The sequence below is a fragment of the Magnolia sinica genome, chromosome 17 (assembly GCF_029962835.1).
Source record: "Magnolia sinica isolate HGM2019 chromosome 17, MsV1, whole genome shotgun sequence".
NCBI lineage: Eukaryota > Viridiplantae > Streptophyta > Magnoliopsida > Magnoliales > Magnoliaceae > Magnolia > Magnolia sinica.
This window is the reverse complement of record NC_080589.1, coordinates 54152951-54441308: the sequence shown is the minus strand read 5'-3', so window position 1 is coordinate 54441308 and position 288358 is coordinate 54152951. Positions and strand designations below refer to the sequence as shown.

General features: G+C 39.2%; 6 protein-coding genes and 3 long non-coding RNA genes across 15 annotated transcripts; 4 read left to right on the top strand and 5 right to left on the bottom strand.

Annotated features, from left to right (window-relative positions):
- The first annotated feature begins 11882 nt into the window (after nt 1–11882).
- LOC131230977 (uncharacterized) lies at nt 11883–14446 on the top strand. The gene is made up of 3 exons (XR_009164158.1): nt 11883–11996; nt 13166–13818; nt 13973–14446. It is a non-coding gene; the product is annotated as an uncharacterized LOC131230977 (long non-coding RNA).
- An 11603-nt stretch (nt 14447–26049) lies between these two features.
- Nucleotides 26050–26799, top strand: LOC131230524 (uncharacterized). Its single transcript, XM_058226436.1, has 2 exons — nt 26050–26154; nt 26473–26799. Exons 1-2 carry the CDS (start codon nt 26050–26052, stop codon nt 26710–26712), a joined length of 345 nt encoding a protein of 114 aa, XP_058082419.1. The 3' UTR covers nt 26713–26799.
- Nucleotides 26800–31336: 4537 nt separating this feature from the next.
- Nucleotides 31337–49549, top strand: LOC131230946 (vacuolar protein sorting-associated protein 2 homolog 1). The gene is made up of 5 exons (XM_058226970.1): nt 31337–31733; nt 41357–41487; nt 47075–47179; nt 48222–48482; nt 49252–49549. Exons 1-5 carry the CDS (start codon nt 31697–31699, stop codon nt 49387–49389), a joined length of 672 nt encoding a protein of 223 aa, XP_058082953.1. The 5' UTR covers nt 31337–31696; the 3' UTR covers nt 49390–49549.
- Nucleotides 49550–54879: 5330 nt separating this feature from the next.
- On the bottom strand, nt 54880–55152 carry LOC131230523 (E3 ubiquitin-protein ligase Os04g0590900-like). Its single transcript, XM_058226435.1, has one exon. The coding sequence runs from the start codon at nt 55150–55152 to the stop codon at nt 54880–54882; it is 273 nt and encodes a 90-aa protein (XP_058082418.1).
- A 10181-nt stretch (nt 55153–65333) lies between these two features.
- Nucleotides 65334–65764, bottom strand: LOC131231090 (uncharacterized). The gene is made up of 2 exons (XR_009164202.1): nt 65697–65764; nt 65334–65568 (listed from the first exon to the last, which is right to left on the bottom strand). It is a non-coding gene; the product is annotated as an uncharacterized LOC131231090 (long non-coding RNA).
- A 17756-nt stretch (nt 65765–83520) lies between these two features.
- Nucleotides 83521–84683, bottom strand: LOC131231418 (uncharacterized). Its single transcript, XM_058227589.1, has one exon. It carries the CDS (start codon nt 84156–84158, stop codon nt 83613–83615), a length of 546 nt encoding a protein of 181 aa, XP_058083572.1. The 5' UTR covers nt 84159–84683; the 3' UTR covers nt 83521–83612.
- Nucleotides 84684–100157: 15474 nt separating this feature from the next.
- On the bottom strand, nt 100158–204054 carry LOC131230383 (vacuolar protein-sorting-associated protein 33 homolog). Of its 7 annotated transcripts, none has more exons than XM_058226272.1 (23): nt 203860–204053; nt 203747–203786; nt 203513–203593; nt 193024–193218; nt 191555–191665; nt 191396–191461; nt 186873–186980; nt 186720–186764; nt 164870–164926; nt 164140–164234; nt 150613–150664; nt 150392–150448; nt 143602–143664; nt 143402–143508; nt 142572–142694; nt 131117–131198; nt 130879–130949; nt 129661–129741; nt 124199–124256; nt 124027–124088; nt 122653–122746; nt 100816–100921; nt 100158–100711 (listed from the first exon to the last, which is right to left on the bottom strand). In XM_058226272.1, the coding sequence occupies exons 1-22, from the start codon at nt 203910–203912 to the stop codon at nt 100832–100834; spliced, it is 1791 nt and encodes a 596-aa protein (XP_058082255.1). In that variant the 5' UTR covers nt 203913–204053; the 3' UTR covers nt 100158–100711; nt 100816–100831. The 7 variants fall into 7 exon arrangements, 6 of the variants coding, with proteins under 6 accessions (XP_058082255.1, XP_058082257.1, XP_058082254.1 ...); XM_058226274.1 differs by having other exon boundaries at nt 100828–100921; XM_058226271.1 differs by having other exon boundaries at nt 100158–100921.
- LOC131230385 (uncharacterized) lies at nt 122880–124020 on the bottom strand. The gene is made up of 2 exons (XR_009164006.1): nt 123629–124020; nt 122880–123519 (listed from the first exon to the last, which is right to left on the bottom strand). It is a non-coding gene; the product is annotated as an uncharacterized LOC131230385 (long non-coding RNA).
- Nucleotides 204055–230485: 26431 nt separating the features above from the next.
- LOC131230522 (uncharacterized) lies at nt 230486–285208 on the top strand. The gene is made up of 3 exons (XM_058226434.1): nt 230486–230628; nt 280116–280135; nt 284710–285208. Exons 1-3 carry the CDS (start codon nt 230486–230488, stop codon nt 285033–285035), a joined length of 489 nt encoding a protein of 162 aa, XP_058082417.1. The 3' UTR covers nt 285036–285208.
- Nucleotides 285209–288358: the final 3150 nt, after the last annotated feature.

Below are 288358 nucleotides of genomic sequence, written 5' to 3'. Positions count from 1 at the left end.
TTTAAAATTTTAAATAATTTCTGCGAATCCCGTCAATTGACATTTTAAGATAGGGTGGAATGGAGGAACAATATTCATTTTCCAGCCCTACTTAGTTGCTATGAGGTTTAAATAATAATCAAGTTGTTAAATATTGATACGTGGAGTTTACTTGCGGGCAACCCTAATAAATGAGTCTCACATACTTTTTTTTCGGAATATTTCTAAGTGGATATCTTTTTTCACTTTCTGTTGAAGTTTTAATTTTAATTTAAAATAAAGTATAAGAAATTATAATAAAGGCAGTCTGAATGTCATAGAGATAAGCAATATCATATTGAAACTCCTAATCCTTTCAATTTCTCCCTTTATAAAATAGGATGTATTCTCTAAGTAAAGATACATCCTAGTAAATTATTTTTTTTAAAGAGCTATAACAAAAGAATACCTGATTGTCCGATTGGTTTTCTAGCTTAGCTAAATCATTAATCATTTTCAATGACTCATCCTAATTATAGGATCAAAGAGTTGATTGGCTCATTTATGATCCTGTAATAGTTATGGATGGCTAAATGAATTAACAAATCATATAGATACCATCAAATCATGAGGTCACACCCATTCAAGCCTTTTAAAAATTATATTAGAGCAACTTCTACATATTTCCAAAATATGAGGATTGACATTATATAGAGGTAAGTACCATTTTCTAATATTAAAATTTATTTAATTTAATGCTTTTATTTTTCATAAATTGATTGTCATCATCATTGCTCACCCGGCCCCAAGGGTTTTTTTTTTTTTTATTAAATACTAAAACTCAACTAACCAATAATCATTTTGGTTTTCCTAATGATGGGGTAGCCATGTTGATAATTTTATTTTATTTTTTAAAGAAGGGAAAAGGGAAGATAAGGTATTGTACCCTAATTCTGATCGAGCCAATTAGGAGAATACATGCGTCGTTGCATAAGAATAGTACAACACGCATGCAATCTATTGAAATACATGGAGTGTGTTTTCTGAAATAACAACTTGTGTTGGATGATCAGAACATGTTATTTAGAGATGGATAGTGGCTGAGCGAGGTGTACAGACGGCTAAGGATGAAGAAGTGTCCAGGAAATTAAGGAAAAACTGAAAAGTCAATATAAATGTTGAATATGAAGTGTATCATATAGATGATTCTTCTCTTTTAGAAAAACCTACAAATAAAAGAGGAAATTAATAGAACAAGACATCTGACACCAACCGAACAAATCAATCAATCTATCTTTCTTTATCATAGCTTTAGCTCTATCTTAGGAGTATCGATAATTTCTAGTTATAATCCAAGTTTATGCTCTTGCGCTGGACTAATTATGTTTTAATGTAAACAGTTTTTCATTAAAATAGGCTCCTTGCAGTCCTACCCTATGATTGATTATGAGTATTTATTTATGTTTTGTGATTGTTTCTAATTGCCAGGTATATTAAAAGTCCTTTCATACAAAAGGCAAAGTGTAATCCATCTTCGGAGGAAGAACCCTACCCTCTAACAAGTCACTTGATCATCTTGAAACAATCTTGTGTGAGTGACTGAACATGCGACTGATCTTCTCAAGTCTCGATCATATATGATCGCATTCGACATATCTGTCTAACTTGGCACTTGGGGTCTAAGTTGTTCGGTTTAAATCGGGCCACACAATTGGTTCTGACATGCTTGCACACACCACACATGACCAAAAACAAGCCAAGAGACAATAACTTTTTGCACGCCTAGTGGGACTTAAAACAGTATGGTACCATAAAGTATCTATTGTGCACCAATGCAATATGAGCTAAAAAGATTGTAACGCTTCTATCACTATCGAACCTTTTATATAAGAAGAGGAAATACAAGTGCAGACAGTGCCTGAGGTATTACCGAATATGGTACCCAGTCCTCTAAACCCGAACATGGCATCTTTATTTCGCACAGATCCTCTTGAGATAATATTGGCCGGGCTATGCAATATGTGAATGGAGATTCAACATATTGCAGAGTAGTCTCGAATTTATAATAAAACCTTTAATAGATGGAAGACCAATCAGATTAAAAGCTTGAATTAGATGCTGGCCATTTTCGTTGAAAAAGCACCCACTGTGCCTCAGCATACAATGCCTTAGTCAACTTTGCCTCAACAAACTGTTAAGAAAAGATCCGTCAGAAACTTAACGCCAGCACAGCCAGTCTTGACAATACATCTTTTATAACGAAACACGCATACTGCTCCAGTATAGGAAGTATGGAGTATTTCTCAACCTATTAAGGTCAAACGACCTGAAAGGGAGAATATGAATTATGTTCATGAGATTAAAAATCAGGTGTTAATGCATTTTGTTTGTCAATCACGTGAATCCTTGTATTATGTAGTCGGTTGAGCTTTGGAAGCTAAAGACCAAAGACATAAGAGTATAAGAGCACTAAGTAGTAAAGAACATAAATGAAGTGCCTTTGTGATCCTAACCCTTGACTCAAAACAACCCTTAAACCTCTATATGATATTCGCTTAATATGTTAACCCTGTTGATCATCATTTAGCTTTATAAACCTAATTGGAACATGATAAGTAATGCTAGAAGATGTGCGAAGCTGATGTGAAAACATACGCCCAAAACAGCAGATTGTGAGTAGTGCCCATTCCCATCAAGCAGGCATCAAATGGGAAGTTAGATATGTCCAGCAAGAATTGATCATATTATCTGATTTTCTCGATGGTATCGAGGTTTTCTTCGATGACATCAAATAGGTAACTCAGATATGTCTAGCAAAAACAAATCATATTATCTGATGTTCTCGATGGCATCAAGGTACTCTTTGATAGCATCGAAGGTAACCTCGATGGCATGGATAAAGCCATTATCCGCCCATTAGAACTCGAACTTCTTATAATGGGCATTCGGTTCTTGGGCATTTAAATGGATTTTTGGTGTGATAGAAGCTTATGTGATTACATGATTATATTTCTCATCTCAAGCCTCTAAACTAATAAGTTCTAAGTCATCTTCCTTAATATTAACACTTTAGTGAGGATTCCAATCTCTATCTTTAAGAAAAACTTGAACTCTATAATTTTCTAAATATTAGAATAAATTTCTATATACATATCATTGTCTTAATCCTCTATAACACCCGTTTAGGTGAATCTCCTAGGAAATATAACTTCCATTAGTTGTAAGAGATTCAACCAACCTCTCATCACATTGGTTACCTCAAAAGAACATTACATGCAAGGTGTTTGATTTTAGAGTTAGAGTCTTTGTAAAGCACTGGGATTATGATCAGGGTAGCAAATGAGAGTTGATTGAAGCATGGAAGAGCATCGATCAAGCGACTCGAGATAACGCTATAAAATGGCTCAATTCGATCAGTAAGTTGTTAAGTGTAAGAATCTGCATACTCTATTTCCTTGTATAGGATTGATGATAAGAGTTTATGACCCAAACTTGACTAGGTTCTTGTGTAGGACCTTGACTCTTGTATAGGGCGTAAATACATATTCTTATGTAAGTCATTGGCTCTTGTGCAGGGCCTAAAACATATGTTCTTGTGTAGGACCTTAGCTCTTATGTATGCCTTAAATTAAGTCTTTATGTAAGACCAAGATGGTCAAGTTCGATTAAGATGACCGATTTTGATGTTTTTCGACCAAGGTGGTCGAGTTCGATCAATATGATCGAATTTGATGATTTTTGACCGAGATGGTTGAGTTTGACCCAAATGACTGAATTTGGTATTTTTCAATTGAGATGGTCAAGTTCAACTAAGACAGTCGAATTTAATGTTTTTTTTAAAAAAACTGAAATGGTCAAATTTGATGTGTTGATCAGTCACACTTATTGTGCCGAATGATGAATGAACGTCACTCTCACATTTTCAATCAAAGGCGAGGCGACATGACGGGTAGTGTTGTACCTTAATTCTAACTAAGCCAATTAAAAGAAGACATATGTCATTACATAAGAATTGAACAACACACGTGCTATCGCTAGGATATGTGGAGTGTGTTTTTCAGAATAACAACTTGTGTTGGATGATTGAAACATGTAACTTAGAGATGGTTAGTGGCTGAGTAAGGTGTGCAAACTGTTAAGGAAGAAGAAACATTAAAAAAATTAAGGGGACACTAAGAGGTCATTGTAACAGTTGAATATGAAGCATATCATCTAGATTATTCTTCTTCTTTATAAAACTTATAAGTAGCAGAAGAAATTAATAGAGTAAGACTTCTCCCACCAACCAAACAAACCGATCGATCTATCTTTCCTTATCATAGCTTTAGCTCTAATTTAGGAATAATGATAATATTTAGTCGTAATCCAAGAATATACTCTCACGCTAGACTAATTTCATTTTGTATATCTAACCGTAATCCAAGTATATGCTCTTATGCTGGACTAGTTCTGTTTTAATACAAATAATTCTTTATTCAAAAAAGTTCCTTGTAGTCCAACCCTGTGGTTGATTGTGAGTATTCATTTTTCTGTATGATTGTCTCTGATTACCTAGTATATGAAAAGTCCTTTTATATAGAAGACAAAGTGTAACCCATCTTCGGGGGATGAACCCCACCATCTGATAAGTCGCTTGATCATCTTGAAACAATCTTGTGCAAGTGGTTGAATAGGCAACCGATCTTCTCAGGTCTCAGTCATATATGATCGCATTCGTCATATTTGCCCATTGTAGCACTTGGGGTCAAAGTTGTTTGGTTTGAATTGATTCGGATAATCAGTTCTCACATGCTCGCACACACCACACGTGACAAAAAATAAGCTGATAAACAACAAAGGGAGGGCAGCTAACAACACAAATCAAGCCCATTATCTAGCCATCTTTTTCATTTATTCTCCATTTAATTTATTTGTTCTCATTCCTTTAATAGCAGTAAGAGAACCATCATCTGTCACCATGAACAACAACCACAGCCCCATCCTCCTTTTTCTTCCTTCTCTTTTATGGCCCGCTTGGATGCTACCAAATAAGTAGCTTTTTAACTTATATAATATAATACGTTACTTTTCTTAAATAAGTTAATTTGGTTATTAAACTTAGAAAAGTAGCTTTTTAGAAAAAGTTACTTATTTTTAAGAGTTGTTTTTTTAATTGCTTTTCAACTTATAAAAGTAATGTATTTTCTTCATTTTTATTGGTAACACAACAACTTAGAAAATTATTTAAGGGAATATGCTCTCGGCGGCCATAAATCCCTTCCAAGTTGAAGAGATTGGAAAATCATCCAATGAATGAGTAGATGATCAAGTGGGCCCCACATGATGATGACCCATTATTGGTGTTGTTTTCTACACTGGGTGTGCGGGTGTGCCATAATTGAAATTGCGGCTTCAATTCAAACTGAACAACAATGACCCCAAGCGCCAAGATAGGTAGACACGTAGTGTATGACTGAGATCAGAGGGGATCGGTTGCCTATTCAACCACTCGCTCAATGTGTAAAATTGGATTGGGCAATATTCAGATGGTGGGGTTTGTCCTCTGATGATGGGTTGCACCTTTGCCTTCCGTACAAATGAAATTTTCGATATAGATAAAATGGAATGGGAAAAGAGATTCTTACAATCGGTCGTAAAGGATGACTATAGAACATCTTTCCAATTGATGAACTAAATCCAACGTGCAAGCGTAGACTCAAATTACAACTACAAATTACCAGCTACTTGGTCACTGTTACGAATTATACTACAGAATGTTAAACAGTTGGCTTGAAGAGTAAAGATTACACTAAGGAATGTAATTAGCTTTACAAGGAAAAATAAAGGATTACATTATGGAATGTAAATCGACAAGATAATTGAAAGAGTAGTTTGAAAGATAGATTTGGTTTGTTTGGGTTGTCATGAATGACTTTTATTGTTGTATTCTTCTTTTATTTATAGCTTTGATCCGATCATATGCATCCTTCCCATGTTCTAACGGTTTACTATAACCGTTCTCCATTACTACTGATTGGATGCTTTTCATGTTTTAGCTATGAATGCTTAGCCCCACTACTTGGATTCCTCCGCTTCTCCTCTTGCCACCTGTCCTATAGCCATTCGCGCATGATTGCTTCTTGATCGGTCGTTTAAGCAGTACATGATACTGCCTGATACGTTCTAGCTATGCTTATCGAGAAATCTCCTCTGTACATATCTGTAAATCTTCAAATGCAGCATGTGGATCCTTACAGGTCACATGTAACTCCTGATTGGTTGCTGCAGGGCATGGCGATAATGGGGACGAGCACCCATATTGAGGTGACCCCAAATAATAGATAACTCACATCAATGGTTTGCCCTTAATAAAAAATGTCCCACATACAAGGCAAGCCATGCATGATGGGCAACCCACATTGAAGGTGGACCCATATGATGGGCAACTCACATCAAAGGTGGGCTCCACATGATGGATGATACATATCAAAGGTCTGCCTAATGATAAGTGGCCCATATCCAAGACAGGTCCTGCGTGATGGATGGCCCACATTGGATGTGGGCCTAAATGATGGACGGTCCACATCAAAGGTGGGCTCCCCATCATGGGCAGTGGATATTGAAGATGGGCCACACATGATGGACAATAACATTGATGGTGGGCCCCACATGATGGATGACTAACATCAAAGGTGGGCCCTACCTAATGAATTATGTGGATGAAAGGTTGGCCCTTGATGATGAATGGCCCACACCTAAGGTGGGCCCTGCATGATGGATGACCACATCAAAGGTGGGGCCTACACAATGAGTAATCCACATAAGAGGTTAGCTCTACATGATGGATGGTGGACGTGAGAGGGACTAAACAAACTTCCAGAATAATTACTTGTGATGTTGGAAACCGAATATGCTTTTCTACTTTTTGGATTTATCTATTAAGTAAAAACCTAGATAAGCTACTTATGACGTAAGAAACTTATCTGAAGTAACTTACGATCCAAATGCTGCCTTAAGAGACCTGTGATCATAACCACTAGTTGCAATTGTGTAGGCAGTCATGATTGCTGACCACATAAGTAGTCTCCAGCCACAACCAAGGGTAGATAAACATGCACAAGTATTGCTTTTAGCCCTCGTTTTTATCTCAAGCTACCATGTTGGTGGATTGAGTTTCGTAAAAATCATAGAGAAGAATAAAAAAGGGATGCAAGTATAGGTTGCGAGAAGGACTTGAATTATGAGTCTGCTTATATTTTGGGCTCATCACAAAGATCTTAGCCATAAATTTACTCCAAATTATTGTTAATTATCATCCCTGCTCTATAAAATCTATGGACAACTACCATTGTTTTCTTAAAGCTCTCCACAACCTCCTTAAATGTGTGGGCCCAAATTTGGGCTTGGGCACATTAATTGTAATTGTAGCCTTTTAAACATTTTGATGACACCATTATATCATTATTTTTATGCCGGAACATAGCAATCAAGATAATCTATCAATGGACACTTATAAAGTTTAAATATGCTCATTTATAGATAAAATGAGATCGGCTTAATGCAAAGCCCATTATCCTTCTCTAGTCAATATTAAGAAAATCTAGTTAAGGCCTTTAATCCACTATTTGCAGGCTAATTTGGAACATGACTTGAGAAGTGACTAGGAGTTTTCTACCGTGATCTTTCAAATGGCATGGGTCATTTTTGTGATTAATGAATCTGGCTGATTTTCTGTATTGATGATGATCAATGTACGGACTTGAGATGAAAAGAGCATTAATTAGTAAAATTTTGGATTCCTTGAATCATTGATATTGTAGTCATATCCAATGCTAATAGTGGGCTCTACATTTTGCCTAGATGCCTAAAATGCAGGATCCAACATGTCCTAATGCTTTACTATTGTGATTCCATGTGTTTGTGCATCTCTATTTATAATCTCTTTATCACGTTGATTATGAATTCAATGATGAACGGAATGTTGGACTAATGATTAACATGATTAGCTAATGCATGTTATGTTACAATTGATCAAGTGTTTGGGTATGACAAGTTCTTAAAGTATTTAGCTATTTTATTTGAGAATTATAAGTCTATTTTTCATTGAGAAAAAGGTAACACCTCCACCATTTATGTAGCAAAAGATCCCAAACATCATCATAAATTACAAACCTGTTTATTGCACATATTGCTACATTTTATAATCAGTTAATGAACATAGATATCACTATTATTCGATTCATTTGATCAAGATCTTTTGGTTTTGGTTGCGATGAGATGTGCAAGGTGAACAATATACAATATGCCCCTTTTAACAATATGATTTGGTAAGAGATTATAAGTATGAGCCTACGAGTGACACTTGCGGGGAAACACTAGTGTCTACCTCATGTATACAGGACCTTGAATCCACAAGGTTATTTGTAATCCACAAGATAAGAAGGAAAATTTGAAAATTTATTATTCAATAATACTCATACTTCCCGATTACACCACTTATAAAGAAAAAGCAAAAAACCTAATTAGGAGTTCTAATTAGAGTTTACCTGAAATAGTAATTTTGTCTAAAAATATAAGTCCTAATTTAATCACGCGGGATGATTCCTAGTATGATTAGAAACAATTTATAAGAATATTGCATATGCTAGAACTCTAAAACAAACGAGATACGTCCAAATTAAAGCTTACTAAAAATAGTAAGTTTTCATAAAATTATAATTTTAAATTTGAAGGAAGCGTTTTGTCACAAAACAGACCAATATGGGTCATATGACTCGTTATGGGGTCAGTTGAGCTTGGACGTCATATTACAGTAAAGATTCATAGGTCGTCTGTCTTGTAATGATATTCGAATTAAAATCTATGACCAATTACCAATTTATGGTCCACACTTCGAATGACAATCTTCCTATCCATAATGAATTTATTCAATCAGGATGCGCTGGGGGCCCAATTACGTCATGCCTTATATAAGACTGGGCTGGATTTGACGAACTATATCCGCTTCCATTCACCCTTCTTTTGGTCCAGCTGTGCCAAGAAAATATATGATGTATGCTCTATATCAGAAAGTGATCGATATCTATGATCTTTCAACCTTATAAATTTATTGTCCATGTGCTCCACTTGCACAAATTGAAAACTCCATGGACCGCACCTTGTTGCACACACTCCATCCAATGCCAATAAAAAAGTGCCATGTGCACTCTTATGTGTGGGACTTGTTGTTCAATTCGGACGCGTGTCCACACTTGTTATGAACAACTCGAATTTAGTGAAGTGTGTGCGATTAAAAATAATATTAGGCATGTCAGACTTATACTTGACTTGAATCAATTGGAAGCTTGTGACCCCAGATGCAAAACTAATCGGATTATGATCAGTCTCGGGAAGGTTGATCTGACCGTTCAGCCTTCAATGTTACAATAATCAAGTGATTTAAGAAGATGACGATTAATCCTTCAAGATGGAATCTTTTTGCCATGTGTTAAAGATACATATATTTTTGCCAATAATGATATTATATTCAGGTTTCTTAGTAATTTGATGGTATACGAATAAGATTTAAAATGAAGACTCGATCGCCAATTTTATTAATGAAGAGAGGAAAATACAATCAACGAATAAAACAAATTAAGTAGATAAAACAAAAAAATTACATGCGACTGCCTATGTGGATAGAACAATCGTGGTGTGGAGTTTACAGGACACAATTGGTGTGATCCGTCAAATAAGAACACAATGATTGGTGGGATCCGATGAAAGATGTCGTGGATGGTGTGAACAGTAACATATCTAAGTTAAACTAAATATTATAGACTTGCTGCAACGTGGTTGAATAGAAGTGAAATATTTAAGCTAAGAAGTGAAAAACTATGAGTAACAGAGTTGCATTGTAGAGATTGTGTAATTGTGTTAAGTGAGGGCCCAAAGTTATTCACCGATTATTGCTTTTATATACTTGAAAGACTGGCAACTGAGTTAAGGTTTCCTTGTTGATCTTCAAAGGTGACTTGGTCGTGTCCCAATAGAATTTAGATTCTTTATTCCATTATAATCTAATATCCTTCTAATTCTTGATGTATTTGTCTTTTAATTGTCCATATGACGCAGGGAAACCTGAATATAATATCATTATTGCCACCAGGAACACGAAGTTGCCTTAGATTTTTCGCCAAGAGATCTATTATGCGGTCGATGGAAGCCTGTAGCCCTTGCATGGCTTACTAATTCTCTTGTTGCGCTACTTCGAAAGCTGTCACCGTTAAAGGTAAATTTCCTAGAGCACCGCCCATGGGAATGTTGCCCGACCCGTCGTTAAAAGCCATCAACCCGAGGAGAAACCTCGCTTTGATACCAAACTGATGCAGGGGAGGACGTGAGGTCGAGCACCGTCTTCCTCAAGAAGATAACTATTCCGAATCCATGGAACTTCTCTGGACTCCTCACAGAGACTTTTCGAATCTACGAGGAAAGAAAGCAGAAAATAGAAAAAATTCTAATAAATTTGAAATTGATTGATGAATAATTAAAAATGAGTTCACAACCCTTTAAATAAAGGTACCAAGCAATGAGAAAGAAATCAGAATCAAACTACAACTCAAACTCCTAGAATCCGCGACTTACTATAAATAGTAAACTTACTATTTATAGACGGTCATGATGTCTACTAGTGCGCAAGGTTTTCGGCCAAAAATAGAAAGTGTCCTATTTGGCTTCACCAAACCGTTCTCCTAATTATTCTAAGCTCTTTTCACGTTGGGTGCAACTCCTAAAGGCTGACGGATGAAGAGTTATAATCAAACTAAAACTTACTATTTATAATAAAAACGAAATTAAAACAGGGAAACGACCGTTGATCAAGGGGTTTTTCGCAATTCCAGGCTGCGCAGCCCGGCGTAGCGGGTTGGTTGGCTAAAGTAGCTCATTCTACCCCAAAATCATATATTTTATGTCAGATAACTCATTCCGGATTACGAGATACGCCCGATCTAAGGTTTGATGGTCCGGATCACTTCTGTCGTTGACCGGGCCTTTTCTGATCCATCTTGGCCATGAAACAATCTGCGACCCGCTCTACATCACCATAGTATCTATGAAAGCATCTATTATCTTTAGAAAGTTTTCATTTTTGGCATAATTGTGTGAGATGGTCTTGTCGTGTGCATCTTGGATTGTGAAATATTTGTCATCAATGAGGCATTAAGTAGTTTTTTGTGTACGCTGCAAGTTACATGTGCCACTCTTGTGATGGCTATATCTTTCAAATATTGTTCCTCTTTTCTCGGCTGCAGATGTGTATACGGCTTTAAGTCGTGCTGCTTTTGGCAAGCTCTATGTCGTCGAAGGGTATGTATCGGAGATTCTCGAAGTGTAAGTATGATTGCCTTCCTTTAATACACTACAAAAAAATAGATAAAAGCTACGGACTAATATAAACCGTAGTAGCATTGCCACGAGTTTAACTCGTAGCTGAAAGCTCCCAACTCATTTTAGAGGCCAAGGGTCTCATATGGGGCTCTAAGGGCCCACTTCAATGTATATATTTTCATCTAAACCGTCCATACACTTGAAAGCTCATTTTAAGGACATGACCCGAAAAAAGGAGGCAGGTCAAAGCTCAAGTGGACCACACCGTAGGAAACAGTGGAGATTAAACGTCTACCATTAAAAATTTATTGGGAGTGGTGTCGTTTACTTGGCCTTAAATCTTCCTCCTTTCTACGAACATGCCTAAAATTAACTGTCAAAATTAATGGACGGCGTGGATAAACCACATACATCATGGTGGGCCCCACCGAACCCTCGGTAGGGACGCATGTCCCTGGTAGATGTAATCCCTAATCCGCACCGAAAAAGAGCCCGCCATTTTTTATTTTTTCATTCTGGCGGGCTGTTCCCTCTCTCTCATGCTAATAGTAATCTGGACTGGAGGAGATGCTTTCAGAATCGCATGCTAACAGCAATCTGCAGAAGCTTGACCAGCAACTCCAATCCCTCTCTCAGAACCCTTGGTAGGAGCGCCCGTCCCTACCTCCTCCCCTCTCCTTCTTACTTTGGTAATCTCTCTCTCTCTCTCTCTCTCTCTCTCTCTCTCTCTCTCTCTCTGTTTTTTCATTTCTCTTTCACCCATGGAGGATTTGAGGGTTTGTGGATTTTAGGAATTCGGTCGTTGTGGATTTTGGAAATTGGGGATTTGGGGATTTTAGGGATTTGAGGATATTGGGGACTTTCATATTGAAGGAATTTGGAGAAATTGGGGATTCGTGAATATAGTACCCGAAAAAATAAACATTTTGCATTTCGTGGGGAGTGCCTGGATGGATGGCTTCAAGGTTGATCATGTGGATTTTTTTGTATAGGAGGTGATACATGATTGAAACCCTTTTAACTGGTTGTCAGATGTGCAATGCGTCATGCTGTGGATGTAAAGGATTGCCTATTGAATGATAGTAGGGCAGCACATCATGTGATGTGGGTTTTGTTTTTTATGTAAACAGTGAGATGCTTTATGAAGGGGCCATCGCTGCTTGGGTTCTAAAAGAAAATAAAATGATCAGTAATCCAGACCATTGATCAGGTGGCCGTGTTGTTGGTGGACAAAAATCTCACCATGTGGGCAATCAACCTTCAATCAGTTTATGGAGAACCAAACAATGGGCCTTTCTGAGTCATTGGCAATTCGACTCTTCTATATACCATATGATTTGGTATGTAAACCTTGTATACTATCCAATCAACATCCTCACCAACTCTGATTGTCATTATTTGATCTTTTGTACAGGAGCATCTGTGTTGAGATAATTTATCTTTTTTTTTCCATGAAGGCTAGTCATGCATTCCTGTTACTTTATTTTTTGTTCATCAACTATATTATTGATAAGGTAGAGATGTATGATGGAATTCCAGTAGTGCTATGTTTTGTAATGATATTTTCATGTTTTACAATTAGGGATCCATGTCATTTTGCAGGATTTGGAATCATGTGGGGACTTGCTCATATTTCTTGTGGTCAAGTACTCTTGAATCATTTTCTAAGTGACAGGTGGTACTTTTAATGATTGTATCAGAATTTTGCAGTTTTTTTTTCTTCATCTAATATAAATTTTTTTACTGACATTTCTAGCTATTGGCTACTCATAATCAACCAATTTAGTTCTTCATTTATTTATTCTTCAGTTTCATATTCTTTATGAGAATCGCTCTAATATTGCTTCGTAACTTTCAGGGGCAGTCTTAAATTTCCATGGTCTTATAGGAGAGGAAATCATGCCCTTTTACTCCAACAATGGGAAAGTCTACTTTCACCAGATGGAAAGCTTTGAGATGGAATGAAGTTTTTGTAGAAAGTCTGCAGTCTCAGGTGAGAGACTCCTGATGTTGCATGCCTGCACACTTCTTTGATCTATTTTCTCCCATTGCTTGTCATATAATAACCATGGACTATTTGCAGGTTCTTGACGAAGCTGATCGAATGCTTGACATGGGATTCGAGCAAGAAGTTCGCTCCATATTGAGCTGGACATCCTCTAGTATGTGATTTGTACAAAAACCATGAAAGAGTTTTGTTGGTTTTTGTTGTAGAATGAGATATTCATGGACATGAATCCCAATGAGCAATGTTGCAAAACAATCTATGGGAGGGACACATTTTCTCTATTTTGTTTCTGTTGCAATGTATTTTCCTTTTGTTCCTAGATATGGATATATAGAAACGGCTTCGAGTCTTTTCTCATAGCTGTTGTCAATCCCAGCAAGCAAGCACTTGACTGTTGGGATGAGGAGAATGGGCAAAATGGGGATTTTGCCGCTCTTTGTGAGAATCCCAGGGCAAAAGAATACATTCTTGGGGAACTTACAAAGCATGCCAAAGCAAAGAAGGTAATTAGTAGCTAAACAGTCTGAAGTGATATTTGCTTATTCTTGGGTTTTCAATACCGTTTGTCATGTTTTTACTTATTTGGAAGCTGAAAGGTTTTTTTAACTATCCTGTAGTCCACTCAAAGCTGAATCATAACTTATTCATGCTTGGCAGTTAAAATGTTTTGAAATCCCGAAAGCTGTCCATATTGACCCATTACCGTTTGACATGGAGCGAGACCTTCTCACCCAAACCTATAAGAAAATGCGGCAACAGTTGCTCAAATGTTACCAGGTTAGCCCTTCTTCACCCTTTCTGGGAGGTCCCTATGAGAAACAACTATGATCTCTCAACGCAGTAGCATTACCTCCTTTACTTGAAGTATCAATTGATGATAGCTTTAAAATAATTTGCTGAAAATCATGCATTATTTCCTGTATGTTTTTGTGGACATAAAGGAGTGTTGTAGATTAAAGTATAGAAAGAGGAGAGTGCCAATATCTAGAAAATCGTCTGGTTTAGGTCTCAGAAGAAATCTCCACTGTCCATTCTGCTGTAGTGGTGATTGGAACTTTTCAAGAGTTGGGTGGGCACACTGGATGGGCCACGGGCCAAAGACTGCACTGATGAATCCTGTCTGATTGATGGTGTGATGTTCGTTTAGATTCAATGAATGATGAGGACGGCCAGTGTGTTTTCCTTTACCCATAACCAGCCCATCAACAACAGGGGCACAGCTCCTGAATAGTCAAATGACTGCAAGCTAGCCAGCCAGCATACAATGGACTAAGAGACCAAATTGAAGTGATCCTGCAATATTTGGACATTTTCCAAAGCGATGAGATTCTTTTCCACTGGAACAAATCATAAAAAGCCATCTGTTTTTGTTTCATTTTGTTGTAATTCCAGGTGTAGCTTTGAGAGAAGTTTCTTTTAAATATTTTTCTTTAAAAACTGTTGTTACTTTGGCTAATGGCATGAGAACTATTATTTATTTATTTTTTTCAGCCAGAACAAATCATAAAAACACATCTGTTTTTGTTTCATTTTGTTGTAATTCTAGGTGTAGCTTTGAAAGAGGTTTCTTTTACATCTTTTTCTTTTCAAAAAATGTTGTTACTTTGGCTAATGGCACAAGAGCTAATTCTTTTATTTCAGCCAGAACAAATCATAAAAAGCCATCTGTTTTCTGTTTCATTTTGTTGCAATTCCAGGTGCAGCCTCGAAAGAGGTTTCTTTACATCTTTTTCTTTAAAAAATTGTTGTTACTTTGGTTAATGGCATAAGAACTAATTCCGTGCATTTGTTCTTGAAATGGCTTGTGCACAGTTCAAGACTGTGCTGTCCAACTAAGGGGGCAAAAAAAGAAAAAAAAATGAAGAAGAAGAAACTGTATGATTTTGTAGTTCCTTTCTCACCAGAAATATTATATTTTCACATATGCTTATCCCAAGTTTATAGCTATTAAATGACTGACTGAAGAATCTTTACTTTTCAATCCTCAGAGCACCATTGATGACATGTACAAGAATGGCAAGTGAGCAAAATATCCCCAGCCTGATGGTGCAAATACTGATGTCCATGTACATGGGGGACCCATATCCCATTTCATGTGATTTGAACATTTACTATGCTTTTTTATTTATTTCTATTATTTTGACTGTACATATTGATTAGTGGATACTTGTCAAATTTGGATTTTTCTTATTTATTTATTTATAACTGTCCATGTGATGGCCACCCAACTGGTTGTTAGGATCATCCATTTGATAGAATTTTCTGGGTTGCAACTACCCAACGGGCCAGCAATATAGGGCGATTTGGTTTAACTTAGGTATATGTTGCTATATTAGAGCATAGAAGCAGATCATGATGTAATCTTGGAAATGGCATTAATTCATTTCCAGCTGTCTATTTCTAGCCCATAGTTTTAATGGAGAAAATTGTCGAGGTGGCATATGGACTGTGGGTTACAAGTGCATATGAACTGCACTGTTTGAATTTTCTTTAAGTCCTTTCATCATTAAGCAAGTTTTGATGTTCAGTATGAAAATTCTCTGAGGGCGATGAACCATGGATTTGAATTGTCATACTGCAGCACTGGTTTGTTTCACTATGTTTACTGGTTCGCTCTTTTGTCAGCCATTTTGGAGGGTTTGGAATGCTACAGGAAGGGATGGGCAAGGCGTAATAGGTTAGATCTTTATATTGTGTACTTAGTTTTTCCATTGATTATCTTACAGTTTGAGGTATCTAACACAACTTCCTTGTAATCATTTACTGGTTCCCATCCTGATGTGCTGTATCATGTGTCTTGTCATGTTTTGTTTTGTTTTGTTTTTTTTTTTTCTTTTTGCTTTTAGTAAACTTCCTTTTATCCTTCAAAAAAAGCAGGTTGAGTCAGAAAATTTTAGAACTATGATTTTATCTACAGCTGCTTCTTGTTCTATGCAGGCATGGTACTTGCATGCAGCAATTAAGGCAGGTCTGTATTGAGTGGTATTGAGTTCAGATTTCCATGTTAGTCCATTGTAGATCTTGTGTCTTTAAGTATGCTACTGTTATATTCATCTGGATTTGTATGTGACAGAAATCTATCCCTCTCTCTCTCTCTGAATTCTAGGCCATGAAGCAGCTACATCTATAGAGCCAATTATCTCCCCTGTGATACTTAACATGTGGGCGGAACATGGTTCAGACCCATTCACAACTATTGACATTGTTGAGATTTTGGAGGTAAGGATATTGAGTACAGATATGTGAATGGTGTATGATGGCATGCTGAAATTTGACACATATTTGTTGTTTGGCATGTGCTTAGTTTAGTAAAAGATGTCATGTTATGGTGTGTTTTTCTGGATTTAAAGGTGGTTCTTGGATTCTTATTTGGTTAAAAATGTCATGTTACGGTATGTTTTTAGCTTCTTATGTCTGTTTGTTCATACATACATAAATTTGTATTTCATTTACAGGTAAATAGAGCTGTTCACGAGTCAAGCTAGCTCGATTAACTCGCTCGACTCGGCTCGAGTCAGCTTGGATTGACTTGGCTTGAAGGGCTGAGTTGGGCCGAGTCAAGCTGAAATATGGAAGCTCGAGTTGAGTTCGAGCCGAGTTCAACCATGGGCCATTTTAACTCCACTCGAGCTCGAGCTCAAAACTAGAACTCGAGCTCGACTCGGCTCGATTAGAAATAGGTTAAATTATTTTATATATATATATATAGAAAAAGTAAAATATTTTTACTTTTCTAAAAAACCTACCAGGCTACCCCACCCGCCGCACCTTTCCCTTTCTTCTCCATCTCTACCCTACCCAGCCTGCTGATAGCCGCACGCCTGCCCGACGAGGTGAGTGCATCTTCTTTTCTCATGTACTAAAATGATATGCTGAAATGGATTAATGGAGTTGATTTCTCGCATATATCATGGTGGGCCCACGGAACACTCTCCAGTAGCCACCACGTTATTCACATTATCATAAAACACATGGGATACGGTGGGTACCACAAAGTCCTTACACCACCTGGAGGACTTGATTTGGCTAGTGACGTTGCCACTGTCAAGATGGCTAGTGGTTGGTGCTATGTGGGCCTAATCATGATGTATTTATTTGATCTACGAAAATTGAATGGATGCGTCAATATGTCAAACAAGTGCCATATCCAAGCCATCAATCACCAAGTACACCAATATATAGATTCCATGTCCCAAAAAAGGTGTACTTTTTTAGTTCATTAACTTTTACATGTCCTAATTATTATATGTTAACTGCATTTGTATTATATGAACTCATTTTGATTACAATTGGAGCGATTTCTTATGGCAGTGGATCTTCAAATCCTGCCTTCATTCTGAGAAAAGAATTTTCAGGGTTTGGGGGTTTTTTTTAATGGACGCGGGTTACCTATTGACAGATTGTGTAGCGAGAATCGCTACTTAAGTGATGTCACCAGGTTTACTGGGTCCCAACATAATTTATGTTTTGTATCCACACCGTCCATCCATTTGGAGAGACCATTTTAGGGCATGATCGAAAGAATGAGTGAGATCCAAATCTCAAGTGGACCCCACCACAGAAAATAGTGGAGAGACTGACGCCCACCGTTAAAAACTTCTAAGGGCCACAAAAGTTTCCGATCTAGCTGATATGTGTGTTTTCCCTATCTAATGTTTTTTTTTTTTTTTTCAACTTATGAACAGGTTAGATCTCAAATAAACATCACGTTGGACCTTAGGAAGTTTCAATGGCAGCTGTCACTCTTTCCACTGTTTTTTATGGTGGGGTCCACAACATCTTTTGATCTGACTAGTTCTTCAAATAATACCTTAAAATGATCTCTCCAAATGGATGGACGGTGTGGATACAACACATCTATCATGGTGGGACCCACAAGAACTTGTCAGTAGCTAATCCGCCCTTTTTTAATTGTTAGGACACAGATTTCCTGCGAAAGCTTTTAGCAGGAAGTTCCTGCGCAAGGATTCTAGTTGGGCCCCGCTGTGATGTTTGTGAGAAATCAAAGCCGTCCATCCGTTTTTCGACCTCATTTTAAGACATTCTACCAAAAATGAGTAGGATCCAAAACTCAAGTGGGCCATACCAGATGAAACAGTGGAGAAAGGAATGCGTACCGTTGAAACCTTCCTAGGCTCTACCTTGCTGTTTATATGCCATCTGAATCGTTTATAAGGTCATTTTCACTTAGATAAAGTGAAAAAACCAAAAAATTATATCGTTAAAAACTTTTATTGACATATAAATATTTCAACGGTGGTCACTAAATCTCCACTTTTCCTCTCGTGTGGCCCATTTGAGTTTTTGATCCTCCTCGATTTTGGTCCCACGTCATAAAATGAGGTTAAAAAACAGATAAAGGGTTTAGATTTCACATAAACAATTAAGTAGGACCCACATAGAATATTGCGCCGGAACTTCCTGCAAAAGTTTCGCAGGAAATCCGCGTCCTGTTTCTTTGACTGGACTTGTACACGTGGCAGCATGGGCTAGACATCCCTACTTTGGAAGGTTTGCATTATTAAAAAAAAATAAATAAATCAAACTCAATGGCATTGTTATCAAATGTGATCGCATATGCGCATACTATTGCTCAAATCGTATATGCCATGATGGCATATGCGATCCTGGCAAGTATGCCATGGCATACTTTTATATGCGATAAATATGCGATAGCATATGCGAGTATGCAATCGCATACTGCATATGTGATGGCATATTTCCCAACAGCCAAAAGCGGAAGATTTTTATTTTTTATTTTTATTTTTTCAAATCAGAGAACTTTTGCCTATAATTAGGCACTCATATCCCCTCCATTCTCACTATTCTTTACTCCAAAGCTCTAAATCTCTTACTCTTTCGCTCTTACACCTCTTTCTTTCTTACTCTAATCTCTCTACAATTATTTCAATTATGTTTATTTTTTGTATTCTATAAGTTGTGTTTACTTTTTGTAAGTTAAGTTGTAAGTTGTTTCAAGTTATCCATTTATCATTAAAATTTCTTTGTTCGAAGTTTATAATAATTAGTTATCTTTTAATGTAGCTTGTTGATTGTTTTGTTAAAATTTATATAATATAATATAAATAATTAAATATATCACTTAACGAAACACTCAAACTATAATGAAATAAGTAAAATAACCCAATCCAATCATGTGTACTAATTAGATTAGTTTTTCCCTTTTTTTTTTTTATTATAGAATTTTTAGAATTTTTAGTTTTTTTTTTTTTGAAAAAAAAAATGCGAAAAAAATATGCCATGGCATATGCGATTGTGCCATCGCATATGCTGATCGCATGCAATCGCATATGCGATTTGACAACATTGCTCAATGGTACGGTATATTAAATGTTTGATTGGTCGTCTTATCATCATAGAAAATGGTAGGGAAAAAAAATAAAATAAAATTCCTCTAATGTGTTTGTTTTAAAAAAGGGTTCATTTCATTTCCCTTTTTTAGTTTTTCTTTGACAAAAATCATTTTTAAGAAACCTCTTCAAAAGAGGATTTTAATGGTTAAGATACTGAGAGATGACTTTTTTTATTACACCATTGACCTTAAACTGCAAAAGAAACATGGGACAATTCCAACCTCTATTGATGAATACCTATTTGTTGAAATGAGATACCTATTTGTTGAAATAAGAGCATTGGACCAATATATCTCTACCAATGTGATAATCAAATAATTAAATAAACATAATATTTTTTTCATAATAATTTGCCAGAGAGTAGACTAGCATAAGCTATATTAGTATCATATAGATAAGGAACAATATCTTATAGATGTGCATATCTTGTAAATAACTTAAAACATTTTATAGATATACCTGGAATTTGTATAATTTATAGATTTCCTCCTTTGTCTGAAAATACAACTCTCATCTTAGTGAAAAAAATATATAACTAAGCTTTTATTATGTATTTTCTAGTTAACATGGTATTAGAGGTAGAATTAAAAGTATTGGAGTCTGAATTATGGACTTATTCTGACTTCTGTTTTTTCTTCACGTCTTCTCATCTCGTAACAGTCATTGCACTCAATTGTATTTCAAAATTATTATATATGAAATTTGATAGGGCACATTTGGAACGTGGGATTAGGTGGGATAGAATTACATTTGATCCCATATAAATATCATCAAGTTTTTGAAAATGACAAAAAGATTTAGATTAATCCAAGTATCCTATCATCCGGTCCCAACAATATATATCTGTGGGCCGACATTAATGCATGTGTTTTATTTATGCTATATATATATATATATATATATATATATATATAGGTTCTTTACATATGACATTCAAGCCGCGTATGCATGCAAGTGACTGACATTAGCTGTGAAATGTAGTCAGCTAATCGCAATTCTTCACATAATACTAATTTTTTCCTAAAGAAAGAATTTAATACTAAACATAGGATTAGACTACGAAAATGCCATATAATTTCTAGACATGCAATCATTGTGTAACAATAGTGTTAATTCCATCTATGTTAATCTAAAATGGTTATCAACATCCTATCAAAAAATCAAAATCTTCCCACATTAAAAAATTAATTACTAGGACAAAAGTTTCCAGAAGCTGCTAGCATTGTATCAAGCATAAAGTAGAGTAAAAAATAAAAATAAAAAAGTAGATTAAAAAATAACAATAAAAAATTAAAGTAGGTGTGTATCATCTATCACATCATACCAGAGTATCAATGCCTTTCTCTTGATTTTGTCCATTTGTTTCAATTTGGGCCCACCATTTTGACAGTGAGAGTTGGTGTGCATGTATGACACACGTAGTGTGCATGAATAACCACAGTAAATGACAATATGGTGCAAAAGCACGGATAAAAGGTCAATGAACCATTATACCACAAGGGTGTTGGACTCCAGGCTCTAGCATTTATTGAGGAATAGGAAACTTGTAGTAATGAAAACAGCTGAAGGGCACCATCACAGGAAAAAGAGTCGTCTCAGGGTAAGGACAGAACTTCACAGCAAATAAGATAAAAGCTTTGACACTCTTGTAGAGTTACATTGATGATATGCATGCCCTTAGTAATTTTATTCCTGTGTTACAATTAGTGCAAATCAAACTGTCTAAATTATTTTACATATTGTCATATTGATGTTGATGCTTATGATTATTTGTTATTTGATGTTGTTAATTAATATTTAGGCCACCTAGTGGTTTAGCAATATACTTCCCGTTTAGGAATTTATATTGAACAAGTACAATCATTCCACTGAAAATATTTGTTCTTTATGGATTCCTAAATTGTCCCATTTTGGACAGTTCGGTACCATACCATGTACTTAGGTTGTCATTATTCAATTTACATGTGGTTGGAATTTCAGTAGTGTTTCCCTATGTTTTATCCGGATATGTGGTTCTTTACTAGTTGGTTTCCATTACATGTGTATTGGATTACATGTGGGTGTGACAACTAATTAATAGTGAATTTTACATATATCTGGAGAATATAGTGAAGTGCTGCTGAAATTTCGGCTCACATGTAAATTGTATGGGGATAGTATATGGTATGTTACCAAATGGGATAGAGACAATTAACACCTCTAGATAGAGACAAGTAGGAATTAGATATTTAGAAACAATTAGGAAACAAAAATTGAAAAAATTATAGACAATTTATAGTTATGTATATGTATGTATCGCGGTGGATTTATTTATTAGGGGACTATTTGAGACACTTGTGTCTTGTAGTTTATGGAGGGGCCCGATATTGTTTGTATTATATATTTATATATACATATAAATGTCTTTGATTGATTCCTTCAACCTATAAAAACCCTTATCTTACCCTACCCTTGTTATCTTTTAATTTTTAGATGACTACTGAAGAAAATCCAAGTACTCCTGGCCTTGCTGCGTCAATCAATTCTCCTTTAGCCATGGTGGATGAAGAAAAATTAGATAACCAAGTTGAAACAGCTTCAGGTGTCGTGAAAGGGAAAAAAAGATCGGCGATATGGGAATCTTTTGATGAGATCACGCAACCAGATGGTTCAGTCAAGATTAGATGCATGTATTATAAAACTCTTTACGGCAAGCATTCTGGTTCTTCTACAACTCACTATCAAAAGCATTTTGATAAATGTGTGAAGAGACTAAGAATATTGAAGGGTGGAGTTCAGCAATTGCTTTCATTTACTGTTTCTGAAGATGACGACTCTAAAGTAGCACTTTCAACATATAAGTATGATCCAAATAAATTGAATGAGTGGTTTGCGAGATTAGTGATAGTCATTGAAAAGCCATTTAGTATAGTAAGAAGTAAGGTTTTCATGGGATTTTGTAAATTTCTAAATCCCAGATGTGAGAAGGCCTCTCGTAGTACTGTGAAAAGAGAGTGCATGAAGATGTATGCTATTGAGAAAGCTAACTTGAAAGCTCTTCTGGCATCCGTATACAGATTAAGTTTGAGTTCGGATATGTAGACGGCCTCGAATCAGAGAAAGGGATATATGTCATTAACCACACACTTTGTTGATGTGGATTGAAAACTGCAAAAGAGAATTTAAACTTCCGCCATGTTCCTCCTCCTCATACCGGTGTGGTCATGTCCGATTGCATTTACAATTGTCTTGTTGAGTTGGGCATTGAAAAGAAATTTTCTTCAATTACTTTAGATAATGCCTCGTCTAATGATACTTTGGTTTCTTTTTTACGTGCTCAGTTCAAAGCTGTCGGAAATTTATTTTCGAAAGTAAAATATTCCAAGTTAAATGTTGTGTTCACATACTCAACTTGATTGTGCAAGAAGGGCTGAAAGTAATTGATTCAATGATTGCAAACATACGAGATAGCGTTAAATACATAAGGGGGTCACCTTCAAGACTGAGTACATGGAATGATATAATCCAACGTTTGGATTTGAAATCTAAATAACAGTTGAAGTTAGATGTCTGCACTCGCTAGAATTCTACTTATGAAATATTGGATACAGTTTTACAATTTAAAGTTGCATTCTCTGAACTTGCGGCGAGTGATAAAATGTATGCATATGTGCCAATTGATGAACACCGGAAGAAAGCTGAAGATGTTTATCTGTTTCTCAAAGTTTTTACGACTGCACGAAGATTTTTTTAGGAAATCAGTATCCCACGGCAAATCAATTTCTTCCTGAAATTATTTTCATTATGAAAGCACTAAAAAATTGTGCTGATAATGGGCCGAAATTTGATAAGTATTGGGCAGAATGTCACTTGTTAATGGACATTGCAGTTGTCTTGGATCCATGATACAAGATGGCAATGGTTAGATATGTTTTCAGATCGCTTTATTCCAGTTTCGAAATAGTTTCAACGGAGATAGCCATTATTAATGCTGTGATTGAAGAGTTGTTTGCTTCATATGTTGATAATTAGGTCGAAAAATCAAGTGCAATAGGTACTTCTCAAACTACGGGTAGTTCTACTGATGCTGAGAGTGAGCGATTTCTTGATATTATGTCTTTCTTAGACGAAGAAGAAACAGATACGCAGAAAATTGAATCCGAAGTGGAGAAGTATATAAAGGAGCCGGTCATAAGGCTAAAAGATAATGATTTCGATGTTTTGCAATGGTGGAAGTCTCGTGCTCGTGAATACCCAAGACTTTCGTTGATGGCATGAGACATTTTATTAATTTCAATTTCGACCGTGGCATCAGAATCAGCTTTTAGCACTGGCAACAGGGTAGTTAGCAAGTATTGAAGCTCGCTCGCCTCGAATAAAGTTGCAGCACTGATATGTACGGAAGATTGGTTGGCAGTTTCAATGCTGAAGAGTATGAAGAGGACAATGAAATTGAAAACGTGGGTCAGAATGCTCGAAGGAAGGAAAACTTTAAAAATTTTTATGAACGGTTTTATAATTTTTGATATATTTAAACTCTTTTGAATTGATGTTGATGTTGATTATTGAGGACAAAATATGGTTTTGTGGTATGATATTGATAATATATAGAGGTTTTTTCATTTATGTCTTAGTAGTTAGTAATGTGGCATTAGCATATGAGACATTTAATTTGTATTTTTTAGCCAAAATTTTAATAATATAACATATGATGATATAAACAAGCTTGAGCTCGACTCGACTCGAACTCGACTTGACAACTTTGGCAAACAAGCCAAGCTTCACTGTTGAGCTCAAGGCCGAGCTCGAACTCGAGTACCCCATGGACAAGCCCAGCTGACCTTGGCTCACCTCGACTCGACTCGGCTCGATGCCCACCTCTACAGGTAAAGAGAATTATATTAAATCGAGGTGTATAACCACCCGACTTACGAGAAAATCTCATGACCCACCGAACAAACAAGTATACTGCGATGCACCTCTCTTTGGTGACACTGGTGACATTGGCTTTAAGGTGCAATGTTGTCCAAACAATCTCAGCACTTTTCTTTTTCTTTTGGAATCTCTACAAATGTCAATCCGAGTTCATACTTCTATGCGAGCTTGATTTACCATTCCTTTTTTGGTTGAAACTAATGGACAGCCTTGATGCTATGGAAAAGCAGGTCTTTGAATCTTTACAAATGTCAATCCGAGTTCATACTTCTATGCAAGCTTGATTTACCATTCCTTTTTTGGTTGAAACTAATGGACAGCCTTGATGCTATGGAAAAGCAGGTCTTTGAATCTTTACAAATGTCAATCCGAGTTCACACTTCTATGTAAGCTTGATTTACCATTCCTTTTTTGGTTGAAACTAATGGACAGCCTTGATGCTATGGAAAAGCAGGTCTTTGAATCTCTACAAATGTCAATCCGAGTTCGTACTTCTATGCAAGCTTGATTTACCATTCCTTTTTTGGTTGAAACTAATGGACAACCTTGATGCTATGGAAAAGCAGGTCTTTGAAACCAAGTTTGTCAAAATTGGAAAGAGATTTGCTAATTCCACACACGTGTGAGCCCTGCCATCCACTTGCATTCCAGGTATGTAATTTTTTTTTAGCAATTTTTAAGTGCCTGCCTTTCATCCATCAACTCTGCCGGATTACTAACCTTTTTTCTCGTCTGAATGTATAAATAAAAGACAGTCTGCTGCTAAATACACCCAAAGCACAAACCAATGTTTAAGCTCTGTTTTTTCATTGACAAAAAGAAATGTACAGACACAGCAGCTGTATTATTCGTGATTGTACAATCATTATTCCTTGCTGACATTTCATCCATTGAATATCCAATCTGTGCAGAAGGTGCAGTGTCTTGATGATCACCAAGCTGATCCACTCATCTGGCGGGTGATACCCAATCAAAATCAATGGACAACCAATGGTATGACTCAGATGACTGGTGTGGCCCACCCAATGAATGGTTTGGCTTAATATTCACCCAATCAAACAAGTCACATTCCTTTTTTTTTTTTTTTTTTTCAGTAGCTAAGCTACGCCCTAGGATACCACAGGGGTTGCCGATCCAATCCCGGCCCATTTTTTCCTATGGCATTGCCCACTCAAGCCTCGGATCTTACTCATTTTGGACTCTCATCTTAACATGAACTTGCATATCATGTATTTTAATTCAGACTCAAAAGCATCTGAATTTGCAGTTTGGGTCTTCTTCTTCTTTTTTCTTTTTTTTCAATTCCTCTCTGTTAAGCTTTGATTCCTGTGATTCAATTATCATTCTACGTACTATTCAAATTCAAATTCAACTATCAATCAGAGCAAACTTGGATGTGTGTGATTAATATGATAAATTAGGCTATATTTTTCTTTCAGAGAGAAGATGGAAGGAGAGGCAAGAACTGTTGATTGTTTAAGGGGAAGATTGCTTGCAGAGAGTGTGACTTCAAAGGCTGCAAAAGAAGATGCAGATCTCATGGGTAAAAAGGTCTTTTTCCTTTCTTCTTCTTCATTTCCTTTTGCTACTGTCTCTTTTTTTTTAGGAAAGACTACTGCCATTTCTGTTATATTATAATTATATAATATCTGTAGAATTTTGTGGTTTTTTTTTTTTTTTTTCCTTTTTAATTTCTATTTTTTTGAATACTTTCTTCTGTTTTTTCCCATGTAAAAATTTCATGGGTATTGTAATTTGATGGATTTCTTAGTTAAAATTACATGTTGGGAATCTAAATCAGCTTTGATTTTGAATTGGGTATATCCTTCTTTCTTCTCATTCCCTTATTTCCTTTTGGAGGAGATGCAGCTCATAGAGCTAGAAAGGCAGCTACAGCTGGAGATGGAATCCCGGAACAGAGTGGAGAAGCTGAAACCCACGAGAAGAAAGCTACATTCCCTGAAACTATCAGCTGTTCCAAGCCAATCCAGTTTGCCCGTGAAAAGTGAAAACTCTGCTAGTTCATCCACAATTTTCTCAGGCCTCCAAAAGCAAGCAGGAGACCAGAGAGCCGGCTTGCAAACAGCGGATTCAGGAGAAGGGGCCTAGCAGCACACATCCCAATGTTGTATGCTCGTAGGAGATTAAGGTCGTTAATATTCAACCAAAAATCAGGCCGGTACCCTAAACGGAAAATTTAGATGCGAAATTCATCGGTAGCTATTTTTATGACTACGGATTAAACCCATAGCCATATATCTGAGACTAATGGTAGGTTCTTAGCTACGGTTTTAGCTGCGGTTTCAATCCGTAGCTTTTTACCTGGTTTCTGATCCTGAAAGAGAAGGATGGTGCCAACATGTGGACGTATTAATGGGAAGGCATGTGTAAATAAGACTCGTAGCTAAAAAATAATTTCGTTACATAAAACGGTTGAATATAAGCATGGGACCGATGGCGAAACGGTTGTTTCATGAATATTTGCATCAAATGCAGCAAAATGCAATTTTTTTTAAGAATAAAAGGCAAAACGTATGATTTTAAAATGCACTTTTTTGAAATAAAAAGAAAAACATATGAATTTATTTTGATTACCACTGTGTTGCAAGTTAAAGTCATCTCTTTCTCTCTCTTTTAAATATATACTGCCAAGCACAATTTAGTGATTTCGGTTATCCAAATCCAGTGGATTTCGATTGTATACAACTGATGAATCCAGCTAAAATGGGTTCCATGCTAATTGTCAATTCATGTAAAATACACTCCCAAATAACCCCACGTATCTGAGGCATTATGCACACGGGCCCCACCGGTAGCGTTGTGCTGATTTGCTGGGCACTGTGGGGCCCACATTGATGTATGTGTTTTATACCCACGCCATCCATCTGTTTTTTCCAACTCAGTTAGGGGTACAAACCTAACAAAAAAGAAGATAAAAAGCTAAAGTGGACCACACAACAGGAAACAGTGGTGATTGAGCGCCCACCATTAAAAACTTACTGGGGCCGCGGAAGCTTTGCATCAAGCTGATATTTGTGCTTTCCCTTCATCCAGGTTTGGGTGACCTTATCAACTGGTTGGATGAAATGCAAACATTCCGGTGAGCCCAAGAAAGGTCTCAGGGTGGGTGTGTTTATCTCCTCTTTTTCGTGTGGTGTGGTTCACTTGAGCTTTGTATCTGCTTCATTTTTTGTTTCACCCCTTAGAGTGACCTGAAAAAACGGATGGACGGCATGGATGTAAAACATATACATCAAGATTGCCCCACAGAGCCCAATACATCACCGCCTGGAAACAGATTGGCTACTAGTCGGTGCTATGTGGGCCCCACCACGATGTATGTGTTTCATCCATACCGTCCACCCATTCTTACAGATCATTTCATGTCTTGTGTCCAAAAATGAGATTGATCCAAATCTCAAATGGACCGTACAGTGTTGATTGAACGGCCACCATTAAAAACTTCTTGGGAGTCGCAAAAGTTTTGGATCAAGCTGATATATATATATATATATATTCCCTTAATCGGAGTCTGTATGACCTGATCAACAGGTTGGATGTCAAATAACCATTACAGTGGGCCCTAGGAAGTTTTTAACCGTGAACATTCAATCACCACTTTTTTCCCATGGTGTGGTCAACCTGAGATTTGGATCTACCTAACGTTTTGAATAAGCCCTAAAATTATCTTTAAAAATGGATTGACGGCGTGGATAAAACACATACATCATGTTGGGGTCCATATAGCAGGGACCACTCAGCGTTACTAACGATATCCGTCACACTTCATTTGGCTGGAGCGTGTCCGTCGAGCGTCGGATGCTTTCGGAATCCATGTTAGTAATATCCAAGCCATTAGTCTGATGCAACCCACTTTAGACGGACCATTCCTGAGGATCCTTGCGTTTTCTTCCACCTTCCATTGCTGTCCCCAAGTAGAAAATGACAGGATTGTCCCATCATAGAAATTTTAAGTTCACGGTCCATCCACGGCATAGCCGCGTAACAGGCGCGGCTTCGGTGGATCTGGTATCCACCGAGGTGGGTGCATCCCTGACTGTGGGCCCACCTTGATAAATGTTCCTTACATCCACGCCGTCCAATCGTTTTTAGGGTGTGTTTGGACAAGCGGATTGGAAGGGATTAGATTGTATTGGAAGGGATTGGATGGAGCAATCCCGGGATTGGCCCGGCGTGCTAAAAGACACGTTGAACTTCTACCTGGATCTAGCAATCCACTGACATCACCATCATTACTTTGAAATCCACGCAATCCATCCTAATCCCGTCTATTTTGCCTGGTATGTGTTTGGTTCGACGGATTGGAAGGGATTAGTCGGGCATAATCCTAGGATTGGCCAAGCATGCCAAACCGATTTGGTGGTAAAATCACTGGATATCCCAATTCCATGAGATTGTCGGCAATCCACTGACACAGCCATCATTATCTTGAAATGGCTGCATCCACCCTAATACAATCTAATCCCATAAGGGCATGTTTGGATGGGCCCTTCTCATGAGATTAAATTGTATTAGGGTGGATGGCAAGTAATGATGGCTGTGTTAATGGATTGTTGGCGGATTGCTATATCTACGGAATTTACCACCAAGTATGTTTGCCCCACCTGGCCAATCCCGGGAGTACTACTGGCTAATCCCTTCCAATCCGTCCAACTAAACAGGTCCTGGGCAAAATAGATACGATTAGGAGGGATTGGGTGGATTTCAAGGTAATGATGGTGATGTCAATAGGTTGCCGACAATTCCATAGGATTAGTATATAGAGGCAGAAGTTCAACGCGCCTGTTTGGCACGCCTAGAATGCTCCTTCTAATCCACCCTAATACAACCCAATCCCATCCACGCTACCCGCCCAAACAGGCCCTACCCTACACCGTACCCAGCATGGGCCAAAAATCAGTTAATCCTCATGGACCCACGCTACCCGCCCAAACATTTTTAGGCCCATGCCATAAAATGAGGTTACAAAACAGATGAACGGTCTAGATATAACACATGTGTGTTATACTGGATTACCAACAAAGCATGGAATTATTCTTATCCCATGACAACAGGGTAGTTATGTTTTTTGAATCCCATCCCACCGAATCCCTTCCAATCCCAACGCCCAAACACGCCCTTAAGGTATCGTCACGTAACGAAGCAATCCAAAATCTCTGGTGTACTATATCACACGAAACAGTGGTGATTGACCATTAAAACATTTTTGTTGGCTACAAAAGTTTTAGATCGAGCTTATATTTGTGTGGACCCTTCGACCAGGTCTTTTTGAATGACAAGTAAACATTCCGGTAGCCCCTAAGTTTTTTTAACAGTGATTATTCAATCACTATTGTTTCCTGTGGTGTGGTCCACATGAGATTTGGGTCTGCTTCATTTTTGGGATTCTTAACTAAAGTAATCTTTCAAAACGTATGGACGGCATAGATGTAAGGAACATACATTAAAGTTGGCTCCACCGTTATGGATCCACCCACCTTTCCAAAACAGATGGACGGCGTGTATGTAAATCCAGCTACCTCAAGCCGCGGAAACGGATTCGCTACTTGCCTACTCCCCCCGCACCCAGCCCAGTGGCTGATGGTCGGTGCTCTGTGGGCCCACCATGATGTATGTGTTTCATCCATTCCGTTGTTCCATTTTTTAAGATCCTTTTATGCTTGATCCAAAAAAATGAGAGGTATATAAATCTCAGGTGGACCAGGACAGCAATAATGATTGGATATCCACCATTAAAATCCTCCTAAGGCCCACTGTACTGTTTATTTGACATCGAATCTGTTGATTATGTCATCGGACGGATCCAGATGAAGGGAGAAAACAAAGATCAGCTTGATCCAATCGGTTGATTATGTCATATTTTTGGTGTTTTCAGTTCACCCATTTGGAATGACCTTATAAACGGTTTGGATAGCATATAAAAATCAAGTGGAGGCCAGGAAGGTTTCAACGGTCGTAATTTCTTTCCCCATTTTTACTCATTGTGTGACTTACTTGAGTTTTATATCCACCTCATTTTTGTCTCACGTCTCTAAATGAGTTCGAAAAAGGGATGTACGGAGTCGATTTCTCACATACATTGCAGTGGGCCCTATCCAGGGAAGCGGATTGGCCGGTGTACCTCACACCAGCTCTATAGCTACTGTAGGTACGTGTCGTGCGAAGACAAGCACGGACGCTCCTGGAGCTCCGAGTTGTACGAACGATTCAAAGGAGATCAAAGTTATATAGCCCACAGTGATGTATTTATTATATCTACACCGTTCATATATTTTTAGAGATCATTTTAAAGTATTATTCAAAAAATTAATCATATCCAAAGATCATCCGGACCACACCACAAATAGCAGCTGAGGTAATGATTTTCACCATTAAACAATTCGTAGTGCCCGCCGTGACGTTTATTTTCCATCATCTGTTCATAAGGTCGAAAAGACCTGAATGAATAGGAAAAATAAATTTTATATTGATCCAAAATTTCTGTGACCCCAAGAACAGTTTCAATGGTAGACGTTTAATCCCCCACCGCTTCTTGCAGCGTGGTCCATTGATAGTTATATCTGTCTTATTTTTCGTGCCAAGATTTAAGACAAGCTCATCAAATGGATGGACGGTTTGGATATAACAAATACATCATAATCAGGCCCACAGAACTTGCTGACGTCGATACAGCAGCTAGATAGCCGGTGTGAGGTACACCAGCCAATTCGCTTCCCCGGTCCAGCATCTTTGCCGACTCTGCGCAATCGATCGGCTTCACCCATCCAGCATCCTTGCGCAGGAACTTCGTGGGAAAGGCTTTCGCAGGAAATCCACGTCCGCCCCAGCCAGCCCGACATTTGCGGTCTAGATCATTGACACGTGGGCCCCACTTTTCCTCAGTTAAAACTCGTGCATATCCTCGAGTCGACAACCCACGCAAAACCAATACCGCGTAAATAACAAGTCAGACCATCGATCGAGCGAAGCTACCTTCCGATAACGCTGAAAATAAAAAGAACGGATTTTGTCATCTCTTCATATCCTCATCTACATCTCTTCAACGCCTGCAATCCGCGTCGGAATTCCCACCATGAGTTTCCTCTTCGGCAAGCGAAAGACTCCAGCAGGTAATATACATCTTCCCAATCTAATACCCCTTTTGTAATTTTTCTGGATAATCTAATTCTCTTAAATGAAATTTTATTTCAGTGAGCTACAATTTATTCTTTTCTTTTTTAATTCTCTATCAGTGTAGAAATTTAGAACACGATCTGAATGAAAATGCGTAATTAAGGAATTAGTTCGATGATTTGATTGTTTGTAAGAATTCTTTTGATGAATCGAGAATATCATAGTATTCATAATCATGATTATTTCCCGATTGGGGATTTTACAGATCTTTGTTAATTTCAAATTGCTTTAGGTTTGTGGTTACATTAATGATCTCCAACAGCCTGTTGTATGTTGCCTTAACGCACCCACTGTCACGATCCCAAGGGTTTAAAGAGCCTAACTTTACACGTTCCATCAGTTAAAGGGCTTTTGGCGCATTGGTTAGGTTCTTGACAATTGGTATGAGAGCCAACACCACGCCCTGTGTTCGAGTGAAAGCTGCTGTGGCGTGGAAAGGGCAACCAAAGTGCAGCCGCCATGCCCTGGAAAGGGCTACCTTGAAAAGAGGCCAGAGTGAGTGCTGCCATAGAGAGGGCTGCCGCAGACGTCGGCTTCAGAGTGTGGTGGAATGTTATGATCCCAAGGGTTTAAGGAGCCTAACTTACGTTCCATTGGTCCTGGGGATTTTGGCGCATTGGTTAGGTTCCTAACACCCACTGTCTTACATGTGCATCTGAGCCACTCAAAAGGTGGGCCCAACTGTGAAAATTACTTGTATGAAGCATTGGGCTGGTCCACTTATTGGATAGGTGGTAGATCTCTTCTCTAAAATTAATAGAATCTATGGTGGGTCCTACTTCGAGAGGGAACCTCTCTCCTAGTGCAAGCATTGAATAGAGAAATTAGAGAAAATATATCATGCCTCGTGTCGTCATTCACGTAGAACTATATGCTAGAATATCCTCGAAGAATACTAATTAAAATAGCTGTAGTTAGGGCTGAAAATATCATTCATCATACTCTGGGAAGTTGAAGGTGCATTTGTGAGACTAAATGGTATCACAAGGGACTCATAATGCCCTTCGTGAGTGTGGAAAGTTGTCTTTGGAATATCTTCTTCCTGTATGCATATTCGATTATATATGGATCGAAGATGGAGGTTTAAAAAATATCACACACCATGTAATTAATCAAGTAATTCATTAATCCTTGGTAAGAGAAACCCGTCCTTTGCAATAGTGTTGTTAAGGGTACGACAATCAACACAATACCGCCATGTGCCCATCCTTCTTCTGAACAAGCAAAATTGGTGACGGATAGGGATTCACACTCGACCATATGATCCCTGTTTTCAATCATCTTGTGAACTATTCTTTCAAGTTTGTTTTTCTAAGTATGGGGGTATTGGTAGGTTTGAAAGTTTGTACTCCGTGCCTACTCTTTGGTGGTCATCTTGTGATCTTGTGGACCCCTTGGGTTCTGTAAAAATAACAGTAATTTTTAAGAATTTTAATGAAATCGGGAGGTTTAGGATTTGATTTACCTTTTGTCACCGGAAGCTATCAACCACATGGCCAGGCCATTTGGTTGGTGTCACAGTAATTGTTCCATCGAGTGCAAATTAACAAGATGAGCTCCCCCATTAGGTTGCCCCATCATCCGGTAGGAGTCTCGTTTCACTATGAAATCCATGGTGAGCTTCTTGAGAATCCAATGGAGGGGACCAAGCTATTGTAGTCACAGGACTCCAAGAGCGAGGTCTGCTCCTTTAACCGACAATAAATACATGTTGGTTATGAAGCGGTACCGTTGTATTTACAGCTTGACACTGTCCAACGGCTCATATATTCCAACTACTTACCATCAGCAACCCTCACTGCAAATGATGCAGTGCTTTGAATGGGGCAATTTAGGCTGTGTGCCAACCATTCATTGATGAGGTTGTGTGTACTCCCCTGAACTGATCAAAATCGACACCCAATTGGCGTTTCAAAAGTCCAGACATTCTCATTGTGTGGCTGAGACAGTCAAACAGTGCATGTACTAAGATCTCCAGCATGACCTCCTGAGCAGTACACTGAATGTGTTGAAGCTTTTCTTCCTGCTTGCAGGCCAAGCCAATTGTTACCACGAATGTGGTAGGCCGAAACATCTGAATTGAGACCCGATCTCCACCTTCAGCCTACTAATAAAGTATCTGATCACTGCCTTTTCAACTTACTCTTCAACACGGTTAGCATCTCTTAAAATTTATTTGATACTTCCAGGCTTATCAGGTTTGCCATAGTTTCGAGACGGCTGTGTTGAAATCCTCATAATAACTGGGTCTGAATTGTATGCAGAGAGCCTTGATGGAATGTGTTCAAGAAAGTGAGGCTTGTGTCTTTTCATACCATTTATGGCATCACCTTCCAAATGGAAAAATGCTCTGAGGACTTGTTGATTGTTACCTGTCGGTTGTATTTTGGAATTGAAAAAATTGTTCCGCGCAATAGATCCAACTGGTCAGAGCTTTGCCTCTAAGCTCTGGAAAGTCAAGGTATTGTTTTGTGCCTGAATTGGTACCTTACCATCTCTACTGGTCCCACTGTTAGACCCCTCAGATTCACACCAGCCATCTCGATCAGGCTTTCAATCCTCAAGGACTGAAGTTGCTAACTAATTGTACTGCAGACTTATGGCAGCCAAAGTTTCTTTGATCTTGCACAAGGAATCGAAATGCTGCTGTAGTCCCTCTTCCAATTGCCCCACCTTGTCCTCAATGGGTGGAATTCTCTGGTTGTTGCTTTGGCAATGCCAAAGATCCGGCACTGATACCAAATTGGTAGATCTGTACTCTAAAATGAGTAGAATCTACCATGGCTCCTACTTTGAGAGGGAACCTCTATCCTAGGTGCAAACACTGAATGAAGAAATTAGGGAAAAGATCCAAATTCCTTCCTTTATTCTCATAGAACTTTTACACACAGTGTGATACTAAATAGGAAACAAATAAAAAGCATCTCAGCAAATAAAATCAAACAGCTCAAATTTATTCTCATGTCCCCTTCCATACATCAAATGTAAATCTTAACAACTGGCTACACTGGCATGTTGGATTGGACTGTTAGCATCTGCAACTTTGACATCCATTGTTTCTGTCCAGGGTGGCCTATCAGTGGACCATCCTTGTTTTGAGCCAGGTGATGGGCCACACCTTTGTCATGAGAGCCTGGTTGTAGGTTAACCCACCAACAGGTTGTGGGTGATTACTAGTCTTGTTGTGGAATTAAAGACCATGTGCTGAGTTAGAATCTTTTTACTATATAATCCAACCCTGCAACCTGAAACCCGATTATCATATTGTTCAGTGGTTCTAGTGGCCAATGGAATACCTAAAACCATATGTGCGATAATCATACACTAGAGTAGAAATCAGGCAATGACAACAAGATTCAAGAGATGAGATGGTAAAAGCACAAGGAAGCCACCATCCACACCTGCTTTGACTATTGCATCCACCCCTTCTTTCCACTTTTGGTTATTTAGTTGTACAGTGCTTGTTAGTGTATCACCAAAAGCTTTAAGGATGGGTGTATTTCTCTGTCAGAGTTTTGGAGAGGGTGCCAAAATCATTTTTGAAAGATAAATCGAGGATATACTAAGTTCCGCATGGTATGCACCTACATACATGCAAATTGGTAAGATAAATATCTCAGTATTTCAGAGAGAAAAATACAACTTCGAGTGTAGGTTGCAATTGGATACCATAGGGTAGGTTGCAATTGGATACCATAGGGTTAGGTTTCTCATCCCTGCTATAGTAGCGTTATACAGTACCAATACAACAGCGTGCTATGTCAATGCCACAGCGCGATGTGTTAATCTCAACTTGGCGTATCTTCACTTGGATGCTTATGTAATTCAGCCTATAAATGGGTTAGCAAGTTCCGTATATGAACTAGATTCCATGATCTTATAAAATAAGAAACTATTTTCTTTAAATTTCCTGCCATGGGATTTTTATTGTAGAGGTGTGAATCCACATAAGTACAACACCAGCTTTGTGTGGGGCGATTCCACTTTTGCAGCGAAATGTGGGAGCTCACCATCATCAATCTGGGAAATGAACCAAATTCCCACTTGTGGAAGTGCTTTGATCATGTGCATAGGCAATTGTACAAAAACAATGTGAAATAATCATCTCTATAGATTTGGGTGTACATGGAAAAGAGTAGAGAACGAGACACAAGAAGTACATGGTTTGTCACATCGTGACCACATCCATGAGAAACCGACAAATAATTCCACCAAAAAATGAGGAGAATAACAAGATACAAGAAAGACAATGCTCAAATACAATGAACATACACATCTCTAGCCTCTTCTTATCATGCACTAAGAGAAATTTCGGGAAAACCATCCCACCTCTTCTCTCCACAACCTTGCCAATTCATGAGGAAAACTCATTCTTGGAGAGAAACCCTCTCCCCTCTCATTCTTGCTAGCACAAGGGAAAACCCTACCCATCCCTGCCCTAACTTAGCCATGTAAGTGAAAAGACATTTTTATCTATAGAAACATGCCCCTCAATTTAACATGTGACATAACAATTTTGTCTTTGAAAAATGCCCCTCACCAAAAGCCAAGTTGATGGGCCATGACCCCCAATATCCACATATTTATCTTTCCGTTTATCATCTTTTTGCTTCTAATTTGCTATGCAGAGTTCAGCACATGCAATTAGTTTCAATCTATATGATTCTATTTGCATTAGGGTATGGACCTGTGTTCACCATCCAATCTTAGTTCTCTAACAAAACCGACGAGTACCTTCCATCCAGCCATTCTTTTGTTATGCTGCAAGTAGCTCGAACTGCTCATTAGAATTGTGGACAGCTAAGATCCTCAAAACCAAACCTTCTCTCTCTTCAAAAGGCAAGCTTTATTTCCGTCGGCAATCCCATTTCTCCCCTTAAGCTCATGCAACTAATAATCTCAGTCTTGGTGCTAATAATCCATTGCAACACTCGTTTCTTTTGAAACCTAGAGAAATTAAGTGCAACCGAAACTCTCTTGCAAGTCCAACACTGACCTTGCCAACTTTATTAGCCTTTCTGCTCACCTATGGGATCCAACTTTTCTCTTTAATAAGATGCAAGTTCCTTTGCAAAAGTAAGATACAAGTTTTGTTTCTGGAAACTGCGATTTTTGTATCACATACCAACTGTCTCAGCCTTGTGGTAAAATCAACAATCTTGCCATGCCAACCATTCATCCTTTATTTATTTTGAAGCCTAGAGAAGTAGGATCCCGACTTCTCTAGCTAATTCAAAACTCTGTCCATGTCAACTTCATTTTCCTTTGTGTTCACCTTTTCAAAGTGTACTCCACTTTCAAATGTTTCCTTAGGATCAATCTCAAAATCCACTCTGCCAAAAACCAAATCATCACTGTTATCTTGTACGAAATCCAATATGTCATTCCTATGACCAACAATGACACATTCAACCATGGGACTAAAGACATGCACAAATTCCTTGACCTCCTTGCCGTCTTACACTCTTTGGATGTATACAATCAAAATCAGTGCTTCCAAACGATTTTGCACAAGATCCCAGCCCAAATTTCATGACTACTAAAACTCATTTGACAACTCTTATCTTTCCACCTTGTCTAATGAACTTGTGACTGTTGAAATCCAATTGCAAGACCGAAACTGAATATTGGTTAAATTCAGCACATGTGAATCATTCTCAAGTTGTCATCATCATCTAAGCCCAGTTAATTGGGGTTGGCTGCATGAATCCTGTTCCTCAGATTCATGATGGAAGTTCCGGCATGAGTTTGACACCGGCTGCCAACCTGAACCTTCCTTTATCCAGTTTGGGACTGGCAATGAGAGCACAAAACTCTCACAGACGCAATTTAATAGACTATTTTACATAGTCTACTATCCCCAACTATCCTCCTAAGGAGAAGTTTGGTTTCAAACTCCAGTTCAAATAGAGTATCCCGTGCTAATGTGCCTTGGATGATCCACATCTCTGGGTTAGGCGCTGATGGGCACATTGAACTATCCATGTAGGTTGAATCATTCTCAAGTGTCTTGGTTTATTTTATTTTTAGTTTTTTTAATGACTTTCTCAAGTGTCTTAGTTATTCCATGAAACATCTTTTTATATGCACTGAACCTGCACCAATTGAAATACAAATTCTGGTTTTCCCATTAATATGGAATTGCCCTCACATGGTTCAAACAAACTAAACTAATGCTTATATGAAACGTATGATGTGTAAAGTATCCAAATTTGGTGACATTCAGGACCGCATCCCACTATCAACACTCCGAAAATGAAGGCCAATGCCGACTCATCGACTTAATTTGCTTCATTTTGAGATTTTCTTCTGGTATTTTTGAATAAGTTTCTTTTTCACCAATCCGATTGCTTTCTTTTGAAACATTTTTTTGTCTGTAGGCCATTTTCCCTCAATGCGAACACTGCCTTGGATGCATAGGCGAATTGAATTGTGAACATGGTTTAGTCAAGAGGAAATGTTGAAACTAATTATTATTATTATAGATATTTTGATATTGTTCGTGATGAAGCCTTAAATTGCATGTGTTTCAGTCAAACCCACCCTCATCAAACAAAAATTAGTGTAGTTGTGATTTGGAGTGTAGATCGTCAACATGAATACCAATGGAAGGAAACTCAAGTTGGTTAAAAATGCTCCATAACAGTTTAAGAGGGATCTTGTTAAGTACCTGCTATAATGGCCTACCATGTAACACCTATTATAGCAGCTTATGTGAAATAATGTTCATAACAGCCATGATAACAACACTTAAGGCTATGACCATTTTCTGACAATTAACAAGATAGAAGAGAAGGGCTTTAAAAGGCTATGGTTGTTATGAGCTTAAATATGACAGTCATGATTGATGTTTTTAGGATAATTGTTTCTTAAATATGACAGTCATGATCGATGTTTTTAGGATAATTGTTCCTTCCCTAATCCATCATCATCTTAGCTTTTCTTCTAGTAATTAGAGCTTGGCTTTTTTAAATGACAGGTTGGCAAAAGTTTTGTGATGGCTGCCAACCAGACATCAATTGGCAATGAAAGAAGTTCAAGTTAACATGACTCACATGCAGTATTCCAAATATCGGAAATTTTATTGACAATATTGCCTATATTATTGGTATCTCTGGTCAGCAACACCAAAATTGCTGGCAGTTTCAAAATTTTCAAATATCGCCCATATTTTCAATAATAATGGCTATATTTGGTGATATTATTGATATTAATGGGTTTTTGAGAAGAATTCTTTATAGAAGTTCCCTGGTATCGGCGATAGCATCGATAATATCCCTGATACCATTGATAATATTTCCAATACTAAGGAAACAGTTGTAAATATGCAAAGATTGACATAAAATTGGAGTTAAAAATATCCAAAAACCCACATAATCTCCTCTGTTTATTTTTTTTTAATTTTTTTTTTCTTTTTTTCTTTTTTGGAATTTTCTCCCTTACGTAATTTCAATCACTCTAGGTTTTTATTGAATTAAAATTTGGATTTGGGGAGATATCTTGATTTGAAATGAAGATGGGCCGTAATTCAAAGGTGATGAAAAATCAATAGAAACTTTTTTTTTTTTCAAATGTTTGCATGGATTATAATGGAAATCCATGTCTATGCATGACTCTCATGCATTAACCTGGATCTCTAGTGAAAAGTTGACATTTAAGTGAGAAATGGGGAAGATTGGTGAAATCCTAATTATTTTATTTTATTTTATTTTTTATTTTTTATTTTTTTTATATTGGAAAATGTGTTTTTCACTATTCGTTAATGTGAAAATTTTAGATGTTAATGAGTGTTGACTGATCAACTGATTGACTACCAATTTTTTATATTTATTTTATACTGATTTTTTTGACCACGCATGGTAAGGCCCTTATAAAATAGAAACTTATTATTTATGGTTTTTTTTTTTTATTTTAATTTTTTTTTTTTTTTTTATTTACAATATTTTGATTCCTACATGTATCAACATGTGTCTTTTAACATCTCCTGAAGTTTCACAAAAAAATTCCACCTTTTTCCAACATTTCTCCAATGCTTACCTCAGACAACGATATTTTTTCTGGGTATCAGTGATACGGATACATGGTTCCAATACTCTGAACACTGCTCACATGTTAGCATGGTCCCTCCAATACTAACACCCAGCCTGCTAATAAATGCATACAGAAAGGCAAGAAAACAATGGATGATCATTGGAGGACAGCTGGGAGAGAAACCGCTGAGCACGGGGCATGTAGACATGTGAAATTCCCTCATATCAAATAATTCACACATGAGGAACACTCATGTACCACAACTGGATCAAAATTTGAAGGACATTCTCAAGTAGTTAACTGCAAAGAATAGAAAGGAGCCGATTACGCATCGATACATCTTTGTTGAACATGTCGTACAAGCCAATAAGATCTTGGCATCATGCTCAACATTGTACTTACAGCCCAACTGCTGCGTGTCATTGAAAAGGGGAAATTTGCAAGCAGTCAAGGTTATGCAATGGCAAACAAGCTTGCTAACCACGATGTGTGGAAGTGGTGTTAAGTAGAAAAATATCCTTTCTTCCAGAGTACCGGGTTGAGCGTGTGGAGAATCCATCTTTTTTTTAAAATTTTTTTTATAATAATAAATTAATTTTTCCTTTCTAGATTGAAAGTCAAGCTAAAATTTGTAGATCCCTTAGAATTCTATTTTTATCAACTTCATAAACGAATATCATTTGGTCTCTATTCTTAGAAGGATCTTTTTGGAGCATGAAATTAGGGATATAGTTTTTGTTCATTTAAGTAGATCTAATATTTTATTAGGAATTTCCATGTGTTGCACCATAAGACTGCATTCGTTAAGAAAGATAATTAATGAGGAAAAACTCTCATGCTGTGGTAGCGTTTAATGGTTCCTACTTCATATGCACGCACCCTACTTTGGCATTTTTTCCAATTTGTTTAATAACACTATTCCAAGGAATTATAAAGGCTATAAGGGCTTGCTTGAGAAGTGTCTCTCTCTCTCTCTCTCTCTCTCTCTCTCTCAAAATTGGGGTCAGCTAAATGAATCCTGTTCTGCCACTTCATCCTATCAAGGGCTGGACATTCAGTTAGGCCGTAGGTCATGAAGTCTGTTCTTACTACCTCCATCAATGTCCTTTTGGGCCTTTCCCTTGCCATTTTAGAGCCTTCAAGTTGTACCAACTCACTCCTAGCCAGCGTAGTTCTTGGTCTTTGTCACATGACCAAACAACCTACATCTACTTTGCCTCATCTTATTACCTATTGGTGCTACTCTGAAGTTCCTTTGAATGCATGCATTTCTAATTCTGTCCTTCCTCGTCTTGCCACTCATCCATCTCAACTCCCTAAGCACTTTTGGACTTGAAACAATAGTGCTTGCAAATTGGGGCTGGTCCCTTAGTTTGAGTGGGTGGGTCTAGCATCATCACTTGATTTTTTATATTGATTGAAATTACTGTAGTTCAATTTATTTGAACATGAAAAACAGTCATATGGTTATAGTTTTACTTGTCAGAAATTAACAAGTTAATGCTTGTTGGCTGCTGCTGTTATGCAGAACTCCTTAGGGAGAATAAGAGAATGCTAGACAAATCTATTAGAGAGATAGAGAGGGAGAGGCAAGGTCTACAAACACAAGAGAAGAAGCTTATTCTTGAGATAAAGAAATCTGCAAAGCAAGGGCAGATGGTATACTTATCTTCCCCTTTTTTATGTTTCTATTTTGTTCTGTTTGACGTGCTGTCTTGCAATGTATGAAAGATTGTTTATGTGCAAAGTTGGTTTCTCTATTGCTTTAGCAATGGTAGCTGTAAGTAATACGTAGATTATCATCCTTTCTTTCAATCTTGAGGCATGCTATTTTCAAGTATGATCCCAGTTCAACACTCTTAGGGCATTGATATGGCATGAGTATGGTGTTTCTGCTTCAATTGAAGTGTTAAACTGGATTAGATACAATTCCATTACGCATTTTGTATTTGCCCAGGGCTGTAGCATCTAAAGTGTTTTAACATTGCAGTCAGGGGTTCAATGTGTCACAGTTAAATAAGATATAAAAGAAAACAGATCAGTGAAGTTATTTAGTCTTGGCCGGCTAAGCAATGAATTGAGCATGAGTTTTATCAAGGTATCATCCAAGCATCACTAAATCCTTTAGATTACCTATAACATTTTCTTTGATATGTAGATCCCCTAGCCACACTTTGTATTTGGTTCACTGGACTTCTTTGGTTGGTTCCTAGGTAATGATACCATAATTCTTTGAATCTCTTTTCCATTGGTATCACCCTCACCAAAACAGATCTCTAATTCTTCGAAGCTCTTTTCCATTGGTATCTCCCATCACCAAACAGATTTTAGAAGGTATTGCTTCTTCCATTAAACTCAAAACTCTCCCTGTAGTAGACTTCCTTCTCCCTATTCCTTTTGTCCATTCTCCCTTTGATTGCCTCTCACTGTTCCATTGACCTTGTTTGGTGTCCCAAATTCCCAATAGACTAACTTGGTGAGACATCCATTCATGCTCCTAGACCAATTTTGTCAAAATCTTTTGCATATCACGAATCATAATAGGGCTCAAATTGTATCGGATTGCAAATCATATTGTAAATCATAAGATTTTTTTTTTTTTTTTTTTTATTTCTTAAAAAAATTGAAAAACATTAGGAGAAAATATTAATAAATCAGGAAAAAATTAAAAAAAAAAATCATCAATCATCCATTTCCCATTAACATGCACTAAGAAAAGTAATACATAACGTGATATTATTATTTGACAACATGTATACAATATACATATGATGATAGTATAGGATTCTATTATATATATATATATATATATATATATATATATATATATATATATATAGAGGAATGCTCACCATGCTGGCAGCAAGGGTGCTTGAATTTTCCTTGTTAAAAAAACGCACAAGCAGAACTTTCAATTGTCTGCAGGAATCCATTAATTAATGGAAATTAATATTATCAGTTTTTTCAATTTCTGCAATCAAATCTTCATCAGAAGTAACTTTTATAGCCAAAGCAGGACTCACTAGTCTGAGAATTTGATGAGATTTGCAGCTTGTTTCACACTAAGTTAGTTTCCCCAATCTTTCTTTAAGCTACAAGAATGCAATAGAAATGGATAAATATAGGCATCACATCAACTAAAAGCAGCATTTTTAATGAAGATGGACACAAAAATGCCAAATGCACTTATCCTTTCCTGTTCCTAAATACTCTACCAACCTTAGAGTTTCACAAGTTGCCTAATGAACTTCCATCCAAATTGGGCTTCTACACACCTGAATCCAAACACCCACTTAATGGGCTTTTGGGATGGATTACTAGCTGTCTCAAATCAATCTCTACCTTTTAAGGCAGCTGATCTAGCTGTATCTAAATCCCAAAATACTTATTTGCACACAACTGCAAGGAATACACCTGATTTTATATTGTACATTTAAACCTATTTGAGTTCCATCAAGCAACATAAAGGGATAATATGAAATTTAAATTACGATAATTATGAGGGAGACTTACTGAGTGCCATTCTTATTGTTTTTATAAGCTGTTGAAGCACATCAATTTCAATCATCGCAGCCTCCCAGTACTTCTTAATACCACGGACAACTTTGATGGGTACCATCTCTTTTTTCCCTGTCCCAGCATTCCAAAACCTGACCAAATGTCCCTGAAATAAGCTACACAAAAGATGAAGCAGAATGAGGAAGATGACATTAGCATTTCTCAAGTCAAGGCACTAACTTTAAGAGATAGAAGCCCACTGTGTTTGCTATCATGCAAGGCCTATGCATGGACAGGAAAACTTACAACATGCTTTAAATATCACATAATTTGGTAATGTATACTGACTTTTATGATAGCAGATCTATAAGAAGCCAAGTGATCTTCTCACATATAGTCATAATCTCTCCCAAAGAAGCATCTACAATTGGTTTTCCACTATCTTGAGAAGAAGTTCTGTTCAATATAAAACATGGATAAGTGCATAGTTTTTTTTTTTTTTTTTTACAGGCCAATAATTAAGGAGGTAGGGATGGTACTTCCAAAATGTGCAGTAATGGAAATTTCAAACATTTTATAGAACTAAGATTGGAATTTCTAAAACTTGTTACCTGAAAATTACTAAAAAAGAGAACATAAATCAATGATAAGAAACTATGTTTTTTAGATGACAAAAACAGTGTCTCAGAACAAAATCTGGTAATCTTTGTTTCAATAGAGAAGAGCGTCAATTGCAAGTTCACATCAATAGGTAAGGATTTATGTAAGTGTTTAGGTTGATGAGAATACCTGCTTGGGGTTCTTTTGAAGCTAGCTCAAAAACCAAATTGAAGGAACCTAATCACACTCATGAACGAGTTTCCTAGTGACTTGGCTTGAAATCTGTTTGATTCAAGTTGATTTTGTTCTCACACTGAAACCATGCCACTCGGTGAGGTTGACAGAGCCTCTTGACATTTATCTTCAATTTTCCACATCATCTTCGATATAATTTCTGGAACTACCATTGTCAATCACCAACTTGCATGCTCTGCCTTGCACTGTGCCAAGTTGTTATGAAGGCAATGGTACTTCAATTTTTTCCTGCTGAAGACTTTTTAAGACAGCAGACTGTGTCGTATGAGGAGATTTGACATTCCATCCCCATTACAGAATCCTCCCTGAATAGTTTGCACCATCTCCTTCACTCCATCCTTGCATCGTAGGTAATGAACCTACAATAACATAAGGAAGCTACAAAAATTATAAAAGTTTATCTATAAAAGCAACAATTTATATGACAGATTGTATCCATCTAATGTCGTTCTCATCACAGCTAATAGCCAAGAAGAAACAATCCATGAACAGATTCCTTTTGATACCACAACAATGTTTGTCTTTATGGCCCCAACACAAAAGTAACAGTGAAAGCACAATCCCAAAAGGCATTCCCAACATTGAGGGGAAAAAAAAAAAACAAATACCCAAAACCCCATTCCCCTCTTTTTACATGCTTTTTATCGACAACATGCAACATAAGTGCATCAAATCACAGCCAGTACCACCTCCTCCCCACATTAACCTCAGCCTTTTTTAAGACATTGGAAGCATCCCATGCTTCCCAACCCCCAACAAAGGAGTGTCTGCAAGGCAGATATTTAAATAATGCATAGAAAAAAAAAGAAGGACTCACACCACTATTTATCTCTCGTTTTGTTTGGGGTCCCTACCAAAATTCTACAAACAACTAAAGAAATACAAATAAAATGAATATTTGGGTAAGGTTTTCATGAATGACAATGGCTATGAACCATTAGATTTACAAGCACAAAACTAAATATATCTCCATCCCTACAGAAGCCAATTCAGGGAAAAATCACATGTCAAAATCTTGAAAACAACTAAAGAAAAAAAAGTGGATGCTTCACAATTATCTTTAATTATGAAAACAACATAACTTTGAAACATTCAAAGTGAGTGCAATGGTAACATACTGACTGAGGGTAGCAAGCATCTACTATAGCATATTGGTTCTCCTGCCATTTTAAATGCATTCAAATTGTCATTAATGGAAATGGAAAAAAATAAAATAAACTTGGACTAGAGTCAATTGCATTCACATCATACTAGAGTTAATTGCATTCAGGGTGCATTGTTATACACTCATGTGCAAGTCATGTTGGCTAATGTATGCTGATGTTTTCCGAGGGATAATTCATCTAACCTAAACACATTATAGAAGACCTCTCATTCCACCTGTTGGAGAACAAAACAGAAATGCAGAACTGAGCTTAAATATTTAACAGCCAAGGAAAGTAGGCAAAAGACACAAACAAAATGGAGAACACTTGTCCCAAAGAATAGCTAGAGAGAATCTAAAACTATAAATCCCAAAATCTCATTGAGGAAATGATACAAAACCCATAGAGAAAAAGGAAAAGAAATGTAATAACCATGGGGGAAGAAAACTAATATCGGACTCCAAGTCCCAACAGTTAAGGCCGTGTTTGGATGATCACCCAAAATTGAATTGCAATAGTTCAATTCAACGAGTAAATGACTCTAGTGAGGCTAGCCACTCAAATCACAATTATTGTCATTCCAAGTCCAACTGGCCAACTTAAAAGCCCATGGAATTTGGCCATAATCTTCTCATAATGAATTTGAATAATTGCAATACGGTTCAACAAAGCATCCAAAGAGATCCTAAAAGAAGCAAAACTAACAAATGAAAAGGATAGTAGATGATCAGAGTCTTCATACACAAATGTGGATGGCAACTTTTAGATTAAAAATCACAACAGTTATGCAAAAGAATAAAAACTGATAAATAACAAGACATCCATTTTCAAATAAATGTCTCAATGACAATATATATGAAGAGAGGCCATGAAGAAAAATGAGAATAATAATAGAAAAGGTGGGGACAAATTGCCTAAATTCAAACTAGAAATTTCAACTAGTAAGTAAATGAAATAGCTGAGAAATCAGTAACCCAATAAAGAAAGGATCAAAGAAAGGATATAGACCTTGAGAGAGTGATCTACCCTCCCTGCAAGTAAACACAAGAGTGTGGTTTTCTCACAGCCTGGAGGACCCAGCAAAAGAGTCATCCTTCGTGCCAATCCGCCTCTGCATGAGTAAAGCAATGATCTAACAAACCCCTATCCAATTCTCAATTCTCATCCCCAATCTGCAAACCCCTTTCTGGCAAACCCTACAAATAGCCTCAACAGCCCAAATTGCAGCAGCTTCCTGCTCCATCTCCGACCCGCCACTGCAAACCCAGCTAACCCTAGCCCAGAAAAACCCCTAACCACCAGACATAGATCCAATCACGGACCAACAGCCCCATTGCTGCCTCCCCAAACTCCGGCAAAATGCCAATCACACACCACCAGTCCCAATCGCGCACCACCTGATGCGACCCTGTCCAAAACCCATCATCTAGGTTATGTTATGTTTATAGGGCTCCTGTGCCAGCACCCGGTTTAGTTAGCGCCGACAAAGGTTAACCCCAAAGTGCATGGTATGCTCGGTTTTGTTGTAGTGACATGACTGTTTTGCTACATTCTTATGTTCTTTTTAAACTTCAACATTGTAAAATGTTGGGACGCGGAAATTATGTCATAGCATTGTGTTACTGTTTACCATTTGCATTTAGCATCTGATGGAATTCATGCATAGCAAGATCGACGATATCAGTTAAAGCTTCATAGTCATCATACAAATCAACCATTCATGATTTGGTTTTTGTGTTCTTTTTCAGGGGGCTGTGAAAGTAATGGCAAAAGACCTTATCAGAACACGTCATCAGATCACAAAATTCTATGCTCTCAAATCACAACTCCAAGGAGTATCTCTAAGAATTCAGGTATCTTCTGCATTTCTCACTTCTCATTTTACATCAGTAATAATGGTACAGAATTTCTCATTCTATTTAATTTTTTTCCCCCAACGGTACCAGAATGGCCCAAGTATCAGTTGGTTGCTTGTTGCTTACATTGAAGTTGAATATCTATTTTATCTTTCTCCAAACCATTGATCTGACAAGCTCCACTGTGGATGGGGAATGCCAAAAAATATCCCAGATTGGAATATCCTATTTGATCACTGGCTGCAGATTGGCAGTTGAGGACAGTTTAAAATCTCGAAAACTCGATTCGACTCGAAAACTCAGATGGATCTTTACCTGATTGGATTCATATTTAATAATTAAATTAAATATTATTTATAAGTATCTAAAACCAGTTACATATGATAAAATAATTAAAATAATGGATGGAGAATCAAACCCACGGTGCTTGGCTTCTTAGTTAGAGATGTTTCCTATGCTATAGGTCTTGTGTTTGAAAGCCCCTTCTTACTTTAAAAAATAGAAAAATAAAAAATAAAAAACTCATGGAGCGAATGACTCACTTCAAGTCGTTTTGAGTTGACTCGATTGAGTCGGCAAGTTGACTTGACGAGCGATGCCGAGTTGAAGCTGAGTCAGGCTTACAACTGAGTTTCATAGTTACTCAGCTCGAAATCCTGCTGAGTTGAGTTGACTCGGCTGATTTTGCATTCGAGTTACCGAGTTTTAGAACTACGGTTTAGGAAAAAAAAAGTAACAGGCGGCATTCAACTGAAAAATGGCCAAGGGTCGAATGGTTAGGATTTTCTGTGGGAGTCCCACCAGATCAATCTGGACCACCAACAATTCTCCTAACTTGTACAAACTTGATCCAAGGATGTTGTACATATTATCAGGCAGAGGATCATGTAGTTCATCTTTGCTATCATGGTGCTCACACCTAAATCCTCATAGGGTGAAACTCAAGATAGGCGAGAACCTACCATTTTGATTTGTGGAATTATTGTAAATAGCAAATACATATTCTGATTTCAGTTTTTGGGTTTCGTGATATTTGTAGACATTGAAATCGACACAAGCGATGGGTGAGGCTATGAAAGGTGTCACCAAGGCAATGGGACAGATGAATAGGCAGATGAACCTGCCAGCATTGCAGAAGATAATGCAAGAGTTTGAGAGGCAAAATGAGAAGATGGAGATGGTGACAGAGGTGATGGGAGACGCCATTGATGATGCGTTGGAAGGAGATGAAGAAGAGGAAGAAACTGAAGAACTTGTGAGCCAGGTTCTTGACGAAATTGGAATCGACATTGATCAGCAGGTACATCAATCTCTCCTTCTGTTCTATTTTTAGAATTTGAGCAGATGGTTTCTCTTCTTGTTGCATGTACAGCAACTCAGTCATAGATTCTTAGGGAGAAGAATATAGAATGTTCAATTCAACATCTTCTCAGGTTTTTACGCTTCATCACGGGTTGCTCTTTTTGGGACAGTCTGGATGCACCCTCGAAAGAGGCTTTTTAGGCCCAAATGCTACTTTCATCCAAATGGCAGACTCAGCGAAAACCAATCTGATTGGGTTTTGCCTATTTGATTGAAAACCAGGCTTGAAACCCCTGCTGAGGAAGTTATTGATATGGTGGGCCCAAGGGTAGAGGGGGGATAGCTGTAAAGCTCCCACACAGATTACCAAATGGCAGGCCCCACCTGTACCTCTGGGTCAAACGTACAAAACAAGCACTTAAATGCCACTTTGATCCAAATGACAGTTGATGTTGTGTGATTGAGGAAGTTGTTGATGTGGTGGGCCCAAAGGCAGTAGGGGATGATCATAAATCTCACATGGAGGGGGAGGGTGGGAGGGAGGGAGGGATTGTCCATTTCCACCTGACACACAGGATTATCTGATAGTGTGGGGGGATATGCTGGGGTGGCCCATCCCCTGATGGGATCCTCCATATACAATGGCTTAGATTATCAAATGGCAGTCCCCACCCTTACCTTTCTGGCTCGAACGTACAAAACAATCACTCATCTTCTCATCGAGCACCCTACAATGCCTCATACTGAGGTCCAATTGTTTCTTGCAGCTCCTCAAGGCACCCTCATCTGCAGTGGCCGCACCAGCTGCGACAAACAAGGTTGCCCAGGCTGAAGCAACAGGGAATGAAGATGGCGGCATAGATAATGACTTGCAGGCCAGGCTAGATAATCTCAGAAAGATGTAGTCTTCTCATCCTGTCATCACATGAGGTGCTATGCAGCAATATCAATGAAAGCGGTAACTTGGGCCATGTAATATTAGGAAAATCGTGCCTGCTTTTGCTTGCTGAGTGCTTGAAATTGACGGATTTAATAAAATCACATCTCGTGCTGCTTAATGTGTCATTTTAGTGAATATATATATACTGATGCATATATTTGTTCTGGTTTATGTAAGCTTAATGAGAACCATGCTGCTACTGTATCTGGAGTATTATTGTAGGCATGCCGAATTCTTAGAGCGGTGGAGGCTCAAGGGGCATTTGGTGCCATAACGCTTGATAAGGACTGGTGAGGGGTGGCATTTCCAGGCCATCCATCCAGTGTTTCATGTCCATGGATGTTGATGGTTGAAAATTCTCTAAATGGACGACCCTTGCAGCCATCACATTTCCTGTTCAATGTTTACCATCAGACATTTTCATTTTTACTTACTATTTGAAGCTGCCATCTGTAAGGGTGAGATAGGCACCAATTTTCAACTGCCAGCCATCCATGAATAGTTCCAACTAGATGGATGGTCTGGATCTATCAAACTGTCTTCCAGGAATGAGGTATTGGTTGACAAATGCCCCTTTCCACTGTGCTGAAGTAGGCCATTATCTCTTCTGAAGTAGTTCACTTGGATTATCTGTCTTTGCAATATTTTTTTGCTGGGAGGCAATTTACACGATCCAAGAGGAATAAAATTTCATTGTCCCACTTTCTATACCATACACGTGGCATGTGTTTGATCATCTGAACTTTTCAATCATCCAGGCACCCATGAACAGGTCATAAACCACAAATCATAGTGATTGGAAATCCTCACTAGTTAGGAAATGGTGAACAGAAACATCGCCTTGATCCCATTGGTGATTTTTCATGACATTTTTACATGTTTAGCATTGTCTGGTCATTTCGATTCTGGGTCTGTGCTACATTTTTTCAAGTGTTATGATGAATAAATAGTTTAGATCATCATACATGCCACTTGGACTGTATAAACCCAGGTGGACGGGATCTCCTCCCTTTCTCAAGCCATTTAAAGTTTCATTTTTATTTTTTATTTTTAGTTATTTCAAAATTTGAAGTTTGGCAACTGTCAAAAGGTCAACCGTTCAAACCCTCTTTACACTTAGTACTGGTGAAGAAATTTATGGGCCGGCATTGGATTGTAGGATGAATCTTTGAAACATACATGGGTTGGATTAGAGCCATTACATATAACCAGCTCCCTGACTTTTTATTTGGGGCCTGTTTGGGAGCATGGAAAGTATTTGGCTGGAAAATAATTTCCAAGAATAACACTATTCCCTCATTGGCAGTACACTTTTTGATGGAAAGCATTTTCTGAGAATATGTTTTCATAGAAAAAATTCCTAAATAATTTTCCAAACCCTCTCCATCTTTTTAGTTTTCACTCTAAATGCTTTCTTGGAAAAAAAAAAAAAACCTTCCATTGCAATCTCCTCTCTCTCTCTCTCTCTCTCTCTCTCTCTCTCTTTTTCCCAAGCTCCCAAACAGGCCCTTGAGGGGCCGTTTGGATGCTTGTAAACCCCAAGTTATAACGCTTTACACCATGTGTTTGGATGGGATACAAATGGTCTAAGTTGTGTTCTGTTTACAAGTGCACTCTTTAACTTTAAGGGGTTATTATTATTATTTAATTTAGAACATCACTTTTTTAATTCCTAAGAACATTGGTGTTGTAACCAGATACAATAAGTTATTTACTAGGTGTGCACTTTAAGGCCTGTTTGGTAGACACCTAAAAATGGGTTCATTTCATTTTAGTTAATTGTAATTATGTATTAGAGATCAAATTTCTTTTTAGTAATGATTAAAGATTGTCTTGATAACCCAGAATCATGATATTTGATATATAATTGCCATTAACTCATTGGCAATTATGATCACGTATACATAATTACCATTAACTAAAATGAGATGAACTCATTTCAGTCGTCTGGCAGCGAGCCCTTACTAGTTTGCCGAACACATCAGAATGAAACAGTTCACCTGCAACAAAGATTTTACAAGCATCCAAACAACCCTTAATAGAACTATAGTCCTTGAGCCGCCATTTGCTGGAAGATATGGGGCCCTAAGAAGAGGGAGAGAGTGTGTGCATTTTTTTGTTGCCCTAAAAATGAGGGAGGAAAAAATTGTTGCTCACCCTCAATTGGTGTTGGTGGGACCACTAAATCAAAATCATAACTAAAAAAAGCTTGAAAAATCAACCCAATGTTTAGGCAGGTTGGTCGGTTTTGACTCCACTTGATTCAATACTTCAAAACTAAATAACTTAAAACAAATAATATTTTAATTAGTTAGATAAGTGCTTAAAAATATTAAATAAGTTGTTTATGGTGTGTTAATTAGGGAGTTTGTTCTTGTTTATTTGTTTTCTTGTCAAAGGTTAAGGGCAATGTCTATAGCATCAATATCGTTACATTCATTTTTGGCTGGGGATACAGAAACATAGATTGATATTGTTGGCTGGGGATACAGAAACATATATTGATATTGCTGATATCATCATTATTGATACTCGAAAATGTATTGTTGACCAACAAAACATTGGGGAAATATTGGAAAAATGGTGAGAACTTTTAGTGAAACTTTAGGAGATACTAAAATACATGTATTTGCATATTTAGGAATTAAAAGAATTATAAAAAAGATGCATATATAATAAATTCCTATTTAATGGGGGCCTAAAGCATGTACTGTCTTAGGAAATTAATGAGTTCATTTTATACCAATAATATCATTAGAAACACAATATTACTTAAAAGTTGTTTTTAAATTTTTTAAAAGAGTCGTGCATTCATACATCCATACATGTCCATCCATCTATTAATACATCCATCCATCTGTGTATAAATACATACACTAATACATCCATGCACACACACACACATGTTTATTCATCCATTCGTACATACATCCACATATACCCTATTACACTGATCCATGCATGCATGCACATATACACTACTACATCCATCCATCCATCCATTTATACAACATGATCATTCATCTATGCATATATAAATACATATACACATACATGATCCATCCATCCAACCAACCATACATACATATACACACTTGCATACACGATCTATCCATCCATCCATGCATACAAACATGCATTCATTATCCATCCATGCATGCATAATATATACATCCATAACACATCCATCCATCCATCCATCCATCAATGCACACATTCGGGCACTCTTGGGTGCCTGTGCACACACACATATCATACATCTATCCATACATGTACATAATTATAAAAAAAAAATAATTATTTTTTTCTAAAATAAACAAATTTTTAATTTTTTCATAATTTATTAAAACTTTAAAAATAATTATTTATTAAAAATTGCAACAAATCACTCCTCAAAATCCATACATAAAAAGAATACATTACTAAGTTTTTCATGAAACAATGTTATTATTTTTTAAAATAAAACATATTTTTCACATTTTTAAAATTTAAATAAAGTTTCAATTATTAAAAGTTCCAAAAAATTGATGAGGAGCAGTCTAAATCCACTCCCTAACTAGATCTCAGAAAAAGTTTTAAAAATAAATTTTTTTAATTTATTTTTTCTAATTTTTGTAGATTTACACACGTATTCTCCCTTTCCCAACTTTTCCTCAAGATTGAGTGTTTTGATTTACGAAAATGGAAGAGTGGTTGAAACAAAATAAAAAAAACTTCTTCTTCTTCTTCTTCTTCTTCTTCTTCTTCTTCTTCTTTTTTTTTTTTTTTTTTTTAAAGATTTACGCATGTTTTCCCATTTCTCAAAATTTTCCCGAAATCGGGAGATTTGATTCATGAAAATGAAAGACAAGTAAAAAAAGAAAAGAAAAAAGAAAAAAAGAGCAGATTTCAGTTTTTTTGAACTTCTTTTTTCATTTCTTGATTCTGGCTCATGAAGCTTTTGGTCCATGATTTCTCCCCTAAATGTGAGGTTCGATCCACCAAGAAGGAAGATGAGGTGCCGATTTTTAAAAAATGTCCAGTTTTTTTTAGGTACCTTAAAATTCTGCCATTTATGCACACTCTGTTTCAAGAGAGTATTGGCGAAAATATCACTGATACAAGTGATTCCTGGGATTTATTTATACTGAGGAGATTTTTGCAATATTTTTTCAAATATATCGACCATGCATTGATACATAGTGATATATCAACTATACTTCGTGGATACTTTTTAAGAGTTCTTGTGTTACTGATAATATCTCCAATACTCAGAACACTGGTTATGAGCAAGTTGATTGGCTGTGGTTGCATCAGTGACAATTGAAATCATCACCTCTAACATAAAATCAGCAGTCCTATCCAACACACCATCAATAACTTATTTTATATGCTCTAAAGTTCTTTATAAATATTATTTACTGTATATAGCATTTGGCCAACTTTACCCCTGCATTTAGTGGTGGAGAGAGGTATTAATAAGTAATTTTAAGTGTGGCTGTCCCATCGGCCAAAGGGTTGTCTTTCTCAATTTATTGATGAGAGTAATTCGCTTCTACTTCTCTTCATCTTTGCAAGTAGCTGGCTCATAAGCATGGTAGGAGGGGATTATGCAACAAAGTCTCTCTGGGTCCCACTGTGACAAACCATGCAACATCCACACCATGTATCTGTTTTCACTGGTAGGTGTCAGCTTAAAAAGAGGTAGATCTAAAAATGGAGTGTACCACAACCTACCAATCCAACAAAAAGTTATGGCCCACCCACTAGCTTCCAACCTTTCATGTGTCGAAGCCAAATCCGATCCGTCCAGTAGGTTCGCCCCACCATGAGTATTGCATGGTGCAAAATTCACTCACATCCACTCATTGAGTGGATGAAACTTATATATATATATATATATATATATATCAATGGCTAGACATTGTTTTCTATAGTGTGGCCCACATGATGAGTGGATGGGGCTGTTCACTTAATAGTAAGTTACTGGTGGAAGTTGTTCACTGGGTGGACCATAACTTGCGGTCCAACATTCAGTTCAGTTTTTGAATTTGTGATGTGGAGGGAGACACCTTTTTGTATATGTGGAGCCGGCAATTTGTGATCTGGATTGTTCCTATGATATCCCTTCGGCTCTGTATCTCCCAGAGAGGAGATTAAAACCTTTGATTAGTCGCCTAAATAGATGATTGAGGAAATCCAGACTGTTCATATGATAATCCTCTTATCCTCGTGGCTCATGCATCTCCCAGAGAGAGAGATTCTAACCCTTTGATTAGTGGCCAGAGATAGATGACTAAGGAAAGGGGGGCAAAGAAAGAGTTCTGTTGGGTTTTGAGTTTTGAAACTATGATTTATATAACAAATGATTCAATCTTCATCTCACAAAAGTTAGTATTACATACAGTTTCTTAGTTATCATTTCAAGGGGGGAAAAACACCTTTGTAATGCTAGGTGCACCTAATTAACTAGTACTCAAGCCATGTTGCTGGGGTCCGTCGAACCTTGATGCATATCTTCCCCTTCTACTGGGGCCCGGCAGTGCACACTAGGCACAGTAACAGTGGCGCGACAAAGCGGGCAGTTGGAGTGAGAGTAGAGCCACATATCAATACAAGGAGCATGGTAGGAGCGTTTGCACTTGGGCAGCTGCCGGACGTCTTCGCCGTCAAAGATAGCCATCAAGCACACTGTACACTCATTTGCTGAAAATCCCACATGGGTGTCTTCTTTCCGGTACTTATGCATCGGAATCGACTGCCCATTGTAATTTTCGGGCACACTAATCGTGTCTTCAAGAGGCTCACTGAACCTCCGATGGTTTCAACGATGCCGGCAGCACCATCCCATAGCAATGAATTTGACTGTAATTAGTAAGATGGCTGTGCAGGCAACTGCTGTAATGCTGTAGTAGAAGGTTGAGAAGTGGGCCTTCCAATCGGATGTAGCGGACGGCGCAGATGCCATGAGAGGGTTGAGAGTATCTTGAATAGGGCCACCTGATCGGGAAACCAGCAACGATTGGAAAATGTTTTTATTAAGTAGTTTAGAAGAAGACAATGGTTTAGTCAGTAGTAATCTAATGGGCCATTTGGCTTAAAGGGATTTTAATTAGTGAGGATGCAGTTGAGTGAAGGATGTGGACGGTGGATATTAGTTGTTTAATGGGCCAAGGGCATTTTGGAAATGATAAAGTAAGCTACAGACATGATTATAAAAACCATTTGATAAGTGATGGAAAGGGAGAGGAGGCTCAGCCTCGGATTAGAGCGTCTATGTTAACTTCCATGCTACATGACCTTAGACCTCTCCTTTGTCTCATGAAAGAGAGAGAGAGAGAGAGAGAGAGAGAGAGAGAGAGAGAGATCAAAATGTCCCAACCATTTAAAAACTCTGAAAAAAACTTGACTCGACTTACTGAGTCAGAGATCAAAATGCCCCAACCATTTAAAAACTTGACTTGATTCGCTGAGTCGACTCAATAAGGCTCTATTTAGTTCGAAAAAAAAATGTTAAAACTCAACCAAAGCTCAAAAAAAGAAGAAGAAGAAGAAGAAGAAGAAGGAAGAAAGAAGCCAAAACCCAATAAACCTTGATTCAGATCAGCATAACTTGGACATAATTTCAATTTCATCATTTAAGCCTTATCATAAGTAATTGGTGTCTGCTGTATAAATTCTATCCTGCTATTCCACTCCATCAAGTGTCGGGTCTTAGTTAAACTATCATCACGTCTTTTCTTGCTACTTCTATTCAAGTGCTTTTGTGCCTTTCCCTTGTCCTTTTAGTTCAACATAATTTATATGTTATTTTTATTTTAAAAATAAAATATTACTGAAAAGGTAAAAAAGCTCGAGTCAATTCAACTTGACTGGGTTTCAAATAGAGTTTTGGTGTTTTTGAACTATGGTCACAGCCATATAAACTACACATATTTTGTAGAAGAGAGGTTGTATGAGCCTTAGCCCAAAAATGTAGACTCTTCGAGTCAGCATATGTCATGACCATGTGACCGTTGAATGGGTCTATTGCGCATGTTTCATTTCAGCCGTCCATTTGCATATTAATTTAATGCTTTGGACCCTTTAATCAAGACAACATTAGGGCCACAGCCTGCCTAAGAAAAAAAAATGAAAAAAGAAAAGAAAAGAACAACAGTCTATATTCATCGATATATCCTATGAGATGATAGGATAAGCGGCCTGCTCGTCACGAAACCTTTTTAGTTATACTGTGGTAGAGCCCATGGATTGTGAATAAGATGATACCTGTCTCAACAAATAGGTTATGTATTAATGAGGACCTTTCATTTTGTGGGGCCTAGTATAGTTGGAAAACAATTAATTACACCCCCTAGATTGGATGATCATGTAAATATAATCAGTTGCCTTCAAAGCAATTGTTAAAAACAGAAGCTTATAACTGTCAAACTGGAGTGCTAGAAAGTGACTAACAAAAAAATAAAATAAAAAACAACTAATGTTTACTGATATGTCTGATTTTGGGAACATGGGTTATCCATGAATGGGCCCACTTTTGGCCCATCTTGAATGGCAGATCATCCTGCCACGTGTCTGCAGGGGGATGGCTCTATTATATTTTAGTTTTAACGTCTAGTCATATGATCTCCCCAAAGTCTACTTGACCTTAATTAGCTCATGGTTCAAAGTATCCTGTATCGGTAGACACTGATAAACAGTATTATACCGATTGTATCATCATGCGACTGATTTATTGGGTGTATTTTTGCGAAAATTTTAAAAGTGAAAAATATTAAAATAATATTTTATTTGTATCTTTGTATATATTTGTTTTTTCAATTAAAAATTCTTCCATGTATTGATAAATTACTTTATACTTTATTGAAGGACTAAGTAAATAACATAATATTTATTTATTTCTTAGTTTTTTTCTCGTGGTTTTTCTTTGATAATGATAATTATCAATTTATCACATCCGTCGTGGCCGATACATAGTACATATCGGCCATTATTTAAAACCATGCATTAGGTTGGCCCATGGCCATGGGGTGTATTCTCTTTGCTTGACTGGTGTTGGGATTAAGAGAAGGAAAGAAACGGCCAAAATGGTTTTTTTTTTTTTTTTCTTAAAAAAAAAAAAAAAAAAACACTGTTGGGCATGAAGTTATGGTTGCATTGGGACTCATAATCTATGGTTGTTTATTGGGTTCAGTTCATATTTTATGGGCCATTAAACAAACATCACACAGATCTAATAAATATGAAGCATTTGGTAAATGTCTTTGATATGGACGGTCAAAATAATTCATTTAAAAGTAGGTCCAATTAATAATTTGGTTCATCTATTTGTTAGTGTTTATCATGGATTGCTTGTAATTCTAAAGAATCACTTTTGTTAGGCAATTGTAGACATCTCATACATGGCTTTGAAAATGGATGGCCGTAGAAAATAAGGCCAAATCAAAGATGGATTAGATAACTATGAAATTAGGCAAGTGTAACCATCTCATTCAGGGCTTTAATATTTTTGTACGATAACTATGAAATGTGTTTCGGACTCAATGGAGAATTCAGATCAACCAAACTTAAGTGGGTTATCCATTTAAACAACCCACTCTTTTGGGGTAGGTATAAGGATTGTGAAATCCGCACATTTAAAAGTTATTTTATTTATTTATTTTTGGGGATTTCACAAATCTATTCTGCCATAAATCTATCAATTTGGAGGAAAAGTTTAATCTTTCAGGAAAAAAAAAAAAAAAAACTAAATACTTAACAAATTCTCAAAATTTTAAAAAAATAAAATTCTTTGCAATAAATGCTTTATCATACAATAAAATGCTCTGCAAACCTATAAATTTATAGTTTGATTTCTAAACTGTAGAGCGTGAAAATTACTAAATACGAACCCATGAATTCACTGGAGCATAGGAGAGGAGTGACTGGCTGTCTCAGTTCGTATGGGTCTGCTGGAATGGGTTGAGAGATGGTTTGGAAACTCATCCAGGCCCTCCTTTTATAGGCTATGGTGGTTGGTGGTTATGGTCCAGGGACATAAATCCCATTTATGCAATTTCTAGCTGTTGGGATATACCTCTACTATTATTTATTTATTTATTTTATTTTATTTTCTAATTTCACTTGAGCACTCGAATCCTAGACTTCAGTTTTAAAATATTGGGCCATGCTTGCATCTGACTGTACTTGGATAGACATTTCTTCAAGTTAGGCCTGGCATGTTGACAGACCTAGATACTTGATAGAACATTGGTCCATAATGGCTACCAACACCTCATTTCCCAATTAAACAGGCTCATGTCTGATTGTTAGTAGTGTGCAGTGGATGTGTTATATATAGGAAATTAGGTTAGAACACTTGTCTAGTCAACCATACATGTATGATTGAATTTGGATTGCAGGACTTCTTCTCTCTCTCTCTCTCTCTCTCTCTCTCTCTCTCTAATAACCCATATGCCATATGCCATGTGCCAAAAATAAGTTAGAACGCTCATCAAGGCTGTACATGTATTGTTGAATTTGAACCGTTCAACAATTCTTTCTGTAATCACCCGTCTTTCATAAATAATCCAGCAAGACAACAGGGTTTGAACCTTTGCTTGAAGAACAGACCAACAGTGTGGTTTAGAACAGTTCAATTGAACCAATAACTGAAGAACAAGAAGAATAGACCAGTGCAGTATTCTCATTTACATACATATTCTTCTCTCCTTTTCTTTTTGGGATTTTTTCTCTTTCATTGTATTTCTACTAGACTGAGTGTAACAGAGTTCCAGTTGGTGGGCCTTCGTGTTTGCTGAACGCAGACCCACATCAGGCTCGTCGTATGCTAGAAGTGGTTTGCCTATAACTTATCAACATACTCAATTCACTTGAGTAGGGGTAAATAACACTTTAAGGATAGCGTCCCAGACGTGCTTCAGCCTGTCTTTAGTTCAGATCATCTTGATTTTTGGTTTCCACATTTTACAGAAATATTTTTATTCTGTATAAAAAAACAACAATCTTAAAGTGTTATTTGTGATGAAAGCTGACAGTGTTTCATCTATCAAGTTGATGAATCAGGACTTGATACGTCTTGATCAGTTCGATGGAACTAATTTCATGAGATGGCAAGACAAGCTAAAATTTCTTCTGACAGTGCTAAAGATCTACTGCATATTAGATCCAAATCTGTAAGCACTACTTGAAGCATCCGACAACGAAACACCTGAATAGGTGGCTGCTCGCACCAAACAAGCCGAAGACGAACTCTTGTGTCAAAGATACATTCTGAACGCGCTCTCCGACCGCATGTACGATATATACTAACAGACGTCATCAACAAAGGAGATCTGGGCCGCTCTAGAGTTCAAATACAGGGCTGAAGAAGAAGGTACCAACAAATTCCTCATGACCAGGTATTTTGACTTCAACATGGTAGATAACAAACCGCTGCTGTCCCAAATCCAAGAACTACAGCTTATAGTAAATAAAATCAAAGCCATTAAAATTGATCTTCCTAAATTATTCCAAGTCGGGGCTATAATCACTAAATTGCCACTAATGTGGAAAGACTATAAAAAGAAGTTGCTGCATAAAACTGAGGACTATACACTGGAACAAATCCAAAAACACCTCAGAATTGAGGAAGAATCCTGTAATCGTGACAGAAAGAATGATAACGGGAATGCCTCGTCCAAGGTGCATGCAGTAGAAAACACTAATAACAAGAATCCTGAGAAGAAAGATTCCCTGAAACCTAATAAAGAAAATTTTAAGAAAAACGCCCAAAAGAAGAACGGAAAGTTCAAAGGCTTATGCCATGTTTGTGGAAAAAAAGGCACTATACTCGAGTATGCCGATATCACAAATCTAAAAAAGAAGCAAGCGTAGTAGAAGAATGCGATATTGTGGCCATAATTACTGAGGTGAATTCCATCCAAGGCAAAGTTCCAGGTTGGTGGTATGATACTGCCGGTATAGTACATGTGTGCTACGATAAATCAGCCTTCAAAACTTATGAGGAATTGACCGATGGTCAAGAAGTCCAAATGGGTAATGAAGTCTGATCGAAGATCGTCGGCAAAGGAACTGTCGAACTGATATTTATCTCTAGGAAGAAAGTAATTCTGACTAATGTACTGCATGTCCCAGACATGAGGTGAAACTTAGTTTCTGGGGATCTTATACGTAAACTAGGCATAAGGGTGGTGTACGAGTCAAGTAAACTAATTCTGTCAAAGAATGAAAATTTTGTCGAAAAGGAATATGCTTGTAATGGGATGGTTAAGTTTTCTCTAAATGAAAGTAGCACTTCTACGTATATGGTTGAATCCACTGGACTGTGGTATGATAGACTAGCTCATATAAGGTATAGTACCTTAAAGTTCATGGCTAAGAATGGTTTAATCTCATATATAGATAATGAAACCAATAAATGTGAAGTGTGCATACAATCCAAAATGATGAAAAAACTTTTTTCCAAGTGTTGAAAGATCGTTTCAAGTATTGAATCTTGTACATAGTGATATCTATAAGTTAAATGGCATTCTTACTCGTGGAGGTAAACAGTACTTCATAACCTTTATAAATGATTGTTCTAGATATGTGTATATTTATCTGTTAAAGAGTAAAGATGAAGCATTGAACATGTTTAAAATATATAAAACAGAAGTAGAGAATCAACTAAATAAGAAGATAAAAATTCACTATAGTAATAGAGGAGGAGAATACTTCTCCAATGAATTCGATATTTCTGTAAAGAAGATGGACTAATACATCAATGTACTGCACCATACACACATCAACAAAATGGAATAGCTGAAAGAAAGAATAAAACATTAGTAGAAATGGTTAACTCAATGCTGATAAGAGCAAAGTTGCCACTAATCCTATGCGGTGAGGCATTGCTTGCAGCGTGTCATATACTAAATAGAATTCCGTCTAAAAGATATAAAATATCTCCATATGAAACATGGAGAGGTAGAAAACCTAACCTATGATATCTTAAAGTGTGGGGGTGTCTTGCATATTGCAGAACCCTTGATCTAAAAAGAACTAAGTTAGGACCAAGAGCTATTGACTGCGCCTTTGTAGGATATGCACAAAATAGTAAAGCTTATACACTTCTAGATATAGAGTTTAATACAATAATAAAATCAAGAGACGCTGAGTTATTTGAGAACTCACTATCCTTAGAGTCAAAAGATAATAAAATTCAAACTTTTAATAAAAAATCAGATAGCATAGCTCCACAGATAGTGGAAACTCCTGTTGAACCTCGTAGTAGTCAAAGGACAAGAGTAGAAAAGAGTCTAGGAGATGACTACATAGACTCACAACGTGTCATTTTCCATCTTGTAGAAGGATATAGAGAAAATGTTATAAGAAAAATACCTATAGTGATGACTATAGAAGATGATTCTAAAACATATAAAAAGGTTGTATCTTCTAGAGACTCAGCTTTCTGGAAAGAAGCTATCAACGATGAAATGAAATCTATAATGTCAAATCAAATATGGGAACTAGTAAACTTATCTCCAGGTTTTAAACTCATAGGTTGTAAGTGGGTATTTAGAAAGAAATATCACACTGATGAAACTATCCAAACCTTAAAGCTCGACTAGTAGCTAAAGGTTTTAGAAAAAAAGAAGGGATATATTACTTTAACACATACTCTCTTATAACTAGGATAACATCCATTATGATATTATTTGCGCTAGCTTCCATACATCATCTTTACATTCACTAAATGGATGTAAAGATTGCATTCCTGAATGGTGACCTCAATGAGGAGGTATACATGGAACAACCTAAAGGATTCGTTCTACCAGGAAATGAAAATAAAGATATAGATTAGTCAAATCACTGTATGGATTAAAACAAGCACCAAAACAATGACATGAGAAGTTTGATTCCAAAATATTATCTCATGGTTTCATACATAATGTAGCCGACAAATACATATATTATAAAGTAGATGATAGTTGTACATTATTATTTTTTTGTATGTTGATGACATATTAATAATAAGTAATAAAATAGAAGGTGTGACTGAAACAAAGAGATTTTTATTTTTCGCATTCAAAATGAAGGATCTTGGACAAGTTGATACCATCCTAGGTATCAAACTTAAAAAACATTGTAGGGTTATGCTTTGTGTCAATATCATTATATTGAGAAGATACTACACAAGTTTAACCATCTAAATATAAAAGAAGCAAAGACCCCATTTAATCCAAGTATCAAGCTAAAAGAAAATATCGAAAGAACAGTTGTATAATTGGAATATGCGAGTGCTATAGGGAGTCTTATGTATGTTATGCAATGCACTAGACCTGATATCACATATGTTATGAGTAAACTTAGTAGATTTATTAGTAACCCCAGTATTGAACACTGGAATGCAATCAGTAGAGTCATTGGTTACTTAAAAGCAGCCAAAGACTTATGACTATTTTATTCAGAATTTTCTGTCGTATTGGAAGGATATACCGATGCGAGCTGGATATCGAGTGTAGGGGATAACAAGTCTACTGCAGGGTAAGTATTCACCCTATGAGGTGCAGTTGTATCTTAAGGATCTAAGAAATAGACTTGCATAACATACTCGACTATGGAGTCTGAATTCATAGCCCTGACTACAACAGGCAAAGAAGCTGAGTGACTAAGGGATCTTCTATTAGAAATCCCTTTCTGTATAAAGCATATATCAGTCACTACATTGTGATAGTGAAGCCACATTAGCTAAAGCCTATAGCAGCACATATAATGGTAAGTCTAGACATATCAGTCTTTGATATGATTATGTTAGACAATTGATTCGATTGGAATCATTGTTATTTTCTATGTGAAATCAAGCTATAACCTGGCAGACCCTTTCACTAAACCTCTACCGAGAGAGGTAGTAAAGGCTACATCTTGAGGGATGGGGTTGAAACTCTTCAACCAAAGTTCCACCAGTGATGGTAACCCAACCTGAAGTTAGAAAATCTCTTATTTTGGGTTTAATGGGTACGAACAAGTCATTGATATGTGAAAAGTTTTCAGCACTAAATTATAAAACCTTATCCATAATAGATAAGTGCTGAGCGTTACGAAAGAAGGTTGAGTCTTAGAACTCTTAATAAAATGCAGGCTAAAAGACAAGTTTCTTATAATAGCGAAGACACTAGAAGGATTTCACATATATGAACATAGAGATAGTGCCATCTCTCATGAGAGTTAGGAGTTTCTCTCGGGATCATTCACGAAATAGGATAAACACATGGCCATTAATTATGCTGAGCAAGATTATGAGAACTCTAACTAACACAGCGAATATGTGTGTGGTTTCTCCGACTTTGTTATCTACGAATAACTAGTTCAACGCTACGGCTACCAGTCATTTCGACAGAGTTTTGATATACTTACATTAAGGAAAGATTAAAATCGAAAGATATCTTTCTTTATGCATATAAGCTGTTTATTTTAGCAGAAATGTTTAATCGAGAAAAATATATTTTTAAAAATCAAGAGGGGGATTGTTGCAAAAATATTGATTTTAAAATATATTTTAAAATATAATATATATTATATAAAAGTGTTTTGAAAAACACCTTTTTGTGGGTTTTGGGAATAGTCCCACATTGGAAAAAAAGAATAAAATTTTGTGGTTTAAATGAAAAGTGTAGAGTACCTTATTATTTGCCCACATAGTTAATGGACCATGGGACTTGCATGTTCCAGTGCGTAGTACTGGAACACCTGCGCGCGCGCGCGCTCTGGCTCGGGCTCGATCTCGGTCTCAGTCACAGTCATGGTCATAGTCATGGTCACGGTCTCGGTGCGAGGGTGTGGGCATGTGAGGTAGTGTGGCTGTAGAGGCGCTAGTGGCGCACTTTGCACTTCGCACGACGGCTAGTTTCCCAATAGCTAGGAATTGCATAAATGGGATTTATGTCATTGGACAATAACCCCTAACCACCATAGCCTATAAAAGGAGGGCCTGGATGGGTTTCCAAACCATCTCTCAACCCACTCCAGCAGACCCATGCGAACTGAGACAGCCAGTCACTCCTCTCCTATACTCTAGTGATTCCAGCAAGACAGCAGAGTTTGAACCTTTGCTTGAAGAACAGACCAGTGGTGTGGTCTAGAACGGTTTAATTGAACCAATAGCTGAAGAACAACAAGAATAGGCCAGTGCAGTGGTCTCATTTACATACATATTCTTCTCTCCTTTTCTTTTTGGGATTTTTTCTCTTTCATTGTATTTCTGTCAGACTGAGTGTAACAAAGTTCCAGTTGGTGGGCCTTCATTTTTGTTGAACGCAGACCCGCATCAAGCTCGTCGTATCCTAGAAGTGGTTTGCCTGTAACCTATCAGCATACTTAATTCACTTGAGTAGGGGCAAATAACAATTTAAGGACAGCATCCCAGACGTGCTTCAGCCTGTCTTTAGTTCAGATCATCTTGATTTTCGGTTTCCACATTTTACATAAATATTTTTATTCTGTATAAAAAACAACAGATACCACGCAAAACTTAAACTAGTTGTTGAACCAATTAGTTTCCCACCTTCAAGTGGCAAAGAGTTCTATCTATGAGGAGAACGTTCAGTATGTAATGCTCATTGAAGGGAATATAAAGTGAAAGCAGAGAGAGGAAAGATGGAAAAAACAGTGGGCAGTGAGATCGCTATTTGAAACCGTGTTAGTTTGGCTCGAATCATCACAATTATGAGTCACCACTATTTCTTGTGAGTTGATATGTGCAGAGATCTAGAATTACAGAAAAGTGGAATGAATGACTCTACGCTCAACTAATCTAACCCAAAGTCCAAAGGATTTGGTTGCAAGAGGAGAAGAAATTAGGCAACTTCCTTGCCCATTATCATAGTCTCCAAATCTAGCAAAAAAGAAAAGGAGAAAATTTAGCAAATTTTCAATGCATTAAAGGAAAATGGCTGCAATCAAAGGTAAAATACCATTAGAGAAGAAAATAACTATTAAAAAAAAGTAATAATTTTTAATATTCCGTTCAACTTGATCTTTATTGTTAGTGACCCATTTCTCTTCAATTGGTGTTTGGCTTATCGCACAAGGACTTAATTAAAGCCAAGAATAATCCTTTTTAAGCTTCCCATCCCTTACACTAGTCTGTGAACACTCTCCACGGCATGCCAAGCCCACAACCCTTTCCCTTCAGTCCAAAATCAATTGAAAAGAAACCCAAACATTTTCAATATTACATGGCATGGAGTAGTAACTTTCGATATACATTCATACATCATCAATTGTATAGAACAAGAGAATCTACAAAGCAATTACCTAATTCATGGCAATCGAAAAAATGGTGCCAAGCTCATGTTAGATTCTGTTTGGATTCGCCAGTAACTGATTAAGTTCTACTTCATTTATTTTTTGCTCCGATCTTCCTTTAACATAATAAAATAATTTCTGGTATCGAAACAGCCTCTAAGTATTTTCCTTGCAGAAGACTTGCCAAAGTGACAAATATGTGAAACATCTAGGCCATTCATCAGATGGGGCCTACCATCAAAGTGTCGTCGTGAAAAAATCAAGGTGGCCACATCATAAGGTGGAACATTTCTTTCCTTACTGTTACAAAAAATACAATGAACTGCAAATGTCACACCCATACGTGGCCCATTAAATGAGCTTGGATAGGCCATATTTTTGGGACATGGCAGGTTCATAAATCTAGCTGATGAATCCCGGGCTCTCGCACATGTGTGCTAATCTGGAAAATGTGCTAGACACAAAACCCTCAATTGCACACGAGTATAACAGGGTTGTAGATCTTGCATCCCTTGTTGCAACCGGTTGGACGACAATATCTTGTTCCCAACAATTACTAGGTCTGAAAATTTCTTTGGAGATTTTCAAATTCTAAGGATTTTTTTGGAAATTTTCACCTATTTTTTTTTTTTTTTGCATATTTAGGGTCAATTAAGAAGTATATTTAAATTTTAAATATTTATTTATCGAACAATATCCTTAAGGTTTTACTTTTTTTAGTTAATATCAAAATAAAAATATGATATTTTAAAAATTGCCGATATTTGAAACTATGGGTACCGTGAGATTTTCAAAACCTCGACCATATTTGCCGCATTCGTTGCATGGAAGTTAGTGAGCAGTCATTCTCCCAGTACCATCAAGGACATCTAACATTTGCTTGTATGCTTGGCAAGTGCCTATGGCTGAGGGGACCTGATCAAATCATCTGCAAACATGGGCTCCAATTTTAAGAAGATTGGTATCCATCAAAATCAACCACCTCCGTAACAGAACCCTTAGGCCATGAGGGAACCGCCTAACCCAAATCTAATACCAGCATTGAATCATGCAACCAAAAGTCAGCCATGAATAAATGACCCAAGAGGCATTGTAAAACCACTAACGATTGGAACAAAATCTCAGTTGCACAAATTTGGGTCGCTTCACATGGACACAGTGGTTTTACCCCATCAAGAAGATTGTCTTTTCAAGACATGCAGACCATGAAAAGGACTTCATTCAAACAATGACAAGGATTAAGTTGAATTGATGGGCATGTGGGGGTTTCGAAAGACAAGGTTGAGAGCCACTTTGTAGTGGTAGCCGTTGATGATACCAGGCCATAGAGATTTGTTGTTATCTGTTGTTGACAAAATTTGAGCTACCCTCCGCTCGGGTACTTGAACTCCAAGCTGCTTCAAAAACCTAAACCTGCGCAATAGTGGTGAGCAAAGGAGACCCTGGCTTAAACAGGGGACCCTCCGATGCCTAAGTCAGGTCAAGGGAATTTGGGTCTAAGTTAAGTTATAGAGGGAGAGTGCGAGATATTACGTACCTTTTTTGTCACGCCCCAGACTCGGTGATCGGACTCACAAGGAACCCGATAGCCGGTTCCAGCCGCAATAGCCTTCGTAATACCTCATTCTCGGTTCCTAGCTTAGGTTCCAATCCTGGGATCCTACAAGGAAGATTTCTATGTCATAAATCCAATTAACACAGTAATCTCAGAAAGTAATCATAAGAACGCATTGCAAAAATCCACTAGAAATTTAAACTTTTACAGGTTCATAAGGCTCAAAAGGAAATACATAAGATAAGAAAGGAAGAGAAAAGTCTACATCTGGTCCTCAGCATGCTTTAATCCAATGCCCCAGTGGTACTGCGCTGACCTAGGATCACCTACACGCATCAATCGTGCATAAGCTTATAGAAAGCTTAGAGGGCAGTGAAGGTGTGTGACGATGATGCTTAGAAGAAGATATGAGAGAATGCGGAAGGAAACATGAATGATACTAGCCGTACCGAGGCTAAGCTATGAATGCAGTAAGCCTTATCCAGGGCTATGCAATGCAATACATGAGTATTGGGTATCATACCAAGGCGATGCAACATAAGGCTTATACAGCCAATGCCAATGTAATGCGAAGTAATGTCAGTCCTTGTATCTAATCCACACATCAAGTACAGTTCCATCATAAGAAATCCACCGGGGTCAAGTACACTGCAGGATGACTGCCGCTCTCCAAGACTCGCACAGTCAAATGAGCGTAGGAAACCTCACTACCCGCCTGTGAACAACCAATCACTGGCGAGACTCGACAGTAGCAGACCCATTTTCAAGCTGGTCAGACTCAGCCTAGCATGCCCCCTCACTCACGGGTAAGGCCAAACCCCATCTCAACTGACCTTTCAACAGTGGAAGTCAAAGCCTAATGGTATAAGGCACTGGGGCACTCATGATTTTCACTCGGTCTCGGCGTTGAGGCCTCTCCTCGGTACCGTGAAGATTTAGGGGCTTTCACCCAAGGATATCCTATGCGCCCCAAATGCTCAAGTATCATTTTCAGTATCCACACACGGCCATCTATGATATACCTGTGGAGGCTACAGCCTTAATGAAGCAAGGGGCGGATATCCACATGCTATGCAATGCCAGATGCATGAATCATACAATCAATCATGCATCAATACCAATCATCCATCGTGCTCAAGAGGAGAAAACTCCATCCCTCGGGGAGATACCAACATGTCCTACAACCATGGCCAATCATACCTCAACCAAGCATGCATATGATGTATATGAGAGTGGTCCATGAAGATGAATAGGGGTGCCAATGAGGTGAATAAGAAGATGTACTTTCTACCTAACCAAGTAGGGTCTAGGCACTTGGATAATCCCTCATAAGGAATATATAACCTCTAGTGGGGGCTCATTTACCTGGGGTAGCCCACGATACTAAACATACAAGCTACAGGCCTAAATAATATAGAGATGGACCTAACAAGAGTCCAAGGTGGGCATTCAACCACACTTAAATACAAACGGGCCTAGAGGGGTCCATAATGGGGACATTCAACCACCATTTCCTAAAGGCATAACCAACCATAATCCATATAGCTACAAGGCCCAAGGCCCATATCCAAACCACATACATAAGCCCCACATAAGGATATAAGAAAAAGGGTCCAATAGTACCTTCAACAACATGGGCCCAAAGAGGGGAATTAAGGCCCAAGTCCCAATGATCATAGAATCCATGCATTTAGTTGGACTTGATGGGCAACCTATGTACACAATTACATGGCCCAAAAACAAGTTTAAGTTGGGTGAAATGGGCCTCACAACATCAGCCCAATAACTAGCGATTTAAGTGGGCAACTAAGGGCCCAATACTACCCTCATCTCAGCCCATAAGTCCATCGAAATGGTGGAAGTCAGCCCAACATATGGCTGAGCCAAGCTGGGACGTTCCAGCCCACTCTGGGCCCACTGGATGTCCCAAAAATCTGATCTAGTTGGGGTCCACATATGCTCACAATAGGTAGCCCAAAAATGCACTAATTAAGCCCAAAAATCCTAACAATATAGACATGTAACATTCACACAAGTTCTCAATGTGGTGGGCACCACATCTAATAAAATTTTCAGCCTTAAGCAATGTACATTTGAGGCCTATTTTTGGAATTTCAGCCCGCCCAACTTCCTGGGCCTGCTGAAGTCTAGAAATGGGTCAAATCATGTGGAAAATAATCTCATGATGGCCAATAACACTCACATGGGGCCCCACCAGATGGAGAATGGTGTACATCACAAAAAATCAAGTGGGCCCGCTGCTAGACTGTAGGTCCAGCAACAACCCAAAACAATGGGCATCCTTATGGTAGGCGGCCCAAGGCCTGGACGACCTAGGCCATACGCATCAAAGTGGGCTCCACATACATTAAGGTCGGCCCCACAGGGGACGTCCACCAAGGGTGGACCCTCCCACATGGGCCACACCAATGGAAGAACGGCATGGATGAAACATACATCATGGTGGGCCTGCACGCTGGAACGGCCAACCCCATGCTGGACATCCCTAGCTGGACGTCCTGCATGGACCGCTGGTCCAGCTCAATGGGCCTCACAATCATGACCCCAATGGGCCCTATAACATCAGAGATGGGTCCCCAATTAATCATACACAAAGCCCAATGGGCTGGGGCCCAAAAATTCAAAAATAACAAAGGGGATAGCAATGTACAAGAAAATCCTGTAATGCATGTTGCTGTTCTAAATTTGGGCACTCCATTGGAGTGGGTCCAGGGCCTCTAAAATTCTGAAAATTTGGGGGCCAAGGTCCCTCATCATGTATATAATAAGAGGAAATCCATAGAGGTGGCCCACCATCAGAGGAAATATTTTTGAATTATGGTTTTTATCAAAGTATATTGCTGGACTGCACAGTAGAAAATCTGGCAGTCCAACCATATTGGCCCACTCTTTTGGATGCCCAAATGGGGCTGAAATTTGCATGCTTATAAGTGGGGTCCACACCTTTAAGAAACATATATTATATGGGACCAAACACCCCACCAAATGTCTAAAAATCTGGCCTCGAGATGACCCAAAAATTTGTCTAGACAGTTCTGAACAGCAACATATAACTGAAAATAAATAAATATAAACACTATTTAAAATGAGATTTAATCCAAGAAAATCATGATATAGACCACCTCGGTGTGCCCCACAAATATCCAAACCCTTCCCATTACAAAATACCCCTTGCATGTGCCCCATTTAGCTGGATTAGGGGGCTCCAACGTCCAAGGGTGGGTTGTCATGGACGTCCACCCTCCATGGACGGTCTGGATATTTTTAGTCCACAAGGTGGGCCACACACTCATGATCAGAAAGTTATCAACAATGGAAAATAAGGATTCGGCCACAGGGGAAGGGTCTCCGCCACATTGAGGCCCTTCCCCTCATTACACATGCATATGCATTCCACTATCACAAGATATACAAGATCTACATAATCATAGGACTAATACTTGAGATCTATGGTGGAGATGCAATCTCTACCAAGGATCAAGGGTCTAAATGACTCAAAGATCCCTGATCAAATAAAGAAGAAGCCATGAAGGGGTCCATGGAGAATGGCCCCTTGCATGAAACATGCATGCAATGTTGGATGGGTTATGAGCCACATCCATGGAGTCTTGGGGCCACCCCCACCATTTGATGGGCCCCACAACCTCCAACATGGAAGAAAGATGAAGATCAATTAAGAGACAAATAAAATCTGAAATTTGTAGAATGCATGCACACCCACCTAAGGATCAAGCTTTCAATCTACACCACCATGATCTAGAAGCTCTAATGAAGAGGATTCTAAGGTGGAGCTAGGCTAAAGAAGGTTGGATTGGAGGGGATTAGAGGGAGAAGGGGCTGGAGAAAATGGAGAGGGTGGGACAGTTTGGGGTTGCTAGTAAGAGAAGAGAAGAGAGAGTGAGAAAGAAATGAGAGGGAGGGAGAGAGAGAGAGAGAGACAGAGAGAGAGATTTTAAGTGGAGTAATGATTGTTTCTCTTACCTAGGGTAGAGAAAACAATCATAAGGGATAAGGAGATATAACCAATGTTCATAGGGTTGTAGGCTTTCTAGAAACTCTAAGCCTAGGCATGACATCATCACATGGGAAAATGTGCATGGCCATGGTGGGGTCCACCAATCACACATCAATGGTCAATATCGAGCATGGCCCATAACTTGTGATGTACACGTCGGATTCATGCACGGGACGTGGCGTTGGAACTACGGCGCTGATGTGGACGCAATTACATAGGTTTCGAGTCAATCTGAGTCGGGTCAACGTGACCGAACTTGAGGATGATCGCAAACACTATCCATAGGTTGCGGGTCACCGGGATTCGACCGGTAGGACCGTAAAACCTAAAGGAACGTCGTGCACACACGGGTTAAGGTCTTACATTTTTCATCCCCACAAGATGCTATTTATACCCTCATGCTTAGGACGGGCATGTCCGGGTAACTCGGCACATCTTGAGGCATTTGCCACATCCTCCGGGTGATTCGACCACCCAGTCGTTATGTGGTTGTGCGAACGTGGGCGGTTGAGTAACCGTCGCCAATCATGCGGTAATGGGACACCTCATGGTTTCCCTTGTTAGCAGATTCCGATCTGAGTTCTGAATTAACCGCCTCGACCCCAAATTATTCCGAGCCGACAGCTTTGGCCTCGGATTATTCCAGGATGCTGCTCTAAATCTCGAACGGATTGACTCGGCCCCAGATCATTCCGCCTGGGGCCTCAAAGTGAAGGCGCAAGAATTGTCGAACTGGAGATCCATCCCTCACTCATACTCTCATAATTCTGAGTTCAATCCAACATCTCATGTTAGCTCTGAATAGCCTCGGGCCACGGAGTTGAGACGTCTCTGATTTTCCCACAACGTTATCTATAATTGGAAAACAATTAGTGGCTCTAGTTATGCTATTAGGATCAGATATGCATACATGGTAAAATTAATAAACACTGGGGATTAAACATTCATCTTGAGTCACATGATATCGAAGTGCAAGGCCTTTCGTTAGAGTGCCCAAACCTAAAAGATGAATGGTCGTGATGGCCGGTCAACATCTCCACCGTTCTAGATTACCACCTTTGTAACGTACGAAATTTTCATTATTTTGAATTTCCAAAAATCCTTGAAAAGTATCAATGTAACTAGCCTACATTGTCACTTATTGACCATTGATGCTCAAGGTGAGCCTATACATGGGTGGTACCAGTAAAGAACTGTAAAAATTCAATTAATCAACCGTACAAAGCCAACGAATCCGCCCGATCATTTAAACATCGATTTTAGCCTACTGACTAATCAAAATAACCATAACTAAATAAAGATTTACCCAAAGCTGAGACAACTAGGGGTTGGATCTTAATTAACAAACCAAACTAACCCAGTATCCTTTTAACTTAAGAACTGACGGTTTAGGGTGATTATAATCGAATCGTCACTTCCGCTTGTTACAAATAGGCCACATTATGAATTTAGCTAATTCAAACCTTAATCATTGCGCATAAGAATTTTCGCTACCTAATTTATTCTAGAAGTGTCACGATCATTTGAACAAGTTCTATACCAATCGTTAGTAGGCCACTAAACTCGAGAGTATAGAATAATATCCATCTCACTATGCTTGACACCTATCGTGGGTGGAGAACCAAGAAAGTACCCAGAACTGCTCAACTTAGGTTGGAAGCCAAGTGCTTGAAATGCGCGAATCCCCTATGCCGAAATCTATAACTTAAGTGAAACTTTTTTTTATTCACGGGCACACACACTCCCGTACACTCACGCCTAGTGGAATTTCACCACCTATGGGTACTTGAACCCTTGACTGGGTGTTGAAACTCCTGAGAGTCTACCACCGAAGCAAGAGTAAGGACCCAAAACTTAAGTGAAACTAGGCACTTTGTTCTTTCACGAAGTTGTGACTTTTAGATCGTCGATTCATGGCCAAAGTTGGGGTACCAACTAACAATATTTCCCCATACATATCCATATAGTCGTGGCCCCGATCAACTATCGGTGACCGTCGAACAGACTTCTGATCATACCCGTCGATCGATGCATCCAAATGGCAGGCCGATTGTGTCTATGCGTAGATCATCACTAGGGCTAACTATCCAACGGTGGGTGTCAAGTCCTACGCCCTGTAGTGACCCCTAAAGGGTAGAAACACACTCCCCTAGGGCTAATATAGTAAAAACCTGGCCCTTATGGCCATTTACACCAATTCTGGCACTATATAAGGCCCTTGTTTGGGCACCCCCTCCTCCCATACAAATTTCATGCCTATAACAAGAGAAAAAGGGAGAAAGAAAGAAGAGGAAGATGAGAAAGGAGAAGAAAGGGAGCTTGGGGTGTGAGTGTTGGTGCACCTCCACCCTTTCATCCCCTCTCTTGTCACCTCATCGTAACCGGAGCCGTTGTTGATGTTTTTCCGGCAATGATTGGAGTTAAATATTGAATCACACTTGTAATTTAGGGTTCATTATATTTATTTTTCTCTAATCTCACAAGCTTATATGCTAGTTTAGGTCTTTCGAGATCTTTCTCTAATACTCTAACCCAACAAGCTAAGTGAGTGGGGCAAATCATTGCGAAGGTGCATATCATTATCTCTAAGTTATCTTTTATCAACCCTTGGGGGTCTCATTTAATGATTAATTGCTTGTAGATAAATTTATGTATAATAATATGTTAACATTTTGATTTTGTTATAATATATGTTATTTGTTGGATATAGATGCTCACATGTTTGATGAAATGCCTGAATAGTGGAATGTGTTGCTTTGTCAATACTCATGTGCTTGATTTAATGCTTAAGTGATTGTATTACTTTATGCATGGTCACATGTTTAATTTAATACCTTAGTTAACGTTGTACCCCATGGATGCTTACATGTTCGATAAAATGCCTCAGTGGTTGTGTAGTAGAACCTATTTTATAATTGTGTGATGTAGTGTTTAGTCCATAACGATACTTAGGATTGCTACGATTTTGGGTCAGTTGGCTAACCGCCCGAACGAAAGGGGTGGCTCAAGTTAGAGCGGCCACCTTAGGCTTGTTTGATCGACCTAGGTTGAACGCGGTGACCGATAGGAGCCAGACTACACAGGATACTGGCACCCAATGTTGGTTGCGTCGGGGTCCTCCCATGTAAATCTAATTAGTCTACTAGCCAATTAATCATGTATATTCAAAATGTGTGACACAACCAAATAGAATATAAGATATCCCATTCCCAATGGATGTGTCTATTCATAACCGTTAGTGCGATATGATCCCACTAAGACTTGTGAGTCGGACATGGTGGTATAGGACACTGTGTCTGAGCTATCGGCATACGCCGAAGTGACGAGCCTCCTCATAGTGACCAATGAGTAGTAATGGAAGTAATAAATCATTGTTTGAATAACTCTCATCAAATTACCCAGCTGATGATTTTGTGCCAGAGTACCGTTCGAATGATCCGGTGTGAATGAAATTGGGTGACGACCCCTTTTCTTTTGTGGTAATTTTGTTTTATGTGATAAGTTCGCACCTCAGAACTGAGTGATCATACTCGGTGTTTAGGTAACAACCCTTACCGGATTGATCCTCATAAATTTAGGTATCATGTCCTACCTTTGGAATTGTTGATTTGTGAGATAAACCGATGATACCTAAATTAGCATCAAGGGACACTAGTGAGGAGCCACTACGTGCTGCAACGAGTCATGTGATTCGAATAAAGACTATTGATATGATGTCGGTATCCTAGCTTCGCCAATATGTTGGATGAATGAAACTTAATAATTACTCGGCTAACACATGCAGCAATCGCATTGCATTAGATAGGATGTGGTAATTTGGTATTGGAGTTGCATGATGAAGAAGCGTTAGATTGTGAGGTGCATGCATCATTTGATAATCTCCCTCATGCATTTAACAAGAGTATTTAGGAAGTATTGATTTCTTATTTTATCATTAACTGCGCTAATTGAGTCGATAACATGTGTGACTTAGAACTAATGGAACTACTAAGTTAGCTACTTACTCCCATATAGGATGGTGTTTTAAAATACCAACCAAGCATATCATTGATGTAAGTACTGATGAGACCTCAAACGGGTAGGCTTAGATCATCTTGTGTCACACCGTCTTTATGTTTTTGAGGATTTGGCGTAAACTGAAAACTCTACACTTTAACCATCTTGGGTATGTATATTGTGGCTTGTATAATCCTCATTTGGGAAGACGCCACTTTTTAATTGTACTTTGACTGTTTGCCTTATATTTGTTGATTTTTGTTATCTATACCTCACTTTGGTTTCGCTAAATTGAATTGTGTAACTCTGATTATTCGTATGTTGAATAAATGTGAATCTGAATGAGGTCACACGTGCATTATTGTTTACTTCACATCCAGGAACTCAGGACCGGGATCTCTGTACTCAAGTGTTAATTTTTAGAGCGTGACAACCTTGGTATAAATTCTCCCTATTTCTCTCCTATGTATTTTTGTACGGAGGGGGCAACCACCGTTTTTCTATTTTAGTATATTAGAAAGGGCCGAGACACTAATAAAAGACCGTTACCGGCAGTCAAAAGCATTGGTAAAGGTCAAAAAAAGGGCCGATAAAACCTTTGTCGATGCTTAGACTAGCGCTGACAAAGGGGTGCTTCGGTAAAGGGTTTACCAATGCTAATCATCCTTTACCAGTGCTTTTTCAGTCACCGTAATTGAGTAAACTTTTCCGGCGCCCATTCTCCTTTTACTGCCGCTTTCTAGTGGCCGGCAGTAGTATCTAAATAAGCACCGCGATCCTTTCGTTGGAACTCTGAGAGAGAGAGAGAGAGAGAGAGAGAGAGAGAGAGAGAGAGAGAGAGAGAGAGAGAGAGATCCTTTCATTTATGCCTCTAATTTCAAAAACTCAATACCCATGAAGAACTTGCTTTGAGAAAATAACATGCTTTCATGACAATTATTCCAACCTCTTTCACTTTGACATGGTGTTTTATTCTCATTTTTCATTTAATAGTTCACGACTAATGTAGCATGGTTGGATTGGAGGTGATTTTCACAAGTCTTTCTTTCTCCTTTATTATCATTTCCAGCAGTGAGGTTTTCACTCCACTTTTGTGTTAACCTATCATGACTAGTCATGTTCCCAACTTAGGCATTTCTTATCTTGCTAAGCTAAAAATTCAGCAGATATAACATTTACCTGTTAGGAGGATTTTTATACTCTTATGGATTTGTCTATCAAGATGGACTAAGACCACCAGATTCATTGACTTAGGCATCCCCAAGTTCCTCAAGCATAAGTGATCGATTTCTTACACCCTTCAAAAAAGGGAATTAAGTGGATTCAATCCTAATATGGTACACTATAGTATACTGAGTAAACTCAGTGGGGCTTACCATGATGTATGTCTTTGGACCACACAACGGGAAATAATGAGAATTGAACCAAATTACCCTCCCTCCTCTATTGCTGTAATTAGAAATGTGCAGGTGATTTTGTCTCCAGTCAATCAGGTTTTGCTAGGCTTAAATAGACTGTGATGCGGCCACAAGTAGGATCCCTCAAAGAAGATATCCCTGACATATCTCAGGACTTGCATCATGCATTAAAAAAAAAAAAAGATAGATCCATTCTAGTTGGAACTCTGAGTTTCTTATAGAAAACCTTTAGAATAGGACCATAAAGGTTGTTCTAAATGATGATACTTTATAGTTCTTCATTTTTCCGAACTCATGATGAATCATCCTAATTAGGAAATCAATTCAAGTTTTGAACGTGCTAGTTAAGTATTTTAACATGATTTTACTCGTGAACAGTAACCAATCCTTGCCATACCTGTATCCTAAGAAGCTGTACTTCTAGGATCCATTGAAACCGATCTCTATTGTACATTTGTACCCAATATCTGCAGCTGCACTCTATTGTACTTTTAGGATCCATAAGAAGAATGAACAATGCTAGGTCAAAGTGAAATAAAAAAACCAAATCGTAGTTTCCTTAGTATTCAACTGATAATCTAGGCTACAAACTGCAATTACATTATTTTCAAATTGGACATGAAAGAGATTGTAGCTACAATTTAAGGGCCAGCATATTATGAATATGAAGAGATTGTTCATCATTGTCGTTTCCTCTTGATCAAACTGGATGTTTGGGATTCAATTCATTTATGCATCCAAATGCAATGTTGAGTAATAGAACAGAGAGTTGGGATTCAATTCATTCATGCATCCAAACACTGTGTTGTGCAATAGAAAAGAGAGCGGAGGACTAAAAGAAATGGTTCAGGGCAAAGAAATACAAGAAATAGAGCCATGTGAATTTATAATAACTTTATGGATATGAACTAAAAACAAGATGTCAAACAAAGTTCAGATGATTCAGTGATACATATCATCTGCTCAACTGCTAGATATTTAAATATGGAATAATAAGAAACAAGTCATTCATGGAATGAGCCATTATCCATTTCTATTAGGTGTGAGAAGCTTACCATGAGAACCATTGATTTCTGCCACAATTTTATTTTTATTTTTTTCTTTGTGGCATCGATAGGCCACAGAAAGCATTGCAAGACAATCAGATTTTAGATAATAAAATCTAAGGATAAGTTATTGCTTAGAATGGTTTCTTTGACAAGTTTAACAATTTTACAGCCTAATCATGTGAATCGTTCCTTAATTTGCAAACCCTTGTGCAAAAGAATGCACATGCATTTTCATTCTGCAGCACCATTGGAACGTCTTTCTCTTCATTTTATCTTGCTCCAGGTACATATTCCAACAGAACACACCTATCGTTTACATGAATAAGATATTACTTCAATAAAAACTAATATAGGGTTGAAGAGTTGATGAAGACTTTCACAGTGAATCTTAAATGGCCCCCAAACTTTGTAGTTTTGGAAGAGGAACATAACCATTTGGGGTCCCATCAGATTATGAACCCCGCATTGTGCATTGTTCATTGTTCATACGTGTGCGGTGTTCATGGACGAGCAATGTTACCATGCATGCACTATTCATCTGTATAAACACATTGGTTAGGCTCAATTGTTCTTCTAGAAGGATCCTATTTTAGATAGAAGTAGCTTTCCTCTCTTATTATCGTATTTATCTTTCTTGAACTTAAATTTGAAAGTAGATTCATAGTAGGAAAGCTGTAAATCAAACCTAGCCTACATATACAGGCCTATACATATGGGATAGATATGTTTTGTTATCTTATTATGGCAACGATCAAGGAAAAATGATTTCTTATCATTCTATTTATTTGTCTTGAACATAAATTAGAAAGCTAATTCATTGTAGGATGGCAAGAAATCAGGATTTACCTAAATATACAAGCCCATTCATATGGACTACTCATGTATGTTATTTGTTGAACAAAATTCAGAAGTTCGCATAAATAATCAAAGTCCTTTTTGAATAGAGACTCTTCTCATTGTCTTTTTAGTGGTGTGATGGCCCTAGAAGGTTGTCAAAACTCTTTAAACAGTCCTATCACCGATCCCTTTTTTTGTCTCTAGTGCATTGGATTTTCTTGAGACTTATTCTATGATTGTCTCTCATCTTCTTGGAGTTAAGAGGAAAGTGTCAAGTTCTGATGTACAGGATGTGAACCATGTTTTTATGGCAACAGATTGGCTTTCTTTCTCATCTTTCCTTCAAATCGTTCTGCATTTCTACTCTATTTCAATGATTTATTATTATTATTATTATTATTATTATTATTTTGCTTGATTTGATGCTTGGATGTGATTTTCGCTGGTTTCTTCACTGTCTTGTTTTTTTTTTTCCTTGATTTAGCACTAAAAAATGTTGCAAGTTAGTTACAATCTTTGCTTGTTTCGGATTAGAAAATTGTAGTATTAGTTTTTCATTTCATTTCCCTTTTTATTTTCTTTCTTTTTTGTTGAAATATTTTGTGATGAAATCCATTATAGATATCTGATCTTTTGCTGATTTTGAAAGAAAGATAAATTAGTAGATCAATTCCACTTTTATGCAACTGAGCTTAATTATGATGTATTCATGGCTTTCAAATGACATTCTGCAATTTTATTTTATTTTTTTGTTTAAAATTTCTACACTGAAATGATGTTTGTATTTGATTATTATTGTTGTTATTTTCTTAGAGCATTTTCTGAAAGCAAGTTCTTCATGGGTATTGAGTTTTTGAAATTAGAGGCATAAATGAAAGGATCTCTCTCTCTCTCTCTCTCTCTCTCTCTCTCTCTCTCTCTCTCTCTCTCTCATAAATGTTGTGTTTTGTGCATGGGTTCAGGATTGGTGTGATTGGTTTTGTATAGAAAGTGTTTGACTCTAATTTTGCAAATTGGATTGACTTAAGATCCAATGCATATGATAGGTTGGGTTACTAAATCTTGTGACTGGTGGTGGTAGCCTCCTTGTGATATCCATTTTTTTTTGTTACATTTTCATTTGCTATTAACATTCTCTATGCAATTCTAGCTAATCCAACCCCTGCACTTGTTGCAAAGGCAAATATGGTCTTATGTGTTGTAGTTACTGAGGCGGTTGTCATTTTGGCTGGCTTTATTGTTGAATTTTCTGTATTTTTGTTGTTTCATGGCTAAAAAAGCTCATGATTATGAGCATATAATCATATTTGCAAAAAAGAGATATCAAGCAATGGGAAGATTTGAGATATGATTATAGGTTCCTTTATGGTCTTAATATGTTGTGCATTCTGTTTCCATTTTCTGTAGTGTTTAAGCTGATTGCTTTTGTGTTTCATCTGCAGATTTTTTCAATAGATGAACAACTTGCTTGCTATTACGGATTCCCAAGATGTCGTGGGGTTGTCAATGACATTGAAGCAGAGGAGCAAGTTGCCAAGATTTGTGTGTGATCTGAATGTTTGTTGAAGATGGTAACATCACATGGTAGCTTTCATACACTATTCTCTGTAGGTTTTTAGTAGCTCTCTATGTCATGCCATGATATGCAGGGGAACTAGGCATTCTGCATTGTGTTATTTTGTTTAGTACAACAACCCAGCATGGAAAACCCATGAAATATTGAAATATAACAGTGCCATGGCATGAAAGCACTGTTTGGCATCCCACCCGAACGGTGCTGCACTATAGTATTTGGCAGAGGAGCATCAAGTGGGGCGCACATTTTGAAAAAAAAATTAAAAAAATTAATTATTATTATATTCCGAATCAGACTTCTCCGAGCATCAAGTGGGGCGCACATTTTGAGTTCGATGAGGACCTTTGGCCACTTTCTCTTGGCCCATTTACCCTTTTTGTTCTGAATGTGGCAAACATGATGATCGTATCATCTTATATTCTGCAAGGCATCGTCTATTTCTTCTAACCGTCTATTTCTCTGGACAGTGGAACTTTGGGCCAAGGCCTACCCACTATGGGGTATGTGTTATATCCACTTCATCCGTTTGCCAACTCATGTCCTACAACAGGACATGGCACAAACATAAGGTAGATCCAAAGCTAGAGTAGACTGCACCACAAAAAATCATGGGGTTAAAGACTCCTGCTGGTGGAACCCTCCTAGAGCTATCAGGATGTTTATGTGCCATCCAACCTTTCATTATGGCCGTTGACTAATAACTAACTATTTAACTTAAATTAATAGGGCATTTGAATCGTAAGTTACTTTAGATAAGCAACTTATGTTTTAAGTATCTTACCTTAGTTTTCACTTATTTAACAAATAAGTATGTTTCGCAAACGACATACTTATCGGCCAAAAAGTAGAACTACATTTTTGGTTTCCAACATTATAAGTAATTATTCCTTAAATTTATTTGGTCCCCATCACATCCACCATCCATCATATGAGGCCAACCTTTGATGCAGATCGCTCATAGTGTGGGCTCCACCTTTGAAGTGGATCGTCCATCATTAGGGGCTGACCTTTAATCTGCATTGTTCATTATGTAAGGCCCATTTTGATACAGTCATCCATCATATGGGCCTATCATCAATGCTATTGTTCATCATGCAGGGCCCACCTTCAATATCCACTACCCATCACGAGGAGCCCTCCTTTAATGTGGAGTGTCCATCATGTGGGCCATCCATCATGTAGCGGGCCCGCCTTAGATATGGGCCACTCATCATTAGGTTTGGCCTTTTATGTGGATCGTCCATCATGTGGGCCCACCGTGATGTGAATCATCTATCAGGGGCCCACAATTATTAAATTTCCATCATTTGGCCCCACCTTCAATGTGAGTTGCCGATTATGTGGAGCTTGCCTTGGATGTGGGTTATTCATCATTAAGGGTTGACCTTTGATGTGGACTGTCCACCATGTGGGGTCACCTCACTATAACCTTCTATCATGTGGGGCTCGACTTTAATATACACTACCCATCATGTGGAATCCACCTTTGACATAGACCATCCATTGTGTAGGCCCCACCTTTAAAGTAGGACGTCCATCATACCAACCCGCTTTGGATGCGGGCTATTTATCATTATGAGTTGACCGTTGATATAGACCATCCATTATATGGGCCCACATTAATATGGGGTCATCCATCATGTGAGGCCAACTTTGATGTGGATCATCCATTGTGTGAGCGCCATTTTCAATATGGTTTCGGGGCTCCTTTGATATGGACATTAAGAGAGAACCTGCTTACATGAACCGAGAGAGATAGCCCCCTTTGATATGGAGAGAGAAGTTAGAAAGCTTAAAAAAAGATTATTTTTTTCCGTTTAATTTATTGAAATAAATAACTTTTAGGGCGTGAGAAAAAAACCTTATTGAAATAAGTAACTTAGGTGAAAAAAGTAACTTAATCACTTAACATAAGTTAAAAAGTAACTCATTCAATGGATCAAACAGGCCATAATTTCTTGTATTTCTTTTTTCAACTTTTTGACTTTTCTACTTCCCTCCCTCTCGCCCTCCCTCCCTCCCTCCCTCCCATGAGATGGATAATCCATATCTAAGGAGGCCCCACGCGATGGATGGTCCACATTAAAGGTAGGGTCCATATGATGGACTGACCACATCAAAGATATGCCCCTAATGATGCCCACATTCAAAGCAGCCTGCATGATCGATTACCCACATGGAAGGTGAGGCCCACATGACCGACGGTCCATATGAAAGGTGAGTTCCACATGAGGGGCAGTGGATATTGAAGGTGGCTCGACATGATGGACAATAACATTGAAGGTGTGCCCACCATGATGGCTGACCCACATCAAGGTGGGCCTCACATAATAGATAATCCATATCAATGGCGCTGATGATGAATGACCCACATACAAGGTACACCCCGCATGATGGATGACCCACATTGAAGGTGGGCCCACATGATGGACGGTCCACATCAAAGGTGGGCTCCACATAATGGTTGGTGGACATTAAAGGTGGGCCCCACATGATAGACAACCTATGTTAAGTTCATCTCACATGATGACAATTCACATTAAATGTCGGCCTCTAATGATATATGATCGACATCCAAGGCGAGCTCCCTCAATGGACGGCCCACATTAAATGTGGGCCTGCATGATGGATGACTCACATCTAAGGTGGCCCCTGCATGATGGATAACCCACAATGAAGGTGGGCCTTGCAAAGTGGATGGTCCACATTGAAGGTAGGCCCCACATGATGGACATCTCATATTAAAGACAGGGATAGGGCCCCACATAGTGAACGGTTCACATCGAATGTTGGACAACATGATGGATGGTGGATATTAAGGGTGGACAAAACAAATTTAAGGGATAAGTACTAAAGTGACGTTGGAAACCAAACATACCTCTTCTGCTTTTTGGCTCGTAAGTAGTACAAAACATACTTACCTGTTTAAGTAAAAATCAAGATAAGTTACTTCAGGCATGAATAGCCTATGTAAAGCAACTTCGATCCAAACGCTCTGTAAGTGACTCTGATGTGGATGAATAAGGTTGATCCAAAACTTCTGTAACCCCTTAAAAATTGCAACGGTGGGCGTCCAATCCTCATTCTTTTCAATGGTGGGCATCCAATCCTTACTCTTTCCTATGGTGTGTTCCACTTGAGCTTTTGAACCTGTTTGATGTTTGGACCATGTCTAAAAATTGAGCTGGGCTGCTCGAACTCACCATTGTCGCGGCTGCCCCATCCTACCAGAATGGGAATGAAGATTCTCCGCTTACATTATGCATGTCCTCGGTTTAAGCATCTTACGGGAGAAACTCCTTTGAGGCGTTTCTTCGAGCACATAGCGTGCACACCTTATCTCACACACAAAACATAATTCCAGACTTCCAGTAAATTGAGATTTGATATGAACAGAAACAGGATGATAATACAATACAAAACAGTATCATTCCATTTCTCTTTACTTCTCTAGTTTCTCAGTGGGGACGATCAGAGTCGGTGTCGTCGATGATGAGATTGACGCCATTGGATTTGAGGGCGTTGATGATGGCCCACACCTTGGTGCGGTTCTTGAACCCCTTCTTTTCGATCTCCTTCTGCACGTTAGCGTGGATTGCTCTCCCTCCATCGCTTCTTTGGCCGATGCCCTCTACCTTGAGGCGCATGGCAAGGACCTCTCCAACGGCAGCTGCAGCCTTGGCATTGCAAGAGCGGCCGCACTCCAGGGCGTCCTTGAGGGCGTGCTCCACCGACGATGCAGATACAACCACGCGTCCGTTATTGCGGTCCACCACGTTCGCTGTTATGTACTTCAGGGACATGAAAAGCCGCAGCACGTATCGCTTCGTCTGGTTCATGGTACACCTCTCTCTGTATTGTTCTCTATGTAAGTGTTTGACGAAATGCCTGAATGATTTGCTCGAGGATGAGGAGTTCAAGAGATGCCTCTCATGCGATGAGGTCGAGAGCACTGGTTGGGCTCGTGTACCTGAACACGGGAGCGAATTAGGGGTTACCCGCATAAAACGTTAGTGGGTGTGACCCTGACCATGAGGCCGACCTTGATGAATGTGCTATATATCCACTCCGTCCATCTGTTTCTCAAGATCATTTTTAGTTTGTGGTCCCAAAACTTAAGTAGATCCAAATCTCAAGTGGACCACACCACAGGAAACAGTGATGATTGAATGCCCACCATTAAAAATTACGTAAGGTCAATGTTTATTTGCCATCCAACCTGTTGATAAGGTCAAACAGACCTGGATGAAGGGAAAATACAAAGATCAGCTTGATCCAGAACTTTTACGACCCATATTAAGTTTTTAATAGTCAATCGCCACATTTCCGGTGGTATGGTCCACCTGAAATTTGGATTTACTTATATTTTGGGATAAGTCCTCAAAAGAGGGAAAAACAGACAGCGGATATATAACACATTCACCAAGGTGGGCCCCATATGGTCAGGGTAACACCCACTAATATGTTAACAACTAATCCGCTCCTGGAACATGCCTTGGACTTGAAAATGTTGGCCCATTGATTTGCAGGTGGAACTTGCACGAGAAGAATGTATTACTCTTACGGCCTGTTTGGCCGGGCAGACTGGATGGGATTAGATTGTATTGGAAGGGATTGAATGGAGCAATCCTGGGATTGGCCGGGCATGCCAAACAGGCACGTTGAACTTCTGCCTGGATTGGAGCAATCCCACGGGATTGCCAGCAATTCATTGACATCACCATCATTACCTTGAAATCCACCTAATCCCTCCTAATCTCATTTATTTTGCCTGGGACATGTTTAGTTGGATGGATTGGAAGGGATTGACCTGGTGTAATCCTGGGATTAGCCAGGCGGGCCAAACATACTCAGTGATAGATTCCCTGGATATAGCAATCCCCAGCAATCCACTGACCGAGCTATCATTAGCTGCCATCCACCCTAATACAATCTATTCCCATCGGATGGGTCTCTCCAAACACGCCCTTATAGGCATGCTTGGAAACAACTTCACGTGCGTGAGATCCATCCCGTCCATCAGGTAGAGCACCGCATGTTTTCTCTTGATCCCAAAAATCAAGCTGATTCAATTCTCAGGTGGGCCAGCCCATGGGGAATTATACCTAAAACTCTTAAGTTCATTTATTAATAGCTCTATTGAGAGTTGAAATTGTTGGCTCTTGTCTTTCCAATTTGGTCATGTGAGGATGTGAGAGAGACAGAGAGAAGGGAGAGGATGCATGAGAGAAAGAGAGGATCGAGAGAGAGAGGATCGAGAGAGAGAGAGAGAGAGAGAGAGAGTGAGAGAGGACCGAGAGAGAGAGAGAGAGAGAGAGTCCTCTCTTGGACGGAAACGGATTCGCTACTCCCCCTGACACCAGCCAATGGCTGGTGGTCGGTGCTTTATGGGCCCCACCATGATGTATGTGTTTCATCCTTGCCGTCCATCTATTTTTACATATCATTTTACTTTATGAGACCAAAAATGAGGTATATCCCAATATCAAGTGGACCACATTATAGGAAAGAGTGTTGAATGAGTGTTCAACATTAAAAACATTTTAGGGGCCATAAAAGTTTTGGATCAAGCTGGTTTTTGTTTTTTCCCTTCATCTGGGCCTGTATGACCTAATCAATAGATTAAATGTCAAATAAAAAGTACAGTGGGCCTTAGGAGGGTTTTAATGGTGGATATCCAATCACTATTGTTTTCATGTGGTGTGGTCCATCTGAGATTTATATCCCTCTCATTTTTGGTATCAAGCCCTAATATGATATGTAAAAATGGATGGACGGCATGGATGAAACACATACATCATGGTGGGACCCACAGAGGTCAGTAAGTTGGTTCGTAATTTTGACCAGAATATTTGGCCCATTTTACATATCTGGTCCATTCACTCTATTTTACTGATCAGTACCCTCAATTTGACTAGTTACTCATCTCAATCAGTCTACATATGAGAAAGATATTGGGCATACAAGATTGATCAACAATTTCAGTGAAATTTGATTTAAACATCTGAAGTTATTTACTCTTCAATATGGATTGATTAGATTGTCCAAAAATGATTAAAGGTTTAATTAGTGGATGTGCCTAATAATTTAGTAATTTTTTTTTCACAAATAAATTTTAATATCCATTCAAAAATAACATTTTTTTTTCAAAATGTATATTTTTTAACTCTTAATTTTTCTTTGAAAACTTTTAATAGAATATCATTTTTATTATAAAATATTTCAAAAAAATTGTAAAATACAAATGGCTGGTGTCGGGGGAGTAGCACTGACCACCAGCCATTGGCTAGTGTCAGGGTGGGTAGCCAATCTATTTCCGTATCTGTAGGGTGTCTCTTGGATGCCCTACTTTCACTCACGCACACTTCACAATTTCTGTGGGCCCCACTATGATGCATTTGTTATATCCACACCGTCCATCAATTTTGAGATATCATTTTAAGTCATGAGCTAAAGAATGAGGTAGATATAAATCTGTAGTGGACCCCACCACAATAAACAGCGGGGAGAGTGATTCCCATCATTGAAACTATCTTAAGGCCCATCGTAATGTTTATTTGAAATCCAACCTGTTGAAAAGTTAAAAAAATACATGAAATAAGGGAAAACACAAATATCATCTTGATATAAAACTTTTGTGGCCTTTAGAAGTTTTTAATGGTGGGCGTTATTGTCCCACTATCTGTGCTGGGGTCCGCTGGAGCTTAGAATTTAACTCGTTCTTTGGATATTGCCCTAAAATGATGTCTCAAAATGGATGGAAGGTGTGGATATAAAACATACATCATGATAGAATGAGAGGTATATGGACCACACCACATGAAAACAATAGTGATTGGATATCCATCATTAAAATCCTCAGCCCACTATACTGTTTATTTGACATTCAATCTGTTTATTATGTCATACAGGCCTAGATGAAGGGGAAAAATAAAAATCATCTCGATCCAAAAGTGTTATGGCCCCCAAAATGTTTTAAATGGTTGACGCTCATTCAACACTGTTTCCTGTAATGTGGCCTATTTCATATTGGGATGTGCCTCATTTTTAGTCTTATATCGTAAGATGATCTTTAAAAATAGATAGACGATATAGAGTAAACACATACATCATGGTAGGGCCCACAGAGCACCAATCACCAGCTATTGAAAGTTTTCAAAATAGCGCGAAAATTTTGTAACTCAAAAATTATGATATTATTCTTGATGGTAAAAACATTATTACCGACGGTTTTCAGCCGTCGGAAAAACTTTTACCGACAAAAAAAAAATTTCGTCAGTAAAAGTTGTGTTTTACTGACTATTTTTTTTTCATTGGGAAAAACATTATTCCCTACGGTTCTGATTCGTCAGTAAAACTTTTACTGTGAAAGATTTCATGATGGCGCGAAAATTTCTATCTTAAAAATTTGAATAGATGATGGTAAAACCATTATTACCGACGGTTTTCAGCCGTCGGGAAAACTTTTACTGATGAATTTTTTTTTTTTGTCGGCAAAAATTTCGTTGGTAAAAGCTCTATTTCTTGTAGTGATACAAAAGCAAGAGTATAAAAAATTAGCATACCAACTTCCAATGTACAGTTATAAGTTGAACCACCAAGGCCATGGCTACGCACAGCGTCTGCCCTGCTAACACCCATTTAACCAAGACATGCATGAAACTAGCACATGTAGTAGTGTATTCATGGAACTCGCCCATGGTATCTTATATACAATGTGTGACCGTATAATCTAACGATGAGTAGTTTATTTTAAAGCTGGCTAAACTTTTTTCCCAACCTTGACCTCAGTCAAAGGATGCCCTATTGGTACCAACTCAGGTTCATATAGGACACTCGCCCAAGAATTTAAGGGACACTCAATCCCTAAGTTGTCGAGTGTTCTAAAGAATTGACACATCATATAAGGTAGTTGTATACTTTAATAAATATCAATAAAAATCAAAGGTAAGCAAAGCAAATGTATATGAAATGCCATGAGATGCATGCGGAAAAGTCCATCCGTGCAAGTGACTACTTATCCAATCGTGTCCATTCTCTTTTAAACCATTTGGGCTTCTTGATCATTTTCCTATTAATCTGTGGGCTAGATTTCGACTATCGGTATTTAGACAGTTTTCTCTTTCGAGAGAGACCATAAATTAAAGGATCTAGTCAATGCATTATACTTAAGCAAGTACTTTCACACTAATATATGAAGAAACCAATAATCATCAACAATCTAACCGTTGATCTACACCACTGACCCCCTGATACTTAGATCCATGCCTTAGATATTTTGTTATATTGATCATACATCATTGATAATATGATCCGAACCATTTATCAGGTCTAATTATATCAAGATCTCATCTTAAGCTTCATCGGATGCTAAGATCCATCCGATCCAACCATTGAATTTTATGATTCATCTCAACTTTGGATCTAACGGCTTGGGTTTATAGGTTAGTTCAGGTGGATCTTATGTTCCTTATATAAGATCCTTCAATTTAGGTGTCCTTGTTCAAAATGAACGATTGGATTCAGCTAGATCGGAATGTTAATGGCCCAACTTGATCATTTTATATTTTTCCTTACTATTCTATGGCACAGATCTAAGATTGGTCCAGTGATCATGACGATGAAGGCTAGACCATGGTTTTAGGCATGATTTAAACCATAGAAAGCCTCATATGAACAAATCTACCGTTGAATGGCCAAATCTACCGTTGGATCCTGGTTTAGGGCAGTTAGGCCCATTTCTGATATATGATTTAAAATGATGGGGGCCCATTGATCTTGCGCATGATCAATGGTAGGCCTAACATTCCACAACTAAATTAGATTCTAGTTCTTATTTCCATTTCCAGATTAAGGTCCAAAGGTAGGGTCCACCTAAATCAAGATTCTCAATAAATCAAAGGTTCTTATCCAATACATCTAAATATCATCAAAACTCATGTTATTCCGATCGTAGACATGTTCAAATGATTAAATAAAAGATCGTGGTGGGGCCCACTAAGATGGTAGGGATTGCATATGGTAGGCCCACCCAATCATGTTGTTTCAGATCTATAAGAATACAACTTACAGATTCAAATCTTTTGTCATCCAAAAGTTGATCTTTGTGGTGGGCCATTCATAATTCCAAGGGCTGATCTAATGATTTTACATATTTGGGTAATCCAAATTCCTGGAACGATTTGTATATGCCATCTTTTTCTATGTGGGGCCCATCACACAAGATCATGACTAGTCATATTGTAGATCTACATTAGCTCAAAACCTTAGGTTCATCTGTACCGTTATCAACATCCATTCTCAAGTATAATGCATAAATGTATCAGAAGATCGTATGGTGGGGTACATTGGTTGGATCAAATTTAAATGGTCCCACAACCCTAGATCTTTTGTTCGCACAAGAATCTATGATTCAGATCCGAATGTCGAAATCTACTAATTATCATGATTTGGTTATCCTTCATTGGATATAACCCACGGAATCTTCAGATCTATGCAAGATCATCTTCGTTTCTATTATAAACATAATCTTAAAAATCACAATTCAAGATTGTCACACAAAACAGAAACTGAAAATCCAGATTTGTAAATTAACAAAATAAAGCTCGAAAAGAGTTTACAGATTGTAGGGCGGTACCATGCCTAAGTGGCAGAGTGTGGGGCCCACCACGCTGCCCATATGAACAGCGTGTGGGGCCCACACATCTGTCCACGTGGACAGCGTGCAGGGCCCACACGCCTAGCGACATGGCCAGCGTGTGGTGGCCCACACGGCTGCCCAATGGTAGGCGTAGGTCCTCACTAGGTGATGATCTCCCTTCCCCCATTCGTTCTGTAAGATCAAGTTGCAAACGCTATATTCATTAGGGCAGATTCATCAACATGGAATTTAATTTGTTTATAGCCATTGGATCATCACAAAACTTATAATGTTACCTCTTAGAATTTAATTGAGTGTGATGGACGGCTGAGATCCAAGTACACGAAGGTGGGGTCCACGTAGGAGGTCATGGCTTCTCTGTTATGCAAGGGTTCTAACGCACAGGGGTAGGCGCAAAGGGAATTTTCAATAGATTCTGTCGGTGGAGGAGGGGATTTAGGCAAAAATCTCACCTGGCTTTTTTTAATCACTCAAACTTTATTTTCTTTAACTAAACCATTTCCTTTTTTCTCGGATGAGAATACGAACACGCCTGCGATACAAACTCATTTTCTGAAATCTTTTCTCCCCTCACTTTATACGAGAATACCCTACCACCAAAAATATATTTTCTGAAATCTTCTCTCCCCTCCTTTTAATTCATTTCCCGAAACCTTCTATTCTTCATACGAGAATACTCGAGCACAAAAAACTCTATGAGAATATCTTCTACCAAAAATCCATTTTCTAAAATCTTCTCCTTTCTTCCTCGTTAGTTTTTTTTTTTCAGACAAAAATACCCTTGCTATCATAAACTGTAATTTTTTTTTCTTTATTTTTTTTAAAAAAAATGAAAATGGTGCATCCATCGAAGAAGCCATGCGTGGGAAAAAGAGGAAAATTTTGTAAAATGTTGTATTTTGTTGTGATAAAATTCATGTTGAATGTGAACTTGACCGAGAACTTCATGAAATTGAACAAGAACTTCAATTTCATGTAATGCTCGGTCAATTTCATGTAATGCTCGGTCAATTTCATGAAGTGCTCAATCATTTTTATGTAATGCTCGATCAATTTCATATGATGCTCAGTCATTTTCATGCAATGCTCAGTCACTTTTATGTCCAATTCATGGAGTCGGCGCCTCATTGCAAATGAACAATTTGCTCGGTATGAGTGAATGGTTAGCAGGTCACCCAAAGTACAGTCGGCGCCTCATTGCAAATGAACAAGTTGTTCGGTATGAGTGAATGGTCAGCAACAACCCTATGGTAGAGTCGGTCCCTTATTACAAATGAACAAGTTGTTCGGTATGAGTGAATAGTTAATAGCTTATCCAGAGTAAAGTCGGCGCCTCCTTGCAAATAAACAAGTTACTTGGTATAAGTGAATGGTCAACAGCTTATCCAGAGTAAAGTCAACGCCTCCTTGCAAATAAACAAGTTGCTCGGTATGAGTGAATGGTCAGCAACAACCTAAGGTAGAGTCGGCGCCTCATTACAAATGAACAAGTTGCTTGGTATGAGTGAATGGTCAGTGGATCATCCAGGGTAGAGTCGGCGCTTCATTGCAAATGAATAAGTTGCTCGGTATGAGTGAATAGTTAGCAACAACCCTAAGGTAAACCCATGAACACTTAGATAAGTTGTTGGATGTATGCAGACTAATAATCAAAGATTAAATTGTATGCAAATGAGATGAAATTGATTGGGGTGAGGCTTGGGTTGATGGATGTATGTAGACTAATAATCAATCGTATTACATTCATTGCTTCATCTTACTAGCGAAGCCAGAGTCGAAGAGATGAGTCATTGATAGGAGAGGTGGAATGAGAAGATGTATCGCAAGCTCAAATTCGTACTGTGCTGCGTGCAAAAAGAAGGAGCTCCACCCCCCTAACTTGACTTGCCAAGGTAGTAGGCGATAGTGGTCTACTACCTTGACTCACCTGGGACTGTTTTATATAGACCGGATGTAATTTTCTGTTTATAAATTGAATTGAAATGATATTTCCGATTTCTTGATTATCATTTTTTTATTGATTTCTTCTATTGGGCTTGTCTGAAGATTGTTCAATTGGGAGCTGGATGTGGGGACCATCTTATCAATTGTTTAGATCACTAAACCATGGGGCTCACTTGTAAAAACTAAAATACAAAGCTACTAGGCGAATTCTCGGACTAACTATTGTGCCTCATCTCTTGCCCTTTGCATCCTTGTTCAAGGTATTCCAAAATGGTTATGTAACAGCCATGATGGCCTTTATGCAACAACATCAACTGTAGCAACGATTTTGTGTTATGGGGTCCTAACACCCTTAACAGCCATGATGGCTAGCTGGTTATTCTCAGTGCACCTAGAGGTAGCATCCATCCTTTACTCACATTCCTTAAGCATGACATGCATGTATGCCCGCTTGTTTGCTCACATGCACGCAATCACCCATACACGCTATCGGTTTTTTCAATTTTTTTTTGCTCAGAGTAATATTTAAAAAAAAAAATCCGTTTCTTTTCATTTTTGTTTCCTTGCAACATATGATTCAAAACACGTCAAACCTCTAATTTCATGTATTGATCGGTCAATTTCATGTGATGCTCGGTCAATTTCATGTGATGCTTAATCAATTTATGTAATGCTCGGTCGTTTTGTGTGATGCTCGGTCAATTTCATGTGATGCTCGGTCAATTTTATGTAATGCTTAATCATTTTCATGTGATGTTCAGTCAATTTCATATGATGCTCGGTCATTTTCATGGATGTTCAATTAATTTCATGTAATGATTGGTCAATTTCATGTGATGCTCGATCAATTTCATATAGTACTCGGTGAATTTCATCTGGGGCATTCCTCTCAACTCAAACTTGAAAACTTTGAACCCATGATCTCCACCCTCCTGTCCATGGATTGTGTGAATCATTGCCTTTAGTTTCTTTATATCCACGGATGACCCGAAAGAGGGAATGATGTACGAATTTAGGAATTACAGGATCCCTAGCTTGAGCCTTTCCATAATATACTCAAAGTGACAGTATACTCAAAGTCGACTCCACATCGCTACACAACACACTCGGTGAGAGTGGTTACCCCCATTAAAACATTCATAATCATTTATTGGGCCCTTTGTGATGTGGTTCACAAATCCAGCCCATCCATTGTGTGTGTCCCGCTTGGATGAGGAGTCAGGCCAAGTTTCAGCTACATCCAATACTCAGGTGGGCCCCACTTGAGATCTGTTTAAGATTGATTGATGTTGAGAAATAAAATATAAGTCATTCTCTTGTATTATGTTCTAGAACTAAAAGAAAGATCAGCCTGAAGCGTTCAAGGCTAAGGGAGCAATAAATAAGGAATCATTGAATAGAATTGGATTTCATCAGGTTTGTGTTGGGCTGGGCCAATAATATAAGACCCAGACCCGACTAGGTTGAACTTTTTACTTGTTTGATCGGCTCCGACAGGTTCAGACCCGACCTATTGCAACCCAAACCATTTTTGTATTTTTAAATAATCCTTACATGCTTAGTGAAAATGCTCCAATGCTGTGGCAGTATTATAAGTTATAATACTCCTAGTTGTATCTGGTTGCTTAGATAGTTTTGTCAATCAAGATGAACCGTGGATAAAGTCCAGAACACACGGTTATCTATGCAACAATCATATTCATCGAAATTCACCGAGCACTACATGAAATTCACCTAACTCACCAAGGCAGTAGGTGAAAGTGCCCTTATTTGTCAATATACGTTAATGTTGAGTCCTAGTGTCAAGTGAGCCCCAATTGAAGACTACAAGACCAAGACTCATCAATTTGAAGAAGTTCAAGAGCACAACATAGGTATATTAAGCCTCACTTCCCTAACCAAACCCTATCAGGTATATATCCCACTTAAAAAGGTCTAAACTTACCCCAAAACATATTTGCAAAACCTTAAGTAAGCTTAGATTAGAGTTACTTTAAAGTTGGTGGAGAATTGAAACAAATAGGCAAAAATCATGATCAGGTGCAATCGAGACAGGTTTAATGGCATCAAACAACTATTCGATGGCATCGAGAAAGTGGCCTAACAGTCCAGCAACAAACTGAAAATATGCTGGGAATTATTGATTGCATCGAAGGAAGTTCGATGGCATCGAACCAACTTCAATAGAATCGAACTTGACCATTTGTCACCAGTAAGCTTTGACATACTCTAATTATTATTGATGCAATTGAGACCCTTTCGATGTCATCAAAGTAAGTTATCGATGACATCGAAGAGGGATTGATGGCATCGAAACATGGATAAATTTGTCCAGAGAACTTATAAAAAAAATTTAATCTTTCTCGATGAATCGAAGACCTTTCGATGACATCGAAATTCAAATTTCGATGGCATCGAAGGCCTGATTGATGCAATAAAAAAGTGACAAAACTGTTTAGAAAGTTTTCATACGAAAATCAATTTCATGTAACACTTGGTCAATTTCATGTTGTGCTCGGTCAATTTCATGTAATGATCGGTAAATTTTATGTTGTGCTCGGTTAATTTCATGTGATGCTCGATTAATTTTATGTAGTGCTCGGTTAATTTCATGTAGTGCTCAGACATTTTCATGTAATACTCAGTCATTTTTATGTAATGCTTGATTAATTTCATGAAGTGCTCGGTCAATTTCATGAAGTGCTTGGTCAATTTCATAAAGTACTCGACAATTTTCGAGTTATATGAACAGTTCAAAGGAGATCACAATTAAATGGGCCCCAAAATGATGTATTTATTATATCCACATTGTTCATCCATTTTTAGAGATCATTTTAAAGCATGAGCAAAAAAATGAATCATATCCAAAGCTCAAATGGACCACACCAGAAATAGTAGTGTGGATAATATTTTCACCGTTAAAACATTCGTAAGTCCTACAATAACATTTATTTTCCACCTAATCTAGTTCATAAGGTTAAAAAGACCTGGATGAAGAGGAAAAATAAATATCATATTGATCCAAAACTTTTGTGACCCTCGAAAAAGTTTCAATGGTAGACGTTCAATCCCTTCTTTTTGCAGAGTGGCCCACTTGATCTTTAAAATGGATGAAGAGCTCTAAAGGGTATGTAACTTTATTTAAGTTGGTTTTGCTTCCATATATTATAGGATCTCTTTTACAAGATACAAACCTTCCATCAAGTGAGGTTCGGGTCATGCTATCGAGGGCTTATGTTGGTATAGATGAGCAATTTTATGGGACGAAGATTAGATTGTATGAAGATGAGCTGAAATTGATTAGGGTGAGGTTTGGGTCGATGGATATACACAGGCTAATAATCGATCGTGTTACATCCGTTGCTTCATCTTAATAATGAACATGGAATTGATTGGGGTGAGGTTTTTGTTGAGAAGAATGCCCTATATCTCGTCGGATCCCCTCTTTCAAGGTTGTCGTAAAATTGAACGAGAGCTTTATGAAATTAACCAAGAACTTCATGAAATTGACCAATAACTTCAAAAAGAAATAGAAAGAGAGGAGAAGATTTGGAAGAGAATAGAAGATTTCAGAAAATGGTTTTTTGGTAGAAGAGTATTCTCATATAAGTGAGAAGAAGATTATAGAAAATGGGTTTTTGGTATTTGTGTATTCTCATATGAAGATAAGAGAAGGTTGAAGAGGAGACAAAACAGAGTCCCACGGTGACACCGTGGATATCACGATGCCACTGTGACAGTCTGTCTAATTTTTTAAAAGAATCTGACGGTGCCACCGAGGACAAGATAGAGTCCCACGGTGGAACCGTGGATATCACGGTGCCATTGTGACAGTCTGTCTAATTTTTTAAAAGAATCTGACGATACGACTGTGATGTCTATAGTGCCACTGTGGACAAGACAGAGTCCTATGGTGGCACCGTGGATATCACAATGCCACCATGAAAGCAAGGGTATTTTCATCTACAAAGAGTCAATCCGTACAACAGTGTTTTAATTAAGAAAAGTAAAGTTTGGGTGATTGAGAAAAGCCGGTGGGTAAAAGGTGAGATTTATGGTGGAAAAATCTCTTCAAGAAACGTTTGGAAAATTAATGGAAAATTAATGGATTTTAGGTAAGAGTTTTCTAGGGTGTAGCTTATAATGTATATACATGCCATCATGAAATTGGGTCCCACCAAGTTGACCATCAACATCAAAGACCTCCATCCACTCTCTAGTGGTGTATGTCATATCAAAATTTGTTTTATTACCAAGGGTTATTAGGATAGGCAGAAATAGGTTAGGACCGATCATAGCTCTAAGGGTATACGTAACAAAAGTACTCTCTCAATCCCATGAATGATAGGGCATACATGAGTGTGCGTGGGTCAACCTTATGGACACTAATCGGCCATGATTTAGTTTAATCCAAGAGTGTCATCTTAATGTAAATATTGCATATGCTTAGGAAAAATGTCTTGGTGTATTGAAAGTGCAGAATGGATGGTGAAATCAATGGTCAAGATGATGGACATGAAGTAAATCATGTCCATCTATACTCTTGGCCTAAGATCAAGATAATTACTCAGGATAAAAATATGAGAATCATATCATTTGTGAGGATAAAAATATGAGAATCATATCATTTGAGAGCTAGCAATATGGGGAATAAAATGAATGGTTCAATTTGGATATTTTTCAGACTAATCAAATCAATTCAAACGATGTAGATGATTCATTCATTCTTTTGATAATTTCTAAGGGTCCAATTGTCAATCCAAGAGTCAATCATCGATTTGTATAGTTTGACTATAAAATCCATGGTGTGGAATGGTATTTAGATGGATAGATAATCATGGATCTACCTCAAAATAATTAGATAGCTCATTAGAAGGTTATTTTGGATAAATAAAAATTTAAAAAGAAAATTCTACCCCTAAATTTTCATCAATGGCGTTACCGTCTATCATTCTTAAAAGGAATTTCGTCCTGAAATTCATCATACCCTAGGTCTCAAAATAATTCAGGATAGTTTTCATGGGTCTCTCACTCCCATGAGGCTTCATCCTCACTATGGTAACTTCATTGCACCTTTGCCAGTGGTATAACCTTGGTTCATAAGATTCGTTCCTTCCTATCTAGGATACGTACAAGCTTTTCAACATAAGAAACATCTTCCTATATTTCAAGTATTTGCTGCCATGCGATGCATCTCTTTCATACTTTCTGAGCATGGATATATGGAAAATGTTATGAATATTGGCACATACTTTCTGAGCATGGATACATGGAAAATGTTATGAATATTGGCAAATTGCAGGGGTAATGCTAGTATATTCTCTCATTTTGTCTCATACCATCGCATGTCCCCATCCTTTAAATCCTTTGTGTTGTCCCAGTCCGGTTATGTGGTCCCTACTGCGTACTATGATGCCTTGCCTCATCCCGATAGGCAAAAGGCTATGGAAGAAGAAATAGCAACAATTCATCATACAAGTACCTGGATGTTAGTCCCATTGCCTCCTAGCAAACGCATAGTCAGATGCCGGTCAGTATTTACCATTAAATAAAAACCAGACGGCTCCATTGAAAGACAGAAAGCGTCTTGTGGTTAATGGCTATGCACAAACCATGGGACTTGACTATGAGGATACATTCTCACTAGTAGCCAAATTAAATTTTGTTCGAGTGTTGATCTCAAAGCAGCTCACAAGTCATGACCCTTGTATCAAATTGGACGTTAAGAATGCATTCTTACATGCAAGTTTAACTAAAAAAGTTTACATAAAACAACCTCGAATGTTTGTTGCTTAGGGGGTGAGAGGGAGTGTCTGTAAACTTTGTAAAGTTCTATTGGGCTCTAGCTTTTAGAGCAAGTGGTTATTTCACATGGTATAGCGGAAGGTGAAGTGTTCAAATTTTGGTGGTAATAAATATGCTTCTATATTATATTCTCCCATGGGGGACTAGGAAAATCACGTCTAGCCTAAGTACCAAGAAATCAAGTCCTGCCTATTTATGCTGTGAGCGTTCCTCCACCTTTGTTTAGTATGTTCCTCTGTTGCACGAGCAGGGGAGTGTACTCTTGCTCTGGTGGTCAACTCTCAAGAGTTTTAACACAGTTTTAACACACGGTCAAGGGTTCGAGTATCCATAGGTGGTGAAATCCCACTACAGCATGAGTGTGTGCGCGTGTGTAAAAGAAAAAAAAGAAAAGAAAAGTCCCTTGATATACATGGATGCACTGTCCTCTAATGGGTCGAGCTTTTGGAAAAAGTGGTTGTTTGACACACAAACACACACACACACACAGACATAATATATATATATATATATATATATATATATATTAATTTACAATAAATGTTAAAATTATTTATTAATTTACAATAAATGTTTTATTTTTCAGTGAGATTTTTCTAATAATATCTTGGAAATAAAATCAAAGTTAATCACCCAAGAAATTCCTGAGCCTGAGAAATTACTGAAATCATTATGTTAGTAGCAAAAGACAGCCAATCTGGAGCTAGGTGCATTCATGTGATAAACTGTTTAGATCATTTGACTTGGATTCAAAATATCATTAAATAAAATATAGAAAATGAGGAAATGACAAGATTTTACAAAAAGGTAGTCCATATCATTGTAATCATCATCATCAACATCAGAGCCTTGTGTAAGTTATTCAGGGTCTAACTCGAACCCAACTCGAGAAGGGAAGGACATTGAACCCCAACCTCAAATATCAGAGATACACTTAAAAGTCTACCTTCAGTCATTTTGACAATGATTTTTCTATTTATAAAATACTTATTCCCTTTATATATATAAACATATGCTACTACTAAATATTTTTAAACTTATAATATTTATGAAATATCAAGTTAAGGTAGTCTTTGAGTCCACCCGACCCGACTGACCATAGAGTCAAGTCGAGTTTCAGGTTTTTTTAATCCATGCAGCATGGTTTTCAAAGTGTCGACCCACAAAAAATGTTGAAAAACCTCCTTCGACAGAAACCTCTTTTATGGAGGTTGCAGCCATAAGGTTCCTAAGCCCATTAGACCCTCATCAAAATTCTCTCTGTGCATCGTATTTCCTAAAGCACGTGATTTAACCACGCCTATAGACTCTCTCCAATTCATCCACCCAGTTCTAGTTCCCAAATGCATCTAACCACTTCCCTAGGTAGCCCCAGCCATTATGATGACCATATGCAAATAAGCCAGGCTGGTCAAGTAATCAATTTAAAGCTGGACACCGAGCTGTGCCAAGCTTGAGTCAGTTCGGCCAGCAGCTTACCTCGGCTCAGATCAGCTTAGTCCTCTGGCTGTTTTGGCCAGCTCGGCTCAGCGTGTTCAATATCTCAGGTCTATCAGCAACTCAGGCCAAATTTGAGCTCTAAAAGGGGCCCTTTTTTATATGAATGCTCACCTGCATACCTTTGCACAAGTGCTTTAGGCACAGTATCCGAACGGTTCACATGATGCAGCACCCCTTGAAACTCTATGGGCCATAGCAAAGAGAAATGCAAATCAAGGGAGGAAACTCTTTCCTTTTGCCATAGCCCACCAGAGTTTTGGATCGGGCTAAAAGTTAGGCGTGTGAGGTTTCAAGGGGTGCCACATCACGTGGACCATTCATATTATGTGCCTAAGACACGTGTGTGTAAAGGTGCACACAGGTGCTCACGTAAGGTGTGTAGGTGAGCATTCCTATATATATATATATATATATATATATATATATATATATAAAATTTTCAACCTCAATTGAACAGCTCCACTCAGCCTAAACCTAGCTTTTGAGCTGAGCGAGTTAACCGAGCCAGCTCGGTTTGTTTCTAGCTCTAGCAATCATGCATGCTGCATGCAAGCCGTTGGCAATATCGTTTTAAAAACGCCCATTCTTGTAGCCCACTTAATGGGTCGACCAGCCTAACTTTTGTTTATGGTCATTTTCACAGCAGGAATCACCTTAATACTTTGTTTAGATGTCCTCCTTGATTGCAAAACTAGCATATGTGCTACATGGAAAAAGGTGCCTCCAGGGTTAGCAAACTCATCCAAGATCAACAGGATTCAAGTTGAAATAATAAATCCAGATTCAAATGATTTAGCAAATCTTAAGTTTGACAATAAACTGCTTGAATTGAGTGGATAAATTCAATAAGAATTTTAGTCCATTTGCATTGAACCTGGGAATTCTCACGGATGATCATTTAAGCCTGTTTGGGTAGTGGAAAAAGAAAAGAAAATGACAAGTTTTCCCATGATGGGCGACAAATGTTGGAGCTTCATGAGATTCCCACTCATGCAATCCATTTGTAAATAATCATTTCTTTTCCCACCATCCAAACAAACCCTTGATAAATTTTCTAGTTTCTGCAAACATGTAATACTTAAACCCACAAAAGGAGGAAGAAAAATCACTGATACATCTTACTTCATTGGTAATGAACATCTGTACCAATGCTCACAAGTTCAAAAGGAAAGAGAGCATGTCCAACCAAGTGAGCAAAAAACACACTTTTTCAGGCCACATCAACAACCCTAGTTAAGACACACATACACAGCTGTCTATCTGCAGCCACGTGTGCCATGCTAGCATGAATTTTGGACACCCAAGCTGTCCATCAGTTGGGCGACACGGACCCAAAATCATGCAGACTATACATGCAGTTGTATGTGCATCAGTGGCAATTTTGTAAAGCATCCATGGTTTGTGGAGATGTTTGGCCAGCACAATATATCGCTGGCCTGATCTCACAGCCAGTCATCAACATGGCGGAGCCCACCTGATGCATGTCCCACATGTGCAGTATGATGTGGAGTTGCATTTGAATCTCAAAGCTCCATATCAACACAGGCTTGAAGTGATGGAAAACCCAAATTGTTCTGTTCTCAGAGCCACAACTTTCCCTAACTGAAAATACAAAGGGCCATTGTCTGCCACACAGAGCTCATGAAACTGCATAACTTGCAATGCCAAATAATTTAGAAGAAACACAGAAAGATGAGCTACAACAAGGCAGATACCGACTTTCTGCAAAATGGAATTAAGAAAACTCACACCTCCGTCGATACCTCTCTAACTGGCGCTATCCATGAATGTTTCAAGCACGGTGTGACCATTGACCATTTTCGTCGTCCCAACAATCAAATCATATGCCATTCCTTCCTGCAACACGTAAGAGCTCCAATTGTAGACAAAATTGAGACATGAAATATAAAGCTGATAGCGACAGAGATGAGGCTTCATAATATTACATGCATGCTGAAACCAAAAAAAAAAAGAAAAGAAAAAGAAAAGAAAAAGACATGCACTTTGCTTTGTTGCGTCAGACAGCCAATCCAAGTGGTAGAAACCACTATCATCGGATGAGTGGATCACACTTGATGCAGGACATGAAATTAAATATAATATGCAAGAGCTCACGCTTTAGATTATACCAATTTAAACAATCACAAAATTCCACATCCTACATACGATCAAATATTCAAAAAGGGGAATCTACGAGGGTCCAAGCCTACATAATTTTAGGGCTGGATCAAATTAAAATTATAAACCAAACAATCCCAAAGGATTGTAAGAGTCATCCATTCTTGTAAAGGATTGTTCTTCAATTAAAGAGATTCACCATGTTTCAATTTGGGCGAAAATCTAGGGTTTGAAAATTGGGAATAATTAGGATTTGGGACTCTTAGGGTTAGGGATCTAGTTTAAATGGTTTGATTTAAATCTAAAGAAAAGGAAAATAGAGGAAAACAGAACCTGAGATGAGCCACATGTGCTGGACAACAGATGGCCCTGGGCGCACATGCGTGCCCAACCATCCGCATGTGTGTGGGGCCCACAAAGTCAGAAATTGACTTCTAGGCTAGGATCGGCCAGGGTAGGGCTGCCTCCATGCCAAATTTCACATCGATCCATCACCAAGCGAGTGCATGGTACTCCGCCGAAGTTTCAGCCCCCAGATGGGCTAGAATCTGGAAATCCGTTGTACACTGCTGTAGAAGAGAACTTGGGTATAAGAGAGGATGAATCTGAAGATGGAATGGATATACAAGATGATGAATGTGAGGTGTAAAGAGGTGGGGGTGATTTGGAACGAGTGTGGCTTCACACCACGATAGTTAGCCCTTCGAGGAATGGAGGGTTTCACACCCAATTTGATTCTTCAACCCAAAGAGATAGAGATAAAGAAAATGCAGGAATTGTATTCATAAACTTCATACCAATACCTACATGGGGTTGCTTTATTTATAAGAAAACCCTAAACCCCAAAAGACAATTTTACCCTTGCGCCATGTGCGTGCACTAAAACCAAAACTTAAAGCAAATAAATATTAAGGAATCGAAACCGTTCATGAAGTTTCTAATAACAAAAGTAATCAAAACTCAAAATCCTAGATCATCTAAAATAGTGGGTCACGATCATCAGATCTGATGGTAGAATATATGTGATGATCGAGTTCACTCCAAAGCCCCATAGCGCAGCCCCTAACTGTGAGGCCCTCCAAAAATGTTGTCGTCAATCCAAATCGAAAGTGGAGCCCCCCTCCTGCTCCAATACATGCGTAGGGTGGGGGGCGTGTGCATGATGTCCCCATAAACTCTCCCCGGCTGCGAAGGTTTCGCCACCGGCGAAACAAAGCTCCTGAACCGCTTCAAGATATCTGGATTAAGTTTCTGAAGCTCTTCCTCAGTGAGCCACGTACTGTCTGAAGCTAGGTGTGACTTCCACTTGACAAGAAACTTTTGAAAGCTGCCGTCCAACATCGATACTATCTGATGGTCTAGAATATCCTCTATCTCCTCTTTGGGTGTGGGAAGGGTAGGTATGGGAGGTAGACGCTGGGAAGATGGGTCGGGAAGAGGCCATGGGTTAAGGGAAAGGTCTGGGGAATCAGGATATTTAAGTGAAAGGCTGGACAATGTATCAGTAGTCCCCTGAAATAAACTACATCCTCCACATTAAACATAGAACTAATTCCCATGGAATGTGGAAGATCTATCATATACGCACTGGGACAGTTTCGTTTTATAATTTTGAATGGTCCAACGCTACGCACGTGTAATTTCCGAACGATTCCCTAAGGGTACCGCTCCAGCCTAATGCGGACGATCACAATCTCCTACATTGAATTTCTTGAATAGTTTATGTTGGTTGCAGAAAATTTGTATTGTTTATTAGTAGTATTGATCTTTTGCCTGATTTCTTGACGCAATGAATGAATATGATGTGCAAAGGACTCTTCAGACTCTGATGGCCAATGTGACAAAGATATAGGGCCAAGATCAATAGGCTTCCTAGGTTTATAACCAGTAACGACTTCGAAAGGACTTACACTTGTGGATCTATTGATAGAACTATTAAATGCAAACTCGACGATAGGTAGTGCAGTGTCCCACCTCCTGGTGTGCTCCCCCACAAAACACCTGAGTAAATTTCATAGGCTCCTGTTGACCACCTCAGTTTGACCATCCATCTGAGGGTGGTAGGCAAAAGAAAATTGGAGCCTAGTACTCATCATATGCCAGTGTCTTCCAAAAATAACTCATAAACAACACATCATGGTCAGACATTGTGGTTTTGGGTAACCCATGAAGCTTGATAACATCACTAAAGAATAAGTTGGCAACATGAGATGCGTCAGAGGTCTTTGAACAAGGGATGAAGTGGGCCATTTTAGAAAAACGGTCCACGATAACAAATATGGAATAGTGTTTCCGAATAGTCTTGGGGAGCCTAAGCACGAAGTCCATACTGATGTCCTGCCGAGGGGCAAATGGAACTGACAAAGTGTGTATAGCTCCGTATTCTACTTTTTCTACTTTGACAATTGACAAGCATGATACTGCCCTATAATTTTGGCCACGTCTCGCTTGAGGCTCGGCCAATAGAATCTATCCTCCACTAAGGCAATGGTCTTGTCTCGACCAAAATGACCCACGACCTCTCCTGAATGTAACTCCCAGACAAGAAAATCGCGGAAGGAGGTGCAAGGAATGCACAAATGGTCACTCCTAAAAAAATATCTATCCAATATCAAATACTAATTGCTAGCTTCTGACGAACTCTCTCACAACGATGTGTACACAACTCCAAAATCTGGGCACTCAGAATAATCCTCTCTAACACCCTCAAGGCCCGTGACTTTGACAGTCATGGAATTGAGTAACGCGACTCGACGACTCAATGCGTCGGCATGCTTATTCTCTACACCGGCCTTATGCTTAAGCATAAAAGTGTACTCTTGAAGGAACTAGACTCACTTGGTGTGCCTAGGGTTTAATTTTTTCTGATAGTTCAGATATCTCAAGGCCTCGTGATCTGAGAACAAGACGAATTCTTGCAGCAATAAATAATGACGCCAGTGGCGCAACGATTGCACTACTGCATAGAATTCTTCGTCATAGGTGGAGTATTTTTATTTCGCCTCATTCAATTTCTCACTAAAAAAGGCGACAGAGTGTCCTTCCTGACTAAGTACTCCTCCTATGCCGACTCTTGACGCGTCGCACGCGACTTCAAAAACTTTCGAAAAATTCGAAAGTCATGTGATTGGAGCTTCGGTCATCTTGACCTTTATCTCCTTGAAGGCCTTCAAGGCTGCCTTCATCCATTGAAACTCTCCTTTTTTTATGCAATCCGTGATAGGAGCCATAATGGAACTGAAGCCTTGAATGAATCGTCTATAGAAGGTGGCCAAACCGTGAAAGCTACGCACCTCGTGAATATTACGCGGTTCAAGCCAATTGATGATGGCCTTGACCTTCTCGGGATCCACCGACACTCCCTCAGATGACATAACAAAACCTAAGAAGATAACACTGCTAGACATAAACACACACTTCTTTAGGTTGACGTACAATTTTTCGGCTCTAAGGATCCCACAAACCTGCCTCAAATGGTTGAGGTGTTGTTCCTTGGTCATGCTATAAATCAGGATATCATCGAAATAAATAACTAGGAAATTTTCCATGAAGGGCCTCAACACTTGGGTCATCACACGCATGAAGGTACTCGGAGCATTAGTCAGCTCGAAAGGCATAACTAGCCATTCGTATAGCCTATCCTTCGTCTTGAAGGCCATCTTCCACTCGTCGCTAAGGCGTATACGGATTTGGTGATAACCACTTTTGAGGTCAATTTTTGAGAAGATAGCAGCATTGGCTATCATGTCCAACATATCATCCAGACGCGGTATGGGAAGCCGAAACTTGATTGTGATTTTGTTGACGGCGCTACTATCAACACCCATCTTCCATGTGCCATCCTTCTTAGGTGTAAGAAAGGCGGGCACGATACACGGGCTCATGCTCTCTCGAATGAAACCCTTTTCTAGGAGCTCATCAACCTGCCGCTTCAACTCTGCATGATCCTTTGGGTTCATCGTGTAATGAGGGAGGTTTGGTAGAGTTTCCCCAGGGACTAAATCAATGGCGTGTTGTATATCCCTCATAGGGGGAAGCTCATTTGGTAGATCATCAGGAAAGACATCACAAAATTCATCCACTACCGGAATGGCCTCAGCGGATAACTCTACACTAGTCTCTAGTGCACTCTCCCTAGCCACAAGGGCGTACACCATCGAGTCCAACTCAGTCTCTCGCCCAAAGTCTTTGGCATTTAGAATATGGAGAGACTTAGACTTGGACTTCAATTCTAATTCCTTCGAGCTGCTCACACCACTCTTTATGGTGGACTCCTTTCTAGTCATGTTCTTGGGTGGGAGAGGATTTAGCCTGACTTTCTTGCCCTCAAACGAGAATGTACACACATTCGAACGACCAAATATGGTGACATCCCTATTATAGAGTCAGGGCCTACCCAAAATGATGTGGCCAACATCCATGGGAACAACATCACACCAGAGTGTCTTTATATGATCCAAACTGAATAAGAACAAAACAATGGTGCGAGACTGGAATGGAAGTCTCATCAACCTAAGACACTCTATAGGGTTGAGGATGGGCTTCAAGCTTCAAAGCCAAATGACTTACAGTACCAGTGGATGTCACATTGGCACAACTACCACTATCCACGATCGTCTTGCAACTCTTATCACCACATTTTGCGTAGGTACAGAAGATCGTGTTGCGGCGCCAATCATCAATATTCTTTGCTTGTGAAAAGGCACAACAAACAATAGCAACTGTCGCACTACTTCTACTTACCCATCAATAAAGAACACTTTGGTGCCCTTTTTCGTGCCACACTGGTGGGCAAAGTGACCAAACCCCTGACATCTAAAACACCTAGTCACATCGCTTCTACGCGAGCCAGACCCAAAAACTCCTTTACCCTGATCATCCTTGGGCCTAGACTGAGAACCACTGGAAGGCTCGTATTGATATCCAGTGCTAGGCTTAGCCGCAGAAGGGTTAGCCTTAGCGCCAGAATCACGGGACTCAAACCGCTTTCTCATAGATGCCTTGAGGTATTGCTCGACTTCCAACACCACTTAATACATATGTTCAAGAGTGTCTATGTCTTTGGCAAGCAACTCTCTCATAATATCAAAACGGAGGCCCATCTTAAATTGAGCAAGAGTGAGTACGGGATCCTCCTCAACCTCACACCGGGTCAAGTACTCTTTGAACTTCTTAATGTACTGAGCCACACTTATGGAACCTTGTCGAAGAGATTGCCAATCTTCAACCAACCTCAAGTGATAAGAGAAAGGGAGGTACTTCTCTTTTAAAATTTCTTTCATTTCTTCCCAGTGGACTATGGGGTATTCTCTAAACCTTTCTTTCTTTCGTTCCAAAATAGTCCAAAACCTCTTTACTTGGCCCACAAGCTTCATCTTGGTAAATCGGACTCGGCGAGCATCTGACATGTCGTACCACTCAAATTAGTGGTCCATATCTGCCAACTTATCTAAAAAAGCCTTAGGCTTCAATTGGCCATTAAATGTAGGGGCCTCTACTCTAACTCCCTTGAGGAGTTGCGCATCGGGGTCATAATGATCATGATGCCCCTTGCGGGGTGGGTGCACGGGTGCGCACCCACGACCATTTCCTTGACCACTCACATTCCCTTGTCTATCCTCCTGACCACCTGCCTGAGATTGGGTATCTTCACCAATGGTGGTGTTTGCTCGGGTGGAGGTTTCAACTTGATGGACGCATGAATCTAATTGATCTAAACGATTATTAACCTGCTGCGAAGATGCTTTGATGCTTGCATCCATGGCATCCAACTTTTGGGTTATTCTCTTGAGAGAGACTCGGTAAGTTGCTCGGTGTTCATGATGGGGTGTATACTAAAGCCGCGTCCAGTAAGTGTGGGCATGCACTACACAAGGGGTCCTAAGATGCAACTATATGTGCCTAGACTCCGCTATATGTACCCTAATGACATTAGATGAACCTATAGGACGCTATATGAACGAAATTATGCAACTCTACAAAAATCCAGCAATATGGCTGTCAAAATAAATGGATAATAGAAAATTCAGCAATGTTAATTGCCTAGTTTCTGATAACAAAAATTTCAGCAGCCTATAACATGAATTATGGACCTCTAAACAGCCCTAAATGAATGGGTGTGGTGCATCTATATATATATATATATATATATATGAACTAACCCCTAGTCATGCATTGTATTCTCCTATGAAAACTTGGCTCTGATACCAAATTTGATGCACGACATGAAATTAAATATGACATGCAAGAGCTCAAGCTTTAGATTATACCAATTTTAAACAATCACAAAATTCCACAACCTACATACAATCAAATATTCAAAAAGGGGAATCTATGAGGGTCCAAGCCTACACAATTTTAGGGCCGAATCAAATTAAAATTATAAACCAAACAAGCCCAAAGGATTGTAAGAGTCATCCATTCTTGCAAAGGATTGTTCCCCAATTCAAGAGATTCACCATGTTTCAATTTAGGAAAAAATCTAGGGTTCACAAATTAGGAATAATTAGGATTTGGGACTCTTAGGGTTAGGGACCTGGATTAAAGGGTTTGATTTAAATCTAAAGAGAAGGAAAATAGAGGAAAACATAACCTGAGATGAGCCACATGCGTTGGACAGCAGATGGCCCTGGGCGCACGTTCGTGCCAACCGTCCACGTGTGTGGGGCCCACAGAGTCAGAAACTGACTTCTAGGCTAGGGTTGGCCAAGGTAGGGCTACCTTCATGCCAAATTTCGCATCAATCCATCGCCAAGCAAGTGCGTGGTACTCCGCCGAAGTTTCAGCCCCCCAAATGAGCCATAATCTGGAAATTTATTGTGCACTGCTGTAGAAGAGAACCTGGGTATGAGAGAGGATGAATCTGAAGATGGAATAGATGTAGAAGATGATGGATATGGGGTGTAAAGAGGTGAGGGTGATTTGGAACGAGTGTGGCTTCGCACCACAGTAGTTAGCCCTTCGAGGAAGGGAGGGTTTCACACCCAATTTGATTCTTCAACCCAAAGAGATAGAGAGGAAGAAAATGCAGGAATTTTATTCATAAACTTCATAACAATACCTACATGGGGTTGCTTTATTTATAAGAAAACCCTAAACCCCAAGAGACAATTTTACCCTTGCGCCATGTGCATGCACTAATACCAAAACTTAAAGCAAATAAATGCTTAGTAATCAAAACCGTTCATGAAGTTTCTAATAACAAAAGTAATCAAAACTCAAAATCCTAGATCATCTAAAGTAGTGGGCCATGATCATGAGATCCGATGGTAGAATCTATGTGATGATCGGGTCCACTCCAAAGCCCCATAGCGCAGCCCCTAACTGTGAGGCCCTCCAAAGATGTCGTCGTCGATCCAGATCGAAAGTGGGGCCCACTTCCTCCTCGAATACGTGCGTAGGGTGAGAGGCGTGCGCATGATGTCCCCATCAACACTGCTAATGTGAGCCAATTACATGGGATTCTCTTTTCCTTGTGTAAAAATACCAATTTCCAAGAAATTTGTAGCTTGCTATTTTCCTTAAGGATGAGGTATCCATCCTTAAGGACCCATGTATTTGGAATTTTGCATAAACAGTATCGGCTGAATTTTCAACAGTAGGTAGACCATCACTCTTCATCATTTCTCATTCAAAGACACATTTTCTTTTATGATTGTAGAACTTGATCTGGTATTCTAGATAAATCTCTTCAAAAGAAGAAAAACTCTACAAGAACACATTCTGTTTGTGATGCAAAAGGTTCAAATGAATAAGATGGTTGGTTTTTCTCAACAAAGTGACTTGAAAGCATCTCACCTTTGTAGAGTTTGATGCCAATGTAGTAGAAGATGAAAGTCCAAACGTTTTTTTCCCCATTTTTTGGTGATTAAAGAAAGTCCAACCCCATTAAATAAAAATAATAAAAATAAAAAATAAAAACAACAACAACAACAACATTGAGGAGAACTTCCTAGTTGATATCCCCTCCTAGTTTTCCTTTCTTCCAAAGAAGCAGCAATAAAGAGTTCACCGAGCATTCTTCACCACATCGCAAACAAGGTTGGCTATTTAGAGACAAATAGGATCATATGAGTGGGACCTACACGAGTGGACCTCACCCCATTTATTGCAACTCCTGTAACTCTCCATTATTTTAACTCTTTAACATTGTAGTTATACATGCTTACAATATAAATATGACAGCTTTAGGGGTGGGTACCTATTCATTCTAAGAAACACCCCATATATTTCTTATCATTTCTTCCCCCCATCTTCCTTTTAGTACAAGAAGATCTCATAATAGCATAGCTTAAAATAATAATAATAAATAAATAAAATAAAATAAAATAAAAATAAAAATAATTCATAACCATGTGAGGACATTATTCATATTAGAGAAAATGAAGAAGATTTTGTAGAGTTTGATTTCTCTCGTGTTGAGATTTGTTCTTAATGAGGTCAACCTTATGGTTAACCAAGGTATACCAAAATGGTTATGTAACGGCCATAACGGTAATAGTGGTAACCATTACGCGTCATGGGGTCATAACGGCGGTTATGGAAAGATTGACCTGTTACAGGGCCAAAATAGGTTGAAGAAGAAGAAGAAGAAGAAAAGAAAGAAAGCCGTAACAGCTGTCATGGCCCGTATTGTAACGGTAATGGCAGTGGCCATTATGGAACACCTTATTGCTAACATCATGGTACCGAGTACTGACATCCTTAAGTGTGCCAGGAAGGGTCACTGGTTGGCAATGTTTCAAATATCGGCAATGCAATCAATTATCGCCAGTTAGCGATATCAAAACTGCATTTATGTTACAAAGTTGTCAAATATTGCTGAAAATTTCGACATTATCGGTGATATTACGTGATAATGTCAACTCGATGATATTTTGAGCAACCTCCAATAGAAGTTCCATGGTATCGGTGATACCAGAAAAAAAATCCTGAATAAACAAGAAGAAATTTTTTAAAATTTTATTTTTTTTTTGGATTTTGTTCCTTGGGTGATTTTGATCATTCTTGGTTTTGGTTGAATCAAAGTTTAGATTTGCAGGAGAAATCCTCGTCCAATGTATCTCGTGCCCTCTTACTCATAAAACCTATAATCAGCCTCCTTACGATTGTTTGATAGTGACCGATGTGGAGCTCTATGTAACCCTCAGCCAAACATACCACAAAGAGTCACTTACCCTAATGATTCCCAGTTATCTCAACTCTCCTCAAGTGATGGATAGCTTTGTAGCATGGTGGAATCGCCACTACACCAAATTGATGGGCGGCCGAAGTACGATGGAGCTTATAAATCATTTCGCCTCTCAATTGGAGGTGGTAAAAAAACAAGAAAAGAAGTGTTGTTATGCTGCCTGCCCCTACTGCCAAGAGTACAACGGGCGGGGCAAAAACAAGATCAGTCGCTACTCCTGCTCCAACTCCACCGGTTGAGGTTACTGTCCCAACGAGCCAAGAAATCACGGAGGAACATTTTGATATCCTCACGTCTGCTCGACCACAACGTATGGCTCCGAAGATCTCGGATTTGGGAGATAACTTCAGCCAACCTCCAAAAATTCCCATCCTTTCTTTACAGTGCACCAATCCTTTCAAATCTCCTCCAATAGTAGAGGATCGGCCGTTGTTGACATCGGTTATGCCTAGTCAGCCATCAGGTACATCTTCGGCCAAGGTCATATCCGCTTTCGAAACATATTTCAAAACAAAGTATTGGCCTGGTCTCACCATCGCAAATTATTCACAAGAAATCAATGAAGGCCTAAAACGCCATGAGGAAGCCCATTTCAATAAGTACTGGAATAAATGGTGGTGGGATAGAGAGGGATTGAATAATCCTGATCTTCCTTTTGATGAGAAGTATCACCCGCCTTATCATCCTAATCCACTCGGCCGTTGGAAACTATAATAAAATAATCCTCAGGCCGTTAGCGGTTGGCCAATTGTCTACGTTGTTCGATCCGATCTAGGTGAAGATCGCTTGCTCGTACATCTCTTTATACTGATTTAACTGCCTATGCGTTCGTTAATTCCTTTCACTTTGTCTCATATCTACTTGGGAGTTTCCGCCATCCATCGAACGAATGGTCATGACCCAACAACAACATTGACCGCCTATACCAGCAATCCCATTATCCGCAATTCCTCCAGCAGCAGTGATATTGGCAGGCACAATGGTTACAGCAGCAGTTCCAGAGGTTCTCGCCCCATAATCACTGAGATTGTGACCCTTGATTCAAAGATGACAGCTAGTGCAGAAGGCATCCATTTCAAGAGTCCACCCAAAGTCAGCAATATTCCTTGCGACTCGGAGTGTACGATACAAACTCCGTCCAGCCTTGCACCATTTACTTAAAGTGCGGTTGCGGAGCCTCCCTCTCAATCCTTCACTGTAAAGTTCGTTCCTCCATTGCTACTCCTTCCGCCACTTGCAATGATCGAGAAGACTCTAGCTTCAACCGAGTCTAAAGCTGCGACTCAACTCAAAGTGAAGATGGCCAGAACTCATAGGTAACCAAAAAATGATAGAAGCTTCATTTTATTTTCAATTGTTGGCATTGATTGAAATGGAAACCCATGTCGATCATTCTCATGTATTGACATGGATTTGTGGCAAATAAATCAACATTTGAGTCGAAATTGGGAGAAATTGGAAAAATCTTAATTTCCTTCATTTGCATCCCTCAAATTGTGAATGGATGCATGCAAATATGATATGTTCATCAGTGAGAGTATTGATTGGCCACAATGTTTCAAATGTCGATGATATCAGCCGGTATATCGCCTGATATATCTTGTATCCCACCTGTGCGATACGAAACGCACAGGTAGTGCCGACATATCCCACATGTTCGATCCAGTGAGCATTTTCAATTTCCAATCCCTTTTTGCATTGAAATTATGTTAAATCAATGGCAAATGATGATAAATCCATTGGTTATTCATGTTTTGCATGAAAAATCATGGAGTTGAAGCTTTGATTTCGATATCCATTGGTTCTTCATGTTCTCCATGTTTTTGTTTTTCAAAGTTTTCCTTCAACTAGCTATCAATTGAGACTAATTTCGAAGTATGTAGGAGTATTTGATGAAATGATCCACATACACTCTAATTTCGAAATTTGAATGTAGATGGTCTGATTTGGGAAATTTCGGAGAAATTCAAAATTTCCCCAATTTCTCACAAATTGCTTGCAATGTTACACTCCAAACATAAAATCGAGCATGTATGGGGGCTGATTTACTGATTTGTTAAGTCCTTGTCAATTTTCGAAAAATGAAAAATATTTTTAATTAAAAATTATTAAAATATTAATCTTTTTTCGAAAATTTCCTTCAACCAGCTGTCAATTGAGACTAATTTCAAAGTATTTAGGAGTGTTTGATGAAATGATCATCACATACACTCTAAATGTCATGCATTCAATTTGAATATAGTTGCATTAGTTCAAACAGACAGTGCATAGCTTAGGACCTTATGCAAAGGAAACCTATTATGTGCACTCCTTTTTTGAAATGACATTATTTGAAAGTGCATATTAAGGTCTTTTTTAACAATTCCTGAAGTTTCATTGAAAAAATCAACCATGTTCCCAATGTTTCCCCATGTTTCCCAAAAAGTGCGATAAATTACCCGATAAAAATGATATACCCATGTGATAACCGGTATGTATATGTATCCAAGGATGCAATCCGTAACGCAATACTGATATTTCGAACATTGATCATGGGTATGTTGTACGCCAACGGAGTTTTTTTTTTTTTTTTTTTCACTACAGAAATTATAATACGAGAGTGTTTAAATGGGGAAAAAGAAAAAAGAAAGAGGAAAGAGGAAAAGGTAAGTCGATATCATGGGTGGGAGGTCATCCACCTTCAACAAACAAAATATTTTTCTTCATTGCCATCTCAAAACTCCTTAAATAGAGAAACCTACCCAATATAAAGTAACCACAAATCTTTCTTACTTACCTAATCTTCTTTATTTGGATCAAATTAGATCCCAGTCACAAATAAAATAATATAATCAAATCCTAATCATAACATACTACACTTTCTTTATTTAGATACTATCTTAAGAGAGACAAATATAGGTAGACAGATATAAATATGTTTCCTAAAGAGGAATGTAAAATCCCACTCCCCTTAGACAACCGTGTCTTGGTATTGATAATATCAATCTATATTATCAATATCACACAGCACCGATACAATACTAAACTTTAGTTGGGAAACTTCCCAGTATCGCTATATAGGTCGATGTATCACTATGTATTGTAATGTATCGATATGTATCGCAATTAATGTATTACAATGTATCGTTATGTATCACAATGCATTGCAATGTATCAACAATACCTTAAAGTGTCTAAGTCCCCCTTATGAAAATATTGGAAAAATCGCCAAAAATTCTACAAATTAAAAATTAATAATAAATAAATAAATTTGTTTTTTAATGAAACCTTTTGCTTTCATTACATTCGTAAGGAAATTTTAACCACCCATTTTCGATTGCTTGGAAAGGAAAGGGGATTTGGTGGCAGAAATCGAGATCAAAGCCTAATATTTTGTATTTATGAGTGTATATTGATCTTAACATCAATCACACTTATTTATTTATTTTCAAATTTTGATTAATTTTTAAAAATTATAAAAAAGAAGAATAATTAAGAAAATATTTTTAAATATGTGCACCATATATGTAGGACATATTTAGGTGGTGTTTGGATCGTAAGTTACTTTAGATAAGCTACGTATGCCATAAGTAGCTTATCTTGATTTCTACTTGATCAGCAGATAAGTATGTTTGGTAAACAACATACTAATCATCTAAAAAGTAGAAAAGCATATTTAGTTTGTAACATCATAAGTAATTTTCCGAAGTTCGTTTGGTCCCCCTCACATCCATCATCCATCATGTGGGGGCCAACCTTTGAAGTGGATCATTCATTATGTAGGCCCCACCTTTGATGTGGGTTGTCCATCATCAAGGTCCACCATGGTTGTGGGCCATTCATCATTAGGGGTTGACTTTTAATGTGCGCAGTTCATTAGGTAGGGCTCACCTCTGATGTTAGTCATCCATCATGTGGGGCCCACCATCATTGTTATTGTCCATCATGTGGGGCCCATTTCAATATCCATTGCCCATCATGTGGAGCCCACCTTTGATGTGGATCATCCATCAGGCGGGCCCACCTCCAATGTGGGTCATCCATCATGCATGACCCGCCTTGGACATGGGCCACTCATTGTTAGGCCGACCTTTGATGTGGACCATCCATCATGTGGGGCCCACCTTGATGTGGATCATCCATCATGTGGGGCCCACCATTATTAATTGCCCATCATGTGATGCCACCTTTGATGTGGGTTGCCCATCATGTGGCTCGCCTTGGATGTGGGTCATTCATCATTAGGGGTGGACATTTTATATAGATTGTCCATCATGTGGGGCCACCTTAATATGGGCCATTATCATGTGGGGCCCACTAGATCATCTACCCATTCATTGGATGATTTTCCAATCTCATGAACTTAGAAGGGATTCATGACCACAGAGAGCATATTCAAATAATTTCTTAAGTTGTTGTGTCACCAATAAAAAGGAAGGAAAGAAGTTACTTTTGGAAGTTGAAAAGCAACAAAAAATAACTTATAAAAATAAGTACTAAGTTACTTTTTCTAAAAAGCTACTTATTTAAGTTTAATAACTAAACTAAATTATTTAAGAAAAGTAACTTATTAACTTACGTAAGTTAAAAAAAGCTACTTATTTGGTAGTATCCAAACGGGCCCTTAGTGTCAGCATTTAGGGGGTGTTTGATTTTTGATTTCCGCTGGTAAATACACGGAATTACCTGATTAGTGCTTACTACACTTGTTTGAAAGATGCCAGGAATTACGTTTCGAAAATCGGTCCATACAAACGTTTTTATTACTGATTTAAATATGTGGGCCCCACCATGATATATATGAGTTATCCACACCATCCATCCTTTTAAAAAATACATTTTAAGGCATGAGCCTAAAACTAAGGAAAATAAAAAGCTCAAGTGGACCACACCTGAGGAAACAGGGATCATTAAAATGTCAATGGTTGAAAGTTGTTTTCTCCCTAGGGCCCACAGTGATGTTTATTTGTCATCCAACCCGTTAATAAGGTCACACAGTCATGGATAAAGTGGAAACAAAAATATCAGTTTGATCCAAAACTTCCAGGGTCTTCAAGAAGCTTTCAATGGTAGGAGTTCAATTTCCATTGTTTCCAGTAGTGTGGTCCACTTGATCTTTGGATCTATATATTTTTTTGGCCCATGCCCTAAAATGAGTTGGTTAAAGGGATGGACGGTGTGGATAATACAAAAACATCAACGTGGGCCCCACAATTTAACTTTTTTTTTCATAGGGTGACGTGAGGAGTGCTATAAATGAAAGGTGGCGGTCAAATCACCTCGGAAATTCAACCAGAAACACAGTGGTAAATAATTATTACCCATTTACCTGGAATTACCGCTGTAATTTGAAAATCAAACAGGCCCTTAGTACATTGAATGTGTAAATAAGTTATATGAATTAGAGAAATATTACTGATTTGTTTATTTATTATTTTATATGAATTGATTTTAATACAGTTGCATCACTTATATCGGACAACGCATAGCTTTACCCTATACAAAGAAAACTTAATGTGTATACTTGAGTTTTGTAATCTTTCGGGTACTACGTGTGTAATGATGTCTTTTTTAAATTCCCTGAAATTTCATTGAAAAATTCAACCAATTTCCCAATGTTTCCCAAAAACAGCGATACATTACGTGATACTTCCGATATTTTCATGTGATACCTAATATGTTTCCATATCCCAAGGGTGCCATACATCTATCGATACCGATACTGAAAACATTGGTCCTCGAGGGTAAAAGTTTGGAAACCATTGCTGTAGTGATGCCCAGGTTTTTTACATGGAGTCATCTACCAATTGTCAGTCTCAGTGAAACTGATGATAAATCCATTCATCAACTAGGAGTCCACATTAAGCGTGCTTTGTAACTTCAGGCGTCCTTGGGACCAATGTTCACAATATCGATACTATCGGCCGATATTATCGATATCGCAATCCAAAGATACGAAACCCATTAGAAGATATTGCAAAAAAAATTAATTTATTGTATGTAAATATCCGAAAAAATCGGAAGAGAGAGAGAGAGAGAGAGAGAGAGAGAGAGAGAGAAACTTTCAACAATGTGGATTTCTGTACCTGTAGAAGAGATTCCCTTGATCGAAGCTGCATTTAGTGGGCCATTCCAATCGAAGCGCGTTGTTTGTAGGGAATTAATTTCGGAAGTTTGTAGGGAATTGATTTCGGAAGATAATGTGAAAAAAATCCAGAGATTTGGTAGAGAGATTAGGGTTTTAGAGGCCGAAACCCTCTCTGCTTACAAATAGGGCTTCCGAGCCTTTTTTATCGCGTAGTTGGATGCGGATTTCATGCAAAAGACTTTCGTTCCTGTGCTGGGATGCTTAGGTGGGGCCCATTGTGATGTTTGTGAGAAATTCGCCATGTCCATCGTTTTTTGCAAGCTCATTTTAGGACATGCGACCGAAAATGAGGTGGATCCAAAACTCAGGTGGGCTGCACGAGAGGAAACAGTAGGGATTAAGTGACCATCGTTGAAACATTTTTATGGCCACAGAAGTTTTGTATCACGATAAGTTTTTTATGTTTTCACTTCATCCTAGTGGGAATGACCTCATAAACGGTTTGGATGGCATACAAACATCAAGGTGGATCCCAGGAAAGTTTCAACGGTAAAACACTCTTTGCCCAGTTTTCCCTCTCATATGGCCCACTTGAGTTTTGGATCCACCTCATTTTCGATCGCATCTCCTAAAATGATCTTGCCAAATGGATGGACGGGGTGGATTTCTCACCAACATCATAGTGGGCCCCACCTAGCATCCCAGGCAGGAACTTCCTGCAAAAGCATTTTGCAGGAAATCGACATCCGGTGCAGATTGAAATCCTTGGAGACGGGTCCTGTCAGAGGCTTTGTAGGGCCCACCATGATATATGTGTTTCATCCACACCGTCCATCCATTTTGATAGGTCATTTTAGGATATAAGCGTAAAATATAGGTAAATATAAGGATGAAGTGGACCATATGATAGGTGCTTTCCTAAGGCCCATCATGAGTTTATTTGCCATCCAATCATTCATAAGGTCTGACAGACCTAGATGAAGGGAAAACATAAATATTACCTTGATCCAAAACTTTTGTAGGCCCTAAAATTTTTGTAATGGTGGCCATTCAATGACCACTTTTTCGTGTGGTGCAATACACCTCATTTTTGGATTTGCCTCATTTTTTAGCACATTCCCTAAAATAATATGCTAAAATGAATTGACGCTGTATATACATCATATTATGTCGAGGTGGCCCCACAGCCAAGGTCCCACCATATTACGTATGTCATCTAATGTGGTCCGCTTGATCTCTGGATTTGCTCCACATTTTTCTCAGGCTTTAAAATTATCCCAAAAAATGAATGGATGGCATGGATACAATGCATGGAGCCCACACAATCTACCTCAATTTTTGAGCCAAGACCTATCAAAAAGTAAATATATCAACGTCATGAATTGGAGAGCGGATTAGGTGAGACCCAATACCCACCCAAGACGGTGCGGCCCTTAATGCGGGGCCCACCTTAATGTATGTATTCTATATCCATGTCGTTCATCCATTTTTCCAAATCATTTTAGTGTATTATCCAAAAAACAAAAGCACATCCAATTATCAGGTGGATCATACCAAAGGAAAAGGTTGTGATTGACTATTAATGGGCCACAAAAGTTCTGGATCAATCTGATATTTGTTTTTTCCTTTCATTCAGGCTTATGTGAACTTATCAACAGATTGGATGGTAAATAAACACTACGAAAACATTAAGGTAAGCCCTAAGAAGGTTTTAATGGTAGGGCCTTCAATCAATATTTTTTCATATGGCATGGTCCACTTGATAATTGGATATGCTTCATTTTTTGGTATGGTGCCGTAAATTAAGGTGGCAAAATAGATGGACGGTGTGGATATACATGTCTTGATGCATTTATAAATGTTAAGCAACATATTTGAATATAGCTGTTTTAGTTCAATCAAACAATGCATAACTTATTATGTGCACTTGTTTTTTTGAGATTTTATTATTTAAAAGTGTGCATTAAGGTCATTTTTAATAATCCCTGAAGTTTCATTGAAAAATTCAAACAATTTCCCAATGTTTCCCTATGTTTCCCAAAAAGTGCGATAAATTACGCGATACAAACAATATATCCTGTGCGATAACCGATACATATCTGTATCCTAAGGCTATACATTGCGCGAAACCAATATTTCGAACACTGATTGGCCATACATTTTCTATTTTCAGAAACAATATTTTTAAATTATTTAAAAATATAGGGAAAAAAATCTTTTTAATTGGAAACTAAATTTTTTTCGTTGTTAATTAATGTACAAATTTTACATATATTCATCGAGTGTTGGCCGCTCGACCAATTGGGTACAAATTTTCATTTTTATGAAATAAAAATATTTTTTCCTTAATTTTAAATTAAGAAAATGGAAGAAAGAATTTGCTTACTTGGAAAAAAGATAAAAAAATTAAGAGTTGTTTCATTAATTTATCATGTATAATATATGTATTTATGTATGCATGGAAGGATGCATGCATATATGTATGTGCAAATGGATCATTGATGTACATATCATCATCATCATCATCATCATCACCATCATCTAAGCCTTGTCCCAATTAAGTAGGATCAGCTGCATGAATCTTGTTTTGCCATTCTACTCTATCAAGGGCCATACCATCAGTGAGACCATGGGTCATCAAGACTTTTCTTTCTACATCCATCCACGTCCTTTTAGGCATTTCCCTTGCCCTTTTAAAGCCTACAACTTGTACGAACTCACTCCTAACCAGCGTGGTTCTTGAACTCCGTTGCACATAGCCAAACCATCTAAGTCTTCCAAAGTATATTGTATAGATACATTCATATGCATGTCTGTATGTATCATGTGCATATGATGGATGCGTGGATGGATGATGTATGCATGGATGGATGGATGGATGGATGGATGTGTGGATGGATGCATGGATGAATATTGTATGTATGTATGTATGCATGGATGGACGGATGATGTATGTTTGCATGGATGGATGTATGAATGGGTGGATGATATGTGTATGTATGCATGCATGGTTGGATGGACGTATTATGTATGGATGGATGATGGATGAATGTGTGTATATATGCACGGATGATGTATGTATGTATGGATGGATCATGTATATGTGTGGATGGATGGCATTGCTTATATTTCATTACTTGCATTGTATGATATTGATTGATATGAAGCCGTTTTGGATGTAATTGCATTGCTTTTTTTATCTGACAACACATGGGTTAGGCCCCTATAAAATGGAAATTTATTATGTATAGTTGTTTTTTTATAATATTTTGATTATTATGTAAACATGTCTTTTAACATATCCTGGAGCCTCACTGAAAAATTCCATCTTTTTCCCAATTCCTCGATGTTTCCCTCAGTCAGCAATACTTTTCAAGTATTGATGATAATATTGACGATATCGGTACATGTTTCCGCATCTTGGTCATGGATACATGTAAGGATACTAATGCTCTCTAAGCATTTTTGGTCGGTAGGGTGTTTTATTATGAGAATTTGGTTATTCTTTCAAGAATATTGGAGTCGTTTGGTAGTATTGTCAAGCAATCTTTTGATCCCATTTTTCTTCGGAAAATTGAACACAATTTTTATCTGAACGACCAGATCTCTTAGTTTCTTCATATTTTCACTTGAAATTTTATACCCCAGGTTTCTTAGGTTATTCTCAGATCTTTGAAGATCCCTATCATCCCACTGAAACCCTTGATCTCCCCAACGCCCACTCTTTCAGGGAGAGAGAACATGATAAGTGACATCTCCAAGAGGAAAGCAGAGATCAACACCCTTCATCTATCAGAGCACTTGACCAGGTGTAGCTACAGACCAGTAGTCACATTCTGCTTCCCGAACATTTGCAGTGTGGATACTGGAAAAATAAAACTAGGGCAGCGAATAGGCAATAGAGGGCAATAAGAGATAAACTGAAGGAGTCACACACAGACCAGAATCACACCACATTGGTTAAGATATCCAGCAATTTTGTGCAGACAAATGCCAGTAATATAAACGTTTTCCTACAGCACTAAACAAAGGTCCCCCACGCCATACAGACTGCATGATGTACGATGATTATGAAGGTTGCATCTTTTATTATTTATCATTTCCTGCAATTCACTGCACCCCACTACCCGTTGACTTCTTGCAAGATAACCAAAGCCCTATCATTATTTTTTGGTAGGTTAGTTGGGCTTGAACTCGAGAGTTCAACGTTAAAATGCAGGCTGTCTAACATTGATCTATGGGCTTGAACCTACCAAAAACCTATCATTCAATAGTGAAAACCAACGGATCACTATTATTGTCAACCCAGAATTATAGTTCTATGTTGTTATTAAAATATACATTTAGAATGTTGAGATCGATACTCTCGTTGACGCAACAACACACATGCTTATCATTTGAAGAAGAAAATAGGCATATGATATAATACTATGCATGGAAGATCTATAATAATAGCACTGATTATTTCACATGTAAAATATAATTATGTACACAACTGCATTCAGCACACTTAAGTACTGAGCAACCCACACGACCCAAACCCTAGAATATCCGCATACCCACATACGTGGACAATAGTTGCATGCATCTTCTTATTAGGGTGCTTCTTTTGCTTTGAATTTCGTTAGTTCTAATCTTCTGGGCCTTGATGTGTATAGTTGGCAAACTTTGTAGTACTCTTATCTGCTATGATTCGAGGGAATTCACTGGATTCACTACAAGTCAACATTCTAATTTGATTATCAAAAAGAAAAAGTCAACTTTCCATTCTCTTAGAATTGAAAAATCAATCGGTTATTCCTTACTCTGAAATTCACCAAATTCGCCTATCGGTTTCTAGCTTAGTGGTACGGACCCCCGACCATGGGGAAGCTCTTGTTTTGAAATCATGCTCTCCGCTTGAAAGGTGTTCACTCTTCCCAACATTCTAAGAACAGCCAAGCCCCAATCTCAGACCCAAATCCAATGCCACTAACACTTTATACGATAGAGGTTCAGAGGTGCTGACCCTTAATTTGCCAAAATTTTCTAATTAATTCAGAGCTTGATAAATTTGAATTCATAAGATGAGTGAAAATTTGTTATCTTAAAGATTTCAACACTAAGACCTGTAATGAGATTTGAAGTGTTTGTGGCCAATTTGATGGTAAATCCCAACTTTTGAGCGTGTTATTTAAAAAGATCCAAGTATCCAAACCATTCCCCATAGAAAGAAGAAGCACGTTCTTTTACTCTCCTGCTCAAAATAACACAGATTGAGCCAACCCAATCTGATCATGATTGGACTCACCCGCACGCAAACAGGCGAATGCAATGTCTATCTCTTGCAAGGTTTTGACATCCCTAGCATCAATAACTTGTCAAAATATTCAAAATTATTCAACTGATGAAAGACATTTCCATACTCGAAAACAATAATCTGGTGTTGCAGAAAATAAAGGCAGATGAGTTAGGACCACTATTAGTAGGTAATATGTGAATGCCGTGTACAAAAAAATGGAGCTTTGTCGAAGATGATTTGGAATATTTTAACAAGGCTTTGCTTAAACCATAGGACTAATACAAACAATGAGAATCTCAGCAGCAGAATGAATGAAACCTTAGTACACATTTTTGTAATTAAGAGTAAATATAGGACAACCCGATAATATGGACAATATACTTGAGTGCATACCTTGTAAAAGTGGGATCAAGGTTCAGTCATCCAGACCGGAGGTATGTTGGATGCCACCATGGATGAATCATGCACCAAAAATCTCCTTGGTAGACAGCCCTAATCTTTTGATTTGTGGCTTGCAAATAAGAAGTGCAAAACAGCAATGGTCCACTTTCAACTGGAAAAGACCCAAAAGTGGTAGCTAGGATCTTCTAATCTGGGATTTTTTTGGGGCATTGTCCATCCATGGTGTAGCCTAACATTCCTGATCTGAATCACGGCCGCACTTGTAAAAATGAAAGCATAGGTAAGCTATGCTCTCTGGCTGAGTATCATATGCTTCCTCCAGCTTTCATACCTCAACATAAATCAATTGCTGTATTTCCTAAAGATTCTAAACTAGAATACACAATCATAAACTAGAAGACTTACAACAGAGATCACGGTATGAATATGCTAAATATCAACAATTCTAACCAATCTATTCTGACCATGCAGTACATCAGAACTCATCATGGCAACTGCATCCAAACATACAAGCATGAAATACAATGTACCTGGGCACTTAGGAAACGAAGAGCAGAAATTTCCGCAAATGTTACTCCTCCAATAAAGACAACCAGTACTAGAGAGCGATGTCCATCTGCTACCCTGTTAAATGATCAATAACATCAGGGAAGAGCTAAAAGACAAGGTTGCATTACAATCTTTTTTCTTTCTTTTTTTTCTTTTTCTTTTCTTTTCGTTTTTTCTTCTTCTTCTTCTTTTTAGAGAGAGCAACGAATAGCATTAAAGGAAATTAAAAAGAAATAGAGTTTACAAAATACAAGGGCCTGAAAGCCCCAACTAACACCAGTTACACCGTAGATAAGACAGGTGCCAATGGTCATTGGCACCCCAAACAACACGTGCGTGTTGGAAAGTCTCTTCTCAACTTATCAAGCCTTTCTAGAACTGATTTAGGGCATTTAAACAGAGATATAAAGTAAACCAATGTGTTGGAAACAACGGCTTCAATAAGAACTAAGCGACCTCCCAGTTATAAGTATTGGCACTTCCAACTAGAAAGCTTCCTTTCTACCCTTTCGATCACCTTGTCCCAGAAGTGCTTCACCGGCTTCCCTATGCAAAGCGGCAACCTGAGATAAGTGGAGGGGAATGAGCCACTTCTGCAACCAAAAACATTTTCCAACTGCAATATTCTTCATGCTGAACATGAATCCCCAGCATTTCGCACGTAGAAACTTCAATATTAAGGCCTGAAACATGTAGAGTTTGCTCCATCAGCCAGCACTATTGTGACAGTTCTTCGATGAAGCTCTTTTGGGCTCCCCTCTTCTCCAGATGTCCTCTCATCCCTATGGTAAACCCCAAGAAAGCTCTTGCTAGACTTTCAACAGAAGTTCCTCTTCCCCAACAATTACCTTCACAAATTCAAGATATGTTATACATCGGTTTTTTCTGCATGCACAGACAAGCTACAACACATTCTTCCCCCTTCTTCAGTGGCTAAGTCGATTGCAACCAACTCACCTAGGCATAAACCTATCACCGGAAAGATGTTGCGGAACCATAGTTCCATAAAAAACCTCCCACACCAAAAACCAGACCTCCTGTCGTCCAAAGTGCATCTTCTTCAACCATCTGTGGATGTGTTTAATGGTTTCGTCACTTAGCGATGGACTTGCCAATAGAACTTTATTCACACTTACCCCAGATTTTTTAAATTGTTAAGTACATAGCTCTGCGTGTACATGCAGAGCACCATAATCATGTTAGTGTACAGTCCTATTGTTCTCTTTCTTTTATTTCACAGAAATGAATCCATGCTTCGTTTGATTCAATAGGCTATATCTTCCATCTCAAAACTACCAAAGTTGAACACAAAATTCTCTTAATATTAAATTTGTAGGATAAGTCTTATAGCATACTTGTCAAGGCTGGTTGGAGTGCCCTGTAGTGTATCTAATGAAGAAACCCTTGAATATCCACCCTACAAAAGTATGACACACACAAAAAAAAAAATGTTTTTATGAAAACAGGTTATACACAACTATTGTAATATAGTTCTAAGATTAATGTGATATGGAAATGTGTACTTACTCTTTTCAATTCTAAATGCGGTCCAGGCAATAGCTTTAAGATTTCTTCAACGGAACGCCTGAGTTTCAATTAGGTCACGTAAAAGTGCAGAGATTAAATATTAATTCAGTTATCAAATTGGAATTCAAATAGATAAAAGATATATGTTGAGATTAACTAATTGAAATGATTTTCATGAAAACAAGTATATCAGTACTGAAGGTCATCCAAGGCCAATTACGGAGCTTCAACAAAAGGAAGGCCTTTAAAGCCATTCCTATAATATTTAAAGGTGCATATTACAAAGTGTAAGTGTTCAAATGCACTAAGATGAACAACTTTTCCCATACCATATGCCAACAAGTCACCCCTATGAAAGAAAATTCATTGGTTGGGCCCATAGTGAACCGGTTTTGGCTTAGAATCAAGCCAGTCCAATCATTAGGTAGGCTGTGTTTTAATCACTGCAAAAAAATGAAAAATGGTCTATGTCCAATGTACACATTTGGCCCACCTGATGAATGAATCAGCCTGAATAATGAATATCGAACAAGATCATGCTCAATGCAGGCCCAACCTGGTGAATGGGCAGACCTTGCACAAGCATGTCACACGGGCACATGGGCACATGTGTCTTGAAGAAATCCATTACTCCAAGTTCAGTTCTTTCCTCATGATGTGCTCCAAACATAAGTTGCATTCCACAGAGCTTCAATGATCTCCAAATGGATTAGCTTTCAGAAGAGTACCAATAAGAAATATGCCAAGATGGGAATAAATATAATATAATACTCAAAGATTTAAATTGCTTAATTTGAGCCACTTCATCTTCGCAATTTTCCTCTAGGCGAATTGTAAGTGCTAGTATTCTAAGCACACATATAGTTGTCAAATTTCGTAGACAAAATGCGGTATGAATCTTCAGCACACTTCAGTTCTCTACGACACTTCAAAAGCGCTACTCAACATCTCATGAATTGAAGATTCGAAACGATTCCAAGCTTAAGATCAAGTATATGAAAACTTACAGGTAAAAATAACCTTAGAAAAGACCATAGGATACAGTACTTGATCATGGTTTTTAAACTTTAAATTGTGGACATTTTTCATGAAAACTTGAGGATGTTTGGCTAGCTGAATTCAACTAAGTCAGCCCGACATCAACATAGGTCAAGTTTCCAGCAACTTGAAATGTAAAATCAGTTGCAAGCTCGGCTAGCCAAACTTAGCTCGGGTCAACCTGAGGGTGACCCGAGTCAAGTTTTTAGCAATGCATTATTTCGGAATTCAGGGGATTTGGCCAACCGAACCCTGTATTCGGCCAGTCGAATTTTTGCTCAAGCCAACAGAATTTTTGGTAAAATCAAATCCCGTGAAATCTATTAGCCGTTGGAATAGTATCGTGGAAATCCGACCAGCCAAAGCAAATCTTATGCTGACTGAAAGACAAAATCCTTTGGCTATAAATAGAGACATTTTCTCATTGTTTTAAACATGAAAAGTGAGATAATTCTTCCTCAAGCAAAGAGAGAAACTCTAGTCCTTTCTAAGCTATTTGTGTGGTAATTCTTATTTTATTTATAGCTTATTCAATTCCCTCTCTCAAGTAGATTTAAATTCAATTAGAGAGTAAGAAATACTCAACTTGAGATCAAAGAATTGAATCTCCAGTTTTTTGGGTTTTATTCCTTCAGAAATATATAATCCTAGATCCTTTCTGGTTGAGCATACATCGATTCATCATTATCAAAGAAAGAGGATCGCTGCATTGATTGAAGCATCTACCGGGCTTCATCGGTATTTTCGCATCAACATTTCAGTATTTGTTTTGATTATATTTCTTTCATTTGGGTTTGTTGAGATTGCCCGGAAATCTCAACAGGTTGTGTAGTGGTTAGCCCGTGAAAATCACTTTAGGTTTTATTATAGTAAGCCTGTGAAAATCACAATAACTTTAAGATGTTATTGCAGTAATCTTGTGAAAACCTTGAAACTAGTGGAAAGCCAAAATTACGTGTAGTAATTTTGGGAGTGGAGTAGGTGTGTGTTAAACACCGAACCACTATAATTCTCTGCATATTGTGGTGATTGATTATCTTATTATCTGCTTTTATGATTTTGAAAGATTAGTCTCAAGAACATCGTAAAATAAGGTTGTCGTGCCTAAAGTTTCAGGTGAAGGTTGTCCTACTACTTAGCTAAAATCAAGGTTTCAATATCCTTTACAATTGAGAAGTTATTTTCCGCGATTGATTGTCATAAATTGGTTTAGTCCTATTCACCCCCCACTTTAGGACATTTGTAGCTCATCTTTCATGTATGTTTCATATATGTACAGGCATGCCATATTAAACTTCCTAACAGCGTGCTTACGAAAGCTTCAAACTTCATTTAAGTTATTCTCATCAAGTAAACCATAATGGCAATCATCCAACAGCTACAAATACTCTAGGAATCTTCTAGATTATTCTACACTACTTAAGCTACAAGAAGGCAATAGAGAACACTGAAATATTTGAGAGATATCTACACAATTCTAATCTTCTCTAGAATTCTCTACGCTATATGCATGGCCTCTTAGTTTACAATGAGAGCCATTTTTGGCTAAGTCCATCAGTTGGGGCAAAGAGATCTCCAAGCTGTTAGAGTCTGCCCCACCTAATCTGGCGCCACCCACACTCCTTCACGGAATCTCCTGATCTAATCTTTGAACTGCCACAAGGTCTTGATATGCACCCAACAGCCTCAATATCGGGCAAGTCTTTCCTTGCCTAATCTGGAAAGTAATCTGGAATCTTCCTATAAAATAGACAAACAATTAAACTATGCTCAAAACACTGTGTGTAGAGCTTATTGTATGTATAGAGAACTATATGGCTTGAATTGTTGCATGCTTGCTGTAATTCAGTAAAGATACTAAATTTTGGCCCTTTATTGCTAACCGTATGGCCTATCTGGTATATGCTGTGGTAATTAACCAGAACAAGACAACTGGAACAGGTTGAAGCATAGCAGCTGGAAACAATCTGATATGATCCACTGGACCTTTTGATTTATCTTGTGGGTCCCACAATCTAATCTGATCAATGATTTGATCCAGATCTTCCACCAGGCCATGGATACGATATGTTTGCCTACACTTAATTGGATTTTCAACCCCAACGATATGGTACAATTTCTGCATGTCTCAGCCTTGTGGATAACATTTGTCAAAATTTACATCCAGTATACTTGTGCACTTTGTTTGATGCTTATCGATACATATACTATCACACAAAGATAGCAAAGTATCACAGGCTAAGTATTTCCCCAAGTGTAGACTGTGCAACACTCACACACACCACCTTTGTGGACGAGTCGCCCTACCAAGTGTAGCAAAGCTACTTTGCATAGAAGGATAGCATACAAGAGAGACTGGAAGAATAACACTTGCACTATACTAGAACTAAAGAGCTTACACCTTTCTAAGGTGCATCCCAAATGAAGAGCCCTCCCCATTATATGGGCCCAAGAGCTTCTAGCCACTTTACATTAATGGCTCAAATGAAGCCATGTGGCGTTCATCCAATGGCTAAGAACACTATATAAATCTTCCAAAATATTCCATACTACTCCAGCTACAAGAAGGCAATGGAGAACTCTAGAATATTCCAGTGATCTCTACGCAGGTTGTCTTCTCTAGAATTGTACAAACAATGTACATACCTCTTACTGTCCAAGGAGAGCCAAAACTGGTAAGTCCATGAGTTGGGGGCATGGATATATCCGGTCCATGCCCAAAGGCTCACAAAAAGATCCAGACATAACTAGGTTCAACTTGGTTGACCAACCATCCCAATAGACTTACCACTGGGCATTAATGTGCCATTAAATGCCAAGAAACCCCATTAAGTTGCATGCATTTTAAGTTTTGCTTCTAGATTTAAAAGGCAGGCATCTCATGGCCGAAGTGAGGTGGACAGATAAGGCTTCTAGGGTATACATGACGCTTAACTCCGTGAAGCTTATGCCTCACATGAGGTCACAAGCCTCATACATTCAGGCAAAAATGGCCTTCTCTTTTGATTCATAGAATAGTTGTTTCCTTACTCCCATGGGTACATGCTAATGTTTGGTTGGCCAACAGTGACTCATGTCAGTAGTGTGTGTGTGTGTGTCTTCTCTCATGTTTATTTCGGCCCACCAGAAATTGAATTTTTGGTTCCATGAGTTTCCTTTCGAATTGTTTTAATGGAGTTCCATTTCGATTTTGGACAGATGAATAGTTCAATCAATCCATTTGGGCTACACTTTGTAGGTCATCGAGCAAACTTCACAGATCGGATTAGTATAACCATCCAATCAATGACCAATAAAATGGATAGCGAAAATCATCTGTAGGAAATAGCTCCCATCATCAATCTGAGCAATCCATTTGATTGCTTTTGATTTCATAGAATCATCTTGATCAAGAAATCCTAACCGTCAAATCCATGGCTTGGAAAATAGACAGGTATTAAAAAAAAAAAATGCCAACATCTAAATGGATATGATCACTTGATTAATGTCATCACCATGCCGGGCCAATGAAGTGTGGACCAAGCCTGTTGGACCGTCCACATTAACTGATTTGGCTTGCCTATGTGTCCAAGTTCAACTTGTTGCACTATACTTTTCTTCTATGAGAGGTTACCAGAGATTAAGACAATGAGAGATGAGCAGCCTACTAGCATTACAAATTTGTCACATATTGCATGGTTTTATTAATTTAAGTTTAGAATTGTATTGAATTTTCTAATTAGTAACAGTAATTTACAATTATTAAAACACGAATAAATTAATTATACCCTTGGTCATAGGCTAATAGACTGTGTGCCTTATTCACAATGTTTTTCATTATATTCTATTATTTTTAATTATTTTCAATTCTTTTCATACCACTTTTGCCTATTTTTAAATATTTTTCAGATTCATTTTTGTGGCTAACGCGTGGCCTCATGGGACTTGACCGCCTCAACTACACCTCGTGCCTCCAAAACCTTGGTTTTCCACAAACTATTGCCGATGAGCTACACAAGTTACCCATTTAGAAGAAAAAAAATAATAAAAATAGAGCTTATTATGTGTGAACTAGGTGTTATGCTTGCCGAACAACAAAGCAGCAACTATAATAGCATTCACTCACAAATCACTCCACAGAAAGAAATCCAAATTGTTCTTATTTAAATGACTAGATTTTAACTGTGGGTTTATCGAGGATTGACAAGAAAAGCTTGCTGCAAAAAAGGCACTTCAAGAAGGGTGATATAAATCTGTGCATGGATCTCAATACATACAAGAGATGCAATGGATCTCAATACATGTGCATGGATCTCAATACATGTGCATGGATCTCAATACATACAAGAGATGCAATGGAACAGGAAAAACAAGAATAAACTAGAGGTTGATGGCATGCCCTATGATAATGATGGTGGACTTAGATTTCATACAGAATAACTCACCATCCAGATCTAACTACATGTTGTACAAGCCGAATGCTTAGAGGTGCATATCCAGAGAAGACGTAGGAGATATCATTGGGGCTGTATTAAAGACAAACGTTTTAAATAACAGGGTAATAATATCAAAGGAATATCAACAAATTGACGTTTCCAGAAGTTAAAAAGAAGAAGAACCACAAAACTTTCTGCAGAAATAAATACATAAGAGTAGATCTAATGAATCAAATTGTAGTATCAATTAACAAGAACTACCTTAACGATGTCATCTGTTAAATACATATCAGATGCCATCAACTTAAAAATTGCAGGATAATACAATGGCATATGTGCAACTACCCTAAGAAGGCTGATGTGAGGAATTACGTTGAAAGACTAATAATTAGAGAATAAAGGAAACATCAATTATATCCCTGTCTTTTGATGGTTTAGTGAAAAAAGAGAATGCCAGAATAGGACCTCTTTCTAATAAATGTCATTTCCTCACGTCTTGTAAGTAATCAAACAAGAGGTATCTGAGTAATATGGTGTGTACAAAAGAACTGATCATATGGGAAGGTGCAGGGAGTAATGTATTGAGGTTTTAACTCTTGGTATCAGTGCCTGACTTGGCATGGCCAAACCTGTCCAACTTGTCTGGTTAGATATAACTCAGGTGAATTGTACGAGTCCTTTTGGAAATAAATAAAACTGCAAGATACTAATGTAGGGGATAACAATAAGCTGAAATCATCATATCTGCCCCCGTCCGCAGCGTTGAGTCACATATGCAGCTCAGCCATTACATCTTTGAAATGAATAAATATTTGACCAAGTAATGTCAGGTCAATGTGACCTGCCTAATGTACGTACTACGTAGTGACTTTGGTGTGTCAATCCCTCAGTAGTCCATACTGACAAACACTTAGGTTACGTCTCAGAAAAACCCATACTGACAAATACACAGATTACTGACAGACGCATACACCAAAGTCACAATGACTACCTGTTGCATAGGTGACTATTATCGGTGGCCACTGATGCCAAATCAACTGGGATGAGTCATTTCATGTTGAGCTGATCTTCAAAGCATATATTATGCCTATTTAGTGACAAAGATATAATGAGGGTATGCCCATGCATCATGCTTGATGGACATCGCTCATAGGCAACGTCATCTAACTTCGGCAAGACAAAATGTGTGTTTGTGTGATAAATAATATAAACTAACAGAATTTATACTTGGCAGTGTCAGTATCTTCAACTACTAGCTGCAGCGCACGTTTGATTGTCAGCCAGTTGCTTTTCGATTCCTATAAAGAGAAAATTATTTACAACAATTTCAGATATTAAGGAGGAAGAAATAGTATCTGGTAGCGTGTGAGACAAATAAAGGCAATGCATAAAGATCCAAGGAAAATGGACAAAATAGAAGACATATTAACACATTAATTTCAGTCTCAGATAGATGCCACTGCACCTGCTTCTTAAGCAATCCAGCCTTTTCCAGATTAAACAGAGTGGGCATGTGCTCAAACCCATAGCTATGGAGTATCTCCCTCCTGTATTGGGAGGAGGTGCACATCATAAATAATAATGAGGGCAGACTAAACAGGAAACCATAACAAATGCAATGGTCAAGAAGATCAACTAGACAAAAAGATTTCAAAATTCCTGGCCATTCTCCCTTATAAATGCATTTCCGGGGGGAAAAATGAAATAGAACCCTAGGCATGAGAAATTATCACAGATGTTATCTCCACCTAGCAAGCAGATGGCAACATCACTCAGCTTGCAAGCAATGTGATTTCCTATCATGATTGGAAAAACTACCTCACGCCAGCAAGGGTTTCTTTTTCCTTCTTTTCTTTTCTTTTTTTTTTTCTTTTTGTCTTCTCATTATGTATGATATCTCCAATTGTTTTTTTTTTTTTTTCTCTCAAACCAGAATAAGGTAACAGAATAAATGTTACATAAATTTCTTTCAAGAATAATCAAGGAAATAAAATCATATCAAACGCGAGTAGTTTTGCAAAATTGGGGATATGTAAGCTCATACATTAAAAATTAGGAGGAACCCATTTACTGTGGTGAAACAACCAATACGATTTAATCATGAACCACATTGATTGTTTTCTCAAATTGGAACATTGAGAAACCTGCTAATTTCGTTCATCCTGCGAATTTTTCTTTCACTTCGTCTTTGATCGAGAATAGGATCACAGTTTCATTTAAGAAGAATATTTGGAAGAACAGTAACTTAAAATAGGAAAGGCCCATGGACCTGATGGTATACCAATCAATGTTGTCATATGCGATCGCACACACGATTTTGTCCAGTTGGATTGCATATGCCATGATGGCATATGCGACCCTGATATGTATGCCATGTGTACGCGATCGAGTATGCAAGTATGCGATGGCATATTCCATATGCTGAACGGTAATATATATATATATATATATATATATATATATATATATATATATATATATATATATATATATATATATATATTGGGAGCTTTTTTATTTTTCAATTTGGGGCACTTTGCCTATAAATAGGGACTTATATCCCCCTCAGTTTCTATATTCTGAAGTTCTCTCCCACTCTCTCTCTAATTCTAAACTCTCCTGAAATCATAATCTCTTCCTCTCTTACATTTCAACTTTCATTTCCCATTTTCTCTTTCAAGTTTGAGGCTTCAACCAAGTTTTAAGGTTGAGTACTCTTCCAAGTTTCGAATTCCAACTTCCAACATCAAGAATCAAGAATCAATATCGAAGTTTCATGTTTCAATAAGTAAGTTACAACTTGCAAGAACTAAATTCTTTATTTCTTCCCCTCCCTACTATAGTGATAAGTCTTTCTCTCTATCTCTCTCTCAATACGATTTCTTCTTCTCAATCTTCTTCTTTAGAACCCAACTGTAACGACCCAGGTTGGAAGTGCAGGAACTATCATAGTGCTACTGAAAGGAGAGTGTGCGAGCTTTGTGGGTTTGTAAGTGCCACTGGCATTGGATGACACAAGCAATGCCTTGCACACATTGGGATGAAATGTGAGATCATGTATCAATGTTACTTTGGAAATCCAAAAGGAAGTCATGGAGTACATTCACAAATATGGTAGAAAAAATAATATTGGTGTCGTACTTCGAGAAGAATTTATGAAAATATAGATATTGATGTTGTTGATGTGGAACATACCACCAATGTCGACCAAGCGCTCTAGACCACCGACCACTAAAAAAGCTCATGAGCATGGACCAATAGATAGATGGTATAGACCACATTTGTGGTCAACCAAGGGTTAAAAGAAAAGGACCCATTCAAACAACACTTAAAAATCGATACAATAATAAGGATGGAAAACCACAATTCAATACATTACTAAGTGGTTATACCAAGCTGGTGTTGCTTTCAACACGATTAAATTGAAGAGCTTCTAGGTTATGGTGAAAGCAATAAGTCTATTTAGATTTGGACTTGACCCTCCTTCGTATCATGAAGTGAGAAAAGCATGCCTCAAAATCGAGATTGATTATATTAGAAGCTTCATTGCTGAATATAAAGAAGCATGGAAAACTTGTGGTTGTACTCTAATGGTCAACGGATGGACCGATGGATCCGGTCGGACACTTATAAATTTTCTAACGAATTGTCCAACTAAGACTGTTTTTTTAAGTTTGTGAATGCATTGGCCCATTCACACATGAACGACTATTTGTTTAAATTGATAGATAGTGTAGTTGAAGAAGTAAGAGAAGAATACGTTATCTAAGTTATCACAGACAACACAGCCTCCTATATGGCAGTCAGTCGCCTTCTTATGAAGAAGTGGCACCTTTTATTTTGGACTATATGTGCGGCGCATTGTATAGATTTAATGTTAGAAGATATAGATATGTTGTATATTAAAGTGAGTAGTAGGGCTAGAAGAATCACGATTCTTCTCCATCAAATGAGGAAACACATTGGGTCTAATTTGCTTCATCCACTTGTCACCTGATTCACAACAGTCTTCTTAACACTATAAAGGTTATATTAAAGCTGAGCCGAGCATTGAAGCTTTGTAGTGTCAGCCGATCGGAATAATAGGCCTCAGTCAAAGAAGACCAAAGGGAAGCTAATCCAACAAACCATACTATCACAATCGCTTTGGACACAGGTGCTAAAAGGCACTAAAATTATCGGAACCCTTAGTTGGTGAGTTGCGATTGGTGGATGGAGATGAGAAGACACCAATGGGCTACAATTACGATGTGATGGAGAGTGCTAGAAACAAAATCAGATCACTTAAACTATAAAGTCTGTGATTATACGCTTATCTTAGACATTATGGATAAGAGATGGGGCAGCGAAATGTCATTTCCATTGTATTTGGTTGCTTACATCCTTAATCTGATCATTTCGCTTTTGTTGATCGAACTAAGGCAGAAGCGATGCATATGGCAGGCTTTCTTGACATCTTGGAAAGAATGATTCCAGATAAAGAAAAACATGATAGGATTTTCTGCTTTACTGAAGTTCTACACAGTGTGGGAATCTTCTCAAGAGAAATAGTCATCAGGCATACGACTATAAAATTGCCAAGTATTAAGTATGAAAGTCTAAGCAAGTTGGTTTATCTAACTTAGAAATAGTTATGTGCACACTGCACAGCTGACTAGTGGGCTACCTATGGAGTGGACATGAACAGGAAGGATCCAGCATTAAAGAAGTCGAACATGAAGATCTTGGCCTTACATGTTTTGCTAGCGGATGTGAGCGCAACTGGAGCAAGTTCAAGTAAGTTTGGAAATTCACTCCTCAAATGTTAAATTTAGAGTTAAGGCTCGTTTGACATCTCTACTCTAATCTAATTAGAGCTTTTCAAATAAGGACTACTCTAATAAGCATTTTCTGTTATAGCTCTTGATTTAAATAAGCTCGTTTGGTAAAATCATGTTTTCAAAAAAAAAAAAAAAACCTCTTATTTGAAATAAGCATGTTTGGTAAAACATTCAAATAAGAGCATTTTTTAGGGATAGTTGATGTCATTTTTAAAGATTATAGCAACTCCATTATAAGAGCAATCAAGATGGTTGTTTTGGTACATCTCACCATAGATTGATCATGCCCCAAATGGCAAAAGAATGGATGGCTGCAATCTTCATGTTTTACGACATTTGGGACATCCATTATGTCGGACATGGAATATGGATCGTCCATCATATGGAGCCCACCTTTGAAGTGCATCACCATCATGTGAGCCAAAACTTCAAGGTGGGTCATCTATCATGCGAGGCTCGTCTTGGATGTAGACCATTCATCATTAGGGGTTGACCTTTAACGTAAATTGTCCATTATGTGGGGCCCACCTTGATGTAGGCCATCCATCATATGGGATCCACCATCAATGCTAATTGTCCTTTATGTGGGGCCCCTCAATGTCTACTACCCATTACGTGGAGTCCGCATTTGATGTGTCCATCGTGTGGGCCCCACCCTCAAAGTGGGCTGTCCATAATGTGGGGCCCACTTTTGATGTAAATCATCCATCATGTGGGGCGCACCTTCTACATGGGTCATACATCATGTTGAGCCACTTGGATGTGGATCGTCCATTAGGTGGGGCCCACTTGATGTCGACTATCCATTACGAGGGGCCACACTTTAATGTGGGTCATCCAAGCCCACTCCATCCATATGTGGATGGAGTGAGCCACCTTGAAGTGGACCATTCATTATGTGCGGCCCCACCTTCAATATGGGTCGTTCATCATGTGGGCCCACCTTTGATGTCAACTGTTCATCATGTGGACCCAAATTTGATGTCCATCGTCCATCATGTGGATCCCACCTTTGATGTGGACCGTCCATCAAGTGGGGCCCATTTAACGTGGATTGTCCATCATGTTGGACCACACTTTGATGTGGATCATCTATCATGTGGGGCCCACCTTTGATGTGAACCATGCATTATGTGGACCCACCTTGATGTTGACCATTCATCATGTGGGCAACACCATTAAAATGGATCATTCATCATGAGGGCCCACCTTTGATGTCCACCATCCATCATGTGGCCCCGCCTTTGCTATGGACCATCCATCATGTGAGGCCCACTTTATGTAGATAGTCCATCATGCGGGGCCACATTTTGATGTGGGCCATCCATCATCTAGGTCCTGCTTTTGATGTCCACCATCCATCATGTGGGGCCAAACCTTCAAAGTAGGTCGTTCATCATGTGAGCCCACCTTTGATGTCAACTTTCCATTATGTAGTCCTACGTTCAATGTCCACCATCCATCATGTGGGTCCCACCTTTGATGTGGACCATTCATTGGGTGGGGCCCGCTTGATGTGGATTGTCCATCATGTGGGGCTACACTTTGATGTGGAGCATCCATCATGTGGGGCCCACCTTTGATGGACAATGCATTATGTTGGCCCACCTTGATGTGGACCATTCATCATGTGGAGCCCCACCTTCAATATGGGTTGTTCATCATGTGGGTCCACCTTAGAGAGATTGTAAAGAGAAGAGAAGAGGGCAACAAGGGAATTGCTTTAAAAGTTTTAGAGGACAAACTTGTCCAAAAATTATCCCAAAATGTCTACCTACTTAAGCCAAAGAAGCTCTTAAAGAAAAAGCGCCCTCTCCATCACCTATTTTTTAAGAGCTTTATTGCTAGTTTTTAAAATAATAAGTGGTAAAATTAGAGTTTTACCAAATAGTCTATTTTCAAAATAAGAGATTTTTTTTTTTAAATAAAAAAATAAGCTCTTGTTAGTAGAGATGCCAAACAGTCCCTCAGAGAGTAAAATGTAAACGGTCATTGCTAATTCACTTATTAGAATCTTAATGCAAATTCACACCAAAAAAAAAAAGGAATCATCAAGAACAAAAGAAGCTTGGTTTTCATCAAATACAACCAAAAGCTGTGAAAATGATTCCAGCTAGGCGAGAAAAGCTTAATTTATATGATCCTATCTACTTTAGATGACTTGGAGACTGTGAGTGGCTTGTAGAGACAGAGGGCCCGGTCTTTGTAAGCGAGGACCTAACATGGGCCCAACTCAAAAATGCCACATTTTGATCGACACTTGGAGAAAGTTGTTCTTCCACTCGAAAGCAGAGAAGAGGGCCAAGCAGTGGTAGGCCTAGTATCAATCAAGGCCAAACAGTAGAAAAGAATGAGAAGAGAGAAGAAGAAGATGATCAAAATCAACCATTGGATGTGGATGAAGTACTGGTGTAAATTAATGATGACGAAACATAAGAAGATGAAGTATATGCTGAAGAAGGAGATGACTCTGATGACGATGATGGTAGTGTTCAGGTACCACAACAGCAACTAGAACAATGTGCATAGTAGCATATCTTTATTTTTTAGATTTAAATTTATAAACCAATAAGTTGTAATTTGAAACTTTGTAAGCTGTATTTTGTAAATTGCAAAATTTTATTTGTAAAATTGTAATAAGTTGTTAGTAACTTGTAAATTGTACACATTACGTATTCAAAATTCAAGTTATTAATAAGATTTATATATCTGAAGTTTTTAATAATTAATTCTCTCTTAGTGTAACTTGTTGATACATTTATTATGTATATTATAGTATAATTAATCAAGTATAATATTATATACTATATAACTTGCGGATGGTATAATAGTCAAACTACAATGAAATAGATAAAAGACTAATCCAATCACTCGTAGTAATTAAGCATAGTTTTTCCTAATTTTTCGATTTTTTATTTTATTTCCCCCCATTTTTTTTTTCCGATTTTACCACCAAAAAAAAAAAAAAAAAACAAAGGCTGGGCAATCATATATGTGATTTAACAGTATTGATAGCAATAGAGGTTTGGAAGTGTATCGGAGATATTGGGTTATTTTGGTCGACAAAGTTGTTCAACATGATTAGACGACGATGATGATTAATTGGAAAAAGGCTTAGATGATGATGATGATTAATTGGAAAAAAGGCTTCGATGATGATGATGATTAATTGGAAAAAAGGCTTAGATGATGATGACGACGATGCTCGGTACCTTACGAATAGAGTCATAGGTTCGCATCAATGCTCTACCAAAATTGAAGAGAGTTAAACAATATCGAGTATAAATGGTTTTAAATTTACAATGAACCCACACATCATGAGGTTCCCTACTAGTCATCTGGAGGTAATTGCACTCTACTATTGAAAAGTAGAATAGGTATCGCCATCAGTTGAGGGAAAGGAGATAAGGGGGTGTTTAGATGGATGAAACCCAAAAACACGAACATAGCAAACCAACATGGAATCCTCAGGAAATGGAAAATTGTGGATTCCAACAACAAATCTATCATTTGGTTTGGAGTGCAGAAATGTTAAAAGGTTGTTGGTCAAAAAGTGAAAATTCTCTCATAACCTTGGAAATCTACCTTTAGTAGTTTTTTTTTTTTAGGGGGGGGGGTACCTGTCTACCTTTAGAAGCTTGTTTAAAAGACATCGATACCCACAATATTTTAGTAAAGCCTTGTAAATGGAAAACAATTACTGGCCTAAATTTATTTAAGCAAACAGGCGAAAAACCAAGTTTCCTTGGAAAACCATTTCATTTCAACGATATTCAATGTTCACAAATATCCTGGCAACATGTCTGGATTGGTGGAAAACAAACGAAACGAAAAATAAATGTGTAATGATTATCTAATGATGGATTCCCAAGGATTCCATGGCACTATTGAAGCCAATATATCTGGCAAGCATGTTATTAAAAAAACGGTTACATTACGGCCATGTCAAATCGCATATGCCATCACATAATTTTTTTTTTTTTTTGAAAAAATAAAAATTTTGAACAAAAAAAAGAAGAAACGATTACTTTATTTGTGTTCAATTAGGGCCTATATGGTCGACTTTCACTAGGTCAAACTGACAGTTGTTGATAGAGGGCATTCTTAGTTCTTACCAATTAACTATGTGCGTGCGTGCATGTGTGCGTGTGTGTGTCACATAGTTCAGAAGTTTACCAATAACATTATAGATTTTTCCTCGAAAAAAGAAAAAATCAGCCATTACAGAGCCATACTGGCTGATATAGGGGGCATCGTATCAGCTAATACGACACATATCTTATTAGCAATGTATGCAAAATCGGTTACGTATCGGCCGATACGTAACAGTAATGGTCGGTACCGTTATGTGATACGAGTCCGTAACGGTGACCCCCCTATTTTTTGGATTGTAACAGTCGTTACAAGTTACTGCCTCATAACGGCCGTTACTGCCTCGTGACGGTCAGGGCATAACAGTAAAAAAAATGGCTACTTTTTTTTGCTTTTTTGCGATTTTTCTCATTTTTTGGTACTTTTCTCTTCCAAAGTCTTCTTAAACCATTCAACTGCAAATTCCGACCACTCTTAGCTTGAATTTGAGGATCAAAACAAGTTATTTCAAAGATTTTGTTGAATCAAAGCTCAGTGGGCTATTTTTCGGAAAATCTTCAAAAATAGGTATGGATACCCTTTTTTTAAATCTCAGTTGTTATGGTTGAATATGATGCGTTATTCAAATTAGAATATGGGAATGTGCATTTTATAGATTATGCAACTGATTTTCTCTCTCTCCTTTTTTTTAAAAAATTTATTTTTTATTTTTGGACTATTTTCGACCTATTTTTAAAAATTAATAAAAATATATATTTTTTCAATATTTTTCTATTTTAATGGTTGCATATGATGTGTTAATCATAGTAGAAGTTGGGAGTCGTATTGGAAGATGATCAACAAATTATAAACAACACAACTCCATCACGATCTTCATGCAGCAGATTACTACCTAAATCTTAGGTATAGATATGCTCAATTATTTGTTACCGATAATGAAGTTCGTGTCAGGCTAAAGAATGTGATAAAGATATTAGAGTCTGACTTAGATACACAAATAAAGGCGTTGAATGAATTAGTTACATTTGGAAATCGCCAGGGTAGCTTTGGAGATGCTCTTGCACAACATGTAGTATCTAAGTTGCAATCAGTCGAATGGTGAATGAATTTCGGAGAGTGTACGAAGGCTCTTCAAAAAATTGCAGTAAAAGTTTTGAACCAGAAAACATCCTCTTCTAGCTGCGAAAGGAATTGGAGTTGTTTTGCACTTATTCATTCAAAGAATAGGAATAGATTGCAAACTAGGACGTTGAATAGACTTATCTTCATGCACTACAACATGAGGTTAAGAATGCGATAATATCATAGGAGCATTACAGGCGTCGGTGACACGGACTACTATCCAATAAACTTGGACAATATTTATGATGAGTACGACCCACTTCTACCTTAGTTGGAAGCAAAGGAAAAACAGATTGAAGAGGATAATGAAGAATTGAAAGTTGATAACCCAATAATGCGCACAGCGCAACAAGATAGTCGTGCAGCTATGTTGGACCCAGAAAGAGGGGCAGCTTTCATGCAAAGTCCGGCTCAATTTTAACGGAAGAGTACGAGCAGTAGTAACAGCGAGACCGAGTCAGATGATCATGCTGGTGGTGGTGATGACATCCCTGATGTTGGTCCCACTTTTGGTGTTGCTTAACACACCATACAGCCGTCTACAGATTGTGAGGCCAATGAACATCGACAAGGTACATGAGGTTGGACTTACAAGTGTACTGAGTCACAATACAGCCAGCAGGAGTTAGGCTAGGTTTAGTGGTGCACCAGGAGGTCCGAAACATCAACAGGCCCATGGTCCCGAGCATTATGATGGATATTCTTATGGTCAATGGGATTATAGTTATACCGAGCCTGTTCCGTCACATTCATGTTGGAGTAATCCTGATCCATATTCATATGATTATAGATATCTAGATCCAAATTCAAGTTACTCATCACACACATATTCTCAATCTCAAGATTCTCAACAGCCTGAGTACGGGCACCAGAACGGCTATTCGATGGGCACTAGTGGATATCCTTACTTGGGATCAGAGTCGTTGCCTAGTCAGGATCAAGCATCCTCTGGTTTCGTTGACCTGGTCTTTCCTTCTGACACTGGATATTATAGATATGCAGCACCTATTCCACAGTCGCAGCCTGATGTTGACGATGATGATGATGTAGAGGTGGAGGTCGAGCAACCATAACAAAGCAGATTTTCATTTTGGTGGTGAGTAGTGACTCGTGAATTTTATTGTGCTAACTGTGAGTATATATTTTTATTAAGGTAAGTATTATTATAAACTCATTAGTCCATTACCCACACATTCACCAAGTAAGCACACACTTGACACTGCCGAACTTGTACTTAAAATAACTCCCCTGACAACCAATCAAGTTGCAGGAGAGTACAGGAGACCACTACTATATATATATATATATATATATATATATATATATATATATATATATATATATATATATATATATATATATATATATATTCTTGACTTGAGGATGACAAGACAGGAATCACAGGATAGGAGGAGAAGTCTCTAACATGTTGAATATTTTAAAATAAAATGAACATTTTAATTTATGCAAGTCTAAAGACCTCACTCCTTAGGTATGTTAATAACTTAATATAGAATAATTATGAAAAATAATTGCAAACACCTACACATGTGAGATATTTTGATATTACATTCATTCTAATATATTTATCATTGATATTAGATAGTTAGAAAATTAAATATATGAGTTTTGTAGTCAATTCCAAGTTGTCAGGTTGATAAATTCATCAAACAACCCAATACAACTTCTCACCAAAGAGTAGACCATTACACCACCATAAACATGTTCAAAATTATAAATGAATGCATATTTGACATATTTAGAATATTCCGGATTTAATGGATATTTTTTCAGATTTTTCTGATTAAAAAATGACCGTTACAGGCACCATATTGGCCATTACGGCCTTGTATCCGTATAGGTGATGGTGGGGACCGTTACGCCCACCGTTACCACAACGGTACACCTTGCTTATTAGCAAACATGCTGACCAATTCACAGTTGACACCATCACATAAATAGCTTGCCACCAAGGCCTCCTTGAGGTGGCAAATTCTACTCTAGCATGGTTCAGTGTATAGGATTCACACATTGAGTGGGAGTTCGAATCTCAATATGATCCCCTTGCTAAAAAAAAATAATTTATGCTTCAGCAGCAATAAAACAAAATCATGCCTTCCCCATATAAACATTTCATCAGCCATTATCCAGCCATCAAACAAAGAACAAACCACCATAGGAGTCTACTGAATAATAGTGCCCAACAACATTATTGGCCACCTTAAACTCCTGATAAGTAACAAACTGAGTCAATGCTATTGAAAATGTAATGCTTCCACAATGAGATAGATGCTCCCGCAAAGATTTATAATTAAAAATATAAAAAGATCGTAGTTTCGTTGAAATACTAAGGTTGTCGTTGGTTGCCACAAATATCATGAAATTTCATGATATTTGGGGCAACCAAACACCTAAACCCTGACCCTCAACAAGTTGCTGGAAAGACAACAGGAACTCCTTCCTGAACAGTAGCACTGTAGCAGAGAGTAAGTGCTTACTTCACAAACTTTGCGACCGCAAATTGAGATGTGTAAGTAGCATATTAAGAGGCCTACAGAAACCAGGACAGGTGCCCGACAATAAGATCAGAGTCTAGCATCCGGAAATTCACGATCTGATTACTTCACACAGCAACCATCATGAAGGTTTGACAAAATAGGTAGTCAAATCAACTTTCGACCTTGTTTTGGTTTTTAGCCTGAACCCACCAAAATTTCCACCAATGCGTGTAAACTGATACAAGTTCAATGAGAGGCACATGACCTAGTCTTTAACATGCATCATCATTTAAACCCAACAGAAATAAAAAAGAAACTACTATTCAGCATTGAACTGAACAAATGGGTAGATCTGTAGAATATGACAAGTAACACAAGTAACCCGTACCTCACATAGTCAAAATTTTTCTTAGGCAGCCCAGAATTTGTAATAGATAATAACACGAGCAGGCGTAGGACACCAACAATTGGCTCCTGCTTATGGATCATTTCCTCGATGTACTCAAAACATCTGCAATCTTTTATCGTGTTAGTTCAAAAATAAAAAATTTAATCCTTGATAGTATTTACAAGAAGAATAAATCTCACAGCGGTAACATGTTAGCTTCAGGAGTCGGTAGAATAAGGGTCTGTAACAAGGGCCTTAATAGAGACTGAAATAGAGGATACTTTGAAAGCCAGTAAGCTCATTCCATGAAACAGGCCATATAGGTCCACCAAGGCCCACAGCATAGTCATTAAAAAAAATGTCCGCAACATAGGTTCTAGCAAAATAGAAATTCTCAGGAGATCTGCCAGAGGAAATTCACTGCATGTGTCAAACAGGCATATAGTGCAAGATCTGGTCCATGCATCAAGTGGCTCCATCCTAAGCAAGTCCTGGCCTTCAAATCCAGCAGGTCCAATCATCAAGTGGGTGACACATGCTTGAGAAAAATGGACAATTTGGAAAAATATGACCAATGGTCTACACTAGACATACACGTCTGGCCCGACCGATGAGTAGACATGCCTGATATTTGAGCCAGGGCATGCTCGCATGGCCCACCTGATGAATGGCCTGGATTTCTCACATGGATGCTAGGTTGAGAGATGTGGCACTAACTTCCATATGCAGTTCACTTAGCAGAAAGCAACTAAGCCTATTGCTGTTCAATCCATTCAGAATCATGTTAAGAAATTCTCACAGAATTAAGAGACAGAATGGATTCAGCTTACATGTCATAGCTCTGACCCTCCACAATCGTGTGCTCTATATCAAGTCGACCAAGGAATGATGACTTAGATGTAAAGGTAGACAAATGTTGAGCAAGATTTATGTGCCTCTGAGCAACAAAAAGCATCGGAAATAGACTTTAAAGAATTATGTGTGAGCACCCTAAGAAAAAACCATAAAAGATGTCATAGCATGTGCTTACAGTCATTTCCGGCAATGAGTTAAGCTTCCTGACAAAATCCTTCAGCTCAGATACTGTCTGTGTCTGTATCCATTATATGAAATTCATTATTTATGCTTCTTGAAAAAGTACTAAAAATATCCAAATCAATAAGAATAAAGAAGAAAATGATGTGATGTGTAAATATTTGGCCAAAAGGGGGATAAAGTGTAAATTTTAATGAATAATAGCAGTTCACATAATTCAACATGCATCATGGAAATTTTAATTGTAAGTGGAAACCTGAAATTACTCTATAATCTATGGAATATGGATAGTGTAAGCGCACTTATTTGTCAATCACGTGTCAGTGTGTCAATGAGTCAGTTGAGCCCTTGAAGCTGAAGACCGAAGAAACATGAAGACTTGGAGCATCAAGGAGTGAAGAAACGGGTATATTGAGGTGCTTTCGTGACCCTAATATTATAATTCTTTAGATCCAAAACAACCTTAGCCTCTAAATGATCCGTTCTCAAATAGGTAGACCTTTTGATGCAGGACAATTAACCACTTGCTCTAAAAGATCGAACTGATAGAGCATAGTGAATCAATCACTTTATCTCATAGCCCAAGCCCCACATCTTATGGGTTAGGACCTTGGCCGAACCCCCCTTGTGGGCCCCACTTCACATGGATTCCGCTTCGCATGAGCCACCAGCCTCACACAGGTGGGGCCGGCCTCACACGGGCTGCTCGCCCCGAGTGTACCCCCGCACTCCACAAGCCACCCCACTCGAGCCCGATGTGAAAATGCCCTTGCATTAATCACCCCCGATGAAGAGTATCAAACATGACACCTCCTGCTCTGATACCACTTTGATGCAGGACAATTAACCACTTGCTCTAAAAGCTTGAACTAATAGAACATGTCGAATCAATCCCTTTATCTCATAGCCCCAGCCTCACATCTTATGGGTTAGGACCTCAGCCGAAACCCCCCTCGTGGGCCCCACTTCACATGGGTTCCGCTTCACACAAGCCGCCCACCCCGAGTGTGCTCTTGCATCTCACATTACCTTGGTAACCTCATTAGTGCATCAAGTGCAGGGTAGCCGATTTAAGGAAGCAGAAGAAGATTGACTTCAAAGATCGGGAGAGCGATTGAGAAGGCAATTCATGATTGAATACGCTCTCAAGAAGGTGTTACAACAGGACTCAATCCAACCAACAAGGATCAATTTTAGAGTCTTTTGTATACTCTTTCCTTATGTAGGATTAAGTATAGAATTTGTAACATAAACTCGAATAGGTTCTTGTGTGAGACCGCCACTGGACATGGGTGTATACAGGTTAGTCTCCGTGGGAGCCTCTGGCGGGAGTATACATAGGTCCTTGGATTAAGACCATAGTGGATCTTGGTTAGCCGATAGAAAACCAAGTCTCCACGAGAGCCACTGACATAGGTGGAAATGTGTTCCACCAACACAGGTAATTACATATGGGTCTTCGTGTAGGACTGTCACGGACACGGATGTGTACGTGTAAGTTTGTGTTGAACATGTAAAATTATTTGTAAAGGTTAAAAGTGAACCTATTGAAAACCTCCAAGATAGTGAAAGCCAGTACACTTGTGGAGAGTACGTCCACTAGGAGTGGAGTAGGCAGTTAGCCGAACCACTATATATCCATGTGTTTACAATTGTGATTTGAGCATGCTATTTTCTATTTATTTCTATGTGTTGAATTGGTAAATGCTCTTGGATGCATGATTAGAATGAATGCTAGGTGCAAGGTGTTCCGTAACGGTAACGGTGGCTGCAACGGCCACCACCGTTACCTTTATGATACGGGGCATAACGGCTGTTACGGCCCCATAACGGCCGTTACTGTCTCTCTATTTTTATTTAATTGAAAAAAACCCCGAAAAACTTGTATCTAATATTGATTAAAAAGTATGAAAAACCTATATATGTCCCGTAATAGACCATTACTGGACTATTATGACCTTTATAGGGGATGTAACATGCCGTTAACGGCAATTACGAGTCATTTTTTTTCCATAACGGTTGTTACGGCCGATACGACCCCGTGACGTGTAACGGTTGCCACCGTTACCTTTACGTAACAGCCTTTACGGCACACCATGGCTAGGTGTTTAATTGATTGCACATGCTAGGATATCTATCTCACCCGCATAGACTAGTAGCTCAATGATGCAAGACACATGATTTAATGGTAGCATGCAACCTGGAGATTATGAAAGAGTCCATAAAGTAATTCAATTAACAGAAGATGCTAACCCACCAAGTAATTAAGAGTAAACGATAGAAAATAAAATCTGATTTAACCTAAATCACATGCCCGCATGCTAAGAAATCACATAAATCAATTAAAACTAGGCCCAATGTAAGGATATAACTTCCAATTTAAAATAGGCACGTTCCACACTCAAGGGACAGAGTTGTAGGTTTAATGATTAGGGTTAGGAAAGGAAAATTTTGAAATTTGAAAAATCAGCGTTTATGGAAATTGAGGATTTTGAAATTAGGATTTTTAGAAATTGAAAAAAAAAAAAAAGGAAATTAGGGATCTAAGGTTTAGGGTAGGGTTATGAATGGAGAATCAAGGGGTTTTGATGGGGAAGCAAGGGGAAATCAAAGGATTGAGTAGTTGTCCATACGGCCAACCTAGGGGCTCGTACATGTGGATTGTTGGATACAATTTTTTTGGGTCCTCAATGGTTGATTTCGGTTAGGGTTGATGTTGGATGATGAAAAGTTAAAGAAAAAGATTATTTGGATGGTCTTGGATAGGAAGGGAAGAAGGGAGAAAGTTTTTGAAAAAAATGCCTCCATTTGGATAGAAAGGAAGAGAGAATGAAGATGATAGATAAAAGCTTCGCACCTCCGTTGAATGAAGAATAGAATCACACCACACCCAAGCTCCAAATTACATGGAGTATTCTTCAAATCACATGAAGAAGAGAAAAAACAAAGCTTTTTTTTTTTTTTTTTTTCAAATTTATGGCACTAGGGCTTCACAAACCCATATTTCTCTTTTATAATATCAGAAAAGACCTTTTACAAAAAGACTCTCAAATAAGATTCCTAACATAAAGATGCTTAATAAATTAAAAGTTGTTCCTAACTACCTAATCTCAACACAAATATAAGGTATACCAAAAATAACGAAGCATGTAAACAATCTAAACAACTAAAGTATTTCGTAACTCATGGGGGTCTACAATCAAGATGTCCGATGACGATGATCCAACGGTCCGATCATCATGTACACCCAATCCAACGGTCTAATGTGTCCATCAAGCTCCTATATGCAGTCCACATGTATCTTCCTAGTGTGGGGTCTTCAAAGATGCATGAACATGATGCATGTGAGGTCTTCAACGTGGCTAGGAATGTGAATTGGGCAAAGTGAGCCCTATATAATGGTCGTCTAGCCATAAGGAGACTAGCTCAGCCCTCCTCCTCTAGTATAGTGTTCGGATGTCCTCATCACTCAATTAGTTGAATCATTTGTAGTCTATGTGCTTAGACCCTTGTGCCTTCAATATTCTTTTTTTTTTTCCTTTTTTTTAGAATTTTATTCCTAGGGTGATTTTGATCCCTCTTGGTTTTTATTGAATAAAAGTTTGAATTTAGCAAAAAAATCTCAACTTGAAACAAAGGTGGGCCAGAACTCAAAAGTAACAAAAAATCCATAAAAACTTCGGGTTTTTTTTTTTCTCAAACGCTAGTGTGGATTACAATGGAAATCCATGTATATGCACAAGAATTGTGCATTGAGATGGTTTTGTGGCGAAAAAAATTAACTTTCAAGTGAAAAATGAGGAAATTGGGAAATTCCTAATTTTCCATTTTCATATTAGAAAATGTGTTCTTCACTATTAAGTAATGTGGTTATTTATATATTAATCAATGTTGGAAAATCTATTGATTCGCTACAAATTTTGTATATTTATTTTATACTGATTTTTCAACAACATATGATTAGGACACTATACAATGGAAACTTATTATGTATAGTTGTTTTCTATAATATTTTGATTCCTACATATGCAAACATGCGTCTTTTAATATCTCCTAAAGTTTCATCGAGAAATTCCACCTTTCTCCCAACGTGTCCCCATTGTTTGAATTATCTCCAATATTATTGAAACATATCCAATATTATCGTCATCATCAACTTGGCGATACCAATAACACTGGTAGCAATACTGATAACGCCGGTAGTATTAGAACTCCCAAGCATCAACAATGTATTGCTAAGTACCGCCAACGAATCGATATCGCCAATATTTTCAATTGTGTAAATTCCAGGCATCACTTGTATTGCTAATGTATCGATATTGCCAATGTATCGCCAATATTGTCTACTGCGTAAATTCTAGGTGACGCTTGTATCACAAGTGTATCAGCGATATTTTAATAATATCGCCAACGTAGAGATATCACAGAAAGTTTGTTTATTAAAAAAAAAATCTATTTCAAATTTTTTATGAGCGCATTAATGTATGCGGTTTTCAATTTGTCATTGCTAATATTGATAATATCTCAATATTATCATTATTGCAACATGTGCGATATCAAGACCACAATTTTTTGTTTCCCTACCTGTTGTTGATGATTTCTTTGCAAAATATCATGAGTTGTTAACATTCTGCAATATCGATGGATGTTTGGATGGATGATTGGATGGTTAAATGGGATGGATGGGATGGTTAGACTGTTTCTTTCAACGACACGTGCTTTTAAGCCCCCATTAAATGGAAACTTATTTTGTATACATTCTTTTTGCAATTTTTTTTTATTCCCAAGTAAATATCCAACTATGTGTATTTTAGCATCTCCTGAAGTTTCATTGAAAGTCTACCATTTTTCCCATGTTTTCTCACATTTCTAGTCATCAGCGATATTATCGGCGATATCGATATTGTTTCCGTATCACTGACCAGCGAAACTTGTCCCTAATGTTTCCCTCAGGCAATAATATTTTTCTAAGTATCGGCGATACTGATACATGTTTTCGTATACCCAATCATCAATCCATGTAACAATAGAGATTCTCTAAAACCAAATACGAGCAAGGATAAGGGGTCCCCCTTCCTCAAAACTTGAAGTCTAAAATCTACTTGGGTTTTGAAATCAAGAGCTGTTAGTTAACTTAGTTTAATACGATTTATGGTGAAACATAACTTGGGCAGCAAAATTGACTTGAGAAGTACTATTATCATGCTTAAGAGCAGCAACCATTGACACACCCATAATCCGAATTTTGATTCGGTGGATCTGCCAAAACCAATTGTTCCCATAGTTGATTCCCATACCATACACAGTTACATAATTTAGTGATATCAATCATGCAAAGTAGTGCACTTTTGTCATTTTCTCGAAAATGTAAAATTATTACATGGATCATCTGACCATAAAGGACGGTGTGATTTCAATTTCCAAAAAAATTCAAGCACATGTTCTGACAAGGTACCTGAGCTCATGGGCTTAGGATTTTGTTCTTCCTCTAATCAAATTCTCCAATTTCAAAAAAATCAATAAGAAATATCTAGGGTTTGAACATCTACCTTACAGCTAGTTACTATCCCATTGATACTTTTACTGATCAAATCAAGAATGATCAGTCATATATCATCTTGTCAGATTATATAAATCGTCTGGCATTTGCATCTTGCATTGCAAGTCATTTAGAACTAATCGGGATTGGGCTTGCTTTAGGGGTGTGGATGGGCTGAGCTCGAGCCCAAGTTTCACGCCTAACAAATCAGTCGGCATTGCTTGGCCAGACCTGACTCTCCTCTGAAACAGGGTAGTTTCTCTTACTATTATGTTTGCCATATTATGTTTACAATAGTTCTCAACTATTTTATGTTGTTATAATTTTTTTTTTTATTATCATCCTATAGAATAACTACGGACGCGTATTCCATTTTACATCAAAGGCAGCAGGTGCTCAACTGAAAAAGATGGAGTTTTTGCAGGGACCAGTGTGCAGGTGGACCCAGAATTCGATGATTCATACCATTCATAGGGTTGTGCCCATTATGCATGGACCCTGCCCTCAATCGGACTATCTTAACCATCTAACAGGTGAACTGAATGGTTCGCATGTTTTAAGAACTAAAAAGGTTCACATTCAAAAAGAAAACAACTGTTGATCATTTTTGGGACATGATCCATACACGATGACTCCCACCAAATGAGTGACCTTGATCACGAAAAGGTCAAACTGCTATTTATACGAAGCATTCTAAATTCTTATTTATATAACCATGTAAGAAATGTTCGAAATTTCAACTCAATTCCACACTTTACTAAGTTTCTTTATGACTCATCTCAGCAGCTGAAAGCACACTCAGCCAAATTGACTTAATGGATATTGAACAGAGAAGCAATAAAGAAAAGACCAGAAAAAGCAATCACACTCCCCCCATCCCCACAAACACACATGCACATGTGTGCATGCATGCACATAAACACATTCCAGAAAACATAAAAAGTTCTTTAAGAATTACTTAAAGGGATAAAAGGGATAGTTAACTCATACTGGTGTATGAAAACTTTAGAATCATTTTTTTTTTTTTTATCTCAGCACCTGGCCCCCAGCCAAAATGGATAAATGAACAATTAGGTGACTTCCTAGCACAGAATAATGTGAGTTCCATCATATTGAAAATATTAATCAATTAAGCTCAATGATTTTCAGCCTCAGCATAAGCTCCATAATAGTAGGTAGGTTATCACACTTAGTATGAATGAGCATATGAAAACAAGATGAGCTTTTGAAAGTCCTATTAACTTACTGTAGTTGTCATTTCCGTATAATCCTGCTTCATTGACGTTGCCTTTTGACGCAGAACCTGCAATGATACTGCAGACAGCAACTAAAGACAGAGAACTCCAAAGGGAAAATGCAACCCAACCAAATGGACCATGAGGTAGCTGTAAGTTGATATGTTATGCATGGAAAGAATTGTGCAAATGACACTATAGAATAACATGGGCTGATAAAAAATAGAACAACCTGAACAACAACTTCGAAGTTGAGATCCCGTATCTCCTTGTATAGCTTATCACTGAAATAGACAAAAAAAAAAAAAAAAAAAAAAAAAAAAAAGACCAATGTAAACTAAATTAGATTAGGCTTGACAAATAAGGTGCCCCACAACTTCTGCCAAACTACGCAGGTCTCTCACTCTTTCCCTCTTTTTTTTTTCTTTTTTTGTTGGGGGCAGTGTTCTAAATATCGGTATCGCGTTACATATTGCATCCTTAGGATACAAATACGTATCGGTTATCGCACAGGATATATCGTTTGTATTGAGTAATTTATCGCACTTTTTGGGAAACATGGGGAAACATTTGAAAATAGTTTAATTTTTCAAAGAAACTTCAAGGATTGTTAAAAAAGACCTTAATGCACACTTTTAAATCATAACATTTCAAAAAAAAAAAAAAAAAGAGCACATAATAGGTTTCCTTCGTATAGGGTCCTAAGCTATTTGATAATCATTTCATCAAACACTCCTAAATATTTCGAAATTAGTCTCAATTGACAACTGGATGAGGGGAAATTTAATTGAGACTAATTTCGATATATATATATATATATATATATATATATATATATATATATATATATATATATATATATATATATATATATATATATATATATAATTAATTAATTTTTAATTAAAAAATGATTTTTATTTTCAAAAATTGACCAGGACTCAACAAATCAGTAGATCAACCCTCATACATGCTTGATTTCATGTTTGTAGTGCAAAATTGCAAGCAATTTGGGAGAAATTGAGGATATTTCGAATTTTTCCTAAATCGGACCACCTACACTCAAATTTTGAAATTAGAGTGTATGTGATTATCATTTCATCAAATACTCCTAAATACTTTGAAATTAGTCTCAACTGATAGCTGGCTGAAGGAAAATTTTAAGAGAAAAAAAAAATATGGAGAACATGAAGAACCAATGGATATTGAAATCAAAGCTCCAACTTCATGATTTTTCATGCAAAAAATGAAGAACCAATGGATTTATAACCATTTGACACTGAGTTAACATAATTCAACAAAAAAAAAAAGGATCGGAAATTGAAAATGCTCACCGGATCGAACATGTGGGATATATTAGCAGTACCTGTGCGTTTTGCATCGCACGGGTGGGATACAAGATATATCGGCTAATAACGTTGATATTTAAAACATTTTTTTTTTTTTTTTTTTTTGGGGGGGGGGGGGCATGGACAATTCATGGTTCCCAAGAAAAAATTTGACACAAACATTTACCCCAATTCTTTTCCGTTAGTTGTAATTAGATATTACTACAACAGGAAAAAAGCTACAAGAGGTAGGGGCTCACCCAATATTAAGTGTTCAATGTATCTACAGTATCGGCCATCAATATTAATATCGCACGGGTGCAATGCGAAATCCTAGAGGATTTCATGACAGTCTCCCATGTCAACAAAAATATTGCAGACATCATGAGATATATCACATCATTACCAATAACATGATAAATCACACATAGGGCCTCTATAATATTACTGTGTATCAACAATACTTCCAACAAAAAGAAGAAAATAAGAAGAAGAAAGGGAATAGAGAGAGGGGAGGTGGAATAGCTCTAAGAGAGAAGCCTCTAAACATCCCCACATCTTAGTTTTAGTAGGGTTTTCAGTAATGTGCTAGAAATTACGAAAATACCCCTCTCATGAAGTGACTTAAAGAGGGATATAACAATGGACCTAAAACACAATCCAAACATCCATATTGAAAGCCCAAAAGCCCAAGGGGCCTAAATGTTGGACCATTTACATTTAACACTTACCCTTTAAGCCGGAGCATAGATGTCATGCGCAGCTTGGATATAAGCCTTTCGACTTAGACTTTCCAAGAGCTTTGCTGGACAAATCTGCAATCTGATCATGGGACAAAATATATGGAGTCACAATTTCCATCTGAGAGATCTTATAGCGAATGAAGTGGCAATCGACCTCCATATGCTTTGTTCTCTCATGGGACAGTGGATTTTTAGCAATATGCATAGCAGCTTGATTGACACACTGTAAACGCATTGGAGTTTGAACCACATATCCCAATTCTTCCGTAAATGATTTTAGTCAAACAAGTTCACGAGTTGTGTGTGCCATGGATCTATATTTTGCTGCATCACTAAACTGCGCTACAACATTCTGCTTCTTCCTCTTCCATGTAACCACATTGCCACCAAGAAAAGTGCAGCGGCTTGTAGTTGACCAGCTAACATGTCTTGAACCCACATAATTTGCATTTGAATAACCAGCTCCTTTGAGTTGTCTAGGAGAGCTATACGGAATACCTTTCTAAAGAGTACAATTCAAGAATCTATGAATCCTCATAATTGCAGCTAAATGTTTAGATCTAAGAGCTTGAATTAACTGACTAACCACACTAACAAAGAAGGCAATATCAAGCCTGGTGATGGTTAGAGAGATAAGTTTGCCGACAAGTCTTCTTACATACCCAGATCTATTAACAACTCTCCTTCTTCGGGATCAAGCTTGAAATAAGTATCCATTGTTGTATTTGTTGGTTTGGCACCTAGCATACCTGTCTCTTTTAACAAATCACAAACATACTTCCTTTGGCACAAATTTATCCCGACTTCAGATCTCGCCACTTCAATGCCCAGAAAATATCAAAGCAAACTAAGATCTTTAATTTGGAATTAAGAGTGAAGATACGACTTTAGTTTCTCAATTCCTTCCAAGTCTTCACCTGTAACTACTTTGTCATCCATATATACCACAAGCACAATATATCTAGATAAGTATGCCATGAAAAAACTGAATGATATACTTCACTCCTCTTCATTCTATACAATATCACCACACTACTGAATTTTTAAAAGCAGGCTCTTGGTGGCTGTTTCAGTCCATAGATATACTTGTTTAATTTGCGCACCTTAGAGGATTCCCCCTGAGCAACACACCCAAGAGGTTGCTCCATATAAACTTTTTCTGGTAATTCTCCATGCAGAAAAGCATTCTTCACGTCTAATTGAAACAGAGACTAGTCACGATTAGCAGCTACAGAGATAACAACCCATATTGAATTGAGCTTGGCCATGGGGAAAAGGTATCCAGATAATCTATTCTGTAAATTTGAATGTAGCCCTTGGCTACCAACCTAGCCTTGTAACGATTGATTGATCCATCCGGCTGAAACTTAATTGTGTAAAACCATCTACATTTAACCGGAGTCTTAGCAAACGGAAGATCAGTTAACTCTCTTGTAACATTGGAATACATGGCATTCATCTCCTCATCCATAGCCTGTTTCCACTTTTCATCCAACAATACATCATAAACTGTCTTAGGAATAGAAGCAACAGATAAAGCAAGAGCAAATTTCTGATAATTGGTTAAAGGTAACAAAGTTGGAAATGCGATATTGAACACATGAATGTTTAACTTTACAAATAGCAATGGGTAAATCAGGGACAACTTCAGTAGGCACAGAAGAATCCGAAACAAACCTCAACCGGTGCAATAGTCGACCATGGAGAGGGAAAGGAAGCAGTCTTTACTGCTTGGTCTTTTCTCTTTTTCTTCTAATATGTCTACGTGAAATCCCTTTGAGGTGGCAACTCACTCACATATTCTTATGGAAATACATTTGGCAGAGGAACTTCCATAGAATTGACTTCTGCAACACATTCCAATCTATCATAGAAAGGAACATTCTCAAAGAAGGTTACAACAGCTATCACAAAATGTTTTCTAAGTGAAGGACAATAACATCAATAACCATTTTTAGTGTGTGAGTAACCTAGAAGACTGCATTTAATAGGACATGGTGCTTGTTTATCCTAACCAAGCCCAAATAGATGAACAAAGCAGGTACAACGAGTGTTTTAAATAGCAAGTAGCATATAGCCCCCAATAGCGTATAGTGTAAGCTACACGTTACTTCTGGATTTTTAATCAAGATTGTGCTTGGTATCACGAATTTCTTAATAATGAAATTTAACAAAATTCATATCTGGTGCAACCAAACAGAAACTATAAGTAATAAGAAAGAGCAATGGTTAAGAATAAGATAAAGAAAGAGCAAAGAAACTTATTTAATACTATTACTTATATTATTTTACTAAAAGCATTGAAAAGATTAACGGATTTTTATTGAAAATAGAAAAATGTAACAAATCATTGAAAAAAATTAATTACTTTTAATGTAGTGAAAACTTGTAATATGAGCTATGTAGCATGTAGCATAGTCTATGTGGTGTGTAGCGTATGCAAATTATCATGTACCATGGGCTACATGTGATTAAAGCTATTTTCATAAGCTACGTAGCATTAAGGCTAAGCTACGCTACGTAGCGTAGCTATTTAAAACACTAGGTACAACTAGTGTTTTAAATATCAACAATATTAGTCGATATATCCCACGATATATATTAAATCCCACCTGTGCGATACGAAACACACAGGTATTGCTGATATATCCCACCTATTTGATCTAGTGAGCATTTTCAATTTTCGATCCATTTTTTTTTTTTTTGTAAATCACATTAAACAAGTGTCAAATGGTTACAAATCTATGATTCTTCATGTTTTTCATGAAAAAAATATTAATTTGGAACTTCGATTTTGAGATTTGGGGGAGATGGGTCAAGTTGTGGAAAATTAAGAAAAAACAAAATTTCTCAATTTCTCACAAATCAGTTGCAATCTTTGTATCCAAACACAAAATTAAACAAGTATGTAACCTGATCTAGTGATTCTTCTTTTGCTTTTGAATGCATTGCTTGTGTTTCCATATATGTCTTCTTATGTTTATAAATTATATGAATAGACTTTGAATATACTTCCATCAGTTCAATTTGAAAGCACATATATTAGGACCTCATACAAAGGAAACTCCGATTATGTGCACTTTTTTTTGTAATGTTTTAATTTCTAAGTGTGTATTGATGCCTTTTTCAACAATTCCTAAAGTTTCATTGAAATATTCAACCAATTTCCCGATGTTCCAATATTTCCCAACAACAGCGATCCATTATGCAATACGACCGATATATCCCATGCGATAACCGATATTTGTCCGTATTCCAAGGGTGCGATACATTACGCGATAACAATATTTAAAACATTGGGTACAACCACACACTTTTAGAGGCACAGTAAATATTGGCCAGTTAGGAAACAACGAGGAGAAAGGTGTTTTTCCATCCAAAAGAAAAGATGGCATTCTATCTATCAAGTGACATGCGGTAAGGACTGCACCACCCCCAAAAAGACTGTAGAACATTCATTTCCAACACTGAGGCACAAGTAACTTCAATCAAATGCCGATTCTTATGCTCAACCATCCCATTTTGTTGGGGTGTATAAGCACAAGAGTACTAAAAAATAATACTTAACTTTGTAAATAAGGCTGAAAATCATGAAACAAAAATTCCAAAGCATTATCCGATCTAAACACGCGTGCACACACACACACACACACACACACACACACACACACACACAAAATCATCAATAAAAGGAATAAAATACTTAAACCTAACAAATTGGGAACTCGAGCTGGTACCCACATATCACAATGAACTAATCTAAAAGGGGCATCATAACTATAATCAACACTAGAAGGAAAATGGACTCGATGATGTTTATTCAATTGGTACATTTTACACTGCAAACTTGACACCTTTGGAAGAGATGGAATGACAAATGAGAGTTTATCATTTCTGGAGAGAGGTATGGCCCAAACGATGATGCCACTAAATTGCAAGACCCTTAGTAAGCCTGGAAGCACCTGTTGATTCTCTCTCCAAATAGTAAAAAACATTCCTTTCACAACCTCCACCAATCATCTTGCCCATCTTGAGGTCCTTAAAAACAAAGAGAGAATGAAAGAATGTGACAAAAAAATTTAGAGATTTTTCTAGTTTACTTGCGGATAAAAGACTAAAAGGAAATTTGGGGGCATACAACACAAATGATAAGGACATAGAAAAGTTTGGCTAAACAGTACCAAGTCCAATAATGTTAGATGAGGTACCATCAGCTAATGTAACAGTCTAACAGATATATTAGATGAAACAATGTCGAAGGAGGAAAAAGAACTACAATTACCAGAAATGTGATTAGACGCCCTAGAATCAATTATCCAGGAAGAGGGATGATATGCCAAGAGACAATTTACCTGGAGGGGCTAAAGTGGTTGTATAAGAGGAGGGTATATTATTGGATGTAGAGCCACTTGAAGAAAGGAATTGGACGTGTTATTCCCATGATAATGTGACATTAATCTAATCACCACCAACATTCGGCGAAATAGTGGATCTACTATCAGCAGAAACATCATCACCTACATGAGCTTAATTGGCCCTCAAAGACCTCCCATGGAGATCCCAACAAAAGTCCATAGAGTGATTCGTCAAGCCATGATGAGTATATATATGATCTCCTCTACCCCTGCGACCACCTCTACCTCCTCTGGAATCCTACCACTTCTGCCACCACGAAAACTACCATGATCGATCCGTCCGCCATGACCTCCATGTATACTAGTGCAACCAAATTAGCCAATGCGGACTTATCATAACTAGTAACATGAGCATTATTAGATGCATTCCCAATAGAGACTCTTTGAAGTCTCGCATAAACCTTTGCGACTAAAGGGATTGATGTACCACCTAAAATTTGATCTTTTGTGGACTGATATTCTTTTGGAAGGCCAGACAAGAGTTTCAAAACTTTCATGTCTTCCATCTACTTCTTCACAAGAATTACGTCTAAAATAATGGGAAGACGGATGGAGAGTTTTTCCCATATGCCGGTCAATTTGGCAAAATATTCACCAAGAGATTTATCTCCCCTCTGGAAAGAGAAAATCTCCTCATATAACTGATACACTCGAGATATGTTCTGTTCAAAGAAGTACATCTTTTTTATGGTATACCACACATCCTTCACATTAATCAAGAACACCAAGTTGGTACTAACTACATGTTCCATGCTATTCCACAACTAAGATCGAATATGGGGATCATCACACATCCACTGCTGATACTCGGGATCGGATTTCTCCAGTCGGGTTCCGTGAGGAATTGATCCTTCTCTTGAGGTAAAAGAAATATCTCAACGGACTTAGTCTAGAGTAAGTATTTTTATTTTTTTTTCCATTTAGTCTCATGAATGTTATTGAAGCATTGAACGAAGAACTAGGAATTCCTCCCAATGATGAGGGATCAATTACCACACCTTATGGATCCATAACCACCTTGAAAACAATTTTCTCCAACTTATATGGAAAATTGCTGATCTATGATCAGATATACACACAACTACACTCCACCGTAATAACAGATTCACACAACCACTAACTATGCATCTCAAAAATGTCTCAGATAGCGTGGAGTAGTAAAAAAAAAAAACCTTTGAACAAACAATAATGGAGGAAAACCACTTTAACATCACCTCTATGGAAAAATCAACAAGCCCTCCACCTTCCAGACTGGGCTCCTACGCTCTTTTGCGACCGATTGCATTTACTTGATGAAGAATGCTGCAAAACATTGTGTTTTCTACAAGGAAAAACGAGACATACCCTTTTTCTTGAGGTCCGATTAGCACACTAGGGTTTTTGGGGGGCCCAATACTTGATGTAGAGATAAGAGAGTTGAATGGAGAGGATTTCGGTCCAAATCACATTCAGATGTGCTCAGATACCACGCAGATTCGTAAAATGAAAAGAAGAGGAAATAGAGAAGAAAATAAGAAGAAGAATGAGAGAATAGAGACAGGAAGTGGAATAACTCAAAGAGAGAAGCCTCCACACATCCCCACATCTTAGTTTTATTAGGGTTTTCACTAATAAGCTGGAAATTGCTGGAAATTACAAAAAATACCCCTCTTGCTTAAGTCACTTAAAGAGGAATATAACTATGGGCCTAAAACAAAATCCAAACATTCATATTGAAAGTCCCAAAGCCCAAAGGGCTCAAACGCTGAACCATTTACATTAAACACATCAAAACACAGTTTTGGAGGACGAATCACAGTCCAAGGGTCAAACCAGAACCCAATCAATTTCATTTATCCATGATTTTCAGCATGTTACATGGCTTTATCTTATGAAATCAAAATATAATATATTTTCTATATTCATACATTTCAAAAGATGGTGCCAATTTGACTAAATAATCAACGTTCTTTGTTCAAATTCTGAGGGGACATATTAGTAAATGAAATGAAACCTTTTCTTCAAGAACATGAGATTGATGCTTAGTATTTTTGTTCATATACACCACACAACCAAATGGGAGGAGGTGCTTGCTCTCTCTATAAAATCTCCCTACAATCAGGCAAGGTGGAAGATTCCTTCCTTGGACACCTTTTTAAGTAAAATTTCAACAGCTCATCTCTTGGAAACCTTGGGCTGGTGGGCATAAGAGGCATCATTCGGGACTCAAATGGGAGGGATCTTTTCATATTTCGGCCCTATCGAAATTATTAAAAAAAATAATAAATAATAATAATAATAATAATAATAATAATATTTTATTAAAAAAAAATCTCAACTTTTGCGGAGGTTGCTGCCTTCTTCAGTCTGTTAAGATCGTATTCCCTTCGATCATCGAAGGTGACTCGACACTTGAGGAATGCAATCTTATCCGAGACTGGAAATTGCCCATGGAAAGTTGCATAGCTGATGGAAGAAGCCAGGGAGCTTTGCAGGGAAAAGCAAGTCAACTTCTCGCATACTCTTAGAGAGGCAAACACTACGGCAGACAAGCTAGCTAAGGCAAGGGTCTAGGAAGTTAATTCAAATGTCGTTGACCTGAGGAGTTCCTTGTTTCACCCTGTGTGTTGGGCTTAGTTCTTTTGCTGGCTATCTAGCCAGCGTTGTTCTCTTTGCTAATAACACACACGCACACCCCAGATGCTTCTTAAGATGAATCTTCCAAAAATTTACTGGGGTGCAATGGTTCTAACTGCTTCCTATCTAATAAATAGTTCACGATCTCGTGTTGATGCTAAAAGTCTTATTGTGATCCTCAAACCAGAAAAAGACTTTCTCATTATTCTTTGGGTATTTCGCTGTAATTGCTTTGTACATATTCTTGGTCAAAAAACAGCAAGTTCCGGTTCTCAGTCCACTGTCCTTCTTGGGTACTTAGGAACACACATTGGATATAAGTGTTATAATCCTTACCTGAGGAAACCTTTCATCTCTATCGATGTCGGTTTTCATGAGTCCATTCCATTCATCTATTCCTGATCAGCAATTTGCATCTTCTTTCTTCTGAGATGGTGCCTCTTCCTACATTGACCTTACTGATAATTTGGTTACTTCAGAGAAGCCTCTAACTACTAGTAAAGATTTATTTCTGTATTCTCGATGGAGGAAGAAAGTTAAATTCATGACCAATTGACCACCACCAGTCTCTTCCACACTTCCAGGTGATCAACATGTCTCTTCTACTCTTTATCTCAATTTGCCTATCACTATTACGAATGTAGTCGTTCTTGTCGTCAAGTTATCAACTCTTTTTCTCCTTCATTCAATAATCTGTCACTTCGTTGTCCTTTGTTGAAATTCCATCTAGTTTTGCAAATGCTCTTGCTAATCTAAAGTGGAAAGGCGCAATGAAAGAAAAATGCAAGCTCATAAATAAATTGGTTTTTCACAGATCCTCTTCAATGAAAATTCTAGAACAGTTTCAAGTGGGTGTTCACTGCCAAGACAGCCCAGATGTCTAGAGCAGATATAAAGTCTGCAGGCTGAAAAATGCTCTCCATGGCCTAAAACCTTCTTCTAGGCACGGTTTGACAAATTCGGCAGTGTCATACTGAAGATAGGGTTTAAGAGGAGTTCAGAAAATCATGCACTCTTTGTGAGGAGAAAGGAAGAGAAAATTACTATCCTGACATAGTTGTTACAGGTGAATAGACTGAAAGGGTCAAGAGGTATTTACATCAAGAGTTTGACATTAAAGATTTGGGACCACTTAAATACCTCTTGGAATTGAGATTGCTCAGACAACGCATGGATATTAGTATCTTAGAGAAAACACACATTGGATCTATTGAAAGAAACAGGTATGTTGGGGCAAGGCTATCTAATACATCAATGGAACAAAATTATGAGCCTCATGACAGTCAAGATGAGGTTATCACATATCCAGGTTGCCAGAAAAGGCTAGTTGGCAAGCTCATTTACCTAATAATAACTAGATTAGATATTTTATTTACCATCGGTATTGCAATTCATGGATGCATTTTGATCATCCATATAGGAGTTGTCTACGAAATCCTGAGATACTTCAAGTCAGCATCTGGGAAAGATATCTTACATTCAAATCATGGACATGAACATGGAGGAATACACTGATAGAACCTGTGCAGGATCAAAGACAAACTAGCAATCAAATATAAGATATTGTGCCATCATTGATGGGGTATCTTGTTTGTTGGAAGAGAAAGAAAAAATCTTATGTGGCTAGATATAATGTTGAAGCAAATTATCAGGATATAGCAAACTATACCTGTTAATTGATGCACCAAAGGACACTTTTAACTGAGATAGGGATTAAGTTGGTTCCCATTTTTTTATGCGCTGATGATCAACCTCCCATTCACACTACAAATATCCCAATGTATCAAGTGAAAACTAAGCATATACAAGTGGATTGTCATTTAATCGGGGAAAAGGTTAAAAGAAAAACTCATTGCTATGCTTTAGACTCAATCAGAACTTTGATTGACACGCTTACCAAAGCAGTTGGAGAAGCAGGTAATGTAATATGACAAGGAAGTTGAGTATGACTGATACGTGTGCTCCATCTTGAGGGGGAGTGTTGGGATACACACCCGTTGTTTTGTCATTATTGGGGGCCTTACTGTAATCTTGTTTTTGTTTTGGGCTTTACACTATTAATAATAGAGTAGAGAACATACAGAAGCATAGAGCACTTTTTGCGTTTTTCACCATTTTCTTAGAAACGATATTATGAGGGTAATGCTCATAATTTATGTAAAACAAAGGTATTCATATAATTTATAATCTTAGAAACTTAATAGGAAGTAAATCTTTTGGATAGGCTTGAGAAGATCTCTAGGTCAACTTGAGAATATTTCTAGACTCTTTCCATTCGTTCTTTTTTTTTTTTTTTAAAGATACTTATGTATTCATTCTATTCATTCAATAAAGAAATAATTCTATCCTTCATGGTTTTCCAGCAGCAATAAACCAACCAGTCCTAAGCCAGATTAAAGGAGGAAGGTTGATGCCCGCTGTCAGTTGGTTGCCAAACTTCTGAGAATCAATAATGATAATTCCGATTCTGAATCTTGTGATTGGTATAACAAGATTCATAAAGCTGGCCCCAAATAGCCAGGAGAAGGCAATGATGATGATGATGAGTCTAAGAAAGTGGAAACAATCAAATTGTAGTTTCCTACATAAGTATTCATATTTAGCCTTTGTGCTGAATTGCAATTACTTACAAGTTGGACTTAAAGAAACATAACTACCGTTAGAAGGCTCTTTACTACTTATCAATACCAGGAAACATCATTAATATTTGTCATTTCTGCTCATTTCTGCCTCCTTAAAAGTATTTTTTCGCAATTCATTTCACTTGACTATCCATGTGCATCTTAGCATTATCGGAGTTATGATTTCCGCAGGCAAAAGCACTTGAAATATTATAAAGAGAAGCACCCATCTACAATTAACCCAACATTCCCCAAATACTTAGGATAACTCATGCAGCTAAAACTTGTATGATTCACACACCTATCGTGTGCCAATGGAAAGCAGTCTGTGTTAGTTTTCCAACTACAGTTTCATTCTCCTTTGCTGAAAAGAACTCAACATAAATTGAATAGAAGTCATAGAGTATTACTTCAGCCTAAGAAAAGGCTTAACGTTTTTGTGAAGAAAGGTGAAAGAAAGAAAAGGAAGAACAAGAAAGATAAATTTCATAAATTCATCCTCTACATACATCAGATGGTGAATAAAGATCTAGATTTGCCATTCATCCCCAACATAAACCTCCCACTTCCAAGATTAGCAAAACAAAATGAAAATGAATCTTCTGAAGCAATGGTGATGAGGACGTCACGTCACGTACACCCTTACGTACGTATCAGAGGAGGAAACGGGCCGCGCCAATTTCCCTGTAGCTAGGTGCGTACTCGTGATCGTGCTAACGACCCCATGTGCATGTTTGAGCATCTGAAAAACCCCACACTGGGAAAATACACATGGCCTGCTTTATGGAGTGATCCAAACCGTTGGATCAAAGGGACGCGACGATCAGGCCATTGGATTGCATGGATCACATGATCGGGTCATTGATCGTTAATCGTCCACATCAGTTTTAGACTTTATCATATTTTAGGATTTAGTTTTTAACTATTTTATATTTGGACACATTGTGAGTGTTTTAGTTGATTTTATTTAGACTATGGCTATTTTCGTTATAGATCACAAGACGGGAATTTTTGTAATTTTTAAAGCTTCTTGGATCTATAAAAGAGGAGGGCGTGTGACCTCTCCCTCATTGAATTCCGTGATTAAAAAAATAAAAATAAAAAAAGAAAAGAAAAGCTCTTGCTTTCTTCTCCCATCTTCATGCGATTTGAAGATACTTCCATGCAATTTGGAAGGAAGATTGGTGCAAGGCTAATCTTCATCAACGGATGTGCGAGGTCTCCATCTATCCCCATACCATCTTCTCTTTTCTTCCCCAACCAAGTATTTTCTTCAGGTTCTTCATTCTCCCCATTATAGATCTCCGTCTTCTTCCATACCCATCCACAATCCAAACCCTAACCGACCTAAACCCTTCCTCCCACGCCACACGTGTGACCGTACAGCCACACGTGTGAATCCCACCTGCCCCTTTTGATTTCCCACCATCATTATATCAAAACCCCTTTCTTCCATCCCTGAAACCCTAACCCTAAACCTAAAATTCTCAATTTTCCTACTTTCCCAAATTACCCAAACCCTAATTTTCACCCTAGGTTGTATTAGGTTTCCTATTTTGAAATAGATTATACCCTATGCTAATTGAATGTCCCTACATCCATTAAATCCTAGTTTCTTTTTATTTAATGATCTTATGTTACGATGTTGGTAGCTTAGGTCAGGATTATGCATGATTTTCTTTTTGATTTTCAGGATATTTGTGATGAATATAGCGATGTTTGTGTTTTTTCTGTTAAATATCTTAATTCAGTTATTTGATCTCACATTTTACTTAGTTCATGCATCAATCCTGCATCAAATACTTCCTTTAGGATTAAAATATTAGAAGTCCTGTAGCTGTCAGCCCATTATTGACAGATCCAATCAAGTGTTCATAATATGGAATCTAACATCGCCAAGACAACCCGATGCACAAATGCCAGCCAGTTGAAACTTGAAACTCAATTTACAATATCTCAAGGTGGAAGCAATATTATAGCAAACAAAATTGCAAGTGGCCACAAAAAAGCTGTGAAAAAGAAAGAAACTAAGATACCTTGAATTAAGTGGAACTTTGATCTTCTTTCCATCTTGCTGACCACCCATGATAGATGCATCGAGCTCCACAGAGCCATTGTTAACACGCAAAAACTGCACTGTAACTATCAGAGACAGCTAATAACAAAATATAGATTGACAAGAAAAAGCTTTGCATAAACAAGATCAGGGTGACAAATCTCATCTAAATGTGCACTGAATATTCTAAAGAAAGGATCAGGATATCTTCACAGATGATCTAGCTAAACTTGACATCTACAACAGCCATATATAGGTAATTTTTTCATTACGCTATCAAAGAGCACAGCCACACCTCATTTGACGTTTATCAACAGAACAATCGCATAAATGTCAACAACGGTATATGGAATTGTTACAAAACTAGAGGCTATACGGTTATACCAGCAGGATTTTTTCAACTTCCAACTTGCAGGAGTAAGTATGCCAACTCGCATGCCAATCCAACTAGTAAAGATCATTACAAGAGAGAATAACTATAAAAAACCAAAAGAAAGGGACATTGCGACCCTGTTCAATGTGTACGGATCATCATGTCTACATACATGCTGGTAACCTAGTTGTCTCAGATTTGCACTTACAGTAAGTGAAATAGAATTTAGGCAACAATCAATATATGGAAAAGCAGCACCAGATGTGCATCAGCACAATTGCCCAAATAGAAAAAAGAAAGGAAGAAAAGAGAACTAAAGAAAAACACAGAAGCATACCTCATCTAGTAGTCCTTCATATGTTAGTTGAGAACACATAGGTGTAATCATGTCCACCTACAGGCAAGGGTCGCAAGTCGAATAACTCTCACATAGAATTTTCCAGCCAATTATTCTCAAGTAGTCAACATTTAGCATATGACTCCATTACAGCATAGATGTCAGTCTACTGGAAAGCAAGTTGAAAATTCCACAAACAAAAAGATGAACATTTAACTAAACTTCAGTGACAATCGTGTCTAATCATCTCAAGAAATAATAATTGTTTAAAATCCCTACTCAATAAAGGTGACAGTAATGAAGTTACCAAAATTAGGGCTGTACACGAACCGAGTTAGCTCGGTTAGCTCGCTCAACTCGACTCGAAAAAGCTCGATTCGACTCGGTTCGAAACTGAGTTCGAGCCGAGTCAAGCTATTTTTTTAGCTCAAAAAAATTTCGAACCGAGTTCGAGCTTGTCCGAGCTCGACTTGACTCGGATCAAACCAGTTCGGTGACTCAGTTACTTTGATATTGATGTTGCTCACCAAGTGTTTGATGAAATGACTCAACGAAGTGTCGGCTGGTGGCAAGGAAGGTATGTTTCATCAAACAAATATCCTTTTTTCTTGATTTTGATGTTGCCTACAAGGCGTTTGATAAAATACCTGTAAAACCGCTGCTGCTGTTTTACATACAGTGAGAATTTGAAGGTGCAGTCCATGTGTTTGTGAAAATGCTGCACAGGTGAACTCGGCTCAATCTTGGCTTGAACTCGGCTCGAATTGGCCCGAGCTGCTGACCGAACCAAGCAGAGCTGGCCAGTCAGGCTTGAGAACCAAGCCGAGCCGAGTCCAAGCTGAGGTCAGCTAGTGGCCAAGCCGAGTCGAGCTGTGCCAAGCTTGACTCGGTTCGACTCGTGTACACCTCTAACCAAAATAAGAAACTCACACAATATAGACTTCATTATGATTATGTGCCCCTGAAAATCACAAGAATGTTGTTCCATGAACAAATTCCAATCCTTTAGAACCCAAAATTAAATAAATGGAAATTACACAGTAACCAGACTGCTTTTCACCATCTAATGTCCAAAAATTCTCTTGAACCCTGTTTAAATGTTAATAAAAGGTAACCAGACAAAGGCACAAGGCTTTGGTACTTTCCGTGTCAATTAATTAGCTTACATCATTCAGTGGGGTCAATTTCCAGTCAAACTCTGATCAGAGAAATGAGAGAGCAGTGAGCCTTGTTCATATCAACATTGGAGAAAAGAGCAAGATCAAGAGTCACACTCCCACTTAGAAAGGGAAACAGACACAAAACTAGCTTCTCAGTAAGCATGAACAAAACCACAGCTAACTCCCCATGAATTCTTCTGATAACTTTCCACGATAACCTCCCCATAGAGTATTCTTATAGCTTTCCACCAGAACAAAAATCTGTCTAATCATGGATCTGGATAGTTCATCTTGCTGGCCCCTCCTATGACTCCTCAAGAATCATTTTGATATAACAAACAGGATCAATAATGAATCTGGACCATCCATCTTATTGTTGGCCCACATTTGATTCTCCAGATCTCCCAACATCAGTTCGATCTTACTATCCAGTGGACAATAAAACAGACAGTTCAAATCAACATGACAAAAGGTTTTGGTCATGGATCAAGATCATCCATCTTGTGGGCTGGGCCCACCTATGATTGTGGATTCTGAGGTGGGACCAACAAGGACCAAGGACCTGGATCTAAGATGTGGACTATGCAGTCCTTTGACACAAAAATGAGAGAGATGAGAGTCAGTACTCAAGAAAAATAGGTCCAGCTGCTTTTCAAGAGAACTAATTCTGACCATGTTTTGGAATCCAACAAGAAAGACTTCTACAAGAAATTGCTTATCAGGAGAAGAAATGAATGCGAATGCTTGTTGGGGAGTTTCCAATGTTGAAATTGGGTGCATGCAAGTCTTTTCTTGCACATCCAAGTTCAAAGCAAGCAAGCCCCGTATTTCCTCATTTTATATACATATCCATGACTAATCATCAGTAAATTAGTTGTGAGACCTCCCAGGAAAAATGACTATCATTGAAAGCACTTTTGTGCCAGTTCCATGCCAATCAGACAAAGAAAATTACAGATTTTCTATTTCTTTTCCTTGTTTTTGCACCACAGAAATTTCACCATGTCTAAGTATAGTCTTCTATTTCAAGCAATTTTTGTATATGGACCACTACGAAACATTGTTATTGTGCAAGTGTGAGCGATACCACATTGAGGAACATTGTACTGCATGGTAATAAGAGCCAATAATTCAAATATCGATAGTACAGCCAATTTCGTATCGCATGGCCGCAGTACAAAACTGGGCTGAAGGTGTCAAAATTCCTTGTATCAGTCGATGTTTTGCAAAATAGCACAATGTATCGACAATATATCAATACATGGCAATATTTTGAAAATATCGCTCTATAAATTGCCCGATATCGTCAATACATGCAATATGTATCGACAATATTGCATTTGCTTCAGCCCCCTTACCAAAAAACATAAAAAAATCGCCAAAACTCCACACACACACACAAAAAAAGAACCATTTTTCTTTGATATTTTTAGCTATATGCTCCAAAGGGGATTTCAATCAATTATTTTCATTTGTTTGGAGAGAGAAGGAAATTAGGTGAGGAAATTGAGATAGGAGAGTGTGGCACCAGAAACCCAATCAGTGAATTTTTGCTAATTTGAACTTATCTCTTATTTAAATTGCTTGGAGTCGGTGGAATGGAGTTAGTAATCTATGATTTTGCTGTTTTGTATGCTCAATCATGGAATTTGACCTCTAATTTTTTAATTTGGAGAAAATTGGAGAATTTAGGAAAATTCCAAATTTTCCCCAATTTCACCTATTTAACTTGCAATTAGAGTGTGGAAAAATCACATTAATGTGATTGGAGGCTGATCTACAGATTGACGGAACTTTTTGAAATTTTAAATTTTTAAAAAAAAAAGTTAATTAAAAAATATTGAAAAGTATATTAACAAATATTTTCAAAAAATACATTGATTGGATCTTATTTGCGCCTAACATTTATATATTTATGAAGATATGCCGATCTTAACATTAGCATGCTGATCCTAACGTTAGCCACGCTCATTTATTTATTTTCAAAAATAAAATTAATATTTTAAGAATTATAAACAACAATTAAAATATATTTTATAAGTATATGCACCGTACATTGTCGTGCAGATTTAGTACAAGTATTTAGTTCATTGAATGTGCAAATAAATTACATGAATTATAGAAATATTATTATTTTTATTTAAATTTAAAAATAGTTAAAATTGTGAAATTATTTGAGATGGTATTATTTAAGTGCATGGCATAAGTATATTTTTACTCTCTCTTTTTTTAATCATGCATGTCTTCTACAATTTATAAATTATATGAAGTGAATTTGAATATAGTTGCATCACTTTTGTCATACTAAGCATGGTTTGGGACCATATGCATAGGAAACTTATTATATATTTATATATGCTTTTTTTTTTCTTTTTTCTTTTTTTTTCTTTTTTTTGTGATCTTGTGAGTTCTAAGGTGCCATTTGATAAACTGAAAAATAAGTGTTGAATTGTAATTTTGAAATAATTTTAGGAATATTTTAGTCAAAAGTAAAAAAGAAATTTTAATGCACCACTCGTTCAAAAGAAACATTAATGCACCAACACTTTCAGCATTAAGGGAAGGGAGGGGAGCTGCTAAAAAAAAACATATTTTCAGTGAAAATTAATTCAAGCACTTGGATTTGCCAAATGATCCAAATCATATAAAATTACCTAAAATATTAAATTTCAGTGATAAGTGTCGAACATAAATTTTATCAAACGGCACCTAAGTGTGTAATAATGCCTTTCTTAACATCCCCTGAAATTTCATTGAAAAATTCAACTAATTTCCCAATGTTTCTCAAAAACAGCGATACATTATGCGATATTTCCCATGCGATACCGATATGTTTCCATACCCAAGGGTGTGATACATGAGTCCACATCAATACTAAAATCATTGTCCGTATCCCAAGGGTGTGATACATACGTTGATACCGATACTAAAAACATTGGATATAACCACATTTGTACTACATGGAGAAAACTTGTGCTTCCACAATCTATTATAAATAAGAATCTTTAGCCGAGTAGAGGGGCAACAACTTTTTTCTTCAAACCCACTCTTTTTTATCCTTTTCTTTTCCCTATGAGATTTGTACATTCGCATGACTGTAGGTGTGATTTGTACATCCACATGACTGTAGATTGTACATTATGAATAGGTAGAAAAGAAGAGGAAAGGGAAAAAAAAATGGTTGGATTTCTCGCATCAAGCTAATTTGATCAGAGGCACCATTGATGCATAAATCTATCTGCTTCTTTGATAGGGTTTCTTGTTTGATTAATAGTACATCCACCTCCCTGAGCAAGAACTCTCCTCTTCCAATGTTAGCGATGGATACATGATGTTTGTTTGAGCCTAAAATAGGTACATTTCTCGTAGACATACAGTGAGTTTTTGCTTGCTTATCCATTTCCTTTTACGAATGATTCAACTAATTGAGTGATGGAGACATCCGAGCACCATACCAGAGGAAGAGGGTTGAGCCAGTCTCCTTATAGCTAGACAACCATTACATGGGGGCCACTTGGCCCAATTCACATTCCTAGCCACATTGAAGACCCTACATGCATGTTCATGCATCTTTGAAGACCCCACACTGGGAAAATACACTTGAGGTGCATATAGGAGCTCAATGGACACATCGGACCGTTGGATCATCATCATCAGACATCTTAACCGTGGACTCCCATGGGCCACGAAATACTTTAGTTATTTAGATTGTTTACATGCTTCATTATTTTTAGTATACCTTATATTTGTGTTGAGATTAGGGAGTTATGAATAACTTTTAATTTATTAAGCGTCTTTCTATTGAGAATCTTATCTGAGAGTGTCTTTTTGTAAAAGGTCTCCTCTGATACTATAAAAGATAAAGATGGGTGTGTGAAGCCATAATGCCATTATTTTGAAAAAAAAACAAACATTTTGTTTTTTTTTCTTCATGTGATTTAAAGAATACTCCATGTGATTTGGAGCTTGGGTGTGGTGTGATTCCATTCCCCATTCAACGGATGTGGAAGGCTTCCATCTATCATCTTCCTTCTCTTTTTAATTTTATCCAAAAGAAGTATTTTTCCAAAAACTTCATCTCTCTTCTTCCCTTCCTATCCAAGACCATCAAAATCATCATTTTCTTCAACTTTTCATCATGCAACTTCAACCCCAACCGAAATCAACTATTGAGGACCCCAAAACCCTAGCCAACAACCCACACTTGCGAGCCCCTAGGCTAATCATACAGACAACCACTTAATCCTTTGATTTCTTCTTGCTTCCCCCATCAAAACCCTTTTATTCCCCATCCATAACCCTACCCTCAACCATAAATCCCCAATTTCTAAAACCATAATTCCAAAATCCATAATCCCATGAACCCTAATTTTTCAATTTTCGGATTTTCCCCTCACCGGCTCACCCTAATCATAAAACCTACAAGTCATTCCCTTGAGTGTAGAACGTGCCTATGCTAAATTGGAAGTTCTATCTTTCCATCGGCCTAGTTTTAATTGATTTATGTGATTTCTTAGCATGCAAGCATGTGATTTAGGTTAAATCAGATGTAATTCCTATTGTTTACTCTTAATTACTTGGTGGGCTAGCATCTTTTGTTAGTTGAATTACTTTATGGACTCTTTCATAATCTCCACGTTGCATGCTAGCACTAAATCATGTGTCATGAATCAGATTTAGTAGCTGAAAAAACATTCAAAGAGGGATGATATTGTTAAGGTCTATGAATAAAAGATGCCCACTCCCAACTCAAACACGAAGAGAAGGCACTTTGTGAGTGTCACACCACCACATGGGACATGTGGGAGGTGTTAAGTAGAGCAGATACCAGCACCGATCACCTCCCTTTGTGTGAAGGGTGTTGAATGTCCTTGAGAAGAAGATTAGATCTTCAAACTTCTTGTGGGACTGAATACAGATTATCAGTCCATATAGGTGAGTATTTTGGGAAAGGACACTTCTTTTGCATATATGTATTCTCTCCTTCGAGGGGGAGAATGATGAATGGATGTGATGATGACAGGTCTACCAGAGAGGTCCACTCTCCTCTCTGAGACTAGTATTACAAGTAAGACATTTCAAGGCCATGGATACGGTGATTGAGGCCACAATGGTTGCAAGAGGGTATTCATTCTGCTGGCTTGGTGTTGGTCAAGGTTGTGAACCATTACGATGTACACACCATGCGAAGAACATTCATACTAGTAAGACATGTTTACCCTCCACAGATGAATACAAGTAATCAGTTATTTTCTATTGAGTAGATTGTCGAATGACTAAACATATTTGAAGACTTGATGTAATTATCTAAATCTAATACCAATTTCTCACGACTTCTGAATTAGATTCATATAATGAAATCTAGGAATAACATTTTTTAAAAGGTCAATATCTTTAACAACGGTCAATAAAACTTGAATCGAAATTTAAAAATCTTCTGATCCAACATGGATGAGAGTTATTTATCTAACGACTTTATGACTTATTTACAGGACCAAGGCATTAAATCACCATTTCATGACCATTCACTTCACAGAGAACTGTGTGGCTAAACTGAATAATTGTCATATGCAGATTGTGAGGGGAAGTGGCAGTTTTAGCTGCCTCAAACCTCACAAATCATATGCCCATAATTGCACAGATTGCGAAAGGAAGTGGCAAAAAATTTGGGTGCTTGGAGGGATGAAGCATTTGATTCAAAATGTTAGCAAGTCTAAACAGCAAGATGTAGAAGTGGGAGTGTGTCACATGGGTAGAAAGCTCATGCAACTAAGCATATGCTTAAATGGGATTCGAACACGAAATCTCCATTTTAGGTTCTTTGAACTCACCCATCACTATTTCTCTTGCTTCCTCATGTTTAAAAGTGGGTGCTTTGTTTGTAAATCAAATGGATGATATGGCAATCAAATGTGTGATGCAGGACAATTAACCACTTGCTCTAAAAGCTCGAGCTGTTAGAGCATGGTGAATCAATCCCTTCATCTTATAGCGCAGGCCCCACATCTCATGGGTTAGGAGCTCGGCCGAACCCCCCTCGTGGGCCCCAAATTACATAGGTACCGCCTCACACGAGCCACCCACCTCACACGGGTGGGGCCCGCCTCACACGGGCCGCCCGCCCTAAGTGCAGGTGAGGAGTCTTGAACACGAGACCTCCCGCTCTGATACTAATTTGATGCAAGACAATTAACTACTTGCTCTAAAAGCTCGAACTGTTAGAGCATGGCGAATCAATCCCTTTATCTCATAGCTCAGGCCCCACCTTTCATGGGTTAGGACATTGGCCGAACTCCCCTCGTGGGCCCCAAATCACATGGGTAACCGCCTCACACGAGCCACCCACCTGACACGGGTGGGGCCCACCTCACACAGGCCGCCCACCCCGAGTGTGCCCCTACATCCCACAGGCAACTCCACTCGAGCCCAGTGTGAAAATGCCCCTGCATTAATGTGTCTTTCTTGAGTAGTCTCCTTGCCACCAAGCCAATGAGTCAGAAATTCACGACACTTAAGTAGAAGAAAACAAGAGTTCACCACTTCAACTCCACCACCAATGTTTCTTCATTACCAATTCTACATCTACTGGAATCCTTCATCTTCCTACTGCTACACGCAAGGGGCAGTGAACGTGTACACAACATCCTGCTGCGAAGTTTGTTTCATATCATTTTCTCTCCTTCCGATAAAGCTTTCTTGTCCGATGTCTACTCTCTCTGTTCTTAAAAGTGTTTATAAAGCTTTCAAGCATCCAAAATGTTAGCTATTGACAGTTTGAAATGCAAACTCTAGAAAAGAATCAAACTAGGGATCTCACTATGTTACCGAAAGCAAAACAAGCTGACAATTTTAAGTGCATCTATATCATTGTAAGGCGGATGGCTTAATCAAACAATACAGGGTTGAATTCGTTTCAAAATGATTTAGCCAAATGTATGGAGAGTCATTACACTGAAAACTTAGCTCCAATTGCCCAACTCTATTTACGGACTTCCAAGGTATTCAATAATAGTAGCAGTGGTCGTAACATCCACCGTAATTACCGTTAGAATACGGGTTATAACAGCTGTTACAGCTTATAAAATAAATAATAAAAAATTGTATCAGGCCCGTTATGGCCCCATAACGCATAACAACTCTGACCATTACGCTGCATGACTGTTTTTTAATACATTGGGTGCTTTTCCTTTCTTTTTTTGAAAGATGATAATTTTATTAAAAGCCAAAAGCCGAAACAACAACAACAACAAAACAAAAGAGAAAAGAAAGAAAAGAAAAACAGACACACAAGGGCTAAGAGCCCCAATCCTGAATATACAACATAGCTTTCCTAGCAACAGAATCTAGGGAATCCCTGACATTCCTAAAGCACCTAATGTTCCTTTCTAGCCAGACAAACCAAAGCACTGCAAGCAAGGCAAAATGCCACTTCGACTTTTCCTTAGACGAGGACCCCCATCATGCCATGAGAGGAACAACACCTCCATCGAAATTGGCATTACCCATGGAACATTGAAGATCGGAAGAATCTTATTGCAAATCCCCTTAGCAAAAGGGCAATGGATGAAATTGTGCCCAACCATTTCCACGTCATCCATCCCTGGCTTCCTACTGCAATATTCTTATCAAAACTTGGACGTGCAAGAAGAGGGAAATCAACTTTAAGAGAGTCACCAACCCACACGTCCTCCCAGAAGCAGATGTTTTCTCCATTCCCAAAACTAAACCGATCTCCTGAAAGACTTTTCCCATCATCAAATCAATCGCTTTCCAGCAATAGGAAGCTTTATAATAGAGAGGATTCCTTGGTCCACCAGCCAGAAGAGGAAAATCCATACTTACCAGCAACTATCGATCTCCACAAACTACCTTCCTCCATCCAGAATCTCTAGACCAACTTTCCCATCAACATTGAGTTAACCAAATCTATTCTACCTCTATGTAAGGTCAGCAGACCTCCCATTAATGGAACTTCCTGAAATGCTCCCAAGTGGGCCAAGTCCCACCTTGCCAGACATTTATCAATTCTAGGGAGGACCAACTGAGGGCAATGAAAGAGAAATATAACCACATCCCAAAGGTGTTTAGGGGGCTTTCCAATGCAGAGCGGTAGACCAAGATAAGACAACGAGAAAGCAACAGCACGACAGCCAAAGGAAGCGCCAGCGAATAACTTCCCCTGCCTCCAACTTAATTCTCATAATGGAACTCTTAGATTTACCTTTAGGTCGGAGCTAGAAAAAATTAATAATAATTAAAATTTTAAAAATAATAATAAATATAATTCTTTTCTTAAATTCCTTCTATATCAACAATCAATTAACTGCATTTTTAAAGCATTTAAGAGTGGTTGATGATTTCTTTTGAAAATATAATTATAAATTTATTCTAAAACTAATCAACTAATATTAAAAAGTATGAATGTAGCACACTTCCTTTGCTAACACAATGTTCTTTTGCAAGTAAAACATGTCAAGAGGAAAAGGGAGACAGGCTGATATTTGATGGAGGTACGGGACCCCTCTTCTCAATAATCGATTTGGGAGTATTTGCAATTTGTGTGGCCACATGTCAAAGAGTGGAAGGGTAACCCGCTTGAAGGAACATTAAGCGGGAGGGTATCGAAATGTTGTAGACTGCCATAAGTGCCCAAAAGATGTGAGAGCACAAATGAGGGATTTGTTGAAAAAATATATATAAAGATAAAAGAAAATTGTACTACACAGGAAAGAGAGATTAAGGAGGAATTAGGGCGGGCACCGTATGTAGGTGAGGATGTAATGAATCTGAATGAGGAGGATCCTGATTACAGACGCACAGTTGAAGAGTCCTTACGAGATTTGTGGAAAATGGATCAACAAAGGTGGAGGGAGGTGAGTATTTGAGGGGTGTACACATGAGAGTGGTGAGGGGAGTGGGGCAGGGGGAAGTAGAGCAGGGGGAGTTCTAGGGGCTGGACGGGGGTAGTAGGAGGGGAGGGATATAGGGTATGGGACACAGCAGTAGCATGTGGGTACCGAATTTACCTTCAAATCCGATCATGTACAGAAAGGCGGGTGGGACACAGAAGAAATTGAATGGAATGTTTAATGGAGGAGATGTGAGAAAGAAGGTGGGGAAGTTCATAGCAAATTTATTTATGATTACATCCCTGCAAATGCGCAGCGAGTCCGCACCAGCATGGGAGTGAAGGTATGGTGCCACTCACGCCACGTGAGATAATGGAAAAATATTTAGATGATGAGTACACAAAGATGCAGCATTACATGGAAGGATATCGCCAATCATGGGAGATGTATGGCTACACCGAGATGTGTGATGGTTGGACCGAACCGACGAGGATGTCGATCATAAATTTTATGCTCTACTGCAACCTGCAGGGGACGGACGTTGTTCTTAAAGTCCATAGATGCTAATAGTAAGATTAAAAAAATGTAGATTACATCTTATGGGCTTCTGCAAGATTTCATAAAAGACGTTGGGAGGAAGAACATCGTGCAGTTTGTTACAGCCAATTGGAGTGCATTTATGAGGGTGGGGAAGGATATAATGAAGAAGTACCACATGAATCGCACGGCCCATTACATAGATCTCATGTTGGAGGAGATCGGGGATAGGCCTTCAGTGAAGGTCGTTATTATTAACGCATGGCGCATCACAACCTTTATATACTACCAAACCTGGTTACTATCCAAGACGTGCGCGAGGTGCGGTGGGGATATAGTGTGGCTCGAGGTGACGCGATTTGCCACAAATTATATTATCATAAATAGCCTTACCAAACACAGGCAGGGGCTACAACAACTTTTAAGCCCTAAGGAATACGCGAATTGGAATCAGAGTGGGAAGAGAGTATAATGCAGGGGCATTTTCACACCGGGCTCGAGTGGGGTTGCCTGTGGGATGTGGGGGCACACTCGGGGTGGGCGGCCCGTGTGAGGCGGGTGGCTCGTGTGAGGCGGAACCCATGTGATTTGGGGCCCATGAGGGGGGTTCGGCCAAGGTCCTCACCCATGCGATTTGGGGCGTAGGCTATGAGATAAAAGGGATTAATTCTCCATGCTCTATCAATTCGAGCTTTTAAAGCAAGTGGTTAATTGTCCTGCATCAAAGTAGCTTGGAGAATTGAGGAGCTTATGTTGAGCAGTGCATTCAGAGACCGTGTGTGCGGTGTGGTGGGTATTCTGCAGCCCATTTATGTAGTGCTGAGGACAGTCGATAATGAGACATCCGTCGATAGGATACATGAATTCGTCCACGCAGTTAATGAAAGATGTTATCCAGGCTAAAGCTCCCAAGGCATATAAATGGCTGCATGCAATAATCGACGATCGCTGGGAAAAGACCCTTTTCTCACTCACTTCATCAGACTTTTTAGTAGTTGCATGATTTATTTTTTTCATCTATATGATGGAGTACTTTACTAGTTCTCCGAATAGCATGTATAGCTATTTTATTGTACTGATGTGTAAATATTTGCATCACATTAGGTTTCAGGGTACTTCTTGGATCCTAAATACCACTACAGCAGAAGACTCTATAAAGACAATACCTTGAAGAATGTTGTACATGAGGTATATGATAAGCTATTCCCCCACTGTCCAAGGAAAGGTAGCTTCAGTAATGAAGTAAATATGTTCCACACTTACCTTCTCTCTAGCCAAAACCTTCATAGTCACCCTTAATGCTAAATGCCATCAACATAATGTTAGATTCCGCGATGCTATTGGAATGTTTGGGTGCGAGGGCTTGATGAGGGTGAGGGATCAGATGATAGCATGTGAGCTATTGCATTGGTTACCTCTCACAACTTAAAGTTAGCTTTCATATTTTAGTAGTAAATGTGATACTAAGGAAAAATTATTATTTATTTCGCAAGTGAATGGTGGGCCATGTACATGAGTGTTGCAGGACTTTCCAGCAGTTAGATGTTCGTGTGCTCGCACAAACAATGTCCTCCTCACCCTGCAAAAAAATTTGGAGCACCTTTTCCCTCATTCACATGAATAAGCGCAACAAATTGGGGCATGAGAGCTTCATAAGCTAGTGTACTACCACTACAACATGAAGTTACGAGAGAGGTTGTTCCGCACAAAAGAAAGAAGAAAAGCAAAGGACACATTGGACATGATGACGATTCATCAACATGCATATGTTGAAGGATGAAGAGGACCCACTTTACGAGTGGGTGAGGTCATATGACGTGGACTATTCCGATGGGCGACCAAAGCCACATGTGGCCGCAGAGGCAACATTACAGGGGATTGATGTTGACGCTCGTGTGGAGCAGGCTAGATCTCCCGACAAAGCTTTTAACTCATTGACGAGGAGTCCAGAGAGCAGCCCGTGGCAGTCACTATCACGTGGTACACATGGCGACGAGACTTTATTCGAAATTGAGAGTGAGACAGAGAGTGATGCGGGTGATAAGTCTGGTGACTGTGATGACAACGATGATGGTGAGCATGATGTTGACTCCAATAACCGTTGTGACGATTGTGATGGTGGCCGTGACAGCAAGACTCATCCTAAGAGTCAGTCTCAAAGGCCTTTGGCCCATTCACTAGGGAGGGGGATTTCGATCATGCCACCTAAGACACTAACCATGGTTCTTGTCTAGAAGAACCACGGCCTCGTCTTGTCATTAATAAAGCATACGCGCATAAGATGCTACTGAAGAAGAAGCAAACCTAGAAGTTAACAAAATTAAAAGAATTACTGGCACTATCCATGAGGGACACGTGCGTTGGCTCTAGATCAGATCACAAATGAGGGAAGGTAGCTCAAGTTATATGCCATAGTATGGATATGAATCACAAACATAGAAGGGTAGCTCGAGTTTTGTCCCACAATATGGATATAGAAATGGATACGGACCTGGTGGATATGCGATGAATGACTTCAGCAACTACACACATCGTTTCTAGACTACAGTCAAGAGTTCACTTCCTCATATGGGCAGGGATATAGGCAGCAGTATGGATACCGAGGAGCTTTCTTGCCCACCCTATATCCATATCAGCCACAGATTGTGACAGTTATGCAGTATCCACGGATGGGCGTATTGGTTCAATTTGTAGGGGATAAGTACTAGGTTATGCTAGATAGTATCTTCACTGATATCATTCTACTATGATCTGGGCACAGTACTATTGATTTATGGAGTAACGGTACTTTTCCTAGCCCCATCGGAATGGAGATGATGATTTTGAGCCACTGCACAACTCTATGTGGGTCTGAGCCACAACCACACACATGATTCACAGGTATATTTATAGTTTTATACTTCTTTTGGTTTTGAATATATTGCTTGTGTTTCCATATATGCCTTCTTACATTTATAACTTACATAAATAGACCTTAAATATACTTACATCAACTCAATCAGACAGCATATAGCTTAGGACCCTATACAAAGAAAACTTATTATGTACACTTATTTTTTCCGATGTTGTGATTTAAAAGTGTATTGATGTCCTTTTAAATAATCCCTAAAGTTTCATTGAAAAATTCAACCAATTTCCCAATGTTTCCCCATGTTTTCCAAAAAATGCGATAAATTCCTAATGCAACCAATATATGCCATGTGATCAAGGCGTGCTGTAAAGGCCGTAAATGTTGTTACATAAAGGTAATAGTGGCAACCGTTAACAATCGTAACAGCCATAACAACCATTATGGAAAAAATGACATGTAACCGCCGTTAACGACCCGTTACATCACCTATAAAGGCCATAACAGCCCCGTAATGGTCTGTTACAGGGCAGATACAGGTTTTTCATACTTTATTTTTCAACCAATAAATAAATAAATAAATAAAGAGAGAGAGATTGTAACAGCTGTTACGGGGGCCACAATAGCTGTTATAACCCGTATCATAAAGGTAACAGTGGTGGTTCTTATGGCCACCATTAATGTTAAGGAATACTTTACATGTGATAACTGATACGTATCCATATCCCAAGGGTACAAAACATCACGCGATACCAATATGACAAACATTGAGTGTTGTCGATCATTTTCCTACAAAAAATTAAGGCACTTTAAGAATACCTTCGGGTTCTCTCCTTGCAATAGGATTTTTCACAGCTTGATTTCAACAACGCCTCTCTAACCTGAAAGAGGAAGTCAATATGAACCACGCATCTAGGTCTCGTAGGTCTTTAGCTCCAAAAGGAGCAACTTACTTTCCTTTTTGTTCGAAGCTATTAAAGAAATGAAACAATCCACATATGCATGGTCTTATCACTTTAGTCATCCTATTTTGCATATTGGTTTCTCTTATTACCTTTGTGATTATATGGTTTTTGTTCATCATAGTCAAGCCGACATCACTTCCTTTGGTACATGCAGATGATATTGCCACCATTAATTGATTCCATTTCGTCCATCAAACTACATTTGAGTTGGGAATTTGATATTATAGATATGTCCCTTAATGTACTTTATTGGGGCATGGAAGTAACTTCGTCCTATCTTGGTATCTTCATCTATTAGAAAGTATGCCCTTGACTTACTTAAAAAGACTATTAAACTCGGTGTGTCCCCTTGATATTCCTACGAAAAAAGCACAATTGTTTAAATGCTTAGGAAGGCAACCTCCCGCTCTCAAATCATACAAGCTCATGGTGGGTAAATTGATTTATCTCATCATCATGAGACTAGATAGTGCCTATGCCATCAATATCGTTAGGCAATTTATGCATGCACCTTGAGCATTGCATTTAGATGTCCATCAGATTCTTTGGTACATGGAGTCATTTGAAAGAAATGGATTAATGTTCTCCAACCATGGACATCTTCATATTTCATATTATGCTTATGCAGATTGGACAATATCCTATTATAAATATGCACTCCATTTCCAATAATTGTACCTTCCTAGGTGTTGATCTTTCTTTTCTTATTTCTTTTTTTTAACCGGCCTCCTAGGCTTCAATCTTGTTACTTTTTTTTTCTCTTTTTTCTCTCTTTTTTTTTGGTACAGCCATTCGGGTGGGCCCCTACAAAGAAAAGATCGAGGCCGCACCTATCATATAGAAGACGAGCAAGCTAAACAAGGGAGACCAAAAAATTAGGAGACATAGACAGAGGGGCCTGGCAGTGAGCAGGGATCAAAAACAGAGCGACTATATTGCATTCCCAAAAGAGGCAGAAGTTAAAGAGGGCCCGAGCAAAGGGAGGGCAACTGGGGCATAGACGAAGGATAGTTAGAGAGGGCTCGAGCAAAGGGAGAGCAGCTGGGGCATAGGCAAAGGATAGAGGAGTTAGCCTATCCCTGTCTTGTGTTTGCTGAGCCGAATTTGACCCACACCGGCCTTGTCTAGAAGCAAAGAGCCTTTGATACGCCTTGGAAGGTCAGCTGAATTGAGGAAGATTCTGTCAGGGGCGCCGCTGCTAGCAATATTGGCAAGACCATCCGCCACAGAATTACCTTCCCTGAATGTGTGGCTAAAATTAAGGTTAAGGGACTGTTTGAGTTGATGGATCGCATCAAGGATGTACCACAACTTCCAACCACAGGAGGCTGATTGGTTGGAGTCAGCTTCAAAGAGGACATGAGAGTCGGTTTCAACGATAATCGACGTGAGCCCCAAGTCCCTGCAAAAATTGAGGCCAACAACCATCGCATGGGCTTCAGCTTACATGTTCAAGATCTGACCGAATGAGTGATGAAAAGCAAAAATGAAGTTGCCGGCATGATCCCGACAAACACATCCACCACCATCGGGGCCAGGATTTCCTTGCGCGGAGCCATCAACATTTAATTTAATCCAGTTCACAGTTGGATATAGCCAACGGATGACTGTGGCCATACTGGCTTCCGAATGGGAGGGTAGCTTGGACCATACCACAGGCTAAACGTTCAGGAGATGGGAGCCAATTTCAACAAGCCATTTAAAAACTCTGTTAATAATATCAGATGCTATGAAATGACAATTTTCAAATTTGGCACCATTCCTCCCTAGCCAAATTTCCCAAACGATGAAAGGCGGGGCGAGGCCACAAATGGTTCTTCGGAGGGAGGAAGAAGAAGCAGCTGCAAACCATTGGTTGATGCGCTCCTGGATGGTATGAGAATGGTTGAGTTGGATTCGGTATAAATTGGCAAAGTGGTTCCGGACGAGAGTCGCGACGTGGCTGTGACAGAGCAGGTGGTTGAGATCTTCAGCTTGGTTAGTGGGGAGGGCCAAAGTTGCGCTGGGATTGTTGGGATTGGGGGGAGGAGGCCAATGGTGGAAGGAAGGGTTGGGAAAGGGTTGAGGATTGATGCTGGTTTGGGTGTTAAGGTGCCCGGAGATGTGTGTGTGTGTTTGGGGGTAGCTTATCAATGATAGCTTCAGGGTGGGTCAGACAGTTTGGGGAGTCTAAGAGAGGTGGGTTGGCAGTCGTAGGTGAATCAATAGAAGGAGGTGAATGGGAATGGGCATAGGATGTTGACAAGGATTGGTCACAAGCTGAACCGCAGCACACACAGCAGGACGCCAGACTGATCCCAATATGTTAGATGGTCACGTCTACAGGGATGGCTTTGTTCATGACTTTCCAAAGAAAAATAGAAATTTTGGGGGGGATGCATTTGTTCCACGCCCAAATGGACCAGCGCTGCTTAGGCCTGGCTGCCCGAAGCGAGTTCCAGGCAGATTTCGTGGAGAAGTTTCCATTAGGAGAGAGATTCCAGGAGAGCTTGTCCCTTCTATTGGATACAAAGATACCGCTATCTTGGATCGATCAGATAATCTGATGAGGGAGGAAGTTGTCTGCTTAGGTCAGGTTCCAGATGCCAGAAGAGTCCCAGAAGTCTGAGAGGAAAGTTGTTCTGCCATGAGGCTGAGGTAGGGGAGATGCCACGCTGATGAGAAGGCCCTGCCCTGTCCAATTGTGAAGCCAAAACTGAATATTGCTTGAACCGACCAGCAATCTAGAGTTGAGGATGGTGAAGGGGAAGGAGGCTCTAATGTCCTTCCAAATGCTAGAGTCGTAGTTTCTAGCAGGGCTGGGAGAAAGCAGAAATTTCTAGAGGTATCTGGCAACAAAAAAATTGGCCCATTGCGATTTCCCTTCAATCAGCCTCCAAGCCATCTTACAGCGAAAGGCCTATATGGTGTCGTTGATCCGACGTATCCCTAGGTCACCTTCAAATTTGGGATAAAAAATGTTGGGCCAGCTAACCAGTGATGCTTTTTAATCCCTTCCGCTGACCCCTAGAAGAATGAAGCCAAGGATTTCTCTGTGTTTCGAAGCTAGCTTTGGAATGTTGATCGCTGAGAGGATGTGCATGGGCATGCTTGAGAGTCAGCTTGGCTGCCTGGTTCAATAGTTTGGCCTTCCAGCCAGCGATCCTGAGATCAATCTTATGGAGAACGGGGAGAAAGTGCTGGTACCGGATTCTCCCTTTGGTGAGAGGAACTCCGAGGTAGGAAATGGGGAGGGTTGAACGCTGGAATCCAGTGATGCTTGAAACATGTCTAGCTTTTGTCAGGGAAGCCTTCTTGGGGAGAATGAAACAGCTCTTGGAGGGGTTCATACATTGCCCTGACGCCTTCTCATAGGAATGGATGAAGGAGAGTAAGGAACGAATCGAGGAATTCCTGCCATTCAAGAAAATAATTGTATCATCAACAAATAGAAGATGGGATATGATGGGGCAGCTTCTAGGGAGTTTATAAGGAAGGCAGTTCCGCTTGAGGAAGAGATCTTTAATGCCTCGACTCAGAACCTCAGCAGCGATGATGAATATGGCAGGGTATAAAGGATCTCCTTGGCGAAGGCCCCTAGAAGATTAAAAGAAGCCAAACGATTCCCCATTGATAATGATGGAGAACCAGCTCCCTACCCAGCATTGTTTGGCTAACTGGATCCAATCGGGGTGAAATCCGAATTTGAGGAGAACAGCATCAATGAAAGGCCATTCCATTCTATCATAGGCCTTTTCCATATCGAGCTTGAAAACGACGTTCCCTCCATAAACTTTCCGGTCGATATCATTGGCCATTTCAGAGGCTATGGAGATGCTTTCGACAATGGACTTGTTCTTGACGAAGGCGCTCTGTTCATCGGAAATAATTGATGGGAGGATCTTAGCTAGCCTAGTAGCTAAGAGCTTGAAGAGGATCTTTTGGATACAATTGCATAAACTGATTGGAAGATAATCGGAAAAAGATGAAGTGATTAACTTCTTGAGGATGAGAAAAATGGATGTGCAGCGAAAAGCTCTTGGGGTTTGGCTTCCCTTGAAAAATTCAATTGCAGCTTGAAGGCTATCAGCTTGGATGATGTCCCAGCAGGAGGTGAAAAATCCTCCTGAGAACCCATCCGGGCCCGGCACACTATTCGAAGGGATGGCGAAGACAGCATTCTTAACCTCATCCAAAGAGGGAGGGCGCAGCAGGTGAGCGTTCATGGAGTTTGAAATTAAGGACGGAATGTATTCGAGCAGGCTATCATCAATTTGAGAAGTTCTGGAAGTGAAGCTATCTGAGAAAATTTTAATTGCTTCTGCACCGATTTCAAAAGCAGATTGAATTGTTTGGCCCGAAGGGAGAAGGATGGAGTTTATGGACGTTCTTCTCCTCTTATCCAGAACTGAGGAATGGAAAAACTTAGTGTTGCGATCTCCATCTTTCAGCCATGAGATCCTGGATCTTTATTTCCAGAAAATCTCTTCCTGGAAGAGGGCTTTCTTGAGGGACGCATGAGCCAGATTGAGGCTGATTCTGTCTTCATCAGATCTAGAGTAAAGCAAGTTGGCCTCAGCGATAATGATCTAATCTTCTACGATCTTGATGTTTTGGAAAATGTTGCCAAATACACTGTGGTTCCAGCCACTCAAGGCTGATTTCAGTTCTTTTAATTTAAGATGCAATTTGACCAGCGGAGTAGCTTGGATATCTTGCTGGCAGGAATCAACAAACTAACCTGTGGAAATCATCATGAAGCACCCACATGTTTTGGAATTTAAAGGGTCTAGGGCCGTTACCTCTCGGCGCTTTGAGGGAGAGAGTCAATGGGGAGTGGTCGGAGAATACCCGGGGTAAGTGCTCCACTTTGGTGGTCGGATAAGATTGAAGCCAGTCTGCATTAAAGAGCATGCGGTCAAGGCGGGCCCACCAGCGGCTTTGGCCTGCTCTGTTATTGCACCATGTGAATTTGGATCCTAAAAATCCTGCATCAATCAAGCCCGCATCTCCGATGGCAGATCTGAATTCTTCCATGTTCCTAGTATCTGAAGCTTGGCTGCCAATTCTCTCATCAAGATTTGTAGTGGCGTTGAAGTCACCACACACAATCCATGGATCGCTGATGATTCTGGACATAGCAGATAACTCGCCCCATAGATGGAGTCTCTCTATTCTGGTGCAAGCCGCATAGATAACTGAGATGGTGAAGGTTAGATTGCTATCATTAGCTGATACCCGGAGCGTAATGCACTGCTTGGTGGCTGAGATGGTTTGAAGCTGATACGGGGGATTGTACAAGATCCAAATCTTCCCATCTGTAATGTCCTCTGTAATTGAATGGTGAAAACCCAGATTCGCTGCAAACTGAGATCTCCTATCAAGCCTAACCATGGGTTCTTGGAGAAGGAGGATGCTTGTCTTCTTGGTTCGGGTCAATCTTTTCAGGTGCCTCACAGTCGGAGCATTGCCAGCTCCGCGCACGTTCCAAGAAAGGATGCTAGACATCAGTATCCCATCCTGGCGCTGTGGTCATCCTCCTAAGCCCTGCAAGCCGAGATATTTTCCTGCTAGCTGATTTCTTCTTCTGATTGTCAGTGTTCTAAGAAATCTGCATTACATCCGATTTAGGAGCATGTGTAGATTGATTTGGAAGATCACTCATATCAACCTAGAGTACCATAGCATCCACTGTGTTGCAGATGGGGGGCAGGAGGATCATCGGGATCAGAGTATGAGTTTGAATTGTAGATGGAAGGATCGATATCTTCGTCTGAGTCCGTGTTCTTGTCAGATTGTAGAGATTCCCAGCCGCAGGAAAAGTGGATGCCAGGCCAAGACCATCTCTCAATATCGTCACTCTTGTTCTCTTTGGTCTTGAAGATCTGATCACCAACCTCCAATGCGTGGTCAGGGAGATCCTGAAAGGGTTGGGGAGGGCAGATAGGTGTGAGGTTTTGCTTAGAGGTGGATGAAGGCTTTGGGTTGGAAGAAGTGGAGGGAGAGAGGCAATGTGGGGTGTTGGTGGGTCCCAGGTTTGCTAATGGGTGGTCATGGTGAGGATGGAAGGTCAGGGAGAGGCTGACAGGGCTTGATGTGGTATGGTGGTGGATGATAGGATCAAAGAATGGGTTGGCACTTGTTACTTGGAAGAGTGAGAAAAACATGTAGTCTCTTGCCCTTGGGTCGAAGTTGAGAACAGATCTATGGCCAAAATGACATGTAAGATAATATAGTTGAAGGCCTTCCTTTAAATAGATTGTTTTTTTCTCCTCAATCACCCATTCCCTTTTTACAATGACCAACCTAACTTTCATATTATTTACAATTATAGTTGCACAAAGTGTGAAGCAAAGCAGCAACACATTAGGTGTAGGAATGGGGAAGCATCTATTTCAAAAGGTTATCAAGCATAAAAGGCTAGAAAATGGAAACGGGAGTGCAAGTCCAAAGTGTGGTCCAAAGCAAGAGCGGCACCTAGTTAGAAGAATCCTGCAACTAAGCTTCCAATCTTGCCCAACATGAAAGAACCCAAGCACATCGAGATCAATTACCATCTCATACATAAGAAGATTGGACATCAGGAGATCACAACCCCTTACCTTCCCACTGGCAATCAAATTGTTGTGTTAGTAAGGAGCTTCCAATGAATAAATTTTGAACTGCTCAGCATCATTTATATGAATGTGTCAAGCCACCGACTTAAGGGAAAGTATTGGAGAACACAATATTATTGTGTAGGTGTAAGTACTCTCATATTGAGGAACCTTGCACGATGTAGTAGAGGGAACTATTATATTGGTGTAATAGATGTTTTACACTACTACACTCATACACATACTCCATGCACCCCACTTTTACTGCTTGTATTACATGGAGTAAAATTGTACTTCCCTAATCTAACAAATAAGAATCTCTAGCCTCAAGGGATACAACTTTTTCTTCACTCTTAATGATTTCATGAACTGGGTTGACAATGCCTGAGGCATATTTTAGGGATTAGGACATTTTCTTCCAATTTCATCTTTAAGAATATTGCCAGTCTTTCAGGATATTTTTTTGGATTAAACTAGTTATTAGTTGCTTCCTAATCTAGTTAGGAAATTTAAGCCACAATTTTATTTTATTTTGATTACCTAAATTGTAGAGAATTTAAGGGGGGGAAAGTAGGTAGGTTCAGTTTGCAAAAGGAAAACTAGGAAAGTTTTTTCGTTAAAGGGAAGTATCTTATGCAATTAAGGGTTGGATGAGGAAGATGGGACTGGGAAAATGATCAATAGTTAAGGCATCCCTCGGGAAATTATTGACCAAAGTACTATTACTAAAGTTGCCTGCATGAAAATTCTGCAGACCTCGGCGCATTAGTGAATCAAATCATTCTAAAATAATATACAGTTTAATAGCTAATTAGACATCATCGGAAAGTAACAAAAAATAACCATGCCGCACAGAATGGCAAGATTAGATCAAGCATTGTGTATTGTGAAGCCAAAACAAGCATAACGAAATCACCTCTCGGTCTAGCAAAATAAGAGTATTGATCTCTGGGACCCCCATCTGCATAGCACAAAGCAATTATTTGTAGGTGATAATGAAAGAAATGTAAAATTAAGGAACACAAGCTGCAAGCCAAATTCGAGGTAAAGTTGGGAATAATGTTGGTACATCTGATGGGTTGACTGGCTCCTCCAATTGCATACGTCCTAGAATCTCGGCCACCCTTACTGATCCTTTGCCTTTCGCCCTCACATTTGGTATCATTCCAAAGGAAAACTACAATATATATATAAAAGAAATCTATATTATTTAAGAGGAGATACAGAAGATGTAATTAGAACTACATTGCAATTAGGTGTCGCTGTTTTCCAAGTGCATCAGGAAATGCATGTGTAGGGAGCATAACGAAAATGAATACAGCATTCCAGCAATCTAAGCACAAAAATCAACATAGACATTCACACATACATACATATAGGGGAAATGGTGACATGCAGTTGACTACACCACACAGTACATGTAGGGCCCACCGTAATCTATGTTAGACATCCAAACCATGCATCAAATGCAGCCCATCATGAAAATGGGACCCGCCTAAAACTCTTTCAGATCAAGAACTCAGGTGAGCCACACCACAAGAAACAATGCAAAATCATGTCTAAAACCTGGAAAATCATGTGGTGTGAGTTATGACCCACTTTAAGTTTTGGAATGGCTTGATTTTTGGTCTGCCCCTACATCTAACATCCAAGTGAGCGCACATGATGAACGGGTCACATTGCATATAAATGTCATGGTGGATCATACAGAAAACCCTATAGCGTGTGTGCCTCTCCATTGTTCCCTGTGGTGTGGCCCAGTTGAGTTTCAATCGGCCTGATTTTTGGGCTCCAGGCCAAACATGGATGGCACACCTACTGATCTAAGTGGATGTCATGCATGCATCATGGTGGCCCCCATAGAGCTCAACTCTACTATAACTTACAGTAGAGAGTCGACTGCACCTGATCATACCCCGTGTGTTATGTGTGTAGATCTCAAGTCCAACTAGTAAAATGATAAATTAGAATCCACCCAGCAAATAACTTCCAACCTGTCATGCATGTGTGCCATCCAACCTGTCCACTAGTTTGCCCTCACCAGAAAGATCACCATCTGAAAAAATCAGGCCCATCCATATAAAATATCCAACCTGTCCACTAGTTTGACCCCACCATGAGGATCACCATGTGCAAAAATCAGCCCCATCCATATAAAATAATGTATGGTTGATGATAAATAACCAGATAGACTGGGGCTGATTTTTGCATAATGTGGTCTCATGGTGTGTGCGTGTGCATGCGTGCGTGTGTGTGTCATCATCTAAGCCTTATCCTAACTACTTGGGGTCAGCACTACTTGGGATCAGCTGCACAAATCATGTTCCACCAATCCACTCTATCAAGGGTCATATCCTCATTCCTCAATTAAACCTTAGCCCATCAAGTCTTTTCTACTTACCTCTTCCCACATCCTTTTGGGCCTTCCCTTTGCCCTCTTATAGCCTTCAACTTGAACCAAACTCACTCCTAACCAGCAAAGTTCTTGGTCTCCATTGCACATGGACAAACCATTTAAATCTACTTTCCCTCATCTTATTATCTATTGGTGCTACTCCTAAGTTCCCTTGAACGCAATCATTTCTAATTGTATGCTTCCTCATCTTGCCACTCATCCATCGCAACATCCTTATTTCAGCTATGCTCATCATATGAACATGTTGCTCTTTAACTACCCAACATTTTGTCTCATAAAGCATGGCTCGTTTTATGGCTATCCTATAAAATTTTCCCTTCAGTTTGATTGGTACACAACGATGCAATAGAAGTCTTCTTCCACCCAGCTTGAATTCTATGACTATGCGTAACATCTCTACTCTCATGAATTATCGAACTGAGATATTGAAAATGGTCATTCTGGGTTACTTCTTGGTTATCAATCTTAACTAATTCTCCGTTTCCACTCCTAATGTTACTCATATACTTTGTCTTAAACCAACTAATTTTAAAACCTTTTGATTATAGAGCATCCCTCCACAGTTCTCGCTTTGTGTTTACCAATTACTACTTCCCTCATCTTGTCGATCAAAACTATGTCATCAGTGTGTGCCAATGCCTCATAACTAAGTCCATAACCAATGCAAACTAATACCACAAGAAGAGCACTCAGTAAACATAATTGTGGATGTCATGAGAAAAGGAGATAAACACCAGATTGTGGAAATCCATCACCAAATTCCCTAACAAGGCCAAGATTACACGTAGTTTATACTCTCAAAACACAAGAATCACCAAAATCATTGTATTAAAATACACAATGTCAGTTACAAGGCTAGTAAACACACAGGGTAGAAGGCTAGCTGAATTGTTTCAACCTCCATGGATTCACATCAAGGTTTTCAAAAAACAATACAACAACACTTATTATAATGCCATTATAATGAGCCCCATCACTCTACAATGTGTTATGTAAGTTAAATGCTCATCAAAATAACAGAAGTTATTTTTAGAAATGGTTGTTATAACAAAATAACTGCCATTATTGTGGATCTCATGAGAAAAGGAGATAAATCCCATATTGTGATCCATTACCTCTCAAAACACTTCAACCTCCATGGATTCACATCAAGGTTTTCAAAAAAAAAAAACTGCCATAGCACCCCCTTATAATGTCGTTATAATGAGAACTATCACTCTACATTGTGTTATGTAAGAAAAACATTTGTGAAAATAACAGCAGTTATTTTTAGAAATGGCTCATATAAGTTATAACTTATAACAGAATAACTGCCATTACTTACGGAAGTTGTTTTCTAGATATAATAACCTTCTTAGTGGAAGATAACACCATTTTTTAGTAAAAACCAGCCATTATTTTCTTTGGCCTAGCATTTTCTCTTTTTTCTTTTTACCTTTCATAACAGCCATTAATTTTACACATCAGTATCACCAAGCAGCTGTTCTAAGGTAATAACACCATTTTCTTCAACCTTGATTCAGGCATTATAGAGTTTCACCCATTTTAGGACCAGCCTTACGTTAAGGAAAATTTGATGTTTAGACAAATCAAGAACACATAAGCTGACAACTTTCACCAACATCATCAAAGCCTTATCAAAACTAATTGGGGTCGGCTACACAAATCCTCTTTTGCCATTCCATTCTATCAAGAGCCATATAATCCATAGTCATCAAATCATTTCTCACTAAATCCACCTATATCCTTGAGGGCCTTCCCCTTGCACTTCACTTGAACCAACTCACTCGTAACTGTGCAGTTCTCTGTCTAGATTGCACATGGCCAAATCATCTAAGTCTACTTTCCCTCATCTTATCACCAATTGGAGTTACTCTATGTTCCATCAAACGCATTAATTTCTAATTCTATCATTGTCTTGCCACCCATCCATCTCAGCATCCTTATTTCAACTACACTCATCCTATGAACACACTGCTCCTTGACTACCCAACATTCTATCCCACAAAGTATGGCTGATCTTATAGCTATCCTATAAAACTAACAACTTTCTCAAAAGGAACTACAAGGCAAAGACGTATTCTATTCTCTTAAAGGCATTTTACTAAGCTTGACGTCATAAATTATTTAATAGCCTCAATAGTGCCAAATAATTAATGAGCAATGCACGCTAGCTACAACTGCACAACAAGTTAGCTTTGATGAATAACGCAACTTAATGAAGACATTCTTAAAACCGTAAACAGCAATGATTCTTCTAGTGATATAGATAGCTTGCAGTTGCACTCCTACAGGCGTTATTCGAAATATCCCCGATATTATCGAAGTATACCCGATGTTATCCGTAGCTCCAGCTCGACAATACCAATAGCAATGGTAGCGATACCGATAACACCAATAGTATCGAAAATTCCAGGTATTGGCGATGTATTGCTAAGAACCACCAAAGATCAATATCACCATTGCATCGCCAATATTTTCGACTGTGTAAATTCCGAGTTCACTTGTATTGCCAATGTATCAATATCGCAAATATTTTCGACAGTGTAAATTCCAAGTGTCGCTTGTATCGCCAGTGTATTGGCAATATTTCGATAATATCACCAATGCATCTATATAGCCAAAAATCTGTTTGGTAAAAAACTAAAATCCATTTCAATTTTTTTATGGGCACATTGTTATATACAGTGTTCAATTTGTCAACAATACTATTAATAATATCAGGATACTAGCGTTATCGCAACATAGGCAATATTGTAACCACAATCTTTCATTTCCTTTTCAGTTGTCGACGATTTCTCAGTGAAATATCATGTGTTATCAATATTCTGAAATATCGATGGATGTTTGGATGGATGGATGGGATGGTTGGACTGATTTCTTACGATAACGTGTGCTTTTAGGGCCCCATTATTATGTATGCATTTTTTTACAAAGTTTTTATTCCTAAATATGTAAATATTGTGCATTTTAGCATCTCGTGCAGTTTCACTGAAAAATTCCACCGTTTTCCCCATGCTTCCCCACATTTTCGGTTATCAGCGATATTGATACTATTTCCGTATCCCTGGCCAACGAAACTTGTAGCGATACCGATACTTCGAACACTGCCTACAGACACATCTTGAGAGATAAATAGCCCCACAAAATATATGTTTTCCAGTGATAATACAGACCTCAAGCTTATGGATAGCTTTTGCAACATGCCAAAGAGAACTCGTATCACCATCAACTTGAAATTCCTATCAAGTACAAAAGCACCAGATGCCAAATATTACAAGTGTGAAGAAAGAAAGGAAAAAAAAAAGCATAAAACAAGGCAGCAGTTACCATACTCTGTATGCCAGATCAAGTTCAAATGAAAGAACATCCTCGTCCAATGGAATCATGTATAAAGGGTACTCCCCAATAGTGAGCAAATGATGAACCTTTTCCTCCTCAAAGATCTGCAAAATGGAGGGAGTTTTATTTGTTTAAAATAAATATATCCTCTAAGATATCTAGCATATTGAATTAAATCTTCAATCCTCAATTGTCTAGTAATATTAAAAAGGAAGAAGGAAATGATTGTTGGCTCAAAATGTTTCCAAAACACAACATTAAAATGCTAGTGAAACATTTATGAGCTAACAGACCGTAGATGTATAGATGACATGCATCGGGAGATTGGAGGCATAAATATAATGGAAAATATGATATTGATGAATGTTAGACTGAGATAGGCAATGGCCACGAGGTTTTTCATTGCTGAGATGATGTATGGATTCTAACTAGGCAAGATTCTTTTTTTCTGACAGCTTTCTAGGGATAAGGTGGATGTGCCCCCGCCTCACTAGGTGTGTCCTTTTCTTTTTCATTTCTATACTTCTCAGTGGTGCCAACCACCATTACCATTTTTAAAAAAATTATAAAATTAAAAAATTAAAATAAAATAAAATAAAATAAACAAAAACAAAAACAAAAACAAAAGAAAGAAAAATTAACAAAGCAAGAAACAAATAGTTCATAATTTTGTAAAGAAGAGAATCATGCTGCAAGGGATTCCAAAACTTTTGGGAAACAGGACAGCAAACTTTATCAGTTGCAATCACGAGATGTAAGAAACCAAAACTTAAAATGACTGATCACAAGGAACAAACCACAATACAATATAAAGATAGAATTTTCTCTGAGATATTTATTAGCTACGGAAATTGTAAGTTTATCATTCTCTGAGATATTTATTAGCTACAGAAATTGTATGTTTATCATAAACTCTTCATTTTTCCGTCTCAAATTTGGTATAACTTTCAAATGGAGCTCATGAATTCGCAATGAGTTGTGACTTTTATGTTGGATATTGTATGTTTATCATAAACTCTTCATTTTTCCGTGTCTCAAATTTGTTATAACTTCCAAATGGAGCTCATGAATTCACAATGAGTAATAACTTTCAAATGGAGCTCATGAACTCGCAATGAATTTATCATGCATAAATTTCTACCAATACGGAGATGAATATCAATCTTCAGGACCAGAGGGAGGACAGTCTGGCTAGTTGTGTTGCAGATGACTTTTTAACTCTCCAGCAGGATTGATAGGATTGGTCATCACAACCGTAGGGAGCCAAAAATGACTACTTGGACTGAAGAATCAAGGGGTATGTTCTCAATTGATCCATCCCATGAAAAAGATCAAAAATATCAGCACCAATGCTTACTGAGATAAATCAAAAGAAGGGGAAAAAAGGATCATGATACGCTTACTGAGAGAAATCAATCAAAACTTACCATATGAAATTTGCTTAAAGGGATAAAAATCTCACCTTCTCACAAACAACTGTGCGGCGGGGGACAAAATAAACAAAGTACTCCCTCTGAAGTCCTTTGGAAATATCATGTTGAATATGTGAAGAAATGAGCTTTATCAAATTAAGTTGAGAACGGACTAGGAAAACAACTTTTGTGCATTCAGTTTGAATAGGTTCTGCAGAAAGATGCCGCAGTTCCACCCCATGTTCCTGTTCAACAACAAGCACAGGACCTTGATAAGAGTTACAATCTGCAAACGAACATTCCACCAGGAAAAGAATTAAAAGGGAACAAAAAGTACTTCTAATAGAGACAAGAATATCTCAAGCTTAATCTCACACCAAAGGCCTAGAAGTTTCTTGCATAGACATGTTTGCAAGTAACTTCTCAAGAAAACACAAACTAAGATCTTTCATAGATGTTGGCATGTTGTAAATATCAATGCAAAAGAAAATAAATTTGGTTGATGAGTAAGATGGGTTCAATGGGTGGAAGTATATGTGTGTGTGTGTTTATTGTATACTCGGCGGAGTAGTGTAACTTTTCCCTTCAAGTAATAAATATATATATATATATATGTGAGTTTTTGTTGGTCTTTAGACCTAACACGACACGGGCGTTCCTCTCCCTCTCTTCTCTTCCTCTCCTTTCTTCTCTACATTTCTTCTCTATTTATTTTTCTACTCAATGAAGATCCCAAATCGATCAATCTAAATCCTGAGAATGGATACAAAATAAATTGAAATTTTGGGAAGAACCACATGAATCTTGTATGGATGAAGAGATGATCATAAGAAACTTACTTATGTGGAGAAATTGAAGAAACTTATTTATAAAGGAGTTCATCAGTGAAAAAGGGCAGGTCTAAACATGAAAGTCATTTACGCCAACATGTATGATGGGGACATCAGAGGACCTACTCGAGTGTACCAGAGACGGAAGCGACTACCTACATCAGCGCAGCTTTCTTTGTGGATGGGAGACGAGTTCCAAATGGCCCGCCGGGACATTTTGAAGACCCCACATGCATTGGACGTGCATCAGGAAAACCTCACTTTGGGATGATGCATGTGAGCTGCTTAGGAGACCATTTTAGTCATAGGATTATTATTTCATATTGATCCAAACGTTGGATCTTGTCGATCAAGCCATCTGACCCTTTGTACTCTGATCTTATTTCCTTCATGTTTTTTGTTATTTTTTTGATTTATTTGACAGATGAAATTGATAATAAGTGTTTTAGTTTTCTTATTTTGGATTATAGGTCATTTCACTTAAGTGAGTAGCATAATTGTAATTATTCCGAATTTTTAATTATAAAAGCTCAAGAGGGTAGACATCCAACCCTAGTGAAGTTATTGAAAAGAAAAAAAAAAAAAAAAGCTCTCTTGTGTAAAGGAATTTTTCTCCTTGTGTTTTAGGGTTTGTGAGAAACCGTCCCTTCCAATTGAATTGTGGACGGGTAGAGGCTTGTTTGGTGGTAGATTCCCTAAGGTGCATCATTCCTCTTTCTCTTCTTCAAAATGTATTCTTCTTCTCCCCTTGTCTTCCTCCTTCCCCTTCGATTAACCTTTTAAACCCATCAAAACCCTACCCAATCCTTCCTCTCTTTCTTCCCCTCGACCTACCCGCATGGACTTGCACGTGCACACGCACACGCACATGCGTCCGTACGGCAAGCCACGTATGGGCCCCCATTTGGGGTTTTTCTTATTTGATTTCCCTCCAAAATTCCCTAAACCCTAGATCCTTTGAATCCCTAAAAACCCCATTCCTAAATCTCATCCATGAATACAAAACCCTAATGAAAATCTGAAATTTTTTGTGACACTTTCCGCAAACTAGAATTTTGCTTGCATCATTGTCTATCCACATGGTTGTTGCACTATCCACGCTAGATTGGAAGTCCCTATTTCCAAGTGGGCCACTCTTGAATTATTTTATATTTTCATGCACCGTGTATGTGATAACCTAGGACCTCCGTGTTATAAATCTAAATTTTCGAATCTATTATGTGGTTATGTTTGATTTTATAAGTTAATTGTTGAAATTAATGTGTGAATTGATCTCTCATCTTGCATCCTAGGGTAGTTTCTATCATCCTATATCAGTATAGGATTGTGCAGAACGTAGTTTGCTTCCCACAGCACAATAGTGACAACTATATGTCCAACTCGGAGTTGATCTTCAAGATCTATGGTCCTTAGATAAAGTGAAGGGTGAGAAGAAAAGTGTAAACAAATAGACAAACATAGTTGTTTTAATCTTTGCATCCTAGGGTATGTGAATAGTAAGAAAATCAGTTCAGATAGCACTTAATGCTTAATGTATAGACTGAACTGAACGCATGATCTGTAGGAGAGAGGATAGGTGAGTTTTAGGGCAAAAAAAAGAAAAGACAATAATAGAAGAACAAAGAATTTCAATGAAATGTAGCACATACGCATATATAACCTGAATTTAAACTTTTTTTAAAAGGAGCAAAAGGAATAACTAAAATCTAGATGTTTAATTCTGCCCAATAGCAATTGCACCTACTGGTCCTGAACTTGGGTAAATGAGAGTTGATGTCAACTTGGCAGCTGTCGTCAAACTTCCGCCAAAGCTATCGTGAGAATGAATCATATTTGGAATCTAAATCAACCTTGGGCATTCAATGGAAGCGACGTGCCACAATTTGTAAACAAGGTTGTGGCAGAGAGTGAGCAAGGGTGCGCTAAGGTGTTCAATTGACACAGCACATTTAGTTAACTCAGTTTGGTGTAATGTATACAAAGGAACATAAGAGTTTACTTAAAGCAATGCTGCAACGACGCCCATTGTGGTGGAAAGTGTGTAAGAATTCCTACACCAGATTGGATGGAAAGAAGCAAATCCATACAAGGAATTCATCTTGCAACTTCAAATGGGAATGTTGTTGGGTGCAAGTATGGAGTCGGTGGATATATTGAAAAAGAGGGTCAACACAACATGCATGTAAGAGAAGAAATGGAGAGGGAAAGCCAGAGAGATTGATGATGATTGATGGCCATAAATTATGTATGTAGGAAAGTGTAATAGCATGGGCTAAGGATTGTTGTAGATAAGTCTTGAAAGATAGAGTGGTTGGAGGTTAAGAGAATGGGGGATAGACTTGTAGGTATTAAACTAGTTCTAGATGATGGGATAGTTGGTATCATTAGCACATATGCACCTCAGAGAGGACAAGAAGTACTAAGCAATGTTGTCAAAATCGTTATCGTATCACAAATCATAACAAGGGTTGAATCGTATCGAATCGTAAATCGTAAGATTTTTATGATTTTCTTTAAAATATTAAAAATATAAATCAATTAGAAAAATAAATAAATTGAAAACTTAGCAATCATCCTTTTGCCATCAATACACACCAAGTAATACTATGTCATGATAGTGTTATAGGATTCTTATCTTTTCTTTTTCTTTTTTTTTTCCTTGTCTTTCAAAAATTTTTCCTTGAAAAAATACAAGAATTGTTTAATAATTGATGTTGTTACCTTTCTCAAATGTAAAATCACATCGAAAAAGCAGCATTTGATTCTGTAGACCAACGAAAAATGATATTTTCATTTCTAACCATCATTCCACAATACATATAAGTCAACATGGTCTTCACCATCCATAAAAATATTCCAGACAAGTCAAACATCAATTTGGTGTTTCGATCAATTACAAAGTAAGAAATCATTTATAAAAATAAATAAAATTTAAAAAGGCTCTATGATTTAACATTGAAGAGAATATTATCATTTAATCTCTTATAAAGAACAAATTAAAATAATCCACCTTTTCTAAATGATTCTGTTTTTTTTTTTTTTTTCTTTAAAGGTTTTTCTAAATGATTCCTAAAGCCCCCACCAATTTAAAAGCATAAAATGAAAGCTAATTGAAGCTTTAAAATAGAAGAAAACAAATATAATTTGAATTGTAAATTGAGATTTGAATCGTAAATCGTAGGATTGAAATCATAAAATCTTAGGATTCATATAAAAAGGGATTCAAATCGTTTTGCTCAAGATTTGACTCAATTCGTAAATAATAGGATTTTGACAACACCTGTGTTTTAAGAAGCACTGGATCAATTAATGTAAGGATTGTCAAGTGGTAATAGGTGGAGATTCACACGGGCATGTAGAGAAGAAAAGTGGCAGCTAAGAGCAAGGTTTTAAATAGTGATGGGCAACATATTAGATGACAAGGACCTGTCTCAATTTTATTTTATTTAATTTTTTTTTGGGGGGGGGGGGGGGTGGGGGGGGGTGGGTGGGGGCAAAAGATTATGAAAAAGATGGGAATGTAGGAAAAAATGTAAAAACACCATAATCTATCTTCTTCTTTTTTACATGTATTCCATAGTATATCAAAAAAAATCTTTGCTAAAATATTGATGAGGGGTCTTGGTGTGATTCCAAGGATGCATTGTATCGCCACGCTGGGGTGGGGTGGCCCATGAGGTGGGGTCTGTGAGATGCAGAATGACTATGAGGTGGGGCCCAATGTGGGACCATGTGATTCGAGGACCCGTGTGAAGCGGGGGTTGCCCACGGGGAGGTCTCACTTGGGATTTCCTAGGAGGGCCAACATATAGGGATAAATTGATCCTTTTGCATCAGCTCTGGAGCTTTTAGTTGAGCTGGTCGGTTGTTCGTTATCAAATATTTTCTACCGACGTAACTTGTTGAAAGTCAACTAAATAAGTCCTACTGAAATACAAATCAAGCATGCTTTGGTGGATTAGCTGGCCCCAGTTAGTTGGGACAAGGCTTAGATGATGATGATTTAGTGCATTGTGGTCCATTATTTAATCATAATTTGAGTTTTAAACACCCCGAATTGGCCTAGATTTAGTATTTAAAAAGAAAAAAAAAATTTATAAGCTCCCTAGATTACAATGAATAAAAATGTGGGAAAACAAGAGAAAAATCGAAAAACAAAAACCAAAAGGGGCCTCTGTGACCATATTAGCCAATACAACCCATTTTTTAGTATGTTTGATTAACTATTGCATCATGTATCGAGGGAGAATGGGAGATACAAATATGATACAGTTGTATTAGAAGTATTATATCGGATATTTGAAACCATAGTATGAGTGGCACTTGGGGGACGTGAATTTTGGGGAAATGCCGAGGGGAGGAGGGGCATCCTTCAGCTTGCAGCAGAACCGTGTCAAAGCACCAGCAAATACTCATTTTAGAAGAAAAGATGAAAATTTGCTGATCGGAGTGGAGGATACTTATCACAAATGGAGTTTTTTCCTATTTAGAAGGTTTTGGTCAATATAAAAGAATTGTACAATTTTTAAATACAAAAATTATAAAGTAAGTGCGCCAAGAAAACCTCCAGGTAGTTAACCTTCAATTTGCTAACAATACACCTCCTATTTTGTGATGTGAGTGATTGAGCAAGATTAAGGCATGAGACAAATGTATTAGAAAAATTAATTTGGTTTCATACCAAGAAGGTCGACCACTGAAGTTATTGTTCTACTTAGACAACTAATGAAGAAATATCAGGAGAAGATGAAGGATCTCCGCATGATCTTAATTGAAGGATCTCTGTTTGAAGAAAGCTTGCGATAGGGTCCCTAGGGAATTAATCCAGTGGGTGTTGGGAACAAAGTAGTTTCAAGAGGATATTGGAATGATTAGTGATATGTACGAGGGAACAGTAAGTTGGCAACAAATGTTAGGGCTACTAGTGGGGAGACAAGTGAGTTTCCAAGTACCGTGGTGCAACCCTGTCACTAGCCTCAAGTTTAGAGCCATGACTTATTTTAAATTATAAGGAAAACATTCACACCACGCAATCCAAATCCAAACCATACAAATAGAAATATTACTACTGAACTTTATTTGACTTAATCAAAATCACCAATCATTTATCCACATCTCAAATATCCAAGCAAAAGAAAATATAAATAACCAAAATCTAATAATGTTTAATTCCAACATCCATCTAAAGCAAATAATCCATGCTATTGATCTCATCTGGCCAACTTCGAAGCATCTTGACCTGCTCCTTAATTTGCAATTTTTTCATCAATGAATGGTATGAGCAGAATTGCCCAGCAAATGGTACTAAATACAAAAAATAGCAAGAGTTTTGCAAATATAGAGATTTAAGAAAAACACTTGAAAAATGTATGTAATATGCACGATGTATCACAATTTCATAGTATGGTTTATCAGTTTAACACCAAGAACAATTCATATTTTGATTGGTCAAATCTCACTCATCACTCAATTCACTCAGCATCACTCATCACTAAGCATAAATCATCACTCATCTCCAGTTGGACAGACAGGTGCCTTCATCCTAGCCACACTGAATACCACAAAGGAATCAATTCACTCATAAGGATTCCATCCTGATGGACACGCAGTCCTTTCACTCAAAATTTCATTCTCTCATAATTACTCAAATCACTCATAAACCTTACTTTCACTCTTGAAATAACATCACCGCCATTCATGAAAATCACTCATAAACATGTTCTCACCATCATTCATGAAAATCACTCATAAACATGTTCTCACTATCGCTCATGTAATCACTCATAACCTCACCATCACTCATATAAATCACTCATAACCTCACCATCACTCTAGAAATTCACTCTCAGCAAAGCCTCACAGTCACTCAAGAATAATCCTCACTTTCATTCATATCAATTTTTCTCTCTGGTGTTGTAATAATGAATGAAAACAATGTTCTAGAAATAGCTCGTTTTTCTAGAATCTTTCCACAGATAAAAACTTTCCAAAAAAAGCATGTTTCACAATAACCTTCCAGATATAGAATCTTTCAAAAAATAACATGTTTCAAAATAACTTTCCAAAAATAGCATGTTTGACAATAACCTTCCAAATATAGAATCTTGGGACCACTTTCCTCATCAAATGGGGTTGATTTTAAGTCCCCATACATATATTGATTAGGAACCTTGTGGCCATGATTTGCTGGAGTATTGTGGGGCCCACCATAAGCGCATTTTGAAGACTTTGATCTAGCTATATTGTGAGCTCTCTAACTTTATGATTTGCATATATCACGTTGAATAGCTTCAAGTAGAATTTGTTGTCCTTGATTTATTGAGATTTTGGGACTATGATGGGGGCTGAAAGTGGGGCCCACCATCTTCAGTTTTTGGACAAGGGAAACGGCCCTAGGATGGACCATGAGTGGGTCCCACGCTGCCCATAATGGATAGCACGTGGACGTCCACAAGGTTCCATCATGGAACCGGTCATAAAACCGGTTTGGGCCTGATTTGATCCCTGACTTGTGGGCCTGTGCCCATCAAAAAGGCCTCGCGGCCATGGATTTTGGAGGGCATGGGGCCCACTACAGACCTCTCATATTCACCCAAAAATCAGTGATCAAATTTTCTTCCTACTAGAATTTTGATTTCATGAACATGACCTTACATGCAGTTGTATGGATATCTTTACTCAAAAATCAGGATCAGGGATCTGATTGGCGTCATAATAATTCCATCATCATGGCTAATAAGCACGTGGGCTAAAAAGTACCATCTTGGACCATAGAAGTGGGAAACTATCCCAAACAATTCATATTTGGGGCATAGAATCGGCCCAAGCAACTTAAACATTATTTTTGGGCCCTGATTTGTAAAGTCACTGGAAAAAAAATCATTTTATTGGCCTGATGTTATCCCTAGAAGCCCATGGATCCATAATTTTGGGCCAAGATATGGATTTTGGTATCTTTAGGATTTGTGGCAAGTCTAGCCCTTATGAATGTAACTTAGTAGGATTGTTGAACTAGTATGATTGCGTAATCACGGGACCCATTATATGGGAGACATTTGAAAACAAAGGAAAGATAATAATTCAGCAAGTTGAAACCATGTTAAAGCCCAGTGGGCCTATGTTAAGCTCACAACACTAAAAAGGCATAACTTGGGCCTGTGTTGTTAATGGGCCTAGAGGACTTTACAAACTGATCGAGACCCACCAATGTTTCCATAATCTCGAACATATATGCCAGTGTGATTAATTGTACAATTAAATAGACACCCTCATATTTTGCAATATCGGTTCTTTAGAATTTTCATGATTTGCTTTCCTGAATTTACAATTTTTGCGCAAGTGACCCTTCTTTTTGCAATTCTAATGCTTCTCTATTTTGTGCCTTTTCGACTTGGATCTCGTCTAATCTCTCCCACTAGTACCTTCCTCAATAAATCTTCCTCTAACCATCACAGCGTTACCAGCAAATCCCCAATTTGTTTTTCTATAGGACTCTACAGTAAACAATGTGGACATGGTCAACTCAATATTAAAATCTAGAACATTGTTGAGATTCATAATCAAATTATCCCACAAATCTGGTATCGAACAAAGTAGAAGTGCGACCATTTTCTCGTCATCAATCTTCACACAACTACCTCCAATTTGTGAATCATGGTATTAAACCCATTCAAGTGTTTCTGCAGAGAGGACCCCTACTTCATCTTCAAGTTGTACAGTTACCTTTAGAGAAAGATTTTAAGATTGATTTCCCTTCATACACGTTTCACAATTTGTCCCACAAACCTTTTGCAGTGGTTTGATCGGCCATGTTGAACAAAACCGAATCATCCAGTGAAAGAATAATGTCTATCATGGCTAATTGATTTTTCTTCTCAAATGCCTCATCTTTCATCTCTACAGACTTATTTTCTTTTCATTCTATCGCAATTGCGCAACATTTCTTCACCAACACCGCATTCATCTTCAATTTTCACAATGTGTAATTGGATCCATCGAACTTCGGCACGTCAAATCTGGTAGAACTCGATCCAACCATTTGAAACATAATTGCAAAACAAACATTGATGCCGATCTTATGCTAGAAGGCTCTTTCACATTTAGCTCTAATATCAATTGTTGCAGAAAAACATATACACACAATCAATGTAGGACAAGCCAAACCACAAAAAGAAAATGGCCAAAAAAATGAAAAAATAAAAATAAAAGCCAAAGGGCCAAACCAAAAACAAGAGACAAAGCATAGATATTTACATGGTTCAGTCGTATACCTACGTCAACGAGGCAGCAACACAAAACTTTCTTCTTCACTAAAACAAAAGAAACAGAAGTACGAGACTTACCTCTCCGACTCTTCCACTATATAATAACCTCCACCAAGGAATGCTCTAAAAAAATGAATAATAGAAATATCTTTCTCTACATGGGCTCCTTATATAGAACACAACAAAGGATAGAGAGCAAGTGGCAAAGTCACAAAGGAAGTAGGCTTCACGTGAGAAAACTCAAGAGGAGAGAGAGAGAAAAATATAGAGAGAAGGGGAGAGAGAGAGAGAGATGAATAGAGTGATGTCTCCCAATGGGAGACGTTATGCACATCTCAACATGATATACCTATGGGTAAGATTTTGGGTCATAAGCCACGTTGGAGCCCGCCAAATGAAAATCAGATGATCGAGCGGTTGTGCAAGGGCCAAACTTACATGAGAGCTAGTGACAAGTAGCATGTACCTTGAGCACATGTGAGATTTTCCAGTTTCTCTAAATCCACATATCAGTTTCATATTCCACAATGCTTTGAAATTGACTACGATACGATCATATCAACCCCCTTTCGTGATATGGAGGAGAATCAAAGAACTTATCTGATACAAAGAAAGGCCATATGGCCCACATCAACTGATATAGGGCTGATATGGGCGTAAAGGCAGGGCCTGATATGGGCGTAAAGGCACTCTTTGAAAATTATTTTACAAATTTTCTCTCCTTTTTCTACTTCTTCATTTCAACAATGAAGCTTAGACACTCATTTTATATAGATCTAAACTTATTTTACGGATTGAAACACAAAATTTGAGTGGGATTCAGCAGATCAGAGCATAATGGACCGTTTTGGAAAATTCAGAAGGGTAAACAGTCACTTTTTTTTTTTTGTTTTTTTTACCTGGTGTTTTAAATTTCTTTCCTATCTTCCAATAATTTTTCAAAATTTTTTGGGCCAAAAAACAGAATTCAACAAATATGGGCCGCATCAAATCATTTTTGGGCCCACCAATACACTTCTCAATACCGACAATTAAAACCTTCATTCCACATGAAGCTTGCTAAGGCTACTAGACCAAGGAGGATAAGGATCCCCCGTACAAGCACACAAACCAACATGACACACATGGAAGGTGTTGTGCTCTAGCCTCAGAATCAGGCTACTCAGCTCATGCTGGGGACACACGATGGTGAAAAAAAAAAGGGGACCAACAGTCCATGAACGACATTCAACATACACGTGCCGGCCACCCGAAGAGTGGACCAGCCTGATATTGGTGAACAGGAATGCCCACTTGATGAACAGCCTGTATCTCTCAAGCGCATGTACGCCGAAACATGTACGGGCGGTAGAATTCTGATCCAAGTGGTGCAAGTAGCTCTTCCATTTCTCATATCAAGAACACAATTACACAACTCAAAAACATTGAATGCGGAAGAAACATGCCTTTAGGATCGATGTCTGGACGATCAATGCAAGTGACCCGCTGAGTTTCGGATCAAGGGCCAGACACTTCTTTCCGCGAATCTACAGACACCAAAAAAAAATGGTAAATTTTCCAAAAATGAAAAAAGAAAGAAAATCTTTATGATGGAATCGAATCACAAAAACAAACAAAAGAGACAGAGAGAGAAAGGCGATGATGTGCTGAAATTGAGTGATTGGGTGAAAAGGACTCACGTTCTTGAGAATATTGAGAAGATCTCTCTGAGATTGTTCTCTGATTTGCATCAAAACTATTAGTAATACTTTCAGATAGTTGAATGGATGGATGGATGGACGGATGGACGTACCTGAAGGATGTGAAATTCAGAGGGGCATTCTCCAAATTGGGAATCTGAGCCATTGATTGAAGAAAATAAAATATGGGGGAATTCCAGTCTTTCCCTCTCCGTTGCTAGAATGATCAAGTCGAAAAAGGATGGAGACATGCAAAGCGGCAGACGAAGAAGAAATCGGACTGCGTACTCAGTGACTTTCCGCTTTCGTCGTACTGAGTAAACTCTGTTGGGCCACCGTGAGTGTATGTGGTTTATCCACGCCGTCCATTCGTTTTTTGTAGATAATCTTAGGGGTTGAACCCAAAGTTTAAGCATGCCCACAGGGAACAGTGGGAATAATGATTTATACAGTTGAAACCTTCCTAGACTAACAGCGATGTTTATTTGTCATCCAAACTGTTTATAAGATCCGACGTAAATGGAGAAGGGGGAAAACACAAATATCATCTTGACGCAAAACTTATGTTGCCCCCGAGAATTTGTCAACGGTATATGATCCATTCACACTATTTACAATGGTGTGGTTTACTTGAGTTGTGGATATGAATTATTCTTGTGACGAGATTTTTCCTACTATAAATCTCACTTTTTATCCAGTGACTTTTCTGAATGCTCCCAAACTTTATCTTTCAAGACTAAATCATTATGCACGGACATACTATTTGCATATGAAAATATCATTGGCACTATGGGACTCTATCTTGTCCATAGTGGCACCATCCACTACCAAAAAAAAGGGCAAAGGCCGTAGCTAAATACATCTGCCTACAGATTATAATCGCAGCAGGCCGTAGCCATTAGTAGCATAGTCATTGCTTTATTAGATTCATAGTCATTAGTTCTATGGATACGGATCTAATTCGTAGCCATTGCTTCTATAGCAAAATACACAAACAATTGCGGATAATTGAATGAGCCTAGTATGAAATTGAATGAGCTTCAAATGAAATTGAGCAAGCCTAACGTAAAATTAAGCGAGCCTAACATGAAATTAAGCGAGCTTCAAATAAAATTGACTGAGCTTCAAATGAAATTGAGCGAGCTTCAAATGAAACAAAACGAGTCTAACATGAAATTGAGCGAGATTCAAATACAATTGAGCGAGATTCAAATGAAATTGAACGACCCCAACATGAAATTGAGTGAGCTTCAAATGAAATTGAACAAGCCTAATATGAAATTGAGTGAGCATCAAATCAAATTATGCTCGCTCAATTTCATGTTAGGCTCACTTAATTTCATGTTAAACTCGCTCAATTTCATTTGAAGCTCGCTCAATTTCATGTTAGGCTCACTCAATTTCATTTGAAGCTCGCTCAATTTCTCGTTAGGCTTGCTTAATTTCTTGTTAGGCTCGCTCAATTTCATTTGAAGCACGCTCAATTTCATGTTAGGCTCGCTTAATTTCATTTGAACTTCGCTCAATTTCATGTTAGGCTCATTTAATTTCATGTTAAGCTCGTTGAATTATCCATAGTTATATGTACCTTTTGCTATAGAACCAATGGTTACAAATTAGATCCATAGCCATAGAACTAATGTGTACGATTTTAATAAAGCAATGGTTACGGCCTTGCTACGATTATAATTCGTAGCCATATATCTTTAGCTACGGCCTTTGGCCCTTTTTCTGATAGTGGACCATGCCCCCATGGACAAGACGGAGTCCCACGGTGGCACTATGGATATTACGGTGTCACCGTGAAAGTAAGGGTATTTTCGTCTGCAAATAGTGTGTTTGTACATAATGGTTTAGTCTTAGAAAATAAAGTTTGGGAGCATTCAGAAAAGCTAGTGGATAAAAGTTGATATTTACATTGGAAAAAATATCTTTTTGGATCAAGTAGTAAAATTATCTGATAAAATTAATCGACCGAGTGAATAAAATATATAAATCACGGTGGGTCCCACAAAGTTTACTCATTATAATTAGGGTATTAGCCCTCCTGTCTTCAGCCAGAACAGGCAGATTTGTATGGGCCCACTATGATGTATATGTTTATAAATAAGTAAATCAATAGGCTATTATCGTACGAGTAAACTCAATTGGACCCATATTGAATGTACGTGGTTTATTCATGCCGTCAATCCGTTTTTCCATATTATTTGAGAGGTTGAACTTAAAATTGAAACATATCAAAAGCTAAAGTGGACCATATCACGGGAAAGAGTGGGAATAATGATTTCCACCGTTGAAACCTTCCTAAGCCCACAGTGATGTTTAGTTTTTATCAAACCTCTTCATAACATCACAAAGACATAGATGAAGGGAAGAAACAAATATCAATTTAATCCAAAACTTATGTGCCACTAAAGAAATTTTCAACTGAAGATATTCAATTCATATTGTTTCATGTGGTGTGGTCCACTTGAAATTTGGGTATGCTGTATTTTTCAAATAAAGATCTAAAATTATCTAGTAAAATGGATGGATAGAGTGGATAAAATACATAAATCACTAGAATGGGAGAGTATAAGGACGCCAATATGGATAATCCGTCCAGTAAGGGCCTCTGTAGGGCTTACCATGATATATTTATTTTATCTATATCGTTTATTCATTTTTTTCAGATTATTTTAGAATATGAATTAAAAAATGAGGCATATCCAAAACTCAATTAGATCACACCATTGGAAGCAGTAGTGATAATGATGCCTATTGAAACCTTATTAGGGCGTGTTTGGATTCACGTATAGTATTGTTTTGCATTGTAAATCTGTATGGACACAGTATGTCAGACATTGTAGCATGGTTCACGTCCAAATGACGGTCAACAACCACAATGTTTGGTTATGAGTAACTAAGACTATGTATATGTTGTGGAAAATAGTGTCCGCATTTGGGAATAGAGTCTTGGTTCTACTGCGTACATGTGTTATTATGAAGTACGACAAACTGAGTTGGGAAACGGATTGGCTACTCCCCCTGACACCAGCCAATAGTTGGTGGTCGGTGCTCTGTGGGCCCACCATCATGTATGTGTTTCATCCATGCCGTCCATCTATTTTTGTAGATCATTTTATGGTACTAGACCAAAAATGAGGTATATCCCAATCTAAGGTGGACCACATTACAGGAAACAGTTTTGAATCAGCGTCGACCATTAAAAACATTTTGGGGGCCATAAAAGTTTTGAATCAAGCTGACTTTTGTTTTTTCCCTTCATTTGGTCCTGCATGACCTAATCAACATATTGGATGTCAAATAAACAGTACAGTGGGCCTTAGGAGGATTTTAATGGTGGATATCCAATCAGTATTGTTTTCATATGGTGTGGTCCACCTGAGATTTATATCCCTCTTTTTTTTTGGATCAAGCAATAAAATGATCTGTAAAAATGGATGAACGGAATGGATGAAACAAATACATCATGTGGGGCCCACAGAGCACCGACCACCAGCCACGGGGCTGGTGGCAAGGGGAGTAGCCAATCCGCTTTCACTGAGTTGTATATCGTACAAATTGCATCGTTGAAAATCTGACGATTTGGAACCAAAGTGTGACCCACCATTACAGTCAAACGTGACCGTACATAATCCGGATCAAACTGATCTTCAATAATTCGCAAAGTTTATGGTCTATATGTACCCATGAATGGATTGGATGTTTCAGATCATGAGTAATTTAAACTAAACTAAATTCATGGAGTCACTGTTAACTTCAATTCAGTCATTCAAAACAGATCAAACATAAGTTTTATACATATTTCAAAGTCCTCAACGTAACATATGAAGCAAGGACTGTCATCTCCATGCTCCGTTATCGGGTTGGATCAGCTGTTGTGACCTGTTACTCCTCCCCTATGAGATGAGATTTAAAACAATCCTGCCGACTACCACATATATAAGCAATATTCCTATCACAACTTTCAATATAGCAGAACCATCCGCAAACGAATCGTAATCTCTTTTCAAGTCCGGCATTGCCGCAGCCCTACAATCTTTTTCTCAATTATAACAGATTCATGAGCACGTCGAGCTTCCGACTGGAATCTCCTAGAACTTGTTTGATCACGATCATTCTGCCAATTGGACTACTGTAATCATAAAAAAGTGAAAATTAAATCAAAAAACAGGATTGCTGATATGATTTGCATTCGATTTCATTGAACAACAACTCCTGAGACAGTTACTCTCTCCTGCATTAAACAACCTATAACATACCTAAAAATTTTCACAAGCCCGAGTAGCCTCATCATATGATTTGTACGACTGGTGTTTACATCCTGGGTATCGATCAACCTGCGCATGTGCATCCTCCCATCTGTCACACAAGCCTGGAACTCTTCCCACAAAGACCACATAAAACTTCTTCATACCTTCCTGTAAAAATAAACAACCACTATCAGACCTGTCTAATGTGAACCTTTTCTAGCTTCGATAAACAGGACAGTAAATAAAAAATTATAGCATGAATCACTGAATTGTTTCTTATTTCTGTGAAGAATAAATAGAGATCCTCCATGACATGAAGATCTGAATAGTCTCACCTCCTCAATTTCATGAATCTGATAGGTAGACATTAAATTCCATGAAAAATTGGAATTTGATATTTTTTGCTGTGTCAACATTAATACAATCCCTGTTACGGATATAAACTTCATATAAGTCCAAAAATAAATAGAGATATTTGAATTCATATATCAGAAAACATAAGCGAGAAGCATCATATTTCACTAACTATGTTCACTTCAAAATAAACTAACATATCATCAACAAATTCATAGCACTTTTAGCGAAATAACCACAACAGTCAAAATCTGATGAAAGTCGACTATTCAAGCGTTCAGAGGCAGATACTCTGTTGTACCTGAACATATGAACCTCAAATGAAACCCCATTTTAGTTAGATAACTGAGAAAACAGAATATCGAGCAGGATAGATCAAAGATGGTGTCACCATCAGTTAGATAAGTTTCAAGTTCACCCCTATAGCAAACAGTTATGTACTCATCGAGTACCCAAAATATCCATCCAAAAACCACATCAAAATTTACACACCACAGAATAAAATAAAAGTTTAGTTGTTTAAGATGCCCAATGCACTAAACGCGGAATTGTTTCAAATAGGAGGATTGCGGTCGAGGAGTCTCTGGACCCACTCCTTCCTCCTCTCATACCCCATTTTGATGAAAAACCAGCATTTACTATATTTTCCTGTATCAACCGCGTAGCATGGACCTGATCCTCATGGCTAAGGCCTTCTACTTCCTCTAGTATACCCAACAACTTCTGTAGTCAGGTCATAGTTTTGCCCTGTGCCATCCTTATGGTAAGGGTCCTGACTGCCTCAGCCATTTCACCTATTTTGTCACCAATGTGCTCGCTTGGTTTACCCCTTCGGCTACGTGTCATGCCAGTTGCGGTGCTTTGACTGTTTATAGACCACGTGAGGTCTCCATAGATCCTATGTTGACCCTTTTTTACCATTGATGTGATCCCTCATTGGGACGAATTGCCGGACCACTATCGTCGTCACCATCTTCATCTGAAGATAGACAAACAGTTTTAGTCCCATTATCATCAGAATCAAGGTCATTTCTACTGTAAAGCTGGCCAGAAAGAGGAGATGAGTACGTTGTGCTGACATAAGAGCCATGAGCACAGTCATTTCCAAACATATATGCCAAATCATTGTATCTGTCAATGTGTTTACCACGCACTCTCTCGGCATACGGGTGAGACTGCAAGGCCACATCAGTATATTAGGACGCAGAAAATATAACAACACCTTTGCACATAATAAGACCTGACAGATATAACATAAAATGGGTGATAATTGAAGAGTATAATAAAATTGTTACGTACCTCAATATAGGCAGACCAGACATTATCCGTAGCAACCACCATTTTCAGGTTGGCATCCCAGCCAAAACCACTGGCATTCAGCATATCCTTCACTGCCTAGTAAAATCTCTTTAATGTACGGAGACTGTTAGAGATATGTTTATTCTCTAACTCTACACCACATCTATTGAACATTTCAGTGATGGTAGCCTTATAGGCTTCTGGCTTAAAGCCCATGTCACTTTTCGACCCAGATTAACCTGCTCCATTAATGCATCTACCAATGCATTATCCATCAGTTCACTCCATTAAATGCGCACTGATTTTTTACTTTCTCTACTCCTTAGAGTGCGGGTATTCAGACTGACTGGGGATGGAGCTGTTTGTATTCTTGACAAGCTTTTCTTGGCTAGGGTACCGAAAATACTGCTTGGTAATGCCATACTCTTCTTGGGAGAGGCTGTACATTTTGAGGAGGATGCAGCCTGATTCTTATCTCTCCCCATCTTGTTTGAGCTCCGTAGGAAATTTATATTACCTACGCATGCTTAGAACAGTCAATGGGTCGATAATCGCATGATCTAACTAAAGTCATAAATTAAAGGTCCAGACAGAAACATGGGGATTAAATCAGTGACACCTGAAATATAAAACATAATATATATGTGCTGGCATATAATGAAATCCATGTAAAGTATCCAAATATTCATAACAAACAAACCACCAAGACCAAAAATCCAAAGAAAAAAGCATCCAAGTCTACAATAATGCTGTTACATGAACAACACAAAACAGTCACTGAATTTAAAGACAAATCAACGTCGCTTCCGGGTCCGAGGAAGGATGTCATTCCATATTCTGTCAACAATGTCGTCCTTATTTTTTGCCCATTCCTCTCTCGCGCGGTCTGTCACAGTAGACCCTGTGCACTCTTCTTCGGCATTAGTGACGTCTATAGGTGATGGCGAAATTTCCTTAGTACTATCGGCACTATCCTCAACTGTTTCAACAAATCCATCTTCACCACTAACACGGATGAAGTTATGCACAATACAACAAACTATAACAATTTTCACTTGGGTCTTAAATTTGAACTGTGGTGCTATACGGAGTATAGAAAATCGCCCTTTTAAAAGACCGAAACACCGTTCAATTACATTTTGTAGTTGGGCATGACGATAATTGAAGAATTTTTTCTTATTACCAGGCTTCCTCCCTGTACGAAATTCATTCAAATGATAACGAACACCTTGATAAGGTGCCATAAATCGAGGAGAATGGGTATATCCCGCATCGACAACATAATATTTTCCTACACAAAGCAATATGTAAATATTAAGCAACAGCCAAATCGCATTCTACATAGCTATATTAAACTGACAATAATCATTCTTTACCATGAGGCACAAGAAAACAATTAGGTCAATGAGTTAATGCATTTTGCAACACACGAGCTTTGGAGGCAAACCATCCCAACTTGCAAGCACATATACAAATTTCATATCAAATGTATAGGCAACCATTACATTCTGGGACAGGAAACCTTTTCGATTTTGAAAAGTTGAACTTGCTTCTTTCGGCAAATAGGCCGGTATGTGGGTGTCATGAGTGCCCCAATGCAGTCCTACAAGCAATATAGTTTTTGACTTTTAGGTTGATATTAATGATGCAACACTATAATTGTATAGTAATTATAAATTTCCATGTTATATTACTTGAAAATATGGGCTCCACCTTGGATTATCAAATATATATCTCTTTTGGGGTATGTAACATGGGGAACTTAACATATTCTGGATAGAGGCCAATTACTGCATCAAGAACTCTATTGAAGTATCGAATCATAGTTTCTCCAAAACGTAAAAATCGATGACCAATAACATGGTTTCATACATTAGGGGCCAATAGTATGCAAGAACATGACGACTTATTCCTCTAAACTGCATCTTCTTGTATCGGACAACAAATTTCTATCTTTTAACAAAGAACACAGCTCGAATAACTTATCATGACCCATTCGTAGCTATGCAAGACAGTCTACGTCACTCTTCTTTATGATTCCGTTAATAAATCTATTTCTATATATTTGACACTCTTGAGGCAATGATTTCATACAATAACAAAGATAATATTTAGCAGCTCCCATAACACATGCAGAGGCTGCAACTGCAGTTAATGCTGCTGCCATTTTAGTTTCGTTTCAATCACTATCGGAAGATTCCTCCCAACTAGATTGTAAGACCCGTATCATAGTTCGTACCATTCCATAGATTCCTGCGATCCTCCCTGTCGAATTCCGGCAACCCTCGACCTGTCTTCGACATTTGTGCCCGATCCTAAGCCGAGTCCTGCAAACCAAAGTCGGCTCGACCCGAGACTTGTACCCTAACGACCGCGCCGTCGCCCGGTTCCGATGCCGCGTCTCGCGCGCCGATCCGATACCTAGGCCATGAGATGTAGGCCCGCGTTCAGTTTGAGGAAAATGCCACGCGTTGCAAAACCCAAGAGAATCTCTACCCAATGTCAATCCATCAATCAATCAATCCCATCAAAAGCCAAGTACATGTTAAGTACACCATCACCTCACACCCATCCCCAAGCAATCCTATAAGTCAACAATTTCTTACACACCCCATACCCTTCTTACACCATCTACCCCTAAAGTCAACAAAGTTCTTACACACCCATCACTCACCACATTCATCACTCCATCACCCATCTCTCTCTCTCTTTACAACACACTCTCTCTCATTTCTCAAACTCGTTTTCCCAAGCAAGAAAAAAAAGATCACACGTCCAAGCTCTTTCAAACCTCCAAGAGAGCTTTGTGTGTGGCCCACTTCTTACCCTCTCATCTCCCATCTCAACTATCAAAACTCCATCATCTTCCGTTGAGATCGAAGCTAAGGAGCAAAGGAAGCCAAGGGAGCAAGAAGAAGACGGTGGGTGATCATGGATTTTCATCTTTTATTTTGTTGATTTAAGGGTCCATATATGTGGGACCCACCTTGATGTATGCTTGTATCCATGAGGGGCCCATAGTGGCGGGGCCCCTCCGTCATCTCCGATCTCTCTTTCTCTCTCTCTCTCTCTCTCTCTCTCTCTCTCTCTCTCTCTTTCTATGATCATGGTCCACCTATGATGTGTGTATTTCATCCATGATGTCCGACGAATGGGCCACCTTGATCTCGGTTGGGGCCTACATGACCGGATGGTCACCTAGGCCCGGACGAGAAGGAAAGACAAATATCAGCTTGGTCATTATCAGCTTGGTCAAATCCCATGGCCCACTTTGTGGGACCACCATGATGAAGTGCATCAAGCTGAACGGTGGCTAGACGCTGGACAGAGGCTATATATAAATATATATTATATATGTGCATGGTATATTAATATATATTAATATATGATAATCTTATATTATATTATGATATTATATTATATTATATAATATAATATATACTCTGAATATATATGCCCTTAGCAAGGCTTACCTTACCCGTACGTGTGGGGCCCCATGTGGGAGCCACCTCTTCTTGGGATTTAAGAGTGGTGTGCGTTAATCAGTAGCCACACCCAACAGCGCACGTGCGCATACTGTCCATCCAATTCAGCTGGGCCGTCCATGTGTTGGACGGCCAGCAGCAGGACGCTGCATCCTTGACGTCAGCAAGTTCTGTGGGTCCCAAGTGAAATCCCAGCCGTTCAGATGGTGGGGCCCACTGCCAGTTCAACGTCAGCAAATTCTGGGGTCCCACGTGTGGAGGTGCCCCATCCTAACCGTTCATATCATGGTGGACCCCACTGTGATGTGCACGAGGTTCCTCACCGTCCATTGCCCGGACGGTGGGCCACGTCTGTGTATGTGTTTCATGCAGCGGTCCATCTATCTGGACGCTGGTTGTTCCTTCAAAAAATATATATATAATATATAAAAATAAATATATCTTAATATAATATATTATATATGTTAGGTGAGAGGGTGGGGTGGCCCACCACGTGGGACCCACCCTGACGTATGTATGGTGCGTCCTCCATGCCCAGCCACTTCATCCAGACCATCCAGCGGCTTGGACGTGGGGACTACTGAGATGTATGGGTCCCAACTATGATGCACGTGCTGTATTGTCGTCCACCCATTTTATTATCTGGGCTGTCCATCTGCTGGATGGCCAGTAGCCCCACCCCGATGGACCTGTTCCATCCAAACCGTCCATTCATTTTGTGAGTCTGTTCTAAAGCTTGAGATAAAAAATGAGGCAGATCTGATGATCAGGTGGACCACACCGCAGAAACAGTGTTGAGTGAATGTCCACCATTGAAACCCTTTGTGGGGTCACGTAAGTTTTGGACCAATATGAAATTTATTTATCCCCTTATCAGGTCCTTGTGACCTTATAAACAAGCTGGATGGAACACAAATATTATGGTGGCCTTGTGGGGTTTTAATGGTGGAAATCATTTTCACCACTATTATTTGGAGTGCGGTCCAGATAATCTTGTGTTACGATTTATTTGAAATGCTCTTAAATGATCCCTAAGGATAGATGAATGGGGAGATGGTGCAACTCACTTGATGTATGTTAGGCCCCTCTTTATGAGGTGTATTGGGCCCATTTGATTTCGGCCCATTTGATTCGCCCCATTCAATCCGATCATGCCTTGGGATTAATGATGGTTTGACGTTCACATTGTAAGAGTAATGATGGTTAAATGTCCACATTGTAACTCTCCCTTGGGCCCTTTGTTAGGCCCATGCTCGTAGTGTGTAGGCCGTCTAGGCCCATCTTCGTTACGATCAGAATCCATCGCCATATAACATGTTTAGTATAGTCCCATGATTCATGCTCATACGCATCATATATATGCTTGATATGAGAAGTGTCTGATCATAGCATGTCTTCGGGCAGATTGTTTATGGGCTCCTGGATAAGTGGCGTTGCCTTACATGAGCGCACGATACGTGTAGGATTACTACATGACTAGATAGTGTGATTCATGCATTTCACATTATGTGACAGGTGTATTGTACGCCCTAGCGATATCAGGGCCATAGCTTCCACAGGCACATCGTGGTTGGCAGGATTGGACACCGAAAATCTTGTTCTGCATGGGTGATATCGATATCCTTGGGTGAAAGTCTCTAAACCCTTATGGTACCAGAGGTTGCTCTAACGTCTAGTCCGAGTGGATGCATGAGCGCCAAGTGCCGATTACTAAAAGGCTGCGCTTTCCATTGTGTTGTGGTCGGTTGGAAGGGGGTGCGGCCTTACCAGCCCGAGAGGAGGGGGCAAAGCTAGGCTGAGTTTTACCAGCTCGAGGAATGGGTCCGCTATCGACGAGTCGGGCCCGATATTAGCAGACGGTTAGTGAGGTCTCTTCCACTCACCTTGTTGCGTGCGATGGGATGACAATCTGGCTTGGAGTGTACTAGACCTCGGTTATATTCTAGAGTTGAGCTGTATTGATATGTGGACCTAGATGAGGATTGGTGTGCTTGAATTGCATCTTGCATCGCATGACCTTGGTATGACTAACATCATTCATGCCTTACATCGCATGGCCTTGATACGGCCAATAATGTTCATAGATTTTTCAGCATAACTCTCATATTGTATAATTGCATTACTACATTGCGCACATACTTTCATCACCCTCTAAGCTTTCTGTAAGCTTATGCACGACTGTTGCGTATAGGTGACGTTGGATCGCAGCAGCGTTGAGGTAGGAGCGCATAACAGATCATCTTGGAGCTTTTTGTCTATCATCATTGTATTTTCCTTTTATGCGCACTGTACTTGTAAATTTTTTTTATCATGGTGGAAATGTGATGGAGTTTTTGGTTGTTATTTATGGGTTATGTCTTTGGTTATGCTTATTACGAATCAAACTGATGTTGAAAATCCTCCTCGTAGCATCCTAGGATCGGAAGCTAGCGGATGGGCGCCGGGAGCCAAGAATGGGGTTTTACGGAGGCTGTCAATGCCGGATTCGGCGATCAGAAATTTTGTGAGCCCGGTTTCCGAGTTTGGGGCATGATAGAAGTTGGTATCAGAGCATAACTTGGGAATAACTAAGAAAAATATTACATGTCTGTTATGAATGATTAAGTCCTGAGTTCGGATAGCTTAGCAATCTTTTATTACAGACCCTTAACATGCGTGCCTTCGAGAGTTTTCAAAGTTGATAGGCGCATTTGGTCTTTCCTGTAAGACATGCCGCGTAGGAGAGTGACCTGATCGACTCCCACTCTACCACTTGAGACTCCTGCTCCACCACCTGCACTCCCGCCCTACCACCTACGATCCCTACTTCACCACCAAAGATTCATACTGCCCAGCCTGAGGATGCCGCTCCTCTACCAGAGACCGGTGCGGATCCGATCGTACTCATGAGTGCCTCCCAGTTACAGCAGATGTTGTAAGCTGTGACGACCGCCCTTAAGGGGCAGGGCAAGCACCCTGTCATTTCGCCAGCCCAGATAGAGCAGGAGCGCGCAAACGCCCTCTTTTGAGAGTTCCGACGCTCAGTCCCCCGCGTTTTCAGGGCGAGCCAGACCCGACAATAGCTGAAAGATGATGCTCCGATGTGGAGAAGATATTTGATACGATGGGATGTACGACCTAGTGGCGGATCCGGTTAGCTGTATTTCTTCTCCAGGGTGAGGCTGAGCACTGGTGGGCATCAGTCTCCCGAGTGGCAGACGCCGATTTTGAGTAGACTTGGGAGGATTTTGTTGATCGGTTTGACCGATAGTATTTTTCTGATCACATCTGACGACAGCAAGCATTGGAGTTCGAGGCCTTGGCGCAGGGTGATATGACAGTGGCTCAGTATGTGTAAGACCCGTATCCTATCTCGTACCGTTTCGTATGCCTTTGCGGTCTTTCCGGTCGAATTTTAGCGACTCGTGATCTGTAAATGGCGTCTGCGTGCGATCCTGAGCCGGATCTTGTCAGTCTGAGTTGGCTCGACCCGAGACTTATATCATTGCAATCGTACCGTCGCCGCGGTTCTGACGCGGTGTATTTCGTGTCGAGCCAGTACCCAGGCCAAGAGATGTGGGCCCGCGTTCAGTTCTAGGAAAAACGCCGCGCGTTGCAATCCCTAGAAAATCCATCACATTAATCACTTCACTTGTCAAAATACACCCATTAATCTATCTCATCCCTAAGTACAAAAGTAACCCTTAAAAGTCAACTCTATCTCTTACCCAAGTACACCCTTACATCCCTCTCTCCCATCACTCCTCTCCCATCACCCCTCTCTCCCTCTCATTTTCTCTCTCCATTTTTAAACAACACCCCATGGAGCACCCAACGTCCATGGCTCCATGAGAGGAGCTAGTGTGGCACACCTTTCTAACTCTCATCTCCACCCTCCGAAATTAATCTCAACCGCTGAATTGCATCCTTTGGATCTTCAGGATGCGTTGATGGAAGAAGAAAGTCCAAGAAGAAGGCCGATTGGTGGGTGCTTCTCTTTCTCTCTCTCTCTCTCTTTGAATGGTAATGATGATGAAGGGGTGAGTGTGGCCCACCATGAATCATATTTTTCATGTGGGACCCATTGGATGAATGTGTTGGATCTATGCCATCCAGCCCATTAGCGGACCAAGATGAAGGAAAAACACAACTATTAGATTGATCCAAATCGGGTGGGCCACGTTTATGTGGGACCCACCTTGACTAAAATGTGGGCCATGTGCATGTGGGGCCCACCATGATGCTGTGTATATCCATACCATCCAGCGTCCCTGGACGCTGGACGTGAGGTAGCGTGGTTGGCTAACATGGATTGTATGTACTGACATGGGTGTGTACTAATAAAGCTAACAATTTTTTTTTTTAATACTTTTGGGATAGGCTCCCCATGTAGGCTCCACCTTGATGTATGGGGATGATCCACGCCGTCCATTCCATTCTTCAGCTCGTTTTAGGCGTTGAGCCGAAAAATGAAGCTGATCCCATTTTCTGGCGGGCCATATCATAGGAAATAGCGGTATTACCATTAAAATCCACCTTGATCCTTCTATTTGCTAAAAACAGGCCGCATATTGGACTCGTTTGGTCGGTCTTGGACCATGGAATCCAATGGCTGGAGAGGATCCAGCTGATGTGGGCCCCATAGGGGAAAAACCATAGAATTTCTGCTTTTCAAAAAAAAAAAAAACAACCAAGAGGCAGCGCTGCTGCCGCTGACACATCAGCAGGTAGTGCCTGCGGCGTCTGGGCGGACGGACGGGCTGGGCCTCAGGGCCCCAGCTATGGGCCCCGCTGTGATGTGTTTCGAACATCAACGCCGTGCATTGGGTGGGCCCTTAGGGCAGTGGCCCCCCTGCCAAAAATCAGCCGTATACGGAACTCAAGTGGGCCATACCATCTAAAATCATGTGAGGACATTCCTAAAACATATAAAATCACTCGGTGGGGCCTACCTAAAATTTGGATGCGGCTGAAACTTGGTCTGAACCCTCAGTCAAGTGGGACACACATAATGGGTGGATTGGATTTGTGAACCGCATCAGGGTGGACCCCCAAGGTCCGTGTGACCTTATAAACAGTTTGGGTGGCAAATAAATATTATAGTGGGCCCTACCCTAGTCCACGTGACCTTATGAACCATTTAGATGGTAGATAAATATCACGGTGGGACCACCCCACATATGGGGCTGATGTGTGTACGCGTGTGTGTGTGTGTATATATATTATATTGTATATATTATATATATTATATATAGATTTTTATATTATATTATATAATATATACATGATGGTGGGCCTTCATGGGACCCACCATAATGCATGTGTTGCATCCAAGCTGTCCATCCATTTTGAAAGCTCATTTCGTGGCGTGAGCTAAAGAATAAGTCAGATCCATAGCTCATGTGGACCCCGCCCTTGATGCATGTGTTGCATCCAAACCGTCCAACCATTTGGCAAGCTTGTCTTAACAGGCTTGAGACTAAAAATAAGTTAGATCTAAAGTTCAAGTGGACCCCACCATTTAAGGTAGTGGATAATGACGTCCACCGTTCAAAATTTCTAAGGGCCATGGGAGTTTCCTATTAAGCTGAGATTTGTTCCACTTCATCTATCATTACGTTAATTTATGAACATGTTGGATGGGAAACACATGTTATGGTGGGCCTTAGGAACTTAAATGGTGGAAATCATTATCACCACCTTTATTTGAGTATGGCCATTTGATGTACGTATGACCATGTGAGGAGGCCCATCTTGATGTATTGTGGCCTGTCTAGTGGGGCCCACCTTAATGTATAGGAGGCCCATGTTATGAGGCCCACTTTGATGTATTTTGTGGCCCATTTGTCGGGCCCACTTTGATGTATTTTGTGGTCCATTCAAGGTGCCCATCTTGATGCATGCACTCCTTATTCACTTCGTCCAGCAGCTACTGGATAGTGGGGCCCTCCTTACTATATGTTATTATATGTGTTGAATAAGCATACCGTCCATATGCAGTGTGGGCCAACATGATGTATTTATTTATCCTCATTGCCCAATCTCTGGCCGTGGGATGTGGATCCCGTGTGACATATGTATTTGGTTCCATGCAGTCCATCTGTGTGAGGCCCACCTTGATGCATCCGTTGTACACATGGATCTCACATGATATATATGTTTTTATATCCATACTGTCCAACTATTTGGATGGGATGCACCATGATGTATTTTTATTCACTCCATCCAGGGCAGGCACCCCATTATGATATATATCAGGGCCCATGGGTTGAGGCCCATTGAGATGTATTCAAAGCCCATTTGGTAAAGCCCATTGTAATGTATTTGGAACCTGTGAGCAGAGCCCACCTCATATGATCCACCCTAACCATCTAGGTCATATAGGGCCAGCCTCGATGAATGTTTTACTCACACTGTCCGTGGGATGTGTGACCCACTAGATGTATGCATTCTATATCCACACTAACCATCTGGTGGGGCCCATCTATTGCATGTGCAGGGCCTACCTATTGTGCATTTGTGCGGCCCATTGATGCAACCCACTTGATGTGCATGAGCCCCATTAGTGCGGCTCATTGATGCAAGGCCCGTTATGATATGTTAGAGGCCCATTAGGATGTGTTTATGGCCCATTTGGTAAGGCCCATAGAGATGTATTTTCAGCCCATGGGTCGAGGCCCATTGCGACGAATTTCTGGCCCGTATGTCGTGTCCCATTATGACATATTTCCAACCCAGTTATCGAGGCCCGACTTGATGTGTATAAGGCCCATTAGTGCGGCTCATTGATGTGGCCCACTTGTTGGATTGACGCCTATTGATACGGCCCAATGATGCGACCCACCGTGATGTGCATATTAGGCTAATGGTGCGGCCCAATGTATCGATCCACCGTGATGTGTAGGCCCACATGCTACATGTGTAAGGCCCACCTGTGATGACTATTTAAGGCCACCTGTTGGATATTTGGGCCCACCTTATGTTTGACTCTACATGGGCCACTACTTGAGAGCAATGTTAGTTGAATATCCACATTGATGGGCAGTGACGGTTAGATGCCCTCATTGTAACCTTCCCTTAGGCCTTGTTAGGCCCATTCTCTTCGTAGGTTAACCCAAATAAGTGGGCCCCGTTCGCCATAGACAGATGGCTCCGTGCTATCGGATTGGTATAACCACGGCAAAGAGCCGATCTTTACATTATTGTTGATTAGTTGTCCATCTATGGACCCTGCCTTGTTTATACATGTTGATCATCGGTACCAATTATCGAGGCCGATCCCGAGTGTCGATTTCGAGTATTGAGGCCGATTGTTGTGGCCCAATGCGATGTATATGCGGCCCGTATTTGAGGACCGTTGTGATGTGCATTCAGGCCGTGTTTAAGGCCTAATATGATGTATATGAAGCCTATGCGATGAGACCCATTGGGATGCATTTGAGGACCAGGCTATAGAGCCCATTATGATGTATGTTAGGCCCATGAGAAAGGCCCATTGTGATGTATTCATGGCCTATTCGATGTATTCGAGACCCATGTGTAGGGCCCACATGTCATGTATTTGAGGCCCATGAGCAGGGCTCGCCTGTTGTGTATATGTGTCCCTTGAGTAAGGCCCACTGTGTTGTATATCAGGCCTTTGTGTGAGACCGTGGGCCCATTATATGTTTGGCTCTATGTGGGCCATTCCTTTGGGGCAATGTTGGTTAAATGTCCACATTGTCGAGGTCGATTGTCGATACCAGTTGTTGATACCGGTTATGAGTATATGACAGCATAGCATCATGATACATACCCATACGTATCATCTACATGTTTGTTATGAGATGTGGTTGATCATTGCATATGTCATTGAACATGTTATTATGAGACTCCCTGATAGGTGGAGGTTATCTCACATGAGTACGCGGTATGCGTAGGATTGATGCATGACTGGATTGTATGACTCATGCATCTCGCATTATGATTACTGTATGCCCTAGCGACATCAAGGCCGTAGCCTCCACAGGCATATCGTGGATGGCCAAATAGGACACCGAAAATATTTGGTTCTAGCATATGGGCGCCATAGATGTCCTTGGGTGAAAATCCCTAAACCTCCATGGCCAGGAGACGCCCCAACATCGAGACCGAGTGGATACATGAGCGCCCAAGTGCCGAATACCAGGAGGCCACGTCTCCCACTGTGTCGTAGTCAATTGGGAGGGGGTGTGGCCTTACCCACCTGAGGGTAGGGGGCAATACTAGGCTGAGTTTGACCAGCTCATGAATGGGTCAGTTATCGACGTGCCAGATAGGTATTGGCAGACTATTGGCCAGGCGAATAGTGAGATTTCTTACACTCACTTGTGCCGGATAGGTATTGACAGTGCCATTTGGAGCGTACTAAACCCCGGTGATGATCCTAGAGATGAATTGTACTGATATGTGGATTTAATAAGTAGGAGTTGCATACTCATTCATGCATTCATTCATTCACTATCCACTTGGGTTGGTGGTACGCAACTATTTGTTACGTGTGCCTTCGCAATGGCCAGGATTTCGGTTGGGGCGTACGACTAATCTGAGATCAGGAGTTTACCACATTGAGTCGGACTATCCAAATTTAAGTATGGGACTGGTTTGGATAAAAGTCCCTTGTGATGGACCCCATAGCCTGTGACACTACGTACTATCATCCCGACCTCACACTCTGGCATGGTCATTCCATTCATACCGCATATGGCATTTTGGGTTCTGCGTTTTTGCATTTATATGGTCTAGATACGACTGACGTTATTCATGAACTCATCAGGAATTCTATATTGCATCGCATCCTCGGCATCTGATATTTGGCTTTTTATGACTCCTTATTTGCATAGCTGTTCTATATTACTTACTCTGTTATCTTATGATTTATGATCTTATCAGTATTTCTGCTTACTTTGATAATTCATGATCTTGTCAATCTTTCTGCTTATTCCGATAATGTACGATTTATGGATTACCAGTATTTTTGGCATTGTATGATGATGGCATTGTATTGAATACTTGACACTTACCTTGTATACACACCTACACCACCCTCTAAGCTTTTTATAAGCTTATGCATGATAGATGCATGCAGATGATGATAGGTTGCAGTAGTGTTGAGCTTGGAGCGTGCAGCGGTCTTCTAGAGCTTGACTTTCGATTGATGTATTTTCCTTTCAGCATTGTACTCAAATGATTATATTAGTGGACATGTGATGATGATGTTGCCTTTATGATTTGGGTATACGTGTGGTTATGCTTATTACGAGTTAAATGTATACAAAAAAATCCTCCTTGTAGGATCCCAGGATCGGAATCTGGCGTATGAACGCTAGGAGCCGAGAATAGGGTACTACGGAGGCTGTCGGCACCAGATTCGACGATCGGGATTCCTGTGAATCTGATTTTCCAGTTTAGGGCGTGACAGTATGCTACACGTTTTGTAGCACTATCCAGATTTACACCATATCTTGTAGATGATGAGGAGCGGAGAGCCCGCTGATTTGAAGATGACTTGCATTACTGTCTTTGAGGTCGTGTTATTGGGCATGAGCTCCCGACTTTTGAGGGGGTGGTACAGAAGACCTAGATTTTTGAGGCTGAGTGGGCTGGTACTCAGAGTGATCGCGGTCAGAGGAGAGACCAGAAGAGGCAGGCTCCTTCCAGTGATTCCCAGCAGCGTCAACCACAGCAGAGGCGCACATGCCACCCAGCCTTTCGAGCGCCAGCGGCATCTCCAGCACCATGTCCGAGGCAGTACACCGGCACCTGTTTTGGGTGAGGTGCGATAAGGCACCGTATGTGGGAGTGTCCCCACCCCCAGCAGCAGCAATAGCCGAGAGGTCCACAGCAGCAGCAGAGACCTCCACAGTAGCAACGACAACAGCCCCCACCATCGAGGCCACCTCAGCAACAGCATCAACACCAGCCTCCGAGGCCGCAGCAGCAGAGGCATCAGTTTCGACTGCCTCAGCGATAGTAACAACAGCACGCTCAGAGGGGACATACACCTCCCCAGCTGGTTTAGGCTAGGTTCTATGCGGCCCAGCAGGATCCGCAGTCATCTAGAGGGGTCGTCAAGAGTATACTTTTAGTCTTTGCATGCCTTGCACGTGTGTTGTTTGATTCTGGTGCATCACATTCTTTTGTGGTTGAGAGTTTCTGCCGATAGACTGGTTTGCCATTAGAGTCTGCTCGTGAGGGCCTGTCAGTATCGACTCCCTTGGGGAATACTACAGTATTGGGCCGATTTTGCTCGTCTTACCCCATTCTGGTTGGGGATATCTTTTTGCCAGCCGATCTATTTACATTGTCGATGTCCGAGTTCGATGTCATCGTGGGCATGGATTGGCTTACCGAGTACTATGCCATATTGGACTGCTTCGCAAGGACAGTCACGTTCTGTATACCTGGCTTGCCGCAATTCCAGTTTATTACCGAGCCTAGAGGAGATCCGTTGTCTTGTATGATGTCATGTGCTATAGAAGAGCCCATAGTAGTGAGCATCGACCAGTTGCCTATGGTTTGCGATTTTCTCGATGTGTTCCAGGAGATTCCGGGATTACCACCTCACCGACACACCGAGTTTCAAATTGATCTCGTGTCCAATATTGCGCCTATTTCGAAGGCCCCGTATCAAATTGCACCGTTAGAGTTGTGGGAACTGTAGAAGCAGTTGGACTAGTTGCGTGAGTTAGGCTTTATTCGTCCAAGCAGTTCACCGTGGGGAGCGCCGGTACTCTTCGTGAAGAAGAAGGATGGCTCATTGAGGCTCTGCATGGATAATCGCAAGCTCAACAAAGTCACGATGAATAACAAGTACCCGCTCCCCAGGATTGATGATTTATTTGATCAGCTGCAGGGTGCACAGTTCTTTTCAAAGATTTACCTGCATTCCGGTTATCATCAGATTCGGGTCCGAGAGGAGGACATCCCGAAGACGGCTTTCAGGACACGTTACGGTCATTTTGAGTTCCATGTCATGTCCTTCGGACTGACCAATGCACCTGCGGTATTCATGCAATTGATAAACGAGGTTTTCTGCCCATACCTTGATCAGTTTGTTGTGGTATTCATCACGACATCCTGATTTATTCGAGGACCCGTGAGGAGCATGTTCAGCATCTGAAGGTTACGTTGTAGACCCTCCGCGCACACCAACTCTATGCGAAACTGAAGTGTGAGTTCTGGCAGGAGGAGGTGAAGTTCCTCGGTCACGTGGTGACGAGGGAGGGCGTCACAATAGACCCCTCGAAGGTTGAGGCAGTACGTCAGTGGGGCCAGCCCACGAACGCGTCCAAGATCCGCAGTTTCCTTGTTTTGGTGGGCTACTACCGGCGTTTCATTGAGGGCTTCTCTCGTATTATAGCCCCATTGACCAGGTTGACTCGGAAGCGCACAGAGTTTATTTAGAGCGACACCTGCGAGGGAACATTTATGAAGTTGAAGGACCGCCTCATGTCCACTCTTGTCCTCACTCTTCCCTCTAGGAGTGATGGATTTATTGTATTTACCGATGCCTCGCATATTGGTTTGGGTGCTGTCCTGATGCAGCATGGGAAACTAGTGGCCTTCGCATCTTGTCAGCTCAAGGTCCATGGGCTGAACTACCCCACACATGATTTGGAGCCAGCAGCAGTTGTTTTCGCACTGAAGGTGTGGAGGCACTATCTTTATGGGGTTGGGTTCGAGCTCTTTTCTGACCACAAGAGCTTGAAGTACCTCTTCTCGCAATCTGAGTTGAACATAAGACAGGCGCTGGATGGAGCTCCTGAAGGACTATGATTTCTATCTTCAGTATCACCCAGACAAGGCGAACATGGTGGCAGATGCCCTCAGCCGTCAGCCACGTGGCCTGGTGGTGCATATGATGATCCAAGAGTGGAGGATGCTTAAGGATATAGCAGAATATGATTTTGAGTTCGGTCTGCAGTCTTCTATCGTGCAGTTATCGAGCCTGTTGATTCAACCCTCTCTTGTCGTAAGGGTGATCGAGGCTTAACCGGCTGATGAGTCATTGCAGAGTTATATGGCTGAGGTGGCATCTGAGAGTCAGATAGGTTGGCAGATTGGTTCGAATGGTGGACTTCTCTTCAGAGGCTGATTATGTGTCTCGGATATTCTTGAGTTACGCAGAGATCTTATAACCGAAGTACATCGATCGCGATTTTCTATCCACCTTAGCTTGGCGAAGATGTACCGTGACATGAGGCGATAGTATTTTTGGGCGGGGATGAAGCGCCAGATCGCCAATTTTGTGGCCGAGTGTGACATGTGCCAGCGTGTCAAGGCGATCATCAAAGACCCCCTGGTTTATTGCTGCCGTTAAGTGTCCCAATGTGGAAGTGGGAGCACGTATCGATAAATTTTATTATGAGTTTGCTAAGGACTCAGCGCGGTCATGATGCTATCTGGGTTGTTGTGGATCGTCTGACGAAGTCGGCACATTTCCTTGCATGCGTGCGATTTGGTCTATGGACAAGCTTGTGAGGTTATTTATCGAGGAGATTGTGAGACTACATGCATTCCAGTCTCGATTGTTTCTGACTGAGACAAGAGGTTCACGTCGCAGTTTTGGAGGAGCTTCAAGAGAGCAATGGGGATTGATTTGCAGCTCAGCACCGCATGCCATCCGCAGACCGATTGCCAGACCGAGAGGGTCAACCAAATCCTTGAGGATATACTTCGGGCCTGCGCGATTGATTTTGGAGGTAGCTGGGATGAGCATCTGTGATTGGCTGAGTTCGCGTACAACAACAGTTACCAAGCGACCATCGGCATGACTCCTTTTGAGGCACTGTATGGCAGACCGTGCAGATCACCGAGTTATTGGACGGAGGTTGGAGAGCACCGTCTCTTAAGTCCCGAGCTTCTGCAGAAGACGTCAGAGGCTATCGATACCATCAGGCAGAGGATGCGCACAGCTCAGAGCCGGCAGAAGAGTTTTGCTGATCGCCGGCATCGTCCCTTGGAGTTTGATGTAGGGGACCATGTGTATCTCAAGGTCTCGCCCATGAAAGACGTAGTTTGATTTGGAGTGAAGGGCAAGCTTGCCCCGAGGTTCATAGGACCTTTTGAGATCACTGGGTGCGTTGGCGCCGTGGCCTATGGGCTTGCCTTGCCATCTTAGTTGTCTGAAGTCCACAACGTTTTCCATGTCTCTATGTTGAGGAGGTGTGGGTCAGACATCGTTCCTGTTATTGATTGACAGTGGTTAGAGGTTCGTGAGGATGCTTCCTATATTAAGCAGCCAGTTCGTATCCTTGATCGGAAGGAGCAGGTCCTCCAGATCAAAGTCATTCCGTTGGTGAAGGTTTAGTGGGTCACCATTTTATTGAGGAGGCTTCTTGGGAGTGCGAGGCCGAGATTCGAGAGTGCTATCCCCATCTCTTTGATGATTGATTATGAGTTGTATTTTGTATGTTGTCTCTAAGTTTATATGATGATGTTATGTTTCTTCTTCCTCATGAGTTTTGTCTGGTTGCGATGAATGTGTAAATTTCGAGGACGAAATTTTTATTAGGAGAGGAGAGCTGTAAGACCCATATCATAGCCCGTACCATTCCATAGATTCCCACGATCCTCCCTGTCGAATTCCGGCAACCCTCGACCTGTCTTCGACATTTACGTGTGATCCTAAGCTGAGCCCTGCAAACCAGAGTCGGCTCGACCCGAGACTTGTACCCTAGCGACTGCGCCGTCGTCACGGTTCCGATGCCGCGTCTCGCGCGCCAGTCTGATACGCAGGCCAGGAGATGTGGGCCCATGTTCAGTTGGAGGAAAACGCCGCGCGTTGCAAAACCCAAGAGAATCTCTACCCAATGTCACATCCATTTATCAATCAATCCCATCAAAAGTTAAGTACATGTCAAGTACACCATAACCTCACACCCATCCTCAAGCAACCTCATAAGTCAACAATTTCTTACACACCCCATACCCTTCTTACACCATCTACCCCTAAAGTCAACAAAGTTCTTACATACCCATCACTCACCACATCCATCACTCCATCACTCATCTCTCTCTCTACAACCCTCTCTCGCTCATTTCTTAAACTCACTTTCCCAAGCAAGAAAAAAGGATCACACGTCCAAGCTCTTTCAAACCTCCAAGAGAGCTTTGTGTGTAGCCCACTTCCTACCCTCTCATCTCCCATCTCAACCATCAAAACTCTATCATCTTCCATTGGGATCGAAGCTAAGGGGAAAAGGAAGCCAATGGAGTAAGAAGAAGATGGTGGGTGATCATGGATTTTTATCTTTTATTTTGTTGATTTAAGGGTCCATATATGTGAGACCCAACTTGATGTATGCTTGTATCCATGAGGGGCCCATAGTGGCGGGGCCCCTCCATCATCTCCGATCTCTCTCTCTCTCTCTCTCTCTCTCTCTCTCTTTCTATGATCATGGTCCACCTATGACGGTGTATTTCATCCATGATGTCCGATGAATGGGCCACCTTGATCTCTGTTGGGGCCTACATGACCGGACGGTCACATAGGCCCAGACGAGAAGGAAAGACAAATATCAGCTTGGTCAAAACCTATGGCCCACTTTATGGGACCACCATGATGAAGTGCATCAAGCTGTACGGTGGCTGGACGCTGGACAGAAGCTATATATAAATATATATTATATATGTGCATGGTATATCAATATAAGATAATCTTATATTATATTATGATATTATATAATGATATAATATAATATTATATAATATAATATATACTCTGTATATATATATATGCCCTTAGCAAGGCTTACCTTACCCGTACGTGTGGGGCCCCATGTGGGACCCACCTCTTCTTGGGATTTAAGGGTGGTGTGCGCTAATCAGTAGCCACACCCACCAGCGCACATGCGCATACCGTCCATCCAATTCAGCTGGGTCGTCCATGTGTTGGACGGCCAACAACAGGACGCTGCATCCTTGACGTCAGCAAGTTCTGTGGGTCCCAAGTGAAATCCCAGCCGTTTAGATGGTGGGGCCCACTACCAGTTCAACGTCAGCAAATTCTGGGGTCCCACTTGTGGAGATGCCCCATCCTAACCGTTCATATCATGGTGGACCCCATTGTGATGTGCACGTGGTTCCTCACAGTCCATTGCCTGGATGGTGGGCCACGTCTGTGTATGTGTTTCATCCAGCAGTCCATCTATCTGGGCGCTGGTTGTTCCTTCAAAAAATATATAATATATAAAAATAAATATATATATTAATATAATATATTATATATGTTAGGTTAGAGGGTGGGGTGGCCCACCACGTGGGACCCACCCTGACGTATGTATGGTGCGTCCTCCACACCCAGCCACTTCATTCAGACCGTCTAGCGGCTTGGACGTGGGGACCACCAAGATGTATGGTCCCAACCATGATGCATGTGCTGTATCAATGCCGTCCACCCATTTTATTATCTAGGCCATCCATCTGCTGGACGACCAGTAGCCCCACCTGATGGACGTGTTCCATCCAAACCGTCCATTCATTTGGTGAGCCTATTCTAAGGCTTGAGATAAAAAAATGAGGCAGATCTGATGATTAGGTGGACCACATCGCAGAAATAGTGTTGAGTGAACATCCACCATTGAAACCCTTTGTGGGGACACGTAAGCTTTAGACCAATATGAAATTTAGTTTTCCTCTTGTCAAGTCCTTGTGACCTTATAAACAGGGTGGATGGAACATAAATATTATGGTGGCCTTGTGGGGTTTTAATGGTGGAAATCATTTTCACCACTATTATTTGGAGTGCGGTCTAGATAATCTTGCGTTATGATCTATTTGAAATGCTCTTAAATGATCCCTAAGGATAGATGAATGGGGAGATGGTGCAACTCACTTGATGTATGTTAGGCCCTCTTTATGAGGTGTATTCAGCCTATTTGATTTGGCCCATTTGATCGGCCTATTTGAATCGACCCATTTGTTTCGGCCCATTTGATCGGCCCATTCGATCCGATCATGCCTTGGGAGCAATGATGGTTTGACATCCATATTGTAAGAGCAATGATGGTTAAATGTTTACATTGTTACTCTCCCTAGGGCCCATTGTTGGGCCCATTGTTAGGCCCATAGTTGTAGTGTGTAAGCCATCTAGGCCCATCTTCGTTACGATCAGAATTCATCGCCATATAACATGTTTAGTATAGTTCCATCATTCATGCTCATATGCACCATATGTATGCTTGATATGAGAAGTGTCTGATCATAGCATGTCTTCGAGCAAATTATTTATGAGGTCTCGTATAGGCGTCGTTGCCCTACATGAGCGCACGATACGCGTAGGATTGCTGCATGACTGGATAGTGTGGTTCATACATTTCGTATTGTGTGACAGGTGTATTGTACGCCCTAGTGACATCGGTGTTGAGGGTCAAATATTACATATCAGACCCAGTTATTGCCTGGATTTATGAACATAGTATCGTTTAATAGCCCAATTTAATCGTGTTTGTCTTGCAAGGTTTAATTACAAGCTTGGATTGGATCAAGATGCTAAAAGCATGGACTTAACACTCTGATGACACCAAGGCAAGGGACAGACTCCAGGGGACCAAGATCAACGCCAGAAATATGAAAAAATCGAGAAACTGAAGCCCAAATGGCTCGAAAGACATCCCGAATGTAAGATCACAAGGTTCTCACCATCCGTTATGATTGAAACTTCATATATGGTCTGAGGACCATAAATTAACTGTACACATCAAATTTCAACCATTGGATCCTGGTGAAAGTATCCCAACAAACAGATCAGCTCGTAAAACAGTGATTTGGGGCTCACCTGGTCGCTGGACATGCTTCAATTTTGGTATCAATCACCTAAACGGGGTGATACAATGAATGGACGGAGTAGATTTTACATATACATTACAGTGAACCCCACATATAAGGTGAGAGTGCACCGTGCGGTACACTCCCGCGCCCCACTGGACTGCTCAAACCAGTCAAACTCGGTTTGACCGGGTCTTCTTCACGGCAGCTTCCTCCAGTGCTCAAATAGAGCTTGCGGGTGGGATCTTGTGGGCCACCACCATGCTTCAAAGGTCTGATCTGAACTGTCCATCCGAAGATCACACTTCCTCTTATCATAGCCTAGAGGACAGAATTTCAAAAGACAGCGAGAATGGGTTCCCTGCCTTTCAAAAGTAGGACGAACGGTGCAATAAGAAATCCAGTGGGCCACACAGAATCTAATCCAAAACCAGCCATCCCTGACTGGTTTTTCGAGAATAACACGTTGGACGGGGTGGATTTTGCAAGAAACACCAAGAAGTGGGCCCCACCAACATTGCAGCTCAGTCCGCAGGCCTTATTTACGCACTTACGGGCTTTATGGCCGTTCAGTGATCATGGGGATGATCGATCCCTTCATTTGGGCGGTCCAAACACCTCCCAAGGTACAACCGACCGATGCCAAGCTGACTGAACAGATCAGATCAGGCAGCAGGCTTCGTTTTGCTGAGATACCATCATTCCAAGAAGTGTCGTTCTTGTTTTTCACACACAGCTATGAAAGTAGTTGCGGAAGATCTTCCGCTGTTGCTGCACACCGTTTCTCTACAGTGGAATCTTCTCACCAACTGTTGCTGCGAAAGCTTTCCACCGTCCCTAGCATGTTATAAAGAGACAAAAGAGAGAGCTTAACCGGGGGGAGAGTGCTGGAACAGTTGGACGTGGATGCACAAGAGAGAGAAAGAGAGAAAGTTTAGATTTATTTTCTTCTTTTACTGTTTTATGATGTTTATGAGATCCAGCCTAATTATGTTGGGCTAAACCCCTTAGCTAGGGCTAAGAGGTGAAGCTTATAGCGTGATGGGAGAATTTATGCATGTGCCTTTTGTTTAGATTGAATGGATTTTGATTTAATTTTATTATAGAAATATTTTTAATTTTTAATGGTCTGTTGTGACTGAAATTACAATAGGTCTGCGATGGCTTTGAGTATTTCTTTTTCCTTATTTTGATTATGACATCAGGAAGCCCTGTTGTTCGCCATCGTCGCCTGGGCATGGTTGGATGTCGGTACCCTTCCTAACCTCCATACATTGTTGATTGGTTAGTAATTAGTTTAATTTTGTTGTTTACTTTGTTTCATGGGCATGGTTTGGTGATGGAATCCATTCTAATTCATATACCTTTCATCTCTTAAAAACTATATCAAAGGAAGTTCAGTCTTGATTTTCATGAAGATGAGACTCTAAGTTCAGTTGAGTTCTTGAAATAGGCATAAGGTCTCCCTGATCTCTACAAATGGATCCTCTGAATCCCTAGTTTCTTACCTCTGAATTATTTAAGTTTTAGATTAATAATTCATCACTATTCCCTCAAATTCATTTGATCTAGATTTTATCTTAATCTAGTTCTAGTTCTAGTGAGTATCAGATTACGCACAGGTTACAGTCCCTTGGGATTCGACCTCGGTCTTATCGAGTTTATTACTACATCACAACCATATACTTGGGGAGTGAACAATCAGGCCCATAGCCTCCATAGGCACATCGTGGTTGGCAGGATTGGACACCAGAAATCTTGTTCTACATGGGGTACTATAGATATCCCTAGGTGAAAGTCCCTAAACCCTTATGGTGCCAGGAGGTTGCTCCAATGTCTACACTTAGTGGGTGCATGAGCGCTAAGTGTCGATTACCAGAAGGCCGCGCTTTCTACTGTGTCGTGGTCAGTTGGAAGGGGGTGCGTCCTTACCTGCCGGAGAGGAGGGGGCAAAGCTAGGCTGAGTTTGACCAGCTCAAGGAATGGGTCCGTTATCGACGATTCGGGCCCAATATTGGCAGATGGATAGTGAGGTCTCTTCCACTGACCTTGTTGTGCGCGATGTGGCGGCAGTATGACTTGGAGTGTACTAGACCCTGGTTATATTCTAAAGTTGAGCTGTATTGATATGTGGACCTAGATGAGAATTGGTGTGCTTGAATTGCATCTTGCATCGCATGGCCTTGGTATGGCCGACATCATTTATGCCTTACATTGCATGGCCTTGGTACGGCTAATAGTGTTCATGGATTTTTCAGCATGTTTCGCATTACTCCGATATTGTATATTTGCATTACTATATTGCGCATACACTTTCACCACCCTTTAAGCTTTCTGTAAGCTTATGTACGACCGTTGCGTGCAGGTGACGTTGGATCGCAGCAGCGCTAAGGTAGGAGTGCATAGCAAATCATCTTGGAGTTTTTTTGTCTATCATCATTGTATTTCCCTTTTATACGCATTGTACTTGTAATTTTTTTTTATCATAGTGAAAATATGATGGAGTTTTTGGTTGTTGTTTGTGGGTTATGCCTTTGGTTATGCTTATTACGAATCAAACTAATATTAAAAAATCCTCCTCGTAGCATCTCAGGATCGGAACCTGGCGGATGGGTGCCGGGAGCCGAGAATGGGGTTCTACGGAGGCTGTCGGTGCTGGATTCAGCGATTGAAAATTTTGTGAGCTTGGTTTCCGAGTTTGGGGCATGACATAGAGTCACCATTGTGAGACTCCATTGTTGAAAATGGTGTATGGACCTGTTTTTATTTCATGTTACCTTGATTTTAGAAGTGTAACTAATAGAAAAAAAGAAGGTATAGTGATGCACTAACATTAATATATTTCCTTGTAGAACATTAAAACAGTTAATATAAGAAGTATATTTCCTTGAATAACATCTAAAAAATCTTTATAGGAGTAAATAACTGTATAACAGAAATCACATTATAGGATTTCTACAGATTATTTCAGTTCTTTAAGATACATATAATCATTCAATCATAGTATATAACCATTCTTACTCAGGCATAACACATGATAGAGTCGATGGTACCACATACATAATATGAGACAGTAATCGGTCAATCAACACAAGTATTATCAAATGCAAACGAAAAGCTTATTTGTATAAGATACCACAATGACCAGTTTTATACGCACCTGTTAATAGATTTTAAATTGAAAAGTACAGATAACTTTGATGATCAGCACACCTACGAGACTGGACTGCAGGAAAGGGCTACAATTAGACCTTGTTTAATGTAAAAATGATGATTAAGGAAGAACGAATATGATCATGTAGAATGTGTTAGGAAGATGGAGTATTTCACTGAAAATACAACATTAAATTACAGATTTCAAAATAACACGGATTATTTCTTAATATTAAGACACATTTATCTTAAACAATGCCTTGATAAGTGCTAACAATGCCTTCATACGTGCCACATATGAAACATTCTTTCTCCAGAATAAGATGATCCATAACAGATCTCTGTAAATTTGAGATTAGAATATTGCCTCCACTGTAACTTAGCAGCTGGGACTCAGACGACACCCAATAATATTTCAGAAGGAATGAGTTAATGGTGATTCAACATTATTAAAGTTATTCTTATATATTCATTCTCGATATGGTTCCGACTACAGAAGCAGATCATAACTCCCAGTCCCTTTGACATGCACAAGTCATGTCACAGGTTACTAGAGGTGAATCCATCTGCTGGATTTTTTGTAGATACTCAGTAATGAGTCAATGGTACAACAAGAGGGATAAATAATTTCGAAAGTATTGCGTGGGTTGTGGGTATCGTAGTTGGGAGAGTACATATGCCGTCTACTCCCCTATCAGATGTGAATGCAAAAAAAAAAAGAAGGGTGATTCGTGCAGTATATAGAGATCTCACGGAAGAAGATGGAAGGGATAAGATCCCCCAATGAATGGGATGGAACTTCTCTTCCCCAAAAAGGCAACAACAGTTTATGATTCATACGCATCCTGATAATGTCTCCATGCACTATACCTGGACCCGGTGGAAACCTGCGTTAACAACTCTACTATAATACGTGGAATGATGTTTTATTTTTAAACCAACCTAATTTAAATGATTTTAAACTCGCAAGTATGCGAATCAGATGTAAATATGGTACGTATTACGAGATCGTTCTCACGAGGACTGGTTATCACAATTCAAAATTAAAGACTCTTCTTAACTAATCCAACAAATATTTGAGCTAGTAATTGAGTAAACTAAACAAAAATCAATGGAAAAATAACCGAGAGCAATAAGGAAAATCCAATCAATGAGAAGACTAGGACTTTCAAATCCACCTCTAATTATCATAAACCTTGTTCTACCTGTTGATTCACCCTAATTCAGATTGATATCAAAATAAATAAAGCGCACTCTATGTCCTTGGTCGGGCACACAGAATGTATAATTCCTTAAAGCATATGGATCATATCTTTCCATCCATGGTCAGGCATGGAGAGATGTAGATTCCTGTTTCTTCCTCTATAGGAACCTGTTCATGGTCAGACACAAGCACCTAGAATAATATTCCAAACAACATCCATAACTAGACTTTGGTTGAGCTCATAGAATGGAGAAGTACAGAGATTTCGGTTAAGCACACTAGAGAAAGAAACAACCCAATCAAATTCAGATAAAATCAACACATACAAAAGTTATTCAAATTAAGGGCTTCATCTCAGCCCTAGCTAAAAGATTAGCAACTCATGGAATCAATTAGGAAAACGGAAAAATAAGATTTATAAGAGAGAAACTTCATTCCCTCCCTTCTTTCTTCTCTTTTTCCAAGCTCTCCTCCAAGCTCTCCCTGGATCTCCGCTCTTGAATTCCCTCCTCTCTCTCTGTTCTCAGCTCCATGTCCAGCCACAGATTCCCCTACCTTCTCTCTTGCTTTCTTCTCTCCAAAACGAGCCTCCTTTTCTTTCTTCCAAAACGAGCCTTTCTTTCCTTTATAGCTCTTAGGTGTGGTGAAGAGCTATGCATGAAAAATAGCAACTGGTGGAGGACAGGACAACTATTTACGCAGCAACAAGTCGGTTGAGAAACAGAAGTCGGTGCGTGTATACCCATTACGCATTGAAAATCGGAGCCTCCCACGTTCCATGTTCCTTGCTTGTTGTCTGTTAAATCAACATCTCCTGGGACGTTCTGAGATGGTCTACATAATGGACGGCTTGGATCGATCATACGAGCCATAGAGGTAGCCCATCAGCTTCCGAAAAACGGACAACCGTCGGGACGCGAACAGAGCATGCAGATTTCTTCTGCTGTGATGCTGGTGGGACCCATTCCCTCATTATTTTGGGAAATCCAATCCATCCATTGGATGGAGGACGAGATTTCTGTCAGGAATACATAGTTTTTACCTTCTTTTGATGAGGCCCACCCGTTATCTTTCTCTGCCGTTCAACCTGCTTTTGAACAAATAGATTTCCATAAGCGCTCTCTTTTGAAATTCGGTCACCTACAATTTGGCAATAGCGATACTGGGATTCTGTTGGACGGTTTAGATTGTCCGTTTGGGCAATGTATGGGGCCCACAACAGCAACCGGTGATGGTGCTGTGCGAACGCTATAACGACAATTGCCGTTTTCAAATCAGAGAAGACGGTTGCTACCGTGCACAGCTAGTGCACATGTACACTATGCACATGCCACGTTAGGTGAGGTCTACTGTAATGTTTCTGCTAAATCTAATCCATCCATTTATTTCATCATCTCATTTAAGGTGTTGGAACCGAAGTTGAGGCATATCCAGAGACCAAGTGGGCCCAAGATCAACGGTTTAGGGGCTGATCTGTTAGTTGGGGCACTTCCATAGTAATCTGAGGGCTGAAATTTGATATGTACGGTTAATTTATGGCCCTCATCTCATGTATGAAGTTTCGAGTCAATCGGATGGTGGAATCCCTGTGATCTTGCATTCCGGACTAATTTCGGGTCATTTTAATGCGAATGGCTTGATTTCCTCGGATCCCTAGCATATAAATTATTCAATATTGGTCCTCTGGAGTGCGTCCCTTGCTCTGGTGACTTCAGAGTGTCAAATCTACGCTTGTAGTACTCTTTTTCCATCAACGCTCTTGATTTCATCCTGCAACAAAAATATAATTAAAATACTCCGTTAAGCATTATCATATACGTAAAATCAGGTAATAATTGGGGTCTGATATGCAATATTCGACCCTCATCATGGAACAGAGGTGGAATAAGGGCAACTTCAATGGCGAGTCGACGATGATGCTATGCATAGACCACTCGATAACCATGACATGCTCAGAACATGCAATACCGCAACCTCTTCCAATCTCCAACTGTGAGGATGGAGAGATAGGGTGAGGGAGAGATCACCTGAGAATGATGGTCCACAGGAATGAAAAAGTAAAAATGATTTATTTTTTTTTTGCATTGGCGGTGCAGTGCAATGACTTTGTCACTCTTACCGACGCACTGTACACTGACAGCACTAACGCGTGGAAGCGGAAGAGTTGGTTTGGCGTCGTACTCGGGTCGATCGTGGATGTCCATTTTTAATTCGAATTCAAACACTGGAAACGTACTATTTACGTCAGTTTATAGTACAGTACCACGTGGCCCCGAAATCCAAACACGCCCTTAGGGTCAACCGTGATATTTGTTTTGCATCGAATCTGATCACATGGTCATATATACCAGGGACGCCGGGGATTAGCTACTACAGGTTAAGTAGGGAGACTGGCTAATGAAGTTATGTCACCAATTTTACTAAGCCCTACCATGATGTATATATTGTATCGACACCGTCCATCTATTTGGAGATATCATTTTATAGAATAAGCCTAGGAATGAGGTAGATACAAAGCTGTAGTGGACCCTACCACATAAAATAGTGGAGAGAGTGATGCCCACCCATTGAAACCTTTTTAAGGTCCACCATGATGTTTATTTGAGATCCAACCTGTTCATACGTTAACATAGACATTAAAGATGGAAAACACAAATATCAGTTTAATCGAAAACTTTTGTAGCACTTATAAGTTTTTAATGGTGGGCTTCACTCTCTCCACTGTTTTTGTGGTGGGTCCACTTAAGGTTTGGATCTGACTCAATTTTTGGGTCATGCCTTAAAATGATCTCTCCAAATCAATGAACGGTGTGGATATAAAACATACATCATGGCAGGGCCGACAGAACTTGATTACGTTACTTCAGTGGGAGTCTCCTTACTCAACTTGTCAGTAGCGAATCCGCGTCCCATATATATCCGGATAAATGTAAAAAACCACTATCAGCTTGATCCAAAACTTCTGCGTGCCTCCGGAGAAGTTTGTAATGATGGGCATTGGTCCACTTGAGCTTTGGATTCGCATATTTTTTTTAGGCTTGTGCACTAAAATAATCTTTAAAAAATGGATGGAAGGCTTCGATAAAACACATAAATCACCCCACGTATCGCTGCATATCGTCCAGTCAGGGGCATGATTCAATCCCCTTCCAGTTATTGATACTCATGCTGCGTATCAGGCTTTACACGCATACACAGCCGCTTAAAAGCTGCGTGTATTAACTGGCATTTTTAACCTTGTAATAAAAGGGAAGGGTGCGGATTAGGTATTACCCGCATAACATTTTAGTGGGTGTTACCCTTACCATATGTTGTGTATCCACTCCGTCTATCGTTTTTTTTATAGCCCATTTTAGTACAAATTTTCAAAAATTAAGCATATCCAAATCTCATGTTGGCCATATCATAAGAAACAGTGATGATTGATTGCTTACCATTAAAATTTTCCATGGCCCACTGTAAGCAGATCTGTAATGTTTATTTTCCATCCAAACCGTTGATAAGGTCAACCAAAACTTAATGAAGGTAAAATACCAGCACTAACTTCATTCAAAACCTTTATAGCCTACAAAAAGCTTTTAATGGTCATTCACTACTTTTCCAGTAGTGTGGTCCACTAGAGATTTGGATATGCCTGAGTTTTGGATAACCCCCTTAAATGAGTTGAAAAAACGTAGGGGAAGCATGGATATGAAACACATTCATCAAGGTGGGCCCCATCTGGTAAGGGTAACATCTACTCGATAACAACTAATCTGCCCCAGAAATAAAATGCCCGCATATCTAATGGTAAAGGCAAGTAACTGTAAATTTTAGATACATGTGAACTTGTATAGATAAAATGGACGACTAATTTGAATTAATATAGGCCACATATGCAATTTCCAGGTAATTTATAAGTGCTTGCACATCATCCAGTTTTTCTCCTTCTCAAGATAGCGAAAAACACTAGCTCCAGTAGCACGTGAAACGTGCACGTGTAAGGAAGAGATGTCAATGGGCCAGATCTATGGTGAGTGGGCCCAGGCCTGAGTTTGCCACTGATCAGGTGGGCTTGCCCAAGGCGGGCCGAACTCTACACGTTTCCTACCTAAAGCGAACGGCTCGACTCCTTGAGCTGGCTCTACACACAGGTGCACCCCACAAGCATATGCTGTAACAAGAACCATCACTGTTGGAGACTTGTAGAAGTTGGGTGTAGCAATGGGCCGGGCTAAGCAAGGTTGGGGCATGGCCCAACACTTAAGGTTAAAGGCACAAGCATGGACCCAAAATATTCGGCTGAGCCGGGGCTAAACCGGCTTGGCACAAAATTTTATAAAATCCCTATTTTCCCACTTAAATGCTCCTAATCTGTCCATTGATAAAGTAGGCTGGACATGCACGAGGAAAAGCAAACAGTTAAATGAATTAAATTAATGGTCTACATTGGGTTGCCCGGTTAAGAATTAGAATAACATATTTGTATAACGTAATATATGAAAATATGAGATTAGGTCAAGTTAAAATGATATGTGTATGCAAAAGCCCGGATCCAAAATTGATCCCGCCATGCGTGCTTGCCCCAGCCCTACCAATGAGCCAAGCTACAATCTAGATACGAGTCCGGCTCTATGAGACCCACCATGATGTCTAGGTTTTATCCATGCTATCCATCCATTTTGCCCTATCATTTTAGGGTACCAGCCCAAAAATAAGGCAGATTCAATGCTCAACTGGACCATACAGCTGGGAGTTGAATGCCCTCCATTAAAATCTTCTTAGGAAGTATATAAGTTTTTGATCAAGTTGATATTTGTGTTTTTGCTTCATCTGGGTCTATGTGACCTTATGAATAGGTTGGATTGCAAATAAACATCATAATAGGCCCTAAGAAGGTTTCAGTGGTGCGTGTTATTATCACTGTTGCTTCTTGTAGTGTGGCCAGTTGAGCCTTGGATCTGCCTACTTTTTGGTTCATGCCCTAAAACCATTTGGAAAAATGTAAGAACGGCGTGCATAAAACCAATACAATGTGGTAGGCACATTGGAACCCCTTCTAAGACCAACTCCATCCAGGCAAAGGCAGGACGCAATCCACCTTGCTAGAACTTGAGTCATTGCTTAATAAGCATGTGCACTTTTTTCCCATTAGTAAGGTCGTGCCGGCTTGGATGAAGGAAAAACATAAATATCAACTTAATCCAGAACTTTTGTAGCCACCGAGAAGATTTTAATGGTGGGACTTTTTCCTATGATGGGTCCATCTGAATATAAGATCTGCCTCATTTTTAGGCTCTTGCCCTAAAATAATAATGCAACATGGATGGGCAATGTGGATAAAGCACATACATTATGGTGGGGGTGCACAAAGAACTGTCTAATAGCCACTCTCCATTGGCAATGTCTTTAAGTTGTAGACTGTAGGCAATCCACATCCAAAATTATATGATTCACATGTTAAGTGGGCAACAGTTTGAAATTGCGTGGAATAAGATACCATAACTATGCATGGAAGCTTGGAGGAGCTATGGAATGGTGGTTGTCCTAGAGGGGTGTGATTAGGACTAATAAAAATTTATGTCTTGTAAATCTAATTACTTTAAGTAATATGTCAATTAAACTAAACAAGATAATTAACTCTAAGGCTTTCAAATTAATAGAGGGTCCAATCATATAAACTACTAAAGATATGCCAATTGAGCAACTAATCTATAATTGATAGTGTACATGTGTGTAGGATGCTCTAACTATTCAAATTCTAACATTCATCTAATCATGTATACATATAATTTAACAAAACAATCACATTAAACATAATTAGAAAAGTATACAAAATGACAATCCCAAACACAAGCATGTATAGTGGTTCGGTTGTTCTACTCCGCTCCTGACGGACGCACTCTCCCTGAGTGTACTGGATTTCACTATCGAACGTTTTAAATTAGATTCACCTCTAACCTTTACAAACGTAAGCTCTCGCTGGAGGCCTACACAAGAACTTACCCATATACCCACCCGTGTCGGTAGCCCATGCAAGGACTTACCATGCACACACCTATGTTGGTGGCTTACATAAAGACTTACCCATGTACACACCTATGTCGGTGGCCTATACAAGGACTTACACATGTACTCACTCATGTTGGTAGCGATATGGTCCTACATAAGAACCTACATGAGTTTGGGTTACAAGCTCTACACTCAATCCTACACAAGGAATGAGTGTGTGGACTCACTAATTGACATTTACTTGTCGAATTGAGCCCATTTGATGTGCCATTTCAGGTTGCTTGATCGATGCTCTCCTGTGCTTCAATTAGTTTCGCTTTTGCTCCCCCAATCATTGATACTAATGCGTTAATAGTGCTTTAACTCCAAGATCAACACCTTGCATGCAATGCAACTTTGAAGTGACCAATGTGATGGGGGGTTGGTAGAATCTATTACAACTAATGAGATAGTTGAAATCCCATGGGATTCACTTATAAGGTCTTCTAGATGATTTAGACAAATGATATACCAAGAGAATTGAGTATAATCTTTAAAAAAAATGGTGGAGTTCAAGTTCATCTTCTCATAAGAGGTTTGAATTCTTATTAAAGTGTTGAAGCTCGTGAAAATGACTTGCAACTCATGTGATTAGAGGTCTAGGATATGGGATATCAATGTGGAATAATCTAGCCTTCTATTGCACAAAAACATATCTGTTTGCCCAAAAATTGAACGCCATTTTATAAGAAATCAATTTGTAACGGCTATAAAACGGCTAGTTAACAGTTCCGTCAATGGGATCGAAATGCCATTTGATGGGATCAAAAGTCCTTCGATAGGATCGAACTGTCCGTTAATCCTATAATAAAAATTCAGTAATTTATCTGTTTCGTTGCTAGACTAATTCTTTGATCAGATCGAGTGGTCATTTGATTCCATCAATTCCCATCAACAACATGTCGATGAGATCGATGACTACTCGAAAACTATTATTCTGGGCATACAATTTCACAAAAGCTTTGCATCTTTCCTAGTGTTACTTATTATGTTCCAATTTTGGTTCTAAGGCTAAGGAGGGGTGATCAACAATAGTTTACCTAACAAGGTTAAGATCATCCAGAGGTATATGTTATTTTGAGTTAAGTATTAGGGTTATCAAGGCGCCTTATATACATGTTCTTCACTTCCTTGATGCTTCGGCCTTCATGTGTATTCGGTCTTTAGCTTTTAATGGCTCAACCGACTCCCCAACATACTGATACACATGATTAACAAACAAGATGCACAAATCAGTGCACTAAGATAGTTTATTAACAAGTGGTGACAAAAAAACCAAGTTTTTTTTTTTTGTTGTCCATTTGTTTATAATGCATTAGACTACTTCCTCGTGGACAAGGTCTGCCCGTAGCTGAGGCATCTTACATGGTGCAATCATCAAGATGGGTGGACTCATCGTAGTCTTGCTTGCTTTCATGCATGTGCAACACAACGAGCATGGTTGTGCCTCGCGTGGGTCATTAAAAAACTGGATTACAAAGCTGAGGTCCAACCCTCGACCTAAAGTTTGGGCACAATCCTACTCTTAACGCATTAGTAGTTCCATTGATTATATTCAAATCCTGGCATGCTTAAGACATGAGCTTATCACCATAGATCAATTAGGCCTAAATTCGAGCCCTAAAAGCGATGGGGGCCTGGGAAGACCATCGCCGAGTAAGGGTGGCAACTATTGCGAAAAAAGGCCCGCACTTGATCAATGCCAACGAGGCTAAAACACAAAAGCCAAAAGGGAAACACCGAAACAAAAGGACAATGGGCACATGGATTTACATGGTTTTGCAGTATACCTACTCCATGAGGCAGTAAAACAAACTTCTTCACTAGAAACAAGAGAAACATAAATACAAAGCTTACCTCTCTCCTAACCATATAAGGAATACCTTAGATGATGAATACTATGGAATGGGACTACCCTCTCTACCAATGGCTCTCCTTATATAGATCACAAAGAGTGTGAACGCCAAAGCCTAGGAGAATTGTTCTCCGTACGTGGCCGTAGGTATGAGAGAGTAGGAGAGAGAGAGAAGGAGATGTTCACTCCCCAAGTATAGGGTTGTGATATAGTAATAAACTCGGTGAGACCGAGGTCGTATCCCAAGGGACTAATACCTGTACGTTATCTGAAACTAAGTAGAACTATAACTAGACTAAGATGAAATCTAAATCGACTATAATTTGAGGAATAATGATGAAATAATTATCTAAAACTTCAAGAATTCAGGGAAAGGAAACTAGGAATTCAGAGGATCCACTTGTAGAGATCAGGGAGATCTTATGCCTGCTTTAAGAACTCAACTAGACTTAAAGTCCCATCTTCATCCAGTTGAAGAGTGTAACCATGAAAATCAAGACTGAACTTCCTTTGATATTGTTTTTAAGAGATGAAAGGTATATGAATTAGAATGGATTCCATCACCAAACCATGCCCAGGAGACAAAGTAAACAACAGAATTAAACTAATTACCAACCAATCAACAATGTATAAAGGTTAAGAAGGGTATCGTCATCTGACCATGCTCAGGAGACGATGGTGAACAATAGGGCTTCCTGACGTCGTAAACATAAAAAGGAAAGGAACATGCTCAAAGCTATCGCAGACCTATTGTAATTTTAGTCACAACAGACCATTAAAAACTAAAAATATTCCCTTAATTAAACTAAAATCAGTATCAGTTTAGTCTAAACAAAAGGCACAAGCAAAAAGTCTCCCATCACGCTACAAGCTTCACCTCTTAGCCCTAGCTAAGAGGTTTAGCCCGACATGATGGGGGCTAAAGCACTCCAAAATTAAGGAAAAAAGAAAACAAGAAATGAATAAAACTAAAACTAACAACTCTCTGCCTTGCACTCCACGTCTCCAGATTCCCTCCCTTCCTCACTCTCTCTCCTTTTTATAGCTGTGAAGGTTGGTCGGGAGTTTTATGCACAAGAGTCGGTCGTGCAGCAACAGCGGAAGATCTTTCGCAACAGCGTACGAAACTGTACGCAGGGTAGCTGCGCTGATGCTTGATGGGGTCCACTTAGTCTTTCCTTAGAGGAATCCACGCCGTCCACCAGATTCCTCTCAAAATTTCAGTTAGAATGGTATATTTTTGATCGTCCGTTGATGTGGTCCACAGGCTCTTTCTTTCTATCGTCTGTCGTCTGTCAAAGGGTTGAAAATCACCTTACCGTCTTTGTTTGGAAATCTTCCTCCTAGGCCGTGATACGTTGGCCCCTTCAAGCCTGATAGACGGTCCCAATCTTCTTCTTGGGTCGTGATGATGGCCCACAGGAAAACCGCAACCCCTGTTGCGAAACTGAGGCTACGACGCGGTTCTGTGATGGTCGGTGGACCAGTGATCGATGACAGGTGTAAAATCGACTCCGTCTATTGGCTTCAGGATGAAAAACCATTTGGATGTGGTCACTTTTGGATCGAATTCGGCGTGGCCCATAGGATTTTTCTCACTGTCGTCCATCCTGCGTTGTACAACAATCCATGTGCGTACACGTGCAAGGGACCTAAAGAAAAGCTTGGAAAGGGGCGTGACCCTCTTCTGGAACGAATGGTAGGTCCAGATCATCCATTTGGATGATGAGTGGGCCCCACTGGAAAAACCCACGTCGGACAGCGAAAACGCTGTTACGTTTTTTTAAAATTTGGAAGAAGAAGTCGGTCAGCGTGTGCTTTTCAACTTTGGCTGTAATGATGCACATCTAGTGCATGTGTGCTATGCACATGTACCATGTAAAGTGGTTTCCATCTTACCGTATATGAGACATCCGTTCCGTCCATCCATTTTTTCAGCTCATTTAATGAGTTGAGACCAAAATTAAAGCATATCCAGATACTAGGTGGGCCCCAATTCACTGATTTATAGGTTGATCTGTCTGTTGGGCCACTTCCAGAGGGATCCGATGGTTTAAATTTGACTTGTACAGTTCATTTATAATCCTTAGGCCACATATGGAGTTTCGAGCTGAACAGATGGTGAAAACCTTGTGATCATGCATTCTGGCTGACTTCTAGGCCACTCGAGCTTCAGCTTCTCAATTTCCTTGGATCTTTGGTATGTAAATCCGTCGATCTTGGTCCCCTAGAGTCCGTCCCTTGCCTTCGTGAATTCAGATCGTCAAATCCACGCTTTTAGTACCCCTTTCAATCCAGGTTCCTAAATACACCTTGCATCACAAACACGATTAAATTGAGCCATTAAACAGTACCATGTTTGTAAATCCAGGCAATAACTGGGGTCTAATATGCAATATTTGACCCTCAACAGGAGACGGAAAGAGTGAGAGTCCATCTCTTAGTAGGAGACATACTCTCCACCGCCATAACATTCTCCCACTTGAAGACTAATTTCTCTAATATTATGAAAAACACTTCCAATACATTTGTCTAAACATCACAAATTGCCATGTAACAACAAACCCATGAGAAGTCTTACACCAAACAAACTTATCCCTTACAATAGGCCTCGTTAACATATATGCTATGTTGTCGTTAATGTGAATCTTCTGCAATGAAATCTGATCATCTTCTACCACGTCGCAAACAAAGTGTACTGAACATTAATTGCTTGGTCTGAGCATGAAATGCCAGATTCTTAGCCAAGTGAATCACTACCACTTTCTACTTGAATTTCAATTATTCTATCAACTTCATCAACCAAATAACTTCCTTACATGCTTGTGTAACTGACATGTGGACAAGGCCACCACTAATTGTAGTCTCACTGTTAGTGTACCTATTTGTCAATCATGTAAGTCTATATGTCATTGAGTCGGTTGAGCTCTTAGAAGTTGAAGACCAAAGACACGAAAGGACAAGACGCAACAAGGAGTGAAGAACATGTAAATTGAGGTGCCTTAATGACCATATCATTAGACCTAAAACAACATAGCCTCTAAATGATTCTTAACTTATAAGTAAATACTTGGTTGATCATCACATAACCTTATAAGCTATATTGGAACATAAGAAGATAGGCTCAAAGAGATGCAAAGCTTTTGCAAATCAAACAGCCCAAACATGTCAATCCTACGAAGCTTAGTAGAGTGTGTGTGTGCATGCACAATGCAAATGATAAGAATACAAATATTAGAGTATACAGAAGATAATGAAGGGCTAAGCTGCCAAGTCCATGAATGTTATTAGCCATATCAATGCTTTGCAATGCAAGACCTAAGTGGTTGAATGTCATATGCTAGAGATGCAACACAAACATGCCAATCCTCAACTAGTCCACATATAAGTATAGGTCATATTTGTAAACATTATCGGGGTCTACTACACTCCAACGCTGCTGCCGCCCATAGAGCACATGACCAAGCAAGTGGAACAGACCTTACTATCTGTCTCATCAGTGGTATGTCAATGCTCACCCGGCTCGTCGATAACGAACCCATTTACGAGCTGCTCAGACTCAACCTACCTTACAACCCCCTATCTTGAGGCAGATAAGGTCACACCCCTTTTCAACCAACATCGACATAGTGGGAGATGCGACCTACTGGTATTTGACACTCAGGCGCTCATGCTATCCACTCGGTCTTGATGTTGATGTATCTTATTGGTACCACAAGGATTTATGGACTTTAACCTAAGGACATCCATAGCTCCCTAATGTTAGAACAGATATTTCCAGCATCCAATCCGGCCATCCATGATATGCCTATGGAGGCCACAACCTCGATGTCGCTAGGATGTAAAAATAATTGTGACATATAAAATGCATGAGTCATACTGTCCAAGTATGCACTAAACCTGCACATACCACGCGATCATGTGGGGTAACCCTATCTCATATGAGCTCTCCTAAGTATCTCAAGTTGAAAGGTGTATGCTACGATCAATCATCCTTCACAACACACATATGAATGATGCGTATAGGCATATAAATGAGCATGATATCTATTATATTAAACATGATATCAGTGTGTTATATCAGGCTAAATACGCCAACATTTTATCAGACATATAATGAGATAATCAACCCTAATTGATACATCATATACAGAGAGTGGGACCCGAACGACATGCCCTACTAGAAATATAGAGGTCTATGTGGTGTGGCCCGCATTAGACTAACATCGTCTCCTCATGTAGCCTACACATCAAAAGGTCTAGCAACCAGATGTAAGGCATGGATAAAATACATGTGCCAAGGCAGGGCCCACTGGGAGTGACCTGGGTGGACGCCCATATGTGCAACATGTGTACCACTAGGCTATCAATATATTGGGTGTTGAGACTTAAATATTGCATATTTAACCCTTCAATTATATTAATTTTCCTAGCATTTAAGTGTTGATTTGATTTAATTATATACATTTTTGTCATGCGAGATAATTTGCAAGTCTATGATGAATATACACTTAAAATGATAGATTTAGAGCTCGAAAGAAGATAATGAAGAATTGGAGATTTGGAAGTCATTAATGAAGAATTCACATGCCAAAGATCCAAGAAAACCAAGTGAAGAATGAAGAGAATCAAAGATTTGAAGTGAAGAAAAGGAATCGTAAATATTCATGGCTAGAAAAATGATATCATGAAATTTCAGAGCCAGAAAAACGTAGTTCTGAAAAATTACAGAAACAGACTTCGATGCCATCGAAGTAAGTTTTGATGCCATTGAAGCTAACTTCGATCCCATCGAAGCCACTTCGATTCCATCAAGAAATCATGAATTTTCTCAGTTGGTTGCTGGACATATTTATGTATCCTTCGATGACATCGAAGGAATGTTCGATGCCATCAAAGCCACGGTAACTGCATAAATTCAAAGTCGGTTTGTGGACTATTTTGAGGCGGTGCGAAAGATTGAGTTATAAAACTATTGAAAAGAGTCCCTAGGCTATTCCAAATCATCTTCTAGGGTTTGGAAATGAAGAGAAGGCTTAGGTGGAGCACTGACAATGTTTTTCTATTTTCATTTCTTCACGGGTTCAAGTAAACGTTCTAGTTTTTCTTTTGTTTTTGAGTTAGATATGACTAGATAATTTCTTTGCTAAGGCTAAGGGATGAAGCTTGTACTTATTCTTAATGTTTAGTTTGCTTTTATTCAAGTTATTTGATTTATATGTTGGATAATTCATAGTTTACGGTTTGAATAAAGAGGTATTTTTGAATTTACTTTAATCTATCGTCGACTCCGGGCACGTTAGATGCTTAGAAATTTCCTGAATGCTTTCTTCTTTATTTTGTGATTGTTTGATTTGTAGAATTCTCTGATCTACTATTGACTAAGGGTATAGTGGATTTGAACTCTTTATAATCAATTCAACTAGATGGTTATATAGGAACCAATGTTATGAATGTTCAGAATCTGTTTTGAATTATTTACGATCTTTTAACCGCTCTATCATTCGGTTAGATAAATTAGGACTTTGATTCCAATCGAGTTATCCATTGAATCAATGAATTAAATATTGATATTCCTGGATCCTTAGTCCTTTTTTTTAAAAAAAATTACTTTAAAACTCTTTTCTTAAATTGATAGATTAAAAACCCAGACAAACCATTAAACTTAGATTAGTTATAGGTAGTGTTCCCTATACTATGTGGATTCGACCTCGGTCTCACCGAGTTATTACTGCATCGCAACCCTACACTTGGGGTTGACAAATAAGTTTTTGGCGCTGTTGTCAGGGAGTATCGCTGAACACAATTAAGTTTAGATTTTATAGGTTTGATTTTTATTTTAGATTAGATTTTTCTTATTTTTTGAATTTTCTAATATAGAATTTTTTTAGAATTTTTCAGTTTATATAATTTTGTTCTTAGGGTTTATCTTTATTTTTTAAAATAATATTATTAATATTGCTTATTGTTTCTGTTTTTATAAGATCTTCATTTTACTTCCTCTCTTTTGGTAACATCCTCCCTTACTCCCTCTAATTGCTTTCCTTATTGCTGTAAGATTTTTCTATAGATTTTTTTTTTTTAGAATTTCATTTTGTTCAAGCAAGATTGAACATGTGAATACTTTAATCAACTTCTAAGTCATGAGAGATACGTTGAATGATTGTTAGATGATCATATTAGGAAACAACCTATATCTCAATAATTAACTAAAACTGTGATTGAGAATCAACCGGGATATGATATTCCATCGGTTAAGAAGTTCATACGCGATCATATGAGGGAGAATAATTATGCACCACCGATTAAGAAATCACTATGAGAATATAGGAGGGAGAACAATTATCATCCACCAATTTAGAAAACAATTTGCGATTATATTATGGGTGATAACACTTACAACAACCATCGAATACTCCCACATATGATCCATATGACTTTAATTCGTGAAAACATTAGAGTTTAAATTGGAGAGGTGTACCAACCATGGATTCTAGTGACTATCCTCTTGGATCCCCTACTTATGAGATCCAACTAGAATCAATCAAAGAGGATTCACTTTAGAAATACATGGATGCTCAAGAACAATTCAACCAACATGTCACACAATCATTCGCAGACATTTGAAAATCACTAATTTGAATTCTCCATTCAGGAAATTCAGTCGCGCCTTATTAATTAGGAAGAGGCTAGTTTATCCCAGCCTCAGCCCAGTCTAAAAACACAATGCGAGGAGAGTGATTCCAACTCGTTTGTGGAGTATACTGAATTTGAGACTGAGGAGTTGAATTATGATCATGAGTATATAGTTCAATTTTCTGAAGAGTTGATCTCAATTACGGTCCATATTAATGATCAAGAAGCACGATTACTTTTCAAACATACTGATGATGCTTTACTCCACCCACATGACACGCTCGACCTCAATGTGGAGAATGAGTCCCGTTCAACTAAATGTCTCGACTCTTTAGAAGTTTGCTTGGCACACTTTGAGGATTCTAATGATATTAAGATTAAAGAAATAGTGGATGCCTTGCAAGACAGTACCTCGGTAGTTGATACTGACCGATGGCATTATTATTTTGAAAAACTTATTTCCACAGATTTAGAATGTTTACCATTAAAGGTGGAGGTACTGAAATCTAAACTAAAGTTTAAAACTTTGGAATGTGTTGAGACTATACCACCTAATAGAATTTTTCTAAATTTCACCTACTTGTAGTCTCTAATTCACCATGGTGTACTAACATGGAAAACTTTTCTGCCACAGGTGAATGCTATCAATTTTGGATGCCTCAGGGGATTAAAAGAAAAATTTATACTTAGGGTCATAAATTTCTCTGAACATCCATGCTCCAGGACATCCAAGCCTACTGCAAAAAGAGCTTTTGGATGATCTTGTTAAAAAATCTATTAAGAAATTTATCGAGATACTGGCCAGAGGAGGAACCTATTTGTCAAGAATGAGTAATTTTTCCCTTACTTTCTTAGGATTTGGATTTCTTTCTTTCTTAGGATTAATTTATTTTATTAGGTTTATTATATTTGCTTAAACATCTTTAGATAAGAAGATCACACTAGCCCATTTGTTATCGCCTTCCAGGTACTCTTGATCTACTTTTATTTATTTTCATTGTTCTCAATATTGCTCTTATTACATATGTTTATACATTGAGGACAATGTAGAATTTATGTTGGGGGAAGGTTTCCTTCGAAAATTCTTCAGTTTTGTACTGAATTTGTTAATTTTTTAAGCTATAAAATTTTTTATTTTTTATTTTGAAATTTTTTGTGAATTTAAGTGATTTTGAAATTAATCCAAGATTAGAATGATAAGATACTTATTGTTAAGAATTTTTTAATTCTGAATTTTAGTTATTTAATAGATTTATAAAGTGAAGTTTGGGTTATTAAATCTTAATTAAAAGTTTTACATTAATTAAGCCATGTAATTCACATGTCACATCTAGCTTACACATTAAAGTTTAAGTTTGATATTGAATTGTTAACTTAATGATTATTGAAATGATATGAACCAAATCTGGAAAATTTGTCTATCATGTTCAATGAAAAGAATTGAAAAAAAAAAGAAAAAAGAAAAGAGAGAAGTGATACTCAGCAAAAAAATAGTTGTTGTCGAAAAGGGCTACTTATTAAAGTTACGTGAAATGATTGTAAAGAAGAAGAAAAATAGTGAAATTACTGTGAAAGCTGTCGATGGAAAAATCAAAAGCTGGATGAGTAGAAGGTTGAACTGCAAGGAAAGTTTTGGCTTGAATTTTGGTTATCTTAAACTCTTTCGATTATCAATGTTATTATGAAAGTATATAACTACACATGTGGTTGTGATAATTCTAAACTTCACTATGCAACTATGGAACTTAATGTTTAGAGTTTTTATAATTAAAGCATCAATGGTTTGAACTTGATTAGGACATTTACCAAATGCTAGAGTTTAGGAGAAATTAGTGCTCAACATTAATGTATTTTATATTTCTATAATCTGGATTGTCTTTAAAACCTCTTGAGCTTATGGAATGACATGTTTTGCTTGAGACTAGCAAAGTGCTAGTTAGGGGGTGTGTTGAGATTTAAATATTGCATATTTAACTCTTCAATTACATTAGTTTTTCTGGCATTTAACTGTTGATTCAATTTAATTATATACGTTTTTGTCATGCGAGGTGATTCGAAAGCCTATGATGAATATGCACTTAAAAGGATAGATTTAGAACTCAAAAGAAGATAATGAAGAGATTTGGAAGTCATTAATGAAGAATTTATATGCCAAAGATCCAAGGAAACCAAGCGAGAATGAAGAGAATCGAAGATTTGAAGTGAAGAAAAGGAATCCTAAAAATTCAGGACCAGAAAAACATAGTTCTGAAAAATTACAAAAACAGACTTCAATGCCATCGAAGTAAGTTTCGATGTCATTGAAGCTAACTTCGATCCCATCGAAGCTACTTCGATCCCATTGAGAAAATAATGAATTTTCTTAGTTGGTTGCTAGACGTATTCATGCACCATGGTAATTGCGTAAATTTAAAGTCGGTTTGCGAACTTTTCTGAGGCGATGCGAAAGATTGAGTTCCAAAACTATTTAAAGGAGACTCTAGGCTATTTCAAATCATCTTCTAGAGTTTGGAAAGGGAGAGAAGGCCTAGGTGAAGTGCCGACAACATTCTTCTACTTTGATTTTTTCACAAGTTATAGTTGTTCACTCCCCAAGTATAGGGTTGTGATGTAGTAATAAACTCGGTAAGACCGAGGTCGAATCCACAGGGACTGATACCTGTACGTTATCTGAAACCAAGTAGAACTAGAACTAGACTAAGATGTAATCTAAACCAAATAGAATTTAAGGAATAATTGTGGAATGATTATCTAAAATTTTAAACAATTCAGGGAAGGGAAACTAGGGATTCAGAGGATCCACTTGTAGAGATCAGGGAGATCTTATGCCTGCATTAAGAATCATGGAAATCAAACTGAACTTACTTGATTTAGTCTTCACGAGATGAAAGGAATATGAATCAGAATGGATTCCATCATCAAACCATGCCCAGGAGACAGAGAAAACAACAGAATTAAACTAATTACCCCAATCAGATGATTATGAAGGTTAAGAAGGGTACCGCCATCCAACCATGCCCAGGAGACGATGGCGAACAACAGGGCTTCTTGACGTCATAATCAAAATAAGAAAAAAGAAATACTCAAAGCCATTGCAGACCCATTGTAATTTCAGTCACAACAGACCATTCAAAACCAAAAGCATTCCCTTAATTAAAATAAAATCAACATCAGTTCAGTTTAAATTAAAGGCACAAAGTAGGATCTCCCATCTCGCTACAGGCTTCACCTCTTAGCCCTAACTAAGAGGTTCAACCCAACATGAATGGGTTGGATCCCTTAAACCAAAAATAAAACAAAAAGAAGAAGAAAAGAAAAGAAAAAAACTAATATCTTTCTCTCTCTCTCACGTTCCACGTTGAAGCTCCAAAGCTTTTCCAGCCTCTTCCCATTTCTCCTTCTTCGTCCCCGCCCCCCCCGACCGCAACCCTGCTCGTTCACCACTTATAGAACTGTCGTCGGAAGAAGTCCTGGCTGGAGTCGGTTCCTTCCGTACGAGAGGCGGTGGAGCTTACACAGAAGTTGGTGTTTTCGTGCGTGAGGTTACGCAGCACGGATTCGGAATTTTCTTGCGTGCAACGAGTAGGGGTGTAACATGGAGCTGATTGCTTGATCTCCTCCAGTCGGCCTTCTTGAAGGTGATCAGTGGCCCTATACGGAAGGTTTGGTCGGCCAGGATCGTCAGACCGATCCCGGCCATGAGTGCAGAACGGCCCCGAATCGTCGGGTCTTGGACGCGCGCAACAGAGCTCTCCTCCTTACCGCTGATGTACTGGTGGGGCCCACTCAAGATAACTTTTGGGAAATCCACTCCGTCCACCAGATTCCCCTCGGAATTTCGGTCAGGAAGGTATGGTTTTTTCCGTCCGTTGGTGCGGTCCACAGATTTTTCTCCCTACCGTCCGTCATGTGTTTAGACCGTTAAAATCCGATCCACGTTACTTTTCCGGAAAATTCCACCTAGGTGAGGGTCACGCCCTCCCCCTGGACTCAATGGACGGTCCAGATTTATGATTTGGATGCAAACTGGGCCCCACTGCATGGAACCGGCGGACGGCGTGAGTACGCTGTCCGTGTTTGAGTTGGAGAAGAAAACTTCACTGTGTTGCCATGCAGTCTTAGCGCAAAAAGTGTACTATGTACACTGTATGATGATTATGAGAAATCCACACCATCCATCTTGTTCTTCTCATGATTTAAGGCGTTGAGACCGAAGATGAGGAGTATCCAGAGATCAGGTGGGTCCCAGATCAGTAAATTGTGGGCTGATCTGTCCGTTGGGCCCCTTCCACAGCGATCCAATGGATGAAAATTTACATGTACGGTTAATTTATGACCCTCAGGCCATGTATAAAGTTTTGAGCTGATCGGATGGCGAGAACCCTGTGATCTTGCATTTTGGACGTCTTTTGGGCCACTTAAGCTCCAATTTCTTGATTTTTTTGAATCCCTGGCATGCACATCCGTCGATCTTGGTCTCCTGGGGTCCGTCGCTTGCCTTGGTGATTTCAGACCGCTAAATCCATGCTTTTAGTACCTTTTTCTCAGTCCAGGCTCGTAAACACGCCCTGCAACACAAACACGTTTTAAATCGGGCCGTTAAACAGTATCATGTTTGAAAACCCAGGTAATAATAGGGTCTGATATGCAATATTTGACCCTCAACACAACCCCCAACCAGCATCTTGCTAGTCCCGAGCAAGGTATGCGAAAAATAAATTGAGAATTACAGGATAATTTCTACAAACTCAAGAGATTTATGAAAACAATTCAGATACTCGAATTCTAAGATTCATGAATGTTGGCATTAATTTCTCCTGAAATCAAGCTCATGGTAAACTTCATAATCAAGCTCAAATATTAATCCATTAATTAGAACGATTCTAAATATTGAATTCCATGAGTGTATCGTGTAATATCGGCTTATCATTAAGGTTCACTTCTTAATTTCAAGATATCATTGGTAACCACAAGAGAATTCATGATAACCAACACCTAAACCAAAGCTTGATTCATTCTTCCAGCTTTTGATGATTTTCACACTATGTCAACTTGTTTAAAAGTATAGCCAAGGAGGAGAATCGAATCTACACCTATAGGGAGCAAACCTATGGTAAAGACCGGTCGCCAAAAAGTTTATGAATGTCAACCTTGGGGAATCAAACCTCCACCTGTAGGGAGCAAACCTATGATGAAAACCATTCGCCCAATCTTTTCAATTTTTCAAGTTGGTTCCTTTCAAGCTTCGTGATCACCTAATTAATCCTTCAATATCGAATGAATCCTTAATGTGTAAGCGAGATGTGACATGTAAAATTATGATTCACTCAATGTTTAAAACTTTTAATAATGGATTAACAATTCAAACTTAGCTGTGAAATTCAATAGATAACTGAATCCAAGAGTCATAAAGTACCAACATCACGCATCTTGAAATTCTAAGTGCCCTAGATGGCCGTCAAAATCACTTCGAATTCATCAGAAATTCCAGAAAAAATTTTAAAATTTTCACAATTTTCGCTCAAGACCAAGAAAACGCTGATTAAGAAACCTAATCTCCCACCCCTAACCAAAAGTCTACATTGTCCTCAATGTAAAAGAGATAAACATGCAATGCACATGGGACAACGAAAATATAAGAGGAGTGATAGAAAGATAGTACCTGGACGAAAGAATCAGGAAGTTTTCCAAAGATATCTACGTAAAAGGGGGTCAGTACAAGAGAGAAACCAACAAAAGTAAAGACAAAATCCTACCTATACCACTTTCGCAGGTGCTCTCGATTGCATTTAGCATATGCAACAAGCCTTTAAACCCCTAGGTTGCCCCTAGTGGACGAGTTGTAGTCTCGTGAGGGTTTGCAGTAATGTTACCCACAAACATTGAACTAACTAACGAAATGAAATAAAGAGCTGAGTTGCCTCCCAGGAGCGCTAAGTTTACCGTCTTCAGCCAGACAAATAAAGCAACTACCCTAGTCCTAAGAAAGCAAGGAAAAACTACTGAGTCAAGCCGCAAGGTTCCTCTTTCGGCCAGTATCTTGATAGGTTTCTCAGTAAGTTCCTCAACAGGATCATCCAAAAGCCCTTTTTGCAATAGGCTTGGATGCCTTGGAGCATGACCTTCCATAGAAACTTATGTACCTCATAAGAAATTTTCCGTTGAAGTGCTTGAGGTATCCATAGTATATACGATTCACCTGTGACAGAAGAAGTTTTAACGTTAGTATTCCATAGTGAATCAGAAACTACAGGTAGATAAAGTTTAGAAAACTTCACAAGAAGTAATGTAGTCTCAACACATTCCGAAGTATCAGACTTCGGTTCAATTTTCAGCTCCTCCTCCCTTAATGGTAAACATTCAGGATCTGTGGAAGAAGGGCCTTCAAAGTAAGGGTTCTCTCGGTCAGTGATGACTACCGAGATGTTGTCTTGCAAGGCATTCACTATGTCTCTTATCATGGGATCATTTGAATCTGCAAAGTGTGCCAAACAATCATCAAAAGAGTTGGGACATTCAGCTGAGGGTGACTCATTTTCCACATTAAAGCTTGTGATGATCTGCCTAAGGAATCCATTGTCTTTAAAGGTAAACGGAGGTGTGCTCTCTTGCTCCAGCCCTACACAGATAGATTGAAAATCAATAGGGGAAGCATCGATGTGATCACTTTGTTCATTGAAACTACTCAATCGAGGTGTTGAATTGTCAAATGTGTATAGCTCAGATGGTGGCCTCAACTTAGTGGTTTCAATTTCCAAGGTCGTAGCGAGCAACTCGTCCTTCTCCCGAATCACATCATCATTTAATTCAGAGGAGTGGTCCAAACATGTTTCACAAGAGTTAGAAGGGTCGATTGTAAGGGGCTCATCCTCTACCTTAAAATCAGACATGTCAGGTGAGGGGAGTGGCTCATTATGATCGACCACTTTATGTACATCTTGATCATTGACCTGGACCAAACTTGAGATTGATTCTAGGGGACTTTGGGCTGTATATTCATGATCGTCATCCCAATAAGCATCATCATCTAATTCCGTGCAGTACACACTTGGGATGGGGTCGCTCTCCTCACATTCTACACCTAAGTTCGGTTGAGGTTTGAAAAAACCAACCTCTACGTCATCATTGAGATCCTGTGTGTCATGTGAGGAAAGTGTGTCATCATCACTGTATTTGAAAGATACCCACGCATCTTGACCATTCCTTTGAACAGTCATTGAGATCAACTTATCGGGAAATTGAACCATATGCTCATTGATAGAATCCAACTCCTCATTTGTAATTCCAGAGTTCTTCTAAAGCGAGTTAGGATCACTTTTCTCGCATTGTATTTCTGGAATGAATTGTGGTTGAGATAACCGAGCCTCCTCTATCTTATCAAGGCGCGAATTAAGCGCTTCCAACGATTTTCTCATTTCCGTGAGATAGGTCAGGCTACGCTGAACTGAATCCTCTTGGATTGTTTCTGGTTGGATATCAATGGTAGGGTATCCAAGAGGATAATCATTATAACATATAGTTGGTTCATCTTCCAAATTTTGATGTTTCCCCTGGTAATAGTCATACTGATCATACATAGGAGAATATGATGGTTGATAATAATCCTCGTTTCCATAATTACGATCATATACGGCCCTATTAACAGATGGAACATAACGTTTTAGTCGGTTCTCAATGTCTGCTCTTGATGGAGAAAAATCTTGAGGTATACATTGAATTCCACAATCCTCAGGCATTCCCCAATATCTCTTATCTATCTCGGCATATGCATGTACCCACGCTTCCATGGTAGAACCCTAACTCTAAGTCTAATTCTAAGAAAAATAGAAGAAAAGATCCTACAGAAGTATGGAAAGTAAGAGGAGGAAAAGTTAGAAAGAGGGTACCAAATGAGAAGTTCCTATGTTAAGATCCTGTAAAAGAAAACAATAGAAAGTTAGTTTCTAAAAAGGAGACCTAGAATTAGAAAGTTTCTAAAATAGAAAATCGAAGCCTAAAAATAAAATAAATGAAAGATGAGTTAGTTTCTAAAATTAGAAAGAATTTCTAAAAAGGGCAATAATTAACCTAGTTTCTAAAAACAAAAGATGAAAGTTTAAAAATAAACTAGTTCCTAAAAATTAAAAAATAAAATAAAATAAAATAAAAATAAAAATACAAAAAGTAGAGGAATTAGAAAGGGATTACCGTTTAGAAGTTATTTCAGGATCCTACAAAACAGGAAAACAGGTTAGTTTCTAAAAATAAAATAAAATAAAAACCTTTAACCTAAAGTTAGTAAAATCCTAATCCTAACCTAATTCTAAAACTAATTAATTTCAGAAAAACGTAACCGTCAGTCCCCGGCAACGGCGCCAAAAACTTGTTCACACCCCAAGTATAGGGTTGTGATGTAGTAATAAACTCGGTGAGACCGAGGTCGAATCCACAGGGACTGATACCTGTACGTTATCTGAAACCAAGTAGAACTAGAACTAGATTTAAGATGTGATATAAACCAAATAGAATTTAAGGAATAATTGTGGAATGATTATCTAAAATTTTAAACAATTCAGGGAAGGGAAACTAGGGATTCAGAGGATCCACTTGTAGAGATCAAGGAGATCTTATGCCTGCATTAAGAATCATGGAAATCAAACTGAACTTACTTGATTTAGTCTTCACGAGATGAAAGGAATATGAATCAGAATGGATTCCATCATCAAACCATGCCCAGGAGACAGAGAAAACAACAGAATTAAACTAATTACCCCAATCAGATGATTATGAAGGTTAAGAAGGGTACCGCCATCCAACCATGCCCAGGAGACGATAGCGAACAACAGGGCTTCTTGACGTCATAATCAAAATAAGAAAAAAGAAATACTCAAAGCCATTGCAGACCCATTGTAATTTCAGTCACAACAGACCATTCAAAACCAAAAGCATTCCCTTAATTAAAATAAAATCAACATCAGTTCAGTTTAAATTAAAGGCACAAAGTAGGATCTCCCATCTCGCTACAGGCTTCACCTCTTAGCCCTAACTAAGAGGTTCAACCCAACATGAATGGGTTGGATCCCTTAAACCAAAAACAAAACAAAAAGAAGAAGAAAAGAAAAGAAAAAAACTAATATCTTTCTCTCTCTCTCACGTTCCACGTTGAAGCTCCAAAGCTTTTCCAGCCTCTTCCCATTTCTCCTTCTTCGTCCCCGCCCCCCCCGACCGCAACCCTGCTCGTTCACCACTTATAGAACTGTCGTCGGAAGAAGTCCTGGCTGGAGTCGGTTCCTTCCGTACGAGAGGCGGTGGAGCTTACACAGAAGTTGGTGTTTTCGTGCGTGAGGTTACGCAACACGGATTCGGAATTTTCTTGCGTGCAACGAGTAGGGGTGTAACATGGAGCTGATTGCTTGATCTCCTCCAGTCGGCCTTCTTGAAGGTGATCAGTGGCCCTATACGGAAGGTTTGGTCGGCCAGGATCGTCAGACCGATCCCGGCCATGAGTGCAGAACGGCCCCGAATCGTCGGGTCTTGGATGCGCGCAACAGAGCTCTCCTCCTTACCGCTGATGTACTGGTGGGGCCCACTCAAGATAACTTTTGGGAAATCCACTCCGTCCACCAGATTCCCCTCGGAATTTCGGTCAGGAAGGTATGGTTTTTTCCGTCCGTTGGTGCGGTCCACAGATTTTTCTCCCTACCGTCCGTCCTGTGTTTAGACCGTTAAAATCCGATCCACGTTACTTTTCCGGAAAATTCCACCTAGGTGAGGGTCACGCCCTCCCCCTGGACTCAATGGACGGTCCAGATTTATGATTTGGATGCAAACTGGGCCCCACTGCATGGAACCGGCGGACGGCGTGAGTACGCTGTCCGTGTTTGAGTTGGAGAAGAAAACTTCACTGTGTTGCCATGCAGTCTTAGCGCAAAAAGTGTACTATGTACACTGTATGATGATTATGAGAAATCCACACCATCCATCTTGTTCTTCTCATGATTTAAGGCGTTGAGACCGAAGATGAGGAGTATCCAGAGATCAGGTGGGTCCCAGATCAGTAAATTGTGGGCTGATCTGTCCGTTGGGCCCCTTCCACAGCGATCCAATGGATGAAAATTTACGTGTACGGTTAATTTATGACCCTCAGGCCATGTATAAAGTTTTGAGCTGATCGGATGGCGAGAACCCTGTGATCTTGCATTTTGGACGTCTTTTGGGCCACTTAAGCTCCAATTTCTTGATTTTTTTGAATCCCTGGCATGCACATCCGTCGATCTTGGTCTCCTGGGGTCCGTCGCTTGCCTTGGTGATTTCAGACCGCTAAATCCATGCTTTTAGTACCTTTTTCTCAGTCCAGGCTCGTAAACACGCCCTGCAACACAAACACGTTTTAAATCGGGCCGTTAAACAGTATCATGTTTGAAAACCCAGGTAATAATAGGGTCTGATATGCAATATTTGACCCTCAACAATAGTAGATCTTCTAGTTTCTCTTTTATTTTTGAGTTAGCTATGACTACTTAATCTCTTAGCTAAGGCTAAGGGATGAAGCTTGTAGTTTTTCTTAATGTTAGTTTGCTTTAATTCAAATTATTTGGTTTTAATGTTGGATAATTCACAATTTATATTTTGAAAAAAAATAGGTATTTTTGAATTTATCTTGATCTATTGTCGACTATGGGCATGGTAGATGCTTAGGAATTTCTTAAATGCTTTCATCTCTATATTTGTGATTGTTTGATCTGTAGAATTCTCTAATCTACTATTGACTAAGGGTACGGTAGATACTTTGAACTCTCTACAATCAATTCAAATATATGGTTATAAGGGAACCAATCCTATGAATGGTTAGAATCTATTTCGAATTGTTTATGATGTTTTAACCACTTTATCATTCGGTTAGATAGATTAGGATTTCGATTCCAATCGAGTTATCGATTGAATCAATGAATTAAATATTAATATTGCTATGAGTGGATTCCTGGATCCTTAGTCTTTTTATTTATTTATTTCAAAACTCTTTTCCTAAATCGTTGGATTAAAAACCCAAAAAAAAATGTTAGACTTGTATTAGTTATAGGCCGTGTTCCCCATTCCTTGTGGATTCAACCTCGGTCTCACTGAGTTATTACTGCATCGCATCCCTGCACTTGGGGTTGACAAACATTGTCACATGGCCCACTGATGATATTTAAAAACTATTAGATTATCGACGACGTCACTATAATTACCCCAATAGGATGATCTGCACCGTCTAAATATTACTGATGTAATCAATGGTTATAAATCGTTGGTTAGTCACTAGGATATGATCGTGTACATGTGGCCCATTTGAGCTTTGAGATTTCATCATTTCAGGCAAAGTACATGCCTCAACAGATTTAATACAACCATAGTGTCAACATTACATATACACACTAATTAAGAATTTTAAAATTGATTTAATAATTAATTTCAAACCCTTGCAAATCTATCATGCATTTTAATTTATGATTATAGGGATTTTGAATTCGGGGTGCCAAACATAGCCAATGGATTCCAGAAATCTAGGAATCTCAAGTCGAAGAGAGCCTCAAATCTAAGGGATCCCAAATTCAGGGATTCCCAAGTCTAAGGGATTCGAAAACTAGGGATTCCCAAGTCCAAGGGATTTCAAAGTCCAGGAATTCCAAGTCCAAGGAGTTTTCACCCCACGGTTCCCTGTGGTACGACCCATCCAAGATCTGGATCATCCTAAACTTTGGACCCCTCGGCCAACATGATCTGAAGAAAAGGATAAACGGCGTGGATGACACATAAACAATCAAGGTGGGTCCCACGCGTGGGACCTAGGTGATGTCAAATTGGGCAGCACTCTTTGCCCATTGTTTCCATAGGTGTAATTCACTTGAGATTAGGATCACCCTGATACTTGGGATCCTGGCCTAAAATGATCTACCTAAATGGATGAACGGAGTGGATAAGGCACATACATCATGAAGGGTCCCGAGTGGGCCCCACTCCATGCCTCACGTTGGGTGTCCGGCCCCCCATTGGCTTTGGCAGCAGCGCCCTATTTCTAATATTATTTATTTATTTTATTTTTTGTTTTGGATACACAATCAAGGTGGGCCCCATGTGGATGATTTTCTCCGTTCACCGTGTAAGCCAGCTCGAGCGGGGTTCAATGGGCCCTGACTTGGACTGATTTGGATGAACATGGACCCATGGTGGGCCTTGAAAGTTTTTAACAATAGGAAATAAATTTCCTCTATGCGGCCCCCTCGAGACTCAGATCTGCCTCATTTTTCAGCCCATGCCCTAAAATGGTCTGGAGAAACAGTTAGATGGCGTGGATTCAACATATTCATCAAGGTGGGGTCGGGACACCCCTCCCCACCACGTCTGCATGCAGTGACCTGAGGGGTTAATCCCAGCCCACTGTCACCTGTAGTGTGATCCATCTGATGGTTAGACCAGCCTGATTTTTGAGCTCAATGCCTAGAATGATAGGGAAACATATGGATGGTGAGGATATAAGAAATACATCATGGTGGGTCCCACGAGTGGGAACCCAATCCTAACTTCCCATGCAAGGGGCGTTAGTGACGCTGGGGAGCTAGTGCTTTCCAGCACCTTGCACCTAATGGTGTAGCCCACTTTAGAGTTAGATTGGCTTCATTTTTGGGCTAAACGGCCAAAATGATCTGAGGAAGCAGATGGACGGCGTGGATTTAAACATATTCATCATAGTGGGACTCACGAGTGGGCCCACACAGTGGCCACTAGAACCCAAGCAGAACCAAGAGGCAGTGCTACTGCCCCTCTCTCTCTCCTTTGATTCTAGAGGGGTGGCGGGATCCACCTAGATAAATCCACTCCGTCCATCAGATTGACCAAATCATGGTGGGGCCAAGGAGCTTTGGATCAACCAATTTTGGTGCCCTCTCCACCATTTAAATATGTGTAACCAAATCAACATGGATTAAATGAAAAATAAATATCATGGTGGGCCACACAAGGTTGTTCACATTGTGATAGTGTACAGGGCATATGGTCCAACAGCGTGGCCCACTTGTGGGCCCCACAACATCATAAGCTTAAGAGAAAGAAGGAAAAAGAAAGGGAATGAAAGAAACACAAGGGAAGATCCGCCCATCGGGGTGGCCCCTACCATTATGGGGTCCACCATACACTCTATACACAGTCAAGGTGGGTCCCACCCTTGTGGGCCCACCAAAATGGAACAACCATAAAAAATGGAGGGTTTTGATCCTCCCATGCACTCACAATGATGGATGAACAGTTGGATCGGCTCGGATCGACGATCGGATGGTCCACCATGCTCCTCTCCACCCTTAATCTCCTCTAGTCTCTCTTTACTCTTCTCTCTTTCTCTTAGCCTCTTGATCTCTCTTAATTTTCTCTCAAACTCTCTCTTTTCTCTTAAACTATCTCCTTAATTTTTCTTAATTTTCTCTCTTTTTCTCTTAATCTCTCCCTAATTCTCTTTAATCTCTTTCTCTCTTAATCTCCCTTTACTCTTGCTAAAAAATGTGGTAGAAATGAGAGAGGGTTAAGAGATTTGTGGTAAAACTTTTATAATATATATGGAATTAGAAGAAGATGGGGTGATAAAATGGGGAGAGAAAGAATGAGAGAAGGATGGCTAGACATGGGTTACATGATGGTAGGCATGTGTTGCTTTAAGTAATGGGGAGAAAGAGATATGAGTGATTGATGGCTTGATTGATGGATTGGACAATCTTGGGATTTGTACAAGTGAGGCCCGCATGTGTTACGTGCCCCACCTCGAGTGGTGCCAAAACTGCAGCTTCTAATTTAGGGATTGCAATGGGGCATGTTGCGTGGTGTAGGAATCGTAGCGCCCACGCAGTCGCTAGGTGTTCACAACCCCAAGTGTAGGGTTGCGATGTAGTAATAATCTCGGTAAGACCGAGGTCGAATACATAGGGACTAATCTTGTGTGTATTATGAAAATAACTAGAACTAGAACTTGAACAAGATTTAAACCTAAATCTGGAATAAGAGGGAGTAATTGTAAAAATTGTTGATTAAAACTTAAGAATTCAAAGGTGGGAACTAGTGTGTCAAGGATCTACTTGTAGCTATCAGGATATTTCTTACTTGATTCAAGCAACACAATTGGAATTGGAGTCCTATCCTATCCAATTGGAAGATATATCAATACAATCAAATTTAAACTTTCATTGACCTAATTCTCAATGGATGAGGATTGTGAGGATTGGAAGGGATTCAATCACCCTACCATGCCCAGGAGATGATGGTGAACAATAGGATTTACCAATTTCACAATCACAAAACAGGAAAAGAAGATATTGAAAGCTATCATAACATCTATTGTAATTTGAGTCATAATAAATCATAGAAAATTGAAAATATTCTTTTAATTAATATTAAATTAGAATCAAAGAAGTTCAACAAGAATAAGAATCAAAGCAAGAAAATCATCCTAATATGCTACAAGTTTCACCTCTTAGCCCTAGTAAAGAGGTTTAACCAACCATAGACATAATTGGATCTAAAACCATAAAAGAAAGTATTAAAAATAAACTAGGAAAGAAGAAAAACTCTTGGGAGGCTCCTTCACCCTTTGACTCTGCTCCTTGAAACCATATATAGCCCTAAAAGTCCTTAGGAAACTCCTATTTATAGTCTTGTCCATGCAAAATTGCCTTAAATTTACGCAGTATGCGTAACTTTGTGTAATGCGTTCGATGACATCGAACAACCTTCGATGTCATCAAGCGTAAGATGAATTCTTGGGGTCGCGCCTTTACGCACTACGTAAGTTCTTTCACACTGCGTAAGTTCTTGTGTCATCGAACCTTCCTTCGATGTCATCGAGCAGACCTTCGATGCCACGAAGGGTCTTCAATCCATCGGGAATGTATTCAGAACGGTCCAACGAGTTGCTTCAGAGATCTCCATAAATCACGATGCCATCGAATGGTCTTCGATGTCATCGAGCAACTCTTCGATGTCATCGAGCATGTCTTCAAGTAATTGAAAATTGCATCCAATATGTCCAACAATCAAACTTGATTTCATGTAATACTTCGATGTCATTGAACTGATGTTGATGTCATTGAACATTGTCCTCGATGTCATCAACCGGTGGTCGATGACACAAATAGTTTTGGTTCTGTGAATTTTTGTACTTTGCATTGCTAACTTCCTTCCTTCTTCACTTGATTTTCTTGGATCTTGAGGTCTTGAAATCTTCAATCTTGGTCTCCAAAGATTCATTCCTTGCCTTGGTGATTCTTGAGCACTAAATCCATGCTTTTAACATTCTTTTCAATCTCAGCTCTCAAACTCACCTTGCAACACAAACATATATAAAGTATACCATTAAGCAGTATCATGTTCATAAAACTAAGATATAAATGGGGGCAAATATGCAATATTTGACACTCAACACTAAGGGCCTGTTTGATTTTTCTGCTAAATTGTAATTACCATGTAAATAGGTAATAATTATTTACCAAGGTAATTACTGCATCTTTCCCAATGCAGATGTGACAAGTTACTTTTTTAACACTTAAATCGAGAATTTTATGAAATTAATGTGGGGCCCATCGTGATGTATGTGACTTATCTGCAGCACTCATTTGTTATGTCAGCTGAATTTAGGGCATGAGCAAAAAAAATGAGGCAAATCCAAAGCTTAAGAGGACCACACCAAAGGAAACAGCGGGAATCAAATGGCTACCATTAAAAACTTTTTAGGGCCCTTAAAAGTTTTTGATTAAGTTGATATTTATGTTTTTCCATTATCCATGTCTGTGTGACCCTATGAATGGGTTAGATGATAAAAAAAAAAAAAAAACCTCAATGTGGGCCCAATGAAGGAAATAACTTTCAACGATGGACGATTTAAGACCATTGTTTCCTTTCATGTGGGCCAATTGAGCATTGGATCTGCCTCATTTTTTGGCTCATTCCCTAAAATGTTCAAATAAAATAGATGGACAATGCGGATATATTATATGTACATTATAGTGGGGTCCACAGATTTAAGTCAACACTTTTGTATCGATTTTTTAGGTGGAATTACTCTCACATTTTCAAACAAAGTGAAAAAGTAATAATTACTTACCAGGATTTACAAGTATCATGAAAAATTAAACAGGCCTAAGGTAAAAGTCTCGGGGTATTGCAGTACTAAAATAGGGTCGCGATAAAAACTCGTCGATCTGGTCTACCAAAAACACACCAGTGCCAAGGTTGAAGCGTATAGAAGGTCCCACTAGGTTACAGGTCTTATAGGCTGTGTTTTTCTTCTTTCTTGTTGGCTTTTATGGGTTCAAAAAAAAAAAAAAAAAAAAAAAAAAACCCTAACAAGCAGTAATTAGGAGATCCAGCTCGTTACGCCCTTTGGGAGGAGATTTTTCGTTTGGGTATCCGTTTTTGGTGGCCTTTGAAGGGTTCTTCCGGTGGACAGGTACAGTTTTATTCTAATGTGTTAGGGTAATGGAAGGGCTGCCTGAAAGCTCCGATTGCCGGATGCGGAGCTGGAAATCGTTGGATCAAGTCCGTTGACGTTATTCAGGACAAGTCGGGGTTTCTACCTTCAATTGTAGTCAAGGATTTCAGGTGTGGTTTTATCACATTTTAGGCAGTCGATTCCAAAGTAGTGTCTTAGATTTAAGTGGGGCCCATGTCCTACATGATTGGACAAAACGGATGGATGGGGTGGATTCTCACAAAAATCACGGCGGGCCCCGCCTAGCTTCCTGCAAAACGAATGGATGGGGGTGGATTCTCACAAAAATCACGGTGGGCCCGCCTAGCTTCCCGTGGGAAGTTCTTGCGAAAGGCTTTCCTGGCAATCTGCGTCCCCATGTGACAAACAAATACACACCTTCTATACGTGCTTCTGCACAAACTAACATAGGGCCCACTGCAAGTGAAGCAGGCAATTACAGGTTGCCGCAGTGAAGACGTAGCCGGCCATCGGTGCCACGTGGATCAATAAAACAGACCCACTACAGGAGGTAGGCCCCACCATGAACAGTCCTCGGACGTTCCTCTTTCCTCACCCTTCCAAAAATGGCAATGGATGCAAACTGATGACCGTTTTCTGATTTATCTCCATCTAGATTGAATCGCTATGATCGTTCGCCCATGGCCATGGCGGATGTAACGGTGACAATTATCTCTGGCATGTCAATTCACTTTCAGGAACGCAAAACCTAAGCGCTCGAATGCTCTGGCCTCCTGCACGTGGTAAGGTGGGAGACACGTGCAGGATCCAATCCTCTCATCACGAAGGTCCTACCTTGCAGAGTTGTTCTTCACATAATAAGGGTAATATGATCTGTGGGGGACGTTCATTTTCCTTATTGTCCATGTTCAATGTACATGTGTGCCTACCATATGATATAGACGCCCTAATCCTTTCCACATGAAATCTTAAGTGGGCCCAGCCTGACGAACGGTGAGGATCTTTAACATATGCCTTAGGTTTCCACGTATGTGCGAGGGGAGTGCGAGAAACAAAGCACGTCACATTTCTACTAAGATGACAAGCACCTTACGTGGATTGCCTTCCAAAGCATTTCGCAGGTAGAGATGTACACCACCCGGGCCGAGCCGAGCTTTGCCCAACTCATGCTCTACTTGGAGAGCTTGAGTCTTAGCTCGTGCTCGACTCAGCCTTCGAGCTTGGAACAACAGCTCGTGCTCGGGTCGGCCATCAGCTCGGTCTAATTCGAGCCAAGTTCGAGTTGAGTTCGAGTTCGAGTCTTCGAGCGATTTTGAGTTCGAGTTTTCAAGCCGAGTTTTGAGTTCTAAGTTCGAGCTCTGAGCTGAATTCGAGTTCGTGTTATATATTGAGTTTAATTTGAATTTGAATTTGATTATCAAATTGGAGTTCGAATTTGAACAAAACAATAAAATATATAAAATACATAATTTACGATTAAAAAATTTCGATAACTACATTGTTCAAAATTATAATTTATAACTAATAACCTTCATAGGAGGAGTGCCTTCCTGTATTGTCATCTGATCCATCCGAACTACTATCTAATTTTTTATATGTATATTGGTTCACTTCCTATGAGTCAGAAGGCAAAGAGATGTTTCCTTCGTACTATTTTACACTTTGAATTAGATTTTTCAAACTTTCTTTATGTGAAGATTTGTATATAGTACCCAACGCCTTATAAAATTCACCGAGATGGGTGAGGAATTTGAATTTGTTACTCTTCTTCTTTTTCTTACTTGTCGTACTCGATTCTGCTTCAACATCATATTGTCTTTGAGGATATTGTTGAAGTCTAGAAACTTCTTCTATACTGCGTTTTAAGGCGAGTTGAAATTATTTTTCCTCTAAAGCTTTTAATCTGGCTTCCTCCTCTGTATCTTTCGTGGAAGTCATTCGTGTACTAGATTCAGAATCAGAAGGTTTGGATGGAGTGAAAGGTTTTTTATTCGAATCTAAAAGGGCCTGAAAAAGAATTTGGACATCCTTAGGGATATTGGGGTATGGTTTTGAATCACCACCTCGACATGATAAGTGTAACCAAAATTGATTAGTCTTGTTCACAAACTTTGCGCCATACAAACTACACATAATCTTTGTTCTTCCAGACCTTGATGGCGATTCAATTAGGGAAGCGTAGTTCCATATGTTTGTTGATGGGTCAGATGACGACATATCTATACTCAATTTTTAATAAAAAAAAATCAGAATGTTGATAAATAATTTGAACTTGATGTAAGAACAAAATAAAACCAATATGAATATATTAAAAATAAAAGCAAATGAACAGTAGTGAGTAAATAAATATCAAAGTCTTATAGACCACATTCCACCACTTTCATATTTCAAGTTAAACAATATTACAGATCATTCAAATTTCAACTAAAAAGAAAATAATTTAAAAACCAAAACGTTTTCATGTATTTGTTGCTGCAGGTAGAGACTCGTCATGAATCTTAATCTCTTCTTCTTCTTCATCATTAATATCATCTCGTCCCATATCAGGCGCAACCAATCTTCCATACAAATTAATGCTTTAACTGTATTTGGTAAAAGTGAGCTTCAATACTTGCTTACAACCCTGTTCCCTGTGCTGAATGTAGATTCTGATGCCACTGTTGAAATTGGTATTAATAATATGTTCCGTGCCATCATAGATAATGTAGGGTATTTTGATTCACTGACCCTCATCTTTCACCATTCCAACACATAAAAGTCGGATCGCATTATGATTGACTCATTGAGGTACAATTCTAGCTCTGATTCCTTAGTCTGAACTCCTATTTGTTCTTGTGCTAAGTATGCAATGTATTCATTCAACGCATCCTCATTATCAGGTATAGAAACATCCATATCTCTACTTTCTTAAACACCTGCTGCAGGTAAAGTAGTAGCATACGAATTGTACAAATCTTCGAGGGCTTGACGAATCTTGAACGTCTCCATTGCCGCTCTTTCAGGAGGATAAATCTTCATGAAAATAAATTTGACTAAGCCCATATTATAACGAGGATCAAGAGCAACTGCTAAGGATATCAACAAATGACAATTGTCCCAGTATTTATCAAACTTCATCTTCATACAACTGTCATCTGGTGTATGAAATCTGGACTCGCACTGACATTTTTCTATAGAGCATCCTTAATCTTCCAAAGAGACGGAAGAAATAGATTCGCAGTTGGATACTTATTCTCGGAAAAAATCTTCGTGCAATCGTAGAAAATTTTGAGGAATATGTGAACTTGTTTTGCTTTGGTCTAATCATCTATGCTCAGCAACCAAGAATACGTTCTGTCACGCACCACATATTCAGAAAATGCAAGCTGTAATTCCATTGTCGTATCTAACATTTCATAAGTCAAGTTTCAATGTGTACACACATCCAACTTCAACGTTTTTTTAGATGGCACATTCAAACGTTGGATGATGTTATTCCGTATACTCAGTCTCGATGACGACCCCCTTATATATTTCACACTTTCTCTTATGTTCTCTACAGTGTGATCAATTACTTTCAGCCATTCTTATACAATCAAATTTAGAATATGGGTACAACATCTGACCCGAAATATTTTTCCATCAAAAAATAAATTTCCTGTTACCCTGAACTGGTTACGTAAACATGAAATGACACTGTCATTTGTTGAAGCATTGTCTAAAGTTATTACTGAAAATTTTTCTCAATGCCCCAGTCTTGTAGACAACTGTAGATGTAATCTGAAATAAGTAAACCAGTATATGGAGGAGGAAGATTACGAAAGTTCAAAATTCTCTTGTAGCGTTTCCACTCTTTATCTACATAATGAGCGATTAATGAAATGTATCCTTATTTTTTATTGGACGCCGTCCATAAATCAGATGTCAAAATTATTCTGGATACTGAAGCCAAAATTTCTTTCAGTTTCATATTCTCCTTTGCGTACATCTTCATGCACTCTCTTTGCACAGTGACGTGGGAGACATTCTTAGCTCGAGGGTTAAGGAATTGACAGAAAGACCTAAACTCTTTACTTTCTATCTTCTGAAAGGTTTTTCTTCAAGAATTATTAATCTAATATACCACTCTTTTAGATTTTCTCTATCAAACTTATGAGTGGACACTACGCCTTGTGAGTCGTTCCTTTCTGACTTAGTAAATGACAACAATTGTTAGCCTAGAGGAGGGAGTCTTGGTCTCTTAGAACATGTCTTCAAATGTCTGTTTAAATGTGTTGTAGATCCTCTTGGAATCTTGTTGTATAACAACTTACAATAATTACACTTTATCTTTGACACACCATTAACTGTGACTTCTTCAAAGTTATCCCACACTGCTGATCTCTTCTTTCCTTTATCTGCAGTTGTAGACGTGTCTCCCTCTACGATTAGAGGAGAAGTGGCTCATGCACCTACTTCGGGGGTATTTGGGCTTTTGTATTGACTAGTCATCTATAAAATAAAGTTCTTGATATGTTATAATCTTCACTACACCGCTCTATATAATTGCAGGATGTAATGCTTATCTTAGTTATTTATGTGGCTATACCTAGACCGCTAGACGAGCATACTTGCTTAACTGTCTAAATCAGTCACCCATTCAAGGTTGGATAGATTTTAATGCTTTCATTTTCTAATTTAAATGCTATGCCGAAATTCTGGTAACATCTCCCCTTATCTCTTCAGAATATATTCATCATATATTTGATTCTCATGTCAAGCATCAACACAAAGTGTAGACATTTGACGACGAAAATAAATGCAGAAAATACATCCAGAGAGAAAAAGGAGAGACGAAACCAGAATAGGTATATGCATTAAATTGGAATAAATAAAGACATTACAATTTATCTAAATCTCAACTGTCTAAAAATGGGACAATTTGAGAATTTATATGTCTCCAAGAATACACTGTATCTATGTCTGGCAATATAAAAATCCTCAAATGGATAATTGATTATCTATCCTTATTCCTTATAGTCTAATAATAACATATAAAAAACAACTTAACTAATTAAAAAATTAACATTTATATCTATTTAAATAAAATAATATCACAGTCACAGATTTACAATTATTACAATTTAACAAATTAAAGACAATTTAACTAAAAAACAACTTAACAAATATCAATTAACAATTTAACACTTAACAAACATAACTTAACTAATAAACAAAAACAATATCATAATTAGAGGTGTATATTTTAACAATTTATAAACAAGTTAACTCAAAAACAACCTAGGCAATTAAATTGTAAATTAACACTTATGTGATACATCTAACCATCACATCATCCAAACCAAATCATCCATAAATCCATAAATTCATCCCATACATCCATCATCCATAAATGATAAATCCATAAATCCATCCCATACATCCATCATCCATAAATCTAACCATCCTCCCATACATCCATCATCATTCATTCAACCATCCTCTCATACATCCATCATCATTTATTAACTAATCAAATAATTCATTCATCAACTAAGCAAATAATCTATCCAAACCAATTAGTCCATACATCAACTATAAGCATTTTAATTTAATTAAATCAATAATACATATAATATTATTAACAGAGGTTCGTCCGAGCCAGTGGTGTCTGACTGTACCAGAGACACCGTTCAACTGTACTATAGGTTCATCCACCCAGTGGTCGCTGGTCGGATGTGTTCCGCTACTCAGACAGACGTTATTCACCGAAAAGGATAGAGTGGAGGATAGGACTCACTTTGGGAGAGGAGATCGTCTAGATAGACGCTGGAAGAAGGAATTTCGAGGGGCGTTGGAGAACGGCGAGAGCATTGGGTGAAGGGAAGGGAGAAATAGGTTAGGGTCGGGTGATTTGGGCAAAAGGGAGGGAGAAATGGGTTAGGGTTGTTGGGTTGAGCGAAATGGGTAGGGTCGGGTGAATGAGGGTTTTTTTTTTTTAACCCTTATATATTCACTTAAAACTGGATCCGAGTCGAGTCCGAGCCAAGTTGAGTCGAGTCGAGCTCAATACCGAGTCGAGCCGTGTCAAGCTAGGTCCAGCTTGGACTCGACTTGAAATGTTCCGAGCTCCCAAAAAATGGCTCGACTTGGTTCGAACAAAGTTTCAATCCGAGTCGAGTCGAGCTTTTTTGAGCCAAGTCGAGCGAGTTACTGAGCTAACTCTGCTCGTGTACAGCTCTATTCGCAGGAGCTTCCTTGAACAGGGAAACAGATTGACTACTCCAATGGCTGGTGGTTGGTGCTCTGTGGGCCCCATAATGATGTATGTGTTTCATCCATTCCGTCCATTTATTTTTCTAGATCATTTTAGGTTATGATACCGATAATAAAGTATATCCTAATCTCAAGTGTACCACATTGCAGGAAATAGTGTTGAATGAACGTCGACCATTAAAAAAAATTTGGGGCCCATAAAAGTTTTGGATCAAGCTGATCTTTGTTTTTTCCCTTCATCTAAGTCTATATGACCTAATCAATAGATTAGATGTCAAATAAACAGTACAGTGGGCCTTAGGATGATTTTAATAATGGATATCCAATCATTATTGTTTTCCTGTGGTATGGTCCACCTAGGCATGTATGACCTAATCAACATATTGGATGTCAAATAAACAGTATAGTGGACCTTCAGAGGATTTTAATGGTAGATATCCAATCACTATTGTTTTCCTATGGTGTGGTCCACATGAGATTTATATCCCTCTAATTTTTTAGATCAAGCCCTAAAATTACCTGTAAAAATGGATGAACGGAATGGATGAAACACATACCTCATGGTGGAGCCCACAGAGCACCAACCACCAGCCACCGGGCTGGTGGTAGGGAGAGTAGCCAATCCGTTTCCAAAATGAGAGGCTCCCAAAAGGCTTTTAATGGTCGACACTCATTCAACACTGTTTCCTGTAATGTGGTCTAGTTGAGATTGGGATATACCTCATTTTTGGCTTCATACCATAAAATGATCTGGGAAAATAGATAGAAGGCATGGATGAAACAAATACATCATGGTGGGGCCCATGGATCACCGACCACCAGCCATTGGCTGGTGGCAGGGGGAGTAGCCAATTCGTTTCCTCTCATTTTTAGGATAAAGCCTTAAAATGATGAGCGCGGATTTGGTACTTCCTCGCCTGTTCTGAGCTCGGGACAGGCGCAGGCTCTAAGGCCACTGAGGATCCACCATGATGTTTTAATTTTATCCAAACCGTCCATCTATTTTTCCATATCATTTTAAATTATTAAGACAAAAATGGAGAATATCAAAGTCTTAAAAGGACCACAAGGCGAGGATTAGATTCCTACCGTTGAAAAATTCTTAGAGACCATAGAAGTTTTGGATCAAAATGATATTTGCCTTTTCAATTCACCGAGGTGTATATGACCGTGTCAACAGGTTGGATGACAAATAAAAAACACAGTGGACCTTGAGAAGGTTTCAACGTTGGGCATCCTTAGCATTGTTGTTCCTATGGTGTGGTCCAATTGAGTGTTGGATTTGTCTTATTTTTTATTTAGTACTCTAAAATTATAAGGCCCGTAACCTAGTCCGTACTGTTCCTTAGGATCCCGCGATCCTCCCGGTCGAATTTTGGCGACCAGCGACGCGTAGATAGCATTTGCGTGCGACCCTGAGTCGCATTCTGTCGACCTTAGTCGACTCAACCCTAGACTTTTACCCTAACGACCGTATCATCGCTGCAGTTCCAAAGCCGCAACTTGCGCACCGATGTGATACCCAGGCTAGGAGTTGTGGGCTCGCGTATATTCTGAAGAAACACCGCGCATTGCAAATCCCGAGAGAATCTATACCCAAATATCACATCAATCAATCAATCACTAGTCAAGTACACAACCCATCACTTCACCCATTACACCCATCCCTCTCTTACACAAGCCATCCACAAAGTCAACTCTTCTTTACAACACCCATCCCTCTCATCTCATCTTTCTTACAACACAATCCCTCTCTCCCATCCATTACTCCATCCCATCTCATTCTCCACCATTTTCCAAGTTACAATGAGAGAAAAATTTTAAGGAGAGAAAGAAGCCAAGAGAGGACCCATCTCCCTACCACCCAATCTCACTATCCAACCATCCACCATCAAAGAGAAAGCCTAAGAGCTAAGGAGTCCAATGAGCTAAAGAAGTAGACCAACGATGGGTGATATTAGGATTTCCATCCTTAATCCCTATTTAAGGGCCCACTTGTGGTGGGACCTAATTGATGTAAGCATTGTATCTTGCAAAGGGGAGTTCATAGTGGCAAAGCTCCCTTCACCACGCCCTCTGTCTCTCTCTCAGTCTCTCTCTCTCTCTCTCTCTTTTGTGATGGAATGTGGCCCTCCTGATCTAGACCGTCCATGTGTTGGGCCCCACCTCACTGCCTGTCCACTTGGATAGGTTTGGATGAAGTAAAAGCACAAATATCAGTTTGATCCTAAACTATGGTGGGCCACTCATGTGGGACCCACCTTGTAATATTTTATCCAGGCCGTCCGTCCAGGACATGGACGTGGGATAGCCACCTTGATGATGTGTTGTATACACACCGTTCATCTGCGGGACCCGCTTGATGAACGTTGCATCCTCACTGTCCAGTAGGGATATACAAATATCAGCTTGATTCAAAGCTGCAGCTGGGCCATGCTGATGTGGGCCCCACGTTGATGCGTGATTCATCCACGTCGTCCATCTGTCAGGACCACTGTGATTTATGTATTTTATCCCACCGTCCATCTAGACAGTGGGGACCACCTGCTGTTTGACGTCAGCATGTCTGTGGGTCTGACCATGAGGAATGTGTTATATCCCAACCGTCCATCTGGACGGTGGGGACCCCACCTATATAGCTGTTATTTGACGTCAGCAGTTCTGAGGGTCTGATCAGAGGTATGTGTTACATCCAAATCGTCCATCTGTATGGACGTCAACAAGTTCTGTGGGCCTGGTCATGAGGTACGTGTTATATCCCAACCATCCATCTGGACATGAGACCCACATGCCACATGAGTGGCGTCCACACAGTCCAGGTGGGACGGTGGGATCCACCGTGATATGTGTGTTATATCCAAACCGTCCATCCACTTTGTGAGCTCATCTTAAGGCTTAAGATGGGAAATAAGACAGATTTGTCTATCAAGTGGACCACATTGCAAAAACCAGTGGAGGGTTGAACGTCTACCATTGAAACCCGTTTGGGGTCACAGAAGTTTTGGATAAATATGAAATTTGTTTTCCTCTTAATTCAGGTCTTTGTGACCTTATGAACAGATTGGATGGATAATAAACGTTATAGTGGGCCCTGTGAATTGTTTAATGGTGAAATCATTATCTCCACTACTATTTGTGGTGCGGTCCAGATTATATTTCGACATGGTTCTTTTTTTGGGTAATGGTCTAAAATGATCTCTAAAAATAGATGAATGGTGTAGATATAATAATAATGTTTTATTCACACCGTCCATCTAGGACGGTGGGTCTCACTTGATGTACATAAGGCCTATGGGTGCGGCCCGATATGATATTTGTGTGGCCCATATGTGTGGCCCATTGTAATGTATGATGAGGCCCGATGTGATGTATATAAGGCCCATATGATGAGACCCGATGTGATGTATATGAGGCCTATATGTTGAGGCCCATTGTGATGTGTTTGTGGCCCATTTGGTGAGGCCCATTGTGAAGTATATGAGGCTCTTGTGTGAGGCCATGGGCGTGTTTGGCTCTATGCGGGCCACTCCTTGGGAGCAATGTTGGTTAAATGTCTACATTGATGAGCAATAATGGTTAAATGTCCACATTGTGACTTCCCTTAGGCCTTTGTTAGGCCCATTCTCATCATTCTGGATTAACCCAAATCATTGGGTCTCATCGATGTTTACATGGTCCATCTATTCGTATTGGGATAACCCAAGATGTTGGGCCCCCATTGGTTGTTAGTAGGATTATTTCTTTTATCTTGGAGTCCATCCAGTACTTATTTGAGCCCTCTAGGGCATTTAGCGGGTTATATGATAGTATGAGAAGGAACCCTTTCCGGATCCTTAGAAATATAGGTAAGCCACCTAAGCCCAACCTTGATATGAGGAGAGTTCATCATCACCGTTGACGGAGGGATCCGTGCTGTTAGGTTTTGTATATCCACTGTTAAGGACCGACCCTCATGTTATGGATCTGTTGTCCATCTATGGACCCTGCCTTATATATAAGCCAATTATCGATGTCGACTATGAGCACGTGCTAATATAACATCATGATATAATATAAGCCATTGTGATGGTATGAGGCCCATTGTAATTGTATTAAGCTCATTCTCATTTCTCCTTAGTGGGCTAACCCAAATTGATGGGCCCCTATTATTATTAGTATGATCTATCTCGCCTTATTGGGCTATCCCAATTCTTTGGGTCCCCATTGATGCTAGTAGAAGTACCTAAACCTGGAAACCCACTCTTAGGCCCATGAGTAAACCATCTAGACCCATCCTTGTTATGAGGAGGATGCATTATCACCTCTGGCCATATGTAGAAGAATCTGTGGTATTAAATTTGGTATATCCACTGTTGAGGACAATCCTCATATTATGGATTAGATCTGCTGTCCTTCTATGGACCCCACCATCTATAGGCCGATTATTGATTACAACTATATTAGTATATACACGAGTATGTGTTAGTATAGCATTATGATTGCATAAGGTCATTGTAAGGTTAATTGTGATTGTATGAGGCTCATTATAATTATATGAGACCCATTGTGATTATATGAGGCCCATTGTGTGATTGTATGAGGCTGATTGTGATTGTATGAGATCCATTGTGATGGTATGAGGCCCGTCGTAATTGTATGAGGCTCATCGTGATCATATGAGGCCCATTGTGATTGTATGATACCATTATAATTGTATGAAATTCATTGTGATGGTACAAGGCCTGTTGTGATTGTATGAGGCCCATTGTGATTAAGGGTGTATATCGGCCCGAACCGAGTCGAACTGGGCTTAACCCGGCCTAGCCAAGTCACCATCCAAATCTAGCCCGAACTTGGCCCGGCTCGGTCACCGGGCCAACATGTCCAGCCTGAACTCGGCCCGGTTAGCAATCGGGCGAGTTTAGGCCGAGTTTGGGCCAGTTTCGGACCTTACAGCAAGTTCATGGGTCGGGCATCGTTCTCACTTCTTTGTCATAAATGGTTAGGGTAAGGATTTAGTTTTTATATATATATATATATATATATATATAAATGGCCGAGTCGGGCCGGGACGAGTTGGGTTTCGGACCGACTCGGGCCGAACTGGGACTTGTTCGAACTCGGCCTAAACTCAGCTTTGAGCTGAAGAAAATGGCTCGTCCCGGACCGAACTCAGTTTCGGGTCGGGCCGAGTCGAGCTTTTTTGGGCTGAGTAGAGCAAGTTAACTAGGCTAACCCTGTTTGTGTACAGCCCTAATTGTGATTGTATAAGGCTCATTATGATTGTATGAGACCCAATTGTGATGTAAGAGACCCATTATGTGCGTGAGGCCCATTGTATGTGTGAGGTCCACCATGTGTAGGTGATATTTGCACACCACCCATTCACCTATACAGGCTATGGGCCGTCTTATACTAGCCCATTATGATGTATGTGATTATAATCATGCTTGGTATACTTCATGATACATGTCATACGCATCATCTGCATGCTTGTTATGAGGAGTGATTGAGCATGACATGTGCCATTGGGCTGGTTGTTTATGGGACTCCTTGAGAGACGGAGTTGCCCCCACATGAGCGCACAGTACGCGCATGTTTGATGCATGACTGGATCGTATGACCCATGCATCTCGCATTTTATGATATGACTACCATACGCCCTAGCGACATCAAGGCCCTGTCCTCTACAGGCATGTCGTGGATAGCCAGATGGGACACCAAAAATGTTTGGTTCTAACATACGGGCGCGATAGATGTCCCTGGATGAAAATCCCTTAACCCCCAAGGCCAAGGGATGCTCCAACGTCTAGACCGAGTGGATATACATGAGCACATAAGGGTCGTATACCAGTTAGGCTACGTCTCCCACTATGTCGTGGTCGGTTGGGAAGTGGTGTGGCCTTACTTGCCTAAGGGAGTAGGTAATGTTAGGATGAGTCTAACCAGCTTGAGGAATAGGTCTACTATCGAAGAACTGAGCCGATATTGGTAGGCGGATAGTGAGGTCTCTTCCACTTACCCAGTTGTGTGCTTGATGGGGCGGTAAGCTGGCATATAGTGTACTAGATCCCAGTGATGATCCATAGACGTACTGTACTGAGATGTAGAGTTGCATATTCATCATTTGACTAATTTATTCATTCATGCACTATCCACTCGGGCTGGTGGTGCGCAACAAAATCATTATATGTACCTTCGCAATGATCAGGATTTCGGTTAGACGCGTGACCAACTTGAGATCAGGAATCTACCACATTGAGCTCAACTATCCAAATTTATGTATGAGACTAGTTTGGATAGAAGTCCCTTGTGATGGACCCCACAGCTTGCGATACTACGTACTATCATCCTAACTTCACACTCCAGTTTGGTCATTTCTTTCGCACCGCATATTGCATTGCATCCTCAACACATAGTATTTGGTTTACTATACTTCTGTATTATTGTATAGCTTGAATGAGGTTGATGGTATTATAGACTCGCTAGGATTTGCATATTGCATTACATCTGCGGCATATGACATTTGGGTTGCTATGTTTTTACATTTATATAGCCTAGATGAGGCTGATGGTATCTGATATTTGGCTCATTATGACTCCGCATTGCATACTCTGATATTGAATGACTTATAGCCTTGCCAGTATTCCACTTACGTTGATATTTGTGTACTTGGCACTTATCTTGTGCACACACATATACCCCCCTCTAAGTTTTCTATAAGCTTATGCACGATAGATGCGTGCAGGTGACGATAGAACGCAGTCGAGCTGAGGCAGGAGCGTGAGGCAGAGCTTCTGGAGCTTTTGACATTTATCTTGTATTTTCCCTTCATGTATTGTACTCAAGTTTTTGATATTAGTGGATATGTGATGATGATGTTGCCTTTTTTATTTGGGGACACTTGTGGTTATGCTCCTTTATTTACAAAAAAAAAAAATTCATACTGAAAATCCTTCTTGCAAGATTATAGGATCATAACCTGGCATATGGGTGTTGAAAGTTGAGAATGGGGTACTACGGAGGCTGTCGGCATCAGATTCGGCGATTGAAAATTTTGTGAGCCCGTTTTCCGAGTTTGGGTCGTGACAAAAATGATATGGAAAAATAGATGGACGGTTTGGATAAAATTAAAACATCACGATGGATCCTCGGTGACCCTCGAAGCCACTGCCTATCCCGAGCTCGGCACAGGCAGGGGAAGTACCTAATCCGCACCCTAAAATGACATGTAAAAATGGATGAAACACATACATCATGGTGGGGCCATATAGCACCAACTGCCAGGCAATGGAGAGTAACCAATCCCTGTTTCCAGTGTTTATATGCCCTATGTGGTGTTCATAAGGTCATTCATTCTTGCATTACTGAAAAATACAAAAAAATATTTACTGTTGCCTCGTAAATGTTTCAACGGTGGACGTTGAATGCTTAGTACACCTAAGTTTTGGATTTAGTTATTTTTGAACTATGTCCTAATTTGACTAAGAGGGTGAACAGGGTGGATGTCCCAAAGTGGGCCCACCTAGCTTCTTGGAAATTCCTACCAAGGGCTTTCGAAGCAATTCGCGTCAGCGGCTATTGGTCAACACGGTTCCGCGTACGCGGAAGGACGCGGATGAGGCCGCGGGCACTGTGGAGCCCACCGTAATGTATAGACGTTGCCAAGTTTTGTGAGTTTCACCATGATGTATTTTTTGTATCCACACCGTCAATCCATTTGGAGAGACCATTTTAGAGCATGAACCAAAGAATGAGTAGATTCAAAACTCCAATGGACCTCACCACAGAAAACAGCGGAGAGAGTGACACACACCATTAAAAACTTCTAAGGGCCACAAAGTTATCGATGAAGCTGATATTTGTGTTTTCCCTTTTTTAATGTATTTTGTAACTTATAAATGGGTTGGATCTCAAATAAACATCATGGTGGACTTTAAAAAGGTTTCAAAGGTGGATGTGAATCTCTCCGCTGTTTTCTGTTACGTATTGACTCATTCTTGGACTCATGCCCTAAAATGATCTCTCCAAGTCGATGTACGGTGTGGATACAACACATACATCATGTGGGACCCATGAAACTTGGTAACGTCTCTTCAGCAGCAGTCACGCCACTCAACCTGTCAGTAGCTAATCCGCTTTCCATCTTTTATATGCACGCTACCCATCCGTTTGGAGAGAAGTTTGAAGCTCAAATAAACCACGTAACAAGAAACAACGGTGATTGAACACTTATCATTAAAAACTTTTTGGTTAATATGATATTTGGTTTCTTATGCCCCCCGCAATGTTTACTTGCTATTCATCTAGTAATAAAGTTACCTACACCTGGACGAAGATAAAAGGCAAATATCAACTCCATCTGCTCCAAGAAGTTTTGGACGGTAAGAGTTTAATCCCCATTGTAGTCCACTTGAGACTTTTATCTTCCTCATTTTTGGGTCTATACCCTAAAATGATATTAAAAAAATGGATGAAAAAAAAAAAGGACCGATAAATAAAGGTGGCCACTCAGAGCTGCTGCCCGTTCCCAGTTGGAGCGTGCGGGGTAGGACGAAATCCGGTCTCGAAGCAATCCGCGTCCCTCTCGGCTATTTATACCACCACTCTCTCTCTCTCTCTCTCTCGTTTATCTCTGCAGATCAAAGCAAGAAGTCCCTCTCCCAGCGCCGTCACTGGTTTCAAAGGTAAATAATAATAATAATAATAATAAAATCATTTTTTCGAAAATCGTTTTCGGATTTTCTGGAAATGAAATGTACAAAATGGAAACTTATTTTCTAGAAAACCTTCTTTTCCCCTTTCTGGAGATTAGGTGGGGCCCACAGTGGACCATCTAGATGTGAGGTCATTTCAGGTCACGATCTCAGAAATAAAGCAGACCCAAATCTCAGGTGGACCATACAATACAATACAAAACAGTAATGATTGAAGCGCCTGACCATTAAAAACTTCCAATAGGCTACCATCACCACAATGTTTCAGTAACGAAAGTGGATTGCCTGTGAACCCGGGCATAGAGATATTCTTGTGTTGAGGCTATATGGGGCCCACAAAGATGTCCCGGACTTCGGTCCATCTGTTTTGCAAGACTAAAAAAAAAAATTACGTAGAGTCAAAACTCACGTGGGCTATATATACTACATGAAACAATGGGGATTGAACGCTTGGGGGTGACAGAAGTTTTGTATTGGGATGATATTTGTCTCTACAGTTTATCTGAGCGGTAATAACCATATGAACAGTTTGGATGGTATATGAACATCATGATCAGCTCAAGAAAGGATTCAACGGTGGATGTTTCTGTTACCACTGTTTCATTGGTGTGGCCCACCGAGAGTTTTGGATCTGTCTGATTTTAAAAGTCATGTCCTATTAGGGTCTTTCAAAAAGGGGTGCGGACTGTCTGTGTTGAAGGCAGAGGAAAATTCGGTGCCATTGGTTCTCATTGGTCCACGTACGTCATGGCCATGGCCTATTACTCAAACTAACAAGATAAACGGGATTTCTCTCTACCAAATCAACATACTTTTAACATCATTGGTCCACGTCATGGCTGATGAATTAAACTAACAAGATACGTGAGATTTCTCTCTCCCAAATCGACGTACTTTTAAAATGTGGAATTTTTTTGTGCCCACAATGATTTATATTTGAATTCAAATCCTCTACTTGCATCACAAAGAATTTTCTATTTTGCTCATGATGATTGATCCCTGTCATCACTGGCATTGTCAGCAGCGCTACATTAAATGCATCTTGTAATAATGTATCCCAATTACATTGTAACCAACATGAATTTTTAGTTTGTGGCAGGCAGAGGATCCGGATTCTTTATGTTTTAGATCCACACCAAACATCAATTTTTATGAGCTAAAAAAATGACACACATCCAAAGTGCATTTGCAGGTGTTGACATGCCGAGTTTGGTGAACCCCGCAATGATGTATGTGTTATATCCACACCATACATAGAGGTGTACACAAGTTGATCCGAGTCGAGCTTGGCACGACTCGACTCGGCTCGGCCACTAGCAGACCTGAGATCAAACTTGGCTCTGCTCGGTCCTCGAGCTTGACTGGCCAGCTCGGCTCAGTTTGGTCAGTAGCTCAGGCCAGTTTGAGCCAAGATCGAGCCGAGTTCGCCTGTGCAGCATTTTCACAAACACATAAACTGCACCTTCAAATTCTCATTGTATGTAAAACACCAGCAACAGTTTTACAAGTATTTCATCAAACACCTTGTAGGCAACATCAAAATCAAGAAAAAAGGATATTTCTTTGATGAAACATACCTTCATTGCCACCCGCCGACACTTCGTTGAGTCATTTCATCAAACACTTGGTGAGCAACATCAATATCAAAGTAACCAAGTCACTGAACTGGTTCGATCCGAGTTCAATTCGAGTTGGGTTTGATCCGAGTCGAGTTGAGCTCGAGCAAGCTCGAACTCGGTTAGAAATTTTTTCAAGCTCAAAAAATCAGCTCAACTTGGCTTGAACTCAGTTTTGAACCAAGTCGAATCGAGCCTTTTCAAGTCAAGTCGAGCAAGCTAACCGAGCTAACTCGGTTCGTGTACAACCCTAACCATACATCCATTTGGCAACATCATTTTAGGTCATGAGCTCAAAAAATGAGGCACATCCAAAGCTCAAACGGACCTCCCCTGTGTGTTGACGTCACCAAGTCATGTGGGCTCCACCATGATGTATGTGTTATATCCACATCGTCCGCCCATTTTACGAGATACTTTTAGGGCATGGCTCAAAAGTGGGGCAGATCCGAAGCTCAAGTGAACCACGTTATAGAAAGCAAGGGTAATTGAACGTTAAAAATTTCTTGAGGGCAATAGAAGTTTTTAATCAACCTAATATTTGTTTTGTTTTTGTATTTTGTTTTCCTTCATCTAGGTCTTTGTGATGTCATAAACACGTTTGATAACAAATAAACATCATGGTAGGCCATAGGAAGGAATCATTGTCCCCACTGTTTTCTATTTTATGGTCCACATGAGCTTTGGATCTAACTCATTTTTGGGCTCATGACCTAAAATGATGTTGCTAAATGGATGTATGGTGTGGATATAACACATACATCATGGTGGGGTTCATTGAACTTGGCACATCAACACTCGGACACCACGCAATCCTTTTCCTGGATTTAGGAGAACGGGTCCAATGGATACCGGATCCAGAGGTGGATTGGTTAGTAGCCTGGTGGTACTCTGTGGGCCCACCATGATATGTCTTTAATCCACACCGTCCATTTATTTTTTCCATATCATTTTATGGCATGAGCCCAAAAATGAGACAGATGCAAATCTCAAGTGGACCACACCACAAGAAAATAATGGTGATTAAAAGCCCACCATTAAAAATTTCCTAGGGCCCACTATAATGTTAATTCACCGTCTAACCTGTTGATTAGGTCATAGAGATCTGGATGAAGGGAAAACGCAAATATCAGCTTCATTCAAAAATTTTGAGGGCCCCAAGATCTGCTCTCCGTGGTGCAATTCACTTAAGCTTTGGATATGCCTCATTTTTAAGCTCATGCTCTAGAATGATTAGTAAAGTTGATGGATAATGTGGATCTAACACATAAATCATGGTAGGGCTAGAGAAGTTTCATACTTTAAATGTTGGGTTGTGCATTACGCAATATATTCGTAAATCTCCATAATAATGGCAATTTTGGAAGTAATTTATTTATTTGTTTTTAGAAGAAATGCGGAGCACATTATGTATTCCCCATTAAACCAGACCTCCGTTGTGGAGAAAATTTCTAGAAAATCATGGAGCCTTTCTTGGATTCAAAGTTAACAAACAACACTTAATGCGATTTTTTTTTTTTTTCAGTGTTAACAAACATGCCCTAAAAAAATTAGGTCTTACCCCAAGGGAAACTCTCCCATCTCTCTCTCTTCAATTCACCTCTACCCCTATACACCTCCAACTGTGCCAATTGGAGGGCAACACTCAGAGTGTTTCCTGTCATGTGGCACAGCTCTAACTTGTAACAGGTTTTCCATTGAGTTTGGTCATAGCCAATGTTTGAAATATCAGTATCGCGATACGTATCACATTCTTGGGATATGGATACATATCGGTTATCGCATGGGATATATCGGTCGTATCATGTAATGTATCGTTATTGTTGGAAACATGGAGAAACATTGGGAAATTAGTCGAATTTTTCAATGAAACTTTAGTGATTGTTAAAAAATATATCAATATATACTTACAAATCAAAACATTACAAAAAAATAATTACACATAATAGGTTTTCTTTGTATGAGGTCCTAAATCTATGCGTTGTCTAAATGAATTGATGCAAGTATATTCAATGTCTATTCATATAATTTATAAATGTAAGAAGACATGTAGAAACACAAGCAATACATTCAAAAAGAAAATAAGAATCACAAGATTAGGTTACATACATGTTTGATTTTATGTTTGGACACAAAGATTGCAAATGATTTGCGAGAAATTGGAAAATTTTGATTTTTTTTTTCAATTTTTTGCAACTTGGCCCCATCTCCTCCAAATCTCAAAATTGAAGCTCCCAATCTAAATATGAAAAATCATGGATTTGTAATAATTCGACACTAATTTAACATGATTTACTGAAAAAAAGGGTCGAAATTCGAAAATGCTTGCTAGATCGAACATGTGGGATATATCGCACTACATGTGTATTTCGTATCGCACAGATGGGATACAAGATATATCGTGGGATATATCATTCGATATCGTCAATATTTAAAACACTGGCTATAGCTTGGGTCCCTCGGGTTTGGGTCTGGAGTGACTTCTTATGGGTTCCAGGTATGGATTTGGGCTTGAAATTCGCCTTGGTTTTAGACTTGGTTCTGGGCTTTTAAGGGTTGACGGATGTGGGCTTTCACAAGTCATATATAGTTCATACCATGCTGCAATTGGTTAGGGTGGGGTGTCTATAAGTACATAGAGTATTGCCACATACATAGGGTCATTGTTTTTCGAGTTAAGACCTACCGAAGATGTTGCCATCATACATCCATTGTGACTAATAAATGTTAAATTCGGTTAAATTATAAGTAAATACAACAAATCGAACATGCATTTTTCAGTATCCAAACAGTGATTGTAAATAATTTTCCTGTATTTCATTTATAGGTAGCATAACTTTTATGCATCCAAATGACTCCTTATCTTTGATTAGTTGTGTTCTTTAAAAAAACAATAGTGGTTGATGGCCATGCCCTTACGTTGCACAGGAGTGGAGGGTGTAACGGTGGACAACAGTAACAACAAGCTAACAGTGGTGGGGAAATTGAACCCCGAGAAGATTAGATCAAGTGTCGAGAACAAGATAAAGAAGAAGGTGGAGCTCGTCTCTCCCCTCTCCGAGAATGATAAGTCTGGGGAAAACAAAAAAGGCAGTGGCAGAGTTGGGGAGAAAGACCAGGCAAACGGAGAATTGATAAATGTGGACCCGAACAAGTACGGCGGCGCGTACTTGGGTATGTATTACCCAATTGAGAACGTGCACCATCCCTCTAATTTCAACCATGAGAATTCGAATGTGTGCTCGGTTATGTGAGGAGAAGGTGGTGGTGTATAACTAGAAGTGTGAATTGTAAGATTGAATGCAACATGTATGATTGATTTATGCATCACTTGTGGAGATCATAAAACTGAATAATTGAATCTTAAATGTGTACCTTAATGGTGGTAGATTGTTTGGATGTGAATCGATGAACTTGGTCTTTCGCATCTTACCCCCTTTTGAAAATCATTTTCAATGAGACTTGAGATTTTTTTTTTAATATGTGCAGGTGTGAGACCAAGATATGTATTTATAGAAATAAGCCTATAATAATCTAACGCATCACAACTAATCTCCTGGGAGTCTTTACATTAGATAGAGTCTACGTCTAATTGAAGTACTTTGAATATCAACACGATCCAAATTAAAGGTTAAAGGTCAGATATTTACAAATGTCATATTATTACCATATTTGCATGATAGAAAATCTATATAGGACGTGATGTAAAGCATAAATCAAGCATTTGAATTGTCGAAGTGTACCGATGCAATTAGGAACATTATAACATGTGCATCGGAGCATTATAACATGTAGTGCTAAGAAAACAAATTATTTCTTACCTCACGATTTATAAAGCCAGACCAAAGGATGCCGATTAGCAAGTCGCTGTTGAGGTGACGCTACCAAGTACTATGGGCCCAGATGATGTGTTGTATCTCAATCATCCATTCATTTGGAAAGATCATTTTAGGAAAGCAGATTGGCTGACGTAGCATACACCAGCAATCTAGCTGGTGTGGGTACGCGTTGGAAGACACTGACACTCCTCCAACTCCCGGTTGTAAGAATGGTTTAAAGGAGGTCAAAGTTACATGGCCTTAAAATGATGTATTTATTACATTCACACATTTCATCCTTTTTAGAGATCATTTTAGAGCATTATTCAAAAATGAATCATATCTAAAGCTCAACTTGACCATATCACAAATAATAATGAATTTCATGGTTAAAACATTCGCTAGGGCCCACTATAATATTTATTTTCCATCTAATCTATTCATAAGGTTACAAAGATAGAGATGAAGAGGAAAAACAAATATCATATTGATCCAAAACTTCTGTGACCCCATAAGGGTTTCAATGGTATACGTTCAATCCCCCCATAGCCTTTTTCAGTGTGGTCCACTCGATCTTTAGATGTGTATTATTTTTAGGCTCAAGCCTTAAGACAAGCTTGCCAAATAGATAGACGATTTGGATATAATACCTACCTCATGATGGGACCCACGGAACTTGGTGAGATGGACGCACCAGTTAGATCACACACTTGGTGTGTGGTACACCAACCAATCCGCTTCCCATTTTAGGGCATGAGCCAAAGAATGGGTTACATCCAAATCTCAAGTAGACCCGACACAGAAAACAGTGGGGACAGTGACATCCACCGTTGAAACCTTCTTAAGCCCCACATGATGTTTATTTTAGATCCAATTTATTACAAGCTTACAGATACATGAACGATGGGAAAACACAAATATCAACTTGATCGCAAACTTGTGGCCCTTGGGAAGTTTTAATGGTAAGCGTTCAATCCCCACCATTTTTTGTGGTGGGGTTAGCTTGAGCTTTGGAAATGCTCTATTGTTTGGCTGATGCCGTAAACTGATCTCCAAATTGATGGACAGTGTGGATAGAACACATACATCGTCATTATTAGATTGTAAATCTCTAGCTATGTAATATCCTATATTTAGCACCTACGATCTTTCTTCTAGCTGTGTAATATTCTCTCTAGCTATGTAATATCGTATATTTAACACCTAGGATCTTTCTTACAGCTGTGCATATTGCCTATCAATAGGTTGTAATCATACTATAAAGAGGGTGTTTTTACTCCAATACTAAATACACAGAAATTCCAAACGTATTATGATATCAGAGCCAAGTTTGATCAGGGCCGTTGATCCAAATTTTGCACATTTAGGATCTCTTGACTGATCAGAGTATACACCGATTATCAGTGTATAATCGTCCTCAATCCATCTCTACTCCCACCAACCCCATTAGCACGACGGTTCTCATCCTCTGCCGCAACCCATCTCTCCATTACTGCGATTTCATCACCTGCTGCGATTTCATCATAAGCTGTCTGACATCTGCCAGCATTAGAATCCAAGACAACAACAACATGGCCACTTCAAAGTTTCCTGAGTCTACTATAAGCACTACTCTTGCATTACAGGATTCTTCCAATCCACTCTACCTTTATCATTCGGATCAGCCATGTAAGACCCGTATCCTAGTTCGAATTGTTCCGTCGACTCCCACAATCCTTCTCGTCGAATTCCGGCAACCTGCGATGTATAATCGACGTTTGCGTACGACCGTAAGTCGAACCCCGTAGATTTGAGTCGGCTTAATCCAAGACTTGTACTAGTGTGACCGTGCCGTCGCTGCGGTTCCGATGTCGCATCTTGCACATCGATGCGGTACCCTGGTCAGGAGATGTGGGCCCGCGTTCAGTTCGAGAAAAACGCCGCACGTTGCAAATCCCGAGAGAATCCATCACATCAATCACTTCATTTGTCAAAAGTACACCCATCACTCAACCCCTTACTCTCCCCATTCCTAAGTACAAAAGAAACTCTCAAAAGTCAACTTTCCTATCACCTCACCCTCCCCCTCTCCCATCACTTCTTTTACATCACTCTCTCTCATCTCATCTCTTTCACTCTCCAAAAAAAAAAAAAACAATTCCAAGAGCTCCAACGTCCATGGTTTCCATGAAGAAGTTTGGTGTGGCCCACTCCCTACCACCCGATCCCATCCTCCAAAATTAATCTCGACCGTTAAAATCCACCCCCTTGGAGCTCTAGATCATGTTGGCAGAAGAAGGAAGAGAAGATCCTACGGTGGGTGATTTTATTTATTTGATTTGTGATTTGAGGGCCCACGTATGTGGACCCATCTTGGCATATGTTTTGTATGTAAGAGGGATCCATAGTGGCGGGGTCCCTCCATCATCCGATCTCTCTCTCTCTCTCTCTCTCTCTCTCTCTCTAGATCTCCTCCTCCTCCTCTTGATGTGTAGCCCACCATATTGTGTCATATCTATGCCATTTCCCTATGGAACCCACCTTGTGGGACTGTCCAGCGGACGGGATTGCTGCCCGTCCGTCTGGACAGGCCTAGATGAAGGAGAAAACAACAAAAATTAACTGGTCCATGTGGACCCCAACACCATAACGCATTTGTTCTACATCCAACCAGCCATCCGACGGTGTTACCCACCTCTATTATACTTTATTTTGTATTTGCTTCCAGAGGGCTGGACGCTGTTTGATATAAACAGCAATATATACTTTATATATATATA

Bases quoted from the DNA above. Each gene is read 5' to 3' on its own strand.
- LOC131230523 (XM_058226435.1), bottom strand. From the start codon at position 55,152: ATGCATAAGTACCGGAAAGAAGACACCCATGTGGGATTTTCAGCAAAT.
- LOC131230946 (XM_058226970.1), top strand. From the start codon at position 31,697: ATGAGTTTCCTCTTCGGCAAGCGAAAGACTCCAGCAG. The intron at 41,488-47,074 runs GTATACTTATCT...GTTCTTTTTCAG, and splicing joins CTGCAAAGCAAGGGCAGATG to GGGGCTGTGAAAGTAATGGC. The intron at 48,483-49,251 runs GTACATCAATCT...TGTTTCTTGCAG, and splicing joins GAATCGACATTGATCAGCAG to CTCCTCAAGGCACCCTCATC.
- LOC131230383 (XM_058226271.1), bottom strand. From the start codon at position 203,912: ATGGCTCAGATTCCCAATTTGGAGAATGCCCCTCTGAATTTCACATCC. The intron at 164,927-186,719 runs GTGATTTCGTTA...CCTTGCCTGTAG, and splicing joins TTATTTTGCTAGACCGAGAG to GTGGACATGATTACACCTAT. The intron at 131,199-142,571 runs GTACGGGTTACT...CTCCCAATACAG, and splicing joins AAAAATTTTGACTATGTGAG to GAGGGAGATACTCCATAGCT.
- LOC131230522 (XM_058226434.1), top strand. From the start codon at position 230,486: ATGGGGATGATCGATCCCTTCATTTGGGCGGTCCAAACACCTCCCAAG. The intron at 230,629-280,115 runs GTTTTTCACACA...TCCCTCTCCCAG, and splicing joins TTCCAAGAAGTGTCGTTCTT to CGCCGTCACTGGTTTCAAAG. The intron at 280,136-284,709 runs GTAAATAATAAT...TACGTTGCACAG, and splicing joins CGCCGTCACTGGTTTCAAAG to GAGTGGAGGGTGTAACGGTG.
- LOC131231418 (XM_058227589.1), bottom strand. From the start codon at position 84,158: ATGCGGGTAACCCCTAATTCGCTCCCGTGTTCAGGTACACGAGCCCAA.
- LOC131230524 (XM_058226436.1), top strand. From the start codon at position 26,050: ATGGAAGGAGAGGCAAGAACTGTTGATTGTTTAAGGGGAAGATTGCTT. The intron at 26,155-26,472 runs GTCTTTTTCCTT...GAGGAGATGCAG, and splicing joins CAGATCTCATGGGTAAAAAG to CTCATAGAGCTAGAAAGGCA.